Source organism: Haliotis rufescens, unplaced genomic scaffold (genome assembly GCF_023055435.1).
Source record: "Haliotis rufescens isolate VD_foot unplaced genomic scaffold, xgHalRufe1.0.p SCAF_21, whole genome shotgun sequence".
NCBI lineage: Eukaryota > Metazoa > Mollusca > Gastropoda > Lepetellida > Haliotidae > Haliotis > Haliotis rufescens.
This window is the reverse complement of record NW_025963902.1, coordinates 5,693,793-5,954,205: the sequence shown is the minus strand read 5'-3', so window position 1 is coordinate 5,954,205 and position 260,413 is coordinate 5,693,793. Positions and strand designations below refer to the sequence as shown.

General features: G+C 42.8%; 11 protein-coding genes across 15 annotated transcripts; 9 read left to right on the top strand and 2 right to left on the bottom strand.

Moving 5' to 3' along the window:
* Nucleotides 1-17,034: 17,034 nt before the first annotated feature.
* On the bottom strand, nucleotides 17,035-27,440 carry LOC124133354 (sin3 histone deacetylase corepressor complex component SDS3-like). Of its 2 annotated transcripts, none has more exons than XM_048401165.1 (9): nucleotides 27,245-27,440; nucleotides 26,582-26,651; nucleotides 25,601-25,748; nucleotides 24,570-24,629; nucleotides 23,290-23,398; nucleotides 21,776-21,880; nucleotides 20,166-20,334; nucleotides 19,132-19,216; nucleotides 17,035-18,658 (listed from the first exon to the last, which is right to left on the bottom strand). In XM_048401165.1, the coding sequence occupies exons 1-9, from the start codon at nucleotides 27,342-27,344 to the stop codon at nucleotides 18,563-18,565; spliced, it is 942 nt and encodes a 313-aa protein (XP_048257122.1). In that variant the 5' UTR covers nucleotides 27,345-27,440; the 3' UTR covers nucleotides 17,035-18,562. The 2 variants fall into 2 exon arrangements, with proteins under 2 accessions (XP_048257122.1, XP_048257123.1); XM_048401166.1 differs by having other exon boundaries at nucleotides 23,296-23,398.
* A 238-nt stretch (nucleotides 27,441-27,678) lies between these two features.
* LOC124133355 (derlin-2-like) lies at nucleotides 27,679-35,531 on the top strand. The gene is made up of 6 exons (XM_046497730.2): nucleotides 27,679-27,788; nucleotides 29,368-29,433; nucleotides 30,825-30,992; nucleotides 31,550-31,745; nucleotides 34,223-34,313; nucleotides 34,792-35,531. The coding sequence occupies exons 1-6, from the start codon at nucleotides 27,696-27,698 to the stop codon at nucleotides 34,937-34,939; spliced, it is 762 nt and encodes a 253-aa protein (XP_046353686.2). The 5' UTR covers nucleotides 27,679-27,695; the 3' UTR covers nucleotides 34,940-35,531.
* A 15,303-nt stretch (nucleotides 35,532-50,834) lies between these two features.
* Nucleotides 50,835-67,500, bottom strand: LOC124133356 (ubiquitin-conjugating enzyme E2 L3-like). Its single transcript, XM_046497732.2, has 4 exons — nucleotides 67,402-67,500; nucleotides 58,093-58,188; nucleotides 56,554-56,740; nucleotides 50,835-54,238 (listed from the first exon to the last, which is right to left on the bottom strand). The coding sequence occupies exons 1-4, from the start codon at nucleotides 67,453-67,455 to the stop codon at nucleotides 54,084-54,086; spliced, it is 492 nt and encodes a 163-aa protein (XP_046353688.1). The 5' UTR covers nucleotides 67,456-67,500; the 3' UTR covers nucleotides 50,835-54,083.
* Nucleotides 67,501-75,624: 8,124 nt separating this feature from the next.
* LOC124133443 (sulfotransferase 1A1-like) lies at nucleotides 75,625-87,284 on the top strand. The gene is made up of 6 exons (XM_046497876.2): nucleotides 75,625-75,865; nucleotides 77,711-77,911; nucleotides 78,677-78,997; nucleotides 79,969-80,069; nucleotides 82,287-82,440; nucleotides 86,089-87,284. The coding sequence occupies exons 2-6, from the start codon at nucleotides 77,749-77,751 to the stop codon at nucleotides 86,202-86,204; spliced, it is 855 nt and encodes a 284-aa protein (XP_046353832.1). The 5' UTR covers nucleotides 75,625-75,865; nucleotides 77,711-77,748; the 3' UTR covers nucleotides 86,205-87,284.
* Nucleotides 87,285-88,653: 1,369 nt separating this feature from the next.
* On the top strand, nucleotides 88,654-98,681 carry LOC124133357 (sulfotransferase 1A1-like). Its single transcript, XM_046497733.2, has 6 exons — nucleotides 88,654-88,725; nucleotides 90,198-90,357; nucleotides 91,937-92,254; nucleotides 94,118-94,221; nucleotides 96,134-96,281; nucleotides 98,435-98,681. Exons 2-6 carry the CDS (start codon nucleotides 90,198-90,200, stop codon nucleotides 98,557-98,559), a joined length of 855 nt encoding a protein of 284 aa, XP_046353689.1. The 5' UTR covers nucleotides 88,654-88,725; the 3' UTR covers nucleotides 98,560-98,681.
* A 4,706-nt stretch (nucleotides 98,682-103,387) lies between these two features.
* LOC124133445 (cytosolic sulfotransferase 1-like) lies at nucleotides 103,388-116,885 on the top strand. 4 transcript variants are annotated; one of them, XM_046497878.2, is made up of 6 exons: nucleotides 103,393-103,599; nucleotides 105,400-105,562; nucleotides 109,796-110,116; nucleotides 111,189-111,292; nucleotides 112,920-113,070; nucleotides 116,418-116,885. In XM_046497878.2, the coding sequence occupies exons 2-6, from the start codon at nucleotides 105,403-105,405 to the stop codon at nucleotides 116,534-116,536; spliced, it is 855 nt and encodes a 284-aa protein (XP_046353834.2). In that variant the 5' UTR covers nucleotides 103,393-103,599; nucleotides 105,400-105,402; the 3' UTR covers nucleotides 116,537-116,885. The 4 variants fall into 4 exon arrangements, with proteins under 4 accessions (XP_048257121.1, XP_046353834.2, XP_046353833.2 ...); XM_046497877.2 differs by having other exon boundaries at nucleotides 103,393-103,716; XM_048401164.1 differs by lacking the exon at nucleotides 111,189-111,292 and having other exon boundaries at nucleotides 103,388-103,716; nucleotides 109,796-109,983.
* Nucleotides 116,886-124,538: 7,653 nt separating this feature from the next.
* Nucleotides 124,539-126,002, top strand: LOC124133300 (acetylcholine receptor subunit delta-like). Its single transcript, XM_046497656.2, has one exon. The coding sequence runs from the start codon at nucleotides 124,539-124,541 to the stop codon at nucleotides 125,709-125,711; it is 1,173 nt and encodes a 390-aa protein (XP_046353612.1). The 3' UTR covers nucleotides 125,712-126,002.
* Nucleotides 126,003-130,053: 4,051 nt separating this feature from the next.
* Nucleotides 130,054-164,459, top strand: LOC124133444 (sulfotransferase 1A2-like). The gene is made up of 6 exons (XM_048401162.1): nucleotides 130,054-130,132; nucleotides 153,962-154,124; nucleotides 157,891-158,211; nucleotides 159,303-159,406; nucleotides 161,034-161,184; nucleotides 163,994-164,459. Exons 2-6 carry the CDS (start codon nucleotides 153,965-153,967, stop codon nucleotides 164,110-164,112), a joined length of 855 nt encoding a protein of 284 aa, XP_048257119.1. The 5' UTR covers nucleotides 130,054-130,132; nucleotides 153,962-153,964; the 3' UTR covers nucleotides 164,113-164,459.
* A 6,720-nt stretch (nucleotides 164,460-171,179) lies between these two features.
* On the top strand, nucleotides 171,180-172,352 carry LOC124133301 (neuronal acetylcholine receptor subunit alpha-7-like). Its single transcript, XM_046497657.2, has one exon. The coding sequence runs from the start codon at nucleotides 171,180-171,182 to the stop codon at nucleotides 172,350-172,352; it is 1,173 nt and encodes a 390-aa protein (XP_046353613.2).
* A 19,173-nt stretch (nucleotides 172,353-191,525) lies between these two features.
* Nucleotides 191,526-206,149, top strand: LOC124133447 (fatty acid-binding protein, adipocyte-like). The gene is made up of 4 exons (XM_046497879.2): nucleotides 191,526-191,702; nucleotides 201,045-201,220; nucleotides 202,259-202,360; nucleotides 205,937-206,149. Exons 1-4 carry the CDS (start codon nucleotides 191,633-191,635, stop codon nucleotides 205,985-205,987), a joined length of 399 nt encoding a protein of 132 aa, XP_046353835.1. The 5' UTR covers nucleotides 191,526-191,632; the 3' UTR covers nucleotides 205,988-206,149.
* Nucleotides 206,150-224,524: 18,375 nt separating this feature from the next.
* On the top strand, nucleotides 224,525-234,140 carry LOC124133358 (fatty acid-binding protein, brain-like). The gene is made up of 4 exons (XM_046497734.2): nucleotides 224,525-224,680; nucleotides 232,182-232,354; nucleotides 233,289-233,390; nucleotides 233,723-234,140. Exons 1-4 carry the CDS (start codon nucleotides 224,611-224,613, stop codon nucleotides 233,771-233,773), a joined length of 396 nt encoding a protein of 131 aa, XP_046353690.1. The 5' UTR covers nucleotides 224,525-224,610; the 3' UTR covers nucleotides 233,774-234,140.
* The last annotated feature ends 26,273 nt before the right edge of the window (nucleotides 234,141-260,413 follow it).

The following is a 260,413-nucleotide window of genomic DNA, read 5'->3' as shown; positions in this document are numbered from 1 at the left end:
TCAAGCCTGAAGAAACAAAGATAGAAACCACTAGAAATATATATTTAGAATAAATGCCCGGGTTTAATTCATTTATACGCGTGATTACATTTTCAAATAAGCATACAGGAAAACTCTATCTTTATTTTCGTCGCCAACCATATACACTGAATGTATTGATGCACCGCCTTGTAGGATACGTGGGTCAATATTTTTAGGACATCAACTTATTCCTGTGATTCAGGTAGAACATAGCTCTGTTTATTCTCTTGTTTATCCAAGGTAGGTGTTTATGCAAGCGGCTAGAGTTTATTTCTAAAACGGATCATACATGTCAAAGAACAAGAAATGTTCTCTCTTATTGAGTGAGTATATTTTTATGCCGCTTTTAGCAATAAGCCAGCAATATCACGGCGGGGATGGGCTTCACTCATTGTACCCATTTAGGAAATCAAGCGAACGCTTTGACCATACTAACAACAAGGCGACCACCTGGCCTTCTCCTACCTTGCCTGCTCATCCGCGTTCATGCAAAACATTTGTTTTTTTAGCGATGCCCCAACCCCGCGGCGGCTACTGAAGTTGGTCGTTTAACAGAGAACCCCGAAGGGATCTCAGGTTAGAATAGGCCCCAAAACTCGATGGCTGCTCACTAACAAAGCATTATGTCACAAAGGGGGCACGGGTGGCCCAGTCGTCTAAGGCGCCGCGATTTGCTGTGCAGAGTTGCGTCCCTTGGGCACGCCAGAAACCTATGATTGTGGGTTCGAATCCCGGTTCGCCCCGATTATGTTTCTAGGTTTGTCAGCACCATACCCGTGCTCGTGGGTTTCACCGAAGTGGTAAACGTCTGAGACCTGCATCACTTCAGGCTTTCCTCCCACATTAAGCTGACACGCCGTGATATAACTGGAATACTGTTAAAAGCGGCGTTAAACCCAACTCACTCACTCACTCATAATGTCACAAAGGTACACCAACACATTTTTTTCATTTACCTTCTAGGGCCACGGGTCTAACCATGGTTCGCCCTCGCCATGTTTCTATAGGTTTGTCAGCATCATACCGGGTTCATGGGTTATACCAAACTGGAAAACACCGAAGACATTCATCACTTCCGACTTTCCCCAAACATCAAGCGAACATGCCGTGGTATAACTGGAATACTGCTCAAAGCGGCGTTAAACCCAACTCACTGACTCACTCACAATCACATTTAATTTCTGGTTTTGCGGCTGAAATAGGTTTGTTACATGGCACATTATAGTCTCCTTGTCCAATCCTATCAAACCACACACAATCATCATGGTTGTTACGTTATGGCCAACGTATAAGAACATGATACAAATTTTTGATTATTCTCACAATTTCTTCTCACAAGGAAAATCAAATTAATCGCTAAAGAAGTAAAAGAAAAAGTGAAAATTGTACAGCGAACCCTTGTTTACCGGGCGATATACGTACCGTTCAATCTACATTCGTCCAGATTTACCCATTTCCTGATTATAACGAATCATTTGTTCATTGTACCAATTCACTAATTGTACCAATGTGTGTTTTCAACAACAACAACAACAACAACAACAACAACAACAACAACAACACACACACACACACACACACACACACACACACACACACCATAATACAAACACACACACAATAACACAAGCACACAGACACACATCATAACACAAACTCAAACACATACCATAACATACACACATACAGTCACACACACACACCATAACACAAACACACAGACACGCACTCACACATATTCACACAAACACACACAGACACGTACTCATACAGACACACATAAACACAGACACACATGAACACAGACACGCACTCACACAGACACACATAAACACAGACACGCACTCACACATATACACACAGACACGTACTCACACAGACACACATAAACAGTCACGTACTCACACAGATACACATAAACACAGACACATACTCACACAGACACACATATACACAGACACGTACTCACACAGACACATATAAACACAGACACTTACTGACACAGACACGTACCCACACAGACACACAGACACGTACTCACACAGACACATATAAACACACACATAAACACAGACACGTACTCACACAGACACATATAAACAGAGACACGTACTCACACAGAGACACATCACATATACACAGACACGTACTCACACAGACACATATAAACACAGACGCGTACTCACACAGACACATATAAACACAGACGCGTACTCACACAGACACATACATACACAGACATGTACTCACACAGACACATATAAACACAGACACACATATACACAGACACACATAAACACAGACACGCACTCACACAGACACACATAAACACAGACACGCACTCACACAGACACACATAACACAGACACGCACTCACACAGACACACATAAACACAGACACGTACTCACACAGACACATAAACACACACATTAGCACAGACACGTACTCATACAGACACACATAAACAGAGACACGTACTCACACAGACACACATAAACAAAGACACGCACTCACACAGACACACATAAACACAGACACGCACTCACACAGACACATATAAACGCAGACACGCACTCACACAGACACACATAAAGACAGAGACACGCACGCAGACAGATACATGCACGCACAATGTTTCAGTTGTAAGTGGGAAGCCCAGAGAGGCGGGAAACCCACAAGCGCGGGTATATTTGGCGCTGACAGCCTACCCAGATTTAAGCAAAGGGACGCAACTTTACACAGCTAATTCAGACGCTTCACCCATCTCAACCTACAGTGTCTCTCCCTATATATTGAAGTAATGAACAACTGCTTAATATACTTATCTTGATTAAGAGACCAGTGTTAATTCCACCATCTTATTCGAACCTTTCAGGACTGTACTTTTCAATTATTTGGATTACCGATTTTTTTCAGCATTATGCGGTAGGTGATCGAAATAGATTTAAAGTTGGTTGAAATTAAGTGAACCGTAGTGTCGGCGGGTCCATAAACAAAGGAAAACCAACACGCCTTTTACCAAGATTGCATCTAGAACCAAACAAAACAACTATAACGGTACGTTTGTACCGGTGTTAGGATTACAATTACCCTTTGATTATCATAATGACAACCATTATCAACACAATCAGGCGATGTGCTTACTAACACATTCCGACTAATTCTTCCAACTATTATTTGCAGAAGATATCACAAATAATATTTACATATTTTTTGTTTGTTCAGTTAACGCGCACAACCGTCCCAAGGGACACTAAGCACAGGCCATCTGAGCCCGCCCAAAAACACTTATAGTGCAGATATGATAGCATAAATACATCTTCAACAAACACCCCAAACCTCCTCACTCCATCATACCTATAGACACACTCTCAAGCTGCACATCGGCTCTAAAATCCCCTATTCACGTACAGCAGAATAAGTGTTCAAGGAGTATATGCCATGGAGAAGTGGAGGTTCAGCTTTGTAAGTCGACCGGCCAGAGGCAAGTCAGGTTTTATGTGTCTGTCCCCGGACGTGATCATCCGCGCGTGATGCTTACACTGTCGTTGGGATGAGAATTAAAACATATGTATGTCCTTGATGGCTGATGATCACCCCCGACCCATATAGGTCATGACTGCGGGGAGCAGATTAAGCTTTTCTTACATTAAAACACAACTAACAGTTAGTAGTACATGGTGTAGACGCGTATGCTTGGATGTGGTGAGGCGAGCTATCAGTATTGACGGGATTAATTGATAATAATATAGAGATATAACATGTTATATCAACCATTGAAGCGTTGTATAAACCTTATGATTTATTATCTGATTTCGTTTTCCATAAAGGGGCTTAAGGTGATGCGTGGGTAATATTAGTAATTAAATATGATGGGTGGGTGGTGTTGTGGGTAAAGTGTTCGTTCGTATTGTCGTAGACCCAAGTTCGATTCCATACATGAATGAAACTAGGTTTAAGTGTTATTGTTGTCATCGCCATTCGCTGTGCAGAGTTATGTCCCTTAGACGTGCCAGGATGCAATGGTCGTGGGTTTGAATCCCAGATCCGCCCTTTTTACGACTGTTGATTTGACAGCACCACACGAGTGCTCGTGGGTAAACAATCATATCAGGACTTGACAAACCAGTGATTGATATTGTTAGCAGCAAAGCCGTCATATTGCTGGAATGTGGAGTGCGGAATGTTAAACAGCACCCAACTAACAAATATCATTACATGCAGTGGTGCTGGGGATCGGTCCTGCCAGGAATCCCAACGAAGGATTTTAGACCTGATAATGAAGTCGCATGTCCAATAAATCATCCCGCTTACCCCGATGTCATCCGAAGCCGACAGGGGATATGAACCAGTACTGAATACCAAACAGTACTGAATACCAAACAGTACTGAATGCTAAACATTGTCCGTACATATGGCTGGATTAAAACGTCACATATCTGCCACATATCAACCAAGTCAGCGAGCCTGACCACCCGATCCCGTTAGTCGCCTCTAACGACAAAATTGTCCCCATTGTTGCCGACAAGCACGACATGTCGGGATCTGTCCAGGCCCGGAATCCCGACATGGTGACGTTTTCAACTTCAGCAAAACTGTCGTGCTGACAGTTTGGTTTGTTTGTTGTTTTACGCCGCACTCAGTAATATTCCAGCTATATGACGGCTGTCTGTAAATTATTGAGTCTGGGCCAGGCAATCCAGTGATTGATATCATGAGCATCGATCCACGCAATTGGGTCGATGACATGCTTCAACCAAGTCAGCGAGCCTGACCACCCGATCCCGTTAGACGCCTCCTACAGCAAGCATAGTCGTCTTTTACGGCAAGCATGGGTTGCTGAAGACCTATTCTAACCCGGATCTTCACGGGTCTCGTGCTGACAGACCTTGGATACTATTTAGGGATTCAAACCCACGATTAACCTGATATTTAGTCATAGAAAAAAAGTTATCTCATTTAAATATATATATCTACAAAATATAACAAAAATAAAATCCAAATGGAACCCAGAATAATCCTTAATTTCAGAGCTGAGTCAATCTAGACTTGCCAAATCATTCTAGACTTGACTTGGGCTCCTTTTAAAAAAACAAATTCTCTAGGGTCTGGGAGACAGACTACCCCACGATCAGCGGATCCTGTGTTGGTGAAGGGACCTAACTTTGCACAGCGAGTGGCGGCTCCTTTGAAACACTTATAACAGAACAAAAACATTTATGTAATACATACATTGTTACAATCCTTATAATAATTCGTATACATGTACTGTTGGATAAGTCTCTTGGAACTGTGAATTCAGAAACAGTCCATTAGTTAATTAGGTCAGACAAATTTTCAGCTGTACAACTTAAACAAATGTGTTCCAATTCATGAAGACCCCAGTAGTCTACATAGCTGTATATATACACAAGGGATCTACATCCCAAGTTATGCCCGGGTTGTGGGTAACTGCAGATCATAACATGACTATTAATTGAGCATTACTTAACATAACCGAACGCTTGACTATCTTTTGATCTCTTCCCTACTGATAGCTGCATCTAATCTTAACGGAAAAAATACACGTCAAAACTTTGTTTCGCTGATGGATGGCTAAAATAAGAATTGTAATAAGGTAGATTTTATACTAGATAACTTCCAAAAAGTTACGAAATTAATGTACACCGTTTTGACACGTTGATTGATTGTTCTGTCAGTTTAGGCAATGAAGTGGGGAAAAACAAAAACCAGGGGCAGAGAACTCACGCAATAACCTGACAGTAAAGCCCCGAGCAGGAAGTGAGTGAGACGTAACGGCGCTTTTGAGATTATTGCACTTACATAGCGACGTGTGCGTGTGCGTGTGCGTGTGCGTGTGCGTGTGCGTGTGCGTGTGCGTTCTAGTTAATATCCATTTGGTAACGCCTTCACTTCTCACACCGAAGAGGGGCGGCCGGGTAGCCTAGTGGTTAAAGCGTTCGCTCGTCACGCCGAAGACCCGGGTTCGATTCCCGACATGGGTACAATGCGTGAAGCCTATTTCTGATGTCCCCCGCCGTGATATTGCTGGAATAGTGCTAAAAGCGGCGTAAAACCATACTCACTCACTCACTTGATCACACAACCCGTCAAGATCGGGCTAGAATTGGTTTTCGGCAACCCTTGCTTGTCGTAAGAGGCGACTAACGGGATCGGGTGGTCGGGTTGAAATAGGTCTTCAGCCGTAAAAGGCGACTATGCTGGCCGTAAGAGGCCACTTACGGGATGGGGTGGTCAGGCTCGCTGACTTGGTTGATGCATGTCATCGCATCCCAATTGTGTAGTTCGATGCTCATGATGTCAATCACTGGATTGTCTGGTCCTTACTTGATTATTTACAGACGGTCGTCATGTAGCTGGAATATTGCTGAGTGCGGAGTTAAGCAACAAACAAACAAACTTGAGTAAACACCAAGCCGAATGCTAGGACAAGACACAATAATGCATCAAAATTGTCAAAGTCTGTTGAAAAAGAATTCTCTGGAAAACATATACGTTTGCCCCGCGAAAAACGCCATCTTCCCTATCGAAGGGAGTTAACTGACTATAACAGTCCAGTTTCCATAATTGTCGAACTAGGCTGTAATTTCGTGCCTCGATCGTCGCGCCACCATTGGCTATTACAAGTTATGTTCCTTCTATGTCCTCTCCTTTTCAAAAGAATCATTTTTCAACAGGCTTTTGGGGGGTACGGGTGGCCCAGTCGCCTAAGGCGCCGCGATTCGCTGTGCAGAGTTGCGTCCCTTGGGCACGCCAGAAACCTATGACTGTGGGTTCGACTCCCGGTTCGCCCCGATTGTGTTTCTAGGTTTGTCAGCACCATACTCGTGCTCGTGGGTTTCACCGAAGTGGTAAACGTCTGAGACCTGCATCACTTCAGGCTTTCCTCCCACATTAAGCTGACACGCCGCGATATAACTGGAATACTGTTAAAAGCGGCGTAAAACCCAACTCACTCACTCACTTTAACAACACACCACTGAACACCGCCGGATCAGAAATAGATATTCCTTTAGGTGCTCAATAAAGTGATATTGAAACGAAAGCCGTTATCATACAAAATGCAATCCACACACGTTTTATTCAAATTGCAGACCGCCTCCGTGGTCTCGTGGTAGAGCGTCCGCCCGGAGAGCGGAAGGTCCGGGGTTCGATCCCCGACCGCGTCATACCAAAAGACGTTAAAAGATGGTACTTGTTGTTACCCTGTCTGGCGGTCGGCATTAAGGGGCTAAAATAAGGACTGGTCGGCTCGGAGTCAGTATACTGTGGGGTATTCATGTTAAACTGCGGCATGGTATCTCAGTGAGCTAGCACTATAAATCGGCATCATCGGACTAGTACAAGCAGCCATACAAACACACACGTACATGCACGTCGCTATATAAGTGCAATAATCTTGGACGCGACGTTAAACCCAATTTCACCTCACCATATTCAAATTACACGTCCCATATTAATGGTAATTGAACGTGTTTACCGTACTAAAAAAATAGACGCCTGCCTTGAATAGACACCGGTTGTTTATTCAATGATTTACGGTAGGTGTTTACATCACCCTGTCAGTTGCTGACACGTCTCGGCTGTTTCACAAGGTTCAGCCCGTCAACAACATGCGACGCCTTTTCATCCTTTGTATCCAAAGTATTCCCTAATTAACAGTTGACTTGCCCCTGCGTGTGTTTGTATCGGGAGCCATCGGCGAACTCCTGATATCACTCTTTCATAGAGATTTATGAACACATTCTTTTGATATAGTACAACGGACCCTGTTTTCAGCAGAGATATTTTATGACTATGAAATGGCACTCATATTTAATGCTGACATCAGAAACACATAACAACGTTAGCAACAGGTGGTAGGCGTTTAAAAACAAATACGAATGGAATCCTTGATAATAAACATCCCTAGCTCCGCGACCCGATACTATTTACCCCGATTTATCCTTAAAATTCAGCGTTTAAAGTGAAACACCCACTAAAATACGGTCTACTTCCGTCCCCATTTGTCTGTACATGTTATGGGGGCGGTCGGGTAGCCCATTGGTTAAAGCGTTCACTCATCACACCGAAGACCCGGGTTCTATTCCCGACATGGGTACAATGTGTGAAGCCCATTTCTAGTGTCCCCCGCCGTGATATCGCTGGAATATTGCTAAAAGCGGCGTAAAATCTCACTCACTCACTCCGGGTTACAATAGGTAAAAGGCGGCTATGCTTGTCGTAAGAGGCGACTAACGGGATTGGGTGGTCAGGCTCGCTAACTTGTTTGATGCATGTCATCGATCCCAATTGCGTGGATCTATGCTCATGATGCCAATCACTGACTCGATTATTTACAGACCGCCGTAATATAGCTGGAATATTGCTGAATGCGGCGTTAAACAACAAACAAACAACAAAGTTCAGCACGAAACAGTATTGTATTCCTGTTGACGGACAATGCCTGTAAATACTGTCATAATATGTCCCGTGACAATCAGGTGGTGAAATGTTTACCTGTACATTGATCTCTGTCAACTATAACAAGGTTCATTCAAAACACGACCTCAAGAGTATGGGAATAATTACTTACTAAGCTTAGGTGTCCAGCTAATTACAGCAGCCGCGAGGCATTTACTCCTGGAACATGAGCGACCATTACTGGAGTATGGAGAATTTAATTACTGTATTTACTTACATCAATGACGGGTCGACCTGAAGCCTGCTGTTTTGTCATACGGTGAAGCTAGGTCCTTTCTCTGGTCCTCGAGAACTTTCACTGTTATCATAAACTCAGTGTTTATATATATAGCAATATTCCAGTCGGCTGTCTGTAAATAATCAAGTCTGGACCAAACAATCCAGTGATTGCCATCATGAACATCGATATGCGCAATTAGGATACGATTACATGCATCAACCAAGTCAGCGAGCCTGACCACCCCATCCCGTTAATGGCCTCTCACGACAAGCATGGGTTGCTGAAGACCAATTCTAACCCGGATCTTCACGGGCAACACTATTCATTAAGGGAAATCCTGTAAATTCAACTATAAGACCAGCTGTGTTGCACGAGACACAGTTACTGAACGTGGTCAGCAAACTCGTACACTGCACGTGTAAACCATGCCGTCAACGGTGACACATCCTGGTTACTTGCATGTGCGAATAAACGTGACAACCACGTGGTTTATTGATCGGGTACAAAGAAGGAAAATGACTTAAAAGATGTACGTGACAGACAATGAAAACAATGTGCACAATAGGCACGAATGAACCAGGTCAATAACAGAATGCAGTTGCCAGACGCTTTGGTAAAGCTAAGAGTGTGATATGGACTGATTCAAAACTGTCGGCACACGGGTGGGGTAAACATTAGGGTGGGTAGAGAAGGCGTAGGAAGACTGCATCCAGGCAGGAGCTATGTATGCACCGTCCCTTTAAGGAACACATACATTTCTGCACCAGAAATTAGGGACAACTTCATGGTTGCCACAGGAGTCCGACTTTCGACGTCAACGATACGAATTAGGCTGAAAACGTCGGGTCTGAAATCAAGACGTCCTTCCAGAGAAATGTGTCTGACTGTGCCACGCAGGCGCTTCAGACAACAGTGGGTGCAACAGATTGGAGGTCGTCAATAGCGGCACTGGAGATACACCATGTCTTTTGATGAATCGAGGTTCTGTATTCGCTTTATAGTTGTAGACAACGTGTTTGGAGACGGCGTGGAGAGGTACTATCCGACAGCAGTCCAAGAGTGAGTGAGTGAGTTTGGTTTTACGCCGCTTTTAGCAATTTTCCAGCAATATCACGGCGGGGGACACCAGAAATGGGCTTTACACATTGTACCCATGTCGGGAATCGAACCCGGATCTTCGGGGTGACGAGCGAAGGCTTTAACCACTAGGCTACCCGACCGCCCCAGCAGTCCAAGAGCACGATAGGTATAGCGGTGGCAGGATCCTGGTCTCGGCTGGCTTCACATATGACAACAGGACGGATCTGGTGATCCTGCAAGGGAATATGACCGGTCAACGTTTTGTGGACCAAACTTCATGTCCAGTAGTCATCCCATTTTTACCAGTGCGTAGGTCAGAACCTTGAGTTTCAACGTCTCCTTGGGCAAGTGACTTAGATGATGATGTCATGTCTGCTGCGGATGACTTTACACCATCAGGGATAAGCATTCAACAGCAGTGGGATCCAGGCACGCCAGGATCGCTGGAAGAAGTGTTTGGACCTCGGAGAGTATGTTGAAAAATAACTGGCAATCAATGCAGTCCACTATAGTTAGGCCCAGAACCTTTCAGCCACCCCTCCTACCCCATGTTCTGGCGTGTCCTGTCTTTTCGCTGACAGTGCACTATATATCTGTATCATTGTTGCCTATTTCATGATTACAAACGCGACATTTGAAATATCTTCTTCGGTAGAATGTAACGTGTTGTTTGTTGACGGGGATGGGGGTGGAGAGTACTTCGATAGAATGTAACGTGTTGTTTGTTGACGGGGGTGGAGAGTACTTCGGTAGAATGTAACGTGTAGTTTGTTGAGGGGTTGGGGGTGGGGGTGGGGGTGGGGGTGGGGGTGGAGTGTACTTCGATAGAATGTAACGTGTTGTTTGTTGAGGGGGTGGGGGTGGAGAGTACTTCGATAGAATGTAACATGTTGTTTGTTAAGGGGGTGGGGTGGAGAGTACTTCGATAGAGTGTAACGTGTAGTTTGTTGAGGGGTTGGGGTTGGGGGTGGGGGTGGAGTGTACTTCGATAGACTGTAACGTGTTGTTTGTTGAGGGGGTGGGGGTGGAGAGTACTTCGATAGAATGTAACATGTAGTTTGTTGAGGGGGTGGGGTGGAGAGTACTTCGATAGAATGTAACGTGTAGTTTGTTGAGGGGGTGGGGGTGGAGAGTACTTCGATAGAATGTAACGTGTAGTTTGTTGAGGGGGTGGGGGTGGAGAGTACTTCGATAGAGTGTAACGTGTAGTTTGTTGAGGGGTTGGGGTTGGGGGTGGGGGTGGAGTGTACTTCGATAGACTGTAACGTGTTGTTTGTTGAGGGGGTGGGGGTGGAGAGTACTTCGATAGAATGTAACATGTAGTTTGTTGAGGGGGTGGGGTGGAGAGTACTTCGATAGAATGTAACGTGTAGTTTGTTGAGGGGGTGGGGGTCGAGAGTACTTCGATAGAATGTAACGTGTAGTTTGCTGAGGGGGTGGGGGTGGAGAGTACTTCGATAGAATGTAACGTGTAGTTTGTTGAGGGGGTGGGGGTGGAGAGTACTTCCATAGAATGTAACGTGTTGTTTGTTGAGGGGGTGGGGGCGGAGAGTACTTCGATAGAATGTAACGTGTAGTTTGTTGATAAAGCCAGCTATATGACGGCAGCATGTCTTGATCAGAGAAACCAGTCATTGGGTATGGCACTGTAAATATTTCAATATGGTGACTCAACATGCCTGTTCAACTCTTATTGAGAAAGTTGATTGAGAAACCCCTGTGACAGATGGCTATTTTGTTGGAAACAATGATGTTCGCTTCCACGGTGGAGCATTCCAACCCGTTCCCATAGAAGTAGCCTCACGTGCAGGACGCACGCGCTGACGCCAGTCAACAATAACAATGGAGTGTCGAAAAGATCTTAGGGCGAAGCGGAATGCACTTAAACATTGAATTGCAGCTTAAAGCCTATCAAAAGCAATGGGAATTCGGAATGTGATTATATTGAAAAAAAATGAGCGTTTTGCATATTGATGAATAGTAACAGGTTGGCTAAACATCATGAATTAACAGAATGGCTAAAATGGAGATCAACGTCGTGTTTTGAAATACACAACATATATTGGGACAAATGTATCGATTTCCTAGAAATAACATTAACATGCGTTACAAAATATATGTTGCTGCTGCAACAGAATTTATCGACAAAAGCTCAATGCTGGACACAAAGTTGGTTTTGTTTTTGTTTAACGCCACACTTACCAATATTCCAGCTATATGACGGCGGTCTGTAAATAATGGAATCTGAAATTCCAGTGATTAACATCATGAGCATCGATCCTAACAATACGATGACATGCATCAACCAAGTCAGCAAGCCTGACCACCCGATCCCGTTAGTCATCTCTTACGATAAGCAGTCTCCTTTTACGTCAAGCATGGGTTGTTGAAGACCTATTCTACCCCGGTTCTTCACATGAACACCCAATGGGTGCTGCGAACCATAGGTAATTTTCAGGGGAAATCTTGGAGAAGAATTCACAAACAACAGATCCTGTCATCGCTAAGGGGCATAACTCTGCACATCGGGTTGCTGATGCTAAAAACACCCGGGTATTTTGGTCTAGAGGACAATGTTAAACGTACCGACCACAATATGAAAGTAATACGGAATTTGATAGTAATATATCTCCTTCTTTCTCATTTTCCATGCATACAAGTTTGAAGTTGTAAAACGTTCGTTTGCATGTGTTTACTAATAAATTGACGGCGCCTGTCGCGGAGTGAGTGAGTGAGGTAATGCTTTACGTCACATCGGCAATATTTCAGCCATATCGTGACGAGAAATTAGACATGAAATATACATATATTTAAACTTTCTAAAAATCTGTCATCGAAGGACAGTATGAGAACTAGAATATCACAGATAAGATTTTAAAACTAGTTGCGGAACATTTAAAAGAAATAAGTATTAAGGAACAAAACAATATAAAAATGGGCTAGAGATCGTCAGTAACTAAAGGGAGATCACCACACCAGGGACCATGGGGACGCCTGTCGCGGAGAAACCAGATGGTGATAAGTGTCTCGTTTGTTCGCTGGAACCCCAAACGAACTTGTGCGCTCGTTTTTGGACACGTGCTTGACCGAATTCATGAATACTTTCTCAAACAGTGCCATGTACAAAGAGACAAGTCTAGAATGATAAGAACGGTCAAAGGTCATAGGACTGTTTCAAAAGGTGACCTAGTGTAAGACGAGTACTAAGGAACATATCATGTTAGACCATATCTAAGCGAGTCTACTTCCGCCATGGACTTCAAAGTTTGAAAGGGTGGGACAGTGTTTCAGTACCATAGGTGATGTGAAATGGGGTTTAACGTCGTGTCCAAGATTACTGGTATTTTATAGCGACGTGCATCTACGGGTGTGTGTGTTTGGCTGCTTGTACTAATGCCCATTTTATTGTGCTAGCCCATGCCGCTGTTTAACATAGATACCCCACTCAGACACAATATACTGACCCCGAGCCCAACTGGCCTTGTTTTATCCCGAGCGCCAGGCAGGTAATAAGTACCATCTTTGAACGTGTTTTGGTATGACGCGGCCGGGGATCGAATCCACCGACGTTGCGCTCTACCACTAGTCCACGGAGGCTGTCTTCTGTAACAAAGGTTAGCAGTGTATGACAGTTTGTATGTATGTTTCAGTCACACAGGTGATTACAGTGTATGACAATGTTTCACTAACACAAAGGTTAGCAGTGTATGACAGTTTGTATGTATGTTTCAGTTACACAGGTGATTACAGTGTATGACAATGTTTCACTAACACAAAGGTTAGCAGTGTATGACAGTTTGTATGTATGTTTCAGTCACACAGGTGATTACAGTGTATGACAATGTTTCACTAACACAAAGGTTAGCAGTGTATGACAGTGTGTATGTATGTTTCAGTCACACAGGTGATTACAGTGTATGAAGATGTTTCACTAACATAAAGGTTGGCAGTGTGTGGAATGTTTCAGTAACAAAGGTTGGCAGTGTGTGGAATGTTTCAGTAACAAGGGTTGACAGTGTGGAATGTTTCAGTAAGGTTGGCAGTGTGTGGAATGTTTCAGTAACAAAGGTTGACAGTGTGGAATGTTTCAGTAAGGTTGGCAGTGTGTGGAATGTTTCAGTAACAAAGGTTGACATTGTATAGAATGTTTCAGTAACAAGGGTTGACAGTGTGGAATGTTTCAGTAAGGTTGGCAGTGTGTGGAATGTTTCAGTAACAAAGGTTGACAGTGTATAGAAAGTTTCAGTGACACAAAGGTTGACTGTGTGGAATGTTTCAGTAACAAAGGTTGGCAGTGTGTGGAATGTTTCAGTAACAAAGGTTGGCAGTGTGAGGAATGTTTCAGTAACAAAGGTTGGCAGTGTGTGGAATGTTTCAGTAACAGGTTGGCAGCGGGTGGAATGTTTCAGTAACAAAGGTTGGCAGTGTGTGGAATGTTTCAGTAACACAAGGGTTGACTATGCAGGACAATGTTTCAGTTCCACAACAACTAATTGTCACAGCGAACACTTGAAAAAGACAACATTCATGAAATTTCTAATATAGACTTTATTAGGTCTTTTACAATTAAATTCTACAACTACTTTGATCATTAACAACTTGAGTGTCAATACAAGGGCCTCAAAGCTCTGTGCAGTTGGTGGACTCAATGCAAGATTCTGGAATGAAGTGCAGTGTTGGACTTCAGGCTGGGTATACATTGTATAACACAACGGGTAGTCACACTGTGTACCAGGGGTATACATTGTATAACACAACGGGTAGTCACACTGTGTACCAGGGGTATACATTGTATAACACAACGGGTAGTCACACTGTGTACCAGGGGTATACATTGTATAACACAACGGGTAGTCACACTGTGTACCAGGGGTATACATTGTATAACACAACGGGTAGTCACACTGTGTACCAGGGGTATACATTGTATAACACAACAGGTAGTCACACTGTGTACCAGGGGTATACATTGTAGAACACAACGGGTAGTCACACTGTGTACCAGGGGTATACATTGTATAACACAACGGTTAGTCACACTGTGTGCCAGGGGTATACATTGTATAACACAACAGGTAGTCACACTGTGTACCAGGGGTATACATTGTATAACACAACGGGTAGTCACACTGTGTACCAGACAAAACAGGGCAGAATGCCAATATGATGAAATTGAAGAACTGACTCAATATGAATCCTATCAAAAAATCTCTAATATACATGGTATTGTCAACACTTTGTGATGTGGAGGGAGATTCAATGCAACAAAGGTCGTAGATGTTTACCACTTTGATCATACATCATGGTCTTGATCCAGGTGGATCACATTACCTGTCAGACCAAGGATCATAATCAGGGTGGATCACATTACCCCGTAGACCAACGGTCATAATCAGGGTGGATCAAATTACCTGTTAGACCAAGGATCATAATCAGGGTGGGCCACATTGCCTTGTCAGACCAAGGATCATAATCAGGGTTGATCACATTACCCAGTAGACCAAGGATCATAATCAGGGTGGATCACATTGCCCTGTCAGACCAAGGATCATAATCAGGGTGGATCACATTACCCCGTAGACCAAGGATCATAATCAGGGTGGATCACAATACCCCCATGACCAAGGATCATAATCAGGGTGGATCACATTACCCAGTAGAGCAAGGATCATAATCAGGGTGGATCACATTGCCCTGTCAGACCAAGGATCATAATCAGGGTGGATCACATTACCCCGTAGACCAAGGATCATAATCAGGGTGGATCACAATACCCCCATGACCAAGGATCATAATCAGGGTGGATCACAATACCCCCATGACCAAGGATCATAATCAGGGTGGACCACAATACCCAGTAGAGCAAGGATCATAATCAGGGTGGACCACATTACCCAGTAGAGCAAGGATCATAATCTTGTGAAAAAGGTTATCTGAGCATTCCTGATTCCTGAAAAATGACACTACTAAATGCATATTGACTAGCGGTCACCATGACGACAAAAATGATGAATTTGCAATAGTAGACAAGAATGATTTATAAAGCTGGAGTTGATGAAAACATTCTTTTATTCTTGTTGAAACTATTATTTCAAAGAGATTTCAGGAAATCTAACAACATTTTTTCTTGTTCTTTCCAGCTTAAGCCACACTGAGCAAGCCAATCCGAAAGGACACACAATTTAATATTCGGCCTTAATAATTGTATACTGAATGATAAATATATAAGCTAGTCCCTGTATTTCATAACAAATTGATATCAATAATGAACAGCATTTGAGATATATCACTCTGCATGATATTATCCTAAAGTGGGAGGAAAGCCCAAAGACATGCAGTCATCAATAGTTATCACCTTGGTAAGTGAGTGAGTTGTGTTTTACACCGCTTTTTACAGTATTCCAGTCATATCACGGCGTGCCAGCTTAATGTGGGAGGAAAACCCGAAGTGATGCAGGTCACAGACATTTACCACTTCGGTGAAACCCATGAGCACGGGTATGGTGCTGACAAACCTAGAAACAAACACGGGGTGAACCAAGATTCAAACCCAAAATCATAGGTTTCTAGCATGCCCAAGGGACGCAACTCTGCATAGCGATTTGCGGCTCCTTTGACGACTGGGCCACCCGTGCCCCCATCCCCTTGGTGAAAACTATGAGCACACACCTCTTTCTTTGTCTGTTAACTCATATGTTATGATATCTATCACTGTAACAGTTAATCAGTACCCTACCACACAAAATGTTTCAATTTCACACCACTGTATTGTAAGTGGGCCTCAGAGCACAGAGTAGTTTCCCTTTTAACATGGTTGGTCAAGCTCCTTCCCAGCGCGTGACAACTTCGTTACACTCTCAGTAACATCGCTGCCACCAGTGTGGGCGCGGCCATTACAAGAATCTTGAAATTTGCCCTCAAACCCCATATGTAGTAACGTTTATACTTTTGTTTATGTCTTTGGGAATGCCATCATATTTCAATTTGAAAAGGTTTACGACTGACCATGTTTTCCAGACGAATTTACTTTGTTGTTTTGATAATCAGATTGGTTCGAGATTGCAGACTAACGGAAAATCAACCAACTTCTCCCTTACATTCTTACTATATCAATAACACGATAGTTTTAATGAAACAGAAATTCAAATTGACAAACGAAGAAAGTAATTTAGCAGCGATAAGTGTATTCGGCGCACGACAGTCGACACTTGTTTGTAAACATAACGGTCATTCGGTTGCGAGTTCAACTCCAAGCATGGTTGTGGCCACCTATTCACAGTTGGGAGTTTTGACTGGTGGCAGCGATAGTATAGAGAGCTCCGGGAACGTACTATCGCTGTGAGGAGCTTGATGGTTGGTGGCTGTAGATGTGTTATGACACTCCAGTGAATACATGTATCTTAAAGCATAGGTAGGTGACGACTAAGGATCATAATCTGGGATTTGAACCCATGATCAGAAGATCCTGACACACCAAAGGGACGTAACTCTGTATAGAAATTTTAGGCACTGGAATATCTGAAAATAACTGCGGGAAACTAAAATTACATCAACACCTTGCTTTAAGTTAACTTAATTGTACTAATAAACAGTACGCTGAAGTAAAGGAAAAGACAAAAAGTATTTAAATATTTCTCTTCTTATTTAGGATATGAGTGTGATATCGGCTTAGAATGACATCCTGTTCTTGATTAAGAGCGAACTACTAACTATCAGAACAGTTATTCACTTCAGTAAGAGAGATTACTTCTTAACACTATCTTTCAATTTCCACAGAATAAACGAGGACTGACAAATAAAAATATTAAATATTTTTTATGTTTAGTTGCCAGCTTTTAGTTCACTGATCAGTTCATGAAGCAAAATGAATCAAAAGCATTGAGATTAACCGTATGATATACTACAGTGTGAGTGAGTGATTGAGTATGGTTTTATGTGGCTTTTAGCAATATTCCAGCAATATCACGGCGGGGAACACCAGAAATGGGCTTCACACATTGTACCCATGTCGGGAATCGAACCCGGGTCTTCGGCGTGACGAGCGAACGCTTTAACCACTAGGCTACCCGACCGCCCCCCTACTACAGTTTGAATGAATGGGAGTGTGTGCCACAATCTGATTGGTTGACTAACATTTCTACATGGGATTGGATAATAATGTAACAAGGTCACAGAACCAGGAAATCTGTTAGACTGAATGCACGCTCCAGACGTCTGTTATCGGACCAACCACTGCTGGACAGGATCAGTCCCTGTATCAGGAACACGGTGGGAAAACAACGCTATACCACATATGTACTGGGAATCTACATCATAATTATTCTAAAATACAAACAATATTAACATGAATAACATATCAAAAAATTTAAATATGTTTGAGAATTTTGTCCCTGTAAACATCTTTACATGATGTTTACATTTCAGGATCAAGACACTGATATTAATAATATGCATTAATGCCAATATATGCCAATGAACATGACATCAAGCTTATTATTATACTTTGCACCCCTTGGTCAGTCAAAAGATTATTTATTAAATCCTTATGCAGATCATTCAGAATAGGACTGACAGCGAAAAGATTCACCAATAAATAACTGTTTGTAGTGGTAGAACAATTACAGAGCTGTAGACGGTAGAGTATAAATATCCCAGTGGTTATCTCGAGTGTTGCCATGACAACATGATGTAAAATGGTGATGAGCATGACGTCATATGTATGACAGTGATGACAGGGTGATGACATCTCACACAGGTCATGTGGAGCGACGACGGAGGATGTATTTGCCTTTCTGTAGCTGGGAGACGTAGATACGGAGTTTGGTGTTGTCAGACGTCTTCCGCACCCAGATCTGAAACCAACAGGGATGCACATTAAAAAGGCTGCCTTGAGTTGTGGAGGAATGATGCTACAGTGAGTGAGAGAGTGAGTGAGTGAGTGAGTTGGGTTTAATGCCGCTTTTAACAGTATTCCAGTTATATCGCGGCGTGTCAAGCTTAACATGGTAGGAAAGCCCGAAGTGATGCAGGTCTCAGACGGTTACCACTTCGGTGAAACCCAAGAGCACGAGTATGGCGCTGACAAACCCAGAAACATAATCTGGGCAAACCAGGATTCAAACCCACAATCATAGGTTTCTGTCATTTCCAAGGGACGCAACTCTGCACAGCGAATCATGGCGCCTGAGACGACTGGGCCACCCCTGCCCCCTCACAACAATCAGATACACACTTGTCAGGGTACGACACACAATCAACCAAGTCACCAAGCCTGACCACTCCATCCATTTAGGATTACGCTGAAGACTGTATTTCCTGTACTGACCTCCTGCGAGCCGACGCCTGTGATGACGCCACACACCTTGCCCCCCTCCTTCGACTCCACAAACACTGGCTGGTTCCTGTGAAACCTGGAACACCAACAACGTTGACAGCATCTCGGCACATACAACAGAATGGGGGCAGACTTGTCTGCAACAACGTCAAGGCTTTTTTACCCTTAGGCAAATAAATAATGCAATAGTGAGTGAGTGAGTGAGTGTGGTTTTACGCCGCTTTTAGCAATATCCCAGCAATATCACGGCGGGGGACATCAGAAATGGGCTTCACACATTGTACCCATGTCGGGAATCAAACCCAGGTCTTTGGCGTGACGAGCGAACGCTTTAACCACTAGGCTACCTGACAGCCCTAATAATGCAATAATAAAGGGAGGTAACTCATCCCTGATAGCAATTACATTCATTGGTACATCAGTCATAATTCATGCAATCATTATTCAAAGGAGATATGCAAAATCAGCAATGAAGTTTAAATAATTTGTTATGATGAAGCATTATTGCATTTAACTGAATGAGGGAGTGTCTATTTCCCTAAAAAGCTGACTGGATTCTCCCAAGTGAACACTGTGTTCATCAATCACCCATTAACACGACTAGTTGGCGATGTCACAGTATCAGCTAATGACTTGCCTGATTTGCCCCCAGTAAAGACTAACAGCCTTAATAAGTGTTCACTCTACAGTGCGACTACAGAAAAGCCATGTTTTCTTCAATTATCAGCTAAGTGTTCCCATCATGTGGATTTAATCACTCTTAAAAAGACTTAGTTGTTTTTGTTTCCATGGCTTCCATGAACCAACCATTTTTTTTCTAAAAAGTGCCACTCTACACCAAAAAAACTGCTTAGCATTAGAAATTGGCACTACTCCTGTAGTCCTTGCCAAACTGCCCAATAGTTAAGGTATCATAAGGACTAGTAGAAATTTGCCATTTTTAAGGGTTTTGCAATATATTATCATTATAAGGACTAGCGAACTAAAAATGTTAATTTCTACCTCTGCATTGCTTCAACACCTACCATCTTTTGTCATAGTAGAGTTTGCCATCATCAATCTTGACATCGGACACGCCTTCTATCGGCGTGGGGACAGGCGCCGGCTTCTTGTTGATTGGTTTACCGCTCACTTTATTGATGATGCGGAGGTCATCCTGAATCTCTTGTTCGTCCAAGAAGAAATTAAGCTGAGGTGAGATTAGTTAAGGAAGACATGCATACTCAGTCAGTGTTTAGAACTAGGTCAGGAGTGATTTGTCATACAGTAAACTACGGTTATAATGAACTCGACGGGACCACTAATTTTAGTTTGTAAGGTAGTTCGTTATAAGCATATATACGACATTTATACAACAAATGGTCGGGTCTGAAAAAAAAGTTTGTTATATCAGTCAGTTCATTCTATGCGTGTTCGTTATAACCATAGTTTCCTGTATTTGTTTGTGCCTATTTCGTTTACGTAATGGCAGTTCAGTTATCCAGTATCTTTAAGTGGTGTTTTAACTGCTTTATTTGCAGCCAACCTGACTGAGTGGTCACTTATTCTAGGGGTGGGTGAGGGGGGTGGTGTTTGGGTGTGTGAGTGAAGGGGATTGGTCTTATGACTATCATATTTTGCTGTAATGTGTATCTCATTGGGGCATTATCGTTGACAAACAATCACGCGTTTCATAGTTTTGATGTTCCATATAATGATTTTAGAAAACCTTTGCTACTTGCTAGAATTTGTTTTATGAAGGCACTGAAAGAACTGTCGACCTTTCGATAGGTCTCAAAGAACATTATGTTCTGTGTTTACAACCCTTTCCTACAGTCTGCATCATGGGATTCTCCCCAGCACACGCTGCTTTTATCAATTGCCCTTGTAACCATGGTAACCCTGACAACTGTATGTATCTTAAATAGGCTGATGACCAACCTGACCTGCCTTTATCAGTCTTCATTCTAGAGCGCTGGCACTGCAGGATGGCTATGTCTGTTTTAATTATCAGCTCAGTGGGGCAGATGGTTGCATGGCTTCAGATACAAATTAATCTGATATCAAAAACATAACATGAACTCATACCAAACTCAATTTGCGTGTGAGTGAGTGAGTGAGTGAGTGAGTGAGTGAGTTGGGTTTAACGCCGCTTTTAACAGTATTCCAGTTATATCGTGGCATGTAAGCTTAATGTGGGAGGAAAGCCCGAAGTGATGCAGGTCTTAGACGTTTACCACTTCGGTGAAACCAAAGAGCATGGGTATGGTGCTGACAAACCTAGAAACATAATCGGGGCGAACCGGGAATCGAACCCACAATCATGTTTCTGGTGTGCCCAAGGCACGCAACTCTGCACAGCGAATCGTGGCGCCTTAGATGACTGGGCCACCCGTGCCCCCCAATTTACTGGAACTTGAAAGGAACAGTGTGAATAAATTAAGTTCCATCTAATGCTGTTAGATTTGTTCCAAAGCTTTGATGTGGATATCGTGTCATACCATAAAACTGATACAAGACAGCATGTTTACGAGTAAAGCGTGTATAAAGGGCACACGCCTCTAAACAGCTGTATTCTGAGGGAACATGACCTGGTGATACTTGGTATTGGCACAGTAACAAAATATTTGGCATATATTCAAACAACAAAGGATATCAGGCGATGGTTTCCTCCGCTTCTCTGGAAGTGGCACTGGGTCATTTGGCCTCCTCCGCAGTTTCCTCGTCATGATCGGCTTCACTTCCATAAAGTCTGTCATTCCTGCAGAGATATTCAACACCAGTTGTAGTTGACATAACAGTGAGTGACTGAGTATTGTTTTACGCCACTATTTGCTATATTCCATCATTACCATCTTCTTGAGACAAGAGAGTTAACTGACTATAAAAGTCCAGTTTCCACCCTTGCCGCACTAGGCTGGTATTATGGAGTTACATTTTGGCTGGAATAACGAGTCTATGCATAGTCCAATCAAAATCGTGCACCGTAATCGAAATCCGGATTGTAAACATTCGTGCAGATTTCGGCCGAATGCAGGATTTGCAAAGCATGTGCACGACAGATATATTTTTCCAGAATTTAATTGCCCATAATTAAGGTTGCATATATACACACGAGTGCGTATTATACGCGAATAAATAAGTCTTGTGTACATTTATCAATCGGAAGGGGTGCTAATTGGGATTGTTCACAAGCCAATTTATTAGCAAATATCGCCGTGGGCGCTTATTACGTCAAATACGGTATATCACAACATGTCAGCTTGATGTGGGAGGAACGTTTTAATACAATTAATGACAGTATTCATGTGGCACCATCATGTACTGCATAATGATAATCACTAGTTGGATAACCTAAATGTCATAACCTGACACAGAGATAGATGAAACTACCGCACAGTACATAATCTTGAAGTCACTCAGCAATATTCCAGCTTTATGACAGTGGTCTTTAAATAATCGAGTCTGTACCAGACAATCCAGTGATTGATATCATGAGCATTGATCCACCATTTGGGATCGATGACATGCTTCAACCAAGTCAGCGAGCCTTACCATCCGATCCCGTTAGTCGCCTCTTATGACAAGCATAGTCGCCTTTTACGGCCTAATCTTGAAGTACCCACAGTTAAATGACATCACGCCCAAGAAAACAGATTACACATAACTCAGGGAAGTAGGGTGGTAAATACATCTCAGTTATAGTGAGTGAGTGAGTGAGTGAGTGAGTTGGGTTTAATGCCGCTTTTAACAGTATTCCAGTTATATCACGGCATGTCAGCTTAAGGGAGGAAAGCCCGAAGTGATGCAGGTCTCAGACGTTTACCACTTCGGTGAAACCCACGAGTACGGGTATGGTGCTGACAAACCTAGAAACATTATTGGGGCGAACCAGGATTCGAACCCACAATCATAGGTTTCGGGCGTGCCCAAGGGACGCAACTCTGCACAGCGAATCACGGCGCCTTAGACGTGCCCCCTCAGTTATAGTGAGCATGTTGAGTGTATTCAAAGATTAATGTTGTGTGGACAATAAAGGGTTGGTGAGACACCAATTTGAAATTCTTTGTTTTACATGCACGTAGACATAAATGTAAGTTGTAGTTTTCAATGTGCATGTATTATATAACTAAATCACGCCCTAAGAAGCAATACCAAAGGTGTAAGAACCTGTACCACTGCTAGTGTTCATGTCCATCGTTCCCCTCTCACACTCCACGTTTCTCTTCTTCTCCTCCAAATCCATGATTAGACTTTCCTTCAGTTCGATCTTCTTCTCCTGAGGAGAAACACATCATTTCATCCAAGTATCATCCAATATAACCAAAGTCAGTTAAGTTCAAGTATTTAAAGGGTTTAATTCTAAAAGTAGAAATTTGTTCCCATTAGGGCAAAATAAAGTATTGTTTGTTGCACATTGATTTAAAAACTGAAATAATTCTTTAACCTAGTTCCTGATAGTATGTTTTAAACTTACAAATGATATTGTCATTACTCCGAACGTCGATGTCTCTACTGTAGTGAGTGAGTGAGTGAGTGAGTATGGTTTTATGCCACTTTTAGCAATATTCCAGCAATATCATGGTGGGGGACACCAGAAATGGGCTTCACACATTGTACCCATGTCGGGAATCGAACCCGGGTCTTCAGCGCGATGAGAGAACATTTTAACCACTAGGCTACCCGATCGCCCCTCTCTACTATAGTGACCAAGTCATAATCAAGTCGGGACCAGACAATCCAGTGATTGACATCATGAGCATCGATCCATGCAATTGGGATACGATGGCATGCATCAACCAAGCGAGCCTGACCACCCGATCCCGTTAGTCCGTTACAGTATGAAACAGCCCAGTATCCATCTCAAATGTTGAGTAGTATAGAACCATAGTTATCTTAACAAAGAGCTATGTAAAACAAAGTCTGGAAGACACCCCTGAAAGAGACAAATCAAGTCAACCTATTGATGATGCAGGGTCCTTGTGACACCTCACTCAACATTATTCAAGCTTTAAGATGGCGGACTGAAAATCTAGACCAGACAATTCAGTGATTGATATCATGAGCATCGATCCATGCAATTGGGATACGATGACATGCATCAACCAATTCAGTGAGCCTGACCACCTGATCCTGTTAGTCGTCTCTTAAGACATGCATGGGTTGTGAAGACCAATTCTAACCCAGATCTTCATGGGTGACAAGCATGGCTTGCTGAAGACAAATTCTAACCCAGATCTTCATGTGGGACAAGCATGACTTGTTGACAACCAATTCAAACCTAGATCTTTATTGTGGACAAGCTTGGGTTGTTGACGACCAATTCTAACCCATAACTTCATGGGGGACAAGCACTGGTTGTTAAAGACCTCTTACCCAGATCTTCATGTACATAGAACAATACAATGACCATGTGTGTCGTGCAACTGGGGTTGTCTCCCTTCCCTCACCTCAAACTCTTTAGCTGATGCTTTCTTCTCTTTCTTATGTTCTCTCTCAACTATCTCCAGCTGAAACACAATATACAACAAATCATGAAACAGCTACTGTTCTAGTGAACACAAGGATACATCGACACAATTGAGTGAGTGAGTTTCATTTTATGCCTCTTTTAGCAATATTCCAGCAACATCACGGCGGGGGGCACCACAAATGGGCGTCACACATTGTACCATTGTCGGGAATCGAACCTGGGTCTTCGGCGTGACGAGCGAATGGCACTTGGCTACCCGACCGCCCATCAACACAATTTAAGCACTAGAGTCGACAATTAAAACATAAACATGTCAGTCTACTAATATTCTCATCCAATTTATTTGGAAAGTGAATTTATTTTTTTTACCTTGATATTTCTAAACACACAGTTCAACTTCAAGGAATCTGTGAACATTTACTGTCAACTGTTGTGATATGAATTTTTGGTAGAATTGTAAGATGGGAACACAGCGGTTATCTTTATTGGTACTTGATGACAATGACATTATGTGAGGCAGTGTCTTTTGTAACGTGGTAACAATGAGGGAATGAAAGTAAACCTAAAAATTCATAATTTAAGACCCCAACAATTTTATAAATAATTAGACATTTCTGCTTGCAACAATGGTAAATCTGATATCAATATCAAACATAGAGTTTGACTTAACAAAAATTGCATACCATTTCCATTTCGAATCAATTATAACAGACCTTCAACAGTTGTCGGTTTTAGATCAAAGTAAAAAAAGAGAGAATGAACCAAATAACCTGACATAGTACTAATCCAGAAGTCAAGGATCAAAGTCTGGGTACCTCAGATTCAAACCCATGACAAGAGGATCCTGACAGCTAAGGGACATAACTCTTGCACAGCGAGGTGTAGAACCAAGTACCTGGGCCCCCTGTACCCACGAACTAATCTTTGAGTGGTCAATAGGAAACATTTGAAACAAATACTGGTAAACAGTATGCTAAGACAATTGATGGGTAGAATATTCTACTCTACCTCAATATCTCTCCAGATCTCGTTCAGACGCAGTCTTTCACGATACTGCTGTTCGATCCTCCTGTTCCGCTTGATGTATTCGGGGAGGGTGCCTTCCTTCAGATGCTGCAGTTGCTTTTTCAGATGAGCCAATTTATCCTGGTACATCCTGGAAAGCAAAACAATATTATTTACCACTACATGTTCGGCTACTGGGGGGATTTTGACCATTACATTATTGTTGCAATAGTTAAAACTATATGGTGATAATCATCATGATAAGTAACATGATCATGGTCATTTGTGCATGTGACAATGTTATTTCATTATGGCCAAATGCAACTGCTCCGATTGCAAGAAAGTTTTTTTTATTATTTACTAGCTCACTTTCAACAGCACAGTGAGTCCATTAAGAGTCACTTGAGTGAGTGAGTGAGTTGGGCTTTTAACAATATTCCAGTTATATCGTGGCGTGTCAGCTTAATGTGGGAGAAAAGCCCGAAGTGATGCAGGTCTCAGACGTTTACCACTTTGGTGAAACCCACAAGCATGGGCATGATGGGTATGGTGCTGACAAACCTAGAAACACAATCGGGGCGAACCGGGATTCGAACCCACAATCATAGATTTCTGGCGTGCCCAAGGGAAGCAACTCTGCACAGGGAATCGCAGCGCCTTACATGCAACAAATAATTTTAATGAAACATGGTCATACTATAGATGTAAAGCCGTCAAGAACGCTTTATTGATGACTTGTACACCGCTCTGGCCCCAGGGTAAAGCTCCCATCTGTTTGTTGTTTAAGGCTGCACTAAGCAATATTCCAGCTATATGACGGCGGTCTGTAAATAATCGCGTCTGGACCCCGCAATCCAGTTGAACCCACAATCATAGGTTTCTGGCGCAATGCACGCTGCACTCTGCACAACGAATCACAGCACCTTAGACGCCTGGGCCACCCGTGCCCCTAAGAGTAACTTGAAGAATAAATGGGGGACTTACTGCTCCCTTATCTCAGTGCGGGGAAGATTGTTCTGCTGCTTGTCCTCTGTTTCGCTGGCATCTTCAGTGTCTGCATTCAGAAATTAGAGTAAGAATTCTGTAGGTGATCTATTTGGCCTGTGGGGGTGTGTCTTCTCTTAATCAGGATGGCATTCTCATAAACAGAATTGGGGCCATGAATCCAATCACAGTCATTGGGTTTATAGGATGCATGGGTTATAAAAACTGATACAGATAACAACGGTTATAATGAACTCAAAGGGACCACTAATTTTAGTTTGCAATAACCATAGTTTGTTATAAGCATATATACAGCAAATTTAGGGGACTTAAACATAAGTCGTTATATCGGTCAGTTCGTTATAAGCGTGTTCGTCATAAACGCAGTTCACTGTATTTGTATGTGTGCATGAACTACGAATTCCTGTGGTGTGTAATAATGGTGCTACCAAAGGTTTTCCAAGGGCTAAGACACGAGAGAGGGAATCTAGAAACGAAATGTTCATAGGCTCAGATATTAGATTTGAGCGAGACAAAAGACACTTGTAAAGTGCCATCTACCCCTGTCTGCACGTTGTCCAATATAAGCCAAAAATGGCATTTTTTTTTATCTAAAGATTACTTTTATTGACAATCAAAATTTCAAAGTTCCATTTTCGTAACCTTCATCAGAATCGTTGCCGTCCTCGTCTGTGCTGTAGATGTCGTCGTTGTCGAGGTCGTCGTCGTTATCTGGTCTCGGCGATGAAGTATAGCTGGACATTTGATTTCAAAATATCCCACATACACGCCTCGGTCGTGCTCTCCCTGTTTTGTTTGTCTCAATATATTTCCGGCTGCGAGCGCGCACCTGCGGAAGTTGTTGATTCGTTCAAATCTTAATTCTAATCGATCATTTTGAATAATATTTTGTTTAATATATTGAAAATCTTTTCAAAATGATATAACTTAAGACATATGGATTTTATACAATAAATAAATAAATGAACTGTTGATGACAAATTATGCGTAAATAATACACAATGTTTTGAATCAAAGTTATCGGTGTGAATTGAAAGAAGAAGGTTTCCGGTAACACACGCATGCGTATTACACGTGGCTGAGATCAACAAGTATGGCGGCCCAAACGTTTCAGCAGGAGTATATGCAGATGCCCCCAATAACAAGGGCATATACAACTGCATGTGTGCTAACAACTATTGCCGTGGTGAGTATTATAACGTTGAAACAAGTAGGATCTGCGATTTCGACACCTTTATGCTGATAACATGTCGATCTGAGTGAGTCAATTGAAAGTACACCGACCGGTGTCAAAGATTTCACAGACGCTTCGGTAAAGTTATGTTGATGCCAAACTTTCTATTCTCTGGTTATGTCTGAGAATGAAAAATCAATACATTTAATACCTCTCGCGAAAGTATGGACGCAGTACTATATGAATATGACACTTGTCCTCACAAGGAATGACTCGAGGCGAAATAAGTTCAATTTCATATCATTGGCCATCAGCCAGTCAGTCACAGCTGATCAGGGAGTAGAATTCAGTATCACGAGGATAATTAGTCAGTAAACTCGGTTTGGGAAATTTTGAACATTCAGATATTGTTATTAGCAGATGAAACCAATGTATAAAAAACCGTATCCGTTAGGGTCTTTTATCCCCGTGTTATGTGTTTTCGGACTTTTTAAAAACATTCGTAATTTTGTGGCTAATCACAAGAACTAACTGTAGAACATCTCTCACTAATAAAAGATGTCTTTATCTTAAAAACAGGCCATGATCTGAGTATTTACAATGTCTGTGTGATGCCACACCCCTTGTTATACCATATGTAATCGTGATAAGCATGGCCGTCCAAAAGCAAATGATGTCCTAAAACCTATTAACTGACGATACATGATTTTAGGATAAATTTGCAAATGTAAAAGTTCAGATATGTACTACTTTCAGTGTTTACAAACATTGTCTTGTCCTAATCTATTGTTGATTGAGTCAGAGTTGACTACTACTGGGATAATTGTTATCATTATCAAAATAATAGTCTGAGTTACTGAAAACAGCGTCCGTACAGACTTGAAAAAGCCTTAATTTTTAAGGCCCCTCTTGAGTAGTTGATAAGCCCTGAATTTTAATATCAACCTTGAAGAGTCTTGAAAATCCCCCAAATAGCTTGAAAAGCCTTGAATGTGCAAAATGACATGTACATATATTATCAAAATATTAAAGCACACAAAAATATGTACCAATGATGTTTAAGTGAGATTTATCACAGTGATAGATTTGTGTGCCAAACATGAATACCCCAAAGAATTCATGACAGACTTAATTTATTTTTTTTGTTCTGTGAAAATAAATTTTGTTGGAAATGTGTGATGGTCATACAGCTTTTTAGGCCTTATGACTAATATATAGAATGCTTGATTTGATGAAATATTGACAGACCTTGAAAATGACAGTTGTCAGCAATGGTCAGTCTTGAAAAGGCCTTGAATTTTAGTACTCCTGTGTAAGATATCAGCATGATCAGCATTGGTATTACATGGTAGCAATGGCCCCTAGAAGTTATGAGCATGCATTCAGTGGTAACCATGGTAACTGCAACAGGAATGGTGAATATGGGAAAAAGAAATTGACATTTGGATCAGCGCTACATCTTTAAAGATAAGGATTAATTAACATTCGTAAATATTTGGAAACAATTTATATTTGTAGATTTTGCTTTGGTCATGTCCATTATTGTCTATGAATACAGTTTATTTCACATGTTTCTCTCTTTTCTTTTCAGCAACTTGATATCATCACTCCATTCCAAATATACTTCAATCCAGACCTTATATTCAGGAGTTATCAGGTAGGTCATGAAATTACTGTTCACTGATTTGTTTGAAATGAAAGGGAACAAGCAATGATGAGATAGGTTGAACTGTGGTAATTTGGCCAGAAAAAAATATCTTTGATATTAAGCTACTTTAGCACGCTATATAAAGGCCGAACAATAATGTTGATGTGGTTCTGATTACCCGATCAAAACTTACATTTTTCAGTGGTATTCTTAAGCCATTATGAAAGCAAACATGGGAAAAAATCCACTGTTGCACAGTTGATTTACAAATAAGAAATGTGTGGCTACCCTAGTTTGAAATTTAGTATACCGTAAGCGCCCAGGGCACTCTTGAAATTAAAAATAGGGGTCTCTTATTAGAATATTATTTTCGTGAAAAAACATATATTTTTCTAGAATTTAATTGCCCATAATTTAGGGTACATATAACACACGAGTGCGTATTGTATGTGAATAAATAAGTCTTGTGAACATTGATCAATCGGAATGGGTGCTAATTAGGATTGTTCACTAGCCAATATATTAGCAAATACCGCCGTGGGCGCTTATTAGATCAGGGCGCTTATTACGTCGAATACGGTAATGGGAACCGGCCCATTTTTAATACATTTGGCCTAGGTATAGACAGTCTTGTATGGCAAGTAGGTGTTGGAGGCACACTCATTCTGAGGGGTGGCAGGTCGCCTGGTTAATGGGTTTGCTCGTCACATTAAACACCATGATGTTAATGAAATAATAGTAAAACTAGCATCCAACCTCACTCACACAGTGTCCATAATAACTGCCTGCCTGTGGCTGGTAACTTTTCTGTCAGACTGCATGAAATTTTTCTCTGTCTGTCAGATAATTTTAAGACTACTTTCGTGTTCAGTTTTATTATTACTCCTTGTAGATTCTCAAGTAATTATTTGCATTATTTCAAAAGAATCAAGACACGATGTGTCTCGGTTTTTTGTTCCAAGTTTTCAATATTTATAATGTCTAAATGTGGGCAAGTAACATTGACGATGGGCAGGTAACACTTATGTGTCAACTACCCGACTGTCTTGTTGGGTTTTAAAATTATTTCAAACACTGATCACTCACACTCATTGTACCTATCATATTACAAATAGCTGTTATTAAATGTATGTTAACAGTCTTTTCCAAAGACTCTTGTATCATCTAGCCTAAATAAGGCTCCAAGCATAATTTGCAGTAGCGTATAGATTAATGATTATATGGACTATTATTAACTAAGTTTGCGAGACTGAATGGAATTTTACTAGACTCAGGCTTTGGTCTAGTGGTTTAAGCCACAGACTTGTTTATGATTTGTTCATTAATCTACGATGTCAGCATGTTTATGACTATTTCTGTTTATCATGTTTATGTAACCATGGTACCTTTGTCTCTTACAGTTATGGCGCCTGATCACCAACTTTCTCTACTTCGGCCCCATTGGGTTCAACTTCCTGTTCAACATGATATTTGCATATCGTTATTGTCGGATGTTGGAAGAGGGTTCCTTCAGAGGCCGCACAGCCGACTTCTTCTTCATGTTTCTCTTTGGAGGTCTTTTAATGACTGTATCCTTTCAAGTTTTTGTTGAGGAGTAGAGACATGGACATTTACATAGATATAAGTTAGGTTTTAACTTTTTCTTGGTGTTTTACCATTCCTATTTTACATGCCTCCGAGGGCAGTCAGTAATTTTGCTAGAGACAATGGCAATGGGACATTTGTATGATTTATGTTAATTTTAGCTCATCTGACTGAAAGTCATGTGAGCTTATGTCATGGCATCTTGTCTGTTGTCCATCCCCAGCTATGGTCTCTGTAAAACATGCTCGCTAAAACATGCTCACAATTTTAATCATGGCCGCCGCAACAGCCATTTTGAAATTGTCATTTTTGCTCATTACTTAGCCATTTCTGCATGTACCATTATTAAATTTTATATACACAATAACATAAACTCCATTTAATATGTTTTGTATTTTGATCAAGCAGAAAAATTTGACCTTCACATATTCCTGTTTTTATATTTTTTCCTGCATTTTCAACATCTCTGAACATGCTGAAAGTACAAGGACAAAAGTAAGCTGAAACTTTACAAAGATATATCTCCTTGACCCTGTTTCAGATCATTGCATTGTTTGTAAATCTAGTGTTCCTGGGAAGTGCTTTCACGATAATGCTGGTGTATGTGTGGAGCAGAAGAAACCCCTACATAAGAATGAACTTTTTCGGGCTCATGAACTTTCAAGCACCATATTTACCATGGGTGCTTCTTGGTTTCTCGTTGTTGCTAGGCAACTCTATAATAGTTGATCTTATGGGTAAGTAAATTTAGTCAGACATCAGTATTTACATTTCACTTTAAGTTATGTTGTTATTTTCTTCAGTTCTTATGAACTCTGTAAGTATGGTTAGTACATTTTTAAATTTATAATTTAATTTTTTAACATTTTCCTTTGAATTATGTTATTATTTTCTGCAGTTATGTTACGTCGAAGGTGTTTATCATTTAATGGACATCAATAAGATTTTTTTGTAATACCGTATTCAACGTTATATGCGCCCTGCTCTAATAAGCGCCCACAGTGATATTTGCTTATATATTAGCTAGTGAACAATCCCAATTCCTTCCGATTGATCAATGTACACAAGACTTATTTATTCGTGTATAGTACGCATTCTTGTGTTAAATGCTCCCTTAATTATGGGCATTTAAATTCTGGAAAAATATATCTGTCGTATATAAACATTTCAGGCTTGTCAGCATAAACCACGAAATTTATGAATTTTCAACTCTGTTTTTTTTTTTTACCAAAATAATATTCCCATAAGAACACCCAATTTCTAATTACGTTGACCACCTCCGTGGTCTAGTGGTAGAGCGTCCGCCTGGAGAGTGGAAGGTCCGGGGTTTCGATCCCCGACCGCGTCATACCAAAAGACGTTAAAATATGGTACTTGTAGTTACCCTGTCTGGCGCTGGACTGGTCGGCTCGGAGTTAGTATACTGTGTCTGAGTGGGGTATTCATGTTAAACTGTGGCATGGTATCTCAGTGAGCTAGCACTATAAATCGGCATCAGCCCGGACTAGAACAAGCAGCCACGCAAACACACACGTACATGCACGTCGCTATAAAAGGTGAAATAATCTTGGACGCGACGTTAAACCCCATTTCACCTCACCTCTAATTATGTCAAATATGGTATAGAAAAATCCATTAATTACCCTGATAATAGGACCTAAACATGATTAAGGTAACAACCATTTTGCTGTTTTTTTATTTTACACGTTCAAAGCAGAGAGTAACCCAGAGTCTGAACAAATGTTCAACAAGGCTGTATTCATCATGATTATAAACAAATATTCTGTTTTGGATTTTCTTTGGTACCTCCAAATTTCCTCGTTTCGGAGAGAGAAATGATCAGGCAGTCCAGGTGGTCATCTTCCCGAGGCAAGCTTGGCCACTAGCTTATATCACAGCCTAGTTTCTACCCTTGCCTCATCAAGGCCACTTTTCTTGGTGCCACCTCGTGTCGATCATGAGTTGTGTCCCTTGTCATGAAAACGTGATATCCAATCAGAGCGCTGTTCTTATCTCGTATAGTTTCACAAAGATGGCAACTACCATAGGTGACGACCAAGTCAACCAGATAACAAAAACAGTCACGATTTCATCCCTGACACAAAAACATAGGCATTCGTTGGGGTGTGTGTGTTTAAAATAAAAAACATATTCGTGTCAACAAAGAGCGACAGTGGTAAATCACTTTCATTCAAAGGTGTACTAGTCGTCGATGTTGATTTTGTGAAACATTCTCTGATTGGACTATTGATATGTGCGATAGTCCAATCATATTTAGCACAGGAAAGTGGGCTTGATGTGGCAAGGTGGAAACAAGACTTTGATAAATAGGCTAGTGGACGTTCTTGCCTTGGGAAGATGTCAAGTGGTTAAATCATTACTCTTCATGCAGAAGACCCAGGTTTGATTGTCCACATGGGTACCATGCAGTGTTCAAAAATTAAAAGGGGTCCTGAAGATCCGGGGTAGAATAGTTCTTCAGCAACCCATGCTTGCCGTAAAAGGCGACTATGCTTGTAAGAGGCGACTAATGAGATCGGGTGGTCAGGCTCGTTAACTTGGTTGATGCATGTCATCTATCCCAATTGACTGGATTGATGCTCATGATATCAATCACTGGGTTGTCTTGTCCAGACTCGATTATTTACAGACCACCTTCTTTCATACCTAATCTTGAAACACAGCGATGTGTGAAGCAAGCCTTTGTTAATGTCTTGTACAGTGGTATGCTGAAAATAACGTATTCGACGTAATTAGCGCCCCGCTCTAATAAGTGCCCACAGCGATAATTGCTAACATATTAACTAGTGAACAATCCCAATTAGCACATCTTCCGATTGATCAATGTACACAAGACTTATTTATTCGCATATGATACGCACTCGTGTATTATATGCACCCTTAATTATGGGCAATGAAATTCTGGGAAAATATATCTGTCGTACATAAACATTTCAGGCTGTCAGCATAAACCACGAAATTTATCTTTCAACTCTGTTTTTTCCACCAAAATAATATTCTAATAAGAGCCCCCAATTTCTAATTTTGAGACCGCCCTGGGCGTTTATTAGGTCGAATACGGTATTGTTGAAAGACATGTAAACACTCACTCACAGGGCAGAAGGCCGTTGAAATATTTTGAAGATAAGAATCTCGGTGCACCTTGTGATCCTGTTTTTCGAATGCGTGTCTAACGTGTGTGTCTTGATTCCAGGTATAGCTATAGGCCATGTCTACTACTTCCTTGAAGATGTGTTTCCACAGCAACAGGGGGGATTTAAGTTGCTCAAAACACCAAGTATCTTGTAAGTTGTTGAAAAACTACTTTTCTTTTTAAATCTGCAGTAGTATTTGTCTATTTGTTGTGTTTTAGGAATGTCCTTTGGAGTATGCAGGGTCATGCTCACTGACCTTTGTTTAGGCTTTCTTTGAAAGACATGTCAGAGTTACTTCCCTTTCTATGTCAATCTACCATCTCCTCACAACGGAAGCCCGTTCGCGGAGCTCTCTATTTTATCACTGTCACAGCTCCCCACTGTGCTAGGTGGACTCAACCGTGCAAGGAGTTGAAACTGCCGACTGACTGTTATGTTTACAAGCGGTGACTGTCATAATGACGAATATTCGCCCAGCTAAATTGTTTTTACTGCTCAAACCAGCATTTAACTCCCTCATTCACTCACTTTGGGCTTACTGCCCCATTAAGCAGACGTTGTGCTATAACAGAAATACTTCTCAAAGTGGCATTAAACCCAAGTCACTCACCCTCTCTCTGTCTTTCAGAAAATACGTATTCGATGCAGCCCCTGAGGATCCTAATTACAACCCTTTACCTGAAGATCGCCCTGGTGGGTTTGAATGGGGGCAAGGTCAGAGGGTGGGGGCTCAGGAACAAGGTCAAGGTCAAGGTCAAGAGGGAGATGGAAACTGAGAGGCCATAGATCTTCCATGACTATCCCAAACTGTTTAACGACTCACTGACTCTAAAGAACGATGCAATATTAAGATTTTCAGTCTTAGCATTGAACAGGGTCAATCGTAATCGCCAGAAGCCGAGCTGTGCGGCTGAATGTTTTTCAGCCAATTCAATCCGTGATCTGTACGACCTACAGTGTTGGTGCCCCACAGGGATGGCTTCTGAATCCATCATCATTATCATGGTTTGCAAGAGAGAAAAAGCACTATTCAAGGACTATACAAAATTCACTGCAGGTGCTTGAAAACTTACAGTGGACGATGTGCAAAGGTTTCAGTTTGATGGAATTAGAAAACATGATGACAGTGTCTGATCAGGGACCGGTCATTTACGATAGGGGTGGTTGTGTCAGAGGGAAACATGACATTCTGTAGGGGAGGGCCATAAAAATTAATTCAGTTAAGTCCCGTTAATCAGACAAGGTTGGTTGCATATGATTATGTCGGATTAACGAGTATGTTGGATAAACAAAATTAGGTAGTATCAACGTCCGTGATCGAAAATTGGACAACCACACGATAGATAACGATTCAAACATGTTGTAATAAAAAAGGAAATATTCATATTGTTGTGTAACATTGTCAGCGGAATATGTTTTCTAATCATGCAATCTCTAAAGTTTAACACAAAACTACTGTTATGGACTGTATGACTGATTCAAAATACTTTTTAAAGCGTGGTCTGGAATGGAAGTCACCAATTTGAAGCTAGTACCGCAATGTTTATTTAAAGCATGCAGTAATTGTTTATTGTTAAGCAAGTTTATCTCTGCAGCCGTTGAAATATGCAGCTACTCGCCGACTCGTCTCGCATCAAAACACGGGGCTGTGTACTCGCGGGCAGATGATCACGGAGTGTGTTGATCACTGTGTCGGATAACGAGACTGATTAATGAGTAATTTCAGCAATTCGTTGCAAATTAGGTGTGTCGGAGTGCGAGACTGTTGAAATAGCACTGATTTAATCAGTTCCCATCATTTGTGTCCGATAAAGCCGATTGTTGGATTAACGAGTGTCGGATTAACATGACTTGACTGTACACTTATTTGAGGAGGGTCATGAAACAAAGAGCCCTCCCCATCCCCTCTAAGAAATGACAGGTCCCTCAGATAGTTACTGAAATTCTGGGAAGTAGGGAATAAAAGGAACTTGTTATGAAAGTTGAGAATGGATGATCGGTGATGATGTTGTTTTGATGTTTATGCATGATGGAAGTATATATGATGTTAATGTATCTTTTTAATGATGTTATTTGTATGTATTTCATTGATCATGTTGATTGTGTTTGTGTCGGGGACATTCAGAACTGTTACCAGGGTTACTGGTATTTATAATTGAGGATGCTGAGGTAACAGTTAAATCAGAATAAGTATGCCATTATTTCATAAACACAGTAATTTTTGTTCAGTAGATTTGTATGGAATGTTCATAGCGTATGCAGTATTAATATGATCATGCAGACTGTCCTTCCAACATGTCAAAACTCTCACTATGAGATCATATAGTCAGGGGTTGCCATGGTTATGATTGACTCATGAGTACAGTGTGTGAAGCCTATTTCTGGTGTACCCCGCCGGGATATTGCTGGAATATTGCTAAAAGCGGCGTAAAACCATACTCACTCACTCACTATGATTGACTCATGATCAGTTTTAGAGACAAGTCAAAATAATAGTCAAAACAAATTCCTGCTAAAACATTTTTTGTAATCTTACGAAATCTTTCAACTTTGATCACATAGACCATTGTGACGTCATCAGTGACCATGACGTCACAATCACTTGACATCACTAATATCTCTGCCACTGAAGCTGGCTAGCTGTAGTTTATACACACAAGTCATACCTGTACCCTACTCCTGATTAGAAACTGAAAAAGTTGGATGATAAATAGAATTTCACTGTGTATTTTCTATATCAACAGTCGTGATAAATATTTAAAACACCTCAGCAAGCCTCTAAGTTTTAAACTTTTGTTGACTAGTGTTGATATGTTTCATGTCGATAGAAGCTAGGATGAGATTCTCTTTAAAATATATAGCTTATGTTTCTTGGTGTTTATGGAACCCAGAAGGCAGCATGGAAAGCTTCAGGCAGTTCCAAGTTTTGATGGTGTTACTATTAACCGATGCACTGTGCGTCAACTTCACACCCGACATGATATCCTGAAGATCCGGGGTAGAGTAGGTCTTCAGCAACCCATGCTTGCCGTAAAAGGCGACCATGCTTGTCGTAAGAGGTGACTAACGGGATCGGGTGGTCAGGCTCACTGACTTGGTTGATGCTCATGATATTAATCACTGGTCCAGACTCGATTATTACCTGTCATATAGCTGGAATATTGCTGAGTGTGGCGTTTAACAACAAACCAACCAACCAACCAATGATATCCTGTATTGATTCATATTTTTATTCTTGAATAAACTTTCAAAATATAATATCTAAGAAGTTTTAATAATAACCACACCTAACTGCTCTGGTTAGCATGACCTCAATGTCTGCCATGAAACAAAATACTGAATCTGATTGCATAACACTCTTTTATGAGTTTGAGGTATCAGCCCCTCGTTATGGCGGCTATATTGAGCATTGAGAATTTCATGCAAAAAAAGCTCGAATTATTGATCATGACTCAGGTTACGGGATATGTTGGGTAGGCTATGGCCTTTAATTTTTTATTAGTTGTAGATGCTCAGAATTAAAAAAAATTTTTTTCCAGCTTTCAGTATTGTGACAGCATCACGAAAGTATGATTGCAACACGATACAAAAAGATAATGGATTGTGTTTTTCGTTAGATAAAAGATTTTTATATCATTTATTCACCATTTCTTAGGTACAGTGATGATGAAATCTCATGTTTTTTTCCATTTCACCTAATTACAAAAAAGTCGGACAAAATGTGTTATGTGGAAAGTCAGTTTATTATTTTTCTAATTTCATTTTTTTTTTGTCAGTTCAGTCTTGTAAACTGGTAGACCAACTAAAAAGATAGGCGACCTTATCGTGACACGATATGCATTATGATTAAACATGGCATGTTTGATTTTCAACAAATTATTTCATCAAGATGTCTGTGACAAACATTTTTATCTCTTTGTACCAGAAATGTGCATAATTTTAACATGATTTTGTCAAAACGCTTTTTACTATTTGGTTTTACAAGCTGTCTCTTGATGCATTTCTTGACCGGTTAGCATAAACTTGACTGACGTAATTTTTCAAAACTATTAGCCAGTTAACTCGATGATAAACACCAGTAATGCCACTGTCATTAAGATGAAATAGTTATTAGTAAAACAACAAATACATCGTATATGCTGCCATTACAGTTACTGTTATTTTATGCAAAGGCTTCTAGACATACAATTTCTTTGAAATTGCTTGGAGCTATGACTCATTCTATTTCCAAGTGCATTCAGTGAATTTTGTTGTACAACACTACCGATATATGTTTTTGGCGAATTAAGTGTGTTCTTTGTGTATGAAGTTTGACTTGATGTGTTATGGTTGTATATCATATCTTCATTAAGTCTGAATCTCGAAGAATTGCAGACCAGTGAAGATCCGGGGTAGAATAGATCTTCAGTAACACATGCTTGCCGTAAAAGGTGACTATGCTTGTCGTAAAAGGTGACTAAAGGGGTCCGGTGGTCAGGCTCGCTGACTTGGTTGATGCATGTCATCGGTCCCAATTGCGTGGATCAATGCTCATTACATTCATCACTGGATTGTCTGGTCCAGACTCGATTATTTACAGACCGCCGTCATATAGCTGGCATATTGCTGAGTGCGGCGTTAAACAACAAACCAACCAACCAACTAACAAAGCATTGCAGGCTTCATTTTTTGTAATGTTTCGGACAAGGTCAGGGTGTGTATGATTATGTCTAACATAGTTAAAACATTACACATTGCTGTACAAGGATAAACCTGTTGCCCTGGAGACCAAGTTGAGTCCTGTTGCCTGGGCAACACAAGTAGTTCTTGCCATGCCTTTGCATTAGCAGCGTTAGAAATTGGCACTAGTCCTGTAGTCCTAGCCAAATTGCCCAAGAGTTAAGGTATCATAAAGACCAGTAGAAATTAGCCTGTTTTAAGGGTTTCGCTATTATAGTTTCATTATAAGGACTAGTGGACAAAAACTGTTAGTTTCCATCACTGGTTAGTGTCAAGATTAACCAGAGTATCGATGCACCACAAATTTACATCTGATCTGACCTGTGGAGATCCAGGTTAGATGCAACGTATGCTGGTCGTAAGAGGTGACTAACAGGATCGGGTGGTCAGGCTCGCTGACTTGGTTGATGCATGTCATCTTATCCCAATTGCATGGATCGATGTTCATGATATCAATCACTGGATTGTGTTGTCCAGACTCGATTATTAACAGACCACCGTCATATAGCTGGAATATTGCCGAGTGCGGCGTTAAACAACAAACAAACAAATACATGTGACGGTGCGATATGTGATACGCCTACCTATGAATTGATTTGAGTTTTAGTTCTGTATTGAATTTCATTGGTAATATTTAAGTTTTTGCAAAAACCTGGCTTGATATAGCTTTGGACCAGTAATACATTGCTACCCACTAATCACTATGCTTAACCGTTTTGCATTGCACTGTTAGGATGAGCCTAGAATAGCCAATCTTGTAAGTTCAACATACACTTGTTGATAGCAACATTCTGGTGTCTGGTGCCACATACACTCAACAAAATAAGATCTTAGTGCTTGCACAGGAGTCCGTATCTAAAAATAGACACCCTCATGCATATTCATGACCATCTCCACACGCGAGCCCGCGTGTGGAGATGGTCATGAATATGCATGAGGGTGTCTATTTTTAGATACGGACTCCTGTGGTGCTTGCTACTGCCATACGAGGCTTTGTGTAGCAGTAGTGGACACTAAGATATTATTTTATTGAGATTGGGGCGCATGGGACCTCCACCTCAAATAATTTCCATGAAACCAGGAAAACAACCAAACCCATCAATTACTATTAATGTATTTGCTCGTATGATAAAGATATGCATTTACCTGAAATAGGGTATATCTATCATGTTTTAAGCATATATAATTGAGATGAAAAGATAGATTCTGAAAATGTATCAGGTCTTTCAATGTTATGTACAATTCGAACATGTCTAATGCAATCTCTACTATGATTGGTTGTGTGAGTACACAAGCAGTGGGTGGCTCCTGTCTTCGTACCCATGTCCCTTCATGAACCCCTCTTCCTAAGGCAAGGGAGGTAACTGACGAGAAAAGTCCAGTTTATAGTCAGTTACCTCCCTTGCCTTGGGAAGATGTTACAAAGCATGTGGTTTGTGTTGTTCACATTCTACTTATGTTGGACTTATGGTGGACAACATTTTGACAATATCATGTTGAAATAAATTATTTATTGTTATATTTACTTCTGTTTTCCGATATATATTTAATTATTTTAGCCTCTGTCATCCATGAAGATCCGGGGTAGAATAGGTCTTCAGCAACCCATGCTTGCCGTACAAGGCGACTATGCTTGTTGTAAAAGGCGACTAACGGGATCGGGTGGTCATGCTCACTGACTTGGTTGAAGCACGTCATCGTATCTCAATTGCGTGGATCAATGCTCATTACATTAATCACTGGATTGTATGGTCCAGACTCGATTATTCACAGACCGCAGTCATATAGCTGGCATATTGCTGAGTGTGGCGTTAAACAACAAACCAACCAACCAACGTCATCCAGATGACTCCATTATTAATGGTCAGACAGACACTTCTTTCTCCCAAAATGACTGATCAATAAGCCTGAAGCTTTAGAAGGATGTGGAACATCATAGTGAGTGAGCGAGTATGGTTTTATGCCGCTTCAGCAATATCACAGAGGGGACAGAAATAGTCTGCACACATTGTATCCATGTGGGGAATAGTAGGGTCTGAGTGACGAGCGAACACTTTCACAGCAAGTCGCCCGATATGTATTCGTGGAGTTAATATGAAAATTTAAGAAAATCTAATTGGGACTAATCTCTATGAATCATTTCTTTAAGAAACCACAAGGCCTAGGATTCAGAATTATAGTTATGATGACGTCATGCTGCTGTTCTTTCAGTTGCTTCTGAGCCATGATTGAGGGTTTGAATCCCGGTTCGCCCCGATTATGTTTCTAGGTTTGTCAGCACCATACCTCATCACTTGGGGCTGTTCTCCCATATTAAACTGACACGCCGTGATATGACTGGAACACTGTTAAAAGCGGCGTTAAACACAACTCACTCACTCACTAATGCTATGATCATATGGTCGTTATATCGGGTGTAAACATATGGGACTTGACAATCTTGCAACATACATCTATTGTCTTAAGCATCAGTTGTCACCTTCCAAAACACTTATACATTATTTCCTGTTGAAATGACGTACAGATACAACCTCTTTGTGTTGGCGTTGTCAGTGCACTCGCGTCATGGTTACGTCTTACGCTTTCGCACCTGTCAATCTCGTTGCCAATGACAACCGTCAACACCTATTGCAAGCACCTATATCTAATCGATCTGTATTGATTGCCGAGGGGTTAACCTAGTGTGTTAATCCGTCCAAAAGCTCCACGAAGAACGGTGACTATCTACATGGAGATTAAATCTCATTGATTTATTCATGTCAACAATACCCACACGCTCTAAAAGAGCGACAGGGATAGCATCGGTCGTGAACATGTACCGTATTTCCTCGATTAAACGACACGGCGTGTATTTCTGTCGGACACTCTTAACCCCCGGCGTTTAATCACGAAGATAACAACGGGGAGAATTCCGAGAATAAAAACGCGTTTTTTAATGGAGACCCGGCTTTTAATCGATACCCAGGCGTATTGGAGGTCCGGAGTTTAATCGAGGAAATGCGGTACTTGAAATGTACAACCTGGGCTGAAGATGAGGGACGTATGATGTGACTTGGGACTAATACAAGTCTGTCTTGCAGTATTTGAAGGTCACTGCAAGTACACGTCAATACAGCGGGGGAGTATGTATTATTCACGAGGCAATGATTGCAACAATGTGTTGGAGTATTAAAGAAAGATGAAGTGCCTTATTTTATTTGTTTGTTTGTTGTTTAACGCTGCACTCAGCAATATTCCAGCTATATGACGGCGGTCTGTAAGTAATCGAGTCTGGACCAGACAGTCCAGACAATCCAGTGATTGAAGCATCGATCCACGCAATTGAGATACGATGACGTGCTTCAACCAAGTCAGTGAGCATGACCACCCGATCCCGTTAGTCGCCTCTTACGACAAGCATAGTCGCATTTTATGGCAAACATGGGTTGCTGAAGACCTGTTCTAACCCGAATCTTCACGGGTAATTAAATTCATTGCATATCTACATTTCATATTTACATTTTGATGCAAAATCAAACATTGACGGTTTCCAGTGGGTTGGTTGGTTGGTTGGTTTGTTGTTTAACGCCGCACTCAGCAATATTCAAGCTATATGACGGCGGTCTGTAAATAATCGATTCTGGACCAGACAATCCATTGATTGATATCATGATCATCGATCCACTCAATTGGGATTGATGACATGCATCAACCAAGTCAGCGAGCCTGACCACCCGATCCCGTTAGTCACCTTTTACGGCAAGTATGGGTTGCTGAAGACCTATTCTACCCTGGAATCTTCACGGGTCGTTTCCAGTGGGAAGTGAATGGTCCAGAGCAGCACTGCAGAACCATCACCAAAATCAACATCAACATTGAGATTCTGTCTCACATCCTTGGCTCGTTTAAGAAAACTGTGGAATGCCTTGTTTTCATCATGAGTCTTGACATGCTTCGCAAGAGGATCATCAGACAAATACATGTGTGCAAAAGTGCACAAGCAAATTCTTCCACGAAGAGCCTCCACGTTAACCAAATCACGCCCTCCCGATATGATTGATAAATATGAGCAATTGAGGGAAGAGCGAGGGTGGTGGGATCTATTGTCCGACGTGATTCTTTAAGCGAGGGTACAAAGCCTTGATTTTCTTGTTTCGTCCACTCAATAACACTAAAAGAATAAGAAAGAACGGGCACAGCATACGTATTTCTGGCTTAAACTTTATTAAGCTCTGAAATCTGACGAGATTTATACTCTGCCTGAAGTTTGTCTTTGATATGGGGATTCTGGAGCTTGTCTCTGACTTGTCTTCCTAAATAAGTATAAGGCCTGATCTTCCAAAAGATTCTCACTCACTCCTCCCCTAGTAACCCCACGGATCCACCTTGCACGGCCTTGCCATGTTTTAGACGGAGGGTATTGCATTTGTCGAGTCCAGATGTCATACCAATGTCCCTCGAGAACGACTCGACAAGGAGAACCTGATCGTTTAAATTGGATTCCCTTGGGCAAGGAGTTCAATGTCATCCATGTAAAGGAGATGAGAAAGGGGTGCCGAGGATTGATTGATTGATTGATTGATTGATTGATTTGTTTGTTTGTTTGTTCATTTATTTGCTTATTTGTTAATTTATTTATTGCCGTCATCGTCGTCATCATAATCATCATAATCATAATCATCATCATCATCATCACCATCATCATCGATAGTTGAGACATTATGATGGGAGGTGTGTAGAATGTCTTCAGGATTAGGAATACATGATCATGAATACAAACTCACCAGATGTATTTAATTGCGATGTACTCAAACGTTGTGTACCACATACCAAAGACTTACACACAATATAACATAGGTACAAATATATCTAATACAGTTATACAACACGCTATGTATAACGGGACATGACCTATATGCACACCGGTACCACAGTACATGGATGGTGCACATCTCACTCACTCTGTTCACAATGATGTAGTTGCCCCGGGGAAATCAAAGTACCCACGTGTAGACCAGAAATAGAATGTAAAGAAAGTTCAGAGAAAGGCCTATATATAGAGAGTAATTATTGATTAAAGCCCCATCGTCTTCTGTTGAGCTAATCGTTGCTTGAAATCCTGAAGATAAAACTTTCTTTAGTTTTTACATAATACATATTACATATACATTATTTGTCATGATCATTGTTAAAATATATAATACACGATCAGGTATGGCATAAAATACACTACTATACGCGAATTTTCATTTAAATATTTATGATGACATATGTGAATTATTAATTTATTAAGTCTCCTCTTATAACATCATATAACGTATATCAGTCAACATTTTAAAAACATGACAATTGCTTTCGTAACGTAAACGTATTGTTTTTGCGTATTTGTGAAATGATTAAAATTGTTGCACCTCTTACTATTGTAATAATTAAGTTATTATCCACACTATCTGGAATACGTGGGGCGCGTTGCAAGCCAAGAATCGCTTAGAGAAAGCAAATTCATCGCTCAACACGGGGTCTGCAACAGTTCGAAGCGCTTGCGCACTCTTCCAAAATGGCGGCGCAACTACCGCTTGGTTGCCTTGACGTTTGTTTGTTGTTTAACGCCGCACTCAGCAATCTTCCGGTTATATGACGGCGGTTTGTAAATAATCGAGTATGGACCAGACAATCCTGTGATTGACATAATGAGCATCTCAATATACACGTAATTGGTATACGATGACATGCATCAACCACGTCAGCGAGCCTGACCATCCGCGTAATGAAGAACGTAATAGAAGAGGCTCGATGACGATCTGATGAAATTTATTACTACTTTGAAGATGTGGAGCAGACTGAGGATGATGGGGTGTTAGCTACCTTTGCTCATTTTCTCGTTGATCCAGTCAAGAATTCCTTGTTCCGCTGTCAAAGTAAGCCGCCATTTTGGTTTGAGAACGAAGCGACCTCAGTCAGCGATTGTTTCGCTTGCAAGCGGCTGAAAGTTAGCGCACTGTTGTAAGGCGAATCGCTGTACATCGCTTACAAGCGATTGGCGTTTTGCAACGCACCCCAGGTGTGTGGAAACAATACCTTGACACTAACAGGGTAACATGGCGCCAACAATGTTTGTCTGTGACGTCCTTACACATTATAAAACCTGTATTACGTCAACAATGATATCTGTATTACGTCATCATTGATGTCTGTATTACGTAAACAATGTTGTCTGTATTACGTCAACAAGGATGTTTGTATTACGTCAACGGTGCCTGTATTGCGTAAACAATGATGTCTGTCTCCATTACGTCTACAGTGATATCTGTATTACGTCAATAAGGACGTATGTTTTACGACAACAATGATATCTGTATTACGTCAGCAATGATATCTGTATGACGTCAACAATAATGTCTGTATTACGTCAACAATGATGCCTATATTACGTGAACAATGATGTCTGTATTACGTAAACAATGAGGTCCTATGTACGTCAAGATTGATGTCTGTGTTACGTCAACAATGATGTCTGTATTACGTCAATAAGGATGTTTGTATTACGTCAACAATGATGTCTTAAATACGTCAACAATGATGTCTGTATTACGTCGACAACGATGCCTGTATTACGTCAACAATGATGACTGTATTACGTCAACAATGATGCCTATATTACGTCAACAATGATGTCTGTATTACGTCAACAATGATGTTTATATGACGTCAATAATGATGTCTGCATTGCGTCAACAATGACGTCTGTACTACGTCAATAATGACGTCTGTACTACACCAACAATGATGTCTGTATTACGTCAACAATGATGTCTGTATTACGTCATCATTGATGTCTGTATTACGTCAACAATGTTGTCTGTATTACGTCAACAAGGATGTTTGTATTACGTCAACGGTGCCTGTATTGCGTAAACAATGATGTCTGTCTCCATTACGTCTACAGTGATATCTGTATTACGTCAATAAGGACGTATGTTTTACGACAACAATGATATCTGTATTACGTCAGCAATGATATCTGTATGACGTCAACAATAATGTCTGTATTACGTCAACAATGATGCCTATATTACGTGAACAATGATGTCTGTATTACGTAAACAATGAGGTCCTATGTACGTCAAGATTGATGTCTGTGTTACGTCAACAATGATGTCTGTATTACGTCAATAAGGATGTTTGTATTACGTCAACAATGATGTCTTAAATACGTCAACAATGATGTCTGTATTACGTCGACAACGATGCCTGTATTACGTCAACAATGATGACTGTATTACGTCAACAATGATGCCTATATTACGTCAACAATGATGTCTGTATTACGTCAACAATGATGTTTATATGACGTCAATAATGATGTCTGCATTGCGTCAACAATGACGTCTGTACTACGTCAATAATGACGTCTGTACTTCACCAACAATGATGTCTGTATTACGTCAACAATGATGTCTGTATTACGTCAACAATGAGGTCTGTATTACGTCAACAATGATGTCTGTACTATGTCAACAATGATGTCTGTATTACGTCAACAATGATGTCTGTATTACGTCAACAATGATGTCTGTATTACGTCAACAATGATGTCTGTATTACGTCAACAATGATGTCTGTACTATGTCAACAATGATGTCTGTATTACGTCAACAATGATGTCTGTATTACGTCAACAATGATGTCTGTATTACGTCAACAATGATGTCTGTATTACGTCAACAATGAGGTCTGTATTACGTCAACAATGATGTCTGTACTATGTCAACAATGATGTCTGTATTACGTCAACAATGATGTCTGTACTATGTCAACAATGATGTCTGTATTACGTCAACAATGATGTCTGTACTACGTCAATAATGAGGTCTGTTTTACGCCAACAATGATGTCTGTATTACGTCAACAATGATGTTTGTATAACAATATATGCAATAATTAAACGTGGAGTCCGTATGGACTTTTATTAACTTGCTAAGCCTTAACCAGAAGCAAAATAGATAAGGCACATGATACCGTACATGATTCATGCCACAACGGTTACGAAATATCACCATACCCGTGCTTATGGGTTTCACCGAAGTGGTAAAAGTCTGAGACCTGCATCACTTCGGCCTTTCCTCCCACATAAAGCTGGCACGCAGTGATATAACTGGAATAATGTTAAAAGCGGCGTCAAACCCAACTCACTCACTCACTCTTTGTGGAGCCAGCAAGCACGGACATGCGGTTGAACCTGGGACTTCAACTAACATGATCTAGAACAATGGTAATGGATCCGAACGCGGAAAATTTGGTTTCAAATTTCAAAATACAGTTCTTCATACCGATATTAGATTCGTTTGAGTGATTTTATAAAATCTCCTGGGTACTAGACCAGTATATGCAAAAACATGTTCTATTTCACGAAATACGGACAATATATCCACTCCCCGGTGCTTGATTAAAGAACATGACGACATTGAATGTAAAAATAGGTAGTCGTTGATTACTATAAGAATTAAATAATATAAATTTGAAGGTTTTTGCACAAATAAGTGCCACAAGGCCATTCACACCACTGGAAAACCTCTCCATGGCGCTATTTTAAAGCCTTTGAGTACCAGTTTTATTGTATGCATATAAAGTAGAGGCCTTCCATCAAGTCTGTACAGAGATGATGCTCTGAAATTTATTCAATCGGGTTTAATTCAACATCACTTTTATGAAAGGCGAAACGCCGTTCAATTTTGTCAATTGTTCCGAAACTGACGGTTTTGTTTAGTGACGGCAAACCAATCTGTGTTAACCAGTTTGTGTCAAAATACGTATAATCACATTTTAAACTTGTAATGCATAATCTCCAAAGCAATAAACATTCTATTCTGATGTGTTTGTTTGTTAGCTATATGAAGCAGCCTGTAAACAATCGAATCAGGACTAGACAAACCAATGATTGATATTGTGAGGAACGACCATGCCGTAATGGTACGATGACACGCAATCAAGAGGTCACCGAGGTCAAGAGGTCACGAGGTCATATAGTCGCCACGTACGACCAGCATCGGTTGATGGGGAGCAATTGTAACCCTGAGTCCCCTAGGTACGTAGTCCTGCGCCAAGGCAAGGGTAAATATATTATCCCTAATTTTTTTTCAGCACAAGATATCTTTAGATTGAGTAGCAACATGCAACGCCAAAGGATGTTTATTTGCAACACTGGGTCCCCTTGCACAAAGCGATCGTAACTCCCATACCTTAACATAGACGTTTGATAGTCGTAGCGCTAAGATCGCTTTGTGCAAGTGGTGTTAGAAATAAACCCGTAATCCCGGCCTCGACCGGAAATTCTCTGTCCGGTTGCTCCCACATTTGATAAATTCCGCTTTCCTTCCCAACGCCAGAATAACAAATCTTAAGAGATTTGTTTTGCTGCAGATCGTAAAATGTTATTGAAGTGAGCGTTCTGCACTTGTGATAAAACCATCTATCTTTCCTTTCCAGAATAAAATAAGGCGGGTATTCATGAAAAAAAGTCAAAAGGACATACCTCAGCCTCACGGCTTCTTCCAGATCAATTGATAGCCCTAACCAACTCTCACTTGGACTGACTTTAATACATTCTTTAAGGTTGGAATGGGTTTTCACACAAACAAACTTTACCTCAGAGTGAATCCAAATACGAGTGTCTCTATCCGGTCTCATTAAACCGATAGATATCTCTGTGCGGATCTGTGAAATCCTGAAGGTCACACCGCCATTTGTAAGTGAGGGATACATGGGTAATAGAGTCACTAATATGTCATCTTTCCTAAACGATTAGGATTCAAACTTCACCACCTAAATTCAAATCAGAGTTAAACCTTTTGGTGTAAAGGCGCTTTGAACTGTATTCCAGTTACATCACAGCACGTCAGCTTAATGTGGGAGAAGACCGCCTAGTGGTAGAGCGTCCGCCCGGAGAGCACAAGGTCCGGGGTTCGATCCACGGCCGCGTCATACCAAAAGACGTTTAAAGATGGTACTTGTTGTTACCCTGTCTGGCGCTCGGCACTTAGGGGCTAAAACAAGGACTGGTCGTCTCGGTGTCAGTGTACTGTGTCTGAGTGGGCTATTCGTGTTGAACTGCAGTATGGTATCTCAGTGGGCTAGCACTATAAAATCGGCATTAGTCCGGACTAGTACAAGCAGCCAGCCACACACACACACACACACACACACACACACACACACGTGCATGCATGTTACTATGTAAGTGCAATAATCTTCGATGCGACGTTAAATCCCGAAGTGATGCAGGTCTGAGATGTTCACCACTACTCGACTGTCCACCCGACCACTGAGCTGGAGAATTAGATTTTGGTTTGACACAAACCATCATGGTGGTCTATATTGTGTCATCAGACCTGACACACACCATCATGGTGGCCTATATTGTGTCATCAGACCTGACACACCATAATGGAGGTCTATATTGTCATGACACACACCATCACGGTGGTCTATATTGTGTCATCAGACCTGACACACACCATCATGGAGGTCTATATTGTGTCATCAGACCTGACACACACCATCATGGAGGTCTATATTGTGTCATCAGACCTGACACACACCATCATGGTGGTCTATATTGTGTCATCAGACCTGACACACACCATCATGGAGGTCTATATTGTGTCATCAGACCTGACACACACCATCATGGTGGTCTATATTGTGTCATCAGACCTGACACACACCATCATGGAGGTCTATATTGTGTCATCAGACCTGACACACACCATCATGGAGGTCTATATTGTGTCATCAGACCTGACACACGCCATCATGGTGGCCTATATTGTGTCATCAGACCTGACACACACCATCATGGAGGTCTATATTGTGTCATCAGACCTGACACACACCATCATGGTGGTCTATATTGTGTCATCAGACCTGACACACACCATCATGTTGGTCTATATTGTGTCATCAGACCTATATTGTGTCATCAGACCTGACACACACCATCATGGTGGTCTATATTGTGTCATCAGACCTGACACACACCATCATGTTGGTCTATATTGTGTCATCAGACCTATATTGTTATATTGTGTCATGACACACACCATCACGGTGGTCTATATTGTGTCATCAGACCTGACACACACCATCATGGTGGTCTATATTGTGTCATGACACACACCATCATGGTGGTCTATATTGTGTCATGACACACACCATCATGGTCTATATTGTGTCATGACACACACCATCATTGAGGTCTATATTGTGTCATGACACACACCATCATGGTCTATATTGTGTCATCAGACCTGACACACGCCATCATGGTGGCCTATATTGTGTCATCAGACCTGACACACACCATCATGGAGGTCTATATTGTGTCATCAGACCTGACACACACCATCATGGAGGTCTATATTGTGTCATCAGACCTGACACACACCATCATGGTGGTCTATATTGTGTCATCAGACCTGACACACACCATCATGTTGGTCTATATTGTGTCATCAGACCTATATTGTGTCATCAGACCTGACACACACCATCATGGTGGTCTATATTGTGTCATCAGACCTGACACACACCATCATGTTGGTCTATATTGTGTCATCAGACCTATATTGTGTCATCAGACCTGCCACACACCATCATGGTGGTCTATATTGTGTCATCAGACCTGACACACACCATCATGGTGGTCTATATTGTGTCATGACACACACCATCATGGTGGTCTATATTGTGTCATGACACACACCATCATGGTGGCCTATATTGTGTTATCAGACCTGACACACACCATCATGGAGGTCTATATTGTGTCATCAGACCTGACACACACCATCATGGTGGCCTATATTGTGTCATCAGACCTGACACACACCATCATGGTGGCCTATATTGTTCCATTAGGTTTGACATACTGCACCATCTTGTAAGCATCAGTAAACAAAAAATACTACTTACCACTGTTACTTGATAAATATTTATTGCAGAAATGAACAAAACGATGACATAAGACTTGATCAGTGCATCCATTCTTGCCAGTCTCAATATTTATCACTTAAATATTTGCTCTCTCTCCAAAGCAGAAATCCTACATGAATTCAAAGAACCAACATCTTAAAATAGACAAGCCAAACACTTGTTTTACAAGTGCTGTGATACACTTAGTACACAGTATGAAGAGAACGTACATCTTTAAATACAATACCTGAATCTTATTCATCTTAAAGCTTAAGTTTTAAAATGTGACATTGACAGAGACGATGTCAACCGTTGTCAAGACTACAACTCTCACTTGAAATATTACCATAGGAGTAGAAACCTAGATCAGAGGATGCATCACTGATAAATCAGGTGAAAGTGGGAATGAGGAAAACGGTGAACTATTTTTACAGATTTCTTATCCAACATCAAACTGGAACAAAACTAGAGATAGTTCATCCATGTTCATAGTAACTGATAGATAGGTTTGGTTCAAAACGAATGTCACAGTGGGTGAAAATTTCCAAGGAAGTACCAAAATATTTTTCTTAAAATGCCGAGACAAAGATGATGAGTGCCATGTTACCATTTAGACCCTGAAACTGCAGTGAGATCATTAATCCCCCCTCCTCCTCAACAAATGTTTTAGAAATCCTACTTGGAAACTTTCAAAAGAAGATGACAATACAAAGCTTCAAGAAATATGAAAACAATGTACAAAATATTATACAGAGGACACCCTGTCTTGATATTGTGTCGGTCCAATTTGGCAGGATGAAACTGCAGCTGATCTAATGCGCCAATGCTATGCTCTTGGAGATACATTCCACACCATTGCAAAAAACACCCTTTGCATCCGCTCATTCATCAACAGAGGCTTGTAAGAGAAAAGAAGAACGTAACCGAAAAAAATCTTTCCAGGATAGCAATGTTAATTTTCAGACAAAACCATAATGTGGGTTTCCAATAGTGTTGACAAGTCTGTTTCCGCTTAAACATTTATATTAATTTATAGTTTGTTTCAAAGTTCTTCTCCAGTGTCAGCACTGGTCACGAGATATGGATTAACAAACGTATTATGAGTGCCATTTGGTTGGGTTCAATCAAATACAAAAAAGTGAACGTAGGTGCTAATACTGTACAATGCTAATTGCAAAGAAATATACTACTCAATAGTGAGTGAGTGAGTGAGTGAGTTGGGTTTAACGCCACTTTTAAAAGTATTCCAGTTATATCGGGGCGTGTCAACTTAATGTGGGAGGAAAGCCCGAAGTGATGCAGGTCTCAGACTTTTACCACTTCGGTGAAACCCACAAGCACGGGTATGGTGCTGGCAAATCTAGAAACAGATTCGGGGCGAACCGGGATTCGAACCCACAATCATAGGTGTCTGGTACTACTCAATTAAAGTTAAGGACCACCCATGAAATATCAGGTGGTCCTTAACTGTTATTAAACAGTATATATTGCTAGTCAGTGTAGAAAGCATAGGCAACCCACGAACACATTAGTAATCAAGACATTAGGTTGGATCAGCGACAGATTGGCATTCCTGTTCTTAGATTAAGCCACTGAGGTGGCTTGCCGTGAATAAATGCATATAAATTGTTACTGATTTCATCTTTGTCACTATTGTGAAATACACATGCCAGATTGGTCTTAGAACGGTGTAGTTCTATATACCTGGGTGTCAGGTACAGTTTTTGTATACTGAGTGAGTGGTTGGTTGGTTTGTTGTTTTAGCCGCACGAAGCAATATTCCAGCTTATGACGGCGGTCTGTAAATAATCGAGTTTGGACCAGACAATCCAGTAATTAATATCATGAGCATCGATCCACGCAATTGGGATCAAGGACATCCATCACCTAAGTCAGCGAGCCTGACCAACCGATCCCATTAGGACTCCTTTTACAACAGGCATAGTCGCCTTTTACTGAGTGAGTGAGTATGATTTTACGCCGCTTTTAGCAATATTCCAGCAACATCGCGGCGGGGACACCAGAAATGGGCTTCACACATTGTACCCATGTCGGAACCCGGGTCTTCGGCGTGAAGAGTGAACGCTTTAACCACTAGGCAACCGACCGCCCCGGTTGTGTGTGTGAGCTATGGTTGTACAGCACTGGAAATATGTGCAGAATGCAATTCAAATTGAGCTAACATTGAGAAGTGAGGTATGCTGAAAAGTGTTTCCATGTTATCATGGCTACCACTTGGGAAAACCCACGAGCATGTGAATCACTAGCACATACTAGCATAGTTAATAGAAGCAATGATGCACAGCAAACTGCAATGATGACCCATGTTCCTCTTCAGAGAAGGGATGCATGAAGCTATCAAATCTAATCCAACCAACAGGATATCCTTATCAAATGGGACATATTGCTGAGAGATGACTGACTGACTATTCAGATATGTTGCACCGTTATATATCAGATGGTTAAAAAGAAAAAGTAGCATCTCACAAAAAATAAGCAAGGGACATATTTTAATGCACAACGGAACAAACAGCCATTTCTGAAATCAAGACATGAACAGTGACATAAGGTTGTATTATATATTGGAAATATTTCCGTTATCCATTTTTAAAAAAGTGAATAATTTTTCAACGGTTTCCATAGGAACAGGAAACAGACAAAAGTAAAAAAATCAATCATGAACATTGTGAAAGTGTTCAATCCAAAACAGGTGAAAAAAAACCTGGCATTGAACATGTTGAAGAGTTTTCATATAACTGGATACACTGAAATTGTGCCTCAAATAAATATACTACTCAAAAAAGGTTAAGGGCCACCTGATTCTTTCATATTACTATAGTTAATCTGTCATGGCTATAGTAACATGAAAGAATCGACTTGTCCTTAACTTATTTTAAGTTATATATAATCCTTGACTCAATATAATTTAACAAGACCTGTCTCGTGTTTCCTTAACTAATATCCTCCCATGTACTCATGCATACACAAATGTTCTTCCACATTTAAAGCCACAACTATTATTTTCAAACTCCACACCCTGGAGGCAATAAGCTCAACCTGACAAATCAAATGAAAATGTCTCAAAGTTATCTTTATTTTCTTAACAAAAACACAATTAACAAAACAAAGGGATTTTAACAAGGCATTTTGCAATGATTGTCTCCTAAGGCCAAGTCACCAGAATCAAGAGCATAACATTAGCATATGAGCAGCCTCAATGATGATATTAAACATGTCTTAGGAGCACTACGTTTAATCTGATGGCCGTTTTTCTGCGTATTTCTTGGTGAATTCTTCTGCATTCTTTTGAAAGACTTTCTTGTTGACAGTATACTCCTCTGCTATATCAGCTCTCAGTGGGTGTTCCGGCTCTGGCTCCTGGACCATCTTCACCAAGGATTTTAACACTGGAAAATTAAACACTGTTAAGTTAGACCACCCAAAAATAATAAATTTATTTCTTCCTTCTTGAACAAAAGTGGCGATAAATATGTTTTTAGATTTTGTTGCTGTAGCAGCCATATTGCAAATGGATTAAAACCTCTCAAAGAAAAATGGGGTCTCTAGATCCACTAGACCACCACATCTATGTTTTGTTGGATATATTTTTATAGTTATGGCTACCTGGCTGCCAGATTGAAAGGTTCCAAGCCCTTAAATGACTCACTGGACTACCACGTTCTTAGCCCTTAAATGACCTACTGGACCACCACGTTCTTAGGCCTTAAATGACTCACTGGACTACCACATTCTTAGGCCTTAAATGACCCACTGGACTACCACGTTCTTAGGCCTTACATGACTCACTGGACTACCACGTTCTTAGGCCTTAAATGACCCACTGGACCACCACGTTCAAAGCCCTTAAATGACTCACTGGACTACCACGTTCCAAGCCCTTAAATGACTCACTGGACTACCACGTTCTAAGCCCTTAAATGACTCACTGGACTACCACGTTCTTAGGCCTTAAATGACTCACTGGAATCTACGTTCTTAGGCCTTAAATGACTCACTGGACTGCCAAGTTCTTAGCCCTTAAATGACTCACTGGACTACCACGTTCTTAGGCCTTAAATGACTCACTGGACCACCATGTTCTAAGTCTCTAAATGACTCACTGGACTACCACGTTCTTAGGCCTTAAATGACCCACTGGACCACCACATTCCAAGCCCTTAAATGACTCACTGGACTACCATGTTCTTAGGCCTTAAATGACCCACTGGACCACCACATTCCAAGCCCTTAAATGATCCACTGGACTACCACGTTCTTAGGCCTTAAATGATCCACTGGACCACCACATCCTGAGCCCTTAAATGATCCACTGGACCACCACATTCTAAGCCTTAAATGACCCACTGGACCACCATGTTCTAAGTCTCTAAATGACCCACTGGACCACCATGTTCTAAGTCTCTAAATGACCCATTGGACCACCATGTTCTTAGTCTCTAAATGACCCACTGGACCACCATGTTCTAAGTCTCTAAATGACCCACTGGACCACCATGTTCTAAGTGTCTAAATGACCCACTGGACCACCATGTTCTAAGTGTCTAAATGACCCAGTGGACCACCACGTTCTAAGTGTCTAAATGACCCACTGGACCACCATGTTCTAAGTCTCTAAATGACCCACTGGACCACCATGTTCTAAGTCTCTAAATGACCCACTGGACCACCACGTTCTAAGAGTCTAAATGACCCACTGGACCACCATGTTCTAAGTCTCTAAATGACCCACTGGACCACCATGTTCTAAGTCTCTAAATGACCCACTGGACCACCACGTTCTAAGTCTCTAAATGACCCACTGGACCACCACATTCCAAGCCCTTATATGATCCACTGGACCACCACATTCTAAGCCTTAAATGACCCACTGGACCACCATGTTCTAAGTCTCTAAATGACCCACTGGACCACCATGTTCTTAGCCTCTAAATGACCCACTGGACCACCATGTTCTAAGTCTCTAAATGACCCACTGGACCACCATGTTCTAAGTCTCTAAATGACCCACTGGACCACCATGTTCTAAGTGTCTAAATGACCCACTGGACCACCATGTTCTAAGTGTCTAAATGACCCACTGGACCACCATGTTCTAAGTGTCTAAATGACCCACTGGACCACCATGTTCTAAGTCTCTAAATGACCCACTGGACCACCACGTTCTAAGTCTCTAAATGACCCACTGGACCACCATGTTCTAAGTCTCTAAATGACCCACTGGACCACCATGTTCTAAGTCTCTAAATGACCCACTGGACCACCATGTTCTAAGTCTCTAAATGACCCACTGGACCACCATGTTCTAAGTCTCTAAATGACCCACTGGACCACCATGTTTTAAGTCTCTAAGTGATCCACTGGAGCACCACGTTCTAAGTCTCTAAATGACCCACTGGACCACCATGTTCTAAGTCTCTAAATGACCCACTGGACCACCATGTTCTAAGTCTCTAAATGACCCACTGGACCACCATGTTCTAAGTCTCTAAATGACCCACTGGACCACCACGTTCTAAGTCTCTAAATGACCCACTGGACCACCACGTTCTAAGTCTCTAAATGACCCACTGGACCACCATGTTCTAAGTCTCTAAATGACCCACTGGACCACCATGTTCTAAGTCTCTAAGTGATCCACTGGAGCACCACGTTCTAAGTCTCTAAATGACCCACTGGACCACCACGAGCAGGACATAATCACCTTGTTCAGTCTTCGTAGCTGGCTTCCAGTTCTCCGGGCTGATTATTGGTAAACACACCTGCCCCTTCTCATCTATATTGGGATGATAGATTTTGGTTTTAAAAGTCAGCTTTGGTGGCTTGAATGGGTACTCTGCAGGGAAGTTGATGACGATCCTGAAGGCGCCCTTGCAATATGGAGGTTCCTCCTGAAACAGAACCAACGCCATGATCATGCCACTGTTGCAGTTGGGAAAAGCTGAGGCTCTTCAAAGTTCTCTTGCTATTTTCTCAAGAGTTAGGAGGTAGGAAGGACTTTTTTCTCTATTTTTTTATGCATTTATTTTCTTTTTGACCTGTGAAGATGTGGGGTAGAATAGGTCTTCAGCAACCCATCCTTGTCGTAAAAAGCCACTATGTTTGTTGTAAGAGGCGACTAACGGGATCAGGTGGTCAGGCTCGCTGACTTTGTAGATGAATGTCATCGTATTCCAATTGTGTGGATCCATGCTCATGATGTCAATCACTGGATTGTGTGGTCCAGACTCGATTATTAACAGACCGCTGTCATATAGCTGGAATATTGCTGAGTGAGGCATTGAACAACAAACAAACTTACTGACATTTGGGAGTGAAAGTTGCTTAATGACAGTCAGCAACATCCACACTGGCCAAAAATGATTGAGTCTGGCCCAGGATGACAGCAATCAGCCATGTTATATATTGTAACCACTTTCTTCATAAGACAAGCATGGTCACTACCGCTGTAGTCCTTGCCAAACTGCACAATAGTTAAGGTATCATAAGAACTAGTAGAAATTTGCCATTTTTTTGTTTTATGTCATCGGGTTATCATTATAAGGACTAGTGGTCAAAAATGTATGTTTCTACCGTTCGAATCCCAACAGGATATCTTACTACCGACTAGAATTCCGCTCCATTCGGCAATCAAGTGACACAACAGGACATAATAGCTACTGTCAAAGTCATCAAGGAGTGTATCAAGGGGACCTCTACAAGTCTACATCACCTGACAACCAGCTGGTTAGTGACAGAGATTGGGAGTCAGACGGGTCTTCCTGCGTCTGCTACAGAATGGAAACCATTTTGTAAATATAAGGTGCCCTGTGTCACATGACTAGCAACTTTTAGAATTGTGGGAGATCTTGTGGACGGAATATGGTGTATTTGTAAGAGGCTTGTTGGGTGGTCATACTTGATGACGTAGTTGATGCATGTCACTGGGTTTAACGCTGCTTTTAACAGTATTCCAGTTATATCACGGCGTGTCAGCTTAATGTGGGAGGAAAGCCTGAAGTGATGCAGGTCTCAGACGTTTACCACTTCAGTGAAACCCACAAGCATGGGTATGGTGCTGACAAACCTAGAAACGTAATTGGGGCGAACTGGGATTCGAACCCACAATCATCAGTTTCTGGTGTGCCCAAGGGACGCAACTCCGCACAGCGATTCGTGGCGCCTTAGATGACTGGGCAACCCGTGCCCCCTCCTGAAAATGGAGGAACCACGTGATGATGGTCGTATACAACGGAGTTCTTACCGGAACTAACACGGCAAACCACTCATTGACATTCTGGTCATTGACTATCACTTTGTTAACACCGTCAGGGATTTTCTTCTGGAGTTCAGCCATCTCCTGAAACATAGCAACATGTAACTAGTTTAGTTTAACAAATAAAAACAATAAACAAATTTGATAATATTTCCATTTTGTAATTGACTGGTTCAAGTTGGGTCATTATGCAATGACACAATATTTTTCAATCTAAATCATATTTTTGATTAAGCGAGTCGTGCTGAACACCGGTTTTAACACTGCTTTGAACAGTATTTCAGTTATATCACGACGTGTCAGCTCAATGTGAGAGGAAAGCCCAAACATAATTGGGACAGACCACGATTCGAATCTATGATCATTGGTGTCTGATGTGCCAAAGGGATGCAACTCTGCACAGCAAATTGCAGCGTCTGACACAACTGGACCACCCGTGCCCCCACCCACCTGTATTTTAAAAATGAACGGACATTATACCATGTATACCGTGCTACAAACACGACAATTAGAGCTGAGTATATCTCACCTGGTATCGTGTGATACAATACGTATCATGATACAGACTGACGATACCACTGGTATCATGGTACACCAACAAATTGGGAAAAAATGATGTAATGACTGAAATATACCTCTAAAACCTCTGGATTCATACATTTACTTATTATCGTCTCAAAAACAAAAACTTGTTAACGAAAAAAAAACAAGAACAAAAAAGTTTTATATGAGGGGATAGTTGTTAAATGTTATAGTTTAATAGCAGGTACGTCCTCTGTCACCACGTCCTTGTGTAAGAGTTGCGCTATGCTAACAAGTTGCGCTATGCTACTTCAGGCATTACAGCAGGTAACTATCAGTTTCTGTTCTATTTATAAATAATAGATCCCTCAAACTGACGATTCAAGTATTGATTGTACCATGCTGTACCAATGATATTGTAGGTATCAGTGAATCGCTAAAGGCTTAATGATAATGATAGAAAAAATTAAAAAACAAAATACAAGTAGTATTGGATTTCATATACATTGATATTTACAGTGAACGACAGGCACACAATTTTCTTTACAATGGATGATATAACATGACTGTCATCTCTTGGACAAATCTGCACTGTTTAAACAAAAACATGTTCTTTACATTTTTTCATAAAAAAAACCCTGAAAGGTGAATGTTCTTACTGAATATTTCCATGACGATCATTTACTGTTTACACACTCCATTACCATCGACCTGCTGACACCCTGTAGAAAATCCCATTAACGCTCAATATATCAATATTGTTCTATTCATCATGTTCATGCATAGAACATTCCAAGTAATACTGCTTCGATGTTTGATAATAATCATAATCAACCATGTTGAACATGTTCTCTGTGAAATTGAAATAACATTGGAAAATATGACAATGATGACCACAAACAAATGTTGCAATGGAAAAAAAACTTTTGAATGAGTGAGGTTGGTTTTACGTCACTTTCAGCAATATTTCAGCAAAATCATCATGATCACGACAAACCGCTTATCCACAAGATGCCACAAGGCTAACCTACCTACTAGACTGACATTTAGTCCCAGAAATAAATTATTTTATTTAAAAATATATATCTACAAAATAACAAAAATAATAATAATATCCAAATGGAGCCCAGTACAATCCTTAAATTGAGGAGCTGAGGCAATTTAGACTTGACAAATCATTCTAGACTTGAGTTGGACTCCTTTTTCAATTTATTCTCTAGGGTCTTGGAGACAGAATACCTACCCAGTATACAAAACACAAATTCCGGGACCAATCGTCTCAATACTTCTTGTAACTATGGTAACACTATATAATATCACTCCCACTTGTAATCACATTCAGCTAAGCATTGTTTATTGGCTTCCATGGTATCATCACTGGCGCTATCTTTTCCATGGCAGAGTTCATTTAACAACAATGCAACACCATCAGTGTTCCCGTTTACCGGTAATTACCAGCTTTTTACCAGTAAAATTAGGCTTGAACTGCTTATTCTTGTGACTGCTAGTTGCTGTGGACCAGCAAATAATATGAATCTTTGTTGTTGAACAAAACACTGTCAACAGTCAAAAAAGTATATTTTTCGAAAAAAGTCAGCTCATCTGTTATTAAGGTTTCCCATTGTCTTTTCAGTCCAGGGAAATAATATTTTGCTTTGCTTCGAGGTTAAATACCTATTTGTAGTGACTAAGTATTGAATCAAAGTGAAATATTCAGAAAAAAAAGAAACTGAACTTTGTGTGAATGACGTGTAGATCTACTAAAGTACTCACGGAAATGAAAAAGAAGTTTTTTTTATCTCAGATTTTAAATAAATGCAGTTAATATACAAAATATATAAATATTCAAACAACTCAATTAGTACTAACTGGGCCTTGGCACAAATACAGCGTATCAAAGGTTTTTATGTCTTTTTACACGTAAAAGTGTGTAAAAATATGAACAAAACAGACTATTGTGAAACTGAGCATAACCAGGGGTTAGTAGATCAAGGTGAATGTCCATGACCTATGACACCTTGATGACAGGTGAAAACAGGTGCTTGAAACCCATGTGCATGTGATTTGTCAGTGGTAAGTGATTTGTGAGTGGCGTCATTGTGGGATAGTGAATCATCGTCAAAATATCAGAACGTAAAAGTAACATATTCCCTTCTCAAACAACAACTTACATGTCATTATTATTATGTACATAAACATAGCTGTTATTTTTATTGTTGTTTTGATCACTTTTTTCCAGGTTAATTTGCATAATGCCTATAATGCCTATAGCCTGTTTCTGCCATGTCAATTTGGACTTAGTTTTATTTTTGAATGTTGAAAGTGCCTACAAATTACCTCCTGTAAAGTACATTTTGTATTGAGCACTGAGAAAAAACTAGCAAATCCAGACTAGTACTTTTCCAGTTGTTTCGTTATTTCGTATTTACATCTACGTAATGCTTTGTGTCGATTATTAAATCCAGCAAAACAGTTTTTTTCCATTTCCATGAGGACTTTAGTAAATAATTTACTTCAGAAATGACGTCACTGAACTTGTCAGCCATGAAAGTACACTGCACTGAAATTGATGTTGAAAGAATTAAAACCAGGTAATTTTCCTACCATTCTTATTTGTTCAAAGTTGAGACAGACAAAAATTGGGTGGGATAGGTAATTTTTACAGTTGCCAATCTACTGGGACTGGCATTTTGAAAAGCCAGGGGGAACACTGACCATGATGACCGAGCTCTTTGTTTGACTATCTCTATTTTGTAGTGTTAACTTCATGGTAGATCATGTAGATATAAACCTGTGACATAAAACATGGCTACGAAAACCAGTGTCACTGTCAGGGGTCATATTGATGTAATTAAAGATTTATCCTTCAGATTATGTGAAATGGCTCTCACAGCAACCTGTGTATCATCATGATCATTACTATAGTTACCTGGTTAAGGTAGTTATATTTATAGCCACATATAAAAAGAGAGCAAAAAATACCTTTGTGTTATTTACTTCTCTATCACACATACCACACTGAACTGTAATATATATTTTGTGTCATAGGTCACATGTACTGGGCAGTGGACACAGACCAATTATTACTATTTTTTCAAGTTATTTTAGATACATTCGGAAATTAAAGTTAAGTATATTAATAGCCCAGAAATTCCAGCCTCGTTTGGCAAGGGTGGAAACAGGACTTTTACAGCCAGTTAACACGCTTGCCTTAGGAAGATCCTCTTATTTCAGTCTGTCAAAAAGGTTTGTCAATTTTTTTCATACTGTTGAGAGAGAATCAAAACAGTGCTAACAGAACTTTCCCATTGACTAACTGTACCAGTTAGAGCATAAACACTAAAAAGTAAATGCCATGAAGTCACACACACTTCTTCAGTTTTTCAAATTACCCGTGAAGATCCGGGGTAAAATAGGTCTGCAGCAACACATGTTTGTGGTAAAAGGGGACTATGCATGTCGTAAGAGGTGACTAACAGGATCGGGTGGTCAGGCTCGCTGACTTGGTTGATGCATGTCATCAATCCCAACTGCGTGGATCGATGCTCATGTTGTCAATCACTGGATTGTCTGGTGCAGATTTGATTATTTACAGACTGCTGTCATATAGCTGGAATATTGCTGAGTGTGGAGTTAAGCAACAAACAGTTATTCAAATAACCATATGTTGAGTTCCTTGTGTGCAAATATGCACAAAGTCAAGTGAGTGACTATGGTTTTACGCCACTTTTAGGAATATTCCAGCCATATCACGGCGGGGGACACCAGAAATGGGCTACACACATTGTACCCATGTGGGGAATCGAACCCGGGTCTTTGGCGTGACGAGCGAATGCTTTAACCACTAGGCTACCTGACCACCCCATATGGGATTGGAAGTTGTGTCAAAGAGTGCAGCAACAATGTGGGATTTGGTTCGAATCCTAATTAGAGGACTACAACTAGGCTACCCCACTGCCCCAATATGCACAAAGAAATATGATTACCCAACAGTAATACAACACTGGGCAATTACCCAATTCAGCTTGTGAACACAGTCTGCGACAAAGACTTTTGAGTCTACTGGTCCAAACTTGGCAATAAACAACATTTTATGTCCATTTTAATGACATTATTAGACTTTGACTAGCTGAGATTACAAGAGTGAACAGAATTTTATGGACATGGGCTTATGAGTAGTGGTTAAAGAGGCAACCTGGTACCTGTTTTTACAGATCTGTTGTTACTGACTGAAAGTAGACACCAACCATACGTGAACTCTACAGCACTGAATAATGCATACATGTGCAACATCTCGCTCATTGTAACGTAGACATGTATCACTGTTCTGAATGTAAGCAACATGTGGGTCAGCACACGAACCTAGTCTAATATGAAGTCACCTGAACAGCATAGAACTGCAGTGGTAGAAACTAACATTTTAGTCTACTAGTCCTTATAATGATAACATATAGCAAAACCCTTAAAAATGGCAAATATTTACTGGTCCTTATGATGCCTTAACTATTGGGCAGATTGGCAAGGACTATAGGACTAGTGCCAATTTCTAACCCTGAGAAGTAAAATTATTTTCAAAAAAGCTGACTCATGGGTTTAGAAAATCCAATAGAGTGGACCCGAGAGAGTAACCATGGTAAAAACCTATGGAATACCCAAAGAAAACTATCAGCCCCAAAGTGTTTCATAACAAGCATGAAAAATTAATACTCACTAGCTAAAAGAATTATCTGAAGCCCTGAGATCATTTTAATAACAGGCATATGCCAGTCTGTCCCTGACATTGAGGGAATTAATGTCTTTGTCACACAGGCAGATTTCCCCTTTTCTTTCAAATCTACTACTACCCTAAATTTGTTGTTTGATCCGTGTCCTGACATGGTTAATACATGGACTCTGTTCAGTGAGAGAGTTTGGTGAACGCCGCTTTTAACAGTATTTTAGTTATATCACGGTGTGTCAGCTTAATGTGGGAGGAAAGCCCAAAGTGATGCAGGTCTTGGACAGTTACCACTTTGGTGAAACCCACGAGCACGGGTATGGAGCTGACAAACCTAGAAACATAATTGGGGCAAACTGGGATTCGAACAAACAATCATAGGTTCCTGGCGTGCCCAAGGGTTGCAACTCTGCACCGTGAATTGCGGAGCCTGAGACAACTGGACCTAGACCCTATTCAGCTGAGAGTGTCAGACACTGTAGACATGGTAGATAGTAGACATGGTAGATAGGGGAGACAGTAAGACATTGTGGTATTTGTACTGTCAGAGTTTCAGATGGCTGTCAGGAAGGGTGTGCGGTATTACCATAATTACCCGTACACTGGTATATTGCAGTGCAAATCTTCAGCAGTACGTATTGCAATACATTTGTAAACATGGTAAATGTAGCAATATATTGGGGCATATATAAATAAGTAAATTTATGTGTTCCTAATCGATATGGAGATGGAAAATAGTATCTTCTGATACAACTTGCCTCTGACGATTTTTTTATCAATTAGCGTGTACACATCGCGACTATTAAGCTCCTCACAGCGATAGCCTGTTCGCGGAGCTCTCTATACTGAGAGCATAGCTGACTGATGGTATCTGACATTAATACAGGGCATAACTTTAATTAACTCGTGAAAATGTAAATTGGCAATATATTGCAATATGTATTGCAACATGTGCAATACAGGTTAAAGTATGTCAATATATTACAATACAAAATCAAGGTCAATACACAGCCCTAGCTGTCGGCACCAGTCATAGACCGATAATATTTCAATTTGACATGTTTGAAGATGGTTTGCTTAACTAGTCAGACTTTTGACAGATAGAAATACGACCATGACTTCACATGGCATCACATGTGTCATAATTTAAAAAGTAAATAGTAACAATTAGTCCTACGTACATTTTGATTTAATAGAACAAAGCACAGCCATCAAAAATTGCAATTAAAATTCTGAGCAGTGTGTGTCTTTGCATCATATTTTCTGTACTTTCTGTATCATAGAGGAACAGTGAAGATCCGGGATAGAATAGGTCTTCAGCAACCCATACTTGCTGTGAAAGGCGACTATGATTGTCGTAAAAGGCGACTAACGGGATCGGGTGGTCAGGCTCCCTGACTTGTTTGATGCACGTCATCGATCCCAATTGTGTGGATCGATTCTCATGATATTAATCACTGGATTGCCTGGTCCAGACTCGATTATTTACAGACTGCTGTCATATAGCTGGAACATTGCTGAGTGCGGCGTTAAACAACAAACCAATCAACTGTATCATAGAGACGCACTGTCAGAAGCTATAGTGACTTTTTCAAGCTCTTTCCTTATCACAAAGTGCAATGGCCAGGACATAATGATATATGTATATATTCATCCAATAATGAATGGTATTGCATTGATTTGTTGTTATGGTTCGTCTTTGTAAACTTTCAGACTTATTGACCCAAAATTGCTATTGACTTATTACATTTCTTAAGTCCAAGTCATTGACGTATGTGCAGATTTTTGTGTCAAAATCACGGAGTACTGGACTCTGACTTAGGACAGGGGAATAGAACAAAAGAACAACAAGGTGGGCAAATGGGGATGGAAGATTCCTTTTTCAATCGTCAAATGCAGTAATTTAACATGGACAATCTATCCGTGTTAATAGAAACTGATTATATTGCTAGATGGTTTATGGTAGGTGGTGGGATTGCAGCTGTTCATGTACCAGCTTTCGCATTAAGTGAAATACAGCACTGCTAAACATGCTAAATGCTGAAGCTAATGTTATTGACTGTGACCTATCAAACAACCTGGAGAAATCACTTAACACAAGGTTAATACAGTTGGCGGAGCCATTTTTCCTCCTCATTTGTCATGCATGAAATATACTTCAGATTCTCGTAAATGTTAAAATTGCAACACACTGACTCCATCATTTGCACAGTAAGATACGACTCTACAGTACAGAAAGCTACGGTTATAACGAACTCAAAGGGACCACTAATTTTAGTTCGTAATAACCGTAGTTCGTCATAAGCATACATACAGCAAATATGCAACAAATTGCCAGGGACTAAAAAATAAGTATGTTATATCAGTAAGTTCTTTAGAAGCGTGTTCTTTATAAACGTAGTTTACTGTATTTGATCCTTATATGGCAAGTCATGTGACAATGGCAACATTTTACAGAAACTGCTGTAGTCGGGGACCCAAATACTGCAGTTGACACAAAATATCAAATAAGTCACTCGATGAGATAAACAGGTTATTTGACAAGTAATACAAATATCCAGGCTGTGAAACAAGCAGCAGACCTGTGTCCCATGTCTATCAAAATTCTGATCGGTCTACGACGTGATAAACTAAGCTAGACCATTTGGGATTTAATCATCATTTGTCTATGAGACGTCACATTTGTTGACAAGAGTCTGCCTGTCCTGTCATAACATTATGAAGTGTGGTCAGATGTACACACAGCAAGAAAACGAAACAATTCAGACATAATTCATCCAAATCCAACTGCCTTAATTTGGGGAAAAGGTTCCAAGCCACAGATGTCTACAAGCACAGATATGGAAACTGATCCACTAGACTAGTGTTTCACAAATTTACATAGATCTACAAAGTTGTCAAAACTTGTAAAATGCTTTCGCTACATCATAGTTAGACACTGATTTTCAGGATATAAAACTATTCTTTTGATAATGATAGCAATTATCCCAGCAGTTTCTCCAGCTTCCCGATGGTTAATTCTGACTTGATCACCGAATGACAAGGGAGACGCCAGGTTTGTTTGTAAACACTGAATGTAGTCAAGGGCTACTTGGCCTTTGATATTTGCATCTCTATCCGCATATGACCTCAACGAATATCGTTTTTATCATGTTTATCCATTGACTTTATCCTGTCGAGATACCTACCCATTATATGATAAATTCAGTTATCCAGCTTAAAATTCAACAAGAAAGATGTTTAAAAAAGGTTTTTAATTCTTGCTCCAGATGGCACCATTCTAAGTCTACATTTCAATTATTGGAAATTCTTCAAGGGGTGCATGCCTGTGTAGTCCTCTAGCATGTCTAGAGGGCCATTTTGCATAGCGTTTTGCGGGTTGGGTGGTCCATCTTCTAAGGTCCTGGGGCTAAAAGAATATATTTCTTGATAGCTTAATGGGCTAGGCCTATATGTGATATTTCTTGTTGTACTAAACTGAACACCCTTTACAGCCCTACACAGATTATGCAAAAATAGGAGGGTGTGCAATATGAAATTACCACACAAGTCTGTGCTAATACCAATCTTATCATTAATCACTGCATTATAATATAATCCAATACTGAATATAAAGATATTGACTGACAAAGTTAATTTTTCGTACACCTACGAGTATCAATTGCAAGCTTACGGTGTGTCTAAACATCATTATAGGGCTATTCTATGCTAAACAATACCACCGACAAAAAATAGCTTTCGCTCTCGGATTTCACGTTATTAAACTACAAGGATAAACATGTGTATTTTTAGTGTAAATTCTATTATCTTAGGATTTGGAAAGAAAGGTGGTGTAATTCTTTAACAATTGAACGTATCTTTTCCACCTCTTGTGAAATATTTACCGACCATTCAACCCGGTAACGGAAGGACTCAATGAATGAAATACACATTGTCCATAAACGGCTTTCAGTCACAACTATCTTGGAGGAAAGACAAACTAGCCTCATCTTAACTTTCCCATTCATTTTTCGTCACCCTGGATCTAAGTCACAGAATGAATGGTGTGACAAATTTACCTTAACCAAGCGTTTGTTCATTGTAGTAGGTTTGTCCACCCTTTGGTCAGCCATATTTCACTACAGAGAGCACTGCCCCCAAGCGGTAGAATTTAGCAGGGGAGGTAACTGGAATAACATGTTAGTTTTGTTTGAGCAAGCCAGCTTTTGAGTTCGAGACCAGAAATAATTTTTGAGATATCTTTATTTCTCAGATCCAATGATTATTACATAATTATTATTGATATTTAAGTAAATCTACATATTTTGTGAAATATGCATTCTGCAAGCGAGAATTGTAGTGTTAAAGCACTCGCCTCTTTCCGCCTCTTATTCGGCTTGTCCCGGAATAACACGAGTTGGTCACGAATGAAAGCACGTGTTTCCATGGCTACGTAATCCGTTTTAACTTATTAAACAGCGAGAGATCACAATAACTATATAGGTACCTTAATCAGTCTAGGTAACTCGAAGATAGTCCCCATTGTCTGAAGGGCCATTTTTTACTACACAACATGTTGCAAAAGTCCAGGGTGCAGTTTACTTCAAATTGACAGAAAACTGATCAACTTGACATGTTTGTACTCGCGCCTGCTGGAGGTATGTACTTGGCAATTACTAAGATCGTAGATGATGGACATAAATAGCGTAACTTGTAAACAGACGAACAAAAATAAACTAAAATTTGGACAAGTTGGGTCCAAACCCCAAATAGTGTTACGAAGAGGTTGAGAATCAATCGCCCAAACACAACCCAAACAACTTCGCTAAGAAATGCACGTGCCGCAGTACCCAGATCAGTGGAACTTGAGTTAGGAGCGAAACATTTGTTGCACTTACGGCATGCCGACCTGCATAGATATGTGTATAAAAGGAACGTCGATTGTTCATTCACACCCAAACCGACAGTGACAAATAACATGGTGAGATTAACGGTACTACAGAAAAAGTGAGTGAGTTGGGTCTAACGCCGTTTTTAACGGTTTTCCAGTTATATCACGGCGTGTCAGCTTTATGTGGGAGGAAAGCCCGAAGTGATGCAGGTCTCAGACGTTTACCACTTCGGCGAAACCCACGAGCACGGGTATTGTGCTGACAACTATAGAAACATAATCGGGGCGAACAGAGATTCGAACCCACAATCATAGGTTTCTGGCGTGCCCAAGGGACGCAACTCTGAACAGCGATACTACTGAAAGAACAAATTGTGGAATGATACATCAAGGAGCAAATGACGTCATCAACTGCGACAGTCATCCTGTCAGACGCTGGACAGTGTCCAGAAGACTGCGTCGGTACAATATCAGAGCTTGCAGACCACTACAAGCCGTAACGCTGATACCAGATAACCAGCGTGGATGGGTTCGAACACTGAGACGCTGGTAGAACAGAGACTGGAAAAGAGTCATATCTACGACAGAGATTCCAGCCTTTCAGAGCAGATGGAAAACATTGTGTCTAATGGAGAACGAACGTCACTTTTTTGCGTTCAACATGTCGAACCGTTTGGAGGTGGCAGCATCAGCCCTGTCAATGCGGCATCTATAGCTCTGTCAATACGGCATCTGTAGCCCTGTCAATGCAGCATCTGTAGCCCTGTCAATGCAGCATCTGTAGCCCTGTCAATGCAGCATCCGTAGCCCTGTCAATGCAGCATCTATAGCCCCGTCAATGCAGCATCTGTAGCCCTGTCAATGCAGCATCTGTAGCCCTGTCAATGCTGCATCTGTAGCCCTGTCAATGCAGCATCTGTAGCCCTGTCAATGCTGCATCTGTAGCCCTGTCAATGCGGCATCTGTAGCCCTGTCAATGCGGCATCTGTAGCCCTGTCAATGTGGCATCTGTAGCCCTGTCAATGCAATATCTTTAGTCCTGTCAACGCAGCATATGTAGCCCTGTCAATGCAGCATCTGTAGCCCGGTCAATGCAGCATCTGTAGCCCTGTCAATCCAGCATCTGTAGCCCTGTCAATGCAGCATCTGTAGCCCTGTCAATGCAGCATCTATACCCCTGTCAATGCGGCATCTGTAGCAATATCAATGCAGCATCTGTAGCTGTAGCCCTGTCAATGAAGCATCTATAGCCCTGTCAATGCGGCATCTGTAGCCATACCAACGCAGCATCTGTAGCCATACCAATCCGGCATCTGTGGCCCTGTAAATGCAGCATCTGTAGCCCTGTCAAAGCAGCATCTGTAGCCCTGTCAATGTAGCATCTGTAGCCCTGTCAATACGGCATCTGTAGCCCTGTAAATGCGGCATCTGTAGCCCTGTCAATGTGGCATCTGTAGCCCCGTCTACGCGGCATCTGTAGCCCTGTCAATGCGGCATCTGTAGCCCTGTCAATGTAGCATCTGTAGCCCTGTCAATACGGCATCTGTAGCCCTGTAAATGCGGCATCTGTAGCCCTGTAAATGCGGCATCTGTAGCCCTGTCAATGTGGCATCTGTAGCCCCGTCTACGCGGCATCTGTAGCCCTGTAAATGCGGCATCTGTAGCCCTGTCAATGCGGCATCTGTAGCCCTGTCAATGCGGCATCTGTAGGCCTGTCAATGCGGCATCTGTAGGCCTGTCAAGGCGGCATCTGTAGCCATACCAATGCGGCATCTGTAGCCCTGTCAATGCTGCATCTGTAGCCCTGTCAAGGCGGCATCTGTAGCCCTGTCAATGCGGCATCTGTAGCCCTGTCAATGCGGCATCTGTAGCTCTGTCAAGGCGGCATCTGTAGCCCTGTCAATGCGGCATCTGTAGCCCTGTCAATGCGGCATCTGTAGCCCTGTCAATGCGGCATCTGTAGCCCTGTCAAGGCGACATCTGTAGCTCTGTCAAGGCGGCACCTGTAGCCCTGTCAGTGCGGCATCTGTAGCCCTGTCAGTGCGGCATCTGTAGCTCTGTCAAGGCGACATCTGTAGCCCTGTCAATGCGGCATCTGTAGCCCTGTCAATGCGGCATCTGTAGCTCTGTCAAGGCGGCATCTGTAGCCCTGTCAATGCGGCATCTGTAGCCCTGTCAAGGCGGCATCTGTAGCTCTGTCAATGCGGCATCTGTAGCCCTGTCAATGCGGCATCTGTAGCCCTGTCAATGCAGCATCCGTAGCCCTGTCAATGCGGCATCTGTAGCCCTGTCAAGGCGACATCTGTAGCTCTGTCAAGGCGGCACCTGTAGCCCTGTCAGTGCGGCATCTGTAGCCCTGTCAGTGCGGCATCTGTAGCTCTGTCAAGGCGGCATCTGTAGCCCTGTCAATGCGGCATCTGTAGCCCTGTCAATGCGGCATCTGTAGCCCTGTCAATGTGGCATCTGTAGCCCTGTCAATGTGGCATCTGTAGCCCTGTCAATGCAGCATCCGTAGCCCTGTCAATGCAGCATCTATAGCCCCGTCAATGCAGCATCTGTAGCCCTGTCAATGCGGCATCTGTAGCCCTGTCAATGCGGCATCTGTAGCTCCCTCAATGCGGCATCTGTAGCTCCCTCAATGCGGCATCTGTAGCCCTGTCAATGCGGCATCTGTAGCCCTGTCAATGCGGCATCTGTAGCCCTGTCAATGCGGCATCTGTAGCCCTATCAATGCGGCATCTGTAGCCCTGTCAAGGCGACATCTGTAGCCCTGTCAATGCGGCATCTGTAGCCCTGTCAATGCGGCATCTGTAGCCCTGTCAATGCGGCATCTGTAGCCCTGTCAGGGCGGCATCTGTAGCCCTGTCAAGGCGGCATCTGTAGCCCTGTCAATGTGGTATCTGTAGCTCTGTCAATGCGGCATCTGTAGCCCTGTCAATGCAGCATCTGTAGCCCTGTCAAGGTGGCATCTGTAGCCCTGTCATTGCGGCATCTGTAGCCCTGTCAATGCGGCACCTGTAGCCCTGTCAAGGCGGCATCTGTAGCCCTGTCAATGTGGTATCTGTAGCTCTGTCAAGGCGGCATCTGTAGCCCTGTCAATGCGGCATCTGTAGCCCTGTCAAGGCGGCATCTGTAGCTCTGTCATTGCGGCATCTGTAGCCATACCAATGCGGCATCTGTAGCCCTGTCAAAAAAGATCTTGTGATTTTGGAAGGAACCATCACTGGACAGCGTCACATTGACCAGTGTCTCTACCCTGTTGTGCCACCGTTCTTGCAATAGAATGTCCGGACCCTGTTTCAACAAGATAACACAAGGTCCCACACAGTCTTGCCTTGGCCAGCACAATCACCAGACTTATCACCTATAGAACACTTGTGGGATGACCTCGACCGTAAATTAGAGCACGACCAGGTCGCCCTTATAACAAGGATCAGGCAGCACAGGCCCTCCGAGTAGAATGGCGTTAAACCCTTTTCTTGTAATCAGACGTCTCACATCTTCTGCTTGTCGTTGAGTCGGGCGTGCATTGAGTGAGTGAGTGAGTGAAGCGTTTAACGCCGCTTTTAACAGTATTCCAGTAATATCACGGCGTGTCAGCTTAATGTGGGAGGAAAGCCCGAAGTGATGCAGGTCTCAGACGCTTACTACTTCGATGAGTACGGGTATGGTGCTGACACACCTAGAAACATAATCGGGGGAACCGGGATTCGAACCCACAATCATAGGTTTCTGGCGTGCCTAAGTGACGCAACCCTGCACAGCGAATCGCCGCGCCTTAGACGACTGGGGCACCCGTGCCCCCCTCGGGGTGCATTGATTCCCGTGGTGGACATATACAACACTGACTGACAAGTGTGACATTCTGAAGGATTAAGGGGGCTTCATGTGCTGATTGCAGTCTTGATGGTTGATCGATTACTGAACAACTGGCCCCATCCTCCAGACTGAGGGCACAATCCCTTCATTTTTGTTCTCATTCAAGGCATAACTTGTTATAGTGAGTGAGTATGGTTTTACGCCGGTTTTAGCAATATTCCAGCAATATCACGGTGGGGGACACCAGAAATGGGCTTCACACAATGTACCCATGTCGGGAATCGAACCCGGGTCTTTTGCGTGACGAACGAACGCTTTAACCACTAGGCTACCCGACCTCCCCCATAACTTGTAATAATGTTAATTCATGTCTTTTGACAATACGAGTTTCTGCCTTGACACTGGTCCTGTTTGGTTTTTAGGAACAAACAATGTTGGTTGGTAACGTTTCTTTTGCTCTCAGTTTGGGTTATTGCAATAAACTATTTTATAATATATGTTTATGTTGTTGTTTTTTCCGGGGTAAGGGTAAGGGATGCTTAATGGGCATTTCACATCACAGTCAACAATAGTGTCAGTCTTATCACAGCGTGACAAGTGGAGTCAATGACCTTGTCCAAGGATACAACACAGCCACTTGCAAGATATGACCTCTTGATATGGAAGATTTGACATGATTATTAATAAATACGTGTTTCAAGAATACTGTCGATCATGTTCATGTCTCGATATCAAAGATTATGGCTTTGCTCACGAAATACTCGTCGTCGTCTAAGGCGCCGCGATTCGCTGTGCAGAGTTGCGTCCCTTGGTCACGCCAGAAACCTATGATTGTGGGTTCGAATCCCGGTTCGCCCCAATTATGTTTCTAGGTTTGTCAGCACCCTCCCCGTGCTCGTGGGTTTCACCGAAGTGGTAAGCGTCTGAGACCTGCATCACTTCGGGCTTTCCTCCCACATTAAGCTGACACGCCGCGATATAACTGGAATACTGTTAAAAGAGGCGTTAAACCCCAACTCACTCACTCACTCACTCAATAAATAAATATGTGTGTTGTTAGTTTTTAGTAAGTTTTAAAAAAGAAATACTGTAACGGATTGCACAGTATTAACTTGACTAAAAAAGACACATTTTTTGTGACAGAAATTTATATTAAGCAAATGAGGGGATTTTCATGCTATCAAAGCACGAGGTATTTAATCCATGTATCATTTGCATACGAAGCAATATTTATCATGTAAACAAGGAGATTTGTTAGGGGACCTGGGAAATATCATGTTTTGTATCATTAATCCATGGCTAGAACATTTTAATCTTTCGGTTGTTACACTATATACATTATCAGGGATAGGTCATGAGAGTTTGAATTATATGTGTTTGACATGATCATGATCATATGGCTTTAACGATACAGTGCATTATGAAAATTACGTTATGAGAGAAAAGGGTAGAGGCACTGTCTTAATATCGGTGTTTGTTCTCTGCCTTACACCATTCAGATTTGAGGCACGGGGACTGGGCGCCCGATTCGCTGTGCAGAGTTGCGTCCCTTGGGCACGCAAGAAATATATGATTGTGGGTTCGAATCCCGGTTCGCCCAGATTATGTTTCTAGGTTTGTCAGCACCATTCCCGTGCTCGTGGGAGTCACCGAAGTGGTAAACGTCTGACACCTGCATCACTTCGGGCTTTCCTCCGAAATTAAACTGACACGCAGTGATATTACTGTAATACTGTTAAAAGCGGCGTTAAACCCAACTCACTCATTCAGATTTATTCCTGGATTTATTCCTTGAGACCATAGTGTACGTTTAGAACTCCCATTTGTGCTATATCTTTGTATACTGTTTCTATTTTTCCACCCAGTGTGGTACATTTGAAGTTAGCAACTGGTAATGCAAGGGGTTTGAGGGGTAGTCAAAAGAGAAGGGGAATATAAATATTTTAGAAAGATCAGGAACTTGACATAATTTTGTAGCAGGAGACACACAGTATTGAAGAAGATAAAAAGATAATGACATCACAATGGGGTCATAAAATAATCCTGTCACGTGGCAGTAATGATAGCCGTGGGGTAGCCTTGCTTATTAGTGAGTGAGTGAGTTAAAGCTTAACGTCACATCGGCAATATTTCAGCCATATCGTGACGAAACAAAATTGACATTAACAATATATATTAAGTAGTACAAAATTCTGCCGACGAAGGGCAGTATAAAAACTAGCATATCGTAAAACTAGTTTGAATATGTTAAAAGAGATAATTAACAGAATCATTTGACAACACATTATAAAAACGGGCTATAGATCGCCACCTTGCTTATTAACAGAAAAGATATGAATGTTTTTGATAAACATATTGATCAGGTCGAGGGATTGCTAGTGTCTACTCCTGACATAAATAGTAACACACAACAAATATTCAATAAACATGTATATGCTTCCATTAATGTTAAGGGCGGTCGGGTAGCCTAGTGGTTAAAGCCTTCGCTCGTCACGCCGAAGACCCGGGTTCGATTCCCGACATGGGTACAATGTGTGAAGCCCATTTCTGGTGTCCCCCGGCGTGATACTGCTGGAATATTGCTAATAGCGGCGTAAAACCATACTCACTCACTCCATTAATGTTACTTTCTTTGTTTGTTGTTTAACACCCGACTCAGCAATATTCCAGCTATATGATGGCGGACTGTAAATATTCGAGTCTGGACCAGACAATCCAGTGATTGAATTTATGAACATCGATCTACGAATTTTTTAGATACGATGACATCAGAGACCATATAATAGACAAGTCCTGGGCCTGTCTGACGTCTGACCTGTCTGACCTAACCGCTGCATCAACCTTGTGATAGTGATGCGTGCGCAGCCCAACCTTCTGGCGACGTCGACGTGTGACGCTCCTTGTTGGACCATTCCAACGGCTCTCTCTCTCTCGATGGCTGTCAAACGTGGCATATCTTGTGTTCTTTTTGTTGCTGTGATATCAACGTGTCTGATCAGCCGTTTTATACAGTTTTTCTGCCCGTGCAGAACATGCTAGAGAGGGAAATTTCACTTTCACGAAATTTACGTTTTTTCCCGGAAGTGATCACGTGTTCCCGGTATTTTTTATCGACTATGCTGTGTTTGGGATGTGCAATACGAATTGGCATATTTTCATACTTGACAATTCACTTAGTAAAAAACAATTTTGAAAATAAGTTGGTATCGTTTCTTTTGGACACTAGTTTATTATATGGTCTCTGATGACAAGCACCTACCAAGTCAGCGACCACCCGATTCCGTTGGTGGTCCTTTTAGGCAAGCATAGTCGCCTCATACGACACGCATGGGTTGCTGAAGACCTATTTTGACCCTGAACTTCAAGGGTAGCAAGTCGAGCAAAACAGACTTTATTAAAATTATTATTGGTCTCACAGCGGCCCACTTGTTGGACTGTACGTGCCCTGATAGACTTGAATTGGTGGTTAGCAGAGCAGACAGTTTGACCCCTGACCCGGGCAACCATCTTCACGGGCCTCTGCTCAGGAGGAATGGATGAATGGAAAGGGTCCTGCTCAAACCGAGTTTGTCTTAACCGCATCGCATTGAACTGAAGAAGTGGTTGTAGGGTGCATTTATACAGACCGGTAATTTCAATAGATTTATTCACTCATTGTGAAAAGTGGTTTCCCTATGATGCGCAACCAATGCTAGCACAGTCCCTTAGTATTTGATGCGATGAGTTAAGTTTTAAAACGGAACCCACCGACACTAACGCCTCATGCGGACGTGAACGTTGTCGTCAACAAGACCTGTGACACCCCCCACATAAACAAGTCCTCTGACAATACAGTAAGTCACATCTATTTATTTTTATTTTATTTTTCTAAATTTAAGGTTCTTGTCGACCACAGTCAAATGTATAGATTATGAATTCACGATAAAGAAAATATTGCAAAATAGGAATCGTAGATTAGAAACAAATAAACACAGTTGACCGTTCACGACGTTGATGGTCATGTTTTTGTCTGTTTCAGCGAACTCTGTTTGTTAGACTGTACTTTATTGAACTTAATTACCAAATTATATCCTAAAGGAGTCTTCATACACTACTACGCCCGTATACACCCGCGACTGTTGTTAAAATACTACTGGTTCTGCACGTTCATCGTTTAGACATCAGAAATATTGTGGACATTGTCCTTGTTCAACGTGTTCAAATTCATTCCATCATCATCAAGATCATCATCATTTAGAGACAAATAAAATATGTTGGCGAAAGAGGTAATGTGACGTATCTTACCTGCCACACAACTCTCTCTGACACTGCTACTTATATATACTTATTATATAAAGCTTGTCTCTTCGTGGTGTCAACCTTTGCCTATCTCTGGCACTACAAACTCTACATTTTCTTACCGTGCATGTGCTTAATGTTTTACTTCCACGAAATCTTTAATGAGACATACAATGTCCGTACATTTAAAATCCTCTAGAACCTGACAGAAAGGTGGCGGATCCATTCGTCGCCACTCGCCCCTTCAAGTTCTTCATCAAAGAATCCCTCAAAAATATTTTTTTTACATATGTCTTACATCTAAAAATATACCCAAGACACAGTTAAATGTGTTCAATCAGACTGTATAATTTCGCATGTCCTGATGTGCTTTTAATTGCATCTGAAATATAAATGATATATGGAGAAATGTATGTGAACCATTACGCAACGAGTTGACAATTGTTTTAGGTATGCCCGTTTGCGCTAAGACGGAACCCGGTCGCAAAAATTGCCACGAGAGGGGCACGAGTCGCTATTCGGCTGGTCCCGAAATAACAGGAGTTGGTCACGAATGGTGGCAGATCAAAACGTAGGCGCCCCCATGAGGCTGCGTAGGGGTGTCCCCGCCAGGCAGTCAGTGGCCCAGTCGTGTAAGGCGCAGCGATTCGCTGTGCAGAGTTGCGTCCCTTAGGCACGCCAGAAACCTATGATTGTGGGTTCGAATCCCGGTTCGCCCAGATTATGTTTCTATGTTTGTCAGCACCCTCCCCGTGCTCGTGGGTTTCACCGAAGTGGTAAACGTCCGAGACCTGTATGAATTCGGGCTTTCCTCCCACATTAAGCTGACACGCCGTGATATGACTGGAATACTGTTAAAAGCGGCGTTAAACCAAACTCACTCACTCACTCAAAATGGGAGAAAATGGCAGGAATGTTGTCGATCAAATCACATAGTGTGTCGCAGTTTATCATGACGAGGGAAATGAGCTTCACACATTATTATACTCTTATAGCGAATCGAACCCAGGCCCTCGACTTGACGCGCCAACGCTTTAACCACTGTGCTACCTCATCGCTCCTGAATCAAGATATATATTTTAAAAAGTTGATTTGTCTTGTTGGCGAGGTGAATTATCAGCTGATTGTCGTGGGCTCATGGTTTATAGTAGAAACGAAGCCAAGACAAAATGCTTGAAAAAGTCTTTTCAAATAATTTTTTGGTTTTGTTTATTTGTTGTTTTAGACCACACTCAGCAATATTTCAGCTTTTTGATAGCCATCTGTAAATAATCGAGGCTGGACCAGACAATTCAGTGGTTGATATCATAAGCATCGATAGATGCAATTTGGATACGATGACATGCATTAACCAAGTCTGCGAACCTCACCACCCCTAACACACACGTTTTACCTTACAGACTGCTGTATCAACGACAACTTCATCATTAGAGACACCATGACGTCAGTGACTGTGGCCGACGCGGGTGGTGACGAGATGACGCTGTCCAATCATAACGGGTACATCTACCCAGATTTCCCCTGTAAAAAAGCTGTCCTCAACATGCCAGCCGTAAAAGTCAGATCTGATGACGTCCTTGTTTGTGCATACCCGAAGTCAGGTAACACGAAATATACCTTTCTTATTAGGAGGAGCGATGGGGTAGCCTCGTGGTCAAAGCGTTCGGTCGTCACGCCAAAGAACCGGGTTCGATTCCTCACTTGGGTACAATGTGTGAAGCCCATTTCTGGTGTCCCCCGCCGTGATATTGCTGGAATATTGCTAAAAGCGGCGTTAAACCATACTCACTCACTCACTATTAGGAGGAGCGATGGTGTAGCCTCGTGGTCAAAGCGTTCGCTCGTCACGCCAAAGAACCGGGTTCGATTCCTCACTTGGGTACAATGTGTGAAGCCCAATCCTGGTGTCCCCCGCCGTGGTAGTGCTGGAATATTGCTAAAGGCGGCGTAAAACCATACTCACTCAGTATACTTATAAGGCACACCATGCCGAAGGTCTGGGTCTTGACTAATGTCGGTTTATAATGCTAGCGACCTGTGAAAATCCGTGGTAGAATAGGTCTCCAGCAACTAATGTTTGCCGTAGAAGGCGACTATGCTTGTCATCGACCCCAATTGCGTGGATCGATACTCATGATATCAATCACTGGATTGCCTGGCCCAGACTCGATTATTTACAGACCGCCGTCATATAGCTGGAATATTGCTGAGTGCGGCGTTAAATAACAAACAAACCAAAAATAACATAAAGAGGTTGTCATCCAGTCTTTACTGTCAATATTGACTATGGTACTATTAGGAAGGCTCATTTACTTTCTATCACTCACGCTACTCACTCACTCACTCACTCACCTTTGCATCTGTAGGGACAAACTGGGTGTGGGAGAAGACTCGCTTACTACTGGCTGGGAAGCTGGATTGTGATGACGTCAGCAAGATGACGCGCATGCTTGAATTCAGGGATGAGGGTGACTATAAGGACCTTCCATCTCCCAGAATCCTCAACTCGCACCAGCTCTTCCGGCAGCTTCCGGTTGACGTGAGCATTAACAAACCTAAAATCATCTATCTAATTCGCAACCCCAAAGACCTGGCAGTGTCTTACTACAACTTCGCAATCAGCATGCCACATTTCAAATACAATGGACAATGGACGAACTACTTGAAGAGCCTTATGGAGGGCAAATGTAAGTAAAAGAAAAAAACACCTATGAATTGCCAAAGGCTGATAAAAATGATCTCACGCTCGTTTCTTTTGATGCAAGCAAACAAACAAATGTGTTGATAACCTGCGGCGCCCTTTTGATATTTCCTTAAAACTGTTTGAGATATCTCTTTCTACGTTAAATGTTCGATTGTCCAGTTATTATCCATTATATCTCCATTCTATTTTGATGAATACCCTCGATCCAGTCGCCACCATAGCCTAATATCGGCATCTTCCCGAGGCAAGGGAGTTAACTGACTATAAAAGTTTCCACCCTTGCCGAACAAGGCTGGAATTCCGGAGTTACGTTTTGGCTGGACTAACGAGTCTATGCATAGTCCAATCAAAACCGTGTAACGAACTAGACATCCGGTTCGAAAACAGCATGGATTTCAACGTGCAGATTTCGGTCGACTGCAGGATTTTGCAAATCTTTTTATGTTTGTGATCAAGGTGCTCAAGTGATTTGATGCACCTCGCGGGGTAAGACCCGTTTTATTACAAAACAGGTCTTGTTTATTGAACAGATCGTCTTGACTGGGCGCCGCCATTATGTATGAAGCAAATGATATGAGTGATGTAATCTGATTGGTCAATAGGAGGGACATGAAAGGGACACAACTCGTAATAGCCACTGGTGGCGTAAAGATCGAGCCACGAAATTACAGCACGAAAGTTCGGCAAGTTTGGAAACTGGACTTTTATAGTCAGTTAACGCCCTTGCCTCGGGAAGATGAAAATCGGAAATGAAGTCACGCCCCCTATGTTACGATCTCTAACATCAACACAGGTTGTCTCACATTCATGAGAGTGCTTTGTTTGGATGTCTGTTTTTAGCATCTCGCCTGGGGATCCAAACGATGCTATGCTTGCGAATAGGTCCATGGTATTTCTAGAAACAGACACTGGATAATTGAGGATATCAGGGTTGGAACTGGTGTATTTTTTCAGTTGACTACGGTTCCTGGTTTGACTACGTGAAGGACTGGGAGGAGGTGAAGAAGACCACTGACGTCCCCATACTGACCATCTATTATGAGAACTTGAAGCAGGTGAGAATCTGCTCTGTGTTTAGTGAGAGAGTGAGGTGGGTTTAATGCCGTTTTTTACAGTATTCCAGTTTTATAACAGCGTGTCAGCTTAATGTGGGAGGAAAGCCTAAAGTGGTGCAGGCCTTAGGCTTGAACCACTTCGGTGAAACCCACGACCACGGGTACGGTGCTGACAAACCTAGAAACATAATCGGGGCGAACCGGGATTTGAACCCACAATCATAGGTTTCTGGCGTGCCCAAGGGACGCAACTCTGCACACCGTTCCCTGGCTAGATACACCGCTCATGGCTAGGGATACCGCAACACTCCTAAAGACACTGCACCCCGGCGAGAGACACAGCAACCCGGCTAGAGACACCGCTCCCTGGCTAGAGACACCACTCCTTGGCTAGAGACACCGCTCCCTGGCTAGAGACACCGCTCCCTGGCTAGAGACACCGCTCCCTGGACAGAGACACCGCTCCCTGGCTAGAGACACCGCTCCCTGGACAGAGACACCGCTCCTTGGCTAGAGACACCGCTCCTTGGCTAAAGACATCGCTCCCTGGCTAGAGACACAGCAACTCGGCTAAAGACACCTCTCCCTGGACAGAGACAACGCTCCCTGGCTAGAAACACCACTCCTTGGCTAGAGACACAGCTCCTTGGCTAGAGACACCGCTCCTGGCTAGAGACACCTCTCCCTGGCTAGAGACACCTCTCCCTGGCTAGAGACACCGCTCCCTGGCTAGAGACAACAACCCGGCTAAAGACACCTCTCCCTGGCTAGAGACACCTCTCCCTGGCTAGAGACACCTCTCCCTGGCTAGAGACACCACTCCCTGGCTAGAGACACCTCTTCCTGGCTAGAGACACCTCTTCCTGGCTAGAGACACCTCTCCCTGGCTAGAGACACCTCTTCCTGGACAGAGACACCGCTCCCTGGCTAGAGACACCACTCCCTGGCTAGAGACACCACTCCCTGGCTAGAGACACCTCTCCCTGGCTAGAGACACCTCTCACTGGCTAGAGACACCTCTCACTGGCTAGAGACACATCTCCCTGGCTAGAGACACCTCTCCCTGGCTAGAGACACCTCTTCCTGGACAGAGACACCTCTCCCTGGCTAGAGACACCTCTCCCTGGCTAGAGACACCTCTCCCTGGCTAGAGACACCACTCCCTGGCTAGAGACACCTCTCCCTGGCTAGAGACACCTCTTCCTGGCTAGAGGCACCTCTCCCTGGCTAGAGACACCTCTCCCTGGCTAGAGACACCTCTCCCTGGCTAGAGACACCTCTTCCTGGACAGAGACACCTCTCCCTGGCTAGAGACACCACTCCCTGGCTAGAGACACCTCTCCCTGGCTAGAGACACCGCTCCTGGCTAGGGATACCGCAACACGGCTAGAGACCGGACTGCACGCCTCTTCATTTCTGTTCCCTGTCAGTTACCAGCTGGACATCGGGCTATGTAGACTTCGTAAACCTGTGGAGATGCCGCCCTGATATACGTCACTATTGGTGCCTATGTTACACCCAGTCGGTGCAACTGCCCATTGTGGGCATTGGACAGTGACGAAAATGAGTTTTAAAATCTCATTCACAGAAGTCAAAAGGACAAAGACCGCGAAAGGTCGTTCTGTTTGTTTGTTTGTTGTTTAACGCCGCACTCAGCAATAGTCCAGCTATATGACAGCGGTCTGTAAATAATCGAGTCTGGACCAGACAATCCAGTGATTGACACCATGAGCATCTATCCACGCAAAAACCAAGTCAGCGAGCCTGACCACCCGATCCCGTTATTCGCCTCTTACGACATGCATTGCTGAAGACCTATTCTACCCCGGATCTTCTCGGGTCGATAGGTCGTTCTGCCGTGACCTGTCATGGAATGTCCTCAGCGGTAGCGAGAAACACAGAAACTCTTTGGGCAGAACAATTACCTGCCCATTGCTGGAATGAGCAAGCTGGTTGTCCATATTGTGAAATATTTGGAGAATTATTTTTCATTCACAAATCTGTAACACATATATACATGTATCTAGATCACTCAGCTATCAGTTTGACAGTAACCATTTGTCCTTTAGCATGTCCCTTGTCACGTGATCATCGAGCGGAGAGGACAATTCAGTATTCTGTCAAATGATGTAGAATGATGACCCTGAAAAATATTTATTCTTATAGCATGTTAAATTTGTCAACTGTTATAAATGTCCTGCTGGTTTGTTATGACAGGATACATTCAGAGAGACAAAGAGACTATGTGAATTCCTGGGTGTTGAAAGAAGTGAAGCTTTTGTCACACAAGTGTGTAACCAGTGCGAGTTTGACTCCCTGAAGAAACTCAAGGCCACATCAAAAGTTACCCGGGATTCAGTTTATAGAAAAGGTAGGCATGGTCGCCGCCAGAAGTGTTTGTGAGTTGGTTGTGTGTCAGTTATGCCATGGTGTGGCAGCTTAATGTCCCTTTGATAAACTTCACAACCCTGTGTAAGATTCTGGGTTGGAATAGGTCCCCAGCAACACAACCTAATGTCCCTGTGGAGATTCTGGATTAGAATAGGTCCCCAGCAACACAACCTAATGTCCCTGTGGAGATTCTGGATTAGAATAGGACCCCAGCAACACAACCTTATGTCCCTGTGGAGATTCTGGATTAGAATAGGTCCCCAGCAACACAACCTAATGACCCTGTGGAGATTCCGGGTTAGAATAGGTCCACAGCAACACAACCTAATGTCCCTGTGGAGATTCTGGATTAGAATAGGTCCCCAGCAACACAACCTAATGACCCTGTGGAGATTCTGGATTAGAATAGGTCCCCAGCAACACAACCTTATGTCCCTGTGAAGATTCTGGATTAGAATAGGTCCCCCGCAACACAACCTTATGTCCCTGTGAAGATTCTGGATTAGAATAGGTCCCCCGCAACACAACCTTATGTCCCTGTGGAGATTCCGGGTTAGAATAGGTCCCCCGCAACACAACCTTATGTCCCTGTGGAGATTCTGGATTAGAATAGGTCCCCAGCAACACAACCCTATGTCCCTATGGAGATTCTGGATTAGAATAGTTCCCCAGCAACACAACCTAATGACCCTGTGGAGATTCCGGGTTAGAATAGGTCCCCCGCAACACAACATTATGTCCCTGTGGAGATTCTGGATTAGAATAGGTCCCCAGCAACACAACCCTATGTCCCTATGGAGATTCTGGATTAGAATAGGTCCCCCGCAACACAACCTTATGTTCCTGTGGAGATTCCGGGTTAGAATAGGTCCACAGCAACACAACCTAATGTCCCTGTGGAGATTCCGGGTTAGAATAGGTCCACAGCAACACAACCTAATGTCCCTGTGGAGATTCCGGGTTAGAATAGGTCCCCAGCAACACAACCTAATGACCCTGTGGAGATTCCGGGTTAGAATAGGTCCACAGCAACACAATTTTATGACCCTGTGGAGATTCCGGGTTAGAATAGGTCCACAGCAACACAACCTTATGACCCTGTGGAGATTCCGGGTTAGAATAGGTCCCCAGCAACACAATTTAATGACCCTGTGGAGATTCCGGGTTAGAATAGGTCCCCAGCAACACAACCTTATGACTCTGTGGAGATTCTGGATTAGAATAGGTCTCTAGCAAACACAGCCTAATGACCCTGTGGAGATTCTGGATTAGAAAAGGTCCCCAGCAACACAACCTAATGACCCTGTGGAGATTCTGGGTTAGAATAAGTCCCCAGCAACACAACCTAATGACCCTGTGGAGATTCTGGATTAGAATAGGTCCCCAGCAACACAACCTAATGACCCTGTGGAGATTCTGGATTAGAATAGGTCCCCAGCAACACAACCTAATGACCCTGTGGAGATTCTGGATTAGAATAGGTCCCCAGCAACACAACCTAATGACCCTGTGGAGATTCTGGATTAGAATAGGTCCCCAGCAACATAACCTTATGACCCTGTGGAGATTCTGGATTAGAATAGGTCCCCAGCAACACAACCTAATGACCCTGTGGAGATTCTGGATTAGAATAGGTCCCCAGCAACACAACCTTATGACCCTGTGGAGATTCTGGATTAGAATAGTTCCCCCGCAACACAACCTAATGACCCTGTGGAGATTCTGGATTAGAATCGTTCCCCAGCAACACAACCTAATGACCCTGTGGAGATTCTGGATTAGAATAGTTCCCCAGCAACACAACCTAATGACCCTGTGGAGATTCTGGATTAGAATCGTTCCCCAGCAACACAACCTTATGACCCTGTGGAGATTCTGGATTAGAATAGTTCCCCCGCAACACAACCTAATGTCCCTTTGGAGATTCTGGATTAGAATAGTTCCCCAGCAACACAACCTAATGTCCCTGTGGAGATTCTGGATTAGAATAGTTCCCCAGCAACACAACCTAATGACCCTGTGGAGATTCTGGGTTAGAATCGTTCCCCAGCAACACAACCTAATGATCCTGTGGAGATTCTGGATTAGAATAGGTCCCCAGCAACACAACCTAATGACCCTGTGGAGATTCTGGATTAGAATAGGTCCCCAGCAACACAACCTTATGACCCTGTGGAGATTCTGGATTAGAATAGTTCCCCCGCAACACAACCTAATGACCCTGTGGAGATTCTGGATTAGAATCGTTCCCCAGCAACACAACCTAATGACCCTGTGGAGATTCTGGATTAGAATAGTTCCCCCGCAACACAACCTAATGACCCTGTGGAGATTCTGGATTAGAATCGTTCCCCAGCAACACAACCTTATGACCCTGTGGAGATTCTGGATTAGAATAGTTCCCCCGCAACACAACCTAATGTCCCTTTGGAGATTCTGGATTAGAATAGTTCCCCAGCAACACAACCTAATGTCCCTGTGGAGATTCTGGATTAGAATAGTTCCCCAGCAACACAACCTAATGACCCTGTGGAGATTCTGGGTTAGAATCGTTCCCCAGCAACACAACCTAATGATCCTGTGGAGATTCTGGATTAGAATAGGTCCCCAGCAACACAACCTAATGTCCCTGTGGAGATTCTGGATTAGAATAGTTCCCCAGCAACACAACCTAATGACCCTGTGAAGATTCTGGGTTAGAATAGGTCCCCAGCAACACAACCTTATGACCCTGTGGAGATTCTGGATTAGAATAGTTCCCCAGCAACACAACCTAATGACCCTGTGGAGATTCTGGATTAGAATAGGTCCCCTGCAACACAACCTGATGATTCCAAGTTAGAATAGGCCCCCATTTGGGTACCTGAAACAGACCCGCCTAGAATGAGGATCGGGCATCCTGATTATGACAGACTGATGACAGACTGATGACAGACTGATGACAGACTGATGACAGACTGATGACAGACGGAATGACAGACTGATGACAGACTGATGACAGACTGATGACAGACTGATGACAGACGGAATGACAGACTGATGACAGACTGATGACAGACTGATGACAGACGGAATGACAGACTGATGACAGACGGAATGACAGACGGAATGACAGACTGATTATGGGACACCGTGCCCCAATGGCGCGGACTGATGGTCGTGCTATCAACCACTGATAAGACTGGCACAGACGGGTGTATTCACTGGCCACAATGGCGCGGACTGATGGTCGTGCTATCAACCACTGATAAGACTGGCACAGACGGGTGTATTCACTGGCCACAATGGTAAAGCTGGATTATTGCTGACTGTGGCATAAAACAACATACAATCGCTCACTGGGTATAGGATGTAACGTATAACCGAATAGTATAAGAAAGTTGATTTCAATCGAAATTTCATTAATGTGATAAATGTATATCAACTCATTTAGGCCTCTATTCAAACATCTACGATTTGCAATCAAATCGGGATTTCCCCTACATCAAGCTGACACGCTGTGATATATACTTCTCAACATTTGATAGGGCACTTCTGTTAATTCTTGATAAGCATACAACAATGTCTCTATCACAAATTGAGAAGTATCCACAAGCACCCACTCATACCCTTGTGATGTTTGTTTTAGGTCAAATTGGCGACTGGAAAAATTGGTTCACCGTAGCCCAAAATGAGTGGTTTGATATGTTATATGCCGAGAAGATGGGAGACTGTCACCTGGATATTAAATACAGTTCGAAGTAAACTTGTTTTAAAGCTTCCAGGAGTTGATACATCCTCAGTTACCCATGGCATTATATCGCCATTCTATTATACAGTAAACTACGGTTATAACGAACTCAAAGGTACCACTAAATTTAGTTCGTTATAGCCGTAGTTTATTATAATCATATATACAACATATATACAGTTAATGGACGGGACCAAAAAAAACAGTTCGTTATATCCGTCAGTTTGTTTTAAGCGTGTTCGTTATAAACGTAGTTTACTGTAGATAGAAAAGGTGGTAGTATTTCAGAGAAGAAAAATTGTTTATGTTAAGCCAAATATATGTGGTCTAGTGGATAGAGCGTGTGGATCAGCGCGGTGGGTCGGCGGTGCGCCGTGTCATATACCAAAAGAAGTTAAAAGATGGTTCTTGTTGTTACCCTGCCTGGCGCTCGGTATTGAGGGGATAAAACAAGGGCGGGTCGGCGCGGTATACTGTGTCTGAGTGGGGTATCCATGTACAACTGCGGCATGGTACCTCAGTGGGCTAGCACTATAAAACCGTCACAAGTCCGAACCAGTACAGGCAGACGCACCTTCGTACATCCGTCGGTATATAACTGCAATAATCCTGGAAGGGACGTGAAACCCCATTTCATTTCTATGGTGGCCAATAAGGGACATGGAGTCTGTTTTTTTTCAATATTTTGATATTTCACTTACTTTTATCGTAAATTTGTAATAAAAATATGTGATAAATCGTGTATAAAGTAGCTATTGAATCGCTGAAATGTGAAGCGAAAATGTCAAAAACTAAAATGGAAATGTCCAAAACAAATAAGTTTTCACCGCGGTGGAAGGAAATACTTTTCTGTATTTTGATTTTAGTTTTTGACATTTTCGTTTTTGTTTTTGACATTTTCATTTTAGTTTTTGACATTTCCATTTTAGTTTTTGACATTTTCGCTTTTCAGCGATTCAGTATCTACTTTATACATGATTTATCACATATTTGTATGACAAATCGTGTTAATTTGCATATGGGCCACCGTACATTTCACTTCCTCTCAACTGTAAACAAACATTATAAAAATAAAAAAGAAACTTGGCTCCTTTCACGGGAGGACATTTTGTGTTTTTTAAAGCAGTGATAGTCCACCCATCTGTAACTGATGACGGTGTCGAGTGTCTTAGTGTGTTGGGGTTAACGCCGCTTTGAACAGCACTTCAAACCTATCACATCGTGTCAGCTGGATTTGGGTTGAAAGTCCAAAGTGATGCTGTTTTTTTAGCTTTGCCACTTTAGTGGAACCAACAAGCACGGACCTGTTGCTTCCAAACCCAGAACCATCGTCAGGGCGAACAGGAACTCGAACCCAACGTCAAAGGTTACTGACACGCCCAAGGACATCGAATAACAAGTACTTACAGGATATTAAACTCGTTCTCACTTCATACCATGTTTGTAACCCGTGAAGATCCGGGGTAGAATAGGGCTTCAGCAACCCATGCTTGCCGTAAGAGGCGACTAACGGCGTCGGGTGGTCAGGCTCGCTGACTTGGTGGATGCATGTCATCGATCCCAATTGCGTGGATCGATACTCATGATATCAATCACTGGATTGTCTGGTCCAGACTCGATTATTTACAGACCGCCGTCATATAGCTGGAATATTGCTGAGTGCGGCGTTCGCCCCAATTATGTTTCTAGGTTTGTCAGCACCATACCCGTGCTCGTGGGTTTCACCTAAGTGGTAAACGTCTGAGACCTGCATCACTTCGGCCTTTCCTCCCACATTAAGCTGACACGCCGCGATATTACTGGAATACTGTTAAAAGCGGCGTTAAATCCAACTCACTCACTCAATGCACGCCCAACTCGACGACAGGCAGAAGATGTGAGACGTCTGATCACAAGAAAAGGGTTTAACGCCATTCTACTCGGAGGGCCTGTGCTACCTCATCCTTGGTATAAGGGCGACCTGGTCGTGCTCTAATTAACGGTCGAGGTCATCCCACAAGTGTTCTATAGGTGATAAGTCTGGTGATTGTGCTGGCCAAGGCAAGACTGTGTGGGGCCTTGTGTTATCTTGTTGAAACAGGGTCCGGACATTCTATTGCAAGAACGGTGGCACAACAGGGTAGAGACACTGGTTAATGTGACGCTGTCCAGTGATGGTTCCTTCCAAAATCACAATGGGTGGATCGATGCTCATGATATCAATCACTGGATTGTCTGGTCCAGACTCGATTATTTACAGACCGCCGTCATATAGCTGGAATATTGCTGAGTGCGGCGTTACACAACAAACAAACAAAAAAAGAGCGTGCTAGTTTGAAATATCACAACAAAGAGGTGGTAGACGTCTTAGTGTTACAAACTTCTCGATCGTGGAAAAGGGTGTGGCGTGGAGTGTGAGTGGAGCGGAGTCCCATGATTCGGAAACCAGATATCAGACAATAATAGGTCAGGTCAAAGGGCGCAAGATAATATATGGTGCAAGCGTCCATTCATTGTGGAGCAATATGACTCAGACACACGCACGACCAGGCTAAGGTGAGCAGTCAACAGTTAGCTTTGAATCTTTCGTTAAAATTGTCCGTAATTTAAGCGTTCAATATATTAGTGCTGTTCAATGTGATCCTTTTTACTTATGAACCACACCGCCCTCGTTTCTGTAGCTCTCTATCTTCCAACAAGTAACTTGGAATGGCGGTTAGTTATGAAGCTACTGCCTATTGTGTAGATATCTCGTGATGATGATGATGTTTGTTGTTTAACGCCGCAATATTCCAGCTACATGACGGTGGTCTGTAAATAATCGAGTCTGGACCAGACAATCCAGTGATTGACATCATGAGCATCGATTTACCCAATTGGGATACGATGACATGCATTAACCAAGTCAGCGAGCCTGACCACCCGATCCCGTTAGTCGCCTCTTACCACAAGCATGGGTTGCTGTAGAAATCTGAGGTTTTACTTTTTGCTGGTAAGACCTGATGATTTGGGTCGCAGTTGGAATTAGTGTTTCAAACTTCCAATGTTCTAAAATCGAGGACAAGAAATGAATCTTTTTTCATTATTGATGGCGGGAATCGAACCTGCAACATCACATGTTAAGTTTTGTAACCCTCTGTTTTCCCACTCGGGTATCAGCAATGTAGTACCTCGAGGCTTCGCTCCTCGGTCTTACGTTGCCGATACCCTCTTGTCTCGGTCTTACTTTCTCGACCATAACCTCAGAGTCCTGCTTTATCCTTTATCTAAAGAGACATCACCTTTGTCATTTAATCGACTATAGGCGAGGGAGGGAGCGGGCGAATTTGGTTTAACTTGGCTTTGAACAGTATTTCAGATGGAGAAAAATTCAATAATTGGATTGTCTGGTCCAGACTCGATTATTTACAGACCGCCGTCATATAGCTGGAATATTGCTGAGTGCGGCGTTAAACAACAAACAAAAACAAACAAACCTTATAAATCCTGTGTCAATTCCATTCAGAAGACGGATAGTGACAATATTGTTTGAAGTGTTATAAAATCCCCGCATTATTTGAGTGAGATTTTTGAGTGAGTGAGTGAGTTGTGTTTAACACCGCTTTTAACAGTATTCCAGTTATATTGCGGCGTGTCAGTCTAATGTGGGAGGAAAGCCCGAAGTGATGCAGGTCTCAGACGTTTACCACTTCGGTGAAACCCATGAGCACGGGTATGGTGCTGACAAACCTAGAAACATAATCTGGGCGAACCGGGATTCGAACCCACAATCATAGGTTTCGGGCGTACCCAAGGGACGCAACTCTGCGCAGCGAATGGCGACGCCTTAGACGACTGCCCCCCCCCCCCCCCCCCCCCCCCCCCCACACACACACACCGATCCAAATGTTCCCCTCTATAAGGTATAATTCGGGGATACTTTCGCCCGATGCTCAAGGAATGATTTAAGAATAGAACAAAGAATTCCTATTTGATTAACATGAGTAAACAGATAATTACGTGATGATTATGTCCTATTGATTACACAGATGTCCGTTGTTGAAATCCCCGACGAAGGCGGAGATGTTGTTACGGCTGTAGACTACAACGGCGTCATATTCCCCAACTTCGACCCCGACATCATCCGCAACATCAGTTCCATCGACATCCGCGACGGCGATATCATCCTTTGTGCCTACCCCAAGTCAGGTACGTTTACATGTGTGATGAACATTATGACATTTTCCCCGTTTATGGTTATGTTTATTCTACGGACATAAAGCAACATCTTCCCGAAGCAAGGGAGTTAACTGACAGTAAAAGTCCAGTTTCTACCCTTGTCGACTCCATGGTCTAATGGTAGAGCGGAAGGTCCGGGGTTCGATCCCCGGCCGCGTCATACCAAAAGACGCTAAAAGATGGTACTTGTTGTTACCCTGTCTGGCGCTTGGCATTTAGGGGGTAAAACAAGGACTGGTCGGCTCGGAGTCAGTATACTGTGTCTGAGTGGGGTATTCATGTTAAACTGCGGCATGATATCTCAGTGTGCTAGCACTATAAATCGGCATCAGTCCGGACTTGTACAAGCAGCCACACACACGCACGTACGCACGCACGTACGCATGCACGTCGCTATATAAGTGCAATAATCTTGGACGCGACGTTAAACCTCATTTCACCTCACCACCTACCCTTGTCGAACCACCAGTGGCTGTTATGAGTTGTATCCCTGTATGTCCTTCCTATTGACCAATCAGATTCCACCTCATATATCGCTTACATTTGCTTCAAACAAAATGGCGGCGCCCAGTGAAGACGATCTGATCGACAATCAAAATCTATATTGTGATAAAACGGGTCTTACTTCGCGATGTGCATCAAATCAGACGAGCACCTTGATTAAAAACACGAAAAGATGTGGAAAATATCTGTTGACGCCCAGTTGGCGGTACACATGGTATGCAAATCCCGCAATCGACCGAAATCTTGGCGCCAGTTTACGAACCGGATGTCGATTTCGTTAAGCGATTTTGGCTGGACTATGCACAGACTCGTTAGTCCAGCCAAAATAACTCCATAATACCAGCCTAGTTCGGCAAGGATGGAAACTGGACTTGTGTAGTCAGTTAACTCCCTTGCCATGGGAAGATGTAAAGCAAGGACGGATGTCCACTTCGTCTAAGGCGAGGCAGAGTTGTGTCCCTTAGCTGCCAAGATCAGCTGGTTTTGCGTGCCGATTATGACCCCTGTTCTTACTGAGCCCGACCAATGGAAATGGGTTTCGCAAAACTGCGAATGCTGGACGTAACATGGCTGTTACCTAAGGCGCTCAAACCTCCCTTATAATACCATGGATATATTTTCACCTGGATATATAACACCAGTAACGTTAAAATGTGTACATGTTGTCGTTTTAAAATAAAAACTTGTCTACGCTATGACGTACAAGCCGTGTACAGCGAAACCCCGTTAATGCGGACGGTATCGCTTCTAGTAAAACAAGCACGGATTACTAAGTATCTCCCTTCGCGTGTATGTTAGCCTTGCTCCAAGGCTGTACTGAAAGATAGGCCCATGGATGTGTAGTAATTCTACCCATTAATTAAGTCTAGATAAGCGGACATTTTAATACGCCAGTCTTTTTTGGATGGACAATTTGTTCTTATTATTATATACTTTAGGAATTATGATTTAAACAAATAATTATTGCCTTCAAGACATGTGCAAGTCTACATGTATGTCGATGTGACCAATAGAATCGTCAAAGGAGGTGTCTCTGTTCCTACAGGTAGTCATTGGATGTGGGAGGTCACTCGGCTGGTACTGGCCGGAAGACTGGACGCTGATGACAGAGACAAGATGCTCACAATGTTGGAGAGGTCGCCGGAGTCTGGATACATCGACCTCCCATCTCCTCGACTCCTCAACACCCACGTGGGAGTCCAACACTTACCCCCAAGTGTCTTTAACAAGAAGGTCAAGGTCGTCTATATATTGAGGAACCCGAAGGACGTCGCAGTTTCGTATTATAATTTTAATAGGTCAGCGCGAGTGCCTTACAAAGGAGAATGGGCGAATTACCTCCGGCCCTTCGCTCAGGGAAAATGTGAGTACACACTGCTTGCCTTAAAGCGAGGAGTATTAGAGAATTTGGAGGGGTTTCCGATTAAAATGGCATTTGTGTAAATTCCCTCAATAAGACAAGCGCCCTTAGGAAAAAGCACGGTCGTGAAATAGTGAGTGAGTGAGTTGGGTTTTACGCCGCTTTTAGCAATATTCCAGCTATATCATGGCGGATGGTCGTCAAATAAATGGCCGTGAATTTAAGAAAGTATGTTGCGCAGGAACACACATACATTAGGAAAGAGAGTATTTACTTTTAATCTTCACGGGCATGCGGGGATTTTATTACACTTCAAACAATATTGTCACTATCCGTCTTCTGAATGGAACTGACACAGGATTTATAAGGTTTGTTTGTTTTTGTTTGTTGTTAAACGCCGCACTCAGCAATATTCCAGCTATATTACGGCGGTCTGTATATAATCGAGTCTGGACCAGACAATCCAGTGATTGACATCATGAACATCGATCTACGCAATTGGGATACGGAGACATGCAGAGAGAGAGAGAGAGAGAGAGAGAGAGAGAGAGAGAGAGAGAGAGAGAGAGAGAGAGAGAGAGAGAGAGAGAGAGAGAGAGAGACCCGGCTTCGATTCCCCACATGCTCACAATGTGCGCGAAATAATATTGCTGGAAACCTAGTACAGGCGTAATAAAAACACTTTATACTCACACATACAAAATCGGGGGAAGTGATGCAGGTCTCAGACGTTTACCACTTCGGTGAAACCCATGAGCACGGGTTTGGTGCTGACAAACCTAGAAACATAATCGAGGCGAACCGGGATTCGAACCCACAATCATAGGTTTCTGGCGTGCCCAAGGGACCCAACTCTGCACAGCGAATCGCGGCGCCTTAGACCACTTGGCTACCCGTGCCCCCGTCGTCGAAAGTAACTTACGTAATCATCATTGTCTTTGATGTATTCAGTATCGCCGTCAGTCACTGTGGGTATTCTGGGGTTGGAAAGTCCCCCGGGCACGGGGGTGACGCGACAGGCGACAAAATGGGGATCGTATGGTCAGGCTCGATGACTTGCTGATTGTGTGTCTTCGCATCCCGACGGTCGTTGCTAATTCCGTCATCTGGTTTGTCTGGTCAAGATTCGACGTTTTACAGTCCATCGTGATATAGCAGAACCCTTTCTGACAATACACTAAGAACAGTAGCGTAGGGACCCGTGAAGATCCCGGGTAGAATTGGTCTTAAGCATCCCGTGCTGTCCGTAAAAGGCGACTAGTGAGTGAGTGAGTTTGATTTTACGCAGCTTTTAGCAATATTCCAGCAATATCACGGCGGGGGTCGCCAGAAATGGGCTTCACACATTGTACCCATGTCGGGAATCGAACCCGCGTTTTCAGCGTGACGAGCGAACGCTTTAACCACCAGACTACCCGACCGCCCCGTAAAAGGCGACTAACGTGGTCGGATGGTCAGGCTAGCTGAGTTGCATGTCATCGTATCCCAACTGCGTGGATCGATGCTCATGATGTCAATCACTGGATTGTCTGGTCCAGGCTCCATTATTTACAGACCGCCATCATATAGCATGAATATTGCTGAGTGCGGCGTTAAACAACAAACAAACAGTAGCGTAGGAGTGAGTGAGTGTCTATGGTTTTACGCCGCTTTTAGCAATATTCCAGCAATATCACGGCGGGGGACACCAGAAATGGGCTTCACACATTGTGCCCATGTCGGGAATCGAACCCGGGTCTTTGGCGTGACGAGCGAACGGTTTAACCACTAGGCTACCCGACCGCCCCAGTAGCGTAAGAGACTGTGCATTGTGTCTTAGAAATTCATAATTACATAATATATTTGACATGGCGCCTTACATTTCAGTCCAGTACGGGTCGTGGTTCGATTCTGTTCGGGAGTGGGAGGAGGTTAAAAGGACGCACCCGGCCCTTCAGATACACACCCTGTTTTATGAAGATGTCAAAGAGGTCAGATTGTCACCCTTATCACTTACTGACCTAATATGCTACAATTCGCGGTGTCGAGTTGCCTCCCTTAGATGTACAAGGATCAGAGAATCGCCGATTATGCTTGTCTGGCAGCTCTATACCCTTCCCCGGGGTTTCACAAAAATAATCAACATCCTTTGGGTCTTTTTTAACACATTAGTGAGTGAGTGAGTTGGGTTTAACGCAGCAATTAACAGTATTCCAGTTATTTCACGGCGTGTCAGCTTAATGTGGGAGGAAAGCCCCAAGTGATGCAGGTCTCAGACGTTTACCACTTCAGGTATGGTGCTGACAAACCTAGAAACATAATCGGAGCGAACCGGGATTCGAACCCACAATCATTGATTTTTGACGTGCCGAAGGGACACAACTCTGCACAGCGAATCGCGGCGCCTTAGATGACTGGACCACCTGTGCCCACCTCATGCTTGTCGTACGAGGCGAGTAACGGGATCGGGTGGGCAGGCTCGCTGATATTTTTTATGAATGTCATCGTATCCAAAATTGTTTAGATCGATGCTCGTGATGTCAATCACTGGATTGTCTGGTCCAGACTAGATTATTTACAGATCGCCGTCATATAGCCGGAATATTGCTGAGTGCGGCGTTAAACAACAAACAAATCAGAAAAGAGGTCGTCCGTTGCTACGCCAGTATCATTGCACAAGAGCACGGTGAAGATTTAGCTAATCTCTCGTATATACCTGTAATCTATTCTTATTATATCATCGTGTTTCCTATGCTGTACAGTATGTAGGCCCACCTCGCTATTTCTGTAAAACAGCTTTGAGCGCGACTCACTCACTAACTGACTCACATCATCTTTTTACATAACTGAACACCTTGTATACCTACTGTTTCGCAGTGGAAGACTAAACTAAACTAAACATGAACTTACCTTTCAATCAACTAAACGTGAAATCCCCTTGTAATCAACTAAACGTGAAATCCCCTTATAATCAACTAAACGTGAAATCCCCTTATAATCAACTAAACGTGAAATCCCCTTGTAATCAACTAAACAATGAAAATGTGATAAGATCAAATGAAATGGATTTGAAACTAAAAGTGAAGTTGCCGTATGGTAACAATGTAAATGGGTAACTCTCTCAACTATTTCTATTCTGTTCTATTCTATTTCTGTAATATTCTAATTCACTATTTGCTAACTTAGAGAGAGATATCCATTTACTCCTTGCCCATATGAATGCCAGAAGACAACTGAAAAAATCTGTTTCTAGAGCATGCGCATTTTGCGCTCATCCAGCAAGAAGCACGTGCTGCATGCCAACTTTAACGCTTTCCGCGAAGCTGTTGTGTACCAATGCGTCAACCACTGTGTCCAGGAACATGAAACTTGTTCCCGGACAATTGTTCCCGGACGCTTCAGAACACCTACCCTTGAAGATCCGGGGTAGAATAGGTCTTCAGCACCCCATGCTTGCCGTAAAAAGTGACTATGCTTGTCGTAAAAGGCGACTAACGGGATCGGGTGGTCAGGCTCGCTGACTTGGTTGATGCATGTCATCGATCCCAATGGCGTGGATCGATGCTCATGATATTAATCACTGGATTGTGTGGTCCAGACTCGATTATTTACAGACCGCCGTCATATAGCTGGAATATTGCTGAGTGCGGCGTTAAAGAACAAACAAAAACAAACAAACCTTATAAATCCTGTCTCAATTCCATTCTGAAGATGGATAGTGACAATATTGTTTGAAGTGTAATAAAATCCCCGCATTATTTGCGGGATTGTGAATAGAAGATTTTTGAACAGTTTAACATGATTAAATGATAATTAATGCCAGAAAGACGCATTATGCTAAAATGAAACCGTATCGAGACATAATTCTTCAAATTAAACGTATATTTATTTGATCTTACCAAGAATCCAGTGCGGGAGGCGAAGAGACTGTCTGTATTCCTTGGCGTGGAGAGGAGCGAGGAATACCTGGAGCACGTGTGTCGCACGTGCAGCTTTGACAACATGAAGGCAAATGCTGCATCCGCACGTGCTGCCAAAGCATACAGAAAAGGTCAATTTACATTTCTATCAAGACTACAGTGAAGCATTGTCTTTACGCACAAGGGACCGTTGAGATATGTTGGTTAATCGAAATTTAAATACAAAACATGAAATAACAGTGATGTGTAGCTTGGAATTATCTTCACCAGAATGGTTGTAGGTACAGTTACTGTAGATATACCACGGCTTGGGTCTCCTGGATACCCGTTATAAACAAAAGAGCGCCACAGAGCGTTGTCGGAAAATGAAAATGGTATCAGTTTTTAAGGCAAGAAATCGACCCGAGAAGCCGCTACCGGTGTGTGATGGAGATAAAATACACAATTTGTCATTTTGGGTAAAATACTTCACCAGCTTGTGGTTACAACGTTCCTCAGTCACCCATTAACACATACGACCGAATTGGTCCTCAGCAACCCATGCATATGCTTGTCGTAAGTGGCGTCTAACGGGATCGGGTAGGTCTTCAGCAACCCATGCTTGTCGTGAGTGGCGAGTAACGGGATCGGGTAGGTCTTCAGCAACCCATGCTTGTCGTAAGTTGCGACTAACGGGATCGGGTAGGTCTTCATGAACCTATGCTTGTCGTAAGTGGAGGGTAACGGAATCGGGTAGGTCTTCGGCAACCCATGCTTGTCGTAAGTGGCGACTAACGGGATCGGGTAGGTCTTCAGCAACCCATGCTTGTCGTAAGTGGTGACTAACGGGATCGGGTAGGTCTTCAGGAACCTATGCTTGTCGTAAGTGGCGAGTAACGGAATCGGGTAGGTCTTCTGAAACCCATGCTTGTCGTAAGTAGCGTCTAACGGGATCGGGTAGGTCTTCTGAAACCAATGTTTGTCGTAAGTGGTGACTACCGGGATCGGGTAGGTCTTCAGGAACCTATGCTTGTCGTAAGTGGCGAGTAACGGGATCGGGTAGGTCTTCTGAAACCCATGCTTGTCGTAAGTGGCGACTAAGGCGATCGAGTAGGTCTTCGGCAACCCATGCTTGTCGTAAGTGGTGACTAACGGGATCGGGTATGTCTTCAGCAACCTATGCTTGTCGTAAGTGGCGACTAACGGGATCGGGTAGGTCTTCAGCAACCCATGCTTGTCGTAAGTGGCGATTAAGGCGATCGAATAGGTCTTCGGCAACCCATGCTTGTCGTAAGTAGCGTCTAACGGGATCGGGTAGGTCTTCGGCAACCCATGCATGTCGTAAGAGGCGACTAAGGGGATCTGGTAGGTCTTCAGCAACCCATGCTTGTCGTAAGAGGCGACTAACGGGATCGGGTAGGTCTTCGGCAACCCATGCTTGTCGTAAATGGCGACTAACGGGATCGGCTAGGTCTTTAGCAACCCATGCTTGTCGTAAGAGGCGACTAATCGGGGGGTAAGGCTCGAGGACTTGGTTGCTTGTCATCGTATTCCAGTTACGTAGATCGATGCTCATGATGTTAATCACTGGATTGTCTGGTTCAATTTATTTACAGACCGCCATATAGCTGGAATATTGCTGAGTGCGGCGTTGATCAACAAACAAAAATATACGACCGCTGCACGATGTAGTCTCTATTTTTAACCAACGAATGAAGACACGACATAGTTCCAACGAGGAGGGAAACCAAGGACCAATGAGCGATCGCATTCCACCTGTGTCACTCTGCTCGACGGAAATGCCCGAACGGGAGATTGACGTCTGTGGTATCTGCTTCATATACACTTCAATGTCTGGCCGTGTTAGGGTTCAGACTGAAAGCTCCTTCCTCCAGACAATATTTAGAACGGCAGGATATTACTACGTACTTGTCAATCTGGACGTTTCAGTGGGAACGGTATCGTCTGGATTAACGTAGCAATGTATGACTTTTACATATTTGGAGTTCTTCAACTTTCAAGGCCTATGATTTGCTTTATGCTTATATCGCATAATTCATGACAATATTATTTTCAAACTTGTGGGGTAGACGGGACTATACAGAACGCTTTTTATATAAGGACGAGCCACTGAATATTCTGGGGAGGACCTGGAATATTCTTTTACAAAAATCACTTTTTTTAACAAATATCTGGAAAGTAAGGTATCTTAAGGTTTAACCCCATAACATGTGTTTTAAAGCATTGTTCAGCTCCTTCATTCACAGAAAGACATGCTTCTTGCATATTTGTTACATATTTCCAGGTGAAGTGGGCGACTGGAAGAACTGGTTCACTGTGGCCCAGAACGAGTGGTTCGACCAGCTGTACCAGGAGAAGATGGCGGACTGCAAGCTACAGTTCCGCTATTCGTTGGACGCGTCTGAATAATGAGTTGGATTTAACGCCGTTTTTAACAGAATTCCAGTTTTATCGCGGCGTGTCAGCTTAATGTGGGAGGAAGGCCAGAAATGATGCAGGTCTCGGACATTTACTACTTTGGTGAAACTCACAAGCACGGGTATGGTGCTGACAAACCTAGAAACATAATCGGGGCGAACCGGGATTCGAACCCACAATCATAGGTTTCTGGCACAGCGAATCGCGGCGCCTTAGACGAGTGGGCAAACCCGTGCCCCCGCGTCTGAATATACATATGCACATTATATTAGAGCTTCAATTGGACAGGGTCCACTGAACGGTTACATAGTCCAAGTTATGAGGATCTTAAATAGTTACAGCCAGCCCGTTAGAAACTGCCCCATCCAGAAAACAATCAGGCCTGCCGTGTCCATGTACACTACAAGGGCAGATAACTCTAGTTCTAGCACAAAACCATTCTGAAAAACTCCACTCACTGCTGTTGTTTTTTGTTCAAACACTTGCTATTTTTCACTTGTAGTTCAGTTCCTGCCACTTGTAATTACTTCATATATAACGACAACAATTCCCACCGCCAGTAGACCGCCTCCGTGGTCTAGTGGTAGAGCGTCCGCCCGGAGAGCGGAAGGTCCGGGGTTCGATCCCCGGCCGCGTCATACCAAAAGACGCTAAAAGATGGTACTTGTTGTTACCCTGCCTGGCGGTCGGCATTAAGGGGCTAAAACAAGGACTGGTCGGCTCGGTGTCAGTTTACTGTGTTTGAGTGGGGTATTCATGTTAAACTGCGGCATGGTATCTCAGTGAGCTAGCACTATAAATCGGCATCAGTCCGGACTAGTACAAGCAGCCACACAAACACATACTCGTTCATGCAAGTCGCTATATAAGTGCAATAATCTTGGACGCGACGTTAAACCCAATTTCACCTCACCTCACCCCACCGCCAGTAACATCACTTACACAGAATGTACACTGGTTATGAGGTTCTTCAGACAACTTGTGTTGGTAAGGTAGGAGTGTTTTATACTAGCGGGAAAAAGTGCTTCACATATACTGGTCAAAATGCTATTTTATTGAAAATAACATAATATTTGGCCATTCGTCTGATCAATGTTTCATCATAACAAAACCCATACTTGGAAACAGGTGACAGAGCGACGCGCACCAAAAGAGAGGTGGTGTAACAACATAATTAACAATGTCAGTATCGGGTGTCACCACCAGTTGCGTTGATACAGGCGAGGCAGCGGCTGTGCATTGAAGACGATGATAGAAAACATCCACGGGGATGTTGTTCCAAATGTCAACCAAAGATTGCCTAACTGAGCAGCGTTACCGGCTGGTTCTGGTCCTGTCGTAGGCGTTGGCCTATCTCATCCCAGACATGTTCCATGGGGGAGAGGTCTGGAGAAACAGCCGATCATGGTAGTAAAACAATGTTATGCTCCCTCAAAATGTCTGAGGACATTATCCTGCTGCAACGTGACGTTACGTCCCTGCATTTGCACAACAGGTGGAACCTGCTTTCGAACGATGTCGTCCCGGTAGCGAACGCCATTCAAATTGCCATTAACGACGATGTGTTGTGTTCTCCCATAAGTTGTCTCCCATGAGTTGTGATGTCACCCCATACCATTACACTAACGCCGTTGAGTAACGCAAGCTTCGTTAAACGGTCTCCTAGACGCTTACAGACCCTTGCACTACCATCAGACTGTCGAGATGAAACCTAGAACCACTTGTGAAGAGTATACTGTCCCAGTGTTCTCTTCTGAACCTGGGGCACGGGTGGCCCAGTCGTCTAAGGCGCCGCGATTCGCTGTGCAGAGTTGCGTCCCTTGGACACGCCAGAAACCTATGATTGTGGGTTCGAATCCCGGTTCGCCCCAATTATGTTTCTAGGTTTGTCAGCACCCTCCCCGTGCTCGTGGGTTTCACCGAAGTGGTAAACGTCTGAGACCTGCATCACTTCGGGCTTTCCTCCCACATTAAGCTGACACGCTGCGATATAACTGGAATACTGTTAAAAGCGGCGTTAAATCCAACTCACTCACTCACTCACTCTTCTGAACCTCGGATACTTTCAGTACCAAGCTAGGCGAGCCTTACCGTAACTTGGAAACAGAACTGGGCGTATCGCTGGACGTCGGGGCCGGATGCTGTGCTCCCTCAACCGGTTGCGTACGGTTTTGCCACTAATTGGCCTTCAGCAACCCATGCTTGCCGTACAAGGCGACTATGCTTGTCGTGAGAGGCGACTAACGGGATCGGGTGGTCAGGCTCGCTGACTTGGTTGATATGTATATATCATCGTCATGATCGATGCTCATGATGTCAATCACTGGACTGTCTGGTCCAGACTCGATTATTTACAGACCGCCGTCATAGCTGGAATATTGCTGAGTGCGGCGTTAAACAAGAAACAAAACAAACAAATAGTTTCAACCAAGGAATTGTCCGAGCTGTTAATGTGGCAGTTTGGTATCGATTACGTGGATGCACCAACCGAATACGGTTGTCTTGTTGGAACGCCATTCATGAGTGTTTCTCTGTTGTACATAACCTCTCCAAAGAGATTATATTGTGTTTCAATAAACATTATGATGTCTGGCAACTTCGTTTTGAGCAATTCCTGTCATACCGTAGCATTGCTTAAAATTATTTATTAACAAAGGTTTTATCATTACCAGGTACTCAAACAATCACTAAGTGCTGCCCACAATAACAAAAAATACTATGTGTATGAGCATCATGCTCCAAAGAAACACGACCGCCTCCGTGGTCCAGTAGTAGAGCGTCCTCCCGGAGAGCGGAAGGTCCGGGGTTCGATCCCCGGCCACGTCATACCAAAAGACGTTAAAAGATGGTACTTGTTGTGTGAAGAATGAACGTCCTGAAGTCACTTTCCGCATGGCGTATGTACGGTGTAGTGGGGATCTACGTGTGGAACTTCCCACCTGGCGTATGTACGATGTGGTGGGGATCCACGTGTGGTACTTCCCACCTGGCGTATGTACGATGTAGTGGGGATCTACGTGTGATACTTCCCACCTGGCGTATGTACGATGTAGTGGGGATCTACGTGTGATACTTCCCACCTGGTGCAACTACGGTGTAGTGGGGATCTACGTGTGGTACTTCCCACCTGGCGTATGTACGATGTAGTGGGGATCCACGTGTGGTACTTCCCACCTGGCGTATGTACGATGTAGTGGGGATCCACGTGTGATTCTTCCCACCTGGCGTATGTACGATGTAGTGGGGATCTACGTGTGGTACTTCCCACCTGGCGTATGTACGATGTAGTGGGGATCTACGTGTGGTACTTCCCACCTGGCGTATGTACGATGTAGTGGGGATCTACGTATGGTACTTCCCACCTGGCGTATGTACGGTGTAGTGGGGATCTACGTGTGGTACTTCCCACCTGGCGTATGTACGATGTAGTGGGGATCTACGTATGGTACTTCCCACCTGGCGTATGTACGGTGTAGTGGGGATCTACGTGTGGTACTTCCCACCTGGCGTATGTACGATGTAGTGGGGATCTACGTGTGGTACTTCCTACCTGGCGTATGTACGGTGTAGTGGGGATCTACGTGTGGTACTTCCCACCTGGCGTATGTACGATGTAGTGGGGATCCACGTGTGATTCTTCCCACCTGGCGTATGTACGATGTAGTGGGGATCTACGTGTGGTACTTCCCACCTGGTGCAACTACGATGTAGTGGGGATCTACGTGTGGTACTTCCCACCTGGTGCAACTACGGTGTAGTGGGGATCTACGTGTGATACTTCCCACCTGGCGTATGTACGATGTAGTGGGGATCTACGTGTGGTACTTCCCACCTGGTGCAACTACGGTGTAGTGGGGATCTACGTGTGGTACTTCCCACCTGGCGTATGTACGATGTAGTGGGGATCCACGTGTGGTACTTCCCACCTGGCGTATGTACGATGTAGTGGGGATCTACGTGTGATACTTCCCCCTCGCGTATGTACGATGTAGTGGGGATCTACGTGTGGTACTTCCCACCTGGTGCAACTACGGTGTAGTAGGTATCTACGCGTGATACTTCCCGCCTTGTGCAACTACGGTGTAGAATGTATCTACGCGTGGTACTTCCCGCCTGGTGCAACTACGGTGACGTAGGTATCTACGCGTGATACTTCCCGCCTGGCGCAACTACGCTGTAGTAGGTATCTACACGTGATACTTCCCGCCTGGCGCAACTACGCTGTAGTAGGTATCTACGCGTGATACTTCCTGCCTGGTGCAACTACGGTGACGTCGGGATCTACGCGTGATACTTCCCGCCTGGCGCAACTACGGTGACGTCAGGATCTACGTGTGATACATCCCGCTTGGCGCAACTACGGTGTAGTAGGTATCTACGCGTGATACTTCCCGCCTGGTGCAACTACGTTGTAGTAGATATCTACGCGTGATACTTCCCGCCTGGCGCAACTACGGTGACGTCAGGATCTACGTGTGATACACTTCCCTCTGAACCCGTACAATCAAGTCAACAAGAAGCGGCGTAAAACAATACTCACTTACCCACTCACACAAGTCAACTTTGAACAGTATTCCAGTTATTATGTGGGAGGAAAGCCCAAAGTGATGCAGGTCTCAGACGTTTACCACTTTGGTTAAACCACGAACATGAGTATGGATCTGACAAACCTGGAAACATAATCGGGGCGAACCGGGATTCGAACCCACAATCATAGGTTCTGGTATACCCAGTGGACATAATTCTCCACAGTGAAGTTCGGCGCCTGAGACAATTGGGACACCCTTGACCCCTGTCACGTAACGAACCTCCTGAAAACGTCCCTGATCGACATACCAGCAGGTTGTTCCAGTTAACAGACATGATACAGAAACACGACTGCAATTGACCTACATTCAAACCGACTTTATCTGAACTGCATTCAGGGCTTTGACCTATACGGCAATTGGGACACATTGTTCCCCTCGTCCCAGTGCGAAAAATATTGAATTGTCAATTTGATAGACTCTTCGGATGTAATTGAAGTATAAGGTAAGATCTTCGCAACATTGCTCAAGAAGATATTTGTGGAGACGGAACTCAGTTGGGTGTGTTTGGATTGCTGTGCCTTTTTCATGCAAATTGTGAGTGGATTGGCGGGTACAACAGGTAGGCAGAATATGCTTACTTTTTTCGCCAACACCTGGTGTTATCACTGATGTTTTAGTGATCCAGTCACAGTGAAACCGCTATGTTGCCTTTTACGTCCATTGGTGTCGGTTTCGTTGGAAAATCGAGACTGGTTATTTTCTAGCATTGACGTTCAAAGTTTATAAAGAAATATAAATGCCAGTTGTATCAAAGTGTTATCGCGTCAAATGTGTCTAAACATGTTTAATCAACATTGCAATGATAACCGTTTTATATAACTGTTCAAAAATTATTTACTTAACTGTGAGAATGTTTTATGTGTCGCTTGGACCTCACTCTGTGGGGTCATCGAGCTGTCGTACAGGCTATGGAATGAATGCCCTGGGTCAAGTATACAATTCATATCAGACCAACATGAGAAAATGCATCGGTCACACACGCATACCGTATACATGTTAATGAATACTTTTAAGAAAACCCAGCCCTGATCAAGGACCGAGTATTTGCTTCTGTCTAGTCATTTCTATTAACGAACAGTTACCACAACACATGTTCGTTATACGTATTATTTAAAAGACTCATTGAGTAACTTTCAGTTTTGATGTTGGTACATATTAAATTGTTAATTTTTCAGATGTTCCATATTGTACATTCGTTAGCTTTCCGTGAGATCTTCGTGAGTTCGAATCCCGCCGGCGACCCACATATTTCGTTAAATTGCTCTTGTCAGATCATTCAAGTCAAATAGTGGTTTTGCAAACTATTCGGTTTGTTACTGTCCAGTCAAAGACAAAAGAGCCGCGATTTAAGGACAATTTCAGGTTGATATATTTCATCAAGGAGGTTTGTGTGCACGATCCAAATAAACAAGAAATTAGTGATACAAATTCTGAGCAGGGATTTTGGTGTGTCGGGTAGCCTAGTGGTTAAAGCGTAAGCTCATCACGCCGAATACCCGGGTTTGATTCCCGACATGGGTACAATGTGTGAAGCCCATTTCTGGTGTCCCCCGCCGTGAAATTGCTGGAATATTGCTAAAAGCGGCGTAAAACCATACTCACTCACTCATTCATTCCATAGCCTGTACGAGAGTAGGAACGAGGAACCCATAGCGGCGAGTTCCACGCAACACATAAAACATTCTCACAGTTAAGCAAATAATTGAACAGTTATTGATTGTATTGTGATGTGAAATGAAAGTTGTGGTGTTATAATGAGTACACAGTCACACTAACGCTGTCTGTGCGGTATAGAAGTAGTTATAGAGGCCCTGTAGGGGTGAAGTACTGCCTGCTCTTGTTTGAAAATCGAGAAACATTCGGTGCCTTTTCTTGATACTTTCTGGTATTTCCATCAATATCAATTGATCAGGATACTCTGATGGATGTTTGTTTTCTCTTATATACATTGTATTCGCTTGTTTGACTGGTCCAGATACATTCATTTACACGCTAGACCTGTGAAGATCCGGGGTAGAAAAGGTCTTCAACAACCCATGCTTGCCCTAAAAGGCGACTATGCTAGCGATAAGAGGTGACTAACGGGATCGGGTGTCAATATTGCTGAGTGCGGCGTTAACCAACCAACAAACAAACATTTACACGGTATAATAAACTGACTTCGGCGTAAATCACCATTCATTCACTCACTTTGAAATGTAAATGTTAACATCTGTGTGAGGAGTATTTATTTAACGTCCAGAAGATGAACGTAGTTCGGATCCTTGACGATGGGGGAGACGGGGCGTCGTTCCTGGAGACAGACGGACAGGTGCTGCCCAATGGCGACATCAACGCCTTCCATAACCTCGCAAGTGTCAACGTGCGTAGCGACGACATCATTGTATCAGCATACCCAAAGGCAGGTGAGAAAAGATGGGAGCTTACCAATACTTGCCGTAAAAGGCATGATGTCAGTCACTGGATTGCGGGGTCCAGACGCGATTATTTACAGACCGCCGTCATATAGCTGGAATATTGCTGAGTGCAGCCTTAAACAACAAACAGATGGGAGCTTTACCCTGGGGCCAGAACGGTGTACAAGTCATCAATAAAGCGTTCTTGACGGCTTTACATCTATAGTATGACCATGTTTCATTAAAATTATTTGTTGCATGTAAGGCGCTGCGATTCCCTGTGCAGAGTTGCGTCCCTTGGGCACGCCAGAAATCTATGATTGTGGGTTCGAATCCAGGTTCGCCCCTATTATGTTTCTAGGTTTGTCAGCATTATACCCGTGCTCGTGGGTTTCACCGAAGTGGCAAACGTCTGAGACCTGTATCACTTCGGGCTTTCCTCCCACATTAAGCTGACACGCCGTGATATAACTGGAATACTGTTAAACGCGGCATTAAACCCAACTCACTCACTGTTGCATGTAAGATGTGAGAAGACATTTAGAGAGAGTGTGTGAGTGTGTGGATGTGTGTCTGTAAAGAATATGAAGCAGCTCACAATTTTGTGTATATAAAAACTCCATCTGCTTGAAATAAAATAAAAAGTCTCGACCGCAATATAGCCATCCTCATCAATATACAGTATACCGAGAACAAAGCCATAATCATTGACGTAGAGACATCTCCATGAGAGACAATATGCACGTGGCCCTTATTTATAAATAGTGAGTGAGTATGGTTTTACGCCGCTTTTAGCAATATTCCAGCAATATCACGGCGGGGGACACCAGAAATGAGCTTCACACATTGTACCCATGTCGGGAATCGAACCCGGGTCTTCGGCGTGACGAGCAAACGCTTTAACCACTAGGCTACCCGACCGCCCCTATTTATAAATAATCATGTCAAACTTCCATTTCAAGAGGCCATATCATGCAAGTCACTGTGCTGTATCCTTGGACAAGGTCATTGACCCTGCTTGTCTCATCGTGATATGACTCAAAAGTTTGCACATCGTTTTTCGATTCATACCTCAATAAACCGAAAAAATACACAGTCAATGCTTATAATTAAATTCGACAACATAAAACATGTTTTATCTACAATTGTTTAACCAAAAAACAGTTAAATATATCAAAGCAGACAAAAATGACGAGATTGATAAACATGAATACATACTGTGGCGTGACATGAATCAGGTGATCCTTAAATTTATGCACATAACTTGACACGCCTACACAGTGAGTAGCCAATCAACGGAGAGTAGGAACAAAACAATGTTCATAGGATCAATTAAGGCATGAGGCGAGAAGAACTGCAACAGTCAGACTGTAACGAACCCGGAAGAAATATGTCCGAGAGGCGGCTGTTTCAAATGTTTCTTGGCATGGTCTTATTATCGGATCGGTGGGACTTTCGTTCGTTTGGAATGAGTTGCCCTTCGTCATATTGCGGTTGTGAGAGTGACGTCATCAGTTTTGGTGTAGTTCGTCACATAGCGGTGGTGAAAGTGATGTCATTATTTCTTGTGTAGTTCGCTATAGGATTTTTTTTAAGGATTGACTGTATTGTTTTCGGTTCATTGAGGTATGAATCGAAAAACGGATGTGCAAACTTTTGTAAGATTCAGCTACGCGAAAAGAACTGCAACAGTCAGACTGTAACGAACCGGAAGAAATATGTCCGGGAGAAGGCGGCTGTTTCAAATAACATGGTCAGTTACCGCCAGATTCAAACATTACGTCCCTGATTACGGTAAAACACAGTTGGGAAAATACTAGTTAGAAATGAAACCCGAAGACATGAAAGTTGAATCGAGGCGAGCGGGAAAACACAGGCGAGCGAGCCTGCACGTTTCCTGTTTCATTCATTCTCGGCCTTCGGTTTCAAAGAGTAGTTTGGACAATGAATATACATGAATGTCGCTAAATGTCATGTGCATGACGATACACGTAAGCAGAAAGGGAATTCTCTCGACTGTAATATTGGGATTCCCCGACATTCCGCAGTAATAAAAGTAGTGCGCCTCGGTGGACGTGGCTTATTTTTTTACATTCATTGGGTAATGAATGCAATAACACGTGACCAATTCAGCTAATCAGAATGCAGGAATTTCAATGAACACAACTAAAATTTAATTATTACAATTTATGCCATGAGACTCAAGTTGGTCTTAAATGTACCTTATTGCAGTTTGTGAGGATTAAGGGTTTGTTTTGGTCGGGATATGCAAGGATGAGGCTGTTGTCAGGGATTGCTTTGGCTTTTCGATTGCCTGTTGGCAGTTGTTGGACCATTTGAAAGACGCATCTTTTTTCAGAAGGTTCTATAGGGGGAGGCGATGTCATAAACGTTTGCCACAAATTTGCAATAATAGGAGGGCAAACCTATATCATGGACATTTTTAGGCCTTGGGATCTGTGTAACTATCTATCTTTGAAGGCTCAACATGGATGCCATCTTTGCTGAATATATGCCCTAAGTAGGTGACTTGTTTTGTCACGAAATTACATTTGCTTGGTTTTAGAGTGAGTGCTGCTTCTTTGATCTTTTGGGGTGATTCAAATGTTCTGTTTGTTTCTTTGTTTGTTTAACGCCGCACTCAGCAATATTTCAACTCTATGACGGGGTCTGAATAATCGAGTCTGGACCAGACAATCCAGTGATTGACATCATGAGCATCGATACACTCAGTATACAATGACATGCATCAACCAAGTCAGCAGCCTGACCACCCGATCCCGTTAGTCGCCTCTTAGGACAAGCATAGTCTCCTTTTACGGCAAACATGGGTTGCTAAAGACCCATTCTATCCTGGATCTTCACGAGTCTCGAATGTTCTCAAAACGTTTTAGAAGATATTATGATGTCATCTTCACATATTAATATGTAACGCCAATTCATTTCTTTTAGTGCTTGAAACGGTTAAAGAGCATTTTTAAGGCTGAAAGGGAGGCACTTCCATTCAAAAACACCATCAGGTGTTATGAAGTCTGACTTGTGTTTTGTATCTGGATGGTGTGGTATTTGCTAAAAGCCGCTTGCGCAATCAATGACACTTAGCATGGCTGTCGCCTCTATATGGCATCAACGACATCTTCAAAACGTGGTAGAGGGGAAAGTATAGGTTTGGTAACTGCATTGAGACGTCTATAATCTACAGCAAACCGGAAAGGACTATCCCGTTATTGAACCAAGACAACCGGACGGTGTCATTCAGAAGAACTTGGCTGAATGATATTGCCTTCTAACATAGATGCACCTGTCTGGAACATTCCTTCCTATTGGTTGCGTTTTGCTTATAAAAAGGGTCAAATGAGTCTGGCGTTTCCAGTTTCTATTTAGTAATAATGTAAGTGAGTTTGTCCTTATCCTGACCAATCTGAGTCAAAAACTGATCTTTGTGATTGGAGAAATGCATTTTACCATATGCTTGTACTTTCAATATTGTCACTATTTTAAAAAAGTTTTTGAGGACAAAAGCTCCACCACGTTCAGGGGAATTGATTTATTCCAAACCACTTCAATAGGTTTCTTTAAAACTTTGTTCAGCCAAATGCACAGAAATGCCATCTTTTTCTGATTAACGAATACAGCAAACATTCACCTATTCCCTCTAATCCTAAGTCCCCTCCCAGCAGGACCCTTAATCCCCAGCTGTATCTATTAATGTCACTTAACACTTCAGCCTCTAGATATGATGAAAAGAACATATCTCTACCAAAATAAAATGACCCTCCCCCTCCCCCTCCCCCTAAATATCAAATGGTCCGCCCCTTATGACATACTCGGGTTATGGAAAGGGATGTGTCGCTTTTATTTACAGTTTATTATAACAGTGAGAGATGATTGATTCTATTAAAGGTTTGAAATTGGTATGAAAGATGGCGATCACCATTAAAACACTATTTACTTCAATCTTCAATCGTTTTACAAACGTCACTTTCGAGGAATTATACATATTAGGAAGTAATCCGGGATAAAATTGGTATTAAGATCTTTCAAAACATTTTGATTTGTAGCCAATTTGAAATGTTGAAGTGAGCAGTAAATCCTACAGCACGCATTAGCAGAGTTTTCTAACGGGACAATCGGTAACCCCCAGTAGTGACATATAGAAAAAACTGATACTAAACAACGGATTAGGGGATACCGAGGATAAGGAAAGCACTGATCACATGATGTCCTTATATTACTTTACAGGATCCCATTGGGTGACGGAGATAATCCACTTCCTGTTAGCCGGAAGTGTTGACGTCGATGACTTCCAGAAGATGGTCACCATGATTGACAGTTCGCCCGAGACAGCATACCGAGACCTCCCCTCGCCCAGAATTCTAAACACGCACCTGCGCCTTGAACAACTTCCGGCGGATGTGCTTAAGAAGAAGGTGAAGCTGATTTGTGTACTTCGGAACCCTTTGGACGTTGCGGTGTCATACTTCAACTTCCTGCGCGTTCTCACCTTCTGCGACTACAGCGGGAAGTGGAGCAACTTCTGTAGGCCGTACTTCAACGGGAAATGTATGTATAGTCTAAAGAAAAAATTATTATCTAAACAGAAATAAGACGAGATCCGGACGGTATTGTTACAAGTGAAATCGTCTGGTATGATAAATGCTCGGATTAGGGAATCACCGGAGTTAGTTCCCTTTGTATGTTGTGAACGTCCCAACAGCATATTTCTGGCTTATATTATTGAGAACGTTTACAATACTACAATATATTACAGATATTTTACTAAGTACTTATCAGTGTTCACCAACCCGAGATTATTATGTCGCTAGGTTTGTCAGCACCATACCCATCCTCTTTGGTTACACCCAAGTACATAACGTCCACGACCTGCATCACCTAGGGCTTTCCTACCTCGTCAAGTTGACTTTAATTCAATTAATTTAATTTTAATTTTACTGTTAAACAAAAAACTTCACCCACAACCTTGCACGTAAATGGCCAAAAAATGGCCAACAAAAATATGTACGACCAAAAATAAAAACTTTATTCTATAGAATCCACTTAAGGCAACACCATAAAATAATAATTAAAAATGATTTAAAACCATGTTGTTTAATGCCTCCTTGGTCTTTTAAATCGCAAAGTATGACAAGCATAGGTTGATTGGAACCTATATTCTGACCAGAAATCCACACGTGGTATGTCGACGATAAATGACTACGGGGGTTCCCTTGAGTCGCTGACCATCATACTATTGCTGGATTTATTACTGAGTGTGGTGACTCGTGAAGATCCGGTGTAGAATAGGTCTTCAGCAACCCATGCTTGCCGAAAGAGGCGACTAACGGGATCAGGTGGTCAGGCTCGCTGACTTGGTTGATGCATGTCATCGTGGATCGATGCTCATGACGTCAGTCACTGGATTGGCTGGTCCAGACTCGATTGTTGACAGACCGCCGTCATATAGCTGGAATGTCGCTGAGTGTGGCGTTAAACAACAAACAAACTGAGTGTGGAGTTAAACAGGAAACAAACATATGTTTTCTTGAACACATAGTGATGCTGATATTTTGATAAAAATGCATGCGCATAAAATAACTTCCTGGCTTTAAATAATTGCAATCCTGTATTGTTTCAGTTTGTTATGGGTCGTGGTTTGACCATACCCGGCATTGGGAGGAGGTTAAAAGGGCCAATCCTGACCACCCCATTCTTACCCTGGTCTATGAGGACTTTAAAGAGGTATCAAAGATATCAAAGAGGATATCGTTGAGGAAGGGGCAGGACTTTTCAACACCAATATTCCAGTCACTTCGTGAACTTTACCAATTTGTCCCCACGGGTCCACTCGGGTCCACTCGGATCCAGTCGGCTTGTTTCGCAACCTACATAATACTTAAGGCAGCAATGGCGTAGTGATAATGCATGAAATCACTGTAAACCGAGTAACGCCAGATTCCGCCACATATAGTTCGTAACTCCGTATATTCTGTGTCTCGATTGGACCTCAAAATGCATGGAAACAATTTGAATAATCATAATAGTTATTACGGGACCGCCTGTGTGGTCTTGTGGTAAGAGCGTCTACCAGGAGAACGGAAGGTCCGGGGTTCGATCCCGGGCCGCGTCATACCAAAAGACGTCAACAGATGGTACTTGCTGTTACCCTGCCTGGCGCTCGGCATTAAGGGGCTAAAACAAGGACTGGTTGGCTCGGTATTCATGTTGATCTGTGGCATGGTGTCTCAGTGGGCCAGCACTATCAAGTTTTGTTATATTCGGTTGAGCCCCGTGAAGATTCGGGTTAGATTTAGTCTTCAGCAACCCTTGTTTGTCATAAGAGTCAGGCCCTCTGATTTGGTAGATGCATGCCATCTATCCCCATTGCGTATGTCGAGGTTCACGAGGTCAATCACTGGATCGTCGAGTCCAGACTCGATTATTTCCAGACCGCCGTCATATGAGGAAGATAATTTATGGATGTCAAATTCTTTATTTTGAGAAACACAGCGTTTCGGAGTATATACTTACTCATTCATCTGGTGAATGAATGATATGAGGCAGAGAGCATATATATGTACATGAAAGGCCAACAGTTTCAGTTACATGTTGTTTAACGCCGCTCTCAGCAATATCCCAGCTATATGACGGCGGTCTGTACAAAAACGAGTCTGAACAAGACAATCAACTGATTGACATCATGAGCATCGAGCCACGCAATTGGGATACGATGACATGCACCAACCAAGTCAGCGAGCCTGACCACCCGATCCCGTTAGTCGCCTCTTACGACAAGCATAGTCGCCTTTTACGGCAAGCATGGGTTGCTGAAGACCTATTCTATCCCGGATCATCACGGGTATGTAAGAACAACAAAAGTAATAAGATAACAAAAGGTGGAAACTTAACAAGAGAAGCCAACAGATAACTAGCACTGATAGGTGATTAGCAACTGACAATGGAAGCCAACACTTTACAGTAATTAGCGCTGATAGTTATGGACAACTAGAAGCAAGGACTTAAATTATGACTGATAGGTAATTGCCAATGGACAATGGGAAAACGGAAGGCCGGGGATAATTCGCACTGATAGGTAAAAATAATAATGGGCAAATTGAAGCCAGCTAGACAAAGATCCAAGCAATATATTTTCTTCCTTATGTGTAGTACTTCTAAATGCCTTTCAAAGACTCGCTGCCATATAGCTGGAATACTGCTGGGTGCGGCGTTAAACAAGCAAGCAAGCAAACAAACAAACAAACAAACAAACAAACAAAACATTCGGTTAAAGTTGCTCTTCGCCCATTAGGTATATCTGGGCCTGTAAAGTGGGTCTTGTGTATTGAATACGTCTCTTCTCTTTCTGTAGAATCCCGTGAGGGAGGCCGTGAAATTGCGAGATTTTCTTGGTGTGGCGAGATCTGATGAGTTCGTGAGGCAGGTGTGTGAGCACTGCCATTTCGATTCAATGCAGAAACGAAAGGCAACAACGGAAATGGGGAAATATGCCTTCAGGAAAGGTCAGTGTTCCTCTTGATTTTTACACCATTACGTAACATGTGTGAAGGAACCATGGTCAATGGTTGAAGGGCGATGACCTCTCCATCTATACTCGGCCATACTAGCATGAACCAGGCCATAGACCATCGTCGATTTAATAACTGCTACATTGTTCATGGTTACAAGACATATTTACCCCAACATAGAACAGAAGGTCGGGGTTTCGAACCCCGGCCGCTTCATACCAAAAAGATGGAAACATGGTACTTATTGTTACCCTGCCTAGCGCTTGGCATTAATGGGTTAAAACATCCACTGACTAGGGAGGCTCGTAAAACGTGGAAACGTCATCCCATTGTTCTGTTCAAGTTTCTGCTCTCAGCTTGTCCTTGGATTCAATCAGACCGCCTCCGTGGTCGAGTGGTAGAGCGTCCGCCCGGAGAGCGGAAGGTCCGGGGTTCGATCCCCGGCCGCGTCATACCAAAAGACGTTCAAAGATGGTACTTGTTGTTACCCTGTCTGGCGCTCGGCATTAAGGGGCTAAAACAAGGACTGTGTCTGAGTGGGGTATTCATGTTAAACTGCGGCATGGTATCTCAGTGAGCTAGCACTATAAATCGGTATCAGTCCGGACTAGTACAAGCAGCCACACAAACACGTACATGCACGTCGCTATATAAGTGCAATAATCTTGGACGCGACGTTAAACCCTTTTTCACCTCACCTCACTTCACCTCACCTCACCTCACCTCACCTCATCTCACCTCACCTCACCTCACTTGGACTCAATCAAGTTGAGAGCCCGGATCTACTTTGAATATGTACTGACGGAAAAAAGTAACTGTGCTCATTTATTGAACATAACAACAGAATATTGAGTGATTGGTGTGCTCAGTGTTATATCATAACTAATTGATTTACAAGACCCATACCTTGTATATAGAACTCATTACCAGGGCCATTTAATTAACAAGCAATTAGTTATCGCAGAAATCCGTAGATTGTTGATATGGAAAAGGTTTTGTCACTTTATTTAAATTCACCTACATCTGAACAGTTATTTTCTTTTAGTGAAAAGTGAGACAGTTTCAACATTCCTTACAAAGGGAGAATCTGTATTGTGACAGGACAAAATATCAGCTCTCTTTGATGAAGAAAAAACACTTCGGCCCCCTAAAAATGAAGAAAGCAACAACATGACTCTTTTTGATAATAAGGTGTGTTTTAACAATTCATTACTGTTGTTTTACATATATATGTTTTTCATCGTGTTGATTACATGACACGTCAGACCCCTATTATGGTCTAGAGGGGATATCGCGAGACGTGAAAGCGATAACACGAGACGTGAAAGCGATAACACGAGACGAGAAAGCGATAACACGAGACGCGAAAGCGATAACACGAGACGTGAAAGCGATAACACGAGACGACATATCGATATACAATAACGCTTTCTCGTCTCGTGTTATCACTCTCTCGTCTCGTGTTATCACTCTCTCGTCTCGTGTTATCGCTCTCTGGCGGTCGTAGTTGATGGTTAATTATTCCCTGGTGTATGTTATAACTTAACTATGTACCTAACGTTAGATGTATATCTAACATCTGGCGGCCTAGTGGGTAAAGTGTTAAGCTACGCCTAAACCGGGTTGAAGTCCTCAGTTACAAGTTTTGAAGTTGATTCAAGGTATTGACATGGTTTGAATATTGCTTAAACCATGAGTACGCATCAGCCTATTTACATTCGTTTGGCGTACATGTATACGTATCGTGACGTCCCAGAGAACGTTTTTGTTAAACTCACCTGATCCATACGTCCAAATGACGCCATGACGTGTTCTCCCGATCACCATTAAACTGATGGAGGCAGTTTTCGAAATAGACATTGGCCCGTAGGCCCGAGGCCGACAGATTTGTCCTTGGGCTGATTGTTTTAAATTTCAGCAGGACATTACGGCCTGCTTTTTATTCAAGTAATTATTTGTTAAGCATTTTTTAAGCAATGTGACAAACATAACTTTCATATTTATAGGTGAGGTGAGGTGAAATGGGGTTTAACGTCGCGTCCAAGATTATTGCACTTATATAGCGACGTGCATGCATGTGTGTGTGTGGCTGCTTGTACTTGTCCGGACTGATGCCGATTTATAGTGCTAGCACACTGAGATACCAAGCCGCAGTTTAACATGAATACCCCACTCAGACACAGCATACTGACTCCGAGCCGATCAGTCCTTGTTTTAGGCCCTTAATGCCGAGCGCCAGACAGGGTAACAACAAGTACCATCTTTTAACGTCTTTTGGTATGACGCGGCCGGGGATCGAACCCCGGACCTTCCGCTCTCCGGGCGGACGCTCTAACATTAGACCACGGAGGCGGTCCTTTCATATGTATAAGCAGTATGATTAGATCTTTCATATGGTGTATGACATGTAGTCGCAAAAATGTTTTACACGCTGATAATTTCCTGATAAATATAGGCTTCATCTTTATCTTCACTGAGTCTGTGGGAACTCGGCGTGGTAGCAGTAAAAGTTTTGGATGACTGGTTGTGTTTTGTAGTGTATATTGCAAGATTATGTCTCCCGCTTCAGTTAAAATGTTTGGGCCTACAGTTTTTTTCTACTGGCCCTACAGTTTTTAAATGGGCTGGCCCTTGCGGATCTCGGTTTAATCTTGCGAGTTTCAGACACTGGACGGAAGAGGATCTTGGCATACATTTCAGTAGTGCGGATATATGAATGTGTTCAAAAGGTTTCAGTCAGATTCTTCTTTATGCCCGTCGTGTTGATTAATGCCAAATCGCAGCTGTTATTTCAAATATTAAAGTCAAGCGTTAAGCAGGTTGTATTGCGCCGACTCTTCATCTACCAGGTGAGCTACAGTGCCGCGACACTATCCCAGGTTAGCTACAGTACACTGGCACTATTGTCTGCACATGTCCAGATGAGCTACAATGCCGTATCACTATTGTCTGCATTTGTCCAGGTGAGCTACAGTGCCGTAGCACTATTGTCTGCACATGTCAGGGTGAGCTACAGTGCCGTGACACTATTTTCTGCACATGTCCAGATGAGCTACAATGCCGTTGCACTATTGTCTGCACATGTCAGGGTGAGCTACAGTGCCGTGACACTATTGTCTGCACATGTCAGGGTGAGCTACAGTGCCGTGACCCTATTGTCTGCACATGTCAAGGTGAGCTACAGAGCCGTGACCCTATTGTCTGCACATGTCAAGGTGAGCTACAGAGCCGTGACCCTATTGTGTGCACATGTCCAGGTGAGCCACAGTGCCGCGGCACTATTGTCTGCACATGTCCAGGTGAGCTACAGTGCCGTGTCACTATTGTCTGCATATTTCCAGGTAAAGTGGGTGACTGGAAGAACTGGTTCACTGTGGCACAGAAAGAGTGGTTTGATCAGCTCTACAAGGAGAAGATGGCTGACATCCCAATAAAATTCAGATACACACTAGATGACTGAGGTACCGGTCATCCTATTAACTTACGTCTCATGTTATCCAGAGAAGATACCTGACACAAGGAGGAATAGTATTGCTGATGACATTATAGAGATATGTTAAATGCTGCTGATACAGTTGGCTCAACAATGGGTTCACATTTAGAAAATCTTGTCCTCAGTTTTATATGTTAACAATCACTGAAATAAAAATGTACAGTGTTACCATTTACTGTTCGGACATTGGTGTCCTAAGCTAGTAAAGAGCTGGTTCCTATAAAACTACTTTGTCATAGAATGCGAAATATTTCTCCAAAGGTATTGTTTTAGAATGTTTGACGATCAGATTAATAAAATTCTTTTCCATTGTTCAGAGATTTGGGGTATTTATGAATGGTTGTTTTTCGAACATTTTCAAGCCAAGATTTGCAAATTTGTTTTGGGAGTTAAAAATGGTGCAGTACTGGGGGAATGTGGTCTTTTTGGTATTCACGTTGATACTGGATGGATGTTGGCAATACTGGCTTAAACTCCTTAGTATGTCTCAAGACATGATAAATCCCAGGCAATATTAGCATTTGTTATTTAAACTCGATGCAGTCGGGAGAAAAAAAAACGTGGGCTTCAGATATCAAGAATATATTACTTACTTTTGGTTTGGTGTTTCTTTGGAAAGTTCAGGTGTTGGTGGGACTGAATGGTTCCTAAATGAGTGAGTGAGTGAGTGAGTATGTTTAACGCCGCTTTTAGCAATATTCCAGCGATATCACTCCATCCTATACATAAAAGTTAGGATATAAGAGAAGAGATACCATCTATCTAATAGCCTCATATAAGATGGGCCTTAAAGAATGTCCAGAGAAATTCATTGGATGCAAGTGTTGTGTACATATGTCAATGACAAAATAAAAGATGTTGACAGTCTTCTCAGCCAACGAGCAGCCGATGTCAAGGTATTGAGACAGTTTCTGGCATCCCAAAGACATTCACGCAGCCATAGGCCAAATGATACCATTCATCTGGAAGACTTGTCGCCTCTCCTTCGGGAACAATTGGCACTGCATAAAGAAAGAACACGACTATACTCTGTGTCACTGAAAGAAATTAAACAATTACAGCAACATGTACTGATGGGTGGGTCTACAACAGAAAGAGCCCACAGTATCGACCAGAGAGTATCCTACTTGATATAGCTTTGAAACGTTTGGCCAAACCAGACATAGCCTAAATCTGACAACGACCACGTGTTCTTGAATGCGAACAAAGGATTTGAAGCCTTAAATTTAAGTAACATTCTGAGACAAAAATTTCTCAAAATGTGCCACAATATTTTAAATTTCAGGTATCACCACCCAACACAAGCATGGTATTCTGAGGTGGCGAGTTACTCACACCTACAATTAATTTTGGTATTAAAGAATTAGTTTACTTATGAAAACAAAATAAACATATGCTTATTTTATTAGCGTTGGTGAATTGAAAATTATGCATAATATAGGGACACTTCGGCTTTGTCCATTATGTAATTTACATGTAATTGTAAGATGGAATTTATTCTGTATTGATATGGCCCTCATACGTTAAAATTCGTTCGAAATATGTCAATAGTACGATAGTAATTTTTTGCTGTTGGACCCATGTGTATAGATTGTAATTAGGCCCGAGGCGTAAATAAATGATTGATACATTATAACAGACAAGGATTCCATCAACAGCCTAGAACAGAGACAAGGTGAGGATGGACTTCCCGCAGAATTTTAAAAAGTGTACTCTCATAGTAGAATCTCATATTTGAAATTGTTGTTTAACAAAGTTTTAAATACCGATATATTCCCAGATTCTTGGAGCGAATAAATGGTAATGATTTGTCTCTTGAACGAATAGAAACTATTTGGGTTGAAACACTATGATACAGACGGGGCTGCTGCAACATATGGTTTAGGTTGCAGTCTTCAGGTGGTCCTTTGGGATATCATGAAATCAATCTCTGTTCAACACGAAGGCAGTTACTGCAGAAAACTACGTTTATAACGAACACTCTTATAACGAACTGACCGATATAACGAACTTATTTCTTAGTCCAGGCCACGTGTTGTATATATGATGTATACATGCTTAAAACGAATTTCGGTTATTACGAACTAAAATTAGTGGTCCCTTTGAGTTTGTTATAACCGTAGTTACTGTATTACAAAAACGAAAAATTCATTTACAATCATCATTAAAAATCTTCAGTAAAGTTGGAGGACAATTTTCTTTTGAACCAATCTCCATGCAGTATATATTCATGTGGTACAAGGGGGCACGGGTGGCCCGGTCGTCTAAGGAGTCGCGATTCGCTGTACAGAGTTGTGTCCCTTGGGCACGCCAGAAACCTAGGATTATGGGTTCGAATCCCGGTTCGCAATGTTTCTAGGTTTGTCAGCACCATACCCGTGCTCGTGGGTTTCACCGAAGTTGTAAACGTCTGAGACTTGCATCACTTCGGGCTTTCCTCCCACACTAAGCTGATACGCCGTGATATAACTGGAATACTGTTAAAAGCGGCGTTAAACCCATTTCACTCACTCACTCACACCACTTGTCACGCTGTAACTGACACTATTGTTGACTGTGATGTGAAATGCCCATTACGCATCCCTTACCCCGGAAAAACTAACATAAACATATATATAATAAAAATAGTTTATTGCAATAAACTTGTCCTATTTGGTAAACTGATCCTGAATTCAAGTCTCACTTGACATTTAAAACATACTTCACAAAACCTTTTGAAAACCGATTATGTCAAACTAAACACGTCATGTATGACATTGAATGCTTCCTTAATGCATTGATTTATGTTGGAAAGACACAACAGAAATCATTGGCACGAGTTACCCAGCATGATCAGGTATCAACATTTATGTTTCCAGTTGCGTCGACCAACATTTCAATTCTGCAAATCACTCCATCCTATACATAAAAGTTAGGATATAAGAGAAGAGATACCATCTATCTAATAGCCTCATATGAGTGGGCCTTAAAAAATATCCATTGGATGCAAGTGTTGTTTACATATGCCAATGATAAAATGAAAGATGTTCTCAGCCAACGAACAGCCGATGTCAATGTATTGAGACAGTTTCTGGCATCCCAAAGACATTCACGCAGCCATAGGCCAAATGATACCATTCATCTGGAAGACTTGTCGACTCTCCTTCGGGAACAATTGGCACTGCATAAAGAAAGAACACGACTATACTCTGTGTCACTGAAAGAAATTATACAATTCCAGCAACATGTACTGATGGGTGGGTTTACAACAGAACGAGCCCACAGTATCGACCAGAGAGTATCGTTCATGATATAGCTTTGAAACGTTTGACCCAACCAGACACAGACTAAATCTGACAAAGACCACGTGTTCTTGAATGCGAACAAAGGATTTGAAGCCTTAAATTTAAGTAACATTCTGAGACAAAAATTTCCCAAAATGTGCCACAATATTTTAAATTTCAGGTATCACCACCCACTTCATTTTCCTATACGAACACCATTTCATCCAGGTTGTTCAATTATAGGACGTGTAAATACTACTTCTTGTGGCTGCCACGATTCATCATTCTGCAGCCACTGAAAAAGAGGAAGCAATTGGAATACACCCATTCTATCCCAGTCAGCTGTCATCCAAAGCTGCCCTACATAGAACTGGTGTAGCCTCAAATAACATAACCAATAATGCAGGTATCACATCATTTGTTTGATCAAAGAATTTGCTATAAGTGACACATCAAGTATTGCCACATATAAGGCTAGTATGTTAAATGGGCCAAAACCATGCGTCAGTACGCTCAACATTTGGCTAAAACCTGAAATATTCCAAAGCTCCATAAATAACCGTCAAAAGAGCTATATATTGCCGAGGCTAGCAAATGTACCACCAAATCCCTGTCTCAAAGATTAATTACAACGCTAAATTCAAATAAGGAAGGACTTTCTTTATTTTCATGGAAAGAATATGAGACAAGTGGAATTAATATCATGTGGATTCTCAACAACTTCAAGGAATTGCTTACATGTTTGCAATCACAGAAAAAAAGTTTCATTCTGTCAAAACACGCGATTTTTCAACTTTGTACACCACAATCTCATATGACAAGCTTAAAGAACAACTTCATTCCTACATACAAGGTTTTTATGGTACTAAACGTGGTGAGCATATATATTTGTAGTTACTATTTTCAGAGGTTCAGGTCAATTGGACAAACATGAAAATATACGCCATCTGAAGATTACTAAGCAAGCAATATGTGAAATGCTGGACTTCCTCATTGATAACAGCTGTATGAGATTTGGGGGTAAATGAAAGTGACAAATCCATTTCGACAAAAAGGATTTTTGTAAAGACATTTAGTCAAGAAGTAGGCATCCCCATGACACCTCTCCTTGCGTATCTGTTTCTTTATGCGAATGAATCGGAAACAGAGCTCGGATTGGCATAGTCTAAACAAGGTAATTTGGCCAAGAAGTTTAACTAATGCTTCATCATATCGTTCAATATTCATCAAACAGCCAATAGTTTCCTTCCACTGATTTACCCACCTGAATTAGAAATAGAGGAGTGCAGTGAGACCGCCTCGTCTGTTTCATATTTAGATCTATGCATAAGCAGTCAGGATACTCATCTTCTTGAGGCAAGGGAGTTAACTGATTGTAAAAGTTCATTTTTCACCCTTGCCGAAATGGGCTGGAATTTCTGGGCTCAATCGTAGCGTCATCAGTGGCTATTACGAGTGATGTCTCTTCTATATCCCTCCTATTGACCAATCAGATTCCACCTCTCATATCACTTGCATTTGTTTCAAACAAAACGGTGGTGCCCAGTCAATACGATCTGATCGATTATCAATATCGTTTTTGTGATATAAAGGGTCTTATTTCGCGAAGTGCATCCAATCACGTGAGCACCTTGATTAAAAACATGAAAAGATTTGAAAAAATATCTGTTGACGCCGAGTTAACGGAACACATGCTTTGCAAATCCTGAAATCGACCGAAATCTGCAGGGCAGTTTACGAACCGGAAGTCGATTTCGTTTCGCGATTTTGATTGGGCTATGCATAACTCTATAATTGTAGCTTAGTTTGGCAATGGTGGAAAATGGACTTTCATGGTCAGTTACTTCCCTTGCCTCGGGAAGATGCCCAAGACCGTGTAACAAGACTTATAACTTTCTGAAAGTATGTAATTTTTTCTTTCCCTTCATGCCGAGCAGTATGTCTGCTGCTCCAGCCATTTCACATTTTTTTAGGTACAATCGAGGACGTTCCTTCTCCCAAGATTTCAAAGAGCGTCATAAGACTTTTGCTGATAAGCTGTTTGATCAAGGTTCCCACATTCAAGGCCTCAGTAAAGAGTGCACAATGTTTTATGGTAGACATTTATAAACCTGACGCATCGCTGACAAAAATGCTGTTCGATTCATGTCCGTATTTAGTCTTGTTCCTGTGTTTTGTCAGGTTTACAAATGACTTGCCTTTGCAGGTGCTTGTGACGGGCGCCCCCAGTGGGGCAGGATACGCTCACCTTTTCGCGAACACCTGGTATCATCACTATTTGATAGTGATTCCTAAACGCATGCTCATGATATAGGTTGAATGGTACAATTGACTTTGCTTTTGGCAGAGATTTCTTATGAATAGGATAATGGTTTTGTCGCTTATATTATTGTACACAGAAATACACAGGAGAACATCGACACCTCTTTGCATCTAATGCATGTTTATAACGACAGTACTGTACAACATAGCTATTAACTTAGTATGTATGTGTGTGTGTGTGTGTGTGTGTGTGTGTGTGTGTGTGTGTGTGTGTGTGTGTGTGTGTGTGTGCTCTCACTGGTGTTTTCAATTCTTATCTTTCTAATATAGGTTTGTACGAAATTTTCTTTGTTAAAAGTGGGTCACAATAACATTTGACCCGTGAAGATCCGGGCTAGAATAGGTCTTCAGCAACCCATGCTTGCTGTAAAAGGCGACTATGCTTGTCGTAAGAGGCGACATACGGGATCGGGTGGTCAGGTTCGCTGATTTGGTTGATGCCTGTCATCGTATCCCAATTGCGTGGATCGGTGCTCATGATGTCAATCACTGGATGGTCTGGTCCAGACTCGATTATTTAAAGACCGCCGTCATATAGCTGGAATATTCCTGAGTGCGGCGTTAAACAACAAACAAATAAACACAATAACATTTGCTGACTTTTTTTTACAAGAACCCACGTTTTCCCTAGACTCCCGACATACGTACAGTCTCACTCCTTGAGCTCTTCATAGTCCAGAGCCTTTTATATGTTTGTTGAAGGGGAAATGGTTTCAGATTGCTCTTAACCCCACACTGCCATCTGTGTCACGGATACAGATTATTTCCACCAATATTATCAGCGCGCACTATCATTTTTGTTTCATTCTCATTGGCTACTTTGATCCTGTTGCTCCAATTCTCTTGTTGTTTGCGACGAGGTCCGTAGCAGCATGACGTCATACAAACGCCATGTCAGAAATATTTGAACAAAACTTCATCCACTGTACATGACGTCACAAATGATTTTTTCGCTCGCCACGCCGAAGACTCGGGTTCGATTCCCGACATGGGTACAATGTGTGAAGCCCATTTCTGGTATTGCTAGAATATTGCTAAAAGCGGCGTAAAACTAAACTCCCTCACTCACTCACAAATGATTTTATGTCGTTTCAATAATATTCTCATTTAGCTGATTTATCCATGCGAGATCAGAAATTCAACATTTTATGTTTATTTTCTAAGTGTAATATAAAGAATTACCAACTCGCAACTTGGAACGCACACACTTGATCACTCACTCTCACTCACTCACTCCAAGACTATATGGCACTACTACTGTGACAAGATAACTTTACAACTGTGTGCAAAGCACCATCATTGATTTCACGTGGACATGGAGCTAAACAAGTGCTCTGTGATCAATATACCTGATCAAGGTACACATTGACTGCTCTGACGATGCATTAAGGTTTATTTGCCAGTGTAGGCAGATGAAATGCTATATCGTTCTTCTGTATTCCAGAATATTTGAACAGTAGCATCGAGACAACAGGTAAATAAAATCGTGGTGCTGTATTTGCTTCGTGATAGGGAAACGGTGATTCCATTGCTAAAACCTTTTAACGACTGCCTCTTGCATAGGGATGCTTATCAAGACCCATTACTAGGCGTGACATATGTGTGTGTGCAGGCTGATAATTAACATATATAGAACATTTGTGTTTCACGGGGTTTAATTCACGTCAATAAGTCAGACAGTACTGAGGAACAGGAACAGTGATGAGACATTAGTTCCAAACCTTCAGGAACATGTTGTTTATACCACGGGAACTGTTACGCTTCACTGACACCGTGGTATAGCGATATTTCCGAGCGTACTAAAGCAGGTACAGAGCGTTCAGTTTATTTCCAAAAGTGTCTGATACCGGAACAGTCATACCATTATTACTCCAAATGCAAAGGGACACAAGCTGACACGGTGATATCACAATACTGCAGGAACGTGTCAGCAAGCTGAGACAGTGATATCACAAATACCGCAGGAACGTGTTAACGAGCTGACACGGTGATATGACAAATACCACAAGAAGGTGTTAACGAGCTGACACAGTCATATCCCAATACCACATGAACGTGTGAACATGCTGACACGGTGATATTACAATACCACAAGAAGGTGTTAACGAGCTGACACGGTGATATTACAATACCACAAGAAGGTGTTAACGAGCTGACACGGTGATATTTCAATACCACAAGAAGGTGTTAACAGGCTGACATGGTGATATCATAAGACCGCAGGTTGACAATTCTTGCCCCTAGACTTCTTTACCTAAGGCAACAGATAGAGTGATATCATTACACCTCCACCCAAACAGAAGTAGGTCCACGGATATCATCCAGCTCTAATCCTATTCATAGTAAGTTCGTTCATATTATCCACATCTCTCACCAATCTCACAATGAAGACTTTTGTTCCCATCTTTATGCTGTGGCATCTCATCACCACAGACGCCCATACATACGGCGTCACTGACAAGTTGCAAGCATCTCTACTTAAAGGATACAACAAAGACCTTCGCCCTCGCTGGAACCAACAGGACACTGTGGACGTCTACATGAGCATCAACTACTTCTCCGTCCTTGACCTCGACGTTGTCAAGGAGACCCTGACTACAGATATTTGGGCGTTTTACATGTGGATGGATGATATACTGACTTGGAATACGTCAGTGCATGGTGACATTGAAGGCTTCAAAGTGACCCTGACAAAAGTATGGGCCCCGGATGTTGTGGTCCAGAATCCTATTGAAACCTCTATCGTCACTTCCGGTAGTAGGATGCGCGCTTTCCACACTGGACTTATTCGGATCGATGTTGAATACCATACTGAAACAAGTTGTGTTACCTCTGTAACAAAGTTCCCATTCGACGAACACACTTGTGAAATTCTCTTTTCTTCAGATACGTACGTCGCCGGAGAGTTGAATATATCTACAGTTGAAGTGCGTTATCCGTTTACTTCGAAAAGCAGTCAGTGGAATGTAGTCGGTGGTGGTTCTGAAAAAGAAAAGGGAGACAAGAAAAAGCAGAGTTTTGTGAAACTGCTGGTTACCGTCAAGAGGCAGCCTGTCTACTTCGTGGTGAATCTCCTACTACCAATCCTGGTCATCTCGACGCTCAGTCCGTGCGTCTTCCTGGTCAAGTCTGAAACAGGAGAGAAACTGTCCATCTCGGTGACCCTGTTCCTGTCTTTCACATTCTTCATCACTCTTCTTAACGGTATGCTACCCCAGACCTCCAGTAGCACCTCACTTATCTCCCTTTACGTATGTATCCAACTCCACCTGAGCGGTTTGTATATCGTCCTCTGTATCGTCATCCAGCGCGTCAGTCTCATGAAGGAACACAACACGATTACGTCTCGTATTGCCAGGTTCACATGTGTACCATCCAAAGTCGCCGTTACTCCTCTTATCGTTAAACCGGATGTAGACGCACCGGAAGTAACACCGGAAATGAGGATCCCTGGTCCGACGGAAGTCGCTGACAAACTGGACAAATTGTTTTTCATATTCTTCTTTGTCGTATCCGGCGCTCTTACAGCTGGATATTCAGTCTTCGTGGCCCTATGATCTTCTGTGTGAATCAACTGTGATGCAACGGAAGTGAGACGAAAATCGGAGATCCCTGCTCCGACGGAAGTCGCTGACAAACTGGACAAATTGTGTTATGTTGTACGCTTTGTCATGTCCTTCATTTCTTACCAGTAGTTGTTCCGTTGTCGTGAGCCTATGATCTTCTGTGTAAATGAACAGTCATGCCCCGGAAGTGAGACCAAGATTGGAGATCCTTGTTCGACGGTAGTCGGTAACAAACTGGACAAATTGTGTGTCACGATTGGAATAATACCGTATTCCCTTTTTGTAGAGCCCGCCTTTTATGGTCGTGTCCTCAGAATCAAATCGGAGTAAAATGTATGATTAAAATGAGATTTGAAAAATACGAAATTGAAAATGCGTCTGCTTATTATTACTCCTAGTAACATTTGAATACCAAGGTAGTTTGAACATGTTTTTAATGTCCAATACATATACCAAAATAAAAAATACCCGGCCTCAAATATGGAGAGGTTCTAAAAGTAAACTGAAATTAATGCGGATCCGGAGTGTTAATTGACGAAATACGTTTTCAACACGTTGTGATGCGAAGATCAGTTTCTCACAAACGAAGCCGGATGGATTGATATCGTCAACGAGAAAGGTGCAAGTATATTTTTAAGCTGCGTAATAACTAAATGGAGTCACTTTATACATGGTTTGAGAAGCTATTTTAAAATAACGGATCTAAGTAATCAGCGAGTGCGCACTAATCCGTTGGCCGGGGCTTTATTAATGTTACGCCCCTGTGTGTTGTAATGAGAGAGTGAGTATGGTTTTACGCCGCTTTTAGCAATATTCCAGCAATATCACGGCGGGACACACCAGATATGGGGTTCACATATTGTATCCATGTCGGGAATCGAACCCGGGTCTTTGGCGTGACGAGCGGACGCTTTAACCACTAGGCTACTCGACCGCCTCCTGTGTGTTGTAATATAGCTCAATATAACTATGATTCGCCTCTGAGGCGCGTGCTTTAGTGGTCTGTAATTACAAGTTTACATAGAAACATGGTTTAAAGGGGAAGTGTACACGCAAAAATCACTTTCTTTCTTATTTTAAACAAAACGGAATTTTAGAATTAGTTCGTGTCAATGTTTGAAAATATACACTCATTTTTCTCACAGTCAATGTAGCGAGCTCACAATAAGTGTGAAAATGTCATGCCGTTATGAGGCCTTCGTTTTCCGAGCTAAACAGGCCTGAGTTATCCCCCTTAGATTATGACGTAATTGATGCCAATTTAACTGGGTCCCTGTCTTGTCACAACGCAAAAGATATCAAGAACCAGTTTATGGTGAGACAACATGGCATCCGATACCTTGCCTGGTCCGAAGAAGTTCCCTTGACCCTTCAAGAATTCGCAAAACCATACGATTTGGAACCAAAACGAGCAAGCTTCGCGGTATGGAAACGATGAAAATCAAGTGGAAACAAGAGAAGACCCACATCACCTAATTTGTCACCCGACCCCGACTCGACATCTACACAATTAGGCCTACCAGTGACACAACGTGGTAAGAATAACACTTTGATGTGTGTATACCTAAATTACCTATATGCTCATTATTACGTTTTTAGAAGCGGAAATGTAATATTCTAAGAGATTTTTGACACGCCTGGTGACCCGCATGCTTCGTCAGCAGGCCTATTCATCCTGTACCACCCTGTTACGACCCTATCGCCGGTATCGGCATTGTCGTCAATCTGAGTTTGTCTGTATTGGGTGTAACTATTCCCACCACCTATAGGCTACAGATCAATGCTACTTGCCAATATCAAGAAACAAATACGATCTGTCGCCAAACGTTGTCTCAACAAGATTACACAATAGCTGATGACGAGACCATATGCTTAGAGTAACACGAAAATGGGGTACGTCCCAGTACGTTTCTAAAGTCGGTTGCCGAGTGGTAACGTACTGGGGGAAAAAAAGATTCTCTTTGGTTTTTTCCCATCCGAGTTCAAAATACCTGCCATATTTATTGATAAATAATTGGATGTCGTACTTCACACTTCACACCGTCCCCATTTGAAAGTGAAAAGATAGATCACTCAATTGTTTTGTTTAGTGTTTGAAACCAGTTACTGCAGTAGGCCTACAGTATCTTATTCTATTTATTAGATAATTGGTTATTGGTTTGTTCTAACAAACATTCATAGAAAATGCATTGCAACTTTGCAGGGAAACTATTTATCATCTATTATGGGGCCAGATTTAAAAAAGAAATGTTTAGAAACTATAAAAAAGAAGAAATATCTAATATATAATTAATTATTAAAAACAGTGGGTTGTTTAACTGAGTGGACCAGATAATGTAAAATGTTTACAAAAAGCTCATTTACTGTCACAATCAATACATATAAATTATCTAAGAAACTATAAGTAAAACTTGTTGAATATTAGTGAAAAATATTTGAAATTGTAAATCTTTGTTTGGAAATTTGGACCTCCCAACCTGACCTTTTGAGCAAAACATCTGTAACAACCACCCCCTAAAATGCAAATGAAATATGCAATCATTTTTTTATATGAGTGAGTGAGTAGGGTTTTACCCCGCTTTTAGCAATATTCCAGCAATATCACAACTGGGGGACACCAGAAAAGGGCTTCACATGTTGTGCCCATGTGGGGAATCGAACTTGAGTCTTCAGTGTGACGATCGAACGCTTTCACCACAAGGCTACCCCACCACCCTTTTTTATATTAACACTTGAAATAAAGTTTAGAAAACATATAATATGATTTACTTTCATCAATTAATTTTATTATGCATTTTAAGATCTATCATGCACAACAAACAAATCTGACAAGTAAAATAAGAGATTCGAGTACCATAAATGTTTATTTGCCAGCAAGTTGTGAAAGCATATGTAACATGTAAGGTTATTAAATAACATCAGAGATATTGAAACATGCCCGCAATATTTCAAGAAGTATTCAAACCTACAGTTATAAACACATCATGTCAACATGATAGAACTATCATGGGATAACATTTATACTAAGTTATCCTATAATAATTAGATCCACATCAAGTGCTTTTATGAGTTATCATGGTGTAATATTTATACATCATTTCATATAATTATAGTTTAGCAAGTAATATTTATCATCCGGTAAAATGTATATATAAAATATCAGTAGTTTCAGTTATAGCTTTTTAGATAGATGCTAGCCTAAGGTAATGGGAACGCATCTAGACATACTATTCAATAAGACAAGAGTTACGTCTACATAGTTTAATAGATTAGAAGCTTTTAGATAAATGCTAGCCGAAGGTGTCAAGATCCCATCTCCCAGACAAAGGATATGTCTACATAGTCTTATAGATTACCTGGAACTATTCTATTTAAGTATATCTGTCATCACCTACCAGGGTATATTAGAATAACATTACTTCAATTAAGACTCATTAAGGATTAGCCCCCATACAAGCTCGTCTATAGGGCATTAAGGATGTGCCCCCATACAAGCTCGTCTATAGGGCATTAAGGATGAGCCCCCATACAAGCTCGTCTATAGGGCATTAAGGATGAGCCCCCATACAAGCTCGTCTATAGGGCATTAAGGATGAGCCCCCATTAGTGCCAGTCCAACAGGATTAACAGGATTTAGTATTCCCCTCTGGCTAGCCATCCATTTAGCATAGGGCACAACCAATCGTGTATCAACCAATCCTATTCCTTTTTATTGTTCAAATGTTTGTTAAATACATACTGTAGCCAGGTTTTAGACAGAGAAGGGGTTTGACTCTCTTACCAAGCAGACCTCTCTCCCACAGCCCAGAGTGTGTACCGACTCTCTGTGGCACCCTCAGTTATTATCTAAGTATATTGTAAATTGTTAATTGTTCTTGTAAATAAAATTGTGATTAGTCTCCTGTGACTCTTGCTCTTTGCTGACTAATTCCCCAAGAAAACCAGCACGTCATTTGGAAGGTATTGTTCATCCAGAACAGTTCCATGATAGAACTATAAACTGTTTTGGTATTTATTGAATTATTAACATGTAATAAAAATTATGCATATATCATCAATACAAGTTACTTCTTATATAAGTATCCCTCCAGATTTAATGACAAAAATATATATGTAAATGGTATGATATTTTTTTGAAATGTTGTGCATAGCTTGACTAATAAAAGACACTTTTTCATTTCAGAATCTATCTACACCTCATAAACAAGAGGTTCACTTTGGGGATTTGCAGAAATAGTTGAAGAATCAGAGAAAAGTTATTCCATCTTGTGTTGTAGAGCTATTTGTTTCTGTATGCATTTGCCTTCATGTTGTCAAAGCTGCACGTGCGACACACGTGCTCCAGGTATTCCTCGCTCCTCTTCACGCCAAGGAATACAGACAGTCTCTTCGCCTCCCGCACTGGATTCTTGGTAAGATCAAATAAATATACGTTTAATTTAAAGAATTATGTCTCGATACGGTTTCATTTTGAGTATAAGACGTCTTTCTGGCATTAGTTATCATTTAATCATGTTAAACTGTTCATAAATCTTCTATTCACAATCCCGCAAATAATGCGGGGATTTTATTACACTTCAAACAATATTGTCACTATCCGTCTTCAGAATGGTATTGACACATGATTTATAAGGTTTGTTTGTTTTTGTTTGTTGTTAAACGCCACACTCAGCAATATTCCAGCTATATGACGGCGGTCTGTTAATAATCGAGTCTGGACCAGACAATCCAGTGTGTTGTGTTCTCCCATAGTTTGTCTCCCATGAGTTGTGATGTCACCCCATACCATTACACTAACGCCGTTGAGTAACGCAAGCTTCGTTAAACGGTCTCCTAGACGCTTACAGACCCTTGCACAACCAACAGACGAGATGAAACCTAGAATCACTTGTGAAGTGTATACTGTCCCAGTGTTCTCTTCTGGACCTCGGATACTTTCATTACCAAGCTAGGCGAGCCTGACGGTAACGTGGAAACAGAACTGGGCGTATCGCTGGACGTCGGGGCCGGATGCTGTGCTCCCTCAACCGGTTGCGTACGGTTTTGCCACTAATTGGTCTTCAGCAACCCATGCTTGCTGTAAAAGGCGACTATGCTTGTCGTAAGAGGCGACTAACGGGATCGGGTAGTCAGGCTCGCTGACTTGGTTGATATGTATATATCATCGTCATGATCGATGCTCATGATGTCAATCACTGGATTGTCTGGTCCAGACTCGATTATTTACAGACCGCCGTCATAGCTGGAATATTGCTGAGTGCGGCGTTAAACAAGAAACAAACAAATAGTATCAACCAAGGAATTGTCCGAGCTGTTAATGTGGCAGTTTGGTATCGATAACGTGGTGGCACCAACCGAATACGGTTGTCTTGTTGGAACGCCATTCATGAGTGTTGCTCTGTTGTACATAACCTCTCCAAAGAGATTATATTGTGTTTGAATAAACATTATGATGTCTGGCAACTTCGTTTTGAGCAATTCCTGCCATACCGTAGCATTGCTTAAAATTATTTATTAACAAAGGTTTTATCATTACCTGGTACTCAAACAATCACTAAGTGCTGCCCACAATAACAAAAAATACTATGTGTATGAGCATCATGCTCCAAAGAAACACGACCGCCTCCGTGGTCCAGTGGTAGAGCGTCCTCCCGGAGAGCGGAAGTTCCGGGGTTCGATCCCCGGCCACGTCATACCAAAATACGTTAAAAGATGGTACTTGTTGTTACCCTGTCTGGCGCTCGTTGCTTTACATGTGTTGTTTATTGAATAGAGTCATACATGATAGAAGCCTGGTATTTAGTCGTGTTGAGCAATAAGTTACAATAGCAGTGTGAAGAGCGAAAGATTGAGAGCATTACATGCTTGACCTGAATTCCTCCCTGGAACCTTTCTTGTTGGCTGCCTGAATAACATACGATACATTGCAAAAATAGTGCGCAATAGAGCTATTCGGGTAAGGGAGGTAATCACTCACTCTCAGCGACACTGGTTGAATAAGATACGATGTACGGCATTGCAAGGTCAGTGCGTGATAAAGCTCCATACTACGCCTATAGCTAAAGGAGATAATCGCTCAATGCGCAAGTTTATTATTACAAAATATAGAAGACCGGGTAACTATAGATAAATGAGTCATATTTTCCCAAAACATTTTAGCTCTTTTAAAAAACACAATGAACAAATTGCATGGATATCTACATTACGAAACATGAGTAAGCCACAGAATGTGACAGGCGATTGGTTAAAACATGTCCGGATTAAGTCACTCTCATTTCATTTTAAGAACTCCCAACTACGGTGACGTAGGTATCTACGCGTGATACTTCCCGCCTGGCGCAACTACGGTGACGTAGGTATCTACGCGTGATACTTCCCGCCTGGCGCAACTACGGTGTAGTAGGTATCTACGCGTGATACATCCCGCCTGGCGCAACTACTTTGTAGTAGGTATCTACGCGTGATACTTCCCGCCTGGCGCAACTACTTTGTAGTAGATATCTACGCGTGATACATCCCGCCTGGCGCAACTACTTTGTAGTAGGTATCTACGCGTGATACTTCCCGCTTGGCGCAACTACTTTGTAGTAGATATCTACGCGTGATACATCCCACCTGGCGCAACTACGGTGTAGTAGGTATCTACGCGTGATACTTCCCGCCTGGTGCAACTACGGTGTAGTAGGTATCTACGCGTGATACTTCCTGCCTGGCGCAACTATGGTGTAGTAGGTATCTACGCGTGATACTTCCTGCCTGGCGCAACTGCGGTGTAGTAGGTATCTACGCGTGATACTTCCCGCCTTGCGCAACTACGGTGACGTCGGGATCTACGCGTGATACTTCCCGCCTGGTAGTAGGTATCTACGCGTGATACTTCCCGCCTGGTGCAAGTACGGTGTAGTAGGTATCTACGCGTGATACTTCCCGCCTTGTGCAGCTACGGTGACGTCGGGATCTACGCGTGATACTTCCCGCCTGGCGCAACTATGGTGACGTAGGGATCTACGTGTGATACATCCCGCCTGGCGCAACTACGATGTAGTAGATATCTACGCGTGATACTTCCCGCCTGGCGCAACTACGGTGACGTAGGTATCTACGCGTGATGCTTCTCGCCTGGTGCAACTACGGTGTAGTAGGTATCTACGCGTGATACTTCCCGCCTGGTGCAACTACGGTGTAGTAGGTATCTACGCGTGATACTTCCCGCCTGGCGCAACTACGGTGACGTAGGTATCTACGCGTGATACTTCCCGCCTGGTGCAACTACGGTGTAGTAGGTATCTACGCGTGATACTTCCCGCCTGGCGCAACTACGGTGACGTAGGTATCTACGCGTGATACTTCCCGCCTGGCGCAACTACGGTGTAGTAGGTATCTACGCGTGATACTTCCCGCCTGGCGCAACTACGGTGACGTAGGTATCTACGCGTGATACGTCCTGCCTGGCGCAACTACGGTGTAGTAGGTCTCTACGCGTGATACTTCCCGCCTGGCGCAACTACGGTGACGTAGGTATCTACGCGTGACACTTCCCGCCTGGCGCAACTACGGTGTAGTAGGTACCTACGCGTGATACTTCCCGCCCGGTGCAACTACGGTGACGTAGGTATCTACGCGTGATACTTCCCGCCTGGCGCAACTACGGTGACGTAGATATCTACGCGTGATACTTCCCGCCTTGCGCAACTACGGTGACGTAGGTATCTACGCGTGATACTTCCTGCCTGGCGCAACTACGGTGTAGTAGGTCTCTACGCGTGATACTTCCAGCCTGGCGCAACTACGGTGACGTAGGTATCTACGCGTGACACTTCCTGCCTGGCGCAACTACGGTGTAGTAGGTATCTACGCGTGATACTTCCCGCCCGGTGCAACTACGGTGACGTAGGTATCTACGCGTGATACTTCCCGCCTGGCGCAACTATGGTGACGTAGGTATCTACGCGTGATACTTCCCGCCTGGCGCAACTACGGTGACGTAGGTATCTACGCGTGATACTTCCAGCCTGGCGCAACTACGGTGACGTCGGGATCTACGTGTGATACATCCCGCCTGGCGCAACTACGGTGTAGTGGATATCTACGCGTGATACTTCCCGCCTGGTGCAACTACGGTGACGTAGGTATCTACGCGTGATACTTCACGCCTGGTGCAACTACGGTGTAGTAGGTATCTACGCGTGATACTTCCCGCCTGGTGCAACTACGGTGTAGTAGGTATCTACGCGTGATACTTCCCGCCTGGCGCAACTACGGTGACGTAGGTATCTACGCGTGATACTTCCCGCCTGGTGCAACTACGGTGTAGTAGATATCTACGCGTGATACTTCCCGCCTGGCGCAACTACGGTGTAGTAGGTATCTACGCGTGATACTTCCCGCCTGGCGCAACTACGGTGACGTCGGGATCTACGTGTGATACATCCCGCCTGGCGCAACTACGGTGTAGTAGATATCTACGCGTGATACTTCCCGCCTGGCGCAACTACGGTGTAGTAGGTATCTACGCGTGATACTTCCCGCCTGGTGCAACTACGGTGACGTAGGTATCTACGCGTGATACTTCCCGCCCGGTGCAACTACGGTGACGTAGGTATCTACGCGTGATACTTCCCGCCTGGCGCAACTATGGTGACGTAGGTATCTACGCGTGATACTTCCCGCCTGGCGCAACTATGGTGACGTAGGTATCTACGCGTGATACTTCCCGCCTGGCGCAACTACGGTGACGTCGGGATCTACGTGTGATACATCCCGCCTGGCGCAACTACGGTGTAGTGGATATCTACGCGTGATACTTCCCGCCTGGTGCAACTACGGTGACGTAGGTATCTACGCGTGATACTTCCCGCCTGGTGCAACTACTTTGTAGTAGGTATCTACGCGTGATACTTCCCGCCTGGTGCAACTACGGTGTAGTAGGTATCTACGCGTGATACTTCCCGCCTGGTGCAACTACGGTGACGTAGGTATCTACGCGTGATACTTCCCGCCTGGTGCAACTACGGTGACGTAGGTATCTACGCGTGATACTTCCCGCCTGGCGCAACTACGGTGTAGTAGGTATCTACGCGTGATACTTCCCGCCTGGCGCAACTACGGTGACGTAGGTATCTACGCGTGATACTTCCCGCCTGGCGCAACTACGGTGTAGTAGGTATCTACGCGGGATACTTCCCGCCTGGCGCAACTACGGTGACGTAGGTATCTACGCGTGATACTTCCCGCCTGGCGCAACTACGGTGTAGTAGGTATCTACGTGTGATACTTCCTGCCTGGCGCAACTACGGTGTAGTAGGTCTCTACGCGTGATACTTCCAGCCTGGCGCAACCACGTCGTAGTAGGTATCTACGCGTGACACTTCCCGCCTGGCGCAACTACGGTGTAGTAGGTATCTACGCGTGATATTTCCCGCCCGGTGCAACTATGGTGACGTAGGTATCTACGCGTGATACTTCCCGCATGGCGCAACTACGGTGTAGTAGGTATCTACGCGTGATACTTCCCGCCTGGCGCAACTACGGTGACGTCGGGATCTACGTGTGATACATCCCGCCTGGCGCAACTACGGTGTAGTAGATATCTACGCGTGATACTTCCCGCCTGGCGCAACTACGGTGTAGTAGGTATCTACGCGTGATACTTCCCGCCTGGCGCAACTACGGTGACGTCGGGATCTACGTGTGATACATCCCGCCTGGCGCAACTACGGTGTAGTAGATATCTACGCGTGATAGTTCCCGCCTGGCGCAACTACGGTGTAGTAGGTATCTACGCGTGATACTTCCCGCCTGGCGCAACTACGGTGACGTAGGTATCTACGCGTGATACTTCCCGCCTTGCGCAACTACGGTGTAGTAGGTATCTACGCGTGATACTTCCCGCCTGGCGCAACTATGGTGACGTACGTATCTACGCGTGATACTTCCCGCCTGGCGCAACTACGGTGACGTAGGTATCTACGCGTGATACTTCCCGCCTGGTGCAACTACGATGTAGTAGGTATCTACGCGTGATACTTCCCGCCTGGCGCAACTATGGTGACGTAGGTATTTACGCGTGATACTTCCCGCCTGGCGCAACTACGGTGTAGTAGGTATCTACGCGTGATACTTCCCGCCTGGTGCAACTACGGTGACGTAGGTATCTACGCGTGATACTTCCCGCCTGGTGCAACTACTGTGTAGTAGGTATCTACGCGTGATACTTCCTGCCTGGCGCAACTACGGTGTAGTAGGTATCTACGCGTGATACTTCCCGCCTGGCGCAACTACTGTGTAGTAGGTATCTACGCGTGATACTTCCCGCCCGGTGCAACTACGGTGACGTAGGTATCTACGCGTGATACTTCCCGCCTGGCGCAACTATGGTGACGAACGTATCTACGCGTGATACTTCCCGCCTGGCGCAACTACGGTGTAGTAGGTATCTACGCGTGATACTTCCCGCCTGGCGCAACTATGGTGACGTCGGGATCTACGTGTGATACATCCCGCCTGGCGCAACTACGGTGTAGTAGATATGTACGCGTGATACTTCCCGCCTGGCGCAACTACGGTGTAGTAGGTATCTACGCGTGATACTTCCCGCCCGGCGCAACTACGGTGACGTCGGGATCTACGTGTGATACATCCCGCCTGGCGCAACTACGGTGTAGTAGATATCTACGCGTGATACTTCCCGCCTGGCGCAACTACGGTGTAGTAGGTATCTACGCGTGATACTTCCCGCCTGGCGCAACTACGGTGACGTAGGTATCTACGCGTGATACTTCCCGCCTTGCGCAACTACGGTGTAGTAGATATCTACGCGTGATACTTCCCGCCTGGCGCAACTACGGTGTAGTAGGTATCTACGCGTGATACTTCCCGCCTTGCGCAACTACGGTGACGTCGGGATCTACGTGTGATACATCCCGCCTGGCGCAACTACGGTGTAGTAGATATCTACGCGTGATACTTCCCGCCTGGCGCAACTACGGTGTAGTAGGTATCTACGCGTGATACTTCCCGCCTGGCGCAACTACGGTGACGTAGGTATCTACGCGTGATACTTCCCGCCTGGCGCAACTACGGTGTAGTAGATATCTACGCGTGATACTTCCCGCCTGGCGCAACTATGGTGACGTAGGTATCTACGCGTGATACTTCCCGCCTGGCGCAACTACGGTGACGTAGGTATCTACGCGTGATACTTCCCGCCTGGTGCAACTACGAGGTAGTAGGTATCTACGCGTGATACTTCCCGCCTGGCGCAACTACGGTGTAGTAGATATCTACGCGTGATACTTCCCGCCTGGTGCAACTACGGTGTAGTAGGTATCTACGCGTGATACTTCCCGCCTGGCGCAACTACGGTGACGTAGGTATCTACGCGTGATACTTCCCGCCTGGTGCAACTACGGTGACGTAGGTATCTACGCGTGATACTTCCCGCCTGGCGCAACTACGGTGACGTAGGTATCTACGTGTGATACTTCCCGCCTGGCGCAACTACGGTGTAGTAGGTATCTACGCGGGATACTTCCCGCCTGGCGAAACTACGGTGACGTAGGTATCTACGCGTGATACTTCCCGCCTGGCTCAACTACGGTGACGTAGGTATCTACGTGTGATACTTCCTGCCTGGCGCAACTACGGTGTAGTAGGTATCTACGCGTGATACTTCCAGCCTGGCGCAACCACGGTGTAGTAGGTATCTACGCGTGACACTTCCCGCTTGGCGCAACTACGGTGTAGTAGGTATCTACGCGTGATATTTCCCGCCCGGTGCAACTATGGTGACATAGGTATCTACGCGTGATACTTCCCGCATGGCGCAACTACGGTGTAGTAGGTATCTACGCGTGATACTTCCCGCCTGGCGCAACTACGGTGACGTCGGGATCTACGTGTGATACATCCCGCCTGGCGCAACTACGGTGTAGTAGATATCTACGCGTGATACTTCCCGCCTGGCGCAACTACGGTGTAGTAGGTATCTACGCGTGATACTTCCCGCCTGGCGCAACTACGGTGACGTCGGGATCTACGTGTGATACATCCCGCCTGGCGCAACTACGGTGTAGTAGATATCTACGGGTGATACTTCCCGCCTGGCGCAACTACGGTGTAGTAGGTATCTACGCGTGATACTTCCCGCCTGGCGCAACTACGGTGACGTAGGTATCTACGCGTGATACTTCCCGCCTGGCGCAACTACAGTGTAGTAGGTATCTACGCGTGATACTTCCCGCCTGGCGCAACTATGGTGACGTACGTATCTACGCGTGATACTTCCCGCCTGGCGCAACTACGGTGACGTAGGTATCTACGCGTGATACTTCCCGCCTGGTGCAACTACGATGTATTAGGTATCTACGCGTGATACTTCCCGCCTGGCGCAACTACGGTGTAGTAGGTATCTACGCGTGATACTTCCCGCCTTGCGCAACTACGGTGACGTCGGGATCTACGTGTGATACATCCCGCCTGGCGCAACTACGGTGTAGTAGATATCTACGCGTGATACTTCCCGCCTGGCGCAACTACGGTGTAGTAGGTATCTACGCGTGATACTTCCAGCCTGGCGCAACTACGGTGACGTAGGTATCTACGCGTGATACTTCCCGCCTGGCGCAACTACGGTGTAGTAGATATCTACGCGTGATACTTCCCGCCTGGCGCAACTATGGTGACGTAGGTATCTACGCGTGATACTTCCCGCCTGGCGCAACTACGGTGACGTAGGTATCTACGCGTGATACTTCCCGCCTGGTGCAACTACGAGGTAGTAGGTATCTACGCGTGATACTTCCCGCCTGGCGCAACTACGGTGTAGTAGATATCTACGCGTGATACTTCCCGCCTGGTGCAACTACGGTGTAGTAGGTATCTACGCGTGATACTTCCCGCCTGGTGCAACTACGGTGACGTAGGTATCTACGCGTGATACTTCCCGCCTGGTGCAACTACGGTGACGTAGGTATCTACGCGTGATACTTCCCGCCTGGCGCAACTACGGTGTATTAGGTATCTACGCGTGATACTTCCCGCCTGGCGCAACTACGGTGACGTAGGTATCTACGTGTGATACTTCCCGCCTGGCGCAACTACGGTGTAGTAGGTATCTACGCGGGATACTTCCCGCCTGGCGCAACTACGGTGACGTAGGTATCTACGCGTGATACTTCCCGCCTGGCTCAACTACGGTGACGTAGGTATCTACGTGTGATACTTCCTGCCTGGCGCAACTACGGTGTAGTAGGTCTCTACGCGTGATACTTCCAGCCTGGCGCAACCACGGTGTAGTAGGTATCTACGCGTGAAACTTCCCGCCTGGCGCAACTACGGTGTAGTAGGTATCTACGCGTGATATTTCCCGCCCGGTGCAACTATGGTGACGTAGGTATCTACGCGTGATACTTCCCGCATGGCGCAACTACGGTGTAGTAGGTATCTACGCGTGATACTTCCCGCCTGGCGCAACTACGGTGACGTCGGGATCTACGTGTGATACATCCCGCCTGGCGCAACTACGGTGTAGTAGATATCTACGCGTGATACTTCCCGCCTGGCGCAACTACGGTGTAGTAGGTATCTACGCGTGATACTTCCCGCCTGGCGCAACTACGGTGACGTCGGGATCTACGTGTGATACATCCCGCCTGGCGCAACTACGGTGTAGTAGATATCTACGGGTGATACTTCCCGCCTGGCGCAACTACGGTGACGTAGGTACCTACGCGTGATACTTCCCGCCTGGCGCAACTACGGTGACGTAGGTATCTACGCGTGATACTTCCCGCCTGGCGCAACTACGGTGTAGTAGGTATCTACGCGTGATACTTCCCGCCTGGCGCAACTATGGTGACGTACGTATCTACGCGTGATACTTCCCGCCTGGCGCAACTATGGTGACGTAGGTATCTACGCGTGATACTTCCCGCCTGGTGCAACTACGATGTATTAGGTATCTACGCGTGATACTTCCCGCCTGGCGCAACTACGGTGACGTAGGTATTTACGCGTGATACTTCCCGCCTGGCGCAACTACGGTGTAGTAGGTATCTACGCGTGATACTTCCCGCCTGGTGCAACTACGGTGACGTAGGTATCTACGCGTGATACTTCCCGCCTGGTGCAACTACGGTGTAGTAGGTATCTACGCGTGATACTTCCTGCCTGGCGCAACTACGGTGTAGTAGGTATCTACGCGTGATACTTCCCGCCTGGCGCAACTACTGTGTAGTAGGTATCTACGCGTGATACTTCCCGCCCGGTGCAACTACGGTGTAGTAGGTATCTACGCGTGATACTTCCCGCCTGGCGCAACTATTTTGACGTAGGTATCTACGCGTGATACTTCCCGCCTGGCGCAACTACGGTGTAGTAGGTATCTACGCGTGATACTTCCCGCCTGGCGCAACTATGGTGACGTCGGGATCTACGTGTGATACATCCCGCCTGGCGCAACTACGGTGTAGTAGATATCTACGCGTGATACTTCCCGCCTGGCGCAACTACGGTGTAGTAGGTATCTACGCGTGATACTTCCCGCCTGGCGCAACTACGGTGTAGTAGGTATCTACGCGTGATACATCCCGCCTGGCGCAACTACGGTGTAGTAGGTATCTACGCGTGATACTTCCCGCCTGGCGCAACTACTTTGTAGTAGGTATCTACGCGTGATACTTCCCGCCTGGCGCAACTACGGTGTAGTAGGTATCTACGCGTGATACTTCCCGCCTGGCGCAACTACGGTGACGTAGGTATCTACGCGTGAGACTTCCCGCCTGGTGCAACTACAGTGTAGTAGGTATCTACGCGTGATACTTCCCGCCTGGCGCAACTACGGTGACGTAGGTATTTACGCCTGATACTTCCCGCCTTGCGCAACTACGGTGTAGTAGGTATCTACGCGTGATACTTCCCGCCCGGCGCAACTACGGTGACGTAGCTATCTACGCGTGATACTTCCCGCCTGGTGCAACTACGGTGACGTAGGTATCTACGCGTGATACTTCCCGCCTGGCGCAACTACGGTGACGTAGGTATCTACGCGTGATACTTCCCGCCTGGCGCAACTATGGTGTAGTAGGTATCTACGCGTGATACTTCCCGCCTGGTGCAACTACGGTGACGTAGGTATCTACGCGTGATACTTCCCGCCTGGTGCAACTACGGTGTAGTAGGTATCTACGCGTGATACTTCCCGCCTGGCACAACTACGGTGACGTAGGTATTTACGCGTGATACTTCCCGCCTGGCGCAACTACGGTGTAGTAGGTATCTACGCGTGATACTTCCCGCCTGGTGCAACTACGGTGACGTAGGTATCTACGCGTGATACTTCCCGCCTGGTGCAACTACGGTGTAGTAGGTATCTACGCGTGATACTTCCTGCCTGGCGCAACTACGGTGTAGTAGGTATCTACGCGTGATACTTCCCGCCTGGCGCAACTACTGTGTAGTAGGTATCTACGCGTGATACTTCCCGCCCGGTGCAACTACGGTGACGTAGGTATCTACGCGTGATACTTCCCGCCTGGCGCAACTATGGTGACGAACGTATCTACGCGTGATACTTCCCGCCTGGCGCAACTACGGTGTAGTAGGTATCTACGCGTGATACTTCCCGCCTGGCGCAACTATGGTGACGTCGGGATCTACGTGTGATACATCCCGCCTGGCGCAACTACGGTGTAGTAGATATGTACGCGTGATACTTCCCGCCTGGCGCAACTACGGTGTAGTAGGTATCTACGCGTGATACTTCCCGCCCGGCGCAACTACGGTGACGTCGGGATCTACGTGTGATACATCCCGCCTGGCGCAACTACGGTGTAGTAGATATCTACGAGTGATACTTCCCGCCTGGCGCAACTACGGTGTAGTAGGTATCTACGCGTGATACTTCCCGCCTGGCGCAACTACGGTGACGTAGGTATCTACGCGTGATACTTCCCGCCTTGCGCAACTACGGTGTAGTAGATATCTACGCGTGATACTTCCCGCCTGGCGCAACTACGGTGTAGTAGGTATCTACGCGTGATACTTCCCGCCTTGCGCAACTACGGTGACGTCGGGATCTACGTGTGATACATCCCGCCTGGCGCAACTACGGTGTAGTAGATATCTACGCGTGATACTTCCCGCCTGGCGCAACTACGGTGTAGTAGGTATCTACGCGTGATACTTCCCGCCTGGCGCAACTACGGTGACGTAGGTATCTACGCGTGATACTTCCCGCCTGGCGCAACTACGGTGTAGTAGATATCTACGCGTGATACTTCCCGCCTGGCGCAACTATGGTGACGTAGGTATCTACGCGTGATACTTCCCGCCTGGCGCAACTACGGTGACGTAGGTATCTACGCGTGATACTTCCCGCCTGGTGCAACTACGAGGTAGTAGGTATCTACGCGTGATACTTCCCGCCTGGCGCAACTACGGTGTAGTAGATATCTACGCGTGATACTTCCCGCCTGGTGCAACTACGGTGTAGTAGGTATCTACGCGTGATACTTCCCGCCTGGCGCAACTACGGTGACGTAGGTATCTACGCGTGATACTTCCCGCCTGGTGCAACTACGGTGACGTAGGTATCTACGCGTGATACTTCCCGCCTGGCGCAACTACGGTGACGTAGGTATCTACGTGTGATACTTCCCGCCTGGCGCAACTACGGTGTAGTAGGTATCTACGCGTGATACTTCCCGCCTGGCGCAACTACGGTGACGTCGGGATCTACGTGTGATACATCCCGCCTGGCGCAACTACGGTGTAGTAGATATCTACGCGTGATACTTCCCGCCTGGCGCAACTACGGTGTAGTAGGTATCTACGCGTGATACTTCCCGCCTGGCGCAACTACGGTGACGTCGGGATCTACGTGTGATACATCCCGCCTGGCGCAACTACGGTGTAGTAGATATCTACGGGTGATACTTCCCGCCTGGCGCAACTACGGTGACGTAGGTATCTACGCGTGATACTTCCCGCCTGGCGCAACTACGGTGACGTAGGTATCTACGCGTGATACTTCCCGCCTGGCGCAACTACGGTGTAGTAGGTATCTACGCGTGATACTTCCCGCCTGGCGCAACTATGGTGACGTACGTATCTACGCGTGATACTTCCCGCCTGGCGCAACTACGGTGACGTAGGTATCTACGCGTGATACTTCCCGCCTGGTGCAACTACGATGTATTAGGTATCTACGCGTGATACTTCCCGCCTGGCGCAACTACGGTGTAGTAGATATCTACGCGTGATACTTCCCGCCTGGCGCAACTACGGTGTAGTAGGTATCTACGCGTGATACTTCCCGCCTGGCGCAACTACGGTGACGTAGGTATCTACGCGTGATACTTCCCGCCTTGCGCAACTACGGTGTAGTAGATATCTACGCGTGATACTTCCCGCCTGGCGCAACTACGGTGTAGTAGGTATCTACGCGTGATACTTCCCGCCTTGCGCAACTACGGTGACGTCGGGATCTACGTGTGATACATCCCGCCTGGCGCAACTACGGTGTAGTAGATATCTACGCGTGATACTTCCCGCCTGGCGCAACTACGGTGTAGTAGGTATCTACGCGTGATACTTCCAGCCTGGCGCAACTACGGTGACGTAGGTATCTACGCGTGATACTTCCCGCCTGGCGCAACTACGGTGACGTAGGTATCTACGCGTGATACTTCCCGCCTGGCGCAACTACGGTGTAGTAGATATCTACGCGTGATACTTCCCGCCTGGCGCAACTATGGTGACGTAGGTATCTACGCGTGATACTTCCCGCCTGGCGCAACTACGGTGACGTAGGTATCTACGCGTGATACTTCCCGCCTGGTGCAACTACGAGGTAGTAGGTATCTACGCGTGATACTTCCCGCCTGGCGCAACTACGGTGTAGTAGATATCTACGCGTGATACTTCCCGCCTGGTGCAACTACGGTGTAGTAGGTATCTACGCGTGATACTTCCCGCCTGGCGCAACTACGGTGACGTAGGTATCTACGCGTGATACTTCCCGCCTGGTGCAACTACGGTGACGTAGGTATCTACGCGTGATACTTCCCGCCTGGCGCAACTACGGTGACGTAGGTATCTACGTGTGATACTTCCCGCCTGGCGCAACTACGGTGTAGTAGGTATCTACGCGGGATACTTCCCGCCTGGCGCAACTACGGTGACGTAGGTATCTACGCGTGATACTTCCCGCCTGGCTCAACTACGGTGACGTAGGTATCTACGTGTGATACTTCCTGCCTGGCGCAACTACGGTGTAGTAGGTATCTACGCGTGATACTTCCAGCCTGGCGCAACCACGGTGTAGTAGGTATCTACGCGTGACACTTCCCGCCTGGCGCAACTACGGTGTAGTAGGTATCTACGCGTGATATTTCCCGCCCGGTGCAACTATGGTGACATAGGTATCTACGCGTGATACTTCCCGCATGGCGCAACTACGGTGTAGTAGGTATCTACGCGTGATACTTCCCGCCTGGCGCAACTACGGTGACGTCGGGATCTACGTGTGATACATCCCGCCTGGCGCAACTACGGTGTAGTAGATATCTACGCGTGATACTTCCCGCCTGGCGCAACTACGGTGTAGTAGGTATCTACGCGTGATACTTCCCGCCTGGCGCAACTACGGTGACGTCGGGATCTACGTGTGATACATCCCGCCTGGCGCAACTACGGTGTAGTAGATATCTACGGGTGATACTTCCCGCCTGGCGCAACTACGGTGACGTAGGTATCTACGCGTGATACTTCCCGCCTGGCGCAACTACGGTGACGTAGGTATCTACGCGTGATACTTCCCGCCTGGCGCAACTACGGTGTAGTAGGTATCTACGCGTGATACTTCCCGCCTGGCGCAACTATGGTGACGTACGTATCTACGCGTGATACTTCCCGCCTGGCGCAACTACGGTGACGTAGGTATCTACGCGTGATACTTCCCGCCTGGTGCAACTACGATGTATTAGGTATCTACGCGTGATACTTCCCGCCTGGCGCAACTACGGTGTAGTAGATATCTACGCGTGATACTTCCCGCCTGGCGCAACTACGGTGTAGTAGGTATCTACGCGTGATACTTCCCGCCTGGCGCAACTACGGTGACGTAGGTATCTACGCGTGATACTTCCCGCCTTGCGCAACTACGGTGTAGTAGATATCTACGCGTGATACTTCCCGCCTGGCGCAACTACGGTGTAGTAGGTATCTACGCGTGATACTTCCCGCCTTGCGCAACTACGGTGACGTCGGGATCTACGTGTGATACATCCCGCCTGGCGCAACTACGGTGTAGTAGATATCTACGCGTGATACTTCCCGCCTGGCGCAACTACGGTGTAGTAGGTATCTACGCGTGATACTTCCAGCCTGGCGCAACTACGGTGACGTAGGTATCTACGCGTGATACTTCCCGCCTGGCGCAACTACGGTGTAGTAGATATCTACGCGTGATACTTCCCGCCTGGCGCAACTATGGTGACGTAGGTATCTACGCGTGATACTTCCCGCCTGGCGCAACTACGGTGACGTAGGTATCTACGCGTGATACTTCCCGCCTGGTGCAACTACGAGGTAGTAGGTATCTACGCGTGATACTTCCCGCCTGGCGCAACTACGGTGTAGTAGATATCTACGCGTGATACTTCCCGCCTGGTGCAACTACGGTGTAGTAGGTATCTAAGCGTGATACTTCCCGCCTGGTGCAACTACGGTGACGTAGGTATCTACGCGTGATACTTCCCGCCTGGTGCAACTACGGTGACGTAGGTATCTACGCGTGATACTTCCCGCCTGGCGCAACTACGGTGTAGTAGGTATCTACGCGTGATACTTCCCGCCTGGCGCAACTACGGTGACGTAGGTATCTACGTGTGATACTTCCCGCCTGGCGCAACTACGGTGTAGTAGGTATCTACGCGGGATACTTCCCGCCTGGCGCAACTACGGTGACGTAGGTATCTACGCGTGATACTTCCCGCCTGGCTCAACTACGGTGACGTAGGTATCTACGTGTGATACTTCCTGCCTGGCGCAACTACGGTGTAGTAGGTCTCTACGCGTGATACTTCCAGCCTGGCGCAACCACGGTGTAGTAGGTATCTACGCGTGAAACTTCCCGCCTGGCGCAACTACGGTGTAGTAGGTATCTACGCGTGATATTTCCCGCCCGGTGCAACTATGGTGACGTAGGTATCTACGCGTGATACTTCCCGCATGGCGCAACTACGGTGTAGTAGGTATCTACGCGTGATACTTCCCGCCTGGCGCAACTACGGTGACGTCGGGATCTACGTGTGATACATCCCGCCTGGCGCAACTACGGTGTAGTAGATATCTACGCGTGATACTTCCCGCCTGGCGCAACTACGGTGACGTAGGTATCTACGCGTGATACTTCCCGCCTGGCGCAACTACGGTGACGTCGGGATCTACGTGTGATACATCCCGCCTGGCGCAACTACGATGTAGTAGATATCTACGGGTGATACTTCCCGCCTGGCGCAACTACGGTGACGTAGGTACCTACGCGTGATACTTCCCGCCTGGCGCAACTACGGTGACGTAGGTATCTACGCGTGATACTTCCCGCCTGGCGCAACTACGGTGTAGTAGGTATCTACGCGTGATACTTCCCGCCTGGCGCAACTATGGTGACGTACGTATCTACGCGTGATACTTCCCGCCTGGCGCAACTACGGTGACGTAGGTATCTACGCGTGATACTTCCCGCCTGGTGCAACTACGATGTATTAGGTATCTACGCGTGATACTTCCCGCCTGGCGCAACTACGGTGACGTAGGTATTTACGCGTGATACTTCCCGCCTGGCGCAACTACGGTGTAGTAGGTATCTACGCGTGATACTTCCCGCCTGGTGCAACTACGGTGACGTAGGTATCTACGCGTGATACTTCCCGCCTGGTGCAACTACGGTGTAGTAGGTATCTACGCGTGATACTTCCTGCCTGGCGCAACTACGGTGTAGTAGGTATCTACGCGTGATACTTCCCGCCTGGCGCAACTACTGTGTAGTAGGTATCTACGCGTGATACTTCCCGCCCGGTGCAACTACGGTGTAGTAGGTATCTACGCGTGATACTTCCCGCCTGGCGCAACTATGGTGACGTAGGTATCTACGCGTGATACTTCCCGCCTGGCGCAACTACGGTGTAGTAGGTATCTACGCGTGATACTTCCCGCCTGGCGCAACTATGGTGACGTCGGGATCTACGTGTGATACATCCCGCCTGGCGCAACTACGGTGTAGTAGATATCTACGCGTGATACTTCCCGCCTGGCGCAACTACGGTGTAGTAGGTATCTACGCGTGATACTTCCCGCCTGGCGCAACTACGGTGTAGTAGGTATCTACGCGTGATACATCCCGCCTGGCGCAACTACGGTGTAGTAGGTATCTACGCGTGATACTTCCCGCCTGGCGCAACTACTTTGTAGTAGGTATCTACGCGTGATACTTCCCGACTGGCGCAACTACGGTGTAGTAGGTATCTACGCGTGATACTTCCCGCCTGGCGCAACTACGGTGACGTAGGTATCTACGCGTGAGACTTCCCGCCTGGTGCAACTACAGTGTAGTAGGTATCTACGCGTGATACTTCCCGCCTGGCGCAACTACGGTGACGTAGGTATTTACGCCTGATACTTCCCGCCTTGCGCAACTACGGTGTAGTAGGTATCTACGCGTGATACTTCCCGCCCGGCGCAACTACGGTGACGTAGCTATCTACGCGTGATACTTCCCGCCTGGTGCAACTACGGTGACGTAGGTATCTACGCGTGATACTTCCCGCCTGGCGCAACTACGGTGACGTAGGTATCTACGCGTGATACTTCCCGCCTGGCGCAACTATGGTGTAGTAGGTATCTACGCGTGATACTTCCCGCCTGGTGCAACTACGGTGACGTAGGTATCTACGCGTGATACTTCCCGCCTGGTGCAACTACGGTGTAGTAGGTATCTACGCGTGATACTTCCTGCCTGGCGCAACTACGGTGTAGTAGGTATCTACGCGTGATACTTCCCGCCTGACGCAACTACGGTGTAGTAGGTATCTACGCGTGATACTTCCCGCCCGGTGCAACTACGGTGACGTAGGTATCTACGCGTGATACTTCCCGCCTGGCGCAACTATGGTGACGTAGGTATCTACGCGTGATACTTCCCGCCTGGCGCAACTATGGTGACGTCGGGATCTACGTGTGATACATCCCGCCTGGCGCAACTACGGTGTAGTAGGTATCTACGCGTGATACTTCCCGCCTGGCGCAACTACGGTGACGTCGGGATCTACGTGTGATTCATCCCGCCTGGCGCAACTACAGTGTAGTAGGTATCTACGCGTGATACATCCCGCTTGGCGCAACTACGGTGTAGTAGGTATCTACGCGTGATTCATCCCGCCTGACGCAACTACAGTGTAGTAGATATCTACGCATGATACATCCCGCTTGGCGCAACTACGGTGTAGTAGGTATCTACGCGTGATACTTCCGCCTGGTGCAACTACGTTGTAGTAGATATCTACGCGTGATACTTCCCGCCTGGCGCAAATACGGTGACGTCAGGATCTACGTGTGATACACTTCCCTCTGAACCCGTACAATCAAGTCAACGAGAAGCGGCGTAAAACAATACTCACTTACCCACTCACACAAGTCAACTTTGAACAGTATTCCAGTCATTATGTGGGAGGAAAGCCCAAAGTGATGCAGGTCTCAGACGTTTACCACTTTGGTGAAACCACGAACATGAGTATGGATCTGACAAACCTGGAAACATAATCGGGGCGAACCGGGATTCGAACCCACAATCATAGGTTCTGGTATACCCAGTGGACATAATTCTCCACAGTGAAGTTCGGCGCCTGAGACAATTGGGACACCCTTGACCCCTGTCACGTAACGAACCTCCTGAAAACGTCCCTGATCGACATACCAGCAGGTTGTTCCAGTTAACAGACATGATACAGAAACACGACTGCAATTGACCTACATTCAAACCGACTTTATCTGAACTGCATTCAGGGCTTTGACCTATACGGCAATTGGGACACATTGTTCCCCTCGTCCCAGTGCGAAAAATATTGAATTGTCAATTTGATAGACTCTTCGGATGTAATTGAAGTATAAGGTAAGATCTTCGCAACATTGCTCAAGAAGATATTTGTGGAGACGGAACTCAGTTGGGTGTGTTTGGATTGCTGTGCCTTTTTCATGCAAATTGTGAGTGGATTGGCGGGTACAACAGGTAGGCAGAATATGCTTACTTTTTTCGCCAACACCTGGTGTTATCACTGATGTTTTAGTGATCCAGTCACAGTGAAACCGCTATGTTGCCTTTTACGTCCATTGGTGTCGGTTTCGTTTGAAAATCGAGACTGGTTATTTTCTAGCATTGACGTTCAAAGTTTATAAAGAAATATAAATGCCAGTTGTATCAAAGTGTTATCGCGTCAAATGTGTCTAAACATGTTTAATCAACATTGCAATGATAACCGTTTTATATAACTGTTCAAAAATTATTTACTTAACTGTGAGAATGTTTTATGTGTCGCTTGGAACTCACTCTGTGGGGTCATCGAGCTGTCGTACAGGCTATGGAATGAATGCCCTGGGTCAAGTATACAATTCATATCAGACCAACGTGAGAAAATGCATCGGTCACACACGCATACCGTATACATGTTAATGAATACTTTTTAAGAAAACCCAGCCCTGATCAAGGACCGAGTATTTGCTTCTGTCTAGTCATTTCTATTAACGAACAGTTACCACAACACACGTTCGTTATACGTATTATTTAAAAGACTCATTGAGTAACTTTCAGTTTTGATGTTGGTACATATTAAATTGTTAATTTTTCAGATGTTCCATATTGTACATTCGTTAGCCTTCCGTGCGATCTTCGTGAGTTCGAATCCCGCCGGCGACCCAAATATTTCGTTAAATTGCCGTTGTCAGATCATTCAAGTCAATGATGTTCCGACATTGCCAAATAGTGGTTTTGCAAACTATTCGGTTTGTTACTGTCCAGTCAAAGACAAAAGAGCCGCGGTTTAAGGACAATTTCAGGTTGATATATTTCAGCGCCGCGATTCGCTGTGCAGAGTTGCGTCCCTTGGGCACGCCAGGAACCTATGATTGTGGGTTCGAATCCCGGTTCGCCCCGATTATGTTTCTATGTTTGTCAGCACCATACCTGTGCCCGTGGGTTCCACCGAAGTAGTAAACGTCTGAGAACTGCATCACTTCGGGCTTTCCTCCCACATTAAGCTGACACGCCGTGATATGACTGGAATACTGTTAAAAGCGGCGTTAAAACCCAACTCACTCACTTTGACAATTAAATGTGACTCAGTTTTTAAAACGTGTAGGTCAGCGGCCTAGGTTCATTTACTTTAAAGACTCACTTTGCACTTCCTTGATCGACGTTGTCATGTCTGGCGACGTCGAAATGAACGTCAAGCCAATATCAACCTGATACCCCATCACAGATTTGGCGGAAGATTGGTTATGATGTGGGGTGGCATCACTATGACTTAGCCGGACCCAACCCATATTGTGCAAGGAAGGGTCACTGGACGGCAGTATCGGGACAACATACTGACAATGTCTGTTGTCGCGTTTGCAAAGCGTGTGGGTCGACCTTTTGTCTTTCAGGACGACAACGCCCGTTATAAATAATAAATAATACCTGAACACATTTTACAGTGTATACATCAGGTACTACTACTTTAAATATCCACTATTTCATGAAATAGCAGAACAAAACAGTCTATATAACATACTATATGCTCAATCTCATTAAAATCAGATCTTAGTTCTCGCTACTGCTAAACAAAGATCTGAGAACATCCCATTACGGGTCACGTCAGACCGACCTTGCGCAAACTTTGACCAACCAATGGAATGACCAATCAGAAGGCAGCTTTCTCGTGCTTTACGGCACTAATTTCAAATTGGCGACTACGCTTCGAAACATATTTTGACAAATTCTCGATTACAAATTTGAAACCTGAACAAAAGAACATTCTGGAATGGCCAATAGATGGTCTAGATTGTATGGATACAGTCATGAAACCCGTAACTGTCGTTCGGAGTTAAAGTTTTCGAGGCTGCATGATCAGAAATCACATTCCGACTGTCACTTTCATAATCTGGTAAGCGATGCTCTGATTGGTCTGACGTAACCCCTAATGGGATGTCCTCAGATGTTTGTTTAGCGGTAGCGAGAACTGAGGTCTGATTTGAATGAGATTGACTATATGCTAGACTTCGGGGTGAAGGGAACTGTTGTAGAGGTAATTTGATATTTGAAGAAATTATTCACAGGTTATAGATTCTCTGTATTAACTGCTGAATAAAAAAGGATTTCACCATAACCATGAAACTCTCATCATACAGTCACAGTGAGTGAGTGAGTATTGTTTTACGCCGCTTTTAGCAATATTCCAGCACTATCACGGCGGGGGACGCCGGAAATTGGTTTCACACATTGTGCCCATGTTGGGAATCGAACCCGGGTCTTCGGCGTGACGAGCTAACGGTTTAACCACTAGGCTATCCGACCGACCCCATACTGTCACCGAAAAAAGAGGATTTCAAACTCAAAAAGGATAATTCAGTCATAGCTTTCATCTCGTAGATATAAAGATGGCTATAACTAATATTTATGTGTGGCAACCTCCCCTTCACGACCGTATAATTAAAACGTGTATCATCTAAACAAGGGGGGCGGTCGGGTAGCCTAGTGGTTAAAGCGTAAGCTCATCACGCCGAATACACGGGTTCGATTCCCGACATGGGTACAATGTGTGAAGCCCATTTCTGGTGTCCCCCGACGTGATATTGCTGGAATATTGCTAAAAGCGGCGTAAAACCATACTCACTCACTCACTCTAAACAAGGATAACATGCATCAGCTGTTTCAATAATAAACGGCGTTGTCACAGCATGTCGTGATGCTCTGTGCAACACAATGCATTGATGTATTAATCGGTCCACCCTTCAAGAATCATATACGTAATACGTTGACTATCCATAGGCGTATGATGACATGCACCAAGTCACCGAGCCTGACAATGCAAGTAGATCAGTGAATTTCTTACAGATAAGCTCAAGTTGATTCTGACCTCTATTGTAACAAGAGTTTGCCACTAACGTGGCTATATCCCCCGCCTCTGTTGCAGAATTTATGACATAATTAAATATAAACAAACCCTGACCTTTTTTAACCGAGGTGGAACTTGTCATAGAAATTGTAAAAAAAGAAGAGTTTGTAACGTCCGTCTTGCTGCCATGGAAACGTAAAAAAAATAAAAAAATCTAAAATTTCTAACACGCAAAAGGCACCAGTTCCGCATGTACCTGACAAACCTGCAAAGTTTGACGAAAAAATATTGAACGGTTTATGAGTTATGCTCCGGAAACGAACCCTACTCTCACAGAACCTATGTCCATCTTGTTGCCATGGAAACGTAAAAAATAAAAATTTCTAAAATTTCTAAATAGCAAAAGGCACCAGTTCAGCATTTACCTGACAGACCTGCAAAGTTTGATGAAAAAATATTGAACGGTTTATGAGTTATGCTCCGGAAACGAAACGTGACGGACGGACTTTGTTGGGCGGGGATACTAATCATATAGCAACATATGGTTTTTAACAAGTACATGTATATATTAGCAGTGGTGCTCACGGAACACTTCTCAATGACCAGGCGGTACTTATTCCAACGGTGTATTGTGTTGGACCCATGATAGAGGTCGTTTGCAAAATGAGAACTAAAAACAGTGCGGACGCAATCACAATGGGTGTCAGGCATGGTTTGTGACAGTGACATATTATTGTCCCCCGCCGCGCGAAAGCGCGAAGCGGGGGATATAGTATTCACGACCGTCCGTACGTCCGTACGTCCCACCTGTTTGTTGCCGCGATATCTCAAGAACTAAACACTGGATTGTCTTCATATTTGGAACTATGGTGTATATACAGACTCCACAGACACCAGTCGGTTTTGGTGACCTTGAGCCCATTTTCAAGGTCACAGCAGGCATATCTGCTTTTGGAGTTGGAAAACGGTGTTGCCGCGATATATCAAGAACTAATCTCTGGATTGTCTTCCTATTTGGTACTAGGGTGTATATACGGACTCCGCAGACACCAGTCGGTTTTGGTGACCTTGAGCCCATTTTCAAGGTCACAGCAGGTAAATCTGCTTTTGGAGTTCGAAACCGGTGTTGCCGCGATATCTCAAGAACTAATCGCAGGATTGTCTTCATGTTTGGGACTATGGTGTATATACAGACACCGCAGACACCAGTCGGTTTTGGTGACCTTGACCCCATTTTCAAAATCACAGCAGGCAAATCTGCTTTTGGAGTTGGAAAACGGTGTTGCCGCGATATCTCAAGAACTAATTAATCGCTCGATTGTCTTCATATTTGGTATTTTGGTGTATATACAAGCGGGGGACATTTCGTCACTTCTGTGACAAATACTTGTTATGACTGTATTGTGATGTGAAATGAAAGTTGTGGAGTTATAATCAGTACACAGTCACACTAACGCTGTCTGTGCGGTATAGAAGTAGATATAGAGGCCCTGTAGGGGTGAAGTACTGCGCTGCTCTTGTTTGGAAATCGAGAAACATTCGGTGCCTTTTCTTGATCCTTTCTGGTATTTCCATCATTGCAGGTATGGGTGCTGTTTCTTCTCTTCCGCATGTTGTTGAAAAATATCAATCGATCAGGATACTCTGATGGATGTTTGTTTTCTCTTATATACATTGTATTCGCTTGTTTGACTGGTCCAGATACATTCATTTACACGCTAGACCTGTGAGGATCCGGGGTAGAAAAGGTCTTCAGCAACCCATGCTTGCCATAAAAGGCGACTATGCTAGCGATAAGAGGCGACTAACGGGATCGGGTGTCAGGTTCGGTGGCTTGGTTGATGCATGTTATCGTATCCGATGGCGTGAGTCGATTCTCATTATAATTATTACTTTATTGTCTGGTCCAGACTCGATTATTTACAGACCGACGTCACATACCTGGAATATTGCTGAGTCCGGCGTTAACCAACCAACAAACAAACATTTACACGGTATAATAAACTGACTTCGGCGTAAATCACCATTCATTCACTCACTTTGAAATTTAAATGATAACATCTGTGTGAGGAGTATCTATTTAACGTCCAGAAGATGAACGTAGTTCGGATCTTTGACGATGGGGGAGACGGGGCGTCGTTCCTGGAGACAGACGGACAGGTGCTGCCCAATGGCGACATCAACGCCTTCCGTAACCTCGCAAGTGTCAACGTGCGTAGCGACGACATCATTGTATCAGCGTACCCAAAGGCAGGTGAGAACAGATGGGAGCTTACCAATTCTTGCCCTAAAAGGCATGATGTCAGTCACTGGATTGTCTGGTCCAGACGCGATTATGTACAGACCGCCGTCATATAGCTGGAATATTGCTGAGTGCAGTCTTAAACAACAAACAGATGGGAGCTTTATCCTGGGGCCAGAGCGGTGTACAAGTCATCAATAAAGCGTTCTTGACGGCTTTACATCTATAGTATGACCATGTTTCATTAAAATTATCTGTTGCATGTAAGGCGCTGCGATTCCCTGTGCAGAGTTGCGTCCATTGGGCACGCCAGAAATCTATGATTGTGGGTTCGAATCCCGGTTTGCCCCGATTATGTTTCTAGGTTTGTCAGCACTATACCCGTGCTCGTGAGTTTCGCCGAAGTGGTAAACGTCTGAGACCTGCATCACTTCGGACTTTCCTACCACATTAAGCTGACACGTCGTGATATAACTGGAATACTGTTAAACGCGGCATTAAACCCAACTCACTCACTCACTGTTGCATGTAAGATGTGAGAAGACATTTAGAGAGAGTGTGTGAGTGTGTGGATGTGTGTCTGTAAAGAATATGACGCAGCTCACAAGTTTGTGTATATAAAAACTCCATCTGCTTGAAATAAAATAAAAAGTCCCGACCGCAATATGGCCATCCTCATTAATATACAGTATACCGAGAACAAAGCCATAATCATTGACGTAGAGACATCTCCATGAGAGACAATATGCACGTGGCCCTTATTTATAAATAATCATGTCAAACTTCCTTTTCAAGAGGCCATATCATGCAAGTCACTGTGCTGTATCCTTGGACAAGGTCATGGACCCTGCTTGTCTCATCGTGATATGACTCAAAAGTTTGCACATCGTTTTTTTATTCATACCTCAATAAACCGAAAAAATACACAGTCAATGCTTATAATTAAATTCGACAACATAAAACATGTTTTATCTACAATAGTTTAACCAAAAAACAGTTAAATATATCAAAGCAGACAAAAATGACGAGATTGATAAACATTCCAGGTGTATGAATACATACTGTGGCGTGACATGAATCAGGTGATCGTTAAATTTATGTACATAACTTGACACGCCTACACAGTGAGTAGCCAATCAACGGAGAGTAGGAACAAAACAATGTTCATAGGACCTATCAATGAAGGCATGAGGCGAGAAGAACTGCAACAGTCAGACTGTAACGAACCGGAAGAAATATGTCCGAGAGGCGGCTGTTTCAAATGACATGGTCAGTTACCGCCAGATTCAAACATTACTTCCCAGAAAACGGGAAAACACAGTTGGAAAAATGCTAGTTAGAAATGAAACCCGAAGACATGAAAGTTGAACCGAGGCGAGCGGGAAAAAACAGGCGAGCGAGCCTGCACGTTTGCTGTTTCATTCATTCTCGGCCTTCGGTTTCAAAGGGTAGTTTGGACAATGAATATACATGAATGTCGCTAAATGTCATGTGCATGACGATACACGTAAGCAGAAAGGGAATTCCCTCGACTGTAATATTGGGATTCCCCGACATTCCGCAGTAATAAAAGTAGTGCGCCTCGGTGGACGTGGCTTATTTTTTTACATTCATTGGGTAATGAATGCAATAACACGTGACCAATTCAGCTAATCAGAATGCAGGAATTTCAATGAACACAACGAAAATTTAATTATTACAATTTATGCCATGAGACTCAAGTTGGTCTTAAATGTACCCTATTGCAGTTTGTGATGCACCAGTTGTGAGGATTAAGGGTTTGTTTTGGTCGGGATATACAAGGATGAGGCTGTTGGCAGGGATTGCTTTGGCTTTTCGATTGCCTGTTGGCAGTTGTTGGACCATTTGAAAGACGCATCTTTTTTCAGAAGGTTGTATAGGGGGAGGCGATGTCATAAACGTTTGCTACAAATTTGCAATAATAGGAGGGCAAACCTATATCATGGACATTTTTAGGCCTTGGGATCTGTGTAACTATCTATCTTTGAAGGCTCAACATGGATGCCATCTTTGCTGAAGATATGCCCTAAGTAGGTGACTTGTTTTGTCACGAAATTACATTTGCTTGGTTTTAGAGTGAGTGCTGCTTCTTTGATCTTTTGGGGTGATTCAAATGTTCTGTTTGTTTATTTGTTTGATTAACGCCGCACTCAGCAATATTTCAGCTCTATGACGGGGTCTAAATAATCGAGTCTGGACCAGACAATCCAGTGATTGACATCATGAGCATCGATACACTCAGTATACAATGACATGCATCAACCAAGTCAGCAGCCTGACCACCCGATCCCGTTAGTCGCCTCTTAGGACAAGCATGGTCTCCTTTTATGGCAAACATGGGTTGCTGAAGACCCATTCTATCCTGGATCTTCACGAGTCTCAAAACGTTTTAGAAGATATTATGATGTCATCTTCACATATTAATATGTAACGCCAATTCATTTCTTTTAGTGCTTGAAACGGGTTTTAATGCCGAAAGGGAGGCGATTCCATTCAAAAACACCATCAGGTGTTATGAAGTCTGACTTGTGTTTTGTATCTGGATGGTGTGGTATTTGCTAAAAGCCGCTTGCGCAATCAATGACACTAATAATGTTAGCATGGCTGTCAGCTCTATATGGCATCAGCGACATCTTCAAAACGTGGTAGAGGGGAAAGTATAGGTTTGGTAACTGCATTGAGACGTCTATAATCTACAGCAAACCGGAAAACTATCCCGTTATTGAACCAAGACAAGACAACCGGACGGTGTCATTCAGAAGAACTTGGCTGAATGATATTGGCTTCTAACATAGATGCACCTGTCTGGAACATTCCTTCCTATTGGTTGCGTTTTGCTTATAAAAAGGGTCAAATGAGTCTGGCGTTTCCAGTTTCTATTTAGTAATAATGTAAGTGAGTTTGTCCTTATCCTGACCAATCTGAGTCAAAAACTGATCTTTGTGATTGGAGAAATGCATTTTAACCATATACTTGTACTTTCAATATTGTCACTATTTTAAAAAAGTTTTTGAGGACAAAAGCTCCACCACGTTCAGGGGAATTGATTTATTCCAAACCACTTCAATAGGTTTCTTTAAAACTTTGTTCAGCCAAATGCACAGAAATGCCATCTTTTTCTGATTAACGAATACAGCAAACATTCACCTATTCCCTCTAATCCTAAGCCCCCTCCCAGCAGGACCCTTAATCCCCAGCTGTATCTATTAATGTCACTTAACACTTCAGCCTCTAGATATGATGAAAAGAACATATCTCTGCCAAAATAAAATGACCCTCCCCCCCCTCCCCCCCCCCCCCCCCCCCCTAAATATCAATTGGTCCGCCCCTTATGACATACTCGGGTTATGGAAAGGGATGTGTCGCTTTTATTTACAGTTTATTATAACAGTGAGAGATGATTGATTCTATTAAAGGTTTGAAATTGGTATGAAAGATGGCGATCACCATTAAAACACTATTTACTTCAATCTTCAATCGTTTTACAAACGTCCTTTTCGAGGAATAATACATATTAGGAAGTAATCCGGGATAAAATTGGTATTAAGATCTTTCAAAAACATTTTGATTTGTAGCCAATTTGAAATGTGGAAGTGAGCAGTAAATCCTACAGCACGCATTAGCAGAATTTTCTAACGGGACAATCGGTAACCCCCAGTAGTGACATATAGAAAAAAAATGGTACTAAACAACGGATTAGGGGATACCGAGGATAAGGAAAGCACTGATCACATGATGTCCTTATATTACTTTACAGGATCCCATTGGGTGACGGAGATAATCCACTTCCTGTTAGCCGGAAGTGTTGACGTCGATGACTTCCAGAAGATGGTCACCATGATTGACAGTTCGCCCGAGACAGCATACCGAGACCTCCCCTCGCCCAGAATTCTAAACACGCACCTGCGCCTTGAACAACTTCCGGCGGATGTGCTTAAGAAGAAGGTGAAGCTGATTTGTGTACTCCGGAACCCTTTGGACGTTGCTGTGTCGTACTTCAACTTCCTGCGCGTTCTCACCTTCTGCGACTACAGCGGGAAGTGGGGTAACTTCTGTAGGCCGTACTTCAACGGGAAATGTATGTATAGTCTAAAGAAAAAATTATTATCTAAACAGAAATAAGACGAGATCCGGACGGTATTGTTACAAGTGAAATCGTCTGGTATGATAAATGCTCGGATTAGGGAATCACCGGAGTAAGTTCCCTTTGTATGTTGTGAACGTCCCAACAGCATATTTCTGGCTTATATTATTGAGAACGTTTACAATACTACAATATATTACAGATATTTTACTAAGTACTTATCAGTGTTCACCAACCCGAGATTATTATGTCGCTAGGTTTGTCAGCACCATACCTATCCTCTTTGGTTACACCCAAGTACAAAACGTCCAAGACCTGCATCACCTAGGGCTTTCCACCCTCGTCAAGTTGACTTTAATTTAATTAATTTAATTTTAATTTTACTGTTAAACAAAAAACTTCACCCACAACCTTGCACGTAAATGGCCAAAAAATGACCAACAAAAATATGTACGACCAAAAATAAAAACTTTATTCTATAGAATCCACTTAAGGCAACACCATAAAATATTATAAAAAATGATTTAAAACCATGTTGTTTAATGCCTTCTTGGTCTTTTAAATCGCAAAGTATGACAAGCATAGGTTGCTGGGAACCTATATTCTGACCAGAAATCCACACGTGGTATGTCGACGATAAATAACAACGGGGGTTCCCTTGAGTCGCTGACCATCATACTATTGCTGGATTTATTACTGAGTGTGGCGACCCGTGAAGATATTGGGTAGAACAAGGCTTCAGCAACCCATGCTTGCCGTAAGAGGCGACTATGCTTGTCGAAAGAGGCGACTAACGGGATCAGGTGGTCGGGCTCGCTGACTTGGTTGATGCATGTCATCGTGGATCGATCCTCATGACGTCAGTCACTGGATTGGCTTGTCCAGACTCGATTGTTGACAGACCGCCGTCATATAGCTGGAATGTCGCTGAGTGTGGCGTTAAACAACAAAAAAACTGAGTGTGGAGTTAAACAGGAAACAAACATGTTTTCCTGAACACATAGTGATGCTGATATTTTGATAAAAATGCATGCGCATAAAATAACTTCCTGGCTTTAAATAATTGCAATCCTGTATTGTTTCAGTTTGTTATGGGTCGTGGTTTGACCATACCCGGCATTGGGAGGAGGTTAAAAGGGCCAATCCTGACCACCCCATTCTTACCCTGGTCTATGAGGACTTTAAAGAGGTATCAAAGATATCAAAGAAGATATCGTTGAGGAAGGGGCAGGACTTTTCAACACCAATATTCCAGTCACTTCGTGAACTTTACCAATTTGTCCACACGGGTCCACTCGGGTCCACTCGGATCCAGTCGGCTTGTTTCGCAACCTATATAATATTTAAGGCAGCAATGGCGTAGTGATAATGCATGAAATCACTGTAAACCGAGTAACGCCAGATTCCGCCACATATAGTTCGTAACTCCGTATATTCTGTGTCTCGATTGGATCTCAAAATGCACGGAAACAATTTGAATAATCCTAATACTTATGACGGGACCGCCTGTGTGGTCTTGTGGTAAGAGCGTCTACCAGGAGAACGGAAGGTCCGGGGTTCGACCCCGGGCCGCGTCATACCAAAAGACGTCAACAGATGGTACTTGCTGTTACCCTGCCTGGCGCTCGGCATTAAGGGGCTAAAACAAGGACTGTTTGGCTCGGTATTCATGTTGATCTGTGGCATGGTGTCTCAGTGGGCCAGCACTATCAAGTTTTGTTATATTCGGTTGAGCCCCGTGAAGATTCGGGTTAGATTTAGTCTTCAGCAACCCTTGTTTGTCGTAAGAGTCAGGCCCTCTGATTTGGTAGATGCATGCCATCTATCCCCATTGCGTATGTCGAGGTTCACGAGGTCAATCACTGGATCGTCGAGTCCAGACTCGATTATTTCCAGACCGCCGTCATATGAGGAAGATAATTTATGGATGTCAAATTCTTTATTTTGAGAAACACAGCGTTTCGGAGTATATACTTACTCATTCATCTGGTGAATGAATGATATGAGGCAGAGAACATATACATGTACATTTAAGGCCAACAGTTTCAGTTACATGTTGTTTAACGCCGCTCTCAGCAATATCCCAGCTATATGACGGCGGTCTGTACAAAAACGAGTCTGAACAAGACAATCCACTGATTGACATCATGAGCATCGAGCCACGCAATTGGGATACGATGACATGCACCAACCAAGTCAGCGAGCCTGACCACCCGATCCCGTTAGTCGCCTCTTACGACAAGCATAGTCGCCTTTTACGGCAAGCATGGGTTGCTGAAGACCTATTCTATCCCGGATCATCACGGGTATGTAAGAACAACAAAAGTAATAAGATAACAAAAGGTGGAAACTTAACAAGAGAAGCCAACAGATAATTAGCACTGATAGGTGATTAGCAACTGACAATGGAAGCCAACACTTTACAGTAATTAGCGCTGATAGTTATGGACAACTGGAAGCAAGAACTTAAATTATGACTGATAGGTAATTGCCAATGGACAATGGGAAAACGGAAGGCCGGGGATAATTCGCACTGATAGGTAAAAATAATAATGGGCAAATTGAAGCCAGCTAGACAAAGATCCAAGCAATAATTCTCTTCCTTATGTGTAGTACTTCTAAATGCCTTTCAAAGACTCGCTGCCATATAGCTGGAATACTGCTGGGTGCGGCGTTAAACAAGCAAGCAAACAAACAAACAAACAAACAAACAAACAAAACATTCGGTTAAAGTTAAGTTGCTCTTCGCCTATTAGGTATATCTGGGCCTGTAAAGTGGGTCTTGTGTATTGAATACGTCTCTTCTCTTTCTGTAGAATCCCGTGAGGGAGGCCGTGAAATTGCGAGATTTTCTTGGTCTGGCGAGATCTGATGAGTTCGTGAGGCAGGTGTGTGAGCACTGCCATTTCGATTCAATGCAGAAACGAAAGGCAACAACGGAAATGGGGAAATATGCCTTCAGGAAAGGTCAGTGATCCTCTTGATTTTTACACCATTACGTAACATGTGTGAAGGAACCATGGTCGATGACCTCTCCATTTATACTCGGCCATACTAGCATGAACCGGGCCATAGACCATTGTCGATTTAACAACTGCTACATTTTCATGGTTACAAGACATATTTACCCCAACATAGAACAGAAGGTCGGGGTTTCGAACCCCGGCCGCTTCATACCAAAAAGGTGGAAAAATGGTACTTGTTGTTACCCTGCCTAGCGCTTGGCATTAATGGGTTAAAACATCCACTGACTAGGGAGGCTCGTAAAACTTGGAAACGTCACCCCATTGTTCTGTGCAAGTTTCTGCTTTCAGCTAGTACTTGGACTCAATCGAGTTGAAAGCCGGGATCTACTTTGAATATGTACTGACGGAGAAAAGTAACTGTGCTCATTTATTGAACATAACAACAGAATATTGAGTGATTGGTGTGCTCAGTGTTGTATCATAACTAATTGATTTGCAAGACCCATACCTTGTATATATAGAACTCCTTACCAGGGCCATTCAATTAACAAGCAATAAGTTATCGCAGAAATCCGTAGATTGTTGATATGGAAAAGGTTTTGTCACTTTATTTACATCACCTACATCTGAACAGTTATTTTCTTTTAGTGAAAAGTGAGACAGGACAAAATATCAGCTCTCTTTTATGAAGAAAAAACACTTCGGCCCCCTAAAAATGAGGGAAACAACAACAGGACTCTTTTTATGATAATGTGTGGTTTAACAATTCATTACTGTTGTTTTACATATATGTTTTTCATCGTGTTGATTACATGACACGTAAGACCCCTATTGTGGTCTAGAGGGGATAGGGGGGCACGGGTGGCCAGGTCGTCTAAGGCGCCGCGATTCGCTTTGCAGAGTTGCGTCCCTTTGACACGCCAGAAACCTATGATTGTGGGTTCGAATCCCGGTTCGCCCCGATTATGTTTCTAGGTTTGTCAGCACAATTCCCGAGCTCGTGGGTTTCACCGAAGTGATAAACGTCTGAAACCTGCATCACTTCGGGCTTTCCTCCCACATTAAGCTGACACGCCGCGAAATAACTGGAATACTGTTAAACGCGGCGTTAAACCCAACTCACTCACTCACGAGGGGATATCGCTTTACCGCGAGAAAGCGGTAACACGAGACGAGAAAGCGATAATACGAGACGAAATATCGATATACAATAACGCTTTCTCGTCTCGTGTTATCACTCTCTCGTCTCGTGTTATCGCTCTCTGGCGGTGGTAGTTGATGGTTAATTATTCCCCGGTGTATGTTATACCTTAACTATGTACCTAACGTTAGATGTATATCTAACATCTGGCGGCCTAGTGGGCAAAGTGTTAAGCTAAGCCTAAACCGGGTTGAAGTCCTCAGTTACAAGTTTTGAAGTTCATTCTAGGTATTGACATGGTTTGAATATTGCTCAAACCATGAGTACGCATCAGCCTATTTACATTCGTTTGGCGTACATGTATACGTATCGTGACGTCCCAGAGAACGTTTTTGTTAAACTCACCTGATCCATACGTCCACATGACGCCATGACGTGTTCTCCCGATCACCAGTTAACTGATGGAGGCAGTTTTCGAAATAGACATTGGCCCGTAGGCCCGAGGCCGACAGATTTGTCCTTGGGCTGATTGTTTTAAATTTCAGCAGGACATTACGGCCTGCATTTTATTCAAGTAATTATTTGTTAAGCATTTTTTAAGCAATGTGATAAACATAACTTTCATATTTATAGGTGAGGTGAGGTGAAATGGGGTTTAACGTCGCGTCCAAGATTATTGCACTTATATATGCACGTGTATGTGTGTGTGGCTGCTTGTACTAGTCCGGACTGATGCCGATTTATAGTGCTAGCACACTGAGATACCAAGCCGCAGTTTAACATGAATACCCCACTCAGACACAGCATACTGACTCCGAGCCGACCAGTCCTTGTTTTAGCCCCATAATGCCGAGCGCCAGACAGGGTAACAACAAGTACCATCTTTTAACGTCTTTTGGTATGACGCGGCTGGGGATCGAACCCCGGACCCTCCGCTCTCCGGGCGGACGCTCTACCATTAGACCACGGAGGCGGTCCTTTCATATGTATAAGCAGTATGATTAGATCTTTCATATGGTGTATGACATGTAGTCGCAAAAATGTTTTACACGCTGATAATTTCCTGATAAATATAGGCTTCATCTTTATCTTCACTTAGTCTGTGGGAACTCGGCGTGGTAGCAGTAAAAGTTTTGGATGACTGGTTGTGTTTTGTAGTGTATATTGCAAGATTATGTCTCCCCGCTTCAGTTAAAATGTTTGGGCCTACAGTTTTTTTCTACTGGCCCTACAGTTTTTAAATGTGCTGGCTCTTTAGGATCTCGGTTTAATCTTGCGAGTTTCAGAAACTGGACGGAAGAGGATCTTGGCATACATTTCAGTAGTGCAGATATATGAATGTGTTCAAAAGGTTTCAGTCAGATTCTTCTTTATGCCCGTCGTGTTGATTAATGCCTAATCGCAGCTGTTATTTCAAATATTAAAGTCAAGCGTTAAGCAGGTTGTATTGCTCCGACTCTTCATCTACCAGGTGAGCTACAGTGCCGCGACACTATCCCAGGTGAGCTACAGTACACTGGCACTTTTGTCTGCACATGTCCAGGTGAGCTACAATGCCGTTGCACTATTGTCTGCACATGTCAAGGTGAGCTACAGAGCCGTGACCCTATTGTGTGCACATGTCCAGGTGAGCTACAGTGCCGTGGTACTATTGTCTGCATATTTCCAGGTAAAGTGGGTGACTGGAAGAACTGGTTCACTGTGGCACAGAAAGAGTGGTTTGATCAGCTCTACCAGGAGAAGATGGCGGACATCCCAATAAAATTCAGATACACACTAGATGACTGAGGTACCGGTCATCCTATTAACTTACGTCTCATGTTATCCAGAGAAGATACCTGACACAAGGAGGAATAGTATTGCTGATGACATGATAGAGATTTGTTAAATGCTGCTGATACAGTTGGCTCAACAATGGGTTCACATTTAGAAAATCTTGTCCTCAGTTTTATATGTTAACAATCACTGACATGAAAATGTACAGTGTTACTTTTTACTGTTCAGACATTGGTGTCCAAAGCTAGTGAAGACCTGGTTCCTATAAAACTACTTTGTCATAGATGGGAAATATTTCTCCAAAGGGATTGTTCAGAATGTTTGACCTTCAGATCAATAAAATTCTTTTCCATTGTTCAGAGAGTTTGGGGTATTCATGAATGGTTGTTTTTCGAACATTTTCAAGCCAATATTTGTAAATTTGTTTTTGGAATTAAAAATGGTGCAGTACCGGGGGAATGTGGTCGTTTTGGTATTCGCGTTGATACTTGGATGCATGTGAGCAATACTGGTTTAAACTCCTTAGTATGTTTCAAGACATGATTAATCCCAGGCAATATTAGCAGTTGTTATTTAAACCATTATGTCCATTATGTAATTTACATGTAATTCTAAGATAGAATTTTTTCTGTATTGATATGCCCCTCATACGTTAATATTCGTTCGAAATATGTCAGTAGTACAATAGTAATTTTTTGCTGTTGAACCCATGTGTATATATTGTAATTAGGCCCGAGGCGTAAATAAATGAGTGATACATTATAACAGACAAGGATTCCATCAACAGCCTAGAACAGAGACAAGGTGAGGATGGACATCCCGCAGAATTTATAAAATTGTACTCTCATAGTAGAATCTCATATTTGAAATTGTTGTTTAACAAAGTTTCAAATACCGATATATTCCCAGATTCTTGGAGCGAATAAATGGTAATGATTTGTCTCTTGAACGAATAGAAACTATTTGGGTTGAAACGCTATGATGCAGACGGGGCTGCTGCAACATATGGTTTAGGTTGCAGTCTTCAGGTGGTCCTTTGGGATATCATGAAATCAATCTCTGTTCAACATGAAGGCAGTTCCTACAGAAAACTACGTTTATAACGAACACTTTTATAACGAACTGACCGATATAACGAACTTATTTCTTAGTCCAGGCCATGTGTTGTATATATGATGTATACATGCTTATAACGAATTTCGGTTATTACGAACTAAAATTAGTGGTCCCTTTGAGTTCGTTGTAACCGTAGTTTACTGTATTACAAAAACGAAAATTCATTTACAGTCATCATTAAAAATCTTCAGTGAAGTTGGAGGACAATTTTCTTTTGAACCAATCTCCATGCAGTATTTCTTCATGTGGCATAAGGGGGCACAGTTGGCCCAGTCGTCTAAGGAGTCGCGATTCGCTGTACAGAGTTGTGTCCCTTGGGCACGCCAGAAACCTATGATTATGGGTTCGAATCCCGGTTCGCAATGTTTCTAGGTTTGTCAGCACCATACCCGTGCTCGTGGGTTTCACCGAAGTTGTAAACGTCTGAGACTTGCATCACTTCGGGCTTTCCTCCCACACTAAGCTGATACGCCGTGATATAACTGGAATACTGTTAAAAGCGGCGTTAAACCCATCTCACTCACTCACTCACACCACTTGTCACGCTGTAACTGACACTATTGTTGACTGTGATGTGAAATGCCCATTACGCATCCCTTACCCCGGAAAAACTAACATAAACATATATATAATAAAAATAGTTTATTGCAATAAACTTGTCCTATTTGGTAAACTGATCCTGAATTCAAGTCTCACTTGACATTTAAAACATACTTCACAAAACCTTTTGAAAACCGATTATGTCAAACTAAATTAGTCATGTATGACATTGAATGCTTCCTTGATGCATTGATTTATGTTGGAAAGACACAACAGAAATCATTGGCACGAGTTACCCAGCATGATCAGGTATCAACATTTATGTTTCCAGTTGCGTCAACCAACATTTCAATTCTGCAAATCACTCCATCCTATACATAAAAGTTTGGATATAAGAGAAGAGATACCATCTATCTAATAGCCTCATATGAGATGGGCCTTAAAGGATGTCCAGAGAAAGTCATTGGATGCAAGTGTTGTGTACATATGTCAATGACAAAATAAAAGATGTTGACAGTCTTCTCAGCCAACGAGCAGCCGATGTCAATGTATTGAGATAGTTTCTGGCATACCAAAGACATTCACGCAGCCATAGACATAGGCCAAACGATACCATTCATCTGGAAGACTTGTCGACTCTCCTTCGGGAACAATTGGCACTGCATAAAGAAAGAACACGACTATACTCTGTGTCACTGAAAGAAATTATACAATTCCAGCAACATGTACTGATGGGTTGGTCTACAACAGAACGAGCCCACAGTATCGACCAGAGAGTATCGTTCATGATATAGCTTTGAAACGTTTGACCCAACCAGACACAGACTAAATCTGACAAAGACCACGTGTTCTTGAATGCGAACAAAGGATTTGAAGCCTTAAATTTAAGTAACATTCTGAGACAAAAATTTCCCAAAATGTGCCACAATATTTTAAATTTCAGGTATCACCACCCACTTCATTTTCCTATACGAACACCATTTCATCCAGGTTGTTCAATTATAGGACGTGTAAATACTACTTCTTGTGGCTGCCACGATTCATCATTCTGCAGCCACTGAAAAAGAGGAAGCAATTGGAATACACCCATTCTATCCCAGTCAGCTGTCATCCAAAGCTGCCCTACATAGAACTGGTGTAGCCTCAAATAACATAACCAATAATGCAGGTATCACATCATTTGTTTGATCAAAGAATTTGCTATAAGTGACACATCAAGTATTGCCACATATAAGGCTAGTATGTAAAATGGGCCAAAACCATGCGTCAGTACGCTCAACATTTGGCTAAAACCTGAAATATTCCAAAGCTCCATAAATAACCGTCAAAAGAGCTATATATTGCCGAGGCTTGCAAATGTACCACCAAATCTCAAAGATTAATTACAACGCTAAATTCAAATAAGGAAGGACTTTCTTTATTTTCATGGAAAGAATATGAGACAAGTGGAATTAATATCATGTGGATTCTCAACAACTTCAAGGAATTGCTTACATGTTTGCAATCACAGAAAAAAAGTTTCATTCTGTCAAAACATGTGATTTTTCAACTTTGTACACCACAATCTCATATGACAAGCTTAAAGAACAACTTCATTCCTACATACAAGGTTTTTATGGTACTAAACGTTGTGAGCATATAAATTTATATTTGTAGTTACTCGTGCTATTTTCAGAGGTTCAGGTCAATTGGACAAACATGCAAATAAACGCCATCTAAAGATTACTAAGCAAACAATATGTGAAATGCTGGACTTCCTCATTGATAACAGCTGTATGAGATTTGGGGGGTAAATGAAAGTGATAAACCCATTTAGACAAAAAGATAACGTTTATGTAAAATTTTTGGGGTAAGACATTTAGTCAAGAAGTAGTCATCCCCATGGACACCTGTTGTACTCTCCTTGCGTATCTGTTTCTTTATGCGAATGAATCGGGAACAGAGCTCGGATTGGCAAAGTCTAAACAAGGTAATTTGGCCGAAAAGGTGAAGTAATGCTTCATGATATCGTTCAATATTCATCAAACAGCCAATAGTTTCCTTCCACTGATTTACCCACCTGAATTAGAAATAGAGGAGTGCAGTGAGACCGCCTCGTCTGTTTCATATTTAGATCTATGCATAGGCAGTCAGAGAGACCCATCTTCCTGAGGCAAGAGAGTTAACTGAGTGTAAAAGTCCATTTTCACCCTTGCCGAACTGGGTTGGAATTTCTGGGTTCAATCGTAGAGCCATCAGTGGCTATTACGAGTGATGTGTCTTCTATATCCCTCCTATTGACCAATCAGATTCCACCTCTCATATCACTTGCATTTGTTCCAAACAAAATGGTGGTGCCCAGTCAATACGATCTGATCGATAATCAATATCGTTTTTTGTAACATAAAAGGTCTTATTTCGCGAAGTGCATCCAATCACGTGAGCACCTTGATTACAAAAACATGAAAAGATTTGAAAAATATCTGTTGACGCCGAGTTGATGGAACACATGCTTTGCAAATCCTGCAATCGACCGAAATCTGCAGGGCAGTTTACGAACCGGATGTCGATTTCATTTCGCGATTTTGATTGGGCTATGCATAGACTCTATAATTGTTCCTTAGTTTGGCAATGGTGGAAAAATGGACTTTCATGGTCAGTTACTTCTCTTGCCTCGGGAAGATGCCCAAGACTGTGTAACAAGACTTATAACATTCTGAAAGTATGTAATTTTTTCTTTCCCTTCATGCCGAGCAGTATGTCTCCAGCCATTTCACATTTTTTTAGGTACAATCGAGGATGTTCCTTCTCCCAAGATTTCGAAGAGCGTCATAAGACTTTTGCTGATAAGCTGTTTGATCAAGGTTCCCACATTCAAGGCCTCGGTAAAGAGTGCACACTGTTTTATGGTAGACATGTGGAGGACATTTATAAACCTGACGCATCGCTGACAAAGATGCTGTTCGATTCAGGTCCGTATTTTGACTTGTTCCTGTGTTTTGTCAGGTTTACAAATGACTTGCCTTTGCAGGTGCTTGTGACGGGCGCCCCCAGTGGGGCAGGATACGCTCACCTTTTCGCGAACACCTGGTATCATCACTATTTGATAGTGATTCCTAAACGCATGCTCATGATATAGGTTGAATGGTACAATTGACTCTGCTTTTGGCAGAGATTTCTTATGAATAGGATAATGGTTTTGTCGCTTATATTATTGTACACAGAAATACATAGGAGAACATCGCCACCTCTTTGCATCTAATGCATGTTTATAACGACAGTACTGTACAACATAGCTATTAACTTAGTATGTATGTGTGTGTGTGTGTGTGTGTGTGTGTGTGTGTGTGTGTGTGTGTGTGTGTGTGCTCTCACTGGTGTTTTCAATTCTTCTCTTTCTAATATAGGTTTGTACGAAATTTTCTTTGTTAAAAGTGGGTCACAATAACATTTGACCCGTGAAGATCCGGGGTAGAATAGGTGTTCAGCAACCCATGCTTGCTGTAAAAGGCGACTATGCTTGTCGTAAGAGGCGACTTACGGGATCGGGTGGTCAGGTTCGCTGATTTGGTTGATGCATGTCATCGTATCCCAATTGCGTGGATCATGATGTCAATCATTGAATTGTCTGGTCCAGACTCGATTATTTAAAGACCGCCGTCATATAGCTGGAATATTGCTGACTGCGGCGTTAAACAACAAACAAATAAACACAATAACATTTGCTGATTTTTTTTTTCAAGAACCCACGTTTTCCCTAGACTCTCGACATGCGTACAGTCTAACTCCTCGAGCAAGGGGCGGTCGGGTAGCCTAGTGGTTAAAGCGTTCGCTCCTCACGCCGAAGACCCGGGTTCGATTCCCGACATGGGTACAATGTGTGAGGCCAATTTCTGGTGTTTCCCGCCGTGATATTGCTGGAATATTGCTAAAAGCGACGTAAAACCATACTCACTCACTCACTCATTCACTCACTCACTCACTCGAACACTTCATAGTCCAGAGCCTTTTAGCTGTTAAAGGGGAAATGGTTTCAGATTGCCCTTAACCCCACACTGCCAACTGTGTCACGGATACAGATTATTTCCACCAATAATATCAGCGAGCACTATCATTTTTTGTTTCATTCTCATTGGCTACTTTGATCCTGTTGTTCCAATTCTCTTGTTGTTTGCGACGAGGTCCGTAGCAGCATGACGTCATACAAACGCCATGTCAGAAATATTTGAACAAAACTTCATCCACTGTACATGACGTCACAAATGATTTTTTCGCTCGCCACGCCGAAGACTCGGGTTCGATTCCCGACATTGGTACAATGTGTGAAGCCCATTTCTGGTATTGCTGGAATATTGCTAAAAGCGGCGTAAAACTAAACTCCCTCACTCACTCACAAATGATTTTATGTCGTTTCAATAATATACTCATTTAGCTGATTTATCCATGCGAGATCAGAAATTCAACATTTTATGTTTATTTTCTAAGTGTAATATAAAGAATTACCAACTCGCAACTTGGAACGCACACACTTGATCACTCACTCTCACTCACTCACTCCAAGACTATATGGCACTACTACTGTGACAAGATAACTTTACAACTGTGTGCAAACCACCATCATTGATTTCACGTGGACATGGAGCTAAACAAGTGCTCTGTGATCAATATAACCGATCAAGGTACACATTGACTGCTCTGACGATGCATTAAGGTTTATTTGCCAGTGTAGGCAGATGACATGCTATATCGTTCTTCTGTATTCCAGAATATTTGAACAGTAGCATCGAGACAACAGGTAAATAAAATCGTGGTGCTGTATTTGCTTCGTGATAGGGAAACGGTGATTCCATTGCTAAAACCTTTTAATGACTGCCTCTTGCATAGCAATGCTTATCAAGACCCATTACTAGGCGTGACATATGTGTGTGTGCAGGCTGATATTTAACATAGATAGAACATTTGTGTTGCACGGGGTTTAATTCACGTCAATAAGTCAAACAGTACTGAGGAACAGGAACAGTGATGAGACGTTAGTTCCAAACCTTCAGGAACATGTTGTTTATACCATGGGAACTGTTACGCTTCGCTGACACCGTGATATAGCGATATTTCCGAGCGTACAAAAGCAGGTACAGAGCGTTCAGTTTATTTCCAAAGTGTCTGATGTCGGAACAGTCATACCATTATTACTCCAAATGCAAAGGGACACAAGCTGACACGGTGATATCACAATACTACAGGAACGTGTGAACAGGCTGACACAGTGATATCACAATACCGCAGGTTGACAATTCTCGCCCCTAGACTTCTTTACCTAAAGCAACAGATAGAGTGATATCACTACACCTCCAACCATCCAGAATTAGGCCCACGGATATCATCCAGGTCTAATGCTATTCATAGTAAGTTCGTTCATATTATCCACATCTATCACCAATCTCACAATGAAGACTTTTGTTCCCATCTTTATGCTGTGGCATCTCATCACCACAGACGCCCATACATACGGCGTCACTGACAAGTTGCAAGCATCTCTACTTAAAGGATACAACCAAGACCTTCGCCCTCGCTGGAACCAACAGGACACTGTGGACGTCTACATGAGCATCAACTACTTCTCCGTCCTTGACCTCGACGTTGCCAAGGAGACCCTGACCACAGATATTTGGGCGTTTTACTTGTGGAAGGATGATATACTGACTTGGAATACGTCAGTGCATGGTGACATTGAAGGCATCAGAGTGCCCCTGACAAAAGTATGGGCCACGGATGTTGTGGTCCAGAATCCTATTGAAACCTCTATCGTCACTTCCGGTAGTAGGGTGTACGCTCGCCACACTGGACTTGTTCGGATCGATGTTGAATACCATACTGAAACAAGTTGTTTTACCTCTGTAACAAAGTTCCCATTCGACGAACACACTTGTGAAATTCGCTTTTCTTCAGATACGTACGTCGCCGGAGAGTTGAATATATCTACAGTTCAAGTGCGTTATCCGTTTATTTCGAAAAGCAGTCAGTGGAATGTAGTCGGTGGTGGTTCTGAAAGAGAAAAGGAAGACAGGAAATTGCAGAGTTTTGTGAAACTGCTGGTTACCGTCAAGAGGCAGCCTGTCTACTTCGTGGTGAATCTTCTGCTGCCAATCCTGGTCATCTCGACGCTCAGTCCGTGCGTCTTCCTGGTCAAGTCTGAAACAGGAGAGAAGCTGTCCATCTCGGTGACCCTCTTCCTGTCTTTCACATTCTTCATCTCTCTTCTTAACGGTATGCTACCCCAGACCTCCAGTAGCACCTCACTTATCTCCCTTTACGTATGTATCCAACTCCACCTGAGCGGTTTGTATATCGTCCTCTGTATCGTCATCCAGCGCGTCAGTCTCATGAAGGAACACAACACGATTACGTCTCGTATTGCCAGGTTCACATGTGTACCATCCAAAGTCGCCGTTACTCCTCTTATCATTAAACCGGATGTAGACGCACCGGAAGTAACACCGGAAATGAGGATCCCTGGTCCGACGGAAGTCGCTGACAAACTGGACAAATTGTTTTTCATGTTCTTCTTTGTCGTATCCGGCGCTCTTACAGCTGGATATTCAGTCTTCGTGGCCCTATGATCTTCTGTGTGAATCAACTGTGATGCAACGGAAGTGAGACGAAAATCGAAGATCCCTTGTTCGACGGTAGTCGCTAACAAACTGGACAAATTGTTTTTTTTATGTTCTTCTTTGTCGCATCCGTCACTCTTACAACTGGTTTATTCAGTCTTCGTGGCCCTATGATCTTCTGTGTGAATCAACTGTGATGCACCGGAAGTGACACCCGGAATTGGAGATCTCTGGTCCGACGAAGTCGCTGACAAACTGGACAAATTGTGTTATGTTGTACGCTTTGTCATGTCCTTTATTTCTTACCAGTAGTTGTTCCGTTGTCGTGAGCCTATGATCTTCTGTGTAAATGAACAGTCATGCACCGAAAGTGAGACCAACATTGGAGATCCCTTGTTCGACGGTAGTCGCTAACAAACTGGACAAATTGTGTGTTTTTGTGAGTGTTGCCCTTTTCGGCATCCTGGCAAGTAGTTGTTCCGTTTTCGTCTGTTTAAATTAACAGTGATGCAACTCACGATTGGAATAATACCGTATTCCCTGTATGTAGAGCCCGCCTTTTATGGTCGTGTCCTCAGATCTTCTCACAGAGAATCATATCGGAGTAAAATGTATGATTAAAATAACTCCTAGTAACATTTGAATACCAAGGTATTTTGAACATGTTTTTAATGTCCAATACATATACCAAAATAAAAAATACCTGGCCTCAAATATGGAGAGCTTCTTAAAGTAAACTGAAATTAATGCGGATCCGGAGTGTTAATTGACGAAATACGTTTTCAACACGTTGTGATGCGAAGATCAGTTTCTCACAAACGAAGCCCGATGGATTGATATCGTCAACGAGAAAGGTGCAAGTATTTTTTTAAGTTGCGTAATAACTAAATGGAGTCACTTTATACATGGTTTGAGAAGCTATTTTAAAATAACGGATCTAAGTAATCAGCGAGTGCGCACTAATCCGTTGGCCGGGGCTTTATTAATGTTACGTCCCTGTGTGTTGTAATGAGAGAGTGAGTATGGTTTTACGCCGCTTTTAGCAATATTCAAGCAATATCACGGGGGGACACACCAGAAATGGGGTTCACATATTGTATCCATGTCGGGAATCGAACCCGGGTCTTTGGCTTGACGAGCGGACGCTTTAACCACTAGGCTACTCGACCGCCTCCTGTGTGTTGTAATATAGATCAATATAACTATGATTCGCCTCTGCGGCGCGTGCTTTAGTGGTCAGTAATTACAAGTTTACATAGAAACATGGTTTCAGCTTTGAGCATTCTTTGTATTCAGAAATTCAAAGGAGAACATCTAATGCAAGTAACGAGAGACCTCTTCAACCTAGCTTAGAGCCTAGACGTTGCTGGTACAGCGCAAAACAACATTCACCCATTTACTCATTTATTTCACAGTTGAAAAATATTTAAACAAAACTTGACCATTAATATGAACTTATTGGTATTGGGATGTATTCTGTGTGTTGAATTGTACTTTTGCGCTCACCCTCGTTTCAATCATGCCCTTTCTAATAAAGGTTTGAACGAAATGTTCTTTGAGAAAAGTGGTTCACAAAAACATCAGCTGACTATTTCTGGCAGCAGACCCACATGTTTACCCTTCACTGTGAACATGTGTACAAGGTCTACTCGTCGATATAGTTCAGGTCTATTTAGCTGTTGAGGGAAAACTAGTGTCAGGTTGCTACAAACCTCATATTACCGATAGGAGCACGGACACATGTTATTTCCGCTGATGTTGTCAGTGAGCATCTTTGCTTCATTATGATTGACACGTGAAGATCCGGGCTAGAATAGGTCTTCAGCAACCCATGCTTGTCGTAAGAGACTAACGGGATCGGGTGGTCAGGCTCGCTGACTTGGTTGATGCATGTTATCGTATCCTAATTGCATGGATCGATGCTCATGATGTCAATAACTGATTTGTCTGGTCCAGACTCGATTATTTACAGACCGCCGCCATAAAGCTTGAACATTGAGTGCGGCGTTAAAAACAAACAAACACACAAACAAATCATTATGATTGATCAAGTACCTGCTGTTTCATTGCTTTCATTGTTTGCGAGGAGGTCCATAGCTACATGATGTCACACAAACGCAGTGTGACTTCACACATTGTACATGAATTCATGTAACGTCGTACTTGTTCCTGTCTGATGATATACCACGCCCACGCGATCCAACGTTGCCTGTCCGATGATATACCACGCCCACACGATCCAGCGTTAATTGTCCGATGATATACCACGCCCACATGTTCCAGCATGGCCCGTCTGATGATATACCACGCCCACACGATCCAGCGTTGACTGTCTCATGATATACCACACCCGCGCGATCCAGCGTTGCCTGTCCGATGATATGCCACGCCCACACGATCCAGCGTTGCCTGTCTCATGATATACCACACCCGCGCGATCCAGCGTTGACTGTCCGATGATATACCACGCTCACACGATCCAATGTTGCCTGTCCGATGATATACCACGCTCACACGATCCAACGTTGCCTGTCTGGTGATATACCAGGCCCAGACGATCCAGCGTTGACTGTCCGATGATATACCACGCTCACACGATCCAACGTTGCCTGTCCGATGATATACCACGCCACCACGATCCAACTTTGCCTCTCTGATGATATACCAGGCCCAGACGATCCAGCGTTGACTGTCTGATGATATACCACGCCCACACGATCCAGCATGGCCCGTCTGATGATATACCACGCCAACACGATGCAGCGTTGACTGTCTTTTGATATACCACGCCCACACGATCCAACTTTGCTTGTCTGACGATATACCAGGCCTAGACGATCCAGCGTTGACTGTCTGATGATAAATCACGGCCAAACGATCCAGCGTTGCCTGTCTGATGATATACCACGCTCACACGACCCAGCGCTGCTTGTCTGATGATATACCAAGCTCACACGATCCCTAGATGACGTGCTTATGGGACAGTGGCATGGAAGCATCCTGACCAGGCTCTTGTACCACTGACAAGCGCTTCTCAACCCCAACCCATCGTCGAATAGGTGCAGTGCATAACACTGGGTGGTGTTAGTGAATATAGGAGAAAACATATTTCGTTAAAACGATATCCTCAATTTTCACTTTGGTGGATTATGTCAGTGGTCACATATCACTATCTACTTACAACATGGTTGACGCAAGCAGAATGAGAATTGTAATAAAAGGGAGGCCACTCTTCTATCACTGTTACAAACATTAATAAAATACCCGCTGTGTAGGAGTCAACAACGGCTGGTTCAAACTGAATACTTGAAAAGGGAGTAAAGGACGTTTTAAAATTCAGCAGCTGGGCAACAAGACTGGATCGTGTGGGCGTGGTTAATCATCAGACAAGTTAAACTGGATCGTGCGGGCATGGTATATCATCAGACAAGCTAAACTGGATCGTATGGCCGTGGTATGTCATCAGACAGGCCGAACTGGATCATGTGGGCGTGGTATACCATCAGACAAGCTAAACTGGATCGTATGGCCGTGGTATCTCATCAGACAAGCTAAACAGGATCGTGCGGGCGTGGTATATCATCAGACAAGCTAAACTGGATCGTATGGCCGTGGTATGTCAGCAGACAGGCCGAACTGGATCGTGTGGGCGTGGTATACCATCAGACAAGCTAAACTGGATCGTATGGCCGTGGTATCTCATCAGACAAGCTAAACTGGATCGTGCGGGCGTGGCATATCATCAGACAAGTTAAACTGGATCGTGCGGGCGTTGTATATCATCAGACAAGCTAAATTGGATCGTGTGGGCATGGTATATCATTAGACAAGCTAAACTTGATCATGTGGGCGTGGTATATCATCAGACAAGTTATACTGGATCATGTGGGCGTGGTATATCATCAGACAAGCTAAACTTGATCATGTGGGCGTGGTATGTCATCAGACAAGCTATACTGGATCATGTGGGCGTGGTAATTCATCCGAGGCAATACTTGTTCGTGTGGGCGTGGCATATCATCAGACAAGTTAAACTGGATCGTGCGGGCGTTGTATATCATCAGACAAGCTAAACTGGATCGTGTGGGCATGGCATATCATTAGACAAGCTAAACTTGATCATGTGGGCGTGGTATATCATCAGACAAGTTATACTGGATCATGTGGGCGTGGTATATCATCAGACAAGCTAAACTTGATCATGTGGGCGTGGTATGTCATCAGACAAGCTATACTGGATCATGTGGGCGTGGTAATTCATCCGAGGCAATACTTGTTCGTGTGGGCGTGGTATATCATCAGACAAGCTAAACTGGATCATGCGCTCGTGGTATTTCTTTAAAGAGGCAAAACTGGACTATGTGGGCGTGGTATATCATCAGACAAGCTATACTGGACTATGTGGGCGTGGTATATCATCAGACAAGCTATACTGGATCATGTGGGCGTGGTAATTCATCCGAGGCAATACTTGTTCGTGTGGGCGTGGTATATCATCAGACAAGCTAAACTGGATCATGCGCTCGTGGTATTTCTTTAAAGAGGCAAAACTGGACTATGTGGGCGTGGTATATCATCAGACAAGCTATACTGGACTATGTGGGCGTGGTATATCATCAGACAAGCTATACTGGATCATGTGGGCGTGGGATATCATCAGCCAAGCAACAAGGCATGATCGTATGTTGTCTGGTTGGGAACATTCCGTCAATGCCAATAGTTCAAACTTTGTCAATAGGTCTGTTTTAAATGCCCCCAATTCTATTAAACATTATAGCTAAAATGGATAGAATTATCAGTAAACCGCCCGCATGTTATCAAAAATGAGCGGGCCACTGTAACTTGATAATGCCCTCATATTGTTTGACGACGGGTCATTATTAAGCCCTTGATGTTCAATAGTGACGTAATCTGGTATGCTCTATGACGTTTCCATATTTGTAAAGTGGCATTTGTCACCACCCGTCCCTTTCCGTAACCTGCAAGAAATACTATTCATCCAGCGTGATATCATTAGGCAACGAGTTGACAATTCTTTTATCTATGCCCGTTTACACATAGACGGAACCCAGTCGCCAAATGTCCACGAGGGGTCACGAGTCGCTATTCGGCTTGTCCCGGAATTACACGAGTTGGTCACGAATGTAAATGTGGGTCAGGGACATTCGTTGTGTCATTCGTCACCATTGCCCCTTTCCGTAACCTGCAAGAAGACTCGTCCCCCTATCGATGAATGTTATGTGCGAAAATACGACAAGCCAATCAGAATGCGCGTATGATTTCAAGTCTTTCGTCAAAGAATCCCCCAGAAATAACTTTTGATTTTACATATGTCTTACATCTAAAAGTATACCCAAGACACAATTAAATGTGTTCAATTATACTGTATAATTCTGCATGTCCAGATGTGCTTTAACTTGCATCTGAAATATATATGATATATGGGGAAATATATGTGAACCATTACGCAACGAGTTGACAATTGTTTTAGGTATGCCCGTTGCGCTAAGACGGAACACTGTCGCAAAAAATGGTCATGAGAGGGGCACGAGTCGCTTTTCGGCTTGTCCCGGAATAACACGAGTTGGTCACGAATGTCGTTATGTGTTAATGCAGTAAATATTTCAAAAACGATATTGTTGTTTATATATATTTGATAACAAACTCAATCCATTTTAGCTATAATAAGGGTAAGCCATCGCTCTTTTCAACTGCCCTCCTTCGTCGGGCAGTTAATGGAGTGGAAGACCTCGGGCTTCTGCAAATGATAATGCCCTGAAAAATAGCGTTACCCTGATATTAGAGTATTACGATTTGTCCAAAATATCAGATGTTCAGGGACAGTGCCATCATGGAGTATGGTTGTGTATCATTGACAAGCGGGATCCCAAATTTATTCATCAAAAAGTCGATGCTTGTAATTTGCCCGCCTTTCACTAACCCGCCAGGTGCGCTGACCAAACCTGTCCAATCCTTAACTGATGCAACATGTTCAAAGGGGCTTTAACCCCCGAATCGGCCACTTAATGAGTGGTTCAAGAAAATTAATAACGGATCACGGTGATGGCAAAATACTTCAACCACAGCTATGGAATCCTAGAAAGGACATTGTCACGTTCTCGTATTGTCGCGTTGTCGCGCATTTTAACGCCCTTTTAACACATTTTTGATGGGCGAAAATGCGACAATGACCTAGAAAAATATCGCGTTGTCGCATTTTCGCAATTTGGTAAAATAAAAAAATATTATTTAAAGCGCGACAATGGGACAAAGCGACAATTGTAGCGTTTTGATTCATTTTGTCACTTTTTACTTGTTTTTCTAAGGGCGACAAAGCGACAACGTGACGATTTCCCTTCTAGGATTCCATACACAGCTCGTGGTATGCATCAGCTTTGTTGCTGAGTGTATATACGGTCGATATCTAGAACCTGGCGGGACATGAGTTCCAGCACGTCTTACATACCAAATCATATTTCAAAGCATTAAACATCAAAACTAACATTTTCTTTGATGCAAAATGATGACACGTGTTTAACGCCTAATCTCTCCACCTACTGTTCAGATGGTCGTAAAACTACACCCGTGAACGGTGATATCACTTATCGCCAATGTAAGCTATGTCCTGAATCTGACTATCTCGCACTATATTAGCCAACTTCGTCTGTTCTTTTCCTGTATCTGAACTCCATGGACATTCTTACGTTAAGATTACAGACTTTGATTAAAGATACTAGTATGTGTTTGGCAAACAATTGCATCCCGTGTCCAGTCGCGAAGATTTTAAACTTTTGGTAGTTGCGAAATCAATGGAATCAGGCGAGGTTTGTTACAGCGGATGGTGTTTGTTACAGCAGGTGCTGTTTGTTACAGCGGATGGCGTTTGTTACAGCTGGTGGTGTTTTGTACAGCAGATGGTATTTGTTACAGCGTCGGGTTTGTTACAGCTGTTGGTGTTTGTTACAGCGGTTGGGGTTTGTTACGGCTGGTGGTGTTTGTTACAGCTGGTGGGGTGTGGAACAGCGGATGGTGTTTGTTACAGCTGATGGTGTTTGTTACAGCTGTTGGTGTTTGTTACAGCTGGTGGTGTTTGTTACAGCTGGTGGGGTGTGTAACAGCGGATGGTGTTTGTTACAGCTGATGGTGTTTTGTACAGCAGATGGTATTTGTTACAGCTGATGGTGTTTGTTACAGCTGTTGGTGTTTGTTACAGCTGGTGATGTTTGTTACAGCTGGCGGGGTGTGTAACAGCGGATGGTGTTTGTAACAGCTGATCGTGTTTGTTACAGCTCGCGGTGTTTGTTACAGCTCGTGGTGTTTGGTACAGCTGGTGGTGTTTGTTACAGCTGGTGATGTTTGTTACAGCTGATGGGGTCTGTTACAGCTGGTGATGTTTGTTACAGCTGATGGGGTCTGTTACAGCTGTTGGTGTTTGTTACAGCTGATGGTGTTTGTTACAGCGGATGGCGTTTGTTACAGCTGGTGGTGTTTTGTACAGCAGATGGTATTTGTTACAGCGTCGGGTTTGTTACAGCTGTTGGGGTTTGTTACAGCGGTTGGGGTTTGTTACGGCTGGTGGTGTTTGTTACAGATGGTGGGGTGTGTAACAGCGGATGGTGTTTGTTACAGCGGATGGTGTTTGTTACAGCTGTTGGTGTTTGTTACAGCTTGTGGGGTGTGTAACAGCGGATGGTGTTTGTTACAGCTGATGGTGTTTTGTACAGCAGATGGTATTTGTTACAGCTGATGGTGTTTGTTACAGCTGTTGGTGTTTGTTACAGCTGGTGATGTTTGTTACAGCTGGCGGGGTGTGTAACAGCGGATGGTGTTTGTAACAGCTGATGGTGTTTGTTACAGCTCGCGGTGTTTGTTACAGCTCGTGGTGTTTGTTACAGCCGGTGGTGTTTGTTACAGCCGGTGGTGTTTGTTACAGCTGGTGATGTTTGTTACAGCTGATGGGGTCTGTTACAGCTGGTGATGTTTGTTACAGCTGATGGGGTCTGTTACAGCTGTTGGTGTTTGTTACAGCTGATGGTGTTTGTTACAGCGGATGATGTTTGTTACGGTGGATGGTGTTTGTTACAGCTGGTTGGGTTTGTTACAGCCTGTGGGGTTTGACACAGCTGGTGGTGTTTGTAACAACTGATGGTATTTGTTACAGCTGGTGGTGTTTGTTACAGCGGATGGTGTTTGTTACAGCTGATGGTGTTTGGTACAGCGGATGGTGTTTGATACAGCTGGTAGGGTTTGTTACAGCGGATGGTGTTTGTTACAGCTGGTGGGGTTTGTTATGTCGTGTGGGGTTTGTTACAGCGGGTGGTGTTTTTTACTGCGGAAGGTTGGGTTTGTTACAGCCGAATTGGTTTGTTACAGCGGATTGCGTTTGTTACGGCTGATGGTGTTTAATACAGCTGGTGGTTTTTTTTACGTCGTATGGTGTTTATTATAGCTGGTGGGGTTTGTTATGTCTTGTGGGGTTTGTTACAGTGGGTGGGGTTTGTTACTGCGGATGGTGGTTGTTACACCGGATGGTATTTGTTATAGCTATTGGAGTTTGTTACAGCTGGTTGGGTTTGTTACAGCGGGTGGGGTTTGTTACAGCTGTTGGGGTTTGTTACAGCTGGTGGTGTCTGTTACAGCTGTTGGTGTTTGATATAGCTTTGGGGGTTTGTTACAGCGGATTGTGTTTGATACATCAGGTGGGGTTTGTGATTTCCATTTGGGTTTGTTACAGCTGGTGGGGTTTGTTGCATCTTCCCGAGGCAAGGGAGTTAACTGACTGTAAAAGTCCAGTTTCCACCCTAGCCGAACTAGGCTGGAATTTCTGGGCTCGATCGTAGCGCCACAAGTGGCGTTTATAAGTTGTATCCCTTCTTTGTCCTTTCTATTGACGAATCAGATTCCAACTCTTATATCACTTGCATTTGCTGCACACAAAATGCGCCCTGTAAAGACGATCTGATCGATAAACAATATATTTATAATACTGAAACGGATCATACTTCGCAAAGTGCATCAAATCACACGAGCACCTTGATAAAAAAACACGAAAAGATTTGAAATACATACGTTGACGCAAAAGTAACGATAAACATTTTATGCAAATCCTACAATCGGCCGAAATATGCACGGCAGTTTACGTAGCGGATGTTGACCTCGTGACGCGATTTTGATTAGACTGTGCATAGACCCGTTTGTCCAGCCAAAATGTAACTCCATAAATCCACCCTAGTTCGGCAAGGGTCGAAACTGGTCTTATATATTCAGTTAATTCCCTTGCTTTGGGAAGATGGGTTTGTTACAGCTCATCTTGCGTGCGTGGCTGCATTTATACCGGTTTTGTAGTGCTAGCCAACGGAGATACCATGCCGCAGTTTAACATGGATACCCCACTCAGACACAGTCCATCTTTTATCCAATCAATGCCGGGCGTCAGCCATGATAACAACAAGAACCATCTTTTGTTATGACGTGGCCAGGAAATCGAACCACAGATCTTCCGCTCTCTGGGCAGACGCTCTATCCACTAGGCCATGTAGGCGGTCAGGCCGTGAGGTAATTTAAAACCTAACTTAATTAACCCTAACTAACTGTAAACTTTAGTCCTTTAACTGTAAAAGAGTGAGTGAGTATGGTTTTACGCCGCTTTTAGCAATATTCCTGCAATATCACGGCGGGGGACACCAGAAATGGGCTTCACACATTGTACCCATGCCGGGATTCGAACCCGGGTCTTCGGCGTGACGAGCGAACGCTTGAACCACAAGGCTACCCGACCGCCCCCTGTAAAGGAGATGAGTATCGAAGGCAATATGATGGAAATTAGGAGGTATATATTTGACTAAATACACTTATTAAAGTGAGTTGGTAAATAAATTTCACACAGAGAGTGAGTAAGCTGGGTTTAACGCCGCTTTGAACAGTATTCCTGTTAGATCATGGCGTGTCAGTTTAATGTGGGAGGAAAGCCTGATACCTGCATTACTTCGGACTTTCCTCCCACATTAAGCTGACACGCGGTAATATAACCGGAATACTGTTCAAAGCGGCGTTAAGCCCAACTCATTATATACGATCTCTTCATTATATGCCAGAAACGTCTCATATTCCACAGATTGGTAAGCTCAGCCTAGGTGACTACAGGTTTAACATAATTAACACCAGATTCCTCGCAAATGTCATAACGTTGGGGAAACATTTTGCTGTAAGTGACTCTTATCAGCTATTGGGCAAAATAATGTTTTTCGCTCATTCTGTTAAATGAAACTACGTTTTTTACTGGGACATAATGTGACATGTTGTTTTTTTCAAAAATAAATGTTTTTGGAAGACGTTATTTGTACATAAACATGGTGTTGCCACAGTCTATGGATACAGTCGAGCTTACCGTATGGGGGGAGGGGGGGGGGGGGGGGGGACGTGTAATAAGCTGCTTGATATCGCTACCACAGGCTACAGATGCTAGGTGATGGATAGCCTTGCTCAAAGGCTGTACTGAAAGAAAAGTCCATGGATGTTTAGTAATTCTATCCTCCAATTAGGTAAGTGTAGATATGGAGACAGTACCGAGGACTCTAGTCTCATATAGGGACAATGTCCTTATTATTTACATTATCTAGAAATTATGATTTATACTAATTATTATTGACTAGGAGACTTGTGAAAGTCTAGGTGATGGGGGATAGGGAGTTCTTGTTATGGGTCAAGGGTCATATGCTGACCGTGAAATTGCTGTAGACTCAGTGACTTCACCCCCCGCCGTCGAGGGCTGGGAGATTCGGACTACTTGGTTAATACAGAGACAAAAAAATAGTTGATGGTCTCTGGTTAATAGTCGGGGTTTGTCGCGCTCACCGTTACCATGTAAACCAGTGATTGATAGCATGAGCACTGATTCGGGGCACAGTGAAAGTGTGTGAGTGTGTGTGCATGCGTGTGTGTTATGGTGTCAAAGGCCGTAGTTAACTTTTTTTGACAGGGGAAGTAAATATTTGTACAAGTATCACTTGTCCCCAACTTGATTCAAATAAAACTGTTTTCCATATAAAAAAAAAACGGGGGGGGGGGGGGGGGGGGGGGGGCACGTCACAGGGTATGGCACCAATTTGGAGTTTTACGGTACTATCACTCCATCAACGCGTGGGGGGGGGGGGGCATAGTAATAGTCTCCATACATGTACAATGTATACTATTATACTACACTGTGAATGGATTGCAGGTACATGTGATGTTTGATAAATACATGTAAACGGTTTGTAAAATATTCCTGCTATAAAAATGTATATGTACCAGCATATACTTATGTAGTGGTCTTATAAATACCACTTTGACACTGGTTTTATCACAATTCATGTATGTACATGTACATGGTTAAAATAACACATGATGTCCATGTATGGAGGGACGTCCTGATTAGTGTGGCCACACAGTTAAAGTTGATACCAATATGAAATGCATTAAATGTTCTCCTACGTTAGACATATATACTTCAATTCCCATGTTATTAAAATTAAAACCGACTATTAACTACGGACCTTTCTGTGTGTAACAAGTGTCATTGGGATATTAGAGTAGAATTTGTACATTCAAACACGTTTTACACATACTGTACAGGTTATTGCAATCAGAGTGACGGTCAGTAAGACAGTTTGGTTGGTTGGTTAGTTTCTTGTTTAACGCCGCACTCAGCAATATTCCAGCTATATGACGGCGGTCTGTAAATAATCGAGTCTGGACCAGACAATCCAGTGATTGACATCATGAGAATCCATCCACGCAATTGGGATCGAAGACATGCATTAACCAAGTCAGCGAGCCTGACCGCCCGATCCCGTTAGTCGCCTTTTACGACAAGCATAGTCGCCTTTTACGGCAAGCATGGGTTGCTGAAGACCTATTCTACCCCGGATCTTCACGGGTCGGTGAGACAGCTACTTATCTTGTATTAGTTTGTAATTAATGTGTCTTTGTGTTTTTCTCGAGACATACAGCGTGACAAACAGTTTCTACAGTGTGTGTTATACAATGCACATGTATAATGTGTACAACTCTTAAGCGAAAATAACTGTTTAGTGATTAAAGTTAAATATGTGAGTAAATAGTGTTAGTTTATGATAAATAACCAGTTTTGATTGTTCTGACGTTTGATATTTACGTATTGTGTATGCAAGATATGCATGTAGGGTTAGGGTTAGGGTGTGTGTGAGTGTGTGTTTGTGTGTATGCATGTGAGTGTGTGCTTATGTGTGTATATTTGCATATGTATGTGTGTGTATGTATGCGTGTGTGCGTGCGTTTGTGTGTGTAAATTGTATGCATGTGAGTGTGTGCTTATGTGTGTATATGTGTATATGTATGTGTGTATGTATGCGTGTGTGCGTGCGTTTTTGTGTGTGTATGTGTATGCATGTGAGTATGTGCTTATGTGTGTATATTTGCATATGTATGTGTGTGTATGTATGCGTGTGTGCGTGCGTCTGTGTGTGTATGTGTGTGTATTCATGTGAGTGTGTGCTTATGTGTGTATGTATATGTGTATGTATGCGTGTGTGCGTGCGTTTGTGTGTGTATATTGTTTGAAGGTGAGTGTGTGCTTACGTCCGATATGTGTATATGAATGTGTGTATGTATGCGTGTGTGCGTGCGTTTGTGTGTGTATGTATGGGTGTATATTGTACGCATGTGAGTGTGGGCTTATGTGTTAATATTTGCATATGTATGTGTGTATGTATGCGTGTGTGCGTGCGTTTGTGTGTGCATATGTGTAAGTGTGTGTATGCATGAAGGTGAGTGTGTATGCATGCTAGTGTGTATGCATGCTAGCGTGTGTGTATGTGTGTGAGTGTGTGTATGTGTGTATGTATATGTGTATGTATGCGTGTGTGCGTGCGTTTGTGTGTGTATATTGTATGAAGGTGAGTGTGTGCTTACGTGTGTATATGTGTATATGAATGTGTGTATGTATGCGTGTGTGTGTGCGTTTGTGTGTGTATGTATGTGTGTATATTGTATCCATGTGAGTGTGGGCTTACATGTATGTGTTAATATTTGCATATGTATGTGTGTATGAATGCGTGTGTGCGTGCGTTTGTGTGTGTATATGTGTAAGTGTGTGTATGCATGTGCGTGAGTGTGTATGCATGCTAGCGTGTGTGTATGTGTGTGAAATACACTGTGCTAGACATGACGAATGAAGCAGGAATGTATTTCGCACTAAATCACGACAGCAAATACTGGTCGATGCTAATCTGTTGATTGTGATGAGATTGCATGCATTCTGCAAGGGTGAATCACTGACAACGTTTGCCTTGTCTGCCAAGGGGATGCAATGTGGGGAGTGCACGCAGCAATCATGGTATTGACGGGGGGCATGATCAAGCTTCTCCCACAGAACGCCGTCGTGTTGTTAAAATATTGCTGACTGCCGCGTAAACCAAACAGGGAGTTATGATTTTAATGTTCCGGACTTCAGTAATGAATAGGAAACTAGTTTAGCGAGAGAGTGAGTATGTTTTTACGCCGCTTTTAGCAATATTTCAGTAACATCACGGCGGGGGTAACCAGAAATGGGCTTCACACATTGTACCCATGTCGGGAATCGAACCCGGGTCTTCGGCGTGACGAGCGAACGCTTTAACCACAAGGCTACCCGACCGCCTCTTAGCGAGAGAGACATATGTTTATTCTTTGCATGACCTTTGTTACTACAGTCTACAACTAGTTGGCATGTCCTGTTTATATTATTAAGGTGGCGCGGGTGGCCCAGTCGTCTAAGGCGCCGCGATTCGCTGTGCAGAGTTGCGTCCCTTGGACACGCCAGAAACCTATGATTTTGGGTTCGAATCCCGGTTCGCACCGATTATGATACTAGGTTTGTCAGCACCATTCCCGTGTTCATGGTTTCACCGAAGTGGTAAACGTCTGAGACCTGCATCACTACGGGCTTCCCTCCCACATTAAGCTGACACGCCGCGATATAACTGGAATACTGTTCAAAGCGGCGTTGAAACCAACTCACTCCCTCACTCATTATATTATTACAATACTGTTCCGTCCATTGTTACACCTATGACATATTAACCTCCCTTATCTCCGTCTGCAACAAACGTGTCTAACGCGCCGCAATTAGCAGAGTTGCGTTCCTCATACGTGGCAGAAACCTATGGAATCCCGAGTTCGCCCTGATAATGTTTCCGCGCTCGTGGGTTTCACCAATCTGGTAAACGTCTTGGACCTTCATGACTTCTCCCACATCAAGGTGTCACTCACTCACTCACTCACTCACTCACTCACTCACTCACCCACTCACTCACTCACTCACTCATTCACTCACTCACTCACTCACTCACTCACTGGAACCGAGGCAGTGGACATACCTGTCGGACGCCGCTATACAGGCGGTATACTATGACCATTAATGTAATCAAATTGTCAACAGCGTCAAATGGTTTGTTGGAGGAAAAAGTAAAAATAACGTAAGAAGGTGTTTGTCACATGATTTATGTAAATGACGTCACCTTTAGTTCATGTGGTCCAGGTGTTAGTGACAGATACGCACCCCTTCTCAGCTCCAACAACCTATACTCATCCACCTCTCAGTTCTATCAGCCTATACTCATCCACCTCTCAGTTCTAGCAGCCTATACTCATCCACCTCTCAGTTCTAGCAGCCTATACTCATCCACCTCTTAGTTCTAGCAGCCTATACTCATCCACCTCTCAGCTCTATCAGCCTATACTCATCCACCTCTCAGCTCTATCAGCCTATACTCATCCCCTTCTCAGTTTTATCAGCCTATACCCATCTACCTCTCAGCTCTATCAGCCTATACTCATCCATCTCTCGGCTCTAGCGACCTACATGCACCCCTTATCAGCTCTGAAGCCTATACTCATTCCCATCTCAGCTCTAGCAACCTATACTCATCCACCTCTCAGCTCTACCAGCCTATACTCATCCCCTTCTCAGCTCTAGCAGCCTATACTCATCCACCTTTCAGCTCTAGCAACCTATACACATCCTCCTTTCAGCTCTAGCAGCCTATACTCATCCACCTCTCGGCTCTAGCGACCTACACGCACCCCTTATCAGCTCTGCAGCCTATACTCATTCCCATCTCAGCTCTAGCAACCTATACTCATCCCCTTCTCAGCTCTAGCAGCCTATACTCATCCACCTTTCAGCTCTAGCAACCTATACACATCCTCCTTTCAGCTCTAGCAGCCTATACTCATCCACCTCTCAGCTCTATCAGCCTATACTCATCCCCTTCTCAGCTCTAGCAGCCTATACTCACCCCCTTCTCAGTTTTATCAGCCTATACCCATCTACCTCTCAGCTCTATCAGCCTATACTCATCCATCTCTCGGCTCTAGCGACCTACATGCACCCCTTATCAGCTCTGAAGCCTATACTCATTCCCATCTCAGCTCTAGCAACCTATACTCATCCACCTCTCAGCTCTACCAGCCTATACTCATCCCCTTCTCAGCTCTAGCAGCCTATACTCACCCCCTTCTCAGTTTTATCAGCCTATACCCATCTACCTCTCAGCTCTATCAGCCTATACTCATCCATCTCTCGGCTCTAGCGACCTACATGCACCCCTTATCAGCTCTGAAGCCTATACTCATTCCCATCTCAGCTCTAGCAACCTATACTCATCCACCTCTCAGCTCTACCAGCCTATACTCATCCCCTTCTCAGCTCTAGCAGCCTATACTCATCCACCTTTCAGCTCTAGCAACCTATACACATCCTCCTTTCAGCTCTAGCAGCCTATACTCATCCACCTCTCAGCTCTATCAGCCTATACTCATCCATCTCTCGGCTCTAGCGACCTACACGCACCCCTTATCAGCTCTGCAGCCTATACTCATTCCCATCTCAGCTCTAGCAACCTATACTCATCCCCTTCTCAGCTCTAGCAGCCTATACTCATCCACCTTTCAGCTCTAGCAACCTATACACATCCTCCTTTCAGCTCTAGCAGCCTATACCCATCCCCTTCTCAGCTCTAGCAGCCTATACTCATCCACCTCTCATCTCTATCAGCCTATACTCATCCACCTCTCAGCTCAAGCAGCCTATACTCATCCACCTCTCAGCTCTATCAGCCTATACTCATCCACCTCTCAGCTCTTCCAGCCTATACTCATCCCCATCTCAGCTCTAGCAGCCTATACTCATCCCCTTCCCAGCTCTAGCAGCCTATACTCATCCACCTCTCAGTTCTAGCAGCCTATACTCATCCACCTCTCAGGTCTAGCAGCCTATACTCATCCACCTCTCAGGTCTAGCAGCCTATACTCATCCACCTCTCAGTTCTAGCAGCCTATACTCATCCACCTCTCAGGTCTAGCAGCCTATACTCATCCACCTCTCAGCTCTATCAGCCTATACTCATCCCCTTCTCAGCTCTATCAGCCTATACCCATCCCCTTCTCAGCTCTAGCAGCCTATACTCATCCACCTTTCAGCTCTAGCAACCTATACACATCCTCCTTTCAGCTCTAGCAGCCTATACTCATCCACTTCTCAGCTCTAGCAGCCTATACTCATCCACCTTTCAGCTCTAGCAGCCTATACTCATTCCCTTTATCAGCTCTGCAACCTATATTCATTCCCTGTTTAGGTCTATCAGCCTATACTCATCCACCTCTCAGCTCTAGCAGCCTACACTCATCCACCTCTCAGTTCTAGCAGCCTATACTCATCCACCTCTCAGCTCTAGCAGCCTACACTCATCAACCTCTCAGTTCTAGCAACCTATACTCATCCACCTCTCAGCTCTAGCAGCCTATACTCATCCACCTCTCAGCTCTAGCAGCCTATACTCATCCACCTCTCAGTTCTAGCAGCCTATGCTCATCCACCTCTCAGCTCAAGCAGCCTATACTCATCAACCTCTCAGTTCTAGCAGCCTATACTCATCCACCTCTCAGTTCTAGCAGCCTATACTCATCCCCTTCCCAGCTCTAGCAGCCTATACTCATCCACCTCTCAGTTCTAGCAGCCTATACTCATCCACCTCTCAGGTCTAGCAGCCTATACTCATCCACCTCTCAGCTCTATCAGCCTATACTCATCCATCTCTCGGCTCTAGCGACCTACACGCACCCCTTATCAGCTCTGCAGCCTATACTCATTCCCATCTCAGCTCTAGCAACCTATACTCATCCCCTTCTCAGCTCTATCAGCCTATACCCATCCCCTTCTCAGCTCTAGCAGCCTATACTCATCCACCTTTCAGCTCTAGCAACCTATACACATCCTCCTTTCAGCTCTAGCAGCCTATACTCATCCACTTCTCAGCTCTAGCAGCCTATACTCATCCACCTTTCAGCTCTAGCAGCCTATACTCATTCCCTTCTCAGCTCTTCAACCAATATTCATTCCCTGTTTAGGTCTAGCAGCCTATACTCATCCACCTCTCAGTTCTAGCAGCCTACACTCATCCACCTCTCAGTTCTAGCAGCCTATACTCATCCACCTCTCAGCTCTAGCAGCCTATATTCATCCACCTCTTAGTTCTAGCAGCCTATACTCATCCACCTCTCAGCTCTAGCAGCCTATACTCATCCACCTCTCAGCTCTAGCAGCCTATATTCATCCACCTCTTAGTTCTAGCAGCATATATTCATCCACCTCTCAGCTGTATCTTCCTATACTCATCCACCTTTCAGCTCTATCAGCCTATATTCATCCCCTTCTCGGTTCTGCAGCCTATACTCATTCCCTTCTCAAGTCTAGCAGCCTATACCTATCCCCTTCTCTGCTCTAGCAGCCTATACCCATCCACCGTTCAGCTCCGCAGCATATACTCGCCTCCTTCTCAGCTCTCTGAAATTAAGAGACTTGAGGGTTCTTCAGTAGAATTATGCTTATTTAACCTCTTACACAACTTTATGTGGGGGACATTGTGTTAGTATTGGGTATGTCAAAGTAGGGACAAACGGCATGTGCAAGTGTTCATTTACTGACAGACACATTTCAATTGAAATGACGTCCGTCGGTTTCCATTTTCTGTCTCCTCACCATATAACTACCACATGTAGACCTTGAGGTTGTTGATCTAGTTTACAATTAAAGCGTAGGTGGTGTGACGTCATAAAAGTCCATCGTGTATTTCCTGTTGCCGGAGTAACGAAATACGGTTGTGGATATAAAAGATATATCACCCCGGGGATGTTTATAATACAGTGTTGTATTTGATCGTTTGAAGCAGCTAGTCCCACAGCTAGATTTACTTTAACTGCACCACGCTTTGTTCTCAATATTACAATGTCTAGTGACAATATTAATATGTGAATGAATACACACCAATATGCATTGCAACGGACCCAATGCTACATCTGTTACCCGTGTGTTATTGCTGAAGGTCCTTTTGTTCATTGCAATTAAGCATATGTTAAAACATGTTTTTTGTTATTCGCACAAAGCACAAAAACAAACCTTGTATTGGGAGGGTATATTTATTAGATACCACCCTACAGACGATTGTCATTTGCAATTCAGATGATATAATATTATTCATAATTATTCATAAAAGGATATAAAGTTGTTTGTGCGTCCGCCAGTCAGAGTTCACTCATTTGTGTTTCAGAAATTGGGAAATTTAAACTTGAACCTGGAGTGTTAGTCGAAAGGTTAGTGCCGTCGCACGCTACACGTAAAGTCCGAGTTGGTGTTTACAATGGGGTGACCTCCATTGTTCTGGTATGTCCTTTTTATGAATAAAATCTACCTCTATATACTATCAGTAAGGGGAGCGTAGGGTGGCCCAGGGTTAAAGCGTTCGCACGTCACGCTGAACGAGTGGGTTCGATTCCCTGTATGGGTACAATGTGTGAAGCACATTTCTGGTGTACCCCGCGGTGATATTGCTGGAATATTGCTAAAGCGGCGTAAAACCATACTCACTCACTCACTTCTGTCACTAAGTAGTACTGATCTAGCTAAGCTATGTAGTATTCACTCTCTAATCTAGCCCAGATAGTGTTATCGTGTTTATCTTGAATACCATCTTCAAACCTTGTTCTCAGATCGCGATCTGCTTCATCATTAATAACGATCCCTCAATTATTAACCACACGACCAAGGGTAACGCGCGTACAACATCTGAGAAAGCGTGCTGCTAACATGAGTTTGTGCTCGCCGCGAGCAGGCGCCATAATGCATGAACGTCAGCAGAGGTCACGTGACACGCATCCTATCTGGCGAGAAGGTTGTAGCAGACGACCGTTTGTACAAACGGTGGACTCACAATCAGATAGTTGTGTCAGTCGCGATGTCGGCGCTAGTCGGGACATGGAATTATGTCTCGCAGGAAAATCTGGACGGGTACATGGAGGCAATAGGTGAGTCGGCCTACTTTCGTTACAATCGTTACCTGTGCTAGGTACCCGGTGCAGTCTGAATTGAAAATTGTAGGTATGTCTGTCTAAAGTCGTGTATAATGATATTCGGTGTATCAAACTCGATCTTTGCGTTTGTCTGTCAAAGGTCATGGGTAGTGATATTCGACGTAACTAACTTTGATCTTTGCGATGATTATTTTTTGCTGATAATGTTTCAGCACAAATGTTATTAGGTTTACCCCCTTTTTGATAATGGGGGTTGGGGGGAGGCGGGGGGGGGGGGGGGGGGGACACTATGAATGGACATACATCACACTTCGTATCATATAAGGAATCGTGCTCGGTTCTAAGCGACAGTTTTACCCACTTGGCTACCCTTTTCCCTCCTTCGCCGGTTTGAGTGAGTGTGTATGGTTTTATGCCGCTTTAATTACGGCGGGGGACACCAGAAATGAGCTTCACACATTGTACTCATGTCGGGAATCGAACCCGGGTCTTCGGCGTGACGTGCGAACGCTTTAACCACTAGGCTACCTCACCGCTCCTAAGCATATTTGTGAAGATCCACAAAACATATGTCATGCACCCATATGACAACAACAGTGAAATGATTAGGGGACAATTACGTAATTGTTTTTGAGGTGGGAATTTGTTTTCGTAATAACATGTACTTAGCGACTTGTACTGTACATTAAAAGATAAACTGCCAGACAAAAGAAGATATACACCCATGTTTGATGGTGGCTAAAAAACAAACAAACAAGAAATGGTTATTCATGGTGATGTACTTGATACAGGCATCATGGTTTTGTTTCGACGACTGTTTTCAGCCTAGTAACGTTTGGACAACGTTTGTAATCTCTTTTTATTAAACATAATTTTAAGTGTATAATTTCCTTGGCCTGAAGTAGTCCTGAAGTTATAATTGATGAGAAAAGAGACGGGATATTTCGTCGGTCACTTGTCAAATTCAATGTTCAAGTGTGTTCTTTCTTTTGTCCGTCAGTTGATATAACATTTATTTCGTTTCTCGCAATGAGTATCGTCAGCAAACGCCATCTTTTGAATACATTCTGATCAAGGACTGAAGGAGTGGTGTTGAAGTAGACGCGTTCCGCCCGATAAGTATCCAATCACATTCCGCCCGATAAGAATCCAATGCGCTGAATGTCACTGAGATGGCTTCGCTTCATAAGTATGCTTCAGTGTTGACAACACCTTGTCACAGACTTGTAACATATATATTGTATATCTATAACATTATGCACATGAGCGTCCACAGTGGTTATAGCGCTGAGCTATAACATTTATAACATTGTGCACAGGAACGTTCTCGCGTGTAACATTTATAACACTGGCACAGGAGCGTTCTCACGTGTAACGTTTATAACATTGTGCACAGGAGCGTTCTCACGTGTAACATTTATAACACTGGCACAGGAGCGTTCTCACGTGTAACATTTATAACACTGGAAAAGGAGCGTTATCACGTGTAACATTTATAACATTGTGCACAGGAGCGTTCTCACGTTTAACATTTATAACACTGGCACAAAAGTGTTCATACGTGTAACATTTATAACATTGCGCACAGGAGCGTTATCACGTGTAACATTTATAACATTGTTCACAGGAGCGTTATCACGTGTAACATTTATAACATTGCGCACAGGAGCGTTATCACGTTTAACATTGATAACATTGTGCACAGGAGCGTTCTCACGTGTAACATTTATAACATTGTGCACAGGAGCGTTCTCACGTGTAACATTTATAACATTGTTCACAGGAGCGTTATCACATGTAACATTTATAGCATTGTACACAGGTGCGTTCTCACGTGTAACGTTGTAACATTGTGCACAAGAGCGTTCTCACGTGTAACATTTATAACATTGTTCACAGGAGCGTTATCACGGGTAACGTTTTAATATTGTACACAGTAGCGTTCTCACGTGTAACGTTGTAGCATTGTATACAGAAGCGTTCTCACGTGTAACATTTATAACATTGTACACAGGAGCGTTCTCGCGTGTAACGTTGTAACATTGTATACAGAAGCGTTCTCAGGTAAAACAGTTAATAAAATATTGTGCACAGAAGCGGTATCACGTGTAACGTTGTAACATTGTACACATTAGCGTTCTCACGTATAACATTTATAACATTGTTCAAAGAAGCGTTATCATGTGTAACATTTATAACATTGCGCACAGGAGCGTTATCACGTGTAACGTTATAATATTGTCGTCAGGAGCATTATCACACGTAACATTTATAGCATTGCGCACAGGAGCGTTATCACGGGTAACGTTTTAACATTGTACACAGTAGCGTTCTCACGGGTAACGTTGTAACACTGTATACAGGAGCGTTCTCACGTGTAACATTTATAACATTGTGCACAGAAGCGTTATCAAGTGTAACCTTTTAACATTGAACACAGGAGCGTTCTCACGTGTAACGTTGTAACATTGTATACAGAAGCGTTCTCACGTATAACATTTATAACATTGTGCACAGAAGCGTTGTCACGTGTAACCTTTTAACATTGTACACAGGAGCGTTCTCACGTGTAACGTTGTAACATTGTATACAGAAGCGTTCTCACGTATAACATTTATAACATTGTGCACAGAAGCGGTATCACGTGTAACGTTGTAACATTGTACACAGGAGCGTTCTCACGTGTAACATTTATAACATTGTATAATTTATTTCCGTTAAATTTGTATAACATGGTACAATGGAGCGTTCTCACGTAAATACACAGGCGCATTCCATGTGTAACTTTTTAAGATTATGCACAGGGGCGTTCCAACGGTTATAACGTTGAGCATAGGGCCATCTACACACGGAACGGTGATAACATATGGACAGAAGCATCCCCACGTGAAACTTTTGTAACTTGTTATAACTAAAGGGTAAACATTGAGATTCAATAGGAATGAGTATACGATGTATTCGGATATAAATGGTATTCAGGATAATCGGATTTAAAAAAAGAGGGTCGTCTGTTGGCGATCCTTTGTAGACCAGAGCCTCCTAAGATTCGATTATTTCAGGCAGTTTATCCTGGAACAAAGACAATACGCATTATGACAGTTACACGATGCTCAGATGGAGCGGACAGGTTCAATATGCCTATATGTACCATGGACTTGTGAGTGAGTATTATTTTACACAGCCTTTAGTTATATCCAGGAATATCACGGCGGGGAACACCAGAAATGGGCTTCTCGCATTGTTCCAATGTGTTGATTTGAACCCGGGCCTTCGGTGTAAGGAGCGAACGCTTTAACCACTCGGCTACCTCACCGCCCCTATAGTATCTGGAACCAATAGTAACGGCATATAACGCTGCTTCATCGAAGAATTCATGCATGCTTTTTCTGTTCTTGAAAATGATTATCAATGTTTATGATCAATAAAGTTTCATTGAGAGAGGTTGCATGGCAGGGGGGGCTTCTGTTCGCCGGTCGTTACTGTACAGAAATAGCTGTTCCCGCGTTCATGAGCCAAGTTGCATAAACGCGTTGGTTTTGTCTCGTGTTATTCAGCACTTAAATTGTTCAAATAACCACTATGTTGTAGTGAGTGAGTGAGTGAGTTGGGTTTAACGCCGCTTCTAACAGTATTACAGTTATATCGCGGCTTATCAGCTTATTGTTGGAGGAAAGCCCGAAGTGATGTAGGTCTCAGACGTTTACCACTTCGGTGAAACCCACGAGAACGGGTATGGTGCTGACAAACCTAGAAACATAATCGGGGCGAACCGGGATTCGAACCCACGATCATAGGTTTCTGGCGTGCCCAAGGGACGCAACTCTGCACAGCGAATCGCGGCGCCTTAGGCGACAAAACAAACAAATTAAGCGCGGATACAAGCTCCGACGTTCACACAATTTGGCCCTCTCTCAATGAAGGTTGATACTCCAATGAAAGTCAATTCTTAAATGGTTTGTGTGACCCCTTCAGTGAATCGAAAGACATTTGTAGTGTGTTTTTCTCCCAGATTACGGATTTCACCTTTACCCCCCTGTCACTGAATCATCCATGTCAACAATGGCCTATTATTTCAGACCTTATACAACATAAGAATGTATGTGACAAATGTGATCTTTTTTTTTAACCCCCGCGAAGATCCGGGTTAAAACTGGTCTCTAGCAACCTGTGCGACTAACGGGATCGGGTGGTCAGGCTTGCTGACAGTTGATGCGTGAATGAAGATCGAGGCTCATGAGGTCAATCGCTGGATTTTCTGGCCCAGGGTGGATTATTTACAGACCGCCGTCAAATAGGTGGAATATTGCTGAGACGTTAAACAACAAACAAATAAACAAATGTTTGCCTCGCGTACTTCAATTAAATGTTAGATCATGTTGGGTCTTGTGTACTTCTCGCGAACTTCAATTAAATGTTAGATCATGTTGGGTCTTGTGTACTTCTCGCGTACTTCAATTAAATGTGAGATCATGTTGGGTCTTGTGTGGCACAGCGACCAGAAGGTTCGTTAACAGCGAATTGTCTATCCTGCCTGGTTGGCTGCACGAAGATGCTGAAGATTAGTAAATATCACATATTATTTTTAAAAATTAATTTATATATTTTCATGTTGCTTATTACAAATGAGTGAGTGAGTGAGTGAGTACGGTTTTACGCCGCTTTTAGTAATATCCCAGCAATATGAAGGCGGGGGACACCAGAAATGAGCTTCACACATTGTACCCATGTCGGGAATCGAACCCGGGTCTTCGGCGTGACGAGCGAACGCTTTAACCACTAGGCTACCCGACCGCCCCTATAACAAATGAACATACCATGATTCTATGGTTGGTTAAATTTAGGCGGTTATATAAAATTATATCTTGTAATCCTGTACTGTGATACAATGATTGTAGCATTTATTGGGTTGTAGCTCTGTGCTGGTAATTTGAACTTTGACCTGTGTCTTGTTTAATATCCAATTTTCTAAGTCAACCCAAAGTGAGTTCACTTTTCTGCACGACCAAATACATGTGTTCAATAGTTTCTTTCAAATCTGGGCAGAAGCTACATAAGTTGTTGTCTACGTATCCCGTCTTGTAAAGTTCATTGTTTGTTGGTAAAATAACGTGCATTATTTGGTATTGAAACCATTCGTGTTGGTTACACGTCTAAAAGGTCTTAGGTTGTAGTTAGGCTTATCTTTATCCGTCATCTTAGTTTCTAGTAGACTTTCAAATTTATCAAAGTGTCGATTTTTGGCACTATTGTTTTGTATTAAGGTTGAGTCGTGACATTGACTTTCTTTTGATCGATTTAAGTAGGTGAAACAAGTTAAAAGTAGAATACGGTATTGCTTTTCCTTTTGGAAATTGTTTATCCCCTTTATACGGCAGTATTGTTTTAGAGTTCAGTATACTCATGTGTTTTAGAAAGTGTGTTTTATTTGAAAGGTTCCTTTGAAATTTTAAAACGAAAGAAAAAGACCCAATTCATCAATAAGGTCATTGATATAGTTTACACCTTTTTCTTTCCAATCCTTATACAGAATACATTTGTGGTCTATTTTAATGTTATCGTTATACCCAATTCCCAGTGAAAAGAATACCCAATTCGGAATTTTCTTTCACCTTTATGTTTTTAGAAACCCCGCACAGAGTACATACTCATAGTATTAAACTACAAGACCCACTTGCACAAAGCGATCTTAGCGCAAAGGTGATCGTAGCTCCCATACTTTAACGTAGGTCTACGATGGTCTTAGCGCTAAGATCGCTTTGTGCAAGTGGGCCCCGGTCTGCTCCAGTAACTTTGTTTTCAAATCACAGCTCTTCATTTCGAAGGCATTTGACATTATCGGTACTTGGATTATATATTTTAAGCAAGTGTGACCATTTTGAAACAAATGCCAAATGCACTGAGTATCATCGATACCTTTTGAGATTGCATTATTTCTTTTATTTGTGGGCATTTTATGCCTCCATCTTTATTTTCACATACCATTAAACTTCTTTTTATTTTATCTGGTTTGCTTCCCCAAATGAGTGAGTGAGTGAGTGAGTGAGTTGGTTTTAACGCCGCTTTTAACATTATTCCAGTTATATCACGGCGTGTCAGCTTAATGTGGGAGGAAAGCCCGTAGTGATGCAGGTCTCAGACGTTTACCTCTTCGATGAAACCCACGAACACGGGTATGGTGCTGACAAACCTAGAAACATAATCGGGGCGAACCTGGATTCGAACCCACAATCATAGGTTTCTGTCGTGCCCAAGGGACGCAACTCTGCACAGCGAATCGCGGCTCCTTAGATGACTCGGCCACCCGTGCCCCCGTTTCCCCAAATGAACTTGAAGCATCCTCTTTTAAACTGATCTAAAACACAGTGAGGTGGGTGAGCTTTGCTGAAAACTAATGACTGAGTTTTGGTAGAATCAAAGATTTGAACACTGTATTTCTTCCCTGTGTGTTAGATTTCTGATTGACCATATTGTCATTTAGGAGATAAACATACTGTGTTTTCAAAGTAGAGCTTGGTAACCTGTAAATTTAACCGCGCTAAATTGAATTTGGAACCGAACGCGCAGTATGTTTATTTCCTAATTAACGCTGTGTTCAGGAGGGCCAAAATCCGTCGTTTGAGTGGGATGTCTGTGAACTGGATGAACCACTCGTACCCGTATGTCCTCGATGGGAATTAAGTCCACCGCAAGCCATTCAGATCAAGGTCATCACGTCACGCCATTCAGGTCAAGGTCACCACGATGGCGCTTTCGCACGCGAGATGAAGAGTCAAAGAGTTTTATCTCGTAATTACGTTTTGTGTAGTCTGATTGAACGCACCTGTCGGAATTAATTGTTGTTGCCGAGATAGCCTGGACTAAAAGATATACATGTACGTTATATCTAATTGAATTGTAAGAAGCTAATGAATTGTGAAAGTTAAAAGGATCGAGGCTTTTCATTTCGCCCACTAGATTGTTGATTGTATGCAGAGGCCAATAATATATTGTCGCATGTTGATGGGTTTACAAATAGTTGTTGCTGCGCCAAGTCTGCATCTTTGAAAGAAAACAAAATAGGACAAATCAACCGATGGACGAGGTTATTCTTTGACTTTATGTTAATCTATTACTACCACTACTACCGCTACAGCTACCCCATAGCACTACTACTACTACTACTACTACTACTACTACTGTTGTTTCTAGGTTTGTTAGCACCATACCCGTGCTCCTGGGATTCACCGAAGTGGTAAACGTCTGAGACCTGCATCATTTCGGGCTTTCCTCCCACATTAAGCTGACACGCTGTGATATAACTGAAATACTGTTAAAAGCGGCGTTAAACTCAACTCACTCACTCACTACTACACTTACCACCCATACAACTACTACCACCACCGCCGCTACTACTACCACTGCTACTATACCACTACTACTACTACTACTACTACTACTACTACTACTACTACCCGTACTACCACTACAACTACTACTGCCACCACCGCTACCACTACCACTGCTACTATACTGGTACTACTACTACCACTGCAACTACTACTACTACTAGTATTACTACCACTGCTGCTACTAGTACCACTGCCAATGCTGCTACTACTACTACTACTACTACTACTACTACTACTACTACTACTACTACTACTACTACTGTTACAGCTCATCTCCGTAGTCTAGTGTGATAGAACGTCTGCCCGGGAGCGAAAGGTCGGTGGTTCGGTGGTTCGATAACAAAGACGTTAAAAGACTGTAGTTGCTGTTACCCTGCCTGGCGCTCGGCATTAAGGGGATAAAACAAGGCCGGGTAGGCTCGCAACCAGCGTCATGATATCTCATTGGGCTAGCACACACACACGCACGCACGCATACACACACACACACACACACACACACATACGCACACATACGCACGCACGCACACATACATACACACGCGCGCGCACACATACACACATACATACATACACGCGCGCGCGCACACACACACACACGCGTGGTTATTCGATGGAGATGTATTTGGACCTTAAGTCTGCAGTGTTTAGGAGACATTTTTTAGCCCAGTAACGTTTTGATAACGTATGTAATTTTAAAATCAAATAGAGTTTTCAAGCGTATACTTTCTTTTGCCCAGCAGTTTATTTAAATTCAACCAGCATAATGGCAGCCTGTGCTCGGAGCGGCTTTCAACAACCCGTGTTTCACGAGGCTTGACATTGTCTTGACAGGGACCAACAACTCTTAGCTGTCCTGCTCGGAAAATTGATTTTCATTTATGACTTGAAATATTTACAACAGTAATTTGTTCTTCCAAAACAACAAGAAACGGTGCGCGTCCTTCTGTCGCCATGGCAACCAGCTGCAGGTGTTGTCGCCTACACAGCCCGTGTTGAACTGGAACGCGCTGTTTGTGATCAAAGCAACCAGGTAGATGTCGTTCTATGAGAATATTGATTATTGCATACCGTCAGGCAGATCGATATGTCTGGGGTCGGGGGGTGTAGGTGGGGTGCGGTGTTCTATACAACGTGGGCGTTGAGTCGTGGGGCGATGCCTACATACGCGGCGACCTGTTGTCAAATGATCGCGTTACACCATTATAGCAGAGTACTTGTTCACTGGAATCGCTACCATTTCTCTCTCTCTCTCTCTCTCTCTCTCTCTCTCTCTCTCTCTCTCTCTCTCTCTCTCTCTCTCAGAAGTATTTGGCTGTAGTTTGGACACTCCACGGTACTATATGCAGTGCCTTTTTAGAGTGTACCCGCATTCGTACAGACATTCAGTTTGACTTTTAGGATTGGAATAAAAAACAATACGTGATTGCACCATCGTCCCATTAGGACTTTATGAACGCTGTTAAAAAACAATTATTCCTATTTTATATAAAAAAAACCCCAAAGAAATGGTTTTCGTCCTACATTTGAAAACGTCTGTTAATCTTAAATTTTAACCTTCATATATTCAGCATCAATATTCTCGACATATTACGCCGCGCTCAGCATTATTCAAGCTATATGACGGCGGTCTGTAAATCGAGTCTGGACCAGAGAATGCAGTGATTGACATCTTGAGCATCGATCCACGCAATTAGGATACGATGAGTTGCATCATCCAAGTCAGCAAGCCTGACCACCCGATCCCGTTAGTCGCCTTTTACGACAAGCATAGTCTCCTCTTACGGCAAGCGTGGGTTGCTGAAGACCTATTCTTAGCCCGGATCTTCACGGGTACTCCTATTTACAGACGACACGTGGTCATTCAGGACAGACAAAAGTAACAACGAAAGAGGGTGCTTCATTCTGTCCGGGGTGTATATTTAGCCAAACTGTGATGCTGTTGCAGGTGTTCCTGAGCAGATGAGAGAAATCGCCAAGGAAAGCAAACCCTTGCTGGAAATCACACAAGATGCTGGCGACCACTTCATGATCCGCACAACAGTCGGAGACAAAGTAAAAGAATACAAGTTTGTCATCGGCCAGGCCTTTGATAGCGTCTCTCTCACTGGCCAACCTCTAAAGGTACACACAGAGATGGGATGATTCTGAAGAGAACATATTTTTTTCAAATTTTGGAAGCGACATTAAGCAATATCACGATATATATATTTAGTATGGAGAATTTTAAAAAGTGTTGGAACCCGAGAAATATTTAAAACGTTGTTTTTTTCTTTTTAAACAAATAAGTATAATATTTTTATAAGAATAATGGTGGTAGAGGATTGGCAGTTGATATTTATATTTAAGATTATATTCAATTTGTAAATATGGAATAGATGATGAATTTCACTTATTGTAGCTTTGTCCTGCATACAACCAGTTAAGGAAACGGTATTTTCCAGAGTATTTCTGTAATCTGTCGAAAGATTATTATCAAATGTAAATACTGATATGATGACACGGTTAGCTAGGTGTCTGGCAGTTGTTAAGGAAGTAATCCTATTATTCATATACTACTCAAAAGAAGGAATTCATAGCTTGTCGGCCATCAGATCCGTGCCAATTTACACTTGTCAAAGGGGTACTCAAAGTACGTGATCTAGACTACCAGTTGTCGGACCTTCACTTATGTGGAAGCCTCGGTTGCTGAATGGGTTAGATCGCTAACTTTGTGTGCTTTACTAAGAAAGTATTATAACAAATATAGCTTTTGTTACTCAAAAGAAGTTAAGAAAACCCGATTCCTTCATATAATCATCCCATGAAAGATTGAACATAGTAGTAGCATGTTCTTTAACTTCTTTGAGTAGAATATATTGTCATTACGTACTTCTCATTGTAAACCAAATATACACCTTGAGTTTGTTTGTTTGTTGTTTAACGCTGGACTCAGCAAAATTCCAGGTATATGACGGCGGTCTGTAAGTAATTGAGTTTGGACAAGACAATCCGAGAATGAAATCATGAGCATCGATCCCATGTTATCGTTACCCGACGGATCGTTGCTCACAATATCAATCACTGGATTGCCTGGTCCAAACACGATTGTTCACATACCGCTGGAATTGTGCGGCGTTAAACAACAAGCACACACGTCACCACGCGTTCCGTCTCCTGCAGTCGGTGGTGGTCCTGGAGGGGGAGAAGATGGTGGAGACTCAGACGCTGGGGGACTTCAACATCCTCATCGAGAGATCTGTGGAGGAAGGCAATCTGGTGTCGGTGAGTAGCAGGCCATCTTCCCGAGGCAAGGGAGTTAACTGACAATAAAAGTCCAGTTTCCACCCTTGGCGAACCAGGCTGGAATTCTGGAGTTACGTTTTGGCTGGACTAACGAGTCTATGCATAGTCCAATCAAAATCGCGTAAGGAACTAGACATCTGGTTCGTTAACAACATGGATTCCAACATGCAGATTTACGTCGACAGCAGGGTTTGCAAAGCATGTGTACCGGCAACTCGGCGTAGACAGATATTTTGCAAATCATATAATGCAGGGGTATATAGCGATCAGCCAGTCTGTCTGTCCGTCCGTCTGTCTGTCCGTAATCATTTCCTTTTCCTGGGCAGAACTCGAAAACCGTTCTGTGTATTTGATCGAAACTTGGCAAATCTATCAGTCACATACTGAAGTTGTGCCTTTTGCTATTTTGTAATTTTTATTTTTTTATTTTTGCTATTTAGGAATGTTTCAAAATTTCATTTTTTCGTGTATCCATGGACACAAGTTAGACTTTGCTGAAATGGAGGTAGGTGTCGTTTCTGGAGCAGCACTAAAAAAACTGTTCAACAGTGTTGAATCAAACTTGGAACATGTATTATTCAGGGGTTGAAGTGGTGCCTTTTGCTATTTAGGATATTAGATATTTTTTTCCTGTTTCCATGGCAAGAAGTTTGACCTTGGCTACATCTTTAAAACTAATAGGTATTCTTCCTTGTAACTATGCACACATATGACCAGTTTGTCATCTGGTGCCTTTTGTTAATTAGGGATTGTTAGAATTTATATTTTTTCTGTTTCCCTGGCAACAAGTTTGACTTTGACTGTTCATGTTGGTGTGTACAAAGAAATACAAAGTTCCGAATCCCAATTCCATGGTATTGTTTTGATAGCTCAATAAATACGTACTCTTGAATACTGACAGACAGATCAGATAGTAATTCTTCATCAAGTGAACTTTACAGGCAGATAATTTGTTCTTTAGAATTTAAAGGAGCCGGGGGGATTTGTCATCTTCTGATGACTCTTGTTTAATCAAAGTGCTCACGTGAAGTGATGAACTTCGCCAAGTAAGGGGATTGGCTGCACCGAGTGGGCACTGACAGGTGTGGGGAGGGGGTTGACCATTGAGCGCTCAGATTACATCACACAGCTGACAACATTTCTCGTGCAACATTTGCTTCATCCTTGCGGCCATATTTACACCATACTGCTTCAACGTAAGGTATCAGTAGGGTTGGAATGAACCTCATTCACGAAGTAGGGCTCATTTGACATCCATGCATCATTGCGTTGGTTGACTTCGGGTTCGATCCCCACATGGGTACAGCCCATTTCTGGTGTCCCCCGCCGCGATATTGCTGGGATTTTGCTAAAAGCGGCGTAAAACAATACTCACTCACTACGTTGTGAACAATTCTCCGTTAGTTTTCTCAATTTCACGATGGTTAGAATAGGTTCCAAACACCCATGCTCAACGCGAGAAGATTGAGTTGGGTTTATCGCCGCTTTGAACAGTAATTTAGCTATATCATGGCGTGTCAACTTGCTGTGGAAGGAGAGCTCGAAGTGATTCAGCTTTAAACGTCGCGTTCAAGATTATTGCACTTATATAGCGACGTGCATGTACGTGTGTGTGCTATTCCGGACTAATGCCGGTTTTATAATGTCAGCCTGAGATATCATGTCGCAGTTTACCCCACTCAGACACGTTATTCTGACTCCAGATCCATCTGTCCTTGTTTTATCCCCTAAATATAATGCAGCAGTCAGGGTAACAACAAGTACCATCTTTGAACGCACTGTCCACCACATTATTTAAGAAATAAACGACTCGTGGTCGTTGTTTATCGTACAATAAAACATTACAGGGAGAATAAACCATAAGGGGTGGCTTATTTCTTAAACGAGATATCAATATTTTGTACAGTCTGTTTAAGGATGTCAATAGATTGTAGAATTTTGTTTTAAATCATTATACAATCCGACCTCGGCAATGTCGGACAAATCCATTTTTTTTCAGGGAGGGTTAAATTTGGTATTGTCGCAACTTCCACGTTGAATATCTACACATTTTCTCCCAATACTGATTGTCATGTCTCTCCCAGTTTTGGGTGCTATCGTTCGGCCATTGCGTTCATCTGCGTTGTCCAGCTTCATCTTTAGGAGATGGGAAATAACTCACTCTCGACACGTCCAATTTACGACGTCATCAAGTTGCGAGCGCATGTTCGAATCTCCAGACATGTCGTCATGCAAGAACTTTTTTTTTTATCGCGAAATAAAAAACAGGCTTCGTTCTTTGTGATTTTTATCTTATATTTACGGTTGCTGCTTGTTCGGCCAGGACGCATTGATTATCTTAACCTTTCATAGAGGCAATGTCCTGATACGTCGGGGTGACTTTGATGCGTGTTGATAAAACCATTGGGCACTGTGGGTAATCCTGATGGGTCAGCCAGTACTTACATGATATTAAACTCTCAGTGCCCTCTAGGATACCATAATCATGGGTTGTCATGGCAATTAACTCTGACAGTATGTGTGTTAATTACCGGATCCAACCTTGTTGATGTTCAATGTGTTTGGTGCTATAAGTGTCTTTGTTTAGGAATGTAAATTGTCCTGACTCGGGACATTAGTAGTTTTATTTGCACGTTATTATTAATAAGTCTGGAGCATTATTTAACTTTATGATAAAAAGTTGCAAAATTGTTTGTCTGAGAAAATAAGAAAACGTTTCCTTAAAATGTGATTCACTGTGTCCAGAAGTTATACTACTGAGGTTATGTAATACATTCGAAGAGACCCGTGAAGATCCGGATTATAATAGGTCTTCAGCAACCCATGTTTGCCGTAAAAGGCGACTATGCTTGTCGTAAGAGGCGACTGACGGGATCGGGTGGTCGGGCTCGCTGACCTGAGCCCCGTTCCACAAAGCGATCTTAGTGCTAAGTTGGTCGTAACTCCCATACTTCATCATAGGCTTAGGATCAACGTAGCACTAAGATCGCTTTGTGGAACGGGGCCCTGGTTGATGCATGTCACCGTATCCCAACTGCGTGGATCGATGCTCATGATGGCAATCACTGGATTGTCTTGTCCAGACTCGATTATTTACAGACCGCCGCCATATGGCTGGAATATTGCTGAGTGCAGAATTAAACAACAAACAAACAAAACCAACAAACATTCGGAAGACACCAGTGAAGAGGAATAAAAGTGCATTTTTTACATCAATTTTATGACGTTTCTTAGGAAACAGGACTGCGTCTTGATGTGTTCTCGTTAATCATATATTTATAACGCGGCAGATTCCATTCACGAAGTGAATACTTTGGCACTAAATTATTATTACCCCGGTCTTCAGATACGTTGGCACTAAAAATTTCATACTCAGCTCCATGGGGAGTATACATGCTGAGGAGCTAGGAGGTTAACAGTCACACTAACATCTCATCCTACGTGTACCCATTTACTGCTGAGGGTACATATTCGGATTTAGTTTAGGGTTTCACTATTGTCGGTCTAATGAATAAAAAATACATGATTTTAACGTTTATGATATTCTTTCCTCAGAGGATGACCGTCAACAACGTAACGGCGACTGTGGTGTTCAGCAAAGCATGACCGGAAGTGCTCCGTCCTCCATCTTGTTTACCAATCAACGAGTATAACCGCACGAACGCGCCAACTTGAAATCTGCAAGTCGATTTACCGTGCAATCATCTCAGAGATACATCGCTGCCACTCCTGTACTCATATCTCGTAATAAACTCTCTTGTAACTGTTTTCAGTGATGCATCTATATCTACAGACACTTAGTTTTGAGTATTGTTATCATTTATTATCATACTAAGTCATTTTTTAAAACGTAAAAAACAAGTTGCCTGTCTGACAATAAATACCATCTGACATTAGTGAGTGAGTTGGGTTTAACGCCGCTTTTAACATTATTCCAATTATATCGCGGCATATCAGCTTAATGTGGGAGGAAAGCCCAAAGTGATGCAGGCCTCAGACGTTTACCACTTCGGTAAAACCCACGAGCACGGGTATGGTGCTGACAAACCTAGAAACATAATAAACAATAATAAAAACGGTTATTCGATGGTGATGTGTTTGGTACGGGTGTCATATTTATGTTTTGGACCTTACGTTTGCAGTGTTTTCGGCGACTTTTTCGTCCAAGTAACGTTTTATAACGTTCGTAATTTTTCCATCCCATCCAATTTCCAAGTGTCTACTTTCTTTTGCCGGCAGTTCAGTTTAGGTGTCCGCCGCCATAGATTTCTTTAAACGTCGACGTCTATTCACATATTTTATGTGACTGGTTAATTTGTCATGCCTAACATTTGTGGGGCGCTTCAATCAATTTAAGCTTCGTCCTGAATATTTTCATTGTATCAATTAATCTTATAGTGAGTGAGTGAGGTTTTACGCCGCTTTTAGCAATATTCCAGCAATATAACACATTGTACCCATGTCGGGAGTCGAACCCGGGTCTTCGACGTGACGAGCGAACGCTTTAACCACTAGGCTACCCGACCACCACAGTTAATCTTATAAGTTCATATCTTATCCACAGGCGGCCCAAATAAACGTTTCTAAATTTAACATTTAACTTGTTAATATCTGTCAAAATTACCAGGGTCTCGTTCCACAAAGCGATCGTAGCGCTAAGACGATCGTAACTCCCATACTTTAACATGGGCTTGACAGTCGCAGCGCTAAGACGATCGTAACTCCCATACTTTAACATGGGCTTGACAGTCGCAGCGCTAAGACGATCGTAACTCCCATACTTTAACATGGGCTTGACAGTCGCAGCGCTAAGACGATCGTAACTCCCATACTTTAACATGGGCTTGCGACAGTCGCAGCGCTAAGATCGCTTTGTGGAACGGGGCCCAGGAGGTCTCCAGCTGAGTGTTGGCTTCAGACACAGTAACCCAGGTGGAGAATTGAACCCGGGTCCATGACGTGACGAGCTAACACATTAACCACAAGGCTACCCCACGACCCAAGCGTGCCAGAAAACCAATCATAACCAATACATAATTTCGACTTAAAACTGAGCTATGATATTTACGTTGGTAATGCCATGATAATGTGATGAACGATTACTATCTGATATGCACTTATAGGTGTTTGTATGGAATCCTAGAAGGACCTTGTCGCGTTGTCGCCCTTACAAAAACATGCAAAAAGTGTAAAAAAATAGCCAAAGCGTGACAAGGCGCATCTTCCCGAGGCAAGAGTGTTAACTGACCACTAAAGTCCAGTTTCCACCCTTGCCGAACTAGGCTGGTTTTATGGAGTTGTACTGGTACTATGTATAGTCCAATCAAAATCGCGCAACTAAATCGAAATCCGGTTCGAAAACTGTCGTGCAGGTTGTGGTCGATTGCAGGATTTGCAAAGCATGTGCACTGCCAACTCGTCAACAGATAATTTCCAAAACTGTTCATGCTTTTAATCAAGGTGCTCGCGTGATTTGATGCACTTCGCGATGTAAGACCCGTTTTATCACAATGTAGATCTTGATTATCGATCAGATCGTCTTGACTGGGCGCCGCCATTTTGTTTGAAACAAATGCAAGTGATACGAGATCTGATTGGTCCATAGGCGAGGCTGAGAAGGGACATAACTCGTAATAACCACTGGTGGCGATACGATGGATCCCAGGAATTCCAGCCTAGTTCGGCAAGGGTGGAAACTTGACTTTTAAAGTCAGTTAACTCTCTTGACTCGGGAAGATGGACAAGGCGGCATTTTTAACACAAGTCTTTCGAGGATCCGGAACGTTTTTCCAGGGTTGGCAGAACGGCGAGAGGGTCACAATAAACACGATGGACAAAATGACTATTTGACTAGCGATGCAGTGATAGGACAGCCGATTAGCTGCAGTCAGAAACACGGATTATTAATAGCTTCATGTCTGGAGATTTGTGTTCAGGCACAAATAAGGCAATGTCTCAGACGGAGACCTGATTGCTCGGACTAACTAATTTACTGCTACTGGCAATATATCGTCGGAACATAGGTTTTCGGACGGCAACGGTTATCGCTATTACTCGCGCTATAACAGGGGTGTAGCATCACACGGACATTTCAAATACTCAGATGATGGCTTGTTTTTAAGAGAAAGTTGTCTTTTGTAAGTAAATGGGATGTTTCACAGTTGTTCATGTGATTAGAGAGAAATCTACAAATGTTTCTTAAGCGTCCGAAAACCCACAACACGGGGATATATGATTGTTATTATTACTTTAACGTTTTATTTGTTATTCCAACTTTTAATATGAATTTGTTGGGCAAACGCATACACGCCACGCGCCTTTCTAACAGCTGATGTGAAGGCGTATTGGGGGACTATTGGAAGCGCTCGTAAAATAACAGCATATCAGAAATTGTAAAAAACATAATTTCTGTTTAATTCCATGACGTAGGATGGTACTTTACATTAGTGCTGAGACACTCTGGCCATTCTAAATGAAATAATATACTGAGTGAGATTTGAAACATGTTTCAGTTATATCACGGCCTGTCAGCTTAATATGCTTGCTAATCCCGAAATCAGTCACATCCTGAAGCCACGTTATGATTCTTAGATGAATCATCGATTCGATCCAACAGTCAGCGAATACTGTCATGTCTAAGGGACGCAACTCACACATCCGTGCTCCCTTTCTCCACAGCGACTACAACGGTGGTAAGTGTACAACCTGTGCCTGATCAGCGATTCCGTAGCTTTAGATGGCTCACAAAGCCGTTTGCGTTTATATAGTAGGCCATGCCACGAGGAAACTGCTGTTTCCTGATTGGCTGATAATATAGTGGGCGGGGCTTGTGTTGCATTATTGCGCAGAATGATGTCACTGATTTCATGTTGTAGTCTACAGATTCGGTATTACATAATTAAATAAGGAGTGTATGGAGTTATCATTAAGTTGACCAAGTTAATGATAAGAATTGGCTTCATTATACTTTGGTGTTTAAAGAGGTATCAATGTAAAACCCAGTGTGCGCGGTCTGCGCAAATACGCGGATTTACACAATGTGCACACAGATTTCTACGTTCATAGTTCGCCGTTTTTGATTTGGGGCTGAAGAGTTACCCTTCATCTACGGAAGCCCATGAGAGCCATTACACACACACACACGCACGCACGCACGCACGCACGCACGCACGCACGCACACATTCAGCTCTCAGTTACTATATATGATTTGAATAAATCTATAGGCGAGCCATATAACTACTTGAAGGAGGCTCCAAGGATAATATCTTCAGGTCACGTATATATAGTAATTACATAGGATACATGTCTATATATCTGTAGTACCCGTGCCGGAACCACCCCTCCAGCTCCAACCAGTGTGACCAACGATTGAGGCTTTTTAGCATATGTCTATATTTGACACCTGCATATATATAGGTGACCCGGGGCGGTCGGGTAGCCCAGTGCACGTGGTTAAAGCGTTCGCTCGTCACGCCGAAGATCCGGGTTCGATTCCCGACATGGGTATAATGTGTGAAGCCCATTTCTGGTGTCCCCCGCCTAAAATTGCTGGTATATTGCTAAAAGCTGCGTAAAACCATACTCACTCACTCACTCACTCACCTAGGTGACCCAATAATAATGACGCTGAGTATAGTTCGCTCCTTCACCGGGGCATAATATGACCATTTTGGACCTTTCTTTCCTGTATTTATCGAGGACACGGGTGGCCCAGTCGTCTAAGGAGCCGCGATTCGCTGTGCAGAGTTGCGTCCCTTGGGCACGCCAGAAACCTATGATTGGGGTTCGAATCCCGGTTCGCCCCGATTATGTTTCTAGGTTTGTCAGCACCATACCCGTGCTCGTGGGTTTCACCGAAGTGGTAAACGTCTGAGACCCGCATCACTTCGGGCTTTCCTCCCACATTAAGCTGACACGCCGTGAAATAACTGGAATACTGTTAAAAGCGGCGTAAAACCAAACTCACTCACTCCAGAGCTCCAGATAAGCTTTTGGTGTTGTGGGTATTTTACCCATGCATTTTAAAATCCCGTGCGTATCAGCTATACTATCTGGGTATTCAAATTTCTGTTACCCACTAGTTTTTACACATGTGGGTATTTAAGTTAAATATTTAAAAACACTATTCATCTAGTCCCTGCAAACTGGTGTTGTGTGGGTTCGAGAGCTTTATAGGACTCAAAAATACCACGATACTTCCACAAGAAAGTGTGATGGCAAATGATCATGATGTAACTGTCATCGTGGAGTTTGGCAAGGTTGACGGAATGCCCGTTTATAATTTCAAAATAAGTTGCTGATTTGCCAATCGAATACGCAGGATTACTTCACAATATTTTGAATATACGCACAAGTTTTATTTTTGTAGCGTATCTGTAATGTTCGTTGCGTATTTGATACGCTTGGATATTATTTTACTGCGTATTTCTGCATTTCTGATGCGTATTTTACGCAGATACGCAGCTTATCTGGATCTCTGCACTCACTCCTGTATTTATCATTTAAGTCAATGGTACAATGTTGAAATGTCAAGACACACTAACATGAAAATGTGTCCAAATCTTTTAAAAATTTAATTAAGTATCTTGAAAATGTCACCTTCTGGCGTAGATCGATGTTAAATACCCTGTTGGGCACACGTACCCTCCAATCAATCACTGGTCAAACAGCCTTGTTATCAAGGACTATTGTATATCGTGGGAGCATGAACGATAAATTACCAACCTCACAAACAACCATTCATCACGCCTAACAGGTCCCGGTCTGTGAGAGTTACAGTGGAACTAGCCTTGCTCCAAGGCTGTACTCAAAGATATGTCCATGGATGTGTGGTAATTCTACCCTCCTAAGAGGCAAGTCTAGATGTGTGTCTAGGGACTTCAGTCTCTTAAAGGGAAAACATGTTCTTATTATTTACATAATCTAGAAATTATGATTTAAATTAATAAATATAGCCTTAGAGACTCGTGCAAGTCTACAGAGGAACGTCCAGGTTTGTCCAGCGTTAATGCACTGCCCAGACACATGCCAACATTTTAGAAATAGCTCACCATATGACAAGGACCTTGACTCCACCACGACCCGGCCTTTGACATTCCAGCACGTGGAGCACGTGCAGATGTAGGCGTAATGGCGAGCTGGAACAATCCGTCAGCACTCCCGGGCGTGTTGTTGATGGTAGTTACCGGTCGCTTCATGTATATATGTCAGTATGTATACAATGTGGACATGGCGGATGAGACTGAGAAACTAAATGTTCATAAATCAACATGATATTGCCGGAACTATTTTTGGATAATTTCTTCAAAATTATCAATCCCGAGAAAATTTGAAAACTTATTTGGACAAATTTATAAATTTCACACAAAAGATGGATTTTTAGTGTATATTTGCACATGCATTGTAACTTAAAGACCAGTTCACAAGCTCGGTGTAAGGGGAACACTTAATTTCTTAATATTCCCACATCCCCTAGAACTTAATTGATAAATTCTTTCAGAAAAACACACAATCCATGGTACAAATGCATTAAACATAGAGCACAGGAGCTAAAAACTGGTACGACTTCTATTGTATTTTGATTCAGAAATTAGAGATGTCATTCGTTTTAGAATAAAAAAGTATAAAGTAAAGACAATTATTGCCTTGACCTGTAAAAAGATGATTTGTCGTACACAAAGAAAATTAGTTTAAGAAATTAAGATAGTAGTCCGACATCGAACCTTTGGTTTGGTTTGTTGTTTTACGCCGCACTCAGCAATATTCCAGCTATATGACGGCGATCTGTAAATAATCGAGGCTGGACCAGACAATCCAGTGATTGATATCATGATCCACGCAATTGGGATTGAATCGATCCCTTATAATATTATAACGAAAAACATATTAGATATTTAAAGAACGAAAATACAGCTCCAAAATAAATTAATATATGAACCAAATGAGACAGCTAGTATGATGTTACAGACTATAGATCTTGCGTGTTACTTGATTGTCAAACGTCCTTAGATTATCTTGTTGTTTGCTTGCTGTTTAACGCGGCACTCTGCAACATTCCAGCAACATCACCGCGGTCTGTGAAAAATGGACTCGGGTCTGGTCAGTGGTCAGAGTGAGTAGGTATGGTTTTACGCCGCTTTTAGTAATGTTCCAGTAACTTCACTGCGGGGGGCACCGGAAAAGGGCTTCACACATTTGACCCATGTGGAGAATCGAACCCGGTCCTTCGGCGTGACGAGCGTCGCTTTAACCACTGGGCTACCCCAACGTCCCTGGACTGGGCAGGACAATCCAGTAATTCACATCATGACCGAGGGCTTAGGAACTGGTCATTAATAATTAGGTGTGTGGAGGGGCGTGAAATATTTACACAGCCAAAGATAGGGGACTAGTCATTTATTGCTGTGATGGGGGTCATGAAAATATTTTACATTAAATGGCGGAGGGTGGGTAGGAATATATGATACAGTTTGAAGACCAATTTCAACCCCCCACCCCCAACAGTCCCCCAGATAAGCATAGGGTGCATATAGTATTTCACGCCAAACCAGTGTCCCTGTTGTAAAATTTCCTGGATTTGTTCCCGTCAGTATACTTGGGTGACCAGAATTCCCCATACATGCCGTCATAGTGTATGAGCGAGTCAATGGAATGTTCAGGACTCCTAAACTAGTATCAATAATTTATTTTTATTGTTTTGACAAAAGGAACGCCTCCTTATAACTTTAATCTGTGTTCAAAGAACACCTATTTTGAAATGAAGATTTTTTTCTTTAAAATCGAATTAATTTTAAATTTACTCAATATCAAACAATCGATACATATTTGTACACACTTAAATATTGATTCGACCGAAAAGTTAAGAACGTTGTCAAAACGTTGCTAGGTTGAAAACAGTCCACGAAACACTGCAAACATAAGATGCAAAACACAACATAAGGTGTGGTTAAACACACTCACTCACTCACTCACACATATATATACTATATATGTAATTGAAAATTAATACGTTTATAACGACCACGCTTATAACGAACTGACAGATTTTACAAAACAGTCCCTATGAGTTCATTATAACCGCAGTATATAAATACTCGATAACAAACTCGATATATTTTATTTGGTCCTCGGTTTACCATATATTAAAAAACAATTTAATTTTAAAAATCCTTAAACAATATTTGCATTTCGGAGACTTATGTAAGTCCATAGTTGACAGATACATTATGTTACCTGTGTCAGGTGAAGACTCCCCAGGAAATTCAGAATCTCACTGAGGTTTCCAGAACATGGGACCCGACTGGAATGGGGATTGGGTGTCCGGGCTTACTGACTTGGATTATTGGCTGTCATCGCAGACCGATGATGTTCAGAGCCACTCACTCACTCACAGATTACGTATCGGGTCAAGAAGACACCAACTGAACAACGCTAAACAATATATGGTTCTCGTCAGTCTTCAAATATTGTGATGCCGAGCTATGCGTCTATGTTAGGATTGGGTAGGACCGCCTCCGTGGTGTAGTAGATAGGTCCACCCGAGATCGCCTCCGTGGTCTAGTGGATAGAGCGTCTGTCCGGAGACCGCCTCCGTGGCCTAGTGGATAGAGCGTCTGCCCGGAGGCCGCCTCCGTGGCCTAGTGGATAGAGCGTCTGTCCGGAGACCACCTCAGTGGTCTAGTGGATAGAGCGTCTGCCCGGAGACCGCCTCCGTGGCCTAGTGGATAGAGCGTCTGCCCGGAGACCGCCTTAGTGGCCTAGTGGATAGAGCGTCTGTCCGGAGACCGCCTCCGTGGCCTAGTGGATAGAGCGTCTGTCCGGAGACCGCCGCCGTGGCCTAGTGGATAAAGCGTCTGCCCTGTTCGTCACGCCGAACACCTGGGTTGGATCCCAATATTGGTAATAGGTGTGAAACCTATTTCTGGCTTCTCCCGCCGTCATGGAATGTTAGGAAAGGCAGCATAAAGCTATATACTCCCTCACCCCAAGACTAAAGCCAAACTAAACACAGTTCCTTTGTTGCTTAGGAGAAGTAAATAATATACTTGTTTCCGTGACCCGCCTGCTCTTAATACTGACCCCGTCCATTTCTGTTCAGAAACGTTTTCAACTCCAGTTCCGTTTCAGCACCATTCCGACTTTTTGTACATCGAGCTTGTAACAAATTGCGTAATACATCAGAAGCAAGTTTTCTTTTAAATAGTGTAAATACTAAAACAATAAATCAGAAATAAAAACCTCCCTCTCTGAACCTACACAATCAGCTTTCTGAGCAGATACGAATAAATTATATATTTTTTCAAATGAACATCACAAGGTGAAGAGAGCTCAACAAACAACTGGTGTTCATATATATGTCAAGGCCGGGGTCTAGACGTATGTTAGCGTTACCAGCAGTGAATGAGTCAATGCCGCGCTTGGCACTCACTGCGATCTTGTGTACTCAAGATAAACTTTCAGTTTATTTTAACTTCACAATGAAACGAAGGCAAACAAAACAGCAGCATGTCTGATCGTAGTCAACGCCAGCGCTTTGACGTTAAGCTTGACCTATATGCTAGTTACCTCACAACTACCAAACATAAGGCACCCGTATAGCATTGTACCGGCACTGGTATAGTGTTGTACTAAGAGTATGATATCGAGATCTGCGAGTCTCCTTTATCACGTCACGGCAGACAGGTGACACGGTGTGGTTACCAGGGGTGCATGCCCTTAGGTTGGGGGGTGGGGGTGACGCTTATGCCTGCTTGGCAAACTTACATTAGTATATTAAAATGCCAATTACAACAATACATTCCCCTCTACTATTCCTTGTACCATTGACAATAAATAGTTCTGTCATTAGCAAGTTGGCGAGTTTATGCGATATGAGTCTGGAAAAAACAATCCGTGATTGACACAGTCTCATTAAAAACAGATCTTAGATCTTAGCAACCGTTAAACAAAGATCTGACATCCCATTACGGGTCACGTCACGTCAGAACAACCTTTCGCGAACTTTGACCGACCAATGGAATGACTGACAAGAAGTCGAAATTAACCAATCAGAAGGCAGCTTTCTCGTGTTTTACGGCACTCATTTCAAATTGGCGACTACGCTTCGAAACATATTTGGACAAATTCTCGATTACAAATTTGAAACCTGAACAAAAGAACATTCTGGAATGGCTAATAGATGGTCAAGATTGTATGGATTCAGCCGTTAAGCCCGCAACTATCACTCGGAATACCCCGTGTTAAAGTTTTCGAGGTTGCATGTTTAGAAATCACATTCCGACTGTCACTTTCATGATCTTGTAAGCGACGCTCTGATTGGTCGTATGAAAGGTCGTTCTGACCCGTAATGGGATGTCCTTAAATCTTTGTTTAGCGGTAGCGAGAACTAAGATCTGATGTGAATGAGATTGTGATTGCAATGACCCTCGATCCATGCAATTGGGATACGATGACATGCATGAACCAAGTCGAGCCTGCTACTGCTACTGCTACTACAACTACTGCTTCCCCTCAAGCAAGTTCTCAGATAGATCAATCCAAATTTGTATTTAATCTACACGGATGTCAGAGAGTTAGTGAAAGGGGATGATTTTAAGCCGCTTTAAGTGTTCCAGTAATTACTCGGCGATTGACAACACAAATGTTCTCATGTAGGGATTCGCATAGACTCACATTTAGTCTCTGAAATCTTATATTACACAAAATCCTTCTTGACTCTAAAAATAAAAAAAATTCCCTGTGATGATTTCAGAATAGAGCTACCTTGAGCTGGCTAGACTTGCTTTTGTATGCATTTCTAGATAAAAAAAATATCATAAAATAAATATATTCCTCGGTCATGGTGCAGGACTAGGATTCGCACTCAGGCCTTTGGCACGCATTAACCGCTATGCTATCCCACTTTACTGGGTGTTATAGATAATTTCACATGCGAAAAGGGGAACATTTTAATATAAGTGTCATAATTTACTAGGTTGACAAATCCGCAGCCGTGGTGTAGCGGACAGAGTATCTGCCCGGAGAGCGGAATATCGGTGGTGCGATCCCCGGCCGCGTCATACCAAAAGACGTTAAAAATATGTCACTTGTTGTTACCCTGCAGGATGCTCGGCATTGAGGGCATAAAACAAGGAATGGTCGGCTCGGAGTCAGCAAGCTGACACACACAAGGGTGCATGCACGTCACTACAGATGTGAAATAATCACGAACGCAACGTTGTAATCCCGTCTCACCTCACTCCAACAGGTTGAAAAGGAATCTCTATTCAACCCTATTTGTAAAACGCCCGGTGCTCGGGAGCAACGACCACGACGTTGTGTACACAGGTAACGGTGTCACGGACGCCGAAACCAATGCCGACTGTCGAACATAGAAACTATTTGTTTGAGCCATGTTTTGTCCATAACATTACAGTGGGCCTGATCACGTCCCTACCCCGTCAGTATGGAGTAATTCTCGGGAACTATAAGTAATGTAGGGATTATCATGACGGAACATTATGACGCACTGGTACAACATTCAGAATAGTTGAGTTAATAGAGGAATAGAGGTTACCTGTGGTAGAACCGTACTCTGTGACTGTCTAATATGAAGGTGCCATTGAATTCACTGTCCCTCATATCTCAATGTACTACAATCCAACCCTAAGCCTAGCCACACCAGACTCCCCCCCCCCCCCCCCCTAGTTACAATGTCATTTTTGTGGCAGGCAATTTATCAATTTATCATCAATTTCGAACAGTCTGAAGCATAATCATTTTTTTTAATAATACCCCCCCCCCCAACACACACACACACACACACAAACACACCCATCCACCCCCAACCCACCAACCCCCAACCCACCAACCCCCCCCCCCCCCCCCCCCCCCCACCCCCACACACACACACACACACACACACACCACACACACACACACCTCAAACAGTCGGTTGGGATTCTGCTTCTGGGCGCAACACCAAAAAACTTATTGGAACTTAAATATACTGAAGAAAATCAAATAAATAAGCGATGACATCGTGACTGACGAATAAGGAAGGCCAAATAAATACATGAAACCTTAATTTCTAAAATGTATTATTGTCATTTTCAGTAAGTCTATTTTTAGTTGAAATGAATCACATGTTTAGGGGTGCTATTATCGTATTTCCTCTGTTAGACGCCGCGCCGGGACTCAATACACGCCGGGCTTTAATTGAATGCGGGTCCATCATTTGATGAAATTAATTACCCCTATCATATTTATACTGTGACATGTTAATGATTAATAATGACCTTTTCCTGCAAAAATAACCTTTGTATGATTCTAGAATTTGAAATTTGGTAAGGTAGTGAGTGGCCACTGTGCCAGCATTAAACAGAATAGACGCCGGGTCTCGATAAAGAGACGCCGGGTCAACGGCTTGCGCGAAATAAATAGACATCCGGGCCTCTAATATACGGTAGCCAATAAGGGACATGGAGTCTGTTTTTCAATATTTAGATATTTCACTTACTTTTATCGTAACCTTTTGCAAATTAACACGATTTGTCTTACAGATATGTGATAAATCATGTGTAAAGAAGATATAGAATCGCTGAAAAGGGAAACGAAAATGTCAAAAACTAAAATGGAAATGTCAAAAACGAAAATGTGAAAAACAAAAGCGAAAATGTCAAAAACTAAAATGAAAATACAGAAAGCTATTTCCACCGCGGTGATAATATTCCACGGCGGTGATAATATTCCCACCGATGTGGAAACAGTTTTCTGTTACGATAAAAGTAACTGAAATGTCAAAATATTGAAAAACAGACTCCATGTCCCCTATGGGCCACCGTACTAATAGAGGATTTTACGACATTTGCCTGTATATATTAGCTCAACTTTAAGAATACACAAACTGTTAGACTTACATTCAGTCCCAGAAATAAATATAAATATCTACAAAATCAAAAACAATATAAGCCAAGTGAAGACCAGAACAGTGCTTAAACAGGCAAAATAGACTTAACAAATCATTCTAGACCTAAGTTGGACTCCTTTTTTAATTTATTCCCTAGGATCGGGAGACAGACAGACCAAACTGCATACGTTTTCAATATACGTGATAACACACGTGGAAATGGCATAAACCCCGTTATCTATAACAAAACTAATCAGTTGTCCGATACCATCTATTTACTATCGCTCAAGACCCGTGACGATCCGGGTTAGAGTAGATCTTATGCAACCAATGCTTGGCGTAAAAAGGCGACTATGCTTGGCGTAAGAGGCGACTAACGGGATCGGATGGTCAGGTTCGCTGACTTTGTTGATGCATGTCATCGTATCCCAATTACGCGGATCAATGCTCATGATGTCAATCACTGGATTGTTGGTCAAGACTCGATTATTTACAGACCGCCGTCATATAGCTGGAATATTGCTGAATGCGGCGTTAAACAACAAACAAACAAAACTATCGCTCTGGTTATGTAAATAGACTTTCGGATATGAATCATATAACAAGACGACCGCTCTTGTCTCGGATTCAAGGATGGGTGGGGGTGGGGATGGCGGAAACGTCACTCACTCACTCACTCACTCACTCACCCACCCACCCACCCACTCACTCACTCACTCACTCACTCACCCACTCACTCACTCACTCACATGCAATACTTGTTTGTTGTTTAACGCCGCGTAAATTTCGAATGTAGTTATCTAATCTGGTGGATAATGAGTAACGACCCGTGCCGGACACACCAGGAACCAAGTCACCGCGCCTGACCACCCGATTCATTTGGCCGCATCTTACGACCTGCAGACGATGTTGGGGCTTGCACGGTAAAACCGCCAGACAAACATCTAGTCTCTGAAATGAACATATTTTACAGAAAAAAAATAGTTGTTAAATTATATTTATAAAATATAATAAAAGGAGCCCAGAGTATTTCTCTATTACCACATTAATCTAGACTTGCTAAACATTATAGACGTGCATGGGCTGTATTGGACATATTTGTTTCAGGGTCTGTATGACAGACTATAAAACCGGCATAAGCCAAACACATACGCTTCTAAAATGTGAAATAATCTTTAGAGCGGCTTCAAACCCATTTCACCTCACGTTGACACAATATTTCAACCAAGTCACCAAGCCTGACCACCCGATCATATTGAGTCACCTGACAAATTCTAATCAGGAATCCCCACCGGCGTTCTTGCCACAATGTAAACATCTATATTATATGTTGTAGCGGTATCACGAGGGGTATATGTTGTAGCGGTATCACGAGGGGTATATGTTGTAGCGGTATCACGAGGGGTATATGTTGTAGCGGTATCACGAGGGGTATATGTTGTAGCGGTATCACGAGGGGTATATGTTGTAGAGGTATCACGAGGGGTACATGTTGTTAAATGGGTCCCGCGTTAGGTTTTATACCGCGAGCGGCGGCTAAAAGTGCAACAAACTGTTTGATTACGAGTGAGCTCGAGGTGGTCCGGTGGTAGGTGTGTTGTCAAGGTGCCACGATCGATACTGGCTACACGGCGGTGCTCACATTTGACGTATTAAAGTACTCATGGAAATGAAAAAAACCTGTTTTGCTGGATTTAATATCGACACAAAGCATTACGTAGATTTAAATACGAAATAAAAAAAACAACTGGAAAAGTACTAGTCTGGATTTGCTAGTTTTATCTCAGTGCTCAATACAAAATGTACAGGAGGTAATTTGTAGGCACTTTCAACATTCAAAAATAATACTAAGTCCAAATTGACATGGCAGAAACAGGCTATAGGCATTATGCAAATTAGCCTGGAAAAAAGTTATCAAAACAACAATAAAAATAACAGCTATGTTTATGTACATAATAATAATGACATGTAAGTTGTTTTTTGAGAAGGGAATATGTTACTTTTACGTTCTGATATTTTGACGATGATTCACTATCCCACAATGCCACTCACAAATCACTAACCACTGACAAATCACATGCACGTGGGTTTCAAGCATCTGTTTTCACCTGTCGTCAAGGTGTCATAGGTCATGGACATACACCTTGATCTACTAACACCTAGTTACGCTCGGTTTCACAATAGTCTGTTTTGTTCATATTCTTACACACTTTTACGTGTAAAAAGACATAAAAACCTTTAACACGCTGTATTTGTGCCAAGTCCCAATTAGTACTAATTGATTTGTTTGAATATTTATATATTTTGTATATGAACTGCATTTATTTAAAATCTGAGATCGAAAAAACATTTTATTTTATTTCCGTGAGTGCTTTTAACATCTCCGTACAGTCTTGCGATACAGGGTGGGTAGACAGTGAAATCTCGTCACCCGAACCCCTTCCCTTCGGACCCCTGAAGATCCGGGCTAGGTCTTCAGCAACCCATGCATGTCGTAAAAGGCGACTTTGCTTGTCGTAAGAGGCGACTAACGGGATCGGTTGGTCAGACTCGCTGACTTGATTAATGCATGTCATCGATCCCACATTGTGAAGATCGATGCTCATGATATCAATCAGTGGATTGTCTTGTCCAGACTCGATTATTTACAGACCGCCGTCATATAGCTGGAATATTGTGTAGCGTTAAAAAACAAACAAACAAAACCAACACACATTCGGAAGACACCAGTGAAGAGTAATAAATATTTATTTTTTTACATTAATTTTATGAAGTTACTTGGGAAACAGAACTGCGTCTTGATGTGTTCTCGTTAATCATATATTTATAACGCGGCGTTAAACAACAAACCAACCAACCCTTCCTTGTGTTTGAGACATGCCGACACGAACTACAGATGACCCGGTGAAGTAATACAAGCTGGACCGAACATCCCCTGATGGATGCTGCACTTAGCGTTACGACGAGACACGTCTCAAGACCAGTCGTGGAACATACCGTCGTCGATGTTGCTTCACATAGTGATGGTGATTGATAGTCGGTCTCACGGTCCCTGTACCATATTATTTTTCCCTTCCGTCAAACCCTTACTGTAATGCTTGATCCCTAAATGAAGCAAGTCTAGTTCTCACATTTCACTGGGGCTTCTTTCAATTTAAATGTACCGCTTGTTTTCATCAAAATTATATATTTTAATATTTTATACTAAGCGTTAGTCTTGGTGATTGAATGCTAAGTGCGGGAAGTAAGATTAAATTTGCGTGAGCTTCAGCCAAAAGGGGCGGACATGTGATACAATATATTATATCCGGTTATAGGTGCGCATGCGTTTAGGTGGACAAGAGCCCAGTCAAGGTCCGAGTTTGGTGTTAATCTTCACTCAGTGTTTATGAAACCGGTAATTTGGGCCAGCTTTGATACTGCCTCATAATAATCTACATAATCAGAAAGCTTCTGTAGCACATGATACATGCCAGGAATCCCGAGCGCCAGGCAGGGTAACAACAAGTACAATCTTTTAACGTCTTTAGGTATCAACCGGGGCGGCGGTGGGGAATCGAACCCACGACCTTCTGCTCTCCGGACAGACGCTCTATCCACTCGTCCACGGAGCGGTCCCGATACCGCAAAGCGATCTTAGTGCATTCATGATTATTAAAACACATCTGTGACGTCATTCGATTGTTTGAACGCTCCATTATGTTTCAGGAATGGAGAGTTGCTTGTCAACTGTACATTATCTTGAAGCAGCATTTGAATTTTTCTAATATTTTGAACTACAGAATATTTTGTCAAAGTGTAAAAGTAGGGATGAGTTTTCAGTAGGGGAATATCCTCGTAACTCTCCATTCCTTTAAAATAATGGGCCTCGGCCCCTGCGGGGCCTCTGCTCCATTATTTTTAAGGAATGGAGAGTTACTCGGACATTCCCCTCTACATAACTCCCATTCTTTAACACAGACTAACTACTAACCGACAATAATCAACTAGCATCTGTGGCACATGATGTATGCCAGGATACCGAGTGCCAGACAGGGTAACAACAAGTATCATCTTTTAACGTCTTTTGGTATGACGCGACCGGGAATCTAACAAATGATACTGAAAAATATATGCATGTAATGGCCTAATAAAATTAAAGACACATTTTAATTGAATTATGTTTAACTTAGTATTAACATCTTAGGCTGCCTCTGATGAATAATGAGGTCAAGAAATGAGGGCTGCACGTGAAGTATTTGTGCAATCGTTGGGCCATTTTGCGTTTTCAATTACGTTACGAGATGCATGTGGCCAGTAATATTTTGGTATTTAATGATCAAACCAATGTTTCTCGGTAGCCCCTGCACAGAGAATATGTCTAGGTTGAATTGGCAAAATTGCAGCAAAAGTTGGACATGGTTCTAATACGTAATCGTAAAATTACCTTATCCGATTTCCTTGATCTGAGCAGACATATCGTGTTTCACCCTATGTCGGAATGTCGTAAACAGGAAACAACCCCACTTCCAACATGCATTACTTACAACATGCTGCTAGCCCCGGAAAAGACAGGTTCATTCTTTGACCCGGACTTCAGACCTGAAAACGAGCGTATAAAACCCCCGTTTTCGTCATTCCGTGAGAAACTTTCGTTCATGTGGCGGATAGGGGCGAGTGAAACCGAACGACAGCTATTCACAACAAAAATAACCTAAAAGACGTTCGGCATATTCCGGAATGACACGAGTTTGTCACGAATGGGAGGGATAAAGAAACCTCATTTTCCTTACTGAACTAATCTCTGTTAGATCGCCATAACTAGAGACTGTTCATTCGTTTTAGACAGTCTGAGCTGTGATGAGTGAGTGAGTTGGGTTTAACGCCACTTTTAACAGTATTCCACTTACATCACGGCATGTCAGCTTAATGTGGTAGGAAAGCCCGAAGTGATGTAGGTCTCAGACGTTTACCACTTCGGTGAAACCCACGAGCACAGGTATCGTGCTGACAAACCTAGAAACATAATCGGAGCGAACCTGGATTCGAACCCCCAATCATAGGTTTCTGGCGTGTCCAAGGGACGCAACTCTGCACAGCGAATCGCGGCGCCTCAGACACCCGTGCTCCCCTGAACTGTGGAACATGCGCAGGTTCACATTAGATAGACGTATTTATGGGGCGGTGGGGTAGCCTAGTGGTTACAGCGTTCGCTCGTCACGCCGAATGCTCGGGTTCGATTGCTTACAGAGGAAGGAGCGTACTCTTGGGGTTGGTTATGTTCTGGTATTCGTTGATTGGTTAATACGATGACACTTTAGCACAATTCAGTTTTCGTTTAAGGGTTGTGAAGTTTTGAAATAATATTCTTAATAAACATTACACATTTTCCTTTTCGAAACATATATCTAATGACGTTTTTAATGGGTAATATAGAATAAAGACCTGTAATATACTTGTTGCACGATGTGACGTATTGGGTCCGTGTGTTACATCCTAGTTACGTGGTGTATATATATTGGGAATGCTTGTTAAAACAGCTGTTTATCCATCACGTTTCTTGGCGATAGTTTTGTGCGTTAATGATTGGCAAGGGTGTGAAAAACTGCATGGACACGTCGCTATGGATATATTAGAGAACTTGAACAGCTGACAATAAGTCGCCGTACGTTTCAGGGCCGGGACCACAGTTCTCTCTCACTCTCTCTCTCTCTCTCTCTCTCTCTCTCTCTCTCTCTCTCTGAGTGGATGGGGTTGGTTGTTAATGGTTGTGAACCCCTCCTAATCAAAGCGTACGAATCACAATGATGTATTAAAACATACAATTAAATTATGGTGACATGTGTTTAAACAAAAATGAAAATTAATTGACTTATTTTGGCCAACGAACCCAAATTGTTTCCCGATTTGCGTGCTAGCATTTTATATATATTAAAGTGCACCCCCTCCTTTCCAAAAGAGCTGTGCCCGGGAGAACGAGCCTAGTACTATACACTACATCTCCACCATGCCGCCTATACAATATCTGTATGATTTTTATAACAACCATATGCATGAACAGAAGACTTGAGATATCTTACATTCAGTGCTCTTCTGTCTTAGCTGTCTGTGTGTCACCAAGTTTTTTTGTTGAACCTTATCCTCAAGTAAATATGGACGTATTCCAATATCATATATTGAGCGTGTCCTTGCGGAAAGTTTCCAGGTGCGTTGTAGTGATATTGTGCTACATCGCCCGTTAGTCATTCACAAGTGTTATCTATCACCGCCCGCGTCACCACGTGACCGCGTCGAGCAGACGACAGTTTGCCGGGCCTGCACACAGTATTCAGAGTCCGACTGAACAACTGACAACACGCAAGTATGTCTGCCCTCGTTGGAAAGTGGAAGCAAGTTGAGTCTGAAAACTATGGCGCATTATTTGATGCATTAGGTGAGAATTTTGTTTTATTTTGAATGAAATATTTTATCGTAACTAAATATTTATATATTGCGGAGTTTGCATTGGAGCATAGTTGTGCGAGATCTTTCACAGATCGGTAGCGCAGCGGGGCAGGGTTAAGTCAAAAGCTGTACTTGAGTTCAACTCCCAAATTTCAGATACTGAACATATAATTCTATAGTAGGGTGAGGTGAGGTGAAATGGGTTTGACGTCGCTTTCAAATTGACATATATAGCGACATGAATGTACGCGCGTGCGTTTGTGTGTGTGTGTGTGTGTGTGTGTGCGTGTGCGTGTGCGTGTGCGTGTGCGTGTGCGTGCCTGCCTGCCTGTACTAGTGCAGACAGGGTAACGACAAGTACCATCTTTAAACGTTTCTTGGTATAACGCTGCCGGAGATCGAACCCCCGACTGTCCGCTCTCGGGCAGACGCAGTATCCACTAGACCACGGCCCTGTGTAATTCAATGTGCGTCGAGTGGTTGAATGTGACATGGCTGCCATCTTATTGTTCGTTGCTCATCTTCCAATGATGGTGGCTGGTCCAGACTGAATCAGTTCCAGTCAGCCCAGATGTAGCTGGAAGATGGCTGTAGATTAACATCATTTCTCACACACCTGTAGCACGACAGGTGCACGACCGTTGAACACGTTACTATCAAATCACATTCTATCTCACTGAACGGTGTTGTACTAACAGCCCATGTCCAAGTACTGGACTATAACCCTACGGGCGATGAGGTAAGCATTGTGCACTGGGTTCTCTTCAGGGATGTAGGATTCGATTGCTCTCGTTTGTCAGAGCATACAACGTTGGGAACAATTTAATTACGCCATTAAGATGAGTAATGGCTTTTTGTTAATTAGGCAATAATTATTTTCTACGAAATTGGCTTACTTTTTCTTTGAAGACTCAGCTAAGTTTCGGACTTAGGGTCTTAAGGAATATCAACCTATTTCTCAGACTTAGCTGAGTCAGATTTCAAAAACTTCAGTTTTATGTTAAGAAAAATCTTATTTTGTTATGAATACCGTCCCAGGAGACTTGTGACTTCAGTATTGTGTGCACACCACCCACCAGCTTTTGCACGGGTGGCCCAGTCGTCTAAGGCGCCGCAATTCGCTGTGCAGAGTTGCGTCCCTGGACACGCCAGAAACCTATGATTGTGGGTTCGAATCCCGGTTCATCCCGATTATGTTTCTAGGTTTGTCAGCACCATGCCTGTGCTCGTGGGTTTCACCGAAGTGGTAAACGTCTGAGACTTGCATCACTTCGGACTTTCCTCCCACATTAAGCAGACACGCCGTGATATAACTGGAATACTGTTAAAAGCGGCGTTAAACCCAACTCACTCACTCACTCACTCACTCACTCACTAAATTTCAGTTGTGTTAATAAGTGCATCTTCTGTTCTGAACATAGCTGAAAGAAATTCTTAAACCGCCTGCATGTTTTCCAAGCAGGTCTTACTCGCAAAACACCTCTTCTGATCACTTTCAATCTGTCCATCACAGTACAATTCCCTGTGACGTTATATAACACACTACACATACACAGCTCTCGCCATGCGGAGACGTGGACACAGGTTGTAGCTGGGTCGTTCATGGCTGCTGTACATATTCCAGACTGATCAAAGTCCAAACTGCTCATAAATTAGATGCAGACAGAACAAACTGATATTTTGTATTGGTTATATTGATACTACCAGTCGGTCGCGTCTGTATTCTCGCTGTCTGTTTGCTATCTGGGGCGAAGTATAGAACATGTGACTATGTAAAAACTATTGACATTATAACTGCAGGGCCGAAGAGCGTAAACAACGGAAAACCGGATTTGAACAAAAAATTACAAACGTTATCAAAACGTAACTAGCTAGACTGAAAACAGTCGCCTTGAGACACGATAAGTATGTATACCGAAACGTCGCATTTACAGTAAATAAAGATGTTGTTATCCATAAATTGTGTCCACTTTGTCATCCGTCAGCTTCTAAGTAATGCCTATCAAACAATTCAGTCGCTGAAACACTGGAAATCGTAAGGTCTAGAATACAACTACATAGTTCCCGTATTAAATACATCAACCATTTCTTGTTTGTTTCATTCTAGCCACCATCAAACATGGGTGTATACCTTTTCCCCACGGCAGTCAATATGAAGGGAGCCAACTCCTAAATGTTACTATATACGACACCGACAGAACTAAGTAATTTTTAAAACATGTAGGTCTATTGAAAATACCAACCGGGCGCGTCTCCATGCAAGATATGGCTAAACAATATTTGTATGCATTCTATAGCTGCGAGATGTGTGTCTGTAGACCTGTAACTATATTAGTTATTTGAATACATTTCTACTTCAAACTGTTCAAAGTACGAACTGTTAATAAATAAGACGCCGACTGAGCAAATTAATTTTTGATATGTTTCAAATTGTATTGCTTCACTACTATAAAGTGTCATTTGCGTTCATCTGGGAGCTGTTGGTATACACGTTGGCGGGAACTAGTTATTAGAATAGTTACATGTAAATGTGCCCTGTTTGTGATTGTTTGGTATTGTGGTGGAAGTGAGCAGACAGGGGACAAAACGCTTTCAAGCAATAACCGAGACACAACGAACCACGGGTAGGTGACTTAGTAATATTTTGAAGGGGTGTACCTGCAGCGGTGGGTACCATATTTCGACTCTTGACACGACATTTCAATGATTTATTAGAGCCCGGCTCCATATTTCTACACGGCCTTGATACGGCCGGCACATTGTCAGTCAGCGAGTTTGGTTTAATGCCGCTTTGAACTGTATTCCAGTTATATCACGCCGTGTTTGTTTGTTTGTTGTTGACGGTGGTCTGTAACTAATCGAGTCTGGACCAGACAATCCAGTGATTGACATCATGAGCATTGATCCACGCAATTTGGACCGATGACATGCATCAACCAAGTCAGCGAGCCTGACCACCCGATCCCGTTAGTCGCCTTTTACGACAAGCATAGTCGCCTTTTACGGCAAGCATGGTTTGCTGAAGACCTATTCTACCCCGGATCTTCACGGGTCCTAAGCTGAGTGTGAGAGGAAAGCCCCAAGTGATGCAGGTTTCTGACGTTCACCACTTTGGTGATACAACGAGCACGGGTGTGGTGCTGATAAACCTACAGAACATAATCGGGCGTATCTGGGAATCAAATCCACGAAACAATATTTCTATGTTTCTGGCATTGTGCAGAGCAAATTGCAGCACCGTATACGAATGGGGCAGCCGTGTCCCAGAACTGTTACCTGTACTTGTCGAACTCCCTTAAACAATTCCGAGACATGTGACGGTTTTAGTACCGGAAGTTAAGGTCTATCAGAGAGCGAGTTGGGTTTAACGCCGCTTTTAACAGTATTCCAGTTATATCGCGGTGTGTCAGCTTAAAGTGGGAGGAAAGCCCGAAGTGATGCAGGTCTCAGACGTTTACCACTTCGGTGAAACCCACGAGCACGGGTATGGTGCTGACAAACCTAGAAACATAATCGGGGTGAACCGGGATTCGAACCCACGATCATAGGTTTCTGGCGTGCCCAAGGGACGCAACTCTCCACAGCGAATCGCGGCGCCTTAGACGACTGGGCCACCCGTGTACCCTCTATCAGAGGAAGTACGATAAAACGTCTGACTTATATACTCACCGCCAAAGGAAACGGGAACCATAGAAACATATGGAGAAGTGTGTACGTTTTCCAAAGCGTATCACTTAATGACAAAACTAACAATAAGTCAAGTGTTACCACAGAGTGTCTTTATTCTTTATATCATGATATGCCACACGTGATTTCCGAACTTTACACGCTAACCAGACAAATGGTGCATCTAGAGTCATGGATCTATGACAACAGATGTGCTGAGTTCATGAGCGTCTGTTCAAACAACATCACAGTATGTTCGCTTGTGCATCGCGTCTCTCTCGTCGGTGAGTATATAACGCATGAGTGAGTGAGTATGGTTTTACGCAACTTTTAGCAATATTCCAGCAATGTCACGGCGGGGGACACCAGAAATGGACTTCACACATTGTACCCATGTCGGGAATTGAACCGGGTCTTCGGCGTGACGAGCGAACGCGTTAACCACTAGGCTACCCGACCGCCCAAATTAACGCAAGAAGCAAGCTCGCCAGCTCATATATTATTGTAATGAGTGAATGTTTAGCTCCGGTTTGAAGAACAAACGTAAAACCAAATTGAAAAGTGGGTGTAGACACTTTAATTGCAGTGAAGCCTATGAGCCACGGTGTGTCGGTGACACCACAAACAGGGACAGTTACAGCCTGCATAAACGATACACAGTTGCTGTGAAGTGCACGGTTTATCCATCACCAAGCCAAATACTTAAAGGGGTTATTGGCTCAAACAAATAGGCAGTCCCAGCCAGTTTGATTCAAGTCATTGAACACTGCTTTGTCTCAGCTCATATATATTACTGAAAGAAGTTAAAAAACTTGTTTTTTCATATTACTATTTCATATGTCATGTCAGATTAAGTATAATAATGAGGATCGAGTGTTCTTAAATTCTTTTGAGTAGTATATTACGATGCAGATCAATCAGTAGATGGTATAATTAAAAAGTCTAGACGTAGAATGAACATGGCCAAAAAAACTCCGGAGTGAATCCTGATTTTTTAAAACTTGCATCTTAAATTGGCTGTTTATGTCAGTTTTAAAGATTATCTCCAGGCACGACGCAGTCAGCGTCTCAGATCTTGCACGAAGCTCATAAACTGTCCATGCAACACAAAAACGTTGATATGATGCAACCGGAAGTCACGCCCGCCAAGACAGTCCTTGTTTGAATAGCCTGTCAATCTCATTCCTTCTTGGTGGGAGACACGCTGATATGAAGAACAATTGGCGCCGCCGTCGTGAACCATGTCTACCAAGATGACTTCTGAGTTCACTCGTGGTCGCATTTGACTAAATAGAGCGACAGACGACGAGACCACGTTTTACCAATGATTTCACTCGGATGTCGTCTGCCGCTCAACATTCTTGTATAGATGTCCTTGACCTTGGGTATCTCATTTATCAGTCTAGCTGGCTGTTATCAGCCAGGACACGTCTGTCCGAGTTCCCACCCCTCCGATTTGACAAAGATTGCGTCATGGTTCGTGTTATCTTCATTCATTACTCATTATAGACTTAACCTGATAAAATACATCAGACGTACAGCTGTATATGCCCCTTACTTGTGTTATCACTGAGAGCACGCCCACCTGCCGCGTGATTCCACTTGGGACAAAGTTCCAGCGGGTTGATAGAACTTTTTTTGACCGTTTTTTTTTAAAAACAACACGTGCTACACATTGATATAATATCCTAATGATAGGAAACTACACACTATGAGTAAGTGAGTTTGGTTTAACGCCTCTTGTAACATTGTTCCAGACATGTAGGTAGACACGAGGTGTCAAAAAGAAAAATCAGTGATCCATTTATATAATTTTTACCGCTATTTTACCTTCAACTTTCGTTGGAATTTGTTTTAGCGGATACTCCTGGATGGTTATTCTCTGGAGTTGGTGTTTTGTATTCACTGACGAGCTAGTTCCTATTTTGCCCTTAACGCCAAAATTTAATCTGTTTTGGCGGATAATCTAGACTGCATATTCTCTTGCATTGACATTGTAAATCTAAATGACGAAGAGTAATATTAAATTTTAAACTATTATTTGATGGAAGAAAAATCCTTTCTCATATCATTCATTTTTTTCATCTTGGCCTAGAAAACGTGTTAAACAAGAAGAAAAATAGTAATATGCATATATGTAAAACACAGTCGGGGTTGTTTTTGAAATAGCCAACAAGAGCAATGCCACAATAACGTCACTGGTCCTACAGAAAACGTGCTTGACAACTTTCTCACTGAGATCATTTCAAAAGAATTTCAATATTCAACACCACATCCGGCAATTTCTGTCCATTCATCCTACGAAAGTTGCGCAAACAAGCAAACTGTCATTTCAAATTTTTCAGTGGCTATTCCGGCAATCTCGATGTAAGCTTCAGTGGGGTTGATGAGTGTTGACTTGCCTTTGTCTGTATCTCCAACCTGAACTGCTGTACGATAATATATCACCTGGCTAGACAAAACGACTTCTTCAATCCGGTCAGATTGGGCCTTGAACCACCATCCCTAAAGTCACCTGGTGACCTGGTGACCTGGTGAAGGATTAGGCTCAGTGCAAACTGCTTCACCTAACCCCAACGAACTTGCAGACACTCTACTTGAGGACTTGAGGCGATCCTCCACCTTCGCCCCGCAGCCATTTCCTGCCACGGGTTTTGACCTGTAACCCGGGGTGTGTAGCGTGGTGGGGTGGATTGTGGTGGTGGGGGGTGGGGTAGGGTTGTGACTGAAGGGGTTCACATACCTCCTCTACATACCATTTACAAATGGGATTCTTTTATATGGCAATAGGTTTTACTATGTGTCAAGGTATTTTCAGCAAAATATTTAATGAAAATTCCTTCGAGAATTATTTTCATACATATATTCAGGTAAACAAACAAAAAGGGCGACCCTTAGTTAAATTATCAGGGATAGATTAGGAATATATTTCAGAAGGAAGATGAGGTTAAATGGCGTTTAACGTTGCGTTTAAGACTATTTCACTTGTATAGCGATGTGCATGCACGTGTGTGCGAGTGTATGTGTGTGTGGCTGCTTGTACTATAGGGTTAGCCCACTGACATACCATGCCGCAGTTTTAACATGGGTACCTCACTCAGACACGCTATGCTAACTCCGAGCCGGGCAGTCCTTGTTTGATCCACTTAATGCCGAGCGCCAGGCAAAGTGACAACAAGTACCATCTGGTCTTTTTGTATGACACGACCGACCATCAACCTTCCGCTCTCCAGTCTCGCGCTCTATCGACTACATATTGGAGGCAGTGTATTTCAGAGCATTGATAAACCTAGAACAATAATACACGTACATTCGTGCTAGAAATATCGTGTAGATGTTTGACATGTGACTTTAATTAATACGTCTTTACTGTATGTTTTGACTCGCTCATATATAGTGATTGAGTGAATGTCATGGTGATTTTACAAAACGGGTATAAGATAGGATTTTCCTTTTTCCGTATTTGAGCGAGAGGTATACCGCAGTTCTGACACTATTTATTGCCAATAGCATCTTCAAATTTCAACTTAGTATGCATCTTGAAATTTCAGCATAACACCTTGAAATTTCAAGAAAAAAACAAAAAAACAAATGGCCCTAAAAGGCTTCCGTACATGAAACATATCTAAATTTAGTTCCAAGTTGCCAGTTAAAGGCCATAATTGTGCACTTCACCATGTCTCAAGTCCAATACATGCAAGTGGTCGAAATAATATAACTCAGTCCAAAAACATTCATGACAACATTTTCCGTGAGTTTAAGACTTGCGTTTTCCAGTGGTCCTCGTATAGCCCTTTTCTAATCTCGTCCTTTGTTTCCTGCAGGTGTCCCGGCTGAGACCAAGGAATTGTTCCTGGCCAACAAGGCGGAAGTTGAGATTGGCAATGATGGGGACACTTGGAGCATCAAGTCCACCGTGATGGGCAAGACGCGTGAGGACAAGTTCAAGCTTGGGGAGGAGACAGATGGCGTCTCCATCATCGGATCTCCAATCAAGGTAGCTCAGGGCGGGGCTGCAGACAGGGGTATAGGTGATATTATATCGGACATGTGCGTCAGGTGATAGTGTATAGGACATATGCGTCAGGTGATAGTGTATAGGACATGTGCGTCAGGTTATAGTGTATAGGACATGTGCGTCAGGTGATATTGTATAGGACATGTGCGTCAGTCGATATTATGTAGTACATGTGCGTCAGTGGGTATAGGACTTGTGCGTCAGGTGATATTATATAGGACATATACTGATATAAAACAAGTGATATAGGACGTATAGAACAAGGGCTACAGGAGATGTACTGATATATAATATAGCTGCACGACAAATTACAAATTACAATAAAGACCGAAGCGTCGTTTATTGCACGATAAAGCATTGTTCTATCATGACGTCATTTCTGGAGATTCGAACATGCTCTCGCAACTTGATGACGTTATTTTTAAGAGGGAAGTGTCTAGTTAGTTGTTTCCCGTATATGTAGCTGGGCAACGTAGATAAACGCAACGGCCGAACGATCGCAGTGGGAGAGATATGACAATCGGTATTGGGGGGAAAGTGACTAATAACCGACGTGCAACTTGTGAGAACATACGGGAAATACCAAACTTAACCATCCTGTTCATAAAAAAATATATGTCCGACATTGCCGAGGTCGGGTCCTATTCAGGGGGTCATCAGTATTTAAATATGGGTAAATAATTTTAAAGCTTGTACAGTTTAGTAACATCCTTAAAGAGGCTGTACCTATATTGATATTTCATTTAAAAAATAATGCCCCTTTGAGTGTATGACACATCTTCAAACATTATTTTTCGAATGTTTGTAACACAGTTATTTTACCAAAAAGGACAGACAATTATTTGTAATTCCCAATGGATAAAATAATCTCTCTTAGGTTTTTAAAATTTACGATAAATACTGTTTTTTCCAGTTTACAACGACCTTGGATGGAGAAGCACTGGTGGAAGTGGGCAAGGCCCAAGGGAAGGAAGTCACGACCAGGCGGGAGGTTAAAGGGGGACAACTGGTGTCGGTAAGTATACTTTGTTAATTAATCATACATTAACCATTCCACTATTCCGAAATGAAATCCCAAACTAAATAGTTCAGGTGTTGTAAAAACATAAATCAAAATAGAAATAAAGTTAAAATTATTATTTTCTTTCTTCTCTGAATATATTGTCACATGTGCAATTTTTAGTTAAACTCTTTTGTTATCTATTGTCAAGCAGTTTAATCTGTTGTATTGGTGAAATGAATTTCTTTTTAAAAAAATTAAATTTTCATTTTTAGGTTGCGTGGAAAATTTGAATCAATTTAAAGTCTCTGAGTATAAACACATGTCACTTTATTTTTTCTTCTCAGACCTTCACGCTCGGCGATGTAGTTGCGGTCATCAAGTCCGACAAAGCCTAAACGATCTCTCCTGCGATGATGGGGTTCTTGGACATGGCTAGAAACCTACTGACTTTAAAACGCGCAACGACAAAATGCAAATGAACATGTGTGTGACGTGTGTATACCACCGGGGAAGCATAGTGTGATATGAAATTATCTCCTCTTGTTTGAGACATCAACCTAATGGTATTTGGTTTACTGAGTGTTCAAGCCCCTTTTGTAACGATACATACAATTGCACAGATGTTTGAATTATTGCTAGAAGAGGTACAAGTCTTTTGCCAGAAGAGCTGAAGTTCCACCAAGGACAACTGCTGTACAAATCCCGTGTGTATTGTACTGCTGCAAGAACTTCTGTTTTAACAAAATAAAGCTTACCACCTTTTGTCAATTTGTCCTTGTCTCATTCTCATTAAATTCGGGGCGGTCGGGTAGCCTAGTGGTTAAAGCGTTCGCTCGTCACGCCGAAGACCCGGGTTCGATTCCCGACATGGGTACAATGTGTGAAGCCCATTTCTGGTGTCCCCCGCCGTGATATTGCTGGAATATTGCTAAAAGCGGCGTAAAACCATACTCACTCACTCACTCACTCTCATTAAATTCGCATCTTATACGCTGAGTCGATATCTCTCAAAAGAATGATTTTAGAATTATGTTTTCTTGTCCTCAAACTGCCAAGTACTATAGTACAACCTTCCAACGTCATGGTTTGGGGAGCGGTCGGATAGCCTAGTGGTTAAAGCGTTCGCTCGTCACGCCGAAGACCCGGGTTCGATTCCCGACATGGGTACAATGTGTGAAGCCCATTTCTGGTGTCCCCCGCCGTGATATTGCTGGAATATTGCTAAAAGTGGCGTAAAACTATACTCACTCACTCACTCATGGTTTGGGGCACTTTCTGGCTCTCTATCATTTTCTTCTGTCATGGACCGACTCCGTGGTCTAGTGGTAGAGCGTCCGCCCGGAGAGCAGAAGGTCCGGGGTTCGATCCCCGGCCGCGTCATACCAAAAGATGTAAACGATGGTACTTGTTGTTACCTTGCCTATCTCTCGGCATTACGGGGCTAAAACAAGGACTGGTCGGCTTGGAGTCAGTATACTGTGTCTGAGTGGGGTATTCATGTTAAACTGCGGCATGGTATCTCATTGTGCTAGCACTATAAATCGACATTAGTCAGGACTAGTACAAGCAGACACACACACACACACACACACACAAACACACCACACACCACACACCACACACACACACACACACACACACGTGCATGCACGTCGCTATATAAGTGCAATTATTTTGGATGCGACGTTAAACCCCATTTCACCTCACCTTTTTCTGTCATGCATGTTCGGGGACCGACCATTTTCAAAAAAGGAATAACTTGTTCCAGAAATAACTGGAAAAATATTGTCTTCAAGTTTTAGTACAACAAAAACGTATTCGCTGGACATGATACAAATTGTTCGGTTCTTTTCACAGAAAAAAGATGCAAGTTTCGAAGCAGTTGCCAAAAAGTATTTCTCGAACAAAAATGCAAATAGAATGATACATGGCCACCGAGCAAAACCCACGATATATGTCATGAACTAACGTTGAACGTACGTCCTATACACCACAAGGTCAATGACAATCAATGGTATTGCAGTAAAATAATGTTCTAGTCCGTAGCACAAACATAAAATATTAAACAAGACGACGCGCTCAGCAATATTCCAGCTATATGACGGCGGTCTGTAGATAATCGAGTCTGGACCAGACAATCGAGTGATTGATATCATGAGCATTAATCCACGCAATTGGACATGCAGCAACCATCCGGATCCTGTTAGTCGCCTCTTACGACAAGCATGGGTTTTTGAAGACGTATTCTATCCCGGATCTTCACGATAGGACACATGCGAGACTGCTGGGCTGTTTCCTGTTTGAATGTTTGTTAATTAATTACTGAACAAGAATTAATATATAGAACAAGAAAGGTTAGGGATCAGGAATAAATTTTTGGGGACATTTTTGTATACTCTAAAAACAAGTGTTTCTGTTTAAACACAGAAATAAACTCTGGAGCTGCAACACTTTATAGACACGTGCACGTGTATGTTTATAAACATAAGTGTTTATGTAGATACAGGGCTGCTTAAAATTGAATGCATATAAAGACGTTAATAAATAAACACAAAAACATGTTTATACTCTTGCAACACTTTATAGACACTTGTACATGTTTATGTACGAATACATGTTCAATGATAAACTATAATGACTGAGTCAGTATGTCCAGGGGGAGACGTTTCACAAAAGTGATCCATTTTGTTCCTTAAGGTCCACTGCAGGCGTCTCCCACCACAAACTGCAGCAGCAATCCAGGCGCATGCGTATATATTTCTGGGTAGCTCAGATCAAATACATAATACGCTGCTAGTAGCACAACTGCTGCATCCAAGCTAGATGCAGCTTGGCAAACTATCTTCGTCCTGTCACCCACATTGTAGGCTGCGATGAAACTGTTGTCGTCCTTATTGACGACTATGATGAAGCGAGGCGAGGTGAAGTCCTTGGATTTAAAAAATGCTTCTTTGACAGAAGCCATACCATCCATCTGAAAGTTAAACATTAAATTTAAGTTTTGGTATAAAAAGCAGAATTTTGATAAACGCCTGCTTTTAAAAAAAGGATGATATCTTTAACTGAGGATGAAAGTTAGTTTGTCATTTCCATATAGCATAATGTTAAAAGCTAGAATGTTAGGGGTCACAGGAAACTTTAACCACAGGTGAAAAAAATTCTAATGACCATTATGATCACCTTATTATCCAGTATACTGTTTGAAGGATTGAGAGACTAACCTTATGGACACTAATGATTGACATGGACTTCTTAGCTCGTCCTTTTTCGACTGCCACAGCTTTTCCCATGCCCACCAGTAAGTCTATTTCTGTGATGTCATCTTTCTGTCATAAGATTCGTAATAACAGTTAAATTACCGTTATGTCCAACATCAACATACTTCAATGTTCTCTATTTATCATTTACTTGAAGTGGAGAAAGAACAATAACGATATATCGTGTGGGGGTGATATCGTCACAGATCGTAACAATGTTATGTACGTCGTCATTATCTTTGTGACGTAATTGAAAACAGATGGAGATACTCACAGTTGAGTTTCTATTTCAATTACTGAGTAAGGGACTCAATTAACCGTTTTATGTTGAACATGATTTTGTCTGATTTCACCCTAAATTATATCCAAACAGGCTGTCACTACTCTGTACTCAGACGTTGTCCTTCTGAGAAACAGGAATACGCCTCAATTATGGGCTGGGTCTTTCCTTCGGGTAGAGAAGTCATCCACCTTTTTCTGTTCTGACGTAGCTGCCGGTGAAGCTGCTTGGTGTGGGTGTTACTTGGTTTGGCCTTGTCCCGTTCAGTTCTTTGAGGTTGACAGAATATTCTTCTTCAAACAAGAGATCGTTATTAGGAATGCCCATTCTAAATCTCTTGGCGGGTGTGTTTGATGTGGAAGAACGGGGAGATCTTGGTGATTTCGATTTTATGTTTGTTTGTTTGTTGTTTAAAGCCGCACACAGCAATATTCCAGCTATATGGGCGGTCTGTAAAATAATCGAGTCTGGACAAGACAATCCAGTGATTGACATCATGAGCATCGATCCACTCAATTGGGATCGATGACATGTAACTACCAAGTTAGCGAGCCTGACCACCCGATCACGTTAGTCGCCTCCTCTACAACCCTCACTTTGAAGTCGAATAAAATTCAAAATACATCACCCACACGACTACACTTTACGTATACAGTTTTGAATAAGGTGGGAAATTCACTGTTCTGTGATATCACCCACTGGCATTTTAGGCCAAGCAAAAGTACTGAACATGACCTCTGAAAATTAGGTACATCGTAAATGTCGCCATTTTTTACACATTACTAAATCACCACTCACGGCGTTATTTACAGCATGTTTTGAAACCTAAATTTCGGATATTTACTCGGAGAAATGAATTTCAAAAATAGCATAGTAGTGATCACGGGTATCTGTCTTTTATGAAATCACCAATGATCATTCCAAAACGTCTCCGATAACCCTAGAATCGTTTAGAATGTTTAGGAAAAAACCGAAAACAGGAACGTCGTAGTGAACTTTCCGCCATATTGGATAGTGTTTACAAAATCACGTTTCAGGTACACCGGTTATGAGACGCCTGTAACATCACGTATATTTCAAACTTATCTGCGATACCTACATCCTTGAATTCCTCATACATTTTAGAATCAAATGACCAGTGGTCTTTGTCACCAATACAAAGTGGCTAGATGAAATCAAGCAAAATACGTTAGGTGTGAAAACGTACGCTGTGCTCGAAAAACTGCACATGGCTGAAATGTAAACAAAGCAAAATTCAGATTTTACACAGTGTAGCATTTTCTCCTATTTTGAAACTGATATAAAGAAGATGATGGACTAACGTGGACTTTATTATTTTATTATATATATATATATATATATATATATATATATATATATATATATATATATATATAAAGCACAGTAAAGTTCTAACTCTCAGGCACAATATAGTAATAATTAAATAAGTGGAGTAAGATTGAACACAGTTTTAATAGGCTAGCGCTTTCAACTCGTACGAGTCTCATCAGGCCATAACGTGGTACGAGTTGAAAGCGCTAGCCTATATATATATATATATATATATATATATATATATATATATATATATATATATCTGGAGCCATTGTTGTTTTCGCATTTCTGTTTTACCATATTCTGAGACATTAAATGATTCTAAGCAAAACCAAGGCTTTGTCCCTTCCATTTGTAGGTATGGATACTCTTTAATCATCTTTTTCCCCCGATTTCCTGATAATAGGAACTATCTCGCATTTCGGGATATTTTTGAAAGTAGAATTGGCTGACTTCTGTCGACCCTATTGAAGACGCTGATGTCCCCATTGTCGAGGGCAAGCTTCAGTCCCATGGAGAGGTCAGGGAGGGCTGTGGTTAAGCTGGTACGCTGTGTTGAACCTGAATGATGTGAACAGCATACAGTTTATCATAAAATAACTTTAAAAAGCAATAGATTATTGACATGAATTTCATCAAAGAAGCATTTGGAAAAGTGTGACAGAGAGGAATATTGGACATGGAGTCTGTTTTTCAATATTTTGATATCTCGCTTACTTTTATCGTAACCTTTTGCAAATTAACACAATTTTTCATACAAGTATGTGATAAATCATGTATAAAAACAACCGAAAACCTGGAAAATGTACTTTCAAGTAGCTATTGAATCGCTGAACTGTGAAGCGAAAATGTCAGAAACTAAAATGAAATGTCAAATGAAAATTTACACCGCGGTGGAAATAATTTTCTGTATTTTCATTTTAGTTTTTGACAATTTCGCTTTGTTTTTGACATTTTTATTTTAGTTTTTGACCTTTTCGTTTTTGTTTTTGACGTTTTCATTTTAGTTTTTGACATTTTCGCTTCACTTTTCAGCGATTCCATATCTTTTTATGCGTGATTTATCACATATGTGTATGACAAATCGTGTTAATTTGCAAAATCTTACGATAACAGTAAGTGAAATATCAAAAATTTGAAAAACAGACTCCATGTCCCTTATGGGCCTCCGTATTTACCAAATTAACAAGGAAGAATTTCTGGTGCTCATGGACGTACACTGATTTTACTATACCAAATATGGGATGTTATCTGGTTCAATATCAATAATAACAGCACAACCTGCCTTGAACTTACAACCATGTACTGTAACCTCAGGAGTGCAATATAGGGTGTTAGTGTCAGGAAGTTTAGCACGGATTGGTTCTTGTGTGATTTCATTTTGTTCCCTTTATCTCATAGCCATTTTCAACTATGTCACCTTCATAGAGATAGGTTTTTTATTCTGTCCCTAAAGGTGTCATCATCTGATTGCATAGCCATTCGTGATGCTTCTTTGCCATACTGAGCGGAAGGTATTTAAAGTTTTTCCATTTTACCGAAGTAAAGAAGGAGTGTTTAGCTTCAAACCTCATACACCATTGATACCTTTCTGTTCCAAATAATAACATCTGATCTGGAATTAGACACATGTAGTGCATCTTAGGTTAACCTGGACTTGGGGTACTCTTGTTTGAACAGTGTGTGGTGTTCAATGATAAGGATCCGCAAATCTGAAACTGTTTCCTTATTTGCAGATGTGTTTATGACCAACATAACAATTTGAAACAGCTTTAGAAGCAATATCCATTTCAGATCCACTTGGGGAGTCTTTGGTCCAAGTAAAAGAGGCAAAATGCTAGAAAGGGTCAACATGGCTGATGAGGTTTGTTTGATCTTAAAATCCACAATAAAGTGTTGTTTTTGGATTGGTTCAGGGTTGTTTATTTCCAGAAAACTGCATAGAAAATATGCTAATTTGTTATTCAACCAATGTAAGCAGAACCAGTGCTTTGTTTCCATGCAGTATTGAATGAAAAGGGACATCTCATATAGTACAGCCCCTTCTTGTTACACATGCATTGGATCATGTACCATACTACGAATAATGTCAAATTGCGTCAAATCGCATAAAGGGCTTGTTACGACGTAAATTGTAATAAAAGGTAAATTGTAATACTTGCAGCAAATTGTAATAATTTTGACGTAAATTGTAATAACAACGTAAATTGTAATAAAATTTGGCGTAAATTGTAATACGCAAATTGTAATAAAAATTGTCGTAAATTGAAATAATCTCAACTTGCGGTAAAATGTAATAACTTTTTACGTAAATTGAAATAACCTTATAAGTTAAGTGTCAAAGGTATTAAATGACTAGAACCTATCTTTGTCAGGGTTGGTACAGGGTTTATCGTACAATCGTCATTAAAGTATGGGTGTGGGGGAGGATTGAGGTCGTTATCGTACATTGTTGTATAATTATATGTATATATAAACGCATTGGAATTTCATTTCTATGGTTGTCCAGAAGAGGATTAATTACTAGAATGAACGTAGTTTTCTTATTTATTTGAGAAATACTCTGTGTGTTAAGAGGATTACAGTAATTCAAATAAACAACGAGCACTGTAATGAAATTACACCATACTTTGTTAAAATTCTGATGAAAAGAATAGTAACTCTCTAAGAAACCAAATACTGTTGCTGCGATACTTGGGCTCATCAGCATAGACACACAAACACAAACATACACAAACACACACACACATACACGCACACGCACACGCACATACACACACATACATTCACACATGCACACGCGCACACACACACACACACACACACACACACACACACACACACACACACACACAGATACATACACAAACACGTGTTGCACACACTACATACCCATACAAAAACACGTCCACACAAACACTATATGTATGTATGTATGTATGTATGTATGTATGTATGTATGTATGTATGTATGTATGTATGTTTGTATGTATGTATGTATGTGTGTGTGTGTGCGCGCAAGTAGGTGTGTATGTAATGACAGTAAATGTGAGCTCTATGTCATTGGTATCACATATATGTAACCCATCATTTTGAACCCGAGGATGGATCTTTCAGTCATTTAAATTTATCGATGTTGACACCACCATTTAATGACGATTGTACGATAAAGCCTATACCAACCATCCCTAACTTAACAGTTTTGTACGTTTGTCATCATACACAGTATTTCTCGAATTGTACATGTGAAACGCAAGCTCAACTGATAAAGATCATTTCTAGTCAATTGGCGTCTTGGACACTACGATAGTAAGGTTATTACAATTTACGTAAGAATTGATTACATTTTACCGCAAGTAGAGATTATTACAATTTACGTCAATTTTTATTACAACTTGCGTATTACAATTTACGTCAAATATTATTACAATTTACGTTGTTATTACAATTTACGTCAAAATTATTACAATTTGCTGCAAGTATTACAATTTTTAATTTTATTACAATTAACGTCGTAACAGGGCTCTTAAAATTTAGACCCAAGTATTACTCCAGTACTGGCGAGTACCTTTCGCTAGCGTCGCGTCAGAGAAAACGTTACATTTACGAAGATGATCGTCATGGCTGCGCAAACGTAAATCTGAATTTTTAAATACTTCTGCGTGGCCTCTTGTGTAACAAAACGTTGTTCGGCAAGATTTTGAAGCGAAAAAACGGCTTTCTTGAAGCCGCCTAACCAGTTTGAACCAAGCGTATCTGCGGGTGCCATTACCAGTGCTCCTTCAATTGTACAATTCTTACCCTGAAGTTTCAGCTCAATGCCACTTGAAGCCAACCTGTTAACACAATCTAGAAAATCCCGTAGCAGGTCCGTGGTTCCATGCCGCTTTAGATGGATTGTTTTAGCTATGCCCTCCAAAAATATTGAAGTTAGTCTTGAACGATATTCTGGAGGTATGTTACCAAGTGTGAAATAAAACATGGTAACTTTGTGTTTCTGGACATGAGTGCCAAGGGGATTTGCAATTTCTAAATCTTCAGAATTAAGAATAATTTGCAATGCTTCTTTTTTATGTGCAAAATATAGGATTGTTTCTCAAATAGCTACCATCGCAGTCATCCCTCATAACTGTATCGTGTGAAACATGACTAAATTTAGTTTTAAGGAAATGGCGAACTTCTGGAATCTGTAAAAGGCGTTCAATTGATTTTACGAAAGCTATTATGACACCAAAATCCTTAATTTCTTTGACACACCCTCTTTTGTTGACTAATCGTTTCCCTTAATGAACTATTTCAGGCGTTACTAACTCACATTTACTTTTGTAAAATGCATATCTTTTGTGTTCAGTGTTCAGGTTGTGTAGTGAGGGCTATACCTCAATTGTGTCAAGCATTTCCTCAGGGTTTTCATTGTAAAGCAATTTGCTTTGCTTGACGCTTGAAATCTTTGAGCTGCTGGTGCAGTATCAATTCTGTATCTGATACCACTTTATCAGTTTGATTCACCCTATGTTGTGTTTCCAGGGACAACAAATATGATGCCCTTAGCATATCAGGGTCATATTCTTCATTTTCATTTTCCGAATCGGATTCAGTGCCAATGATGTTGTCATTTTGTACACCTAAATCATGCCTGTGCTTGCGACTGACATGCGACTTAAAACTAGATCAACTTCTAGTACTGAATCAGCAGCTGTCAAATTCACATGACTCGAAATCTCGGATCTTCTCGGTGTATGCGGACAGTATGGCTTGTGAACTTGGAATGTGTTCGTTTGGAAGGAACACATGCTGCATGACATATGAACTCCTTCCATGATTAAAGACAGGGCCAACCAAATGTAAACAAACAGAAGTATACTTGACATATAATTGTCTAAGTTTCATTCAATCCCACTCTTATTTTGAACTTAGTGCATGTGTCCGTAGTGAAATAGTGGACAAATAGAAATGCCGATTAAAGAATCTTTTACTCCTCAAGTTGAATGGCCTACGCTGTTACATGATTTAGATCTATTCTGCAGTATCCCAGTAAAGTGATATGAAAGCCAGTTAAACGCACATGTTGAATAATAACCATTGGTGTCTATAAATAGCGAATGTCACGAGATGGTATCATGATTTGTCTTTACAAGAACAAGCGACGAAACCACAGTTCAAAGGCATAATTAAAGTTTTTAAACTTCTCTGTATCGGAAATATTGTGTGAAGGGAGACATACCCACATGACAGTCGACCTGCCTACATTGAAGACGGAAGGTAAATCTGCAGTTGTTTAGAAAATATACGCAACATCAATCTAGGTATGCCTATATAACAATCTAGGTTCAAACAAGACTTGCGTAAACTCTTATATTGTATTTTCCAATAGCTAATATAATGAAAAACTTCAGTTTTGCAATACGTCATTTAGTGACGTCATATATTTTACAAACACTGCTGATATTATATAAACACTAGTGTTAAAGGGCAAGTTCACACGAAAATAAACCTCTATACTTTTTCATCATGAAAAGTATTTACTTAGTGATTTCAGAGGCAAAAGAATAAAAAATATCACAAGTATCTAATTTATTTTATTCATTAAATCGGTTCATATTTTTCACATTTACCGAGAGTTCTATTTCCATAATAAACACACCATGGGTTATGTCCCTTGCAATATGACGTCATTAGTGCAAATTGATAAAGGAATGACGAGGCCGCGTCTGAGATTTTTGTTGTTATTATTAGTTACATGGTCCTGTGGTTTATGTAAGGAGTTAAAAGCACATTTCATTTGGTTTTGATGGTACAATCTAATGGTGAAACAGCTTGAGCCATACACGGAAAGGGGTACATCAGTGATGATTCTATTTAGGATTTCTTTTGTTTAAAGAAAATATAACTCCTTACATAAACACAACATAGCACGCAATATCCGCTGTGAAGATTATGTTAGTATGTAAGTCTATCACATTTGTATGTGGAGACACCCATGTCATGACTCGCATGAAGCAATGACTTTGATACAGCAGAGTAATTCCAGGTTATTTCTATAAGCTGATTCAAATATTTGCTAAAAGACCCGGCTGTCACGTACATATTAGATCAACTGAGGGACCTGCCATTTATTAAGGGGGATAGGGGAGAAAATCAGGGATGGGTCACCCAAAAATATGAAGTTTCTAAGTGAGATTCATTAAGAAATAAAACATATATTCATTCAGGGTGGGTCATGAAAAATTTGGACAATTAATAATAAAAACACTAAAGTGCTTTTGCATTTTTCTTTTTCAGGGAATGTCCTGAAAAAAAAACACCTACAAGAACATGGAGAGGGTGGGGTTGGTGGGTTGATATCTCCCAATTGTCTTGTATTTTATAGGGGACATGACCTCTGCTGGGACCAATAAGTAGCATGGTCCCAGAGATATACCATCGATATATCAGTATGGAGGTATTATCTTCATATGTGGTGTTATAGCACTCGTCAAGCGAAATCCTAATGGTGGGCAAAGGCACATCTGTGATTGTACAGGGATTTTCTGACAAGGTTTACCCCCACATAATGAGCAATCTAACACTGACTGGGAAAAAGCGGTGGTGGTTATTCACCCATGGATAGTAAATGTACAAACTGATTGGTGCAGCTTTTATTCCATCATCTGAAAGTATCTTCTACCCTCTTTAACTTTAAAGAACTCTGATAGCTAATGTTCATAACTTACATTCAAACAGAAAGCAAACTAAAGTTAATTCTCCCAATTATGATTCACGGATAACTTAACATTCACTACTCAGGAAATATGACAAATTGATATAATCGTCACAACTCGTTGAGTTTTATCCCTTTCCATTTCATCTGGGCATTACGTCGAACACCCGGGATCGATTCCCTACATGGGTGCAATGTGTGAAGCCCATTTGAGGTGTCCACTGCCGTGATTTTGCTGGAACATTGCTAACCATACTCACTCACTCATTTCAACAATCTTACAATCATATGTTTACAAATTAATATTTGCTCTGATTATGAATACCACTGTTTGTGGAGTTCACAAAGAAAGTGGTTGACACCTGCGACTTGCATCACTTTTGCGCAAATTAATGTTTACACTTTAATCCAATGTTGCAAATATTCCACACACAATTATATTTGATAATTGAAAATGTGTGTTTGTGCAGATGTCCAACAATGACAGTGGTCAACCTCTTGTTACGTCCGAGTCCGAGCAAGGATCAATATCAGAGACTGTCCAAAGCAGGCTGGCCGTGAAGGTGCGGGATAGAATAGGTCTTCAGCAACCCACACTTGCCGTTAAAGGCGACTATGCTTGTCGTAAAAGGCGACTAACGGGATCGGGTGGTCAGGCTCGCTGACTTGGTTGATGCATGTCATCGATCCCAATTGCGTGGATCGATGCTCATGATGTCAATCACCCGTGAAGATTCCGGGGTAGAATAGGTCTTCAGCAACCCATGCTTGCCGTAAAAAGCGACTATGCTTGTCGTAAGAGGCGACTAACGGGATCGGGTGGTCAGGCTCGCTGACTTGTTGAAGCATGTCATCGATCCCAATTGCTTGGATCGATGCTCATATCAATCACTGGATTGTCTAGTCCAGACCCGATTATTTACAGACCGCCGTCATATAGCTGGAATATTGCTGAGTGTGGCGTAAAACAACAAGCCAACCAACAACCAAAGCAAGCCGTAGTCAGTTTCAGTAGACGAAGAGCCTGCAAGCAGCAGCCAGACTCCACAGTCGGCAGAATACGGTTAGTCAAATTTTTATTTCTTTGAAAGTTTTCTCATTTTATTTTTTTATTGCACATAGTCTTCAAAACTTACGAATCAGACCAGCGCGGCCAGTGCTAAATAAGAAACTCTTTTTTTTAAAGAACTATGAACAATTAAAATAACATATCCAAGGTCAATCTGTTCATAATTTTATGCTGCAATGTTACACTTACCAATTTGGAAAATGGGGTATATGTATGTTTACTTATTTGAGAATGCGATGCTTTCTCTTTTTTGCAGGTGACATTGGTGGTATTGGATGGTAATATATTTGCTTTTAATAAACCAATCAATTTATAATGACGTTATTGCCCAAAGTATGATTTGTTTTTACTGCAGGTAAGTAGTTTAACCATAATCATTATTGGTTGAAATTCTGAAAACAGATTGCGTGAGTGAGTGAGTTGGGTTTAAAGCTGGTTTTAACAGTATTCCAGTTATACCACAGCATGTCGGCTTAATGTGGGAGGAAAGCCCGAAGTTATGCTGGTCGCAGACGTTGACCACTTTGGTTAAACCCACGAGTATAGGTATGTTGCTGACAAACCTAGAAACATAATCGGGGCGAACCAGGATTCGTGCCCAAGGGACAAAACTCTGCACAGTGAATTGCAGCACCTTTGCCGACTGGGCCTCCCATGCCCCGAAAATAGATTATGTAAGCCTGCAGCTAGTGAGTGAAATTAGACTTGTAACAGTCTCCATTACTCTTGAAGAACAAGTTCCAGTCTTCATTTACTGTGTCAAGTAATTTCATATGCTAAGAGATCATAGATTAACCGACATATTAAGATAAGAATATGATCGCATCAATTCAGAATTTATTTTGTGGATATCAGTATTCTTTTATCTGCAGCAACCAATGCTTGTCGTGAGAGGCGACTAACAGGATTGGGTGGTCAGGCACGATGACTGAGTATCTCAATTGCAAAGATCGATGTCCATGTTGTCAATCACTGGATTGTCTGGACCATACTCGATTATTTACAGAGCGTCATCCTATAGCTGGAATATTGCTGAGTGCTGTGATAAACAACAAACAAACAAAATGCCAGTATTCTAGCTCTAATTTGGTGTTAAGCTTTGATTTCATGAAGTAATTTTTCACAGACACAGGATTTGAATGGAACTGCCAATCAACAAAGCTTCTCTTGGAGAAGTACAGGGAGCACAAAGACAGGTTTAACAAACCTGTGAAGAAAACATCTGTTAGGCGTATCACAGCTCGTGAAATGCGAGAGTTTGGAAATAAAGTTCTGTTTTCGGATGCTGAACGTAACTTTAGAAACCTGATTAGCTATTTAAAATCGATATTGCGCATGACAGCAAAAATGACAATTCGAGGAGTAAGTGGGAATATTTTGATCAGATGTTTAATTTGCTGAAAAATGATCATGCAATATTTCCCCAGGCACGAAAGAGCACCATCGGATTCCCAAAAGCCATGCTCGGGGCTTTAAAAAAATGCAAAAGAGCAAACTATACCACACACACACCGTTGTATTTACATCAGACCCACTTACTCTTCCAAAACCTTTAGAAAAAAACATGTAAGCGAAATTCAAACCCGCCCATGTGGTTCCAGGAACACATGGATCAGCAAAAAGACGGAAAGGAGGCAAGACTAGCCACATTTAAAAAAAATGCATGATGAAAACATTGCAATTCAAAGCGAAAAAGCTTGAAGAACTGCACGACATGAATGCAGCGTTGATGCAATACTTAACTAACAAGAAATTAATTTTGTAACGCAATAGAAAAGGCTCCTAATAATATTCAAAGCCAATATTCTTAATATTATTCTACTTCTTTGCTGTTTCAGGTAAATTCATAGTAACAAATGGTCGTGTGCTAAATCCAAATGTTGCATTAAGGTAAGTCTAAGTTCCAATAAGCAAGTGTTTTCATTGCAGTAGAGTTCATGAATCTTTATTTTCCTCAGATATACCGGTATCCAAAGATTCTTTGAAATATAATGCCATTAATGTTTTCTTAATATACTACTCAAAAGACATGAAATAGTAACTGCAGTAATTTCAAAGAATTGGGTATTCTTTATCTTCTTTGAGTAGTTTATGATTGCTGTGGCTACTGTGTATTACACCTGATAGAACGTATGTGATCACTAGCCCATTAGAGACACCAATGCAGGGATCATTTAAGCAGTTTTAACTTAAATAAACACTCTAGTTTCAGAATGAATTCATAAAATGCAAACGTTAACAATGGCCCAGCAACATAGGCTAACTTGTCAGATGAGCTAAAACCACTTGGTTTCCCATTTATTCATTTGTTTGTTTGTTGTTTAACGCCGCAATCTTCCAGCTATATGACTGCAGTCTGTAAATATTCGAGTCTGGACCAGACAATCCAGTGATTGACATCATCGTGTGGATAGAGCGTCTCCTGGAGAGCGGAAGGTCTATGTTCGATTTCTGACTGCGTCATACAAAAAGATATTACAAGATGATACTTTTTGTTGCCCTGCTAGACATTATGGGACTGAAACAAGGACTTGTTGGCTCGGAGTAAGTATACTGTGTCTGAATTGGGTGTTACACACGCACGCACGCACGCACGCACGCACGCACGCACGCACGCACGCACGCACGCACACCACACAGACAGAACTCCAATTGCGTACCTCGTGACACCACACCTGAGATGCTATGTGGTCCCTTTTAGATCTAGCTAATCTGGCAGCATTATCTGGGACTGCCTCCTCTACTACCTCCACCACTGGCTGATATTCACACGCTTGGTCTTGGGATTCATGCATCAGGATAAGGTTGTGTAACTACGTCTTGAGAACAAAATCACTATGCAAGTAATGGGGTTGATATATAAATACTAGTAATTGAGCTTCCTTATTTCCCCTTTAGCAAAGCAAATGTTCTTTCGATCACACATCTGCAAGAACTATGCACAAACTTGAATCTCTTTTGAGAAGGGTCAAGATGACCATTATCTCTGTATTATGCTGCATCCCCAAAGAGGTGTCCCTCTTTCACAATACCCAGCAAATACGTCCACAAACCTCATCTTGTAGTCACAGACAGCTTGGACTTGGATGGAAGACTGTCCTATAAATAAAATACACATGTGCACGTTTTCCTAACTGTTGTTTGTTATTTAAAGCTGCATTCAGTATATTCCAACTACCATTAATGCTTGATTAAACGCCGGGCGTATATTCTTTGTGGTGTTTAGGACAGAGGAAAAATTCCTTGCATAAAAACTACCTGGAGTTTAATAGAGGTCCAGTATTAAATCGAGGAAATGGTGTATGCGACAGCATCATGCAAATAATTCAACCCAGACAAGAAAAACAGTGAATGATGTTATGTTGTTTTGATTGATTGTTTAACGCCTCAGTCAGCAATGTTCCAGCTATATGACGGCGGTCTGTAAATAATCTTGACCAAACAATCCAGTGATTGACGTCATGAGCATCGATCCACGCAAGTCACAACTGGAGCTGAAACATTAGAGACCAACTCATTATATGAAGTGGTGCGTCACAACTGGAGCTGAAACATTAGAGGCTAACTCATTATATGAAGTGGTGCGTCACAACTGGAGCTGAAACATTAGAGACCAACTCATTATATGAAGTGGTGCGTCACAACTGGAGCTGAAACATTAGAGACCAACTCATTATATGGAGTGGTGCGTCACAACTGGAGCTGAAACATTGGAGGACAATTCATTATATGAAGCGGTGCGTCACAACTGGAGCTGAAACATTAGAGACCAACTCATTATATGAAGTGGTGCTCACAACTGGAGCTGAAACATTAGAGACCAACTCATTATATGAAGTGGTGCGTCACAACTGGAGCTGAAACATTAGAGACCAACTCATTATATGAAGTGGTGCGTCATAACTGGAGCTGAAACATTAGAGACCAACTCATTATATGGAGTGGTGCGTCACAACTGGAGCTGAAACATTAGAGACCAACTCATTAAAACAGAATTTTGCACATCTGCACTGGATCTAAAACATTAAAAGATTAAATCATCGTTAGTGGAGCTGGTACATTTCAATATAAACTATAGAGTCTTGATTTTGGTTTCACAATGGTCCTTTGGTAGTGATACTCAAATTGTTATAAACCTCTACAAGAGTTACTTGCCGGAACGGGTACACACCACAGAGGTCCATTACGCCAAATCTTTGCACTGACTATTGTCCTAAATTATCGGTCAAACGGAGACAGCGTATCTCTTCATTTTAACCTGAAGCTTTCTTTAATATCTATCAGTATATGTGCTCTAGAGATCAGACCTCCAGACGACCTCAGCTGACACTGCAACTGCCTTTCTACGGTAACTGGGGTATCATTGGGTGTGGACAGCACCCGCAACTCATTCTTACACTTCACCATGAATGCGGAAGGTTATACTTTCCCTACTACTCGGAACATTCGGACCAACAAAATACACCCCTTTATCTACTGACCACATTCTTCACAGAGAAAGTCCAGCATAGCATGGCTTTCTCAGAATGGAGCCCACGTGACCACGGACAGTTGCAATGTGTAACCCATGTCCAGGCACCTTGGTCGTCAGGGTATAATTTACTATAAAGTACAATTGTAGAAGGACATGTTTACATTCAGTCAAAGTCACCGTGACTATAGAAACTATATGGAGTTAATGTAGCACCGAGTTTTTACCATAATATTGAAAAAATGATTCTGTCTGGAAAAATAATCTGCTTCGTCTATGTGATGCGTCTCAACTGAATATGAATCATAAAAAATCAGCTCATAATAGTAGTAAATGGTGCGTCACAACTGGAGCTGAAAAGGTGGAGACCAAATCATAATATGAAGTGGTTCGTCACAACTGAAGCTACATCACTTGAGACCAACTCATTTTTTTTATATGTAAAGGTGCGTCACAACTGGAGCTGAAACATTGGAGACCAACTCATTATATGAAGCGGTGCTCACAACTGGAGCTGAAACATTGTAGACCAACTCATTATATTGAGTGGTGCGTCACAACTGGAGCTGAAACGTTAGAAACCAACTCATTATATGAAGCGGTGCGTCACAACTGGAGCTGAAACATTAGAGACCAACTCATTATATGAAGTGGTGCGTCACAACTAGACCTGAAACATAAGAGAACAACTCATATGAAGTGGTGAGTCACAACTGGAGCTAAAACATTAGAGGCCAACTCATTATATGAAGTGGTGCGTCACAACTGGAGCTGAAACATTAGAGGCTAACTCATTATATGAAGTGGTGCGTCACAATTGGAGCTGAAACATTAGAGACCAACTCATTATATGAAGTGGTGCGTCACAACTAGAGCTGAAACATTAAAAGACCAACTCATTAAAACAGAATTTTGCACATCTGCACTGGATCTAAAACATTAAAAGATTAAATCATCGTTAGTGGAGCTGGTACATTTCAATATAAACTATAGAGTCTTGATTTTGGTTTCACAATGGTCCTTTGGTAGTGATACTCAAATTGTTATAAACCTCTACAAGAGTTACTTGCCGGAACGGGTACACACCACAGAGGTCCATTACGCCAAATCTTTGCACTGACTATTGTCCTAAATTAATGGTCAAACGGAGACAGCGTATCTCTTCATTTTAACCTGAAGCTTTCTTTAATATCTATCAGTATATGTGCTCTAGAGATCAGACCTCCAGACGACCTCAGCTGACACTGCAACTGCCTTTCTACGGTAACTGGGGTATCATTGGGTGTGGACAGCACCCGCAACTCATTCTTACACTTCACCATGAATGCGGAAGGTTATACTTTCCCTACTACTCGGAACATTCGGACCAGCAAAATACACCCCTATATCTACTGACCACATTCTTCACAGAGAAAGTCCAGCATAGCATGGCTTTCTCAGAATGGAGCCCACGTGACCACGGACAGTTGCAATGTGTAACCCATGTCCAGGCACCTTGGTCGTCAGGGTATAATTTACTATAAAGTACAATTGTAGAAGGACATGTTAACATTCAGTCAAAGTCACCGTGACTATAGAAACTATATGGAGTTAATGTAGCACCGAGTTTTTACCATAATATTGAAAAAATGATTCTGTCTGGAAAAATAATCTGCTTCGTCTATGTGATGCGTCTCAACTGGATATGAATCATAAAAAATCAGCTCATAATAGTAGTAAATGGTGTGTCACAACTGGAGCTGAAAAGGTGGAGACCAAATCATAATATGAAGTGGTTCGTCACAACTGGAGCTACATCACTTGAGACCAACTCATTTTTTTGATATGTAAAGGTGTGTCACAACTGGAGCTGAAACATTGGAGACCAACTCATTATATGAAGCGGTGCTCACAACTGGAGCTGAAACATTGTAGACCAACTCATTATATTGAGTGGTGCGTCACAACTGGAGCTGAAACGTTAGAAACGAACTCATTATATGAAGCGGTGCGTCACAACTGGAGCTGAAACATTAGAGACCAACTCATTATATGAAGTGGTGCGTCACAACTGGAGCTGAAACATTAGAGAACAACTCATTACATGAAGTGGTGCGTCACAACTAGACCTGAAACATTAGAGAACAACTCATTATATGAAGTGGTGAGTCACAACTGGAGCTGAAACATTAGAGGCCAACTCATTATATGAAGTGGTGCGTCACAACTGGAGCTGAAACATTGGAGGCCAACTCATTATATGAAGTGGTGCGTCACAATTGGAGCTGAAACATTAGAGACCAACTCATTATATGGAGTGGTGCGTCACAACTGGAGCTGAAACATTAAAAGACCAACTCATTATATGAAGGGGTGCTCACAACTGGAGCTGAAACATTGTAGACCAACTCATTATATTGAGTGGTGCGTCACAACTGGAGCTGAAACGTTAGAAACGAACTCATTATATGAAGCGGTGCGTCACAACTGGAGCTGAAACATTAGAGACCAACTCATTATATGAAGTGGTGCGTCACAACTGGAGCTGAAACATTAGAGAACAACTCATTACATGAAGTGGTGCGTCACAACTAGACCTGAAACATTAGAGAACAACTCATTATATGAAGTGGTGAGTCACAACTGGAGCTGAAACATTAGAGGCCAACTCATTATATGAAGTGGTGCGTCACAACTGGAGCTGAAACATTGGAGGCCAACTCATTATATGAAGTGGTGCGTCACAATTGGAGCTGAAACATTAGAGACCAACTCATTATATGGAGTGGTGCGTCACAACTGGAGCTGAAACATTAAAAGACCAACTCATTAAAACAGAATTTTGCACATCTGCACTGGATCTAAAACATTAAAGATTAAATCATCGTTAGTGGAGCTGGTACATTTCAATATAAACTATAGAGTCTTGATTTTGGTTTCACAATGGTCCTTTGGTAGTGATACTCAAATTGTTATAAACCTCTACAAGAGTAACTTGCCGGAACGGGTACACACCACAGAGGTCCATTACGCCAATCTTTGCACTGACTATTGTCCTAAATAAATGGTCAAACGGAGACAGCGTATCTCTTCATTTTAACCTGAAGCTTTCTTTAATATCTATCAGTATATGTGCTCTAGAGATCAGACCTCCAGACGACCTCAGCTGACACTGCAACTGCCTTTCTACGGTAACTGGGGTATCTTTGGGTGTGGACAGCACCCGCAACTCATTCTTACACTTCACCATGAATGCGGAAGGTTATACTTTCCCTACTACTCGGAACATTCGGACCAGCAAAATACACCCCTATATCTACTGACCACATTCTTCACAGAGAAAGTCCAGCATAGCATGGCTTTCTCAGAATGGAGCCCACGTGACCACGGACAGTTGCAATGTGTAACCCATGTCCAGGCACCTTGGTCGTCAGGGTATAATTTACTATAAAGTACAATTGTAGAAGGACATGTTTACATTCAGTCAAAGTCACCGTGACTATAGAAACTATATGGAGTTAATGTAGCACCGAGTTTTTACCATAATATTGAAAAAATGATTCTGTCTGGAAAAATAATCTGCTTCGTCTATGTGATGCGTCTCAACTGGATATGAATCATAAAAAATCAGCTCATAATAGTAGTAAATGGTGCGTCACAACTGGAGCTGAAACATTAGAGACCAACTCATTATATGAAGTGGTTCGTCACAACTGGAGCTGAAACATTAAACGCCAACTCATTATATGAAGTGGTGCGTCACAACTGGAGCTGAAACATTAGAGACCAACTTATATGAAGTGGTGCTCACAACTGACCTGAAACAATCGAGATTCACTCATGAAGTGTAACGTCACAATCAGAACTCAAACATTAGAGAACAACTCATCATGTGAAGTGGTGCATCGCAACTGGAGATAAAACAAACGAGACGAACTCATTATATGAAGTGGTGTATCGCAACTGGAGATGAAACAAAAGAGAACAACTCATTATATGAAGTGGCTTTTCACAATCGGAGCTGTAACATTTGAAACCAACACATTAGATGAAGTGTTTGTTTGTTTATTTGTAAGTTGTTTAACGCCACACTCGGCAATATTCCAGCTTTATGACAGGGGTCTGTAAATAATCGAGTCTGGACCAGACAATCCCGTGCATCGATCCACGCAATTGGGATCGATGACATTCATCAACCAAGTCAGCGAGCCTGACCACCTGATCCCGTTAGTCGCCTCTTACGACAAGCATAGTCGCCTTTTATGGCAAGTATGGGTTGCTGAAGACCTATTCTAACCCTGATCTTCATGGGTGTTATGATGTGGTGCGTCACAACTGGAGATGAAACATTAGAGAACAACTCATTATATGAAGTGGTGCATCACATCTGCAGCCGAAAAACTGAAGACCAAATCATTACATGAAGTGGCGTGTCACAACCGGAACTGAAACATATGAGAACAAGTCATTATATAAAGTGGCGTGTCACAACCGGAGCTGAAACATATGAGAACAAGTCATTATATAAAGTATACACCAGGAAGTGGTGCTTCTCAAACTGATCTGAAACATTAAAAGACCAACTCATTAAAACAGAATTTTGCACATCTGCACTGGATCTAAAACAATAAAAGATAAAATCATCGTTAGTGGAGCTGGTACATTTCAATATAAACTATAGAGTCTTGATTTTGGTTTCACAATGGTCCTTTGGTAGTGATACTCAAATTGTTATAAACCTCTACAAGAGTTACTTGCCGGAACGGGTACACACCACAGAGGTCCATTACGCCAAATCTTTGCACTGACTATTGTCCTAAATTAATGGTCAAACGGAGACAGCGTATCTCTTCATTTTAACCTGAAGTTTTCTTTAATATCTATCAGTATATGTGCTCTAGAGATCAGACCTCCAGACGACCTCAGCTGACACTGCAACTGCCTTTCTACGGTAACTGGGGTATCATTGGGTGTGGACAGCACCCGCAACTCATTCTTACACTTCACCATGAATGCGGAAGGTTATACTTTCCCTACTACTCGGAACATTCGGACCAGCAAAATACACCCCTATATCTACTGACCACATTCTTCACAGAGAAAGTCCAGCATAGCATGGCTTTCTCAGAATGGAGCCCACGTGACCACGGACTGTTGCAATGTGTAACCCATGTCCAGGCACCTTGGTCGTCAGGGTATACTTTACTATAAAGTACAATTGTAGAAGGACAGCACGAATCATAAAAAATCAACTCATAAGAGTAGTAAATGGTGCCTCACAACTGGAGCTGAAAAGGTGGAGACCAAATCATAATATGAAGTGGTTCGTCACAACTGGAGCTACATCACTCGAGACCAACTCATTTTTTTCATATGTAAAGGTGCGTCACAACTGGAGCTGAAACATTAGAGACGAACTCATTATATGAAGCGGTGCGTCCAAACTGGAGCTGAAACATTGCAGACCCACTGATATGAATTGGCGTGTCACAACTGGAGATGAAGCAATCGAGACCATCTCATTATATGAGGCGTTAGTCGCCTCTTACGACAAGCATAGTCACCTTTTATGGCAAGCATGGGTTGCTGAAGACCTATTCTACCCCGGATCTTCACGTTTTCAAAAATGATGTCAGCAATACCTTTTTTGCATTTGGGTTAACCGCTTATGGATACGATGTGCTGTAAAGATCGTATATCCAACATTCTGCCATGGATATTAGATCCAATTAATTTAAAATTTACAAATTATTGATGTAGGCTGTACTCTCGATTAACGTGTGATAATATATTGCAAGCCTTAAAATGTTACTGTGATATCAACAAAATATTTCCTGATATCTCTAAATGTATTTAAGATATCATTAAACAATTACCATCCTATTGTACATAATCATAATAGAAATATATTCAACATATCTTAAATTCAATTCAAGATATCTTGAAATAAGTTATACATATCCACAAATGCATTACAGATATCATTAATTCGTTTTAGATATCTTTAATTCAATTTCAGATATCTTTAATTCAATTCAAGATATTATTAAGTTTTTTTGAAGATATCTTTATATCAATTGTTGATATCTGTAATATAATTTAAGTAACATGAAGGAACGGCAAAAGAATTATTCCGGTCCCCCAAAGTGTGGGAAATGATTTACAGATATCTTCAAATCCTTCCCGTCTGGCTACATATCTGTAAATTATTCCGGTTCCAAAATGGCGGCAAACCATGCCCAACTTGTGCAGCAACTAGTCTCAACAGCACGCCAAGCAATTCGCGGGGGAGTTGAGGGGATTAACTATGACAGCAGTGATCAATTTGAAAATATGGTCTCCGAAGTGAAAAGAAATTTTCCGCCATGGTTAGAAACATAACCCACAGTACTTAACAGACATAAGTATTTGAAGACATCTGTAAATAAGCGGAAGTCTTCAATAATGGCAACAATTGAACAAAGATTATAAGTAAAGGTAGATTTATAAGGCGGGCCAATAACACAACTGACACGGAATATTGCTGAATTACATTTTATGAAGTGGCGCGTCACAACTGGAGCTAAAACATTAAAAGAAGAAAGTCACAGTGACTATATCTAAACTATATTGAGTTAAAGTAGCGCCGAGATTAACCATAATATTGAAACATTCGAAACTAACTTATGAAGAGACGCATCACAATCGGAGCTGAAACATTAGAGACCAAGTCATTATATGAAGAGGCGTGTCACAACAGGAGCTACAACACTATAGAGACCAACTCATTATTTAGAAGAAAATGATGCTGACTGGTAAAATAATCTGCTTCGTCTTTGTGATGCGTCTCAACAGGATATGAATCATAAAAAAACAGCTCATAATAGTTGGAGGTGGCGCGTCTTAACTGAAGCTCAAACGTTAAATGACCAACACATAATAATAATAGGATTTGGCCCATCTCAACTGGATCTGACACATTAGAGGGCATAACATTAACCTAGGAGGTGGTGCTTCTCAACTGGAGCTAAAATATTAGCCAACATCACATTATACTATACAATATTAGAGACCAGTCCATTATATGGACTAGTGCCACACACCTGGAGCTAAAGTATTAGAGACCAGTCCATTATATGGACTAGTGCCACACACCTGGAGCTAAAGTATTAGAGACCAGCCCATTACATGAAATAGTGCCACACACCTGGAGCTAAAGTATTAGAGACCAGCCCATTATATGAACTAGTGCCACACACCTGGAGCTAAAGTATTAGAGACCAGCCCATTACATGAAATAGTGCCACACACCTGGAGCTAAAGTATTAGAGACCAGCCCATTACATGAAATAGTGCCACACACCTGGAGCTAAAGTATTAGAGACCAGCCCATTATATGAACTAGTGCCACACACCTGGAGCTAAAGTATTAGAGACCAGCCCATTACATGAAATAGTGCCACACACCTGGAGCTAAAGTATTAGAGACCAGCCCATTATATGAACTAGTGCCACACACCTGGAGCTAGAGTATTAGAGACCAGCCCATTATATGAACTAGTGCCACACACCTGGCGCTAAAGTATTAGAGACCAGCCCATTATATGAACTAGTGCCACACACCTGGAGCTAGAGTATTAGAGACCAGCCCATTACATGAAATAGTGCCACACACCTGGAGCTAAAGTATTAGAGACCAGCCCATTACATGAACTAGTGCCACACACCTAGAGCTAAAGTATTAGGGACCAGTCCATTATATGGACTAGTGCCACACACCTGGAGCTAAAGTATTAGAGACCAGCCCATTATATGGACTAGTGCCACACACCTAGAGCTAAAGTATTAGGGACCAGTCCATTATATGGACTAGTGCCACACACCTGGAGCTAAAGTATTAGAGACCAGCCCATTGTATGAACTAGTGCCACACACCTGGAGCTAAAGTATCAGAGACCAGCCCATTATATGAACTAGAGGCCACACACCTGGAGCTAAAGCATTAGAGAGCAGCCCATTATATGAACTAGTGCCACACACCTAGAGCTAAAGTATTAGAGACCAGCCCATTATATGAACTAGTGCCACACACCTAGAGCTAAAGTATTAGAGACCAGCGCATTATATGAACTGGTGCCACGCACCTGGAGCTCAAGTATTAGAGACCAGCCCATTATATGAACTAGTGCCACACACCTGGAGCTAAAGTATTAGAGACCAGCGCATTATATGAACTGGTGCCACACACCTGGAGCTAAAGTATTAGAAACCAGCCCATTATATGAACTAGTGCCACACATCTGGAGCTAAAGTATTAGAGGCCAGCCCATTATATGAACTAGTGCCACACACCTGGAGCTAAAGTATTAGAGACCAGTCCATTATACGAACTAGTGCCACACACCTGTAACTAAAGTATTAGAGACCAGCGCATTATGACCGGAGATATCTTAGAAACATTAGAGACCATGGTCTAGCTTTTCGAAGCGATTTTAGATACGATTAATCTTAACAACATACGTTCAAAAATAAAATATCTCAAAATTAAGATCAGATACATTTTCGAAACTATCTTAAATATGTCGCAGATCGTATAAAGTTATAAACCCTATCAGAGAACTCATTTGTGTCAGAGATTGAAAAAGTGGGGTATGTCCCAGCTGCTGACAATAACAACAACACGGAGAAGTGACAAGGAATTCATAATCACATTGTCAGGTCACACTGTTTAACACGCAACCTTTTGAGTGACAGTCCGTTCAATGCTACATATGTCTATATGTAGACGTTTTGTTTATTTATGATAAATGATACCATGACTACCCGAACACAAATAGCATGCGTGTGCCATGCAAAGTGAGTGAGTGTGGTTTTACGCCGATTTTAGCAATAATCCAGCAACATCACGGCGGGGGACACCAGATATGGGCTTCACACATTGTACCCATGTCGGGAATCGAACCCGGGTCCTCGGCGTGACGAGCAAACGCTGTGCAATGCAAAGGCATTTTTCCAACCCAATAAATGTTATAAACAATAAGTGTAGTGTTACCACATTATAGTTATCAGAATTGAAATAATGCGTAAAAACGATACTTCACTCTGTTCCCTTCTAATGATCGTCGGGGGGAAGGGTGGCCCAGTCGTCTAAGGCGCCGCGATTCGCTGTGCAGAGTTGCGTCCCTTTGGCACGCCAGAAACCTATGATTGTGGGTTCGAATCCTGGTTCGCCCCGATTATGTTTCTAGGTTTGTCAGCACCATACCCGTGCTCGTGGGTTTCACCGAAGTGGTAAACGTCTGAGACCTGCATCACTTCGGGCTTTCCTCCCACATTAAGCTGACACGCCGTGATATAACTGCAATACTGTTAAAAGCGGCGTTAAACCCAACTCACTCACTCACTCTAATGATCGTCTCACGAGAGAGCAGGGCTTTATGTAAACACATCGCGTACAAAGGCAAGGACGAGCGTAATTAAGGGACTTTTTTCTAAATGACAATGACGAGATCTATAATCGAATAGCAGGCGTTCAGCATTTAAGATGCGTGTTCAGGTCTGATGTTACTTGATGTATGTTGAGTCAGTTTCACAATACTGCTTTTTGTGTTTATGTCAAAAGTCAAGTTTATAGAGAAATCACCAACATTATACCTGGAAACACTCAAAACAAAAATTGTTCAATAAGCAGCGCACCCACGAGCGAGTTACAATGACAATGTAAGCTTCTTATATATGTGTATATATGATTATGTGTATATGTATGTATTTCTGTATACGTATGTATAATTATGTATATGTGTATATATATGTATAATCAATGTCTGTACAAATAGAGTAGGTAAAAGGCCGCCTAAGTTGGATAAGTAGTTGGCCAAATCCCGTTGACCATATATGTCAAAAAAATATGTTTAAAACAAAACAAGTTTCTTTTGTTATTTACAGATCCAATATATTACACGAAT

Bases quoted from the DNA above. Each gene is read 5' to 3' on its own strand.
- LOC124133354 (XM_048401165.1), bottom strand. From the start codon at position 27,344: ATGTCCAGCTATACTTCATCGCCGAGACCAGATAACGACGACGACCTC. The intron at 25,749-26,581 runs GTAAGTCCCCCA...TTTGCTTTCCAG, and splicing joins CGCACTGAGATAAGGGAGCA to GATGTACCAGGATAAATTGG. The intron at 23,399-24,569 runs GTGAGGGAAGGG...GTTTCTCCTCAG, and splicing joins CATCAGCTAAAGAGTTTGAG to GAGAAGAAGATCGAACTGAA.
- LOC124133355 (XM_046497730.2), top strand. From the start codon at position 27,696: ATGGCGGCCCAAACGTTTCAGCAGGAGTATATGCAGATGCCCCCAATA. The intron at 27,789-29,367 runs GTGAGTATTATA...TTTTCTTTTCAG, and splicing joins TGCTAACAACTATTGCCGTG to CAACTTGATATCATCACTCC. The intron at 31,746-34,222 runs GTAAGTAAATTT...TCTTGATTCCAG, and splicing joins TATAATAGTTGATCTTATGG to GTATAGCTATAGGCCATGTC.
- LOC124133356 (XM_046497732.2), bottom strand. From the start codon at position 67,455: ATGGCTGACCAAAGGGTGGACAAACCTACTACAATGAACAAACGCTTG. The intron at 58,189-67,401 runs GTAAATTTGTCA...GCTATGTTTCAG, and splicing joins TGAACAAACGCTTGGTTAAG to GAGATGGCTGAACTCCAGAA. The intron at 54,239-56,553 runs GTGATTATGTCC...TTAATTTTCCAG, and splicing joins AGCTACGAAGACTGAACAAG to TGTTAAAATCCTTGGTGAAG.
- LOC124133443 (XM_046497876.2), top strand. From the start codon at position 77,749: ATGACGTCAGTGACTGTGGCCGACGCGGGTGGTGACGAGATGACGCTG. The intron at 78,998-79,968 runs GTAAGTAAAAGA...GTATTTTTTCAG, and splicing joins GAGCCTTATGGAGGGCAAAT to TTGACTACGGTTCCTGGTTT. The intron at 82,441-86,088 runs GTAGGCATGGTC...TGTTTGTTTTAG, and splicing joins GGATTCAGTTTATAGAAAAG to GTCAAATTGGCGACTGGAAA.
- LOC124133357 (XM_046497733.2), top strand. From the start codon at position 90,198: ATGTCCGTTGTTGAAATCCCCGACGAAGGCGGAGATGTTGTTACGGCT. The intron at 90,358-91,936 runs GTACGTTTACAT...CTGTTCCTACAG, and splicing joins TTGTGCCTACCCCAAGTCAG to GTAGTCATTGGATGTGGGAG. The intron at 96,282-98,434 runs GTCAATTTACAT...ACATATTTCCAG, and splicing joins TGCCAAAGCATACAGAAAAG to GTGAAGTGGGCGACTGGAAG.
- LOC124133445 (XM_046497878.2), top strand. From the start codon at position 105,403: ATGAACGTAGTTCGGATCCTTGACGATGGGGGAGACGGGGCGTCGTTC. The intron at 105,563-109,795 runs GTGAGAAAAGAT...ATTACTTTACAG, and splicing joins ATCAGCATACCCAAAGGCAG to GATCCCATTGGGTGACGGAG. The intron at 113,071-116,417 runs GTCAGTGTTCCT...GCATATTTCCAG, and splicing joins GAAATATGCCTTCAGGAAAG to GTAAAGTGGGTGACTGGAAG.
- LOC124133300 (XM_046497656.2), top strand. From the start codon at position 124,539: ATGAAGACTTTTGTTCCCATCTTTATGCTGTGGCATCTCATCACCACA.
- LOC124133444 (XM_048401162.1), top strand. From the start codon at position 153,965: ATGAACGTAGTTCGGATCTTTGACGATGGGGGAGACGGGGCGTCGTTC. The intron at 154,125-157,890 runs GTGAGAACAGAT...ATTACTTTACAG, and splicing joins ATCAGCGTACCCAAAGGCAG to GATCCCATTGGGTGACGGAG. The intron at 159,407-161,033 runs GTATCAAAGATA...CTCTTTCTGTAG, and splicing joins TCTATGAGGACTTTAAAGAG to AATCCCGTGAGGGAGGCCGT.
- LOC124133301 (XM_046497657.2), top strand. From the start codon at position 171,180: ATGAAGACTTTTGTTCCCATCTTTATGCTGTGGCATCTCATCACCACA.
- LOC124133447 (XM_046497879.2), top strand. From the start codon at position 191,633: ATGTCGGCGCTAGTCGGGACATGGAATTATGTCTCGCAGGAAAATCTG. The intron at 201,221-202,258 runs GTACACACAGAG...CGTCTCCTGCAG, and splicing joins TCACTGGCCAACCTCTAAAG to TCGGTGGTGGTCCTGGAGGG. The intron at 202,361-205,936 runs GTGAGTAGCAGG...TTCTTTCCTCAG, and splicing joins AGGAAGGCAATCTGGTGTCG to AGGATGACCGTCAACAACGT.
- LOC124133358 (XM_046497734.2), top strand. From the start codon at position 224,611: ATGTCTGCCCTCGTTGGAAAGTGGAAGCAAGTTGAGTCTGAAAACTAT. The intron at 224,681-232,181 runs GTGAGAATTTTG...TGTTTCCTGCAG, and splicing joins CGCATTATTTGATGCATTAG to GTGTCCCGGCTGAGACCAAG. The intron at 232,355-233,288 runs GTAGCTCAGGGC...TGTTTTTTCCAG, and splicing joins TCATCGGATCTCCAATCAAG to TTTACAACGACCTTGGATGG.